General features: G+C 36.9%; 7 protein-coding genes and 13 non-coding genes across 21 annotated transcripts; 10 read left to right on the forward strand and 10 right to left on the reverse strand.

Annotated features, from left to right (window-relative positions):
- The first annotated feature begins 19,679 nt into the window (after positions 1 to 19,679).
- Trnaa-ugc lies at positions 19,680 to 19,751 on the forward strand. The gene has a single exon. It is a non-coding gene; the product is annotated as a tRNA-Ala (tRNA).
- A 465-nt stretch (positions 19,752 to 20,216) lies between these two features.
- On the reverse strand, positions 20,217 to 20,288 carry Trnaa-ugc. The gene has a single exon. It is a non-coding gene; the product is annotated as a tRNA-Ala (tRNA).
- A 7,180-nt stretch (positions 20,289 to 27,468) lies between these two features.
- On the reverse strand, positions 27,469 to 28,338 carry LOC117315213. Its single transcript, XM_033869358.1, has one exon. The coding sequence runs from the start codon at positions 28,336 to 28,338 to the stop codon at positions 27,469 to 27,471; it is 870 nt and encodes a 289-aa protein (XP_033725249.1).
- A 14,738-nt stretch (positions 28,339 to 43,076) lies between these two features.
- Positions 43,077 to 91,091, forward strand: LOC117314986 (mothers against decapentaplegic homolog 6-like). Its single transcript, XM_033869109.1, has 4 exons — positions 43,077 to 44,494; positions 54,153 to 54,206; positions 54,490 to 54,573; positions 83,736 to 91,091. Exons 1-4 carry the CDS (start codon positions 44,083 to 44,085, stop codon positions 84,272 to 84,274), a joined length of 1,089 nt encoding a protein of 362 aa, XP_033725000.1. The 5' UTR covers positions 43,077 to 44,082; the 3' UTR covers positions 84,275 to 91,091.
- A 2,196-nt stretch (positions 91,092 to 93,287) lies between these two features.
- On the forward strand, positions 93,288 to 116,981 carry LOC117315549 (dymeclin-like). The gene is made up of 17 exons (XM_033869790.1): positions 93,288 to 93,359; positions 94,631 to 94,761; positions 95,456 to 95,597; positions 97,051 to 97,197; positions 98,290 to 98,417; positions 99,030 to 99,114; positions 99,607 to 99,732; positions 101,601 to 101,722; positions 103,643 to 103,831; positions 105,599 to 105,780; positions 106,700 to 106,825; positions 107,177 to 107,290; positions 108,181 to 108,275; positions 110,566 to 110,710; positions 112,271 to 112,453; positions 113,209 to 113,328; positions 113,708 to 116,981. Exons 3-17 carry the CDS (start codon positions 95,458 to 95,460, stop codon positions 113,852 to 113,854), a joined length of 2,049 nt encoding a protein of 682 aa, XP_033725681.1. The 5' UTR covers positions 93,288 to 93,359; positions 94,631 to 94,761; positions 95,456 to 95,457; the 3' UTR covers positions 113,855 to 116,981.
- An 8,905-nt stretch (positions 116,982 to 125,886) lies between these two features.
- On the forward strand, positions 125,887 to 140,647 carry LOC117315018. The gene is made up of 4 exons (XM_033869148.1): positions 125,887 to 126,034; positions 130,093 to 130,333; positions 131,012 to 131,069; positions 132,820 to 140,647. The coding sequence occupies exons 2-4, from the start codon at positions 130,097 to 130,099 to the stop codon at positions 136,689 to 136,691; spliced, it is 4,167 nt and encodes a 1,388-aa protein (XP_033725039.1). The 5' UTR covers positions 125,887 to 126,034; positions 130,093 to 130,096; the 3' UTR covers positions 136,692 to 140,647.
- Positions 140,648 to 142,583: 1,936 nt separating this feature from the next.
- Trnaa-ugc lies at positions 142,584 to 142,655 on the forward strand. Its single transcript has one exon. It is a non-coding gene; the product is annotated as a tRNA-Ala (tRNA).
- Positions 142,656 to 143,119: 464 nt separating this feature from the next.
- Trnaa-ugc lies at positions 143,120 to 143,191 on the reverse strand. Its single transcript has one exon. It is a non-coding gene; the product is annotated as a tRNA-Ala (tRNA).
- Positions 143,192 to 144,409: 1,218 nt separating this feature from the next.
- Positions 144,410 to 144,481, reverse strand: Trnaa-ugc. Its single transcript has one exon. It is a non-coding gene; the product is annotated as a tRNA-Ala (tRNA).
- Positions 144,482 to 145,451: 970 nt separating this feature from the next.
- On the reverse strand, positions 145,452 to 145,523 carry Trnaa-ugc. Its single transcript has one exon. It is a non-coding gene; the product is annotated as a tRNA-Ala (tRNA).
- A 385-nt stretch (positions 145,524 to 145,908) lies between these two features.
- Trnaa-cgc lies at positions 145,909 to 145,980 on the forward strand. Its single transcript has one exon. It is a non-coding gene; the product is annotated as a tRNA-Ala (tRNA).
- A 950-nt stretch (positions 145,981 to 146,930) lies between these two features.
- On the reverse strand, positions 146,931 to 152,644 carry LOC117315019. The gene is made up of 2 exons (XM_033869149.1): positions 152,559 to 152,644; positions 146,931 to 150,290 (listed from the first exon to the last, which is right to left on the reverse strand). The coding sequence occupies exon 2, from the start codon at positions 150,286 to 150,288 to the stop codon at positions 148,219 to 148,221; it is 2,070 nt and encodes a 689-aa protein (XP_033725040.1). The 5' UTR covers positions 150,289 to 150,290; positions 152,559 to 152,644; the 3' UTR covers positions 146,931 to 148,218.
- Positions 152,645 to 153,880: 1,236 nt separating this feature from the next.
- On the reverse strand, positions 153,881 to 153,952 carry Trnaa-ugc. Its single transcript has one exon. It is a non-coding gene; the product is annotated as a tRNA-Ala (tRNA).
- Positions 153,953 to 156,280: 2,328 nt separating this feature from the next.
- On the forward strand, positions 156,281 to 156,352 carry Trnaa-ugc. The gene has a single exon. It is a non-coding gene; the product is annotated as a tRNA-Ala (tRNA).
- Positions 156,353 to 157,333: 981 nt separating this feature from the next.
- Positions 157,334 to 157,405, reverse strand: Trnaa-cgc. The gene has a single exon. It is a non-coding gene; the product is annotated as a tRNA-Ala (tRNA).
- Positions 157,406 to 159,934: 2,529 nt separating this feature from the next.
- Trnaa-cgc lies at positions 159,935 to 160,006 on the reverse strand. Its single transcript has one exon. It is a non-coding gene; the product is annotated as a tRNA-Ala (tRNA).
- Positions 160,007 to 160,532: 526 nt separating this feature from the next.
- Positions 160,533 to 160,604, forward strand: Trnaa-ugc. The gene has a single exon. It is a non-coding gene; the product is annotated as a tRNA-Ala (tRNA).
- A 391-nt stretch (positions 160,605 to 160,995) lies between these two features.
- On the forward strand, positions 160,996 to 161,067 carry Trnaa-ugc. The gene has a single exon. It is a non-coding gene; the product is annotated as a tRNA-Ala (tRNA).
- A 4,436-nt stretch (positions 161,068 to 165,503) lies between these two features.
- On the forward strand, positions 165,504 to 167,152 carry LOC117315214 (salivary glue protein Sgs-3-like). The gene is made up of 2 exons (XM_033869359.1): positions 165,504 to 165,550; positions 166,555 to 167,152. Exons 1-2 carry the CDS (start codon positions 165,504 to 165,506, stop codon positions 167,150 to 167,152), a joined length of 645 nt encoding a protein of 214 aa, XP_033725250.1.
- A 23,622-nt stretch (positions 167,153 to 190,774) lies between these two features.
- Positions 190,775 to 195,120, reverse strand: LOC117315953. Of its 2 annotated transcripts, XM_033870395.1 has the most exons (5): positions 193,059 to 193,461; positions 191,934 to 192,045; positions 191,538 to 191,701; positions 191,233 to 191,342; positions 190,775 to 191,068 (listed from the first exon to the last, which is right to left on the reverse strand). In XM_033870395.1, the coding sequence occupies exons 1-5, from the start codon at positions 193,066 to 193,068 to the stop codon at positions 190,826 to 190,828; spliced, it is 639 nt and encodes a 212-aa protein (XP_033726286.1). In that variant the 5' UTR covers positions 193,069 to 193,461; the 3' UTR covers positions 190,775 to 190,825. The 2 variants fall into 2 exon arrangements, 1 of the variants encoding a protein (XP_033726286.1); XR_004529790.1 differs by lacking the exons at positions 190,775 to 191,068; positions 191,233 to 191,342 and adding an exon at positions 193,538 to 195,120 and having other exon boundaries at positions 191,586 to 191,701; positions 193,059 to 193,177.
- Positions 195,121 to 207,817: the final 12,697 nt, after the last annotated feature.

Raw genomic sequence — 207,817 nt, forward strand, 5'->3', positions numbered from 1 at the left:
CTTAGCTCTTTCTCAGATATCATCAGGTTTTGATGGCTTGTTCTGTGATCAACCATTTTGTGTTGGCCGTTACAAACAAAAATGCAAACAATGACGACTTAAGAATGTCTGAAGTCGATATATATTTCATAATCTCTGTTTATGTCAATAACCCTGCCCTGCAGGTAGGGCGTAAGAATTGTACCTGCTGCCCCCATTGCATGATCGTAAGAGGCGACTAAATTTGGGATCTTATCTTTTCTCTTCTTTCTGAACAACTTTCTTCTTCCTAATGTCTCCCTTGATAATGCCTCACTTTTGGCCTTTAGTTGAGCGTTCGCCCCTGTGAGGAAGGCTTTGGGCCCTGTCCCCTAGCCGAGACATACCAGAGTCTTTAAAAATGGTAGTTGCTGCTCCTTACTTAGCGCTCAGCATATTAGGAGTGGGACGACTGGTTCGCCCGTTGTCAGTATAATGTGACCGGGTGGGGTGTGCTGCTGGGTGTCTTCGGCAGTATGCTTCAGTGAGGTAGCACTATAAATCGGCAAAAGTTCCGGCCTATCACAAGGAGACTTAACTCGAACATACCGCAGCCTCCCAAAACACACATACGCACTCACCACACGCATGCATGTCGCACGCACGGGAGGCCGTCCTTAAATGATCTTAGCTGTTAATAGGACGTTAAACAAAATAAACCAAACCAAACCAATGTCAATAACCCATTGTGTTGCCTATTCAACAATTTCTTTTTTTACATTCTTAATTGATATAACTTCTGATGCTGAGCTCTAAACATGTATCCCATCAGACATTATAATGTATGATACATAATTTAATCTAACATCGACAAAACCTAAATTATCCTCAGTTTTACATATAAAATAGATAGAAAATCCATGCACTGGGTATGTATTTTAATCAGGCTACCACCATGTCTCGTGAAAAGCGTATTATTAGCTAATTGAGTGGTACAGACAAACACCCTTGCCAGCGACAAATCTAGGAAGATAAATGACCACTAAAGACAGTAAACCCTATTACTGTATATCAGTTAAATTTCGCCGGTTATCCCAGTCGGTCGGGACAATTATGCAGGTATTTAATTTCCAGCAACACCGACTGGTAAATATTGTGTAGCAAATATTTGTGTGTATGTATATACATAGAGAATGCATTGTTAGTGTGTTGAAATATACGCGATATTGTTGGCGAGGGTCAAGAAAGACAAAGGTGGCAAGCGAAAAAAAAATAGCTTATATTTTCAGACACTGACCATATATTTTATTTATCATTGAAGTCTTCGAAAATAAGCATTTTTAAGTGAAACGGTATAAACAATGTTCCAAATATGTTCGCCTCTTAAACGTTGATTCACTTAGAAGTAGGTCAGTTGCCGCACGAGCTAAGATTCTAAAATACACTTTGTCCGTCATTGCCGAATATAACAAATGTATATATGATGGGTGTAATCGGACAGTTCGGATGCCAGTTGCAGGAAGAAATACATTCGCTGTGTATCTATCTTAGAGCTTTTTCAGTCCCTCGCGCATATTACCAACTATACAGTAATCGATATGGTCAAAATATTACTTTTTTGTCAATTTCAACGGAGAGACAACCTCCTTGTCGCTTAATTCAATATAACCTTGATGACGACATTTTTTCAACGACGGTTTTCAAATATTGGCTCACTCTAATCAGGACACAATGGCCAGTTTAACTGTTCATTGTATGTGATAAGAAATAAAGAACACTTTATTTTTAACACCAACAGTGGAACCATCAAGATATCTTTCAATTAGTGGTTCATTGAAACCCTGCATATAGGACGTAAGAATTGTACCTGCTGCCCCCATTGCATGATCGTATGAGACTAAATTTGGGATCTTATCTTTTCTTTCTGAACAACTTTCTTCTTCCTAATGTCTCCCTTGACAATGCCTTACGTTTGGTCTTCTGTCGAGCGTTCGCCCCTGTGAGGAATTAAGGCTTTGGGTCCTGTCCCCTGGTCGAGACATACCAGTGTCTTTAAAAATAGTAGTTGCTACTCCTGCTTAGCGCTCCGCTATTTTGGTAGTGAGACGACTGGTTTGCCTGTTGTCAGTATAATGTGACCGGTTGGGCTGTCCTGCTAATTGTCTTCTGCATTATGCTTCAGTGAGGTAGAACTTCAAATCGGTAAATGTTCCGCACTATCACAAGGAAACTTCAGACGAACATTCCGCATTCTCCAAAAAAAAACACATACGCACCACACGCATGCATGTCGCACGCAAGGGAGGCCGTCCTTTAATTAAATGACCTTAGCTGTTGATAGGACGTTAAACAAATAAAACAAAACCAAACTGTTCCCTGATAAGCTTTAATAGTCCCCACCCGATCAAACATGTATGTCTGTCCGTCCGTCCGTCCGTCCGTCTGTTTGTTTGTTTCCACTTGTATGTTTGCTGATGATTGAGTTTGCGGTCGAAAGATAAACTTCGAAGATCACTGTTAAAAACATTTTCGTCAAATTTTGGTTTCAAATTATAACTTCAAAAAGGATTGATGGATTTGGTTGAAACTCCATACAATATTAGCTTATGATGTAATATAGAGTGGGGAGTGGAACATTAGTTAGTTAAATATTTTAATGGAATAGCCATATTATAAATTTCACCTCAAAAACTCAAAACACATAGGTCGCTGTCAATGAAATAAGGTTTTCATCATTATATTCTCATTTCACGCTCACCCTGCCCTCATAAAATAGTAAAGAAGTGATTGTTAAAATGAGAAGTTGTTCATTCGTGGAAATTATTGTTAAAATAAGACGACTGTTCATTGTTATCAAGGTATATGCTGCTTCGAAAATCTAATTGACAAGGGACGAGTTTTGCATGCAATACAAACAGTAAGCTGGTTTTGATTGGCTACAACGCTAACTATAACCTTGTTTATATTGGCTATCCCTTACTAAGATGTATTTTGATTGGCAGCTCAACGTTTGAGTATATATCAAATGATATTACATTTGAATGGTCATTCACACCCCTTCGACTGCACAACACGAAGGCATCTTGTAGTTAAAACACACATAACTCATTAAAGTATCAATCACCGATGTTTAATTTGAAGAAACATATAACGGTTATTATTTGAACCGGGTTGCTACAAAACAGACAGCGACAGGCTCTACTACCAGAAAAGAGGGTTGTGTTTACCCTTCAAATACTTGCAATATTTTTTTCCAAACCAGTGGAGATAATATGACGCTTACTTCCAGTAACAGTACCGGATTCCGCTATGAGAGTCTGCTGTACATACCTGTCGTACTTGGAATCTATCATTGGTATTCCGGGAACCATAGTTACGATGCCATTCTACAGGAAACGAGCAAAACAGGCATCTACTTCAACGGCATTATTTCTCACTTCTTTGGCTGTGTTTGACATGCTCTCTCTTGGCACGAACATTCCTTTAGCCGCCACATCATTTATTCTTTGGTACGTTAACGGATGGAAGGAAAGCGTCGCAAATTCTGTAGTGGTCTATGTAAGCCGTATACAAAATACTGGTCAAACATGATAGTACTTTTGGTTGGGATTGAACGGGTCATGTGTGTCGTTTTACCTCATAGGACGAAGCACATTTTCACCAGACGTGTCGGTATTGTGAGTATCATACTCGTCATCATCAGTGGACCCGTGGTACTCTTTCCGTTGTCAATAGAACCACCAATGGCCGTTGTTCCGACAAATGGTACCATTACGCATGTGCAACGGAAGACTCAAACCTTGATTGACCCTGACGTGTACAGTCTATTTATTTTGATGGTTTTCGTTTTGCATTTCGGTATTCCGATTGTCGGTGTCTTGATAAGTAATGTTTGATTTGTAACTGTGCTATTATATAAATTTAAATCAAAGAAAGCGGTAAATGCCAGAACTACAATGACGCCGTCTCAGGTAAAAGAATTACGTACAACAAAACTGGTGATGATGGTCACGGTCATATTCATCGTTTGTGTCTGTCCGCTAGTGATCTCGTATCCAATTATATCGAGTATAAGAGAACCAATTTCTATAGGAGTTTTTTTGGTGTTCATTCCAGTGTCCAACCTTCTGGAAACTCTAAACTACTCAATGAATGTTGTCGTTTACTACATTGGAAGCAGTAATTTCCGAACGGAAACTCGTACAAACCGGCGAAAATCAATCCAGTGGTCGAACTTGTAAACAAATAGGTTATTGTGAGGTATTCCCATTTTGTTTGTTTCTGATGATAATGTTTTCGCAGTTGTTACGTACTTATATATATATATGGTTCTAGTGTACAAAGCAGAATGTGTTAATATAATTCATTATTTGTTTACTTGAAGTGTTCATGTACAAATCGGGAAATAAATGAACTATGGTAAGATACTCCTGTTTTTCTTCTTTTTCTTTGTCACAAAAATTTTGTTTGTTGATATCCTGGTAATTGCATTTATTCATTAATCTATATCAACAGATGTCACAGGGAAAATATTACAAGATTACAATTAAAATTCTCATTATTTTTCTTCCAGACCTTACTTCTTTACATTCAACAATCCAACCCTGTTCTATCTGAAAAAGAACTAAAACAATACCTACATTAACTTTTTATTCCAGATAATGTTCAGTCAATTAAAATTGCCCTTGTCAATTACACTTAACTTAAGTCGCATGTCAAAGTGCTATATTTAAAAACTACATTTTCCATCTGTTACGAAACACGTTATGTCAGTAATCATTATGTGGGAAGAAACTTGAGTATCTGTAGAAAATCCACTTGGTCGGGCAGATGACCCCAAACCTTTTCGCGTCCGATCGAGCAATCGATTCCCAGCCCTTCAGGTAGGGCGTAAGAGTTGTACCGATGCGCCCATTGCATCATCCGAGACGACTTAATTTGTAATATTGTATTTTCTCTCCTTGATCATAATGTCTTCCTTAACACTGCCTCACTTTTGCCCTTAATAAATGATCGTTTGCCCCCATAAGGTAGGCTTTGGGCTGTCCCCTCGCTGAGCCATACCCAAGTCGATAAAAATGGCTATTGCTACTCCTGCCTAGCGGTCAGCATTTTGGGAGTAAGATGAATGGTTCGCCCGTTTACAGCCACAGAGTGAGGAGAAATCGGCAGTATAGTTAGTGACGAAGCACTATACAGTCGACATCAGGTGAACAAATATACCCTAGCCTTCCAAATAATCATGCATGAGGTCGTCCTTAAATGACCATAGCTGAAGATAGGAAGTTAAAACATTGTAAAAACCAAACCAAAGCCTTATAAGTGATAGTCAGTTTAATCAGAGGGCTAATTAATGAGAAAGGCTATTTCATTAAGACCAGTGATAGCACATTCAAACATCAGCTAAGATGGACACAGAGGCTACTAGCTGACCACAGCTGGCTTCTCTGTTCATGCTTGATAAAGGAATTCTATTAAGACCCAATTAGTGTCTACTCTACAAATTGACAAAGGTGACGTTGTTTATCTGATGACGAATCCCCAAGGTACAATCCAAAAACTTCAACCTCACGGACACTGGTTCATTCGTAGATAGTCACCGCATATGACTGTTCTCAGAGACAAATAAAATGGTAACGTACAAGGTATCCCAGTGCTTCTGAACAGGCTAAAGGTGGCATGTGTACGAGATCCTGCTTCCGGAAGCTATTTTCGTGAAAAATCCTTTAATATAGAGGTAAATCCTCTTCCTCTTCCACATCGTGATATTGTTTATAGTACTTCAAATGATTGATTAATGCGTTTAACGGCCAATCAGTATCTTTGATCATATAGGGCCTAACAAAGTCAAATGACAAAAACGTAAGTCTTTAAGAATAAACACAGAAATTGAAATAAATGACAATCTTGATTTTATTATACAAATCACATTCTTTACGATTCGTCAATCGGGTCAAAATATACATTTTCTCAAACAGAATTTTAATGTTATAACATGGTAACATTTTCATGAATACGCTGAAATTCGAGTTCGTGATGAAGTACTTAACAGTAAACAGTTTATCAAACACAAACCGGTTTATCTTCTCAATTTAAATGGTTTGGTCTATTTTGTTTAATGTCCTATTCACAGTAAGGGTCATTTAAGTTTTGGAGAAGGAGGAAAGCCGGAGTACCAGGAAAAAACCACCGGCCTACGGTCAGTACCATGCAACTGTCCCATGTGGGTTTCGAACTCGCGATCCAGGGGTGGAGGGCTAGTGATAAATGTGTCGGGACACCTTAACCACTCGGCTCCAGCAACAAATGTGTAACCCGATTTAAGGCTGGCGAGAATAACCTCTCTCCTAATTGATCTGTATTCAGGACATAATTTAGAAGTGTAATTTTGATAGGATGTAACTTATGTTAAAAATGTTAATTCTATTCTGCTAACCATTTTGATTTCACAAATGATGGAACAAAAGATATAATGAGCGAGGGCAGTCTTCGCCGCTCGGTCTGCGTTTTTAGCTCACCTGGACCGAAGGTCCGGTGAGCTTATGTCATGGTGCAGCCTCCGCCGTCCATTTGCTTCAAATCGCTACTAGTCAAAAAGTTTTTATTGGATTTTGACCAAATTTGGCCAGAAACATCCTTGGCAGAAGGGGAACAGATTTTGCATAAATGGTGACTCTGACCCCCGAGGGGCCAAAGGGGCGTGGCCCAATAGGGGAAATAGAGATAATTCTTTTAAATCGCTACTTGTCATGAATGGATTTGAACCCAATTTGGTCAGAAACATCCTTGGGGGAAGGGGAACAGATTTTGCATAAATGGTGGCTCTTACCCCAAAGTGGCCAAATGGGTGGGGCCCAATAGGGGAAATAGAGGTAATTCCTTTAAATCGCTACTATTCATAAAGTTATGAATGGATTTAAACCCAATTTGGTCAGAAACATCCCTGGGGAAAGGGGAACATATTTTGCATAAATGGTGACTCTTACCCCAAAGTGGCCAAATGGGTGGGGCCCAATAGGGGAAATAGAGGTAATTCCTTTAAATCGCTACTATTCATAAAGTTATGAATGGATTTAAACCCAATTTGGTCAGAAACATCCCTGGGGAAAGGGGAACATATTTTGCATAAATGGTGACTCTGATCCCCGAGGGGCCAAAGAGGCGGGGCCCAATAGGGGACATAGAGGTAATTCCTTTAAATCGCTACTAGTCATAAAGTTGTGAATGGATTTGAACCCAATTTGGTCAGAAACATCCTTGGGGGAGGGGAACAGATTTTGCAAATGGTGGCTCTGACCCCTAAGGGGCCAAAGGGGCGGGGCCCAATAGGGGAAATAGAGGTAATTCCTTTAAATCGCTACTTGTCATAAAGTTATGAATGGATTTGAACCCAATTTGGTCAGAAAAATCATTGGGAGAAGGGGAACAGAGTATGCATAAATGGTGACTCTGACCCCAAAGGGGCGGGGCCCAATAGGGGAAATAGAGGTAATTCCTTTAAATCGCTACTAGTCATAAAGTGATGAATGCATGTTCTAAAAACAATTCTTGTGGTCTTTCAGACCTTAGAGAGTCTGGACTTCATTAATCTTTAAAGCAGTTCGGATTCCCACACTATAACCATATATAGCATTGTTTGAGATTTACAAATAAAACAAATTGAATATGAACATTATTTTGACATTTGGTCTAATCCAACCAGGTGAGAAATACAGGCCCCATGGGCCTCTTGTTTTTTTCGTTACCGAGAATGCAAACATGATAAGGAACCCCGTATGTCATGTGATGCCTAAAAGACATAGTGTAAACGGACTAACTTTGATATCAGATTTTTTGTAACGATTCTTGAAACTGTAAAACAGGTGATGAATCTGAGAATACAAATGCCGTGTTAAAGTTGATTTTGCTTCATATCTAAAGCTAAATTGATGGCTTTTGAATCTGCTGAAAAAATTGATGCTTTATCCGGTAAATAAAAATGAATATGTTACCATATACACATGCTACTGCTTCTCTACCGTCATCTTTACATCCATCAGTAGGTAAATATTTGGATATTGTAACAGATGGTAGACAAAGTAGAATGTTATTGACGGTATTTGATTTTGCGGTTTTATGTAAATCGAAATTGATATTTGATTTTATTACATTTCAGGGCGATATATCTGTTTGATTCTCTGATTCGATGATTGATAAATCTGAATTAGCGCCAGGGGTGGGGCTAAAAGAGGTCCAGTTTTGACATTATTGATAGTAACGTCCTCTTTGGAACTAAGCAATGTATGACATGGTAACATTCCTAGGTGGCTGGGATTCAAATTAATATAGGTGATGGGGCTAATCCCCATGCGCCTTTGGGGATCAATTAGACAATGACAATATCGATATCAACCACTTCCTCGCAGGAACTAAGCAATGTATGACATTTATATTTCAGTGGTTACATAAGTGACAGGGATTCAAACGTATACAAATGCTGGGGCTAACCCCTCAAGGCCCGGAGGGGCAGAGCATCATGAAGCATTTTTTTTTTATTGCTTCTTGTAGTTTTGAGATCCTCTCCTAATCATATACAGCATTGTTGGGCGTCGAAAGATAAAAACATCCATGTAACAATAGGCCCTGTGGTCTTTCGCCACCCCTAAAGACTAAGTTTCTCTAAACACAATCATGTTGAGTCTGAGCCTTGTTTCAGGGTTATATCTTGGAAGCAGTTGGAAATCCCCGCTCCATTACCATATATATTATTGTTAGACATCAGCAAATACAACTATTAATGAATTGAACATGAACATTATTTAACGTTTGGTAAAATCAACCAGATGAGTGATACAGGCCTCTGCAATAATGGGGGGGGGGGGGGGGGGGGGGTGGGAGGGGGGGGGTGGGGGGGGGGGGGGGGGGGGGGGGGGGGGGGGTCCCGTCATCAGTTGGAACATTTATGTTTCGCCCTGCAGTCTGAAAGTGACTGTTCATTATCCTCGATTGACCCATGAGCCACTGCTTTCTAGAAGTTTAAAAGGTGACATAGATAGTGAATGGGTGTATGGTTATCACAGATAAATAGTATGAATAAGGAAACCAAATATCAAAATAGATAGTAGTTCTTCTAGGGCTTGGCAGAGCAGAAATCCGGGCCAAAGTTGTGTGTTGTGAAACAAGAGTACCTCAGGGCAGAACAATATACGCCCGTCCAATGCCATATTGTTGTATACTATTTTTTTATCATATATAATAAAATTGCATCACCTTAAACGTGGCATGCTGCAAATGTCACTTTTTCACTTCGATGTCAATATTTAATATTCTGACAGTTTAAGGAAAACAAGTACTCGAATCTTCATCAGATATTGCAATAACCTTCTGGAAAGAAATAATTGAATCAGATGTTTTTGTTTTCTATTTTTGGGGGTAGGGGGAGATTGTAACTTTATACCATGACTCGAAATTTTCAAAGAAATCGGTCGGAAAATATAGGGAGAAATCTTCAGACAAAAATCGAATATTGAAATAAAGGGCATTATCTTCTGGAAAAACTGTTGAAATCAAATTGCATTTGGAGAAACATATCATGATGTTAAGAGATCTCACAAACAATCGAATACTGAAATAAACAAAGGGCAATTACTTTTCGCAAAAATGGTAAAATTGAAATTCTTTTCAAGTAACCAAGACTTCCTATCAGGATCATAATGTGGTCTAAGTTTCAAAGGGATCTGTTGACAAAATGTACGAGATCGCGAGACAAGAATCACAGTAACTTTTGCAAAAATCGTCGAATGACAATTATTTTCGGGAAAACACAGCATATCATGAGTTTCAAAGAAATCGGTCGGAAAATGTAGACTTACAATTTATACACTGAAATACACAAATGGCAATAACTTTTACGAAAACAGTCGAATCAAAATTCTTTTCATGGAGACACAACTTCATATCACGATGAAAATTTGAAAGAAACAGGCCGAAAAATGAAAGAGATTGTTTGGCAAACGAATGTTTACGCCGGACGGACCACGCCATACCAGAATATTCCCGTTAAATTTGACCTGAACACTCAGTCTCCAGTATCCCATTAGCCAACGACACGGGATGTCACACACGACAAACAGGTTGTCCCCTTTTTATGTAACAAAAGTTGATCATACATTGTGACACCTACTCAACCTGTATTTTTCCATTCTTATTGATAATACATGTTTCCCCCTGAATATGGACCTATCAATGAACTAACATTGCAATGTCCAATATGCAATTCAATCCAACATCGATGATAACGTAAACCCAGAGAAGACGCAAACCGGCATTTGTCCTTTCCTTTACTGGTAGAAAATGAAATTTTGTAATGTGATAATTGTCTCGTGTTTCATTATTAGACTGTTGAATGGTCAGTCATTATTACTAATGAGATATCTATGAATAAAAAATAATGACGGTGAACCATTATAGGTCTATTGTGCTCAGATATGTCAAAGAATTGCTATAAGCAACCCCTTTTCTAACTCAATAGAAAAAATATCTCGTTACATTTCTGATGAAATATTGGTAATTTGAATCATGAAACGGTGGTATAATCACCAATTGTCGTTCACATCACGATATCTTTGTATTTATTGTCCGTTATATAAGCTTTCTCTTGATTGCCTGTCTATTAATAAGATGTATTTTGTTTGGCTGTGCATAAATAAGATGTATTTTGATTGGCTGTGCATTAATAAGATGTATTTTGATTGGCTGTCTGGCATTCCTGCAAGCATGATATGGTTATCCTTTAATGATCCTACACATCTCTTCGACTTCACAACAGGAAGGCATTTAAAACAGACACATCTCGGACATTTTTAAGTTTAATTTGAAGAAACTGTAATTGTAACGATTTCAAAACAACTGACACTTCTAGCAGACGAGGGGAAGGTGTTTATCATTTAAGGACTAACAACACTTTTTCAAAAACGGTAAAGATAATATGACCATTACTTCCTGTAACAGTACCGGATTCCGCTATGAGAGTCTACTGTTTATACCTGTCTTACTTGGAACCATCATTGGTATTCCGGGAACTATAATTACGATGCGATTCTACAGGAAACGAGCAAAAAAGGCATATACTTCGACGGCATTATTTCTCACTTCTTTGGCTGTGTTTGACATGCTCTCTCTGGTCACGACCATTCCACCAGCCGCCACATCAATTTTTCTTTGGTACGTTGACGGATGGAAGGAAAGCGTCGCAAATTCTGTAGTGGTCTATGTAAGCCGTATACCAAAATACTGGTCAAACATGATAGTACTTTTGGTTGGGATTGAACGGGTCATGGGTGTCGTTTTACCTCATAGGACGAAGCACATTTTCACCAGACGTGTCGGTATTGTGAGTATCATACTCGTCATCATCAGTGGACCCGTGATACTTTTTCCGTTGTCAATAGAACCACCAATGGTCGTTGTTCCGACAAACGGTACCATTACGCATGTGCAACGGAAGACTCAACCCTTGATTGACCCTGACGTGTACAGTGTATTTCTGTTGATGGTTTTCGTTTTGCATTTCGGTATTCCGATTGTCGGTGTCTTGATAAGTAATGTTTGCTTTGTAACTGTGCTATTATATAAATTTAAATCAAAGAAAGCGGCAAATGCCAGAACAACAATGACGCCGTCTCAGGTAAAAGAATTACGTACAACAAAACTGGTGATGATGGTCACGGTCATATTCATCGTTTGTGTCTGCCCGCTAGTGATCTCATATCCAATTCTATCGAGTAGAAGAGAACCAATTTCTATAGGAGTTTTTTTGGTGTTCATTCCAGTGTCCAACCTTCTGGAAACTCTAAACTACTCAATGAATGTTGTCGTTTACTACATTGGAAGCAGTAACTTCCGAACGGAAACTCATGAAATGTTGTCCAGGGTAGGTCGCTGCTGCAAAACGGCAAAAGTAACTCCGGTGGTCGCGTTTGGAAATAAATAAACTTTGGTGAGTTATTCTCGTTATTTAGGTGTAGTTCTATTTCAAAATCATTAATCATCCATTTGTTTTGAAGTGATGTGTTTGTGGTATACAGTGCATATCTTGTATTGTTTGTATGATATCAACATATGCCACAAGCCCACAAGAAAAGGGGCATTCCTTCGTTCGGACATCAGAAACATGCACAATTTCTATTGATGAAATTTATGTCCGAACGATGATTATATGAGTGTTTGTGCATATGAAATAACCACCGAAATGGACAAGAAAAAGGCGTATCGTATATATTGTATTTTTTTCAGTAATTAGTGATACCGTATAGCGGGAAATTTTAGCGGGGCTTTAATTTGGTAATTTGGCGGGTACCTATAAAGACCGCCAAACTTTAACAAGCAAAGAAAAAGTGATATGCATCTTCAATTGGATGTCCACATTGGCACTGACGGTAATTAATCAAATTTACTCTATATAGGTCATTGTTAAGTGTGCTGGATTTGTTTCTTAGTGTAGCATGCAATATATTTAATTTTCTATCACCGAAAGAATAATAATTTGGAACTACAGAACTGTTTTTGAGGGATTTTTAAAGGATGGATAAGACACACTATTTCTGATTTCAAGATCAAGTTGGTTCCACTGGTTCCAATATACTGGTAGGTAATAAATATGCTCAACGCCAAATTAAACCCCTAGATTTCAGGGAAAACGCTAAATTTTAACCCGCCAAAATTTAACTTTAAGTTTTCATGATCAAATCGCCAAATTTTAGGACCGCCAAAATTTCCCGCTATACCGTACTTCATTTTCAGGATCCAATACTGGAAAAACTTTACTTTGAGAGTAGAACTGTCGTATTAATATAAAGATTATAACTTTTACCACTAGGGAAAAATACATAATCTCCAGTAAGTTTAATTTTGACGACCTTAGCTTTATGCAAACGAAGGAATGTCCATTTAAAATATTCGCTTTACACTTGATTACTTCGGTTCCTGTACACCGTTAACTTTTGGTTTCCTTTGCAGGTTAGGTTTTGATGTGATAGCTTTTCAAATTACAATTAAAATCCTACAGATCGTTTTAACAAAATCCAAATCTGATCTATGTGACACAAAACATACAACCATGATTAATTTTCCTTTTCCGTGTATTATTTAGCCAATCAAAATTATCCAAGTCAGGTACGCTTAACGAGTCAGTCAAATGGCAAAGTGCTATATACATGTATAAACATTATCAGTTTTTTTTCAATAGTTGCGAAACAAGTTAAATCACTTTATAAAAGTCCAGGTCCAAATGGAAGCACGACAGGAGTCATAATAGAAACCGGAATATCCCGGGGATAAACCACGTGGTCTGGCAGGTGACCCTATTCCTTTTAACGTCGAATCGGGTAATCCGTTCTATTCAATTTGTTGAATATGTAAGCCTTACGGCTTATAAAATACAAATTACAAAATTAATACATATAGGCAATAAAGTGTATTTCTGGTGGTTTTATAAAAGGATAAGTATGGTTTCGACAGCGGTCCGTGAAACATATCAATACCACATTGAACTGTATTCTTTGATAAAATCACCAGAAAGGCATTATAATCCTCATATGTTTTTTCCATAGTTTAAATTGTGGTACTTAAAATTTTGAGTTTCATTTTGCTTTTCCTCGAAAATATACCGAAATAGCTTCAATATTTTCTTTGTTGCTTCAATATGGCGAGAATTAAAATTAATTCTAAGCATTTACAATATATAACACCGAAACTTTTCTCACAATTGTTACTCTGAAGATATTTAAAGATGTTGTTATGCGCCATCGTAGGCCTTAGACGGAAAGAAAGTCAGCTATACGAATTAAAATCAAATGCTTGATTCTGTACGAAATTCCATTGGGAAAAGATGACGTGTTCAACTGTGAAAGAGTTTACATTCTAGATGGATACATACGGTCCAGAGACAACAGTATAAGGCCTGTTAGGGACATTTTTATTAGACAAAACACAGGTACTCACGAATACAATGATCAGATCGGATTTAGTTAATCATTTCAAGACAATTTCCGCAGACATACAATGCAGACACAACACAGAACGTGTAAACAATGAGACGTAATATGAATGTATCAGTTGCTACAATGTACAACAATGTACAACAATGAACAATGTTTTTTTTCTATAAATACCCTTCGCAAGAAGATGTGGCACAACATTTACCCTCGTGTTTTCTGCATACACGTTTTTAATAACGTGTTCAATACCATGCTTAATTTTTTTTTAACTGGTTCCCTATATTGTGGTGTGTAATAACGCTTGAATTTGGGCTAGTGTAGCAATACATGTATGCGAAATCGCGCCAAATTGTGTGTGGAGTACTGATTCTATCTAAAAATAAAGTTCAGTAGCGTTTGGTTGAAATCAGTAGAGTTTACACAATCAGTTCACCACTGAATGTAAATAGATATAGAGAGAATTTAAACAGATCATGGTTTATAGTCTGACCATAATGACCAGTCATGTTGAACTCTTCGTTGAATATTCAAAGAAGGCTATCCTAATTTCTGATTTTTCCCATTGATTTTAAAATATTCCAATTTTTCATTGATTTTCAAGTATTCAGTTTCTTTTCACTGATTTTTGTTAAAAACAATCTTCGCTTAATATTGTAAAATAAACCGATTTTCTATCATTGTATATTGGGAAACATTCGATTTTTTCAGTGATTATTGAAGAAACATGCCAGTTTGTTTTCATTCGTGCTCTAAGATATTACAATGTGAATCTTTCCATCGATTATTGTAAAATATTATATATTTTTCATTGATTATTGGTTGATTTTCCATTTGTTTCCAATTATTATTGCAGAATATATATTTTTGTCATGTTCCGTAGTTTTCATTGATTATTGTAAAATGTTCATTATTGTTCATTGATTATTGTAAAATGTTCATTATTGTTCATTGATTATTGTAAAATGTTCATTATTGTTCATTGATTATTGTTAAAATTTCATTTTTTCGTTGAAATTTTTGATTTTTTAACGATTAATGTTTTACAGTCAATCATTAATTAATTATTGTAAAATGTTTTATTTTTCATTGATTGTCATAAAGTAATTTATTTAATTTCACTGATCATTGTAAGAGTTGTTTTTATTCATTGCTGTAAAATATTTCAATAAAAAGATTTTCATCGATTTGATTTGATTTATATTTTATTTTCATAAACATATAGCCATATGAATTAGGCACACGGTTTCAAACGTAAACTAAGCCCGTTCCATATACTGTTTATACAATCATATACACAGACGAAATTTAAATCGGAAAAAATTCCGGAACCTCCCGAAAGACACATTCGCACTCGCCATGTCGCATGCACGGGAGGCTGTCCCAAACTAAATTACACCAGACATATATCAAATGTGTGGTATAACATCGGACATACATCAAATCTGTGTTATACAATCAGACATACTGTTATCTTATGAATCATGTCAGCATAGTAACACGTACCCATTGTATTGTGATATAGGATGTTTACATGGAACAATTTAACTTGGATTAATATGTCGGCATGTCTAGTAGCAAAAACCACTATAATATACATGTAGCCCGTCGTCTACATCGAACAATTTCATTTTGACGTAGCTCGCTTACATGGAACAAATTCATTCCGAAATGAAATGTCAGTGTTTAAATGAAAAAATTTCACTTCGGAATAGCATGTCTACATGGAATAATTCATTCTGAAAAAAACCATGGCAGCATGATTACACGGAGCAAATTCGATTGAATTAGCATGTCTTTGTACAACAATATCATTTTGAAACAGTATGATTTCATGGAATAATTTCATTCTGATCAGTATGTTAACATATGATAATATCATTTTAAATAGCATGTTACTTGTATTTGATTGTAACATAACATGTTAACCTGGAGCAATTTCATTTCGAAATTGAGGTTTTTGTAGTAAAACCAATATTTATGATATAATACTCACCACCATATAGAACAACATCATTTGATCTCCCAGGCCAGCGGTGGTCGAAAATAAGATCCACCCGGCCAGGGAAGGTCCAACAGAGGAATTATGCACGGCATATCGTGAAGGACTGAACCCTCGATATCGTTAACCCCTAATAGCAAATCAGAAAGATCCTGTTTCCTGTTGGCAGAACATTTGGTCTGCAAAACCTTCTCAATCTGGGCCAATGCTGAAGAGACCATAGTTCCTTCAACCAAAGACCTACCTGATGCCTTAGCTTCCAAGGGAAGAAAGGCACTTAAAGTAGAAGTCCTTTCAGGGATGCTAGAAGCAGAGGGGGTGGACAGATTTGGTTTGGTTTGGTTTATTTTGTTTAACGTCCTATTAACAGCTAAGGTCATTTAAGGACGCCTCCCGTGCGTGCGACATGCATGCGTGTGGTGAGTGCTAATGTGTGTTTTGGGAGGCTGCGGTATGTTCCTGTTTAAAACTTTTGCCGATTTATAGTGCTACCTTACAGAAGCATACTGCCGAAGACACCCAGCAGGACACCCCACCCGGTCACATACTGACAACGGGCGAACCAGTTGTCCCACTTCAAATATGCTGAGCGCTAAGCTGGAGTAGCAACTACCATTTTTAAAGACTCCGGTATGTCTCGGCTAGGGGACAGAACCCAAAACCTTCCTCACAGGGCGAACGCTCAACTAAAGGCCAAAAGTGAGGCATTGTCAAGGGAGACATTAGTATGAAGAAAGTTGTTCAGAGAGAAGAGAAAAGATAAGATCGTATTGCATGATCGTAAGAGGCGACTAAGTTTGGGATCTTGTCTTTTCTCTTCTTCTGAACAACCTTCTTCCTAATGTCCCCTTTGACAATGCCTCACTTTTGGTCTTCAGTTGAGCGTTCGCCCCTGTAAAAATGGTAGTTGCTACTTCTGCTTATCGCTCAGCATTTTAGGAGTGGGACGACTGGTTGGCCCGTTGTCAGTATAATGTGACCGGTTGGGGTGTCGTGCTGGGTGTCTTCGGCAGTATGCTTTAGTGAGGTAGCACTATAAATCGGCAAAAGTTCCGGTCTATCACAAGGAGACTTAACGCGTACATACCGCAGACTCCCCAAAAAAACACATACGCACTCACCACACGCATGCATGTGGGAGACTGCCCTTAAATGGTTAAACAAATAAAACCAAACCAACCCTAGACTTATTACGTGTGATAGTCTGATGGGACACGGGACAACACACAGTTCCACATAGTGTTTGACCATGTCAAACAGACGGAACATGTGTTGTCCCAGGAGCAACCTCGGCAGTTTAAGCAGGTGGCATGATCATCCCCCTCGAAGATGACATGGCCTCAGTCTCCTGACCGAGTGTTAGGACCCGAAGCAAGCTTCTTACCTCGCATACTGCTAGGCGGGCAGCGACCAGCAAAATCCAGCAAAACATAAAGTGAAAAAAATCACCGATAAAAATACGGAAAAAAACGTCCCGTAAAATGGAAATATAGTACGAAAAGTACGAAATGAAAGTAAACAAACTCAGTTGACTAAAGCAAACGGTGGAAATAAAGCGTGAAAAATAGACACCGCAGTACCGTAGCCAATACAGAAAAAACACTGAAATGCAAAGAAAAACCCTTGAAAAACGAAGCTCAAGTCGAAATCCTGCGGGAATGATGGCTGCCATAAGCGGAAGTGAGGTTATGGGTCATGCGCGGTGCATTCGTATCGGGCATTAAGGATATTCATTTTCATTTTTCGTAATGTAATTATGGGCTGCCGGAGGCGATACATTTATTAGCATAAATAATGGACGCAGGCTTGTAGCCTCTATATCTATATCAATATCAATACATAGTATGATATAAATATAATATTTATATATTATATATATATATATATCCTGTGTAATTAATGGCTTTATATTAGTTCCTGTACATTCATGAATAAAAACGGTTATTTTTCCAATGATCATCTAACATTATTTCAAATTTTATGACAGAATCAGCATTGACAACAATTTGTGGTAAGCTATTCCATAAATCAATAACTCGGTAACTGAAAAAATGTTTCCTTCCATCAAGACGACATCGCTTTTTGAATATTTTCTTAACGTGACCTCTGGTTCTACTCATATTGTCCATTTGGAAAAAGTTTTTTGTTATTCTACTATCGTATATGTTATTTACTATCTTAAAAACGTTAATCATATCTCCTCTGGTCCTACGGTGCTGTAGCGTTGGGAGATTTAACCGTTGTAGCCGTTCCGGGTAAGATATATTTTTAAATCCAGGGATCAGTTTTGTTGCCCTTCTCTGCACATTTTCAATTAGTTCTATATCTGTTACTTTTGATGGGTTCCAAACACTTGCAGCATACTCAAGGTGGGGTCTAACTAGAGCTTTAAATAGCATTTTGAACATGAGTTCGTCCAGATACACGAAAGATCTTCTTATCAGTCCAACTATACTGTTAGCTTTATTGACAATTAACTGTATGTGCGTTTTGATGTTTAAATCCTCATCTATGGTGACACCAATGTCCTTTTCGTTCTTGACATGTTCCAGTTGGATTCTTTCTCCTCCCGATCCTTCCATATAGTATTTTCGTTTTTGAGTTGCTTTAAGCGAAAGAACTTTACATTTATTAGGGTGGAATTTCAGTAGCCATTCGTCGGACCAATTTTGAAGATTATCCAAATCGTTCTGGAGTATTTTAACATCCTCGCTATTGCTTATTTGTCTGTATAATTTGGTATCATCAGCAAAGAGCAGCGATTGGGACACTGGTATTTCTGGTAGATCGTTGATATAAACAACAAATAATATTGGGCCCAATACACTTCCCTGGGGGATACCACTCATTACCGGGTACGATTTAGAGGATTCTCCGTTGACTATTACTCGCTGGCATCTATTTCTTAAGAAGTCTTTTATCCAATTAACAACCTGAAGGCTAACACCATATCCTGACAATTTCCTCAATTAACGTTGGTGTGGCACTTTATCAAATGCCTTCATGAAATCCATGTCTAGCTCCCCGCCCTTGTCTATTATCTCTGTCCAATTTTCCAGTACTGTTAGCAATTGTAGTTGAGTTGACCTTCCAGATATAAAACCAAATTGTTTGGGGCTTAGAAAGTTATTTTTATCCATATGTTCAACAGTGCTATCTCTCACTAATTTTTCGAGTGTCCTAACTATTACGCTTGTCAGGCTTACAGGTCTGTAGTTACCCGGGTCAGATTTGGATCCTTTTTTTGTAGATTGCGATACGCTATTGAACTGGCTTGTCAGGATGTTTTATGAACTATTTTGTTCTGAAAAAAGCATGTTCGACATAAATTTTGTTTAACGTCCTATTAACAGCCAGGGCCATTTAAGGGCGTGCTAGCTAGGTTTTGGAGATGGAGGAAAGCCGGAGTACCAAGAGAAAAACCACCGGCCCAGAGTCAGTACCAGGCAACTGTCCGCCGTGGGTTTCGAACTCGCGACCCTCAGGTGGAGGGCTAGTGATAACGTGTCGGGACTACCTAACCACTCGGCAACCGCGACCCCAAAATTGTTATAACATGTTATGATAATTGTTGAATATTCAATTTTTTTCGTTGATTATTGTAAAAATCCGTTGATGATTGTATAATGCAATACATATACACTGTATTTCATTTTTATTGATTGTTGTAAAATATTCTATTTTTATAATATGATTTCTCTGTACATCTGTCTACTTTCTGCCATGATAAATATATATCATATGCCGGGGATGTAGCTCAGTGGTAGAGCGTTCGCTTTGCATGTGAAAGGCCCGGGCTTCGATCCCCCGCATCTCCAGTTCAATAGTTATTTAATTTTGTTACCCTATTGAATGCGCACGAATATACGCATTCAGTTCATTACAGGATGTCTTTTTTTTTTAATCCTGGAAGGTGATGAAAATTTCAATAATCCAGGACAATAAAACAGAACAGGTTTGTTTACGTAAACGTTATTATAACAACAGTTGTTATATCAACATACTAATATCAGGTAAAAACTACTAAATCAAAGCAAACCAACATTAGATTAAAAATACCATTGTTTGTGGAGTTATGTAATTAATGGACGGGGATTTAGCTAAGGGGCTAACTACAAAACCATTTATGACCATTGAAAGTGGTTATTATATAGTGTGTGTACAACCCGTTACATTTAACCGCTTGAAATTAAATAATAGTGATAAAATTGACACATCCAGGTTTTACACCTGAAATTTCAAACATCTCTGAATCAAGTAAAAAAAAAAGTACAAAATATTGGTGGAGATGCGGGGGATCGAACCCCGGGCCTTTCACATGCAAAGCGAACGCTCTACCACTGAGCTACATCCCCAATTACGGGAATTTATGACAATCGGCGGTACGCAGAAACAACATGTTTTCGACTTTTTCGATAATTCCTCACATTGGGCGTAATGTAAGCGCCATGGACATTGGGTAATATGTATTTTACAGATGCTCCATCTCTGACAAAGAGTATATATGATCAATTGGGGGTGGGGGGATGGACGATAAGTCGACGGCGACTAAATTTGTGTCTTATCTTTTCTCTTCTTTCTAAATAACTATTTTCTTCCTAATTATGTCTCCCTTGACAATGCCTCACTTTAGGCCTTTAGTTGAGCGTTCGCCCCTGTGAGGAAGGCTTTGGGTTGAGACATACCAATCTTTAAAAATGGTAATTCTAATCCTGCTCAGCGCGCAGCATACTCGGTGTTGAAGGACTGCATAATTCGCTCATTGTCAGTATAATATGACCGGGTGGGGTGCCCTGCTGGATGTCTTCGGCAGTATGCTTCACAGTAATAAAGCACTATAAAGTCGCGTTATCACAAGGATACAAACACGAACATACCGCAATCTCCCAAACAAACACATTTACCACGCATGCATCTCTTACAGAGATGAAACTGTTTTTAAATGACCATAGCAAAACTATAAACCAGGTAATCAGCAGATGTTGATAAATGTTGTTTGTCCGTCTGCTTGTCCGTCTGTTCGTCCGTCTGTTCGTCCGTCTGTTTGTCCGTCTGTCCGGCCGTCCGTAAACATGCCCTGTTATCGCTATTTCTTGAGAACGTCTATTCCCTTTGGTCCCTAGATGTACATAAACAATATTGCGACTGTTATGTTATTTTGAAATTTGAAAGTTTATTATCTTTATTTATTATAAAATTCTTCGTGAATCCTTCTCATATTTACTATTTAGCGTCTCCTCAGTCCGTAGTTAAGAGACTGGCCGTAACTAAATGGCTGACAGGGTGCCATTTTGAATAAGATGATATTTCATTGGTGTTTTAAAAAAAATCACAACTGGTGTATATCCTTTGTTGTGCATTATTAGCTCACCTGGTTCGAAGGACCAAGGTGAGCTTATGCCATAACGTGGCGTCTGTCGTCCGTCGTCCGTCCGTCAACAATCTACTTATTCATAACCGCTGATCGGAATTGAAAAAAAAAATTGATTGGTAGCATCATGATGGGGTGGGGATAAGAAATTGTACAAATGGTGGGGCTTAACCCCTTTGGGGGCCTAAGGGGTGGGGCCAAAAGGGGGTCCATTTGGCAATATTGATATTAATGACTTTTTCTCTGAGACTAAGCAATGTATGGCATTGATATTTCAGTGGTAACATCCCCGGGAGGTTGGGATTCAAATTTATACAAATAATGAGGCCGGCACCCCCAACCCCAACCCCTGGGGTTTGGGGTCTTTCTCCACCCTTTTGTTTTATCTTTGAACCCATTCAGATCCCCACCCCATAATCATATAGCCTTGCTGGGCGTCAAGAGATGAACACAATCTTGACGTATGTAACAGGGTGTACTCATTGCACTAAGTCACACTTGTTTGTGCTGTTTTGGATGTACCCGTGTCACCACGGGTATATCGTGTCGTGAGCGAGTTGCACGTGATTCCACCTGCACACATCACCACCCTGTCTACCCTGTATGTCCCATTCACTCAGCACTTAGCTGCGAAGCAGGACGGAGCTCCTGCATAGATATATTCTATATTGTCACAGTATTGCCTTCCTCTCCGGTCGCTGGTAAGTACCTGTATACTAATTATATAACTGTATAACAGTAGCTCCGTCTAAATGCATTTTTAAATATACCATGCTATAAATAGAAACCGAAACTACACCTGTACATATATATTAAGTGATAGTTTCGTATCTTTTATTGCAGGTTCATATATATATAGAAAATAAACACATTGAAACCATAAACTCGTGTCGAGTTGTATCGCCGAGCTAGAAGGGTTACAAATGGCGCCCCACGTTGGGCGCCATTTGTAACCCTTCTAGCTCGGCGATACAACTCGACACGAGTTTATGGTTTCAATGTGTTTATTTTCTATATATATATGAACCTGCAATAAAAGATACGAAACTATCACTTAATATATATGTACAGGTGTAGTTTCGGTTTCTATTTATAGCATGGTATATTTAAAAATGCATTTAGACGGAGCTACTGTTATACAGTTATATAATTAGTATACAGGTACTTACCAGCGACCGGAGAGGAAGGCAATACTGTGACAATATAGAATATATCTATGCAGGAGCTCCGTCCTGCTTCGCAGCTAAGTGCTGAGTGAATGGGACATACAGGGTAGACAGGGTGGTGATGTGTGCAGGTGGAATCACGTGCAACTCGCTCACGACACGATATACCCGTGGTGACACGGGTACATCCAAAACAGCACAAACAAGTGTGACTTAGTGCAATGAGTACACCCTGTTACATATTCCCCCCCTTTCCTTGAATGACACCCGACATTCCCAGGATGTACCCAGTGTTGTCATACTATACTGGTTATCTACATCAAGGGTTAAAGCCACACTGACTATAGGAATACATATTCCAAGTTAATGAGATATACCTACAGATAGTGTGTCACAACATTGTACTAGTAACAATGAAGTTTAGGCGCACAGACTCAGTACTCAAGGCTATAAGGCACTTATATCAACCATATGATAACTTGTACTCTTTTACAAAAGACAAGGAGATTTACTACATATTTGGGTGAGATGGTTTAAGTTCACCCGGAAAGGTTATCACAAATTCACAAGGCCAATCTCATTGAGTCTATATGTACCTGTAGAAAGTTGTTCTGGTAGGAACAATATATGTAACATCTATAAAACAACTTAGTGATAAAATACAAACTAGATTTACCTACAACACCTGATATTGAGTGGTTGGGGAGCCCCCTACCTACTCACAGGCGAATAGGAGACATATTTTATAAAACAAGTTAAGGATAAAACCAAGATAAAATTATCACAATTTAGAATTCTACACGAATATTTCATGATCACCAGATCTCATCAGCTCAGCCTGTTGAGAGAGTACCCAATGACCGTACCTATCCGGTGGTTTACGTGTTCTAGTGGACTGTCGAACCACTGGTGGGCTCTGTGTTGGTGCTATGAGGGAACTTCCCTCAAGATCACCGATATCTGAGACTGTTGGATCACTGGTAATATCACCCAGTTCTACACTGGTGTCTCCAAGTTCCACTACACTGACACCCTCATCGTGATCTGTGACCTCAATGGATATAGGTTTCGGGGCAGTACCGGTCAGGGTATGGGGTTTTCTCTCTGGACGTTTCCTGGAAATTTGTCGCTGTACAGGTTCCTCATCGGATTCTGATACTTCAGAACTCTCCGATCCAGAGGACATGTCGATTGGGTTAGGGGGAGTTGGTTTGGATGACCTTGCTTTGCAGCGGCTCTCCTCGATGGGGACATCTATGGGCATAGCATTGAAGTACATCAACATATTCCGGTGTAGGGTCCGTTTACGTCCCTTCCCGGTCTCAAGTTGTACCTCGTATACAGGAATATCACTACTAGGCCTATTGATAACCTTGTAGGGTTCCTGTTCCCATCTATCTGCCAATTTGTTCTTTCCCTTTAGACCGACCTTCCTTACAAGGACACGATCTCCTATTTCGAGTTTTGACTCCCGAATCGACCTGTCATAACGACTTTTATTGCGTGCAGACACCTTGGCGGCCTCAGTACCAGCAACCTTGTAGGCATATTTCATCCTATCTCTAAGCTTACTGACGTATGAGGCATGGTCTGTCGCCCCTTGTTCACAAGGGTCTGTTCCAAGGAAAACATCCACAGACAGGCGAGGATGCCAACCGAACATTAAAAAATGTGGTGAGAAACCGGTGGCATCGCTCCGTGAAGCATTATAGGCTTGGACTAATGGCGCTACATAAGACTTCCAGTCCACTTTCTGGTGCTCCTCAAGGGTAGCCAGCATACCAAGAAGTGTACGGTTAAACCGTTCGGCTGACCCATTTCCCATGGGATGGTAGGGGGTAGTTCTGGTTTTCTGAACTCCTGCGATCTTACAGAGTTCTCTTATAACTTTGCTCTCAAAGTTGCGACCCTGATCACTATGGAGACGTTCAGGAAAACTGTAAAAGGCTATGAAATGTTCATAAAGTGCCTTCGCAGTTGTGTGTGCTGTCTGGTTCCGACAGGGCACAGCCTGAGCGTACCTGGTAAAATGATCAGTTATCACCAGAATATTTTCAATACCACCCTTCGAGGGCTCCAATGTGAGAAAGTCCATGCAGACTAACTCCATCGGTCTCGTGGTATGGATTGGTACCAGCTCAGCCCGCGGGCCTACTGGAGTTTTGCGTCTTATGCACCGTCCACAGTTCTCAACTCTGTCATCTACATCTTTTTCTAGACCTGGCCAGTAAAACCTCTGTCTAGCTAACCAAAGAGTTTTCTCCCTTCCCTGATGACCAACATCATCATGGACCCCTTTCAGCGCTAGGGAGTGGTATTGTCTTGGCAGCACTAGCTGTTTTACCTCCTGACCGTCTAGAGAGGTGGTTCTGTATAGCACGCCCTCGTGTAGATGAAACCTTTTCCAAGTTCTCATAATTTTCTGAACATATGGGGACTCATCCTTCCGGTTATTCCCCCTGGGATGAAAACCGGCTCTCTTAAGGTCTATAACCCTAGCAATATCCTTATCCTCCTCCTGCTGTTTCCCCCAATCAATTGTGCTAAGACCATCTTTACATGTAATACCCTCACTGGCCAGGTGAGAGGACAGCTTAGTATGGTCAGCAACACTGTCAATCAGTGGAGCTAGAACAGTTGAGGACTGGCATACAGCCTTAACAACATCAGAGTTACAGAATGATATACGAGAGAGGCCGTCTGCATCAGCATTGTTTCTCCCAGCTCGGTATGTCAAAGTAAAGTTGTAGTTAGCCAAAGCGGCTACCCACCTATGGCTAGTGGCATCCAGTTTAGCTTTACCCAGCACATAAGTCAGAGGGTTATTATCTGTTACAACTTCAAATGTATTTCCATAGAGGTAATCATGAAATTTATCAGTAACAGCCCACTTTAGTGCCAGGAACTCAAGCTTATGAGCTGGATAATTGCGCTCACTTGGTCTTAGTCCTCTGCTTGCGTACGCAATGACCCTCTCCTTACCTTCATGCTTCTGATACAATACACCGCCCAAGCCGGTACCACTAGCATCAGTATGCAAAATAAAAGGTTTGGTAAAGTCAGCATACGCAAGTACAGGAGGACTGATAAGCTTCTCCTTTACAGTATCAAACGCCACCTGCTGAGTATCACCCCAGGTCCACTCAGCTTTCTGTGTACGCTTTGATTTCTTAGACTTTGAAGCCTTGTTTGACTTGACAACCTTTTTTGACTTGTTAGCCTTCTTGGTTAAGTCATGACCCTGTAAAAGCTTATTCAGGGGTTGTACTATCTTGGCATAGTCTTTCACAAACCGTCGATAGTACCCGCTAAACCCCAAGAACTGGCGCAGCTCCTTCAGGTTTGTAGGTGCTGGCCAAGTCTTGACCGCAGATACCTTCTCTGGATCTGTAGCTATGCCATTTTCAGATACGACATGACCGAGATATGTCACTTCAGTTTTGAAGAACTCGCATTTTGATGGTTTGAGTTTCAAGCCGTGCTGGACGAGTCTGGCGAATACTGACTCTAGTCTGTCCAGATGTTCGTCAAAGGTACGGGAAAATATTAGGATGTCATCTAAGAAGATGAGGCATTCCTTCAGATGCATATCACCCATGCACTTTTCCATCAAACGTTGGAAAGTAGCTGGAGCACAGGTGAGACCAAACCCCATTCTATTGGTTTCCCAGAATCCCAGGTTACCAACTGAGAATGCAGTTTTTTCGATATCCGATTCCTCGACCTCCACCTGCCAATAACCTGAACGCAGGTCTAGCTTAGAAAAATAACGGGAACCATTTATGGTATCCACGGTATCATCAAAGCGAGGGAGCATATATGCATCCTTTCTGGTACGTGAATTTAGCATCCGGTAGTCGATGCAGAATCTAAGACTTCCATCCTTCTTTCGTACTAGTACGACATTAGAGGAAAATGGACTATTAGACTCTCTAATCACACCAGCCTCCTGCATCTCCTTTATATGTTGACGAACCTCCTCATACATGCCAGGTGGTATCTTACGATATGGCTGTTTGAAGGGCCGTTCGTCCAACAGTTCGATCTTATGTTTAATAAGATTAGTTTTACCTAAATCGAACTGACTTTTGGAGAATGCATGTTCCCAATTACCTAAGACCTGGCGAACCCTTAATAACTGTTCCTCGGTGAGATTAGTTTTATCAATATGCACACCAAGTTCTTCAGGTAGAGATAACTTTTCCTCCTGTGATGTTGGAAGATCGGAAGCCAAATTGTCTACTACCTGTACCTGGTTAACAGTACATAATATTGACCTTGGGTTTAAAACCACAGGCTTTGCTGAGATATTACAAAGCTTCACTGGTATTTTGTGAGTAGCTGTATTTTGCTTAATTTTCAGCACCCGAGGGCAAACAGTATACCGAGACGAAGAGTTCTCCTGGTTCTCTGTGACTAGGTCAGTTATTTCCGGGTCTACACCCCGGACTATTCCATTTATGACAGCAGTTGTATAGGGAGCAATAGTGACAGGTTTCTTACTCAACATTCTCACTGCGAATGAACAGGAGATACTATCCACTGCAGCCTGCCACTCTTTAGGTACTACTGAATCCTCCAATGTTGCCCTCTTAACTAGGCGAATGACATTGGTGCCCAGGATAACAGGACAAGTACTGTTATATTCTGTGTTGGGTACAACCAGCATCAGTACCTGGAAAGCTTGTTCTGCCATAGCCGGAATCTCAACCTCACACTCTATATAGCCTAAATAATTCAAAGTTGAACCATTAGCTACTGTAACATCCAATCCTAGAGTGTCTAAGCTCTGGAGTAGAGGTTTACATTGAAGACCTGTATAAAACTTTTCTGATAGGGTAGAAACCATCGAACCACTATCTATTAGTGCTTTGACCTTTTGACCTTCGACAAAAACAGGACTTTCATTCGACACACCCAATAATCTATCTAAAATATCTTGACCTTGGCCTTTTGACTTATGTTCAGTCCCTGATTGGCCGTTAGCAGAGACTGTATCTAGTTTGGGTGATCTTCATTTTTGGCTTTCCCTTTATTGTTCCACTTACCACGGCCTCTAGACTTGTTGTAACCTCCACGGCCACGACCTTTGTTCTGACCTGACCTTTGACCTGCATCTGCTTTATCACTTGTGGACTGTGAACCAAGTTTGTTCAAAATTTTGTCCAACTTACTTTCAAGTTGAGAGTTCTTCTGCTCTAGACTTTCTAGCTTTTTAACAAACTTATCTTCCATCTCAGTAACAGAAGCAATTTGTGGGTCAGATTCAACACTAATGGCATGCTGGTGTCCCTTTTTTGGCTGGCTTGCACCTGCAGTAGAGGAGATATTTAATTCCTTCTCCACTATTCGAATTTCCCTTAAAAGCTCATTAAAGCTAGTTATTGTGTCATACTTATGACGAGTCTGACTCTTAAGTTTGTCAGATCTCAGGGAAGTCCAAAACTTATGACGCATTAGGTCATTTTTAGCCGACTTATGTAGAGAACCACTCTCTATAGCAGTCTGCAGCAAAGCCTCTAACCGGCAACCGAATGCAGTGGCAGATTCATTGGATTTCTGACTAGAGTTAAAAAACTCCTGCATCAGCATTCCATGTGTGGAAATATCCCCGAACAAAGAATCTAATTTCCCCAAGATTTCCACAGGAGAGGCTTTATCACCTACAGTTAAAAGAGTCCTCCTTGCAATACCACGAAGTGACCTCCTAATGGCCTGCACAAGGGTGCTGGAGGTTATATCAGAGTCTCTATTGAGGCATCTGATCTCATACCTCCACTCCGCATAGGAAACATCTCCTTTTAAAGGTGGCTCTTCCCCTGAAAACTGGGGTACCTTAGGGATATATTGAGAATTACCGCCATACATACTTGTACCATGGCCAGAGTGGTCTGGTGGATGAGTTTGGCTTGTACCAACAAAACTAAATTTATGCATAGGCGTGCTAGCAGCATTAGGGATAGGAGGTGGTCCCCCATCAGTAACAGGAGTAATCCTGTACTTCCCAAGTTTTGCTAGAGCCTCTAACAACTGCTCCTCAGTCAATGTGACCTCGGATTTGTAGGTGTTGTAGGTAAATCTAGTTTGTATTTTATCACTAAGTTGTTATACTTAGGCCCAGGGTTCTTTCCCCACCCAAAGGGACTTATAGTTTCTTTAAATACAAATGTGTTGAATCTTGACTTTGTTTCTCGGTTATATCTTTGAAGCAGTTCAACATAAACATTATTTTGACGTTTGCTCAAATAAACCAGGTGAGCGATACAGGCCCTCTGGGCCTCTTGTATGATATTGGAATTATCAAATAAACCCAATGGCTGACGCGATTTCTCTATTGACATGTCAACGCTTTCATTCCTTTTACCGCTAAATTCAACTCGAGTTACTTCCCTTCGACTTTCTCCACGCACCTAATCTGATAGGAGAACTTTCATGTACAATCGCAGGGTCTCAGGATTTTCTGAAAAATAGCAATGCCAAACTTCATTTGTCAAAATCTAAGATGGCTGCCTGTCGGCCATTTTCTTTTCCCGATCAGACTCAAAATTGAAGGGGTACAACTTTGAGGGATTATTGCTGATGACGTTTAGATGTACAACATTTTATCCAGTTTCGGAAAACTATCAAAGATGTCCACCACAGCCTCTGATTGGCTAAAACATTTTGAGACAACTTTTGTTCCGTTGGAGGAATCAAAATTAAAATAAGAAACTGGTACGTGTAAGACACGCTCTAAGATGAAACAAGAAAACTACAAATTGGCCTCTGATTGGTCAAAATTAAGATGTTGACGAGTTTTCATAAAACGTAGGTAGACCACTGTAGGAGAACTTTGACGTAGTCCAGTTGGGATATTAAACAAAATACATGATTGTCTGGTTTGTGTATGTAGCTGTGACTAATATTTGTGGATTTTGAAAAACGGTCGCCATTTTCTCGGTCCTGATTGGTGGAAATTTAGGTACTGCCTGATTTTGCTGAAATTTGGTTCTTAAGGGTTTTGAAGGATTCCTCATACAACGGCAGAAGTTTTGAATATATTAGTTGTCGTGGTAATGAAATGTGGGCCTCTTTTTGGTACAAAAAATAGAGGATGTATGATTTTGCTGAAAATTGGTGCATTGGGGTCTTGGGTGTTGCTGAACACGGTGGCAACAGCTCAGAAAAGTTTGGTTGCCATGGTAATGAAATGGAGGCCTTTGGTCAAAAATTCAGATAGTGTCCGATTTTGGTGAAATGTGGTATGTAGTTGGTTCAAGACACTACAGACTAAAAAAATGGCCGCTATTCTGCTGTCTTCTTAGTGGAAATTTAGATTTTCAGTGCGATGAACATTTGTGTTTAAAGATATGACTTCATGAACAATATTGTGGTTTCTTTAAGCTTCGTTATCAATTGCGGGAGAGTTATGATTAATAGATATTTCGTTTGGAAAAAAAAACGCGTTTGACACATGTGTAACAAATGTGATCTTTGTGATACTAATATAATTTTTGACTTATTAAAAATGTGACTCGGTGAAATAAGTGACAAGTTTTTAGCCCACCATCATCAGATGGTGGGCTATTCAAATCGCCCTGCGTCCGTGGTCCGTCCCTCCCTCCCTCCGTCCCTCCGTCCCTCCGTCCGTCCGTCCCTCCGTCCGTCCGTAAACAATTCTTGTTATCGCTAATCCTCAGCAAGTACTGAAGAGATCTTTCCCAAATTTCATATGTGGGTTTCCCTTGGTGCCTAGTTATGCATATTACATTTTGAGACCAATCGGAAAACAACATGGCCGACAGGCAGACATCTTGGATTTTGACAATTGAAGTTTGTTATCGCTATTTCTGAGAAAGTACTGAAGGGATCTTTCTCAAATTTCATATGTAGGTTCCCCATGGTGCCTAGTTATGCATATTTTATTTTGAGACCAATCGGAAAACAACATGGCCGACAGGCAGCCATCTTGGATTTTCACAATTGAAGTTTGTTATCGCTATTTCTGAGAAAGTACTGAAGGGATCTTTCTCAAATTTCATATGTAGGCTCCCCTTGGTGCCTAGTTATGCATATTGCATTTAGAGACCAATCGGAAAACAACATGGCCGACAGGCAGCCATCTTGGATTTTGAAAATTGAAGTTTGTTATCGCTATTTTTCAGAAAGTACTGAAGGGATCTTTCACAAACATTTTTGTAAGTTCCCCTTGGTCTGTAGTTCTGCATATTGCATCTTGGGACCAATAGGAAAACAACATGGCCGACAGGCAGCCATCTTGGATTTTGACAATTGAAGTTTGTTATCGCTATTTATCAGAAATTGCTGAAGGGATCTTTCTGAAAATTCATTTGTAGGTTGCCCTCTGTGCCTAGTTATGCATATTGGATTTTGGGACCAGTCAGAAAACAACCTGCCCGACAGGCAGCCATCTTGTATTTTGACAATTGAAGTTTGGTATCGCTATTTTACAGAAGGTACTGAAGGGATCTTTCTCAAATTTCATATGTAGGTTCCCCTTGGTCCCTGGTGTTGCATTTTGGGACCAATTGGAAAACAACAGACAGCCATTCGATCTAAATCTTAAATTTTATATATAGGTTCCCCTTGAAAAGTACTAGAGGGCTGTTTCTGAATTTACACAGATTAGTAAGACTCAGAGGAAGGGAAAAGTAGAGAAAAGATCAATTTGACATGGAACCTATAAAGATCATTCAATGGTGGGCGCCAAGATCCCTCTGGGATCTCTTGTTTTATTAAACTATCCGAAATACGGGTAAATATGCTCCGAAATGACAACAGACATGCCTTTTAAAACAAACAGCCAAGGTCATATGACGACGGGTGTCAAGGAGACACCAACAGCCAAGGTCATATGATGACGGGTGTCAAGAAGACACCAACAGCCAAGGTCATATCATGACGGGTGTCAAGGAGACACAAACAGCCAAGGTCATATGACGACGGGTGTCAAGGAGACACAAACAGCCAGGGTCATATGATGACGGGTGTCAAGGAGACACAAACAGCCAAGGTCATATGATGACGGGTGTCAAGGAGACACAAACAGCCAGGGTCATATCATGACGGGTGTCAAGGAGACACAAACAGCCAGGGTCATATGACGACGGGTGTCAAGGAGACACAAACAGCCAAGGTCATATGACGACGGGTGTCAAGGAGACACAAACAGCCAGGGTCATATCATGACGGGTGTCAAGGAGACACAAACAGCCATAATCATATGAGTACGAGTGTCAAGGAGACACCAACAGCCAGGGTGATACGAGGACGGCTGTCAATGAGACACAAACAGCCAGGGTCATATGAGGACGGGTGTCAAGGAGACACCTACAGCCATAGTCATATGAGTACGGGTGTCAAGGAGACACCAACAGCCAGGGTCATATGAGTACGGGTGTCTAGGGAGACACCAACAGCCAGGGTCATATGAGGACGGGTGTCTAGGGAGACACCAACAGCCAGTGTCATATGAGGACGGGTGTCTAGGGGGACACCAACAGACAGGGTCATATGAGGACGGGTGTCAAGGAGACACCAACAGCCAGGGTCATATGAGTACGGGTGTCTAGGGAGACACCAACAGCCAGGGTCATATGAGGACGGGTGTCTAGGGAGACACCAACAGCCAGTGTCATATGAGGACGGGTGTCAAGGAGACACAAACAGCCAGGGTGATACGAGGACGGCTGTCAAGGAGACACAAACAGCCATAGTCATATGAGTACGGGTGTCAAGGAGACACCAACAGCCAGGGTCATATGAGGACGGGTGTCTTGGGAGACACCAGCAGTCAGGGTCATATGCGGACGGGTGTCAAGGAGACACAAACGGTCAGGGTCATATGACGACGGGTGTCAAGGAGACACAAACAGCCAAGGTCATATGACGACGGGTGTCAAGGAGACACAAACAGCCAGGGTCATATCATGACGGGTGTCAAGGAGACACAAACAGCCAGCGTCATATGAGGACGGGTGTCAAGGAGACACAAACAGCCAGTCATATCAGTACGAGTGTCAAGGAGACACCAACAGCCAGGGTGATACGAAGACGGCTGTCAAGGAGACACAAACAGCCATAGTCATATGAGTACGGGTGTCAAGGAGACACCAACAGCCAGGGTCATATGAGGACGGGTGTCTAGGGAGACACCAACAGCCAGGGTCATATGAGGACGGGTGTCTAGGGAGACACCACCAGCCAGTGTCATATGAGGACGGGTGTCTAGGGGACACCAACAGACAGGGTCATATGAGTACGGCTGTCAAGGAGACACAAACAGCCATAGTCATATGAGTACGGGTGCCAAGGAGACATCAACAGCCAGGGTCATATGAGGACGGGTGTCTAGGGAGACACCAACAGTCAGGGTCATATGCGGACGGGTGTCAAGGAGACACAAACGGTCAGGGTCATGTGAGGACGGGTGTCAAGGAGACACCAACAGCCATAGTCATATGAGTACGAGTGTCAAGGAGACACCAACAGCCAGGGTGCTACGAGGACAGCTGTCAAGGAGACACAAACAGCCAGGGTCATATGAGTACGGGTGTCAAGGAGACACAAACAGTCATAGTCATATGAGTACGAGTGTCAAGGAGACACAAACAGCCAAGGTGATACGAGGACGGCTGTCAAGGAGACAAAAACAGCCATAGTCATATGAGTACGGGTGTCAAGGAGACACCAACAGCCAGGCTCATATGAGGACGGGTGTCTAGGGAGACACCAACAGTCAGGGTCATATGCGGATGGGTGTCAAGGAGACACAAACGGCCAGGGTCATATGATTACCAGTGTCAAGGAGACACCAACAGCCAGGGTGATACGAGGACGGCTGTCAAGGAGACACAAATAGCCATAGTCATATGAGTACGGGTGTCAAGGAGACACCAACAGCCAGGGTCATATGGGGACGGGTGTCAAGGAGACACCAACAGACAGGGTCATATGAGGACGGGTACCAAGGAGACACCAACAGTCAGGGTCATATGAGGACGGTACCAAGGAGACACGTATAGAAAACAAAGCACAGAAATACAGAGCAGTAAATACAGAGCAGTAAATACAGAAAGCAATGATTTAATATGTCAAGTGTTGTGAGGCAGAAAATATATCCTGGTCTCTTCAATGTCCCCTAACTAGAAAACACTGAAGAAAATCCTCGATACTTCACTTTTAGTCGTTTTCTACCATTATGCAGTAGGATACAGCGACCTTATTCTAGGGCTGTCCGATGTCACCTGAACAGAAGACGAGAGTAACCACACCCGCCCCAGCAGGGGGCGCCACAATTACTCACCTTTTACGACATGCGGTAAGATACAGCAGGCACGGCAGGCAATCGTTTGATTATGATGTCTAGTCGCTTGCCAATATATACTTAAATTATTTTAATGTTTAAAAAAAAATCCAAATAAATAAAACGGTTGCTCACAAGGTGCATTTAATTACCACGCACCAACAATCTAGTTAAAATTAGACTTGTAATTCCCATTCCTCTGCGATACTCTACGATATACTGCAATACAATTGTAGATATTGTCCGCAATTGTATTGCAGTGTATCGTAGAGGAGCGGTAGTCACAAGTCTAATTTTAATTAAATTGCACGCACCAAGTTTATGTAGGTGTAAAAGTTACGAGGTCGTCTTTCTAATTCAATTTATTGACTGCAGGCCTTCCACTAGACTGACCCCCTGTCTCTAGAATGTTGAAATTATACATGTATATAAAATTGAGCTTTATGATTTTGAGAGAGAGAGAGAGAGAGAGAGAGAGAGGCAGGCAGGCAGGCAGGCAGGCAGGCAGGCAGGCAGAGTTTCCATTGCTCCTCTTCCTATTACATACGCATACCAACCCGGCTTGTCAAAAAGGCAGATAGTTATATATGTGATAGTTATGATATGTTATATGGTTATAGTTCTGGTTCTGTTAAAAAATTCACGGGTTCGCACTGCTAAGGGGCCTATTTCAGCGACACGCTTATAGATGTGTGTTTTTTAAAACGTTTTCCTTGACAATTTATTTCATTTGGCAAGACGAAAGTCTGTCGAGTTATGACTAACGCGAATTTAACATGTTAACCGGCGTCACAAAACGCTTAATTTTTAATGACAAATAATTCATTAATATTTAGTATGCGAGACAAATAGCTAAGCTTTTAGTTCAATAAAGAACATCAAAGCTCACCCGCCTATGTTCGTGTAAAGATCTATGAAGGGAAATGTCGTCAGCCGTGCTGGTTCATGAGTCGACTGAGACACATCCCACATAAACAGCAGTTGATCCACATAATCGTGATTACTACAGCTACTCATTCGTGTCGGCAGATCGTGAGAAAAATATAGCGATATCCGATATCCGTGACTGTTGGAACGGTAGTCTAACTTAGATAGAGTTATGTCCCTTGGTCTGCAGTTAAGTTGGGTGCACGTCAGCGTTGGTTTCTAAATGTTAAATTTTTGGTGTTGAAAGGCAAGAGTAAATAATTTACTAATTTTCTAAAATTTGATTTTTGGTTGCTGTGAGGAGAATGAATTATTTTTTTGGGGGAAAGAGTCTGCTTTTTAAACATCTCGTACTTTGACTATGTCAAATCTACTCTATATGTCAAGTCTAATGTTAATATTATTTTTTAAGTTCAAGTGTCAAAAGGCATCAATTAACTTCTTTACAAGTTCTAATATTCAATTTGGTTTGAGGCTTGCTATGGGGGTTAACTATTATTTCCTGGAGACGAACATCTTTTATAATAATGATAATTTCAATGTTTTTTATAATGCAAAACCTAATTTAATCTATGTCTATTTTGCTTTTAAATGCTGCGATATTTTTTGTTTGAAATATCGGTATATTACAATATAGATTTCAGTTGGTGAACTCGACCCCTGACGCTAATGTGAGGTTTAGAGACACTAACATTTTAAACCAATAATTCAGATATGTATAGAGGCCTATTGCCTGCATTCATTAATTATGGATCGACATTAAAAAAAGCATAAATCGGTTAATATCTCCGTTTTTTGCCGTCTGTTTGTAACAAGGCGCAGTGAAGACAAGCAGCGAGTATTGAAGTATTCTTAAATTCCCAACAAGAGCGACGTACAGTACTAGGGGTCGTCTGCCGGGGGCCGGGCCGCGTACAGTATCAGGGGTCGTCTGTCGAGGGCCGGGCCGCGTATAGTATCAGGAGTCGTCTGACGAGGGCCGGGCCGCGTACAGTATCAGGAGTCGTCTGCCGAGGGCCGGGCCGCTTACAGTATCATGGGTCGTCTGCCGGGGGCCGGGCCGCTTACAGTATCAGGGGTCGTCTCCGGGGGGGCCGGGCCGCTTACAGTTTCAGGGGGTCGTCTGCCGAGGGCCAGGCCGCTTACAGTATCATGGGGTCGTCTGCGGAGGGCCAGGCCGCTAACAGTATCACGGGGTCGTCTGCCGAGGGCCGGGCCGCGTACATTATCAGGGTCGTCTGCCGAGGGCCAGGCCGCTTACAGTATCATGGGTCGTCTGCCGGGGGCCGGGCCGCTTACAGTATCATGGGTCGTCTGCCGAGGGCCGGGCCGCATAGAGCAAGGGTACGTAATTTCGCACAGTACGTAAATTCGCACACCTGACGATTTTTTTGCGTTTTTCCTCCAAGTGGTCGAGGACTGTGTTTTTTGTTTATATGTTGACTAATGCCAACCTTTAGTGGAACATTTGACGTTTTAAGTACATCTTTTCAGATTAAGTTTGTTTTGAAAACAAATTTTAACTGATACGACTCACTTCCGATAAAATTGATACCGCATGATTAAATATCTTATTTAAAATAATCCCAGTTGTTGATTGGCATGTGAATTTGCAGATATTTAAGGAAAATATCATTTGATCAGATAATAAACAAAACTTATTACAAATCCACCAAGTATAACTAATAACAGCGCTGACCTGCAGACACCCCGTCATTTTCACCGCCTTGTTTACATTACCTCCGTTGGGACCGGTCATTATTTAAAGCAAAAATGGCGGTAAATTTACACTTTCCAATTTTACATTATTTTGTTTTTAAAGATATTTTTAATCATGTCATTGGGCTTTATCTTAGTTTAGGATGTTGTTTGTCTACAAAATGGTTGAAAATTATTTTTACCAACAAAATTAAAGAAGTTAGATGGGTGTGCGAAATTACTTACCCGATCGTCTTCAAACCCAGCAATAAACACAAGTTAACAACAGCTCCCTTGCGCAGTGATACGTGTGCGCATATCAGGTTGCACACTTGTATGTTACGAAGCATTTGTACATCTAACAATGTGAGGTATCCTTTCTTGATTTGAAATTGATTTGACGGAAATGTTTTTAAAAACATACCGAAAGTGTGCGAAATTACGTACCCCCACTCTACAGTATCAGGGGTGTCTGCCGGGAGCAGGGCCGCTTACAGCATCATGGGTCAGGGGCCGGTTCCCCGTTTGTACAGAAGAAGCTGGCCGATAACTATTCTGACCGTCCCTGGACAACCGTTGTATTAATTTCTAATAATTGTCTTATTAATCAATCTTAATAAAGCTATCGGATCCCGACGAAAGTATATTACCCGTTTCCGTGGATGTAAATATTTGATAACACTGTCTACTGTCTAAAAGTCAGTTACTTGACCATAATTCATAACCGCTAGCAATGGTCAGTTGAACCAGATCAATATACCCGTGGTAGTTTAATTGGAATTAGAAAGTATTTGCCTTCGGCCGCACACATCTGTTGTTCCACAGGGACTCGAGAATTTGTTACAGTCTACATGTGTTTGGACCTTCCCTAGGTGTATAACACATTTTTTAGACAGTTTTTTTCGGGGGGGGGGGGGGGCTACATTAAAATTCGGAAAAAATTATCCCTGTGTGTTGTTCCAGCTCAGTTTCAAAAAGCACCAACTTCAAACATTATTTAATTTATTGGACAATAGCGGGTAAAGGTGGGAGAAACTTGTATGAACAATTTAAAACTTAAGAATTAACTTGTTAGATGATATATGTTGGTAAATATCATTGTTATTTCGGTTATGATATATATTTTTTTAGCTGTATAAAACGGTTCGATTCTTATACATTATCATACAATTTTGTCACGCGTGTCAAATCGACACCTTCGATCAAATAACCAATGAAAAATGTACTGAAACGCTGCCGGGAAGTACCGACTAATATACATAAAATAATCTTGTACTTCCGGACCTTAAAGTCGTAGGGTCTACAACATTCACGTGAAAATTGTATGTCCATGTGAATAATGAATTTGAAAACTTCCTTAAATTGTTTTTGTTTACACTGCCATAATTGTAATTACGGAGATACTGTCGCTTGTTTCCCGTCAACTCATCATCGTATCAATGTAATAAAAAAAAAATAATTAAGTACCGATTTTCAAAAAACGAAATTTCTCGTGATATATTCAAGGTAAAAGAATCGGTTTTTTTTTTAAATAAGTTTAAATCAATTTTATTGCGAGAAAAGCAAATGGATTCGACAAAAGTTATGCCAGTTAGATACGTCCCTTCCGTTACAAGGATGTATACATAAAATTTGTCACGCGACAGTTTATTTATACTGTAGTAATATTGTATTTTAACTAGACGGGGGTAAAGATAGGAAGGAGAAGAATAGATAAGGAACATCAACCAAAACAGAATGTGGAGATTTGTAAGATGAAGAACATGTATGTGGTTTATCTGGTTCTGTCGACGTAGGTAGACTGCTTTTCTAACACACAAATCCTTCTGCTTTTTTTTCATCACACGTACGTTATATAGTTGTATCAATTAAATCGGGCTATGTTTTTGTTTGGGAAAATATCGCAGATCGTGTGCCTTTAATATTAATCTATTGAGAGTTGCCAATGTGCTGTGTTCTATTCCATTATTGTAATTGAAGTCTTTTCAAAATTACGCTGACGAATAAATTAATATGGGCTACCAGCTTGTTTTGTATCATAAATCTGTAGTATGAGAAATTATGGAGAAATGAATATCCCCGAGTATTAATTTGGAGACGATGTCTGGTCAACTGTCCTGGCCTCTGATATACCGAGACAATATAGAAAATTTTACCCCTCAAAAAAAGTCCTCCACCTAAATAACAGATAAGATATAGTTGGAGACCTGACTAACAAAGGATAGGTAAGAGACTGCCTGACAGGTGTCAGTCAATCTAATTACCGTCACCCAGAGGGCAGTACCCGGCCATAGGTTATATAACAGCCCAGGGCTCCAACGACGTAAGGTCATAGTAAAAAGATATAAAGTATGAGTGTGGCTATATTTCGGACTGGTGAACGAACCCTAAGTTCCCGTAAGGAATTGTTCTAATTCGTACGGTAGCTGAATTATGTTTCTCTTCGAATGAAGAATTTGTTTGCTGGGTTTATCGCCCCTTTAACAGACAGGGTCATTTTGAAGATGGGTATCCTTGTAGTAGTCGGTGACTACTTCACTGAACAACATACGCATACCGACCAGAGAAATTATGACAAGTGGCTTGCCCAAGGACACAACCACAACAACACAGACCGGCTCGTTTCCCAGTTTTCCGTGAAACACAACCGACACGGGTAGTGAGCGTCGAGCCACGCACCTTTGATCAGCTGATCTTGACCCGAGATTCTGTGACCGGCGCTCTAACCGGCTGAGCTATCGCGAACCCCTTCGAATGTTGGGAACATTAACTGTTGAAGATATCTTGACCAAACTTGAAGTATATTGCATCACCTAAAAACGATGTGCAGTGCACTGCCCCCTGGTCACTGTGACCTTAATGTCAAGGTCAAAGGTCTAATAAGAGCAATTTCCCCCTAATTGTTATTGACGAGAAGTTTTAAACCCTTTCAATTGTTGTATCATTTTACCACCCACAGAGGAAACGCATTGTTCTGTCATTGGATTACTGTGACCTTGACCTCAATGTAAGGGCAATATTTTTCAATATTTTTTTGTCAAACAGATCAGTTACAAACTAGGTACGATATTGCAATTAAAAACTGCTGGACATTTTGGAACCTTTTTAGTCTGGACACTTTGGTTTGTGTGTACAGTAGAACCTTATTGACAGGACACTTTGGTTTGTGTGTACAATAGAACCTTGATAGTCAGGATACTTTGGTTTGTGTGTACAATAGAACCTTGTTAGTCTGGACACTTTGGTTTGTGTGTACAGTAGAACCTTGATAGTCAGGATACTTTGGTTTGTGTGTACAGTAGAACCTTGATAGTCAGGATACTTTGGTTTGTGTGTACAGTAGAACCTTGATAGTCAGGATACTTTGGTTTGTGTGTACAGTAGAACCTTGTTGGTCTGGACACTTGGTTTGTGTGTACAGTAGAACCTTGATAGTCAGGACACTTTGGTTTGTGTGTACAATAGAACCTTGTTAGTCTGGACACTGGTTTGTGTGTACAATAGAACCTTGTTAGTCTGGACACTGGTTTGTGTGTACAGTAGAGCCTTGATAGTCAGGATACTTTGGTTTGTGTGTACAGTAGAGCCTTGATAGTCAGGATACTTTGGTTTGTGTGTACAGTAGAACCTTGATAGTCAGGATACTTTGGTTTGTGTGTACAGTAGAACCTTGATAGTCAGGACGCTTTAGTTTGTGTGTACAATAGAACCTTGTTAGTCAAGACGCTTTGGTTTGTGTGTACAATAGAACGTTGTTAGTCTGGACACTTTGGTTTGTGTGTACAGTAGAACCTTGATAGTCAGGATACTTTGGTTTGTGTGTACAGTAGAACCTTGATCGTCAGGATACTTTGGTTTGTGTGTACAGTAGAACCTTGTTAGTCTGGACACTTTGGTTTGTGTGTACAGTAGAACCTTGATAGTCAGGATACTTTGGTTTGTGTGTACAGTAGAACCTTGTTAGTCTGGACACTTTGGTTTGTGTGTACAATAGAACCTGGTTAGTCCGGACACTTTGATGTGTCAGTCCGGACTTTTTGATGTGTAAGTCGGGGCACCTTGATGTGTCAGTCCGCACACCTCGTTCTGTAAGTCCGCACACTTTGATGTGTTAGTCCGGACATGTTGATGTGTTAGTCCGGACACTTACGTTGTAGAAACTCATTTTTATCAGCGTATAATTGTTTGAAGTAACCTTGATCATGAGAGACGTCGGTTGAACAGTAAATGATTCCTCTGTGTGTTCGTTATACCAGACTTGCACGCCGAACTAACAAAAACATAATTCGCTTATTGTCTATGTAACACATGAAAGTTTGTCTTTCCAAACCAAAAATGGGATCAGGTTGGTTCTGGATTCTCTCAATATCGTTTCCTGTTGAATCGTGGAATTTGGTTTTCAAGACAGTGACCTATCAAGATAACCTATTAGATTTCAAAATAAGGAAAAAAAAGAAAAGAATAAACTGAATAGTCGAAACAACCCTTTAAAACAGAAAAAAATGCGGTTATATCCAAAATTATGATAACCGAATGTGGCTTTAAAATAAAAATTAGCTCGTCCACCGACAATTTTTAGCATTAAAATAAACAAAATACCCGTGTGTAAAGTTATGAATATTCAGTAGTTGAGTATATATAATACATGAGAGCATGGCTAGTCTGTCCGTCTCTCTTCCTTATTGTCTCACTGTCTCGCCAACCATATCATCTGCCCACATCTAATTGAACAAGGGTAAGGCTTAACAGTCCGTACAACCGTACTAGTCAGTTTGATTAAGGCGAAAATTATTAAAAAGTATTGAGTCTCTTTTCATATATAGTTTTTCGGTGGACAAATGAAGTGTTTTCTAAATTAAATTGAATACATGCTGTCCAGAAATTGTGAGTATTTTTCTTTTAATTTGTAAGCTGCGTGAAAAGAATAAAAATATTTATTTTATTAAGCTACTCACGCTTCGAACAACGAGACTCCAGTTCGAGTATCGACTGCTCCAGGATGGGACCACTCGCTTTGTTCTCTGGTCGTAACTGTAGCGAAGCAGCGCCATGTTGGCGGGGCGGGGCTTAGCCTTCGTCTCGTGCGGACAATGGATGTCATTAGTGGCGCGTGCTCTTAATTGGTTGTCAATTACCATGGGGCATCTGGGGAGAAATATACAGGTGCGAATTCTGTATAAAGTTATAATTACGAGAGATGGCTGGACATAGAATTGTATTATATTACTGTCCGCGAGACAAAAAATAATGAAAATTGGAGACGCGCGTTTTTATCTCGCGAAATTGTGATAATGAAAGTTAGAAAAGAAAAAAGTAGAGACATGTGGTCTTAAATATTTCACACATACGCATCTTCTAATCAATATTTGATTAATTAAAATGACTTCCATCTAAGCACGCCATCTTTTCCCGCGGAGGGAATTCCCAAAGAGTGACATTACTTATACATATGTATGAACATCAGCTAATCAGAGAGAAAAAACATCACAACATCTGCGGTCAAAATATTAACATACAATAAAAAACTAAACGATAATTCATTCAAAAATATGATGTGGTTTATGTGAGTTGTATTATATATATATATATTTTAATTTTCAGATAAAAAAAAGAAGACATACGCGATAAATCGGGCCAGGGATATACAGTTATATGATTTTACGTAAGCCACTCCCCTTCACTTCGATAGATATACCCTTTTAGTTTAAAGTAGCAAAGTATATGAGGTTCCAATCAGTATAATAAATCGGTTTCATATCCCTGATATATTTTATTTAGCTTGGTGGAATTCAATCTACATCGCCATTGAATTCCTCTGAAAAAGTATTCATCAAGTAATTTCCTTTAAATGAAAACTGAATAAAAAAAAAGGAAAAAAGATGAATAAAAAAAAACTTTTCTAAATGGGGCTTCATTTAAACAGAAATCGAAATACTAATCTATAGGGAAAGGAATGAGAATTTCTACTAGAAACTATCAATAACATCTGGTCACGCCAATGAAAAAGTTTTTATCTTAATTGAATCCAGAAATATGTTGACACTTTGATAAAATCACTCAAAGAAGGAAAACAGATTTAAAATTCTTTTAATTGAAATGTAGATTTTTAAAAACATTAAATTATCTTAAAATTGAAATAACTTAGTCAACGAATTTGCCCACAGGTAAAATTGTGTTACCTGTGAATGACGTCAGATTAATCTATCTGTATTCTCAATAAATATTTTAATAATGCAGACACTTGGCGACTTATTGCCGTTAATACAGAAGCATTAAAGTGCATAATTAAAAATATTTACTGTTATTTTTGTGATTTTTTAAAAATAATTTATCCGGAATCGACGATTCTCTGATTACAAAGAACTTAATAACAAGCTATCCTCCATGCTACTTTTATTGCTGAGAATGTTCCCTGATCGCGAAGTCAAAAGATCCTCCCCGACATTTCAGTGGTTAAAATAATGCAAGGCTCGACTGCCTATATACAACATAGACGACTCGCTACATACCTCTGCCTATGAAACATAGACTAAGCCCGCGCCAAAAAGTCTAGACCTACCACGTGGGAGCAATCAACCAATCAAACAACGCGATATCAGAATAGCTAGCGAGGTCGCAGCAATTTCAGGTACCGTGTATTCTTCGTTGCGAGATATTTACGGAGGTGCTTGTTAATGTATTGAAAACCTCCTCGAATAAACATTTAGAATATCACATTTAATATAAAGTCCCAAAAGTGGTCAAAATGGTGTACCATATGTTGAAGATCGGTCCGCGTTTTAAGCATCGGCACTAAAAAATCCCAGTAACGTTAATGAATAGCTCAGGTAAACACACGACCTTCGGCCCCGATTTGAGAATAGACTCGTCCGGGTCATACAATTGGCGAGCGATCTATGTGAAGACGGGCTACACCGAGCAGTGAAATCCTGTATTTTGGGTATTATATTGAGCTTTAACCGAAGTATGAACACTGTGAGAATTTTGGATATTATCGAGAAGACCCGTGATCCGAAAAGAGGATTTAGAGAAGTGTGTTAGACGTTTGTTTCGTCGAGTTTTGTGATAGCGACACAGTGTCTCCACTAGTTAAGTGGCAGAGAAAGATCTAAGCGCTGTTTTTAGGTATATCCAGTGTAATTGTAACGCTGGCATCATTCTGTCGGATTCTCAGAGTGAAGTTCATATGTATACAATGTTACATGGAGGAGTGTGTATAAATTTGACATCTCTGGATTAAACCACGGACGTGCTACACAGGAGAGAGAAATAGTGTGACCCCACGGTTCACAAGTATATATACCGTGTGTACATCCCACATTCCGCACGCTCATGTTGTGATACCGAGATTTGGAGCAAGGCGAGCGAGTCGGATTTATGTTGTTTATATATACAATATGTAACAAATATATTTATAAAGCCTAAACACCAATACACAACAGAAATGTGTATTAGATTTTAAGATTTTATAAAAAAAAAAAAACATACAGTGTTTGTTACAAACTAAAAGATACAGTGTTAAATATATCATTTCATACTATGTAACAATTTTACATTGTATGACATAGTTGTATGTAAATCAGTTTGACTTTATTTACATACATCAACAGTTATTTGTTATTTATCTAAGTATATGTTAAGGGGATATATTGCAATATCTCAATGTCAAAAGTGTATGATTTATGTTCCGATCTAAACGGTCTGCCCTCGTGAAACGTCTTTGGAAAAACAGATTACATAATGAAACCCAGTGTGAGAATGAAACATCTTTATCAACTAGTCCAGATTTGGATACAGAAATAAAGTGTGTTGCACAGAGCATGCTAAAAAGACTGAAAGAAAAACAGTTGGAGATGCTATGTCAAAGCATCGAAACCAAGGGTGGAGAAATCACAGGGTGTGTACTCCTACCCAACAGTGACCTCAGGTTAGGAAAGAGATCGGTTGCTCCTCATATTCTGTGTTGTCAGTTATGGAGGTGGAGCGATATTACTCCAAATACGGAACTTAAACGACTGCCTCACTGCGAATCTGCAGATGATCCAGCCTATCTGTGCTGCAATCCATATCACTGGAGTATTCAACAAAAAACAGGTAATAATTGATTATCGTCTTAATTAATTGTACAGCGATTTATTGACCCCCTATACCAGGAATGGGTGGCAAATACTTTTTTGGATTTAACCTGTTAAAATTTTGGTAAATTATACAAAGCACATGGCAAACAACCTGTAAAACATTTGAATGGTTCACCAATTAAAAATTAAAAATTTTACATGAAAAAATATATAGGGAATGACCTATATATACATATTATATTAAACATTCATTGATTTATAGAAAGTTTCTCATTGTTTCACAAAGATTGGTTAAATCATCCGAGTATTGTTTACATCACTAAAAGTAAAATGTTTGGGTACTAATATGACATCAATGATCAGTACTTCTCGTAAATGTCGTTATTTTGTTGTGATGTGGTTGGGATATATCCCGCGATGTACACAACAATTACTGGAATACGACCTGTCCTACTTAAAATTGTAACTGTGTGATATTTATGTAGTTAGATACACACAATGACCTTAAAGATGTGATCTGAACGAAGGTAGCAATGGCTGAATACATATATATAGGGCTGAATATATATACATATATATATAGCTAGTTTAAAATTTGAACTCTCACAGCACAAAAAGTATGAATATGATATACATATATTTGCAATAGCACTGCGACGTCTATGAGAGTAAAAATTGACTTCTAAGGAACAACGAAGATATATCTGTCAAGCTGTAATAATGAAGTTGAAATGTAATCATTTATCCTGAGGTCGATCGAAGGATAGGGGTTCGTTCAAAATTACCTGAGGGATTCTAAATTGTAAGAGTTGGGGAAAATGCAGGATAAATTCCCAGGCTGAAGTGGTAGGTGGGGGTGGGGGTTGGAGTTAAGAAAAGTTCAGATTTATTAATTTGACGTGTTTAAAACATGATTAATTAGTGAAATAGTTAAATCTCATTCCTGTGCAATAGGTAAAGCACAGTGTTAACATTACAGAGACCATAGTGGCAGTAGTACAGGAACGATGTAATGTTGTGTGGTTGTGTGTGAGGTGGTGGGGGGGGGGGGGCATTGTTTTACAGGTCTTGGTGTATTTCTTTTGGGAGTTTATTTCTCTTGTGTTGTTTGCCTCTAAATGACATCAGTGCCAATGGGCTATATTAAACAATACAATCAACTTCAGTATATTGTTGGAATTAATCAATGATTTGCCAGTGGTCCTTGTTATTCCTGATTTCAGCAGGTCAGCTAGCTTATATTGGACTAGTCCGCTATAAGTGACCATATTCCCAGGCTCCAAAAGTCTGACCAGTTCCCCTGTTTATGGCCACTGGTCAGAATTCTGGAGCCTGCAAATACTGGTAGTTTTAGAGGACAAGTAATATATATTGGTCATGAAAATTATACACAAAGTCACTGTACAACAGAATTGATTAATAGAGCTAGCTCTGAACTTGGTGTGATTTTGAGGTGGTAGTACTATTTCTAAATGTTTGTTAACTGCAGATTGAATTATAGATATATTAAATGTATAATTATATAAAGTGATTCAGGTCATTTCAGTTCTTTTCTTTAAAATGATACAGACAGGAAAAACTAGCAAACCCTACTACTGTATATGTGACCTTCCAAGGGTGGCAAGATCAACGACAGGTGGTCTTTTATGTTAAGCATAATGTAACTATAGTATATAATAAATAATATAGGGAGGGGAAAATATGGTCACATATGTATGAGAGGGAGTCACTTATTTATTGAGGCAGTCCCTGATGAGGCAGGTACGTACCGTTAATTTTTTAAGGCTTGTGAAATTAAATAAAAAGTTTAATTTATATTTCACAGCACAAGTAAGGACAGTTAAAGAAAAGGTTGTTATTTAGGTAATAATATAGGAATTTCTGTTAATAAACTTTTAGTTTTTGAAACTGAAACAGTTGTGCTTACATTGCATGAAATTAAAACCTACATTTTGCTGTGATGTATATTAGTGTTAGTTAATTGGTTCAAATTAAACAGGTGATCACTGTTCCTTAATTTACATATGAAAAAATATGAATGTTTTAAATTTGAATTTATAATAGATATGTCTTAGTGAAGATGAATGTGAACATTCCAATTTTAGAACACAAATATTTGCGTACTGATGGACTAGCTATAGCTAGGTTTTTCCTATGGCACTTGCTCACGTTTTAGGAAATGCACTGCTCTCTTGTATATCTTACATTAAGGACCATACATTTTCAAAAACAATTTTCAAGACTTGACTACAAATATATCTTCTTCGTAAATTTGTTAAAAAGAAATTTAAATTTTGATATCTTTTCAATTTTAATTTCAATTTAAAATTTAGATTAAAAAAAAATGTTAAGAAATTCTTGGAATTTCAAAACAGTGGAAAACACATAATGATTTTCTTTATTTTTAAGTGTTAAAATTAAACGATGCTTATGATCATGAGCTGTTAGAGGGAGGCTTCAGTATACAAACTCTGTAGTGTGTAACACTAATGCTGTACACTTAACTCATCAGGTATGGGCTCTGTGTTATGTGGCCTAAATATGTGATGTACACATAGATACTCCCTTATACTCGCCCCTCCCAGCTTCTCGGTGAATTATCACATGGATGTGACCTTGTTTTATGATTGATTTCCTGGCCGAATAAGAAAATGTAGCTAGTTTTGAATATATCTAATTTAAATCAGCTCTTCATAGGTTGTATTGGAAGGTTACATATAACATGATAAACTTGTCCCCATCCTAACCACAAACTGACCCTCACAGACTCTTCCCCTACCCCTCATCTGCCCACAAACACCATCCCTACCCTTACACAGATAGCTCCCTCACTCCTTCACCCCTCATCTGCCCACAAACACCATCCCTACCCTTACACAGATAGCTCCCTCACTCCTTCACCCCTCATCTGCCCACAAACACCATCCCTACCCTTACGCAGATAGCTCCCTCACTCCTTCACCCCTCATCTGCCCACAAACACCATCCCTACCCTTACACAGATAGCTCCCTCACTCCTTCACCCCTCATCTGCCCACAAACACCATCCCTACCCTTACACAGATAGCTCCCTCACTCCTTCACCCCTCATCTGCCCACAAACACCATCCCTACCCTTACACAGATAGCTCCCTCACTCCTTCACCCCTCATGAACCCCTATCCAACCACTCCCACACACCTCTCTGACCCCTCATGATCATCAGCCCATCAACCCCTACCCTGCCATCCCCACCCCTCTTCCGCCAATGAACCCCTACCCTACCGTCGCCACACACAGATTCCCCACCCCCATCTGCCCATGAACCCCTATCCTAACACCCCAACACACAGATACCACCCCCACCCCTCATCTGCCCATCGACCCCTACCCTACCACCCCCACCCCTCATCTGCCCATCGACCCCTACCCTACCACCCCCACCCCTCATCTGCCCATCAACCCCTACCCTACCACCCCCACCCCTCTTCCTACCCTGTTTACCCCTTGAGCTACTGTTCTCTAAATACCTAAATGATTGAACCCATTTCCTCTGAAACATTTGAGTCAAAGTTTTCATTGGCATTGGTGCATACTAGTATCACATGATAAATACAGTACTATTTATTGACTATTGAGGGTGTGGTATGACCACATCATGTACAAGGTGAAGGTCACGGGACTTTTTAACACCAGACTATAGCCCTATACAGGGTGTATGTTGCAGGGTTTGACTTGAGGATGTCTGGAGACATGTAGACTGTGTGGGTAGTGGAGTTTGCTACACTCTGCACGTACATACAAATCGTAGGAGTATGAAACAGGGATGTAACCTACGTAACAGTTATGTAAGGGTACAGTGTCAGTCTAGGGGGTGTATGGTCCGATATAGTGTCAGTCTAGGGGGGTGTATGGTCCTATGTAAGGATATTGTGTCAGTCTAGGGGGTGTATGGTCCTATGTAAGGTTACAGTGTCAGTCAAGGGGGGTGTATGGTCCTATGTAAGGATATTGTGTCAGTCTAGGGGGTGTTTGGTCCTATGTAAGGATACAGTATCAGTCTAGGGGGTGTATGGTCCTATGTAAGGATACAGTGTCGGTCTAGGGGGTGTTTGGTCCTATGTAAGGATACAGTATCAGTCTAGGGGGTGTATGGTCCTATGTAAGGATACAGTGTCGGTCTAGGGGGTGTATGGTCCTATGTAATGATATAGTGTCAGTCTAGGGGGTGTATGGTCCGATATAGTGTCAGTCTAGGGGGTGTATGGTCCTATGTAAGGATATAGTGTCAGTCTAGGGGGTGTATGGTCCTATGTAAGGATATGGTGTCAGTCTAGGGGGTGTATGGTCCTATGTAAGGATACAGTGTCAGTCTAGGGGGTGTATGGTCCTATGTAAGGATACAGTGTCAGTCTAGGGGGTGTATGGTCCTATGTAAGGATACAGTGTCAGTCTAGGGGGTGTATGGTCCTATGTAAGGATACAGTTTCAGTCTAGGGGGTGTATGGTCCTATGTAAGGATACAGTGTCAGTCTAGGGGGTGTATGGTCCTATGTAAGGATATAGTGTCAGTCTAGGGGGTGTGTATGGTCCTATGTAAGGATATAGTGTCAGTCTAGGGGGTGTATGGTCCTATGTAAGGATATAGTGTCAGTCTAGGGGGTGTATGGTCCTATGTAAGGATATAGTGTCAGTCTAGGGGGGTGTTTGGTCCTATGTAAGGATACAGTGTCAGTCTAGGGGGTGTATGGTCCTATGTAAGGATATAGTGTCAGTCTAGGGGGTGTATGGTCCTATGTAAGGATATAGTGTCAGTCTAGGGGGGTGTATGGTCCTATGTAAGGATATTGTGTCAGTCTAGGGGGGTGTATGGTCCTATGTAAGGATACAGTGTCAGTCTAGGGGGTGTATGGTCCTATGTAAGGATACAGTGTCAGTCTAGGGGGTGTATGGTCCTATGTAAGGATATAGTGTCAGTCTAGGGGGTGTATGGTCCTATGTAAGGATACAGTGTCAGTCTAGGGGGTGTATGGTCCTATGTAAGGATATAGTGTCAGTCTAGGGGGTGTATGGTCCTATGTAAGGATACAGTGTCAGTCTAGGGGGTGTATGGTCCTATGTAAGGATACAGTGTCAGTCTAGGGGGGTGTATGGTCCTATGTAAGGATATAGTGTCAGTCTAGGGGGGTGTATGGTCCTGTGTAAGGATATAGTGTCAGTCTAGGGGGTGTATGGTCCTATGTAAGGATATAGTGTCAGTCTAGGGGGTGTATGGTCCTATGTAAGGATATAGTGTCAGTGTAGGGGGTGTATGGTCCTATGTAAGGATACAGTGTCAGTCTAGGGGGGGGTGTATGGTCCTATGTAAGGTTACAGTGTCAGTCTAGGGGGTGTATGGTCCTGTGTAAGGTTACAATGTCAGTCTAGGGGGTGTATGGTCCTATGTAAGGATACAGTGTCAGTCTAGGGGGTGTTTGGTCCTATGTAAGGATACAGTGTCAGTCTAGGGGGTGTATGGTCCTATGTAAGGATATAGTGTCAGTCTAGGGGGTGTATGGTCCTATGTAAGGATACAGTGTCAGTGTAGGGGGTGTATGGTCCTGTGTAAGGGTACAGTGTCAGTCTAGGGGGTGTATGGTCCTATGTAAGGATACAGTGTCAGTCTAGGGGGGTGTATGGTCCTATGTAAGGATATAGTGTCAGTCTAGGGGGTGTATGGTCCTGTGTAAGGATATAGTGTCAGTCTAGGGGGTGTATGGTCCTATGTAAGGATATAGTGTCAGTCTAGGGGGTGTTTGGTCCTGTGTAAGGATATAGTGTCAGTCTAGGGGGTGTTTGGTCCTGTGTAAGGATACAGTGTCAGTGTAGGGGGTGTATGGTCCTATGTAAGGGTACAGTGTCAGTCTAGGGGGTGTATGGTCCTATGTAAGGATATAGTGTCAGTCTAGGGGGTGTTTGGTCCTGTGTAAGGATACAGTGTCAGTCTAGGGGATATGGTCAAGTAGGGAAATGATCGATGTGTAGTGTGGGTGGGTGTGTAGCAGAATTTAAGGGTATGCAGGTCAAGGTGAAGGCTGTGTGTATGTGAGGGAGGGATGTTATATATGTATAGGTCAGACTGATGATGATGATGATGATGATGATGATGATATATGCAAGCTGTGTACAATCCAGAAATCACGATGATGATGATGATGATGTGTGTATATGCAAGCTTTTAAAATCCCAATCACAAAAACAAGCTATTTAATGATTTCAGTATTTAAAAAAAAAATTATGCTGGATGTGTACTTTACTCCTTTCTTTTCTTCATTGTTTTCTTAACCATAAAAGCTATGACTAATTTGAGGCGTTAAAACCATTGATAATCCTGTGACCTTCCCTGGTTACCAAATGCAGTCTCGAAGATAATCCAGCAGAATTGGGAAGTATATCTTTTAGGCTTGGCAGCTTGTGGTATAATGCTGCAATATAGCACCTGTTTTTTTCTGGTTGGATTTCCTGTATTTTTTAAATATCAGAGCAATTTGTTTGCTTTTATCGTTAATGGTTTTATGTGAATCTCTCACAAAGACAGGTACAGACTTCATCGCCATGACGATGACATTACCCATTTGTACAGGTGTTGTAAATACCAGTAATAAATCGGTGAAAATCTTCAATTTTTTTCTCTACGATTTTTAAAAAGAGTTTTTATATGTTGTACTTCACACAAAATCCTTTTAATAAGGTCAACGTCTTGCGCTTACGTTTCACAACTCTGGAGTTACAGGTGAAGTGATTTGTTTCTAGAAAAAGAGTGAAAGAATATTTTATTATTCCCAAATTTTCACTTTGGCATTTAAAAGGAACATTTGCAAAAGAAATATTGACTGATATGTTGAATATGGATTTAAGTTAATGAATAACATTTCTTATTTTAAACTGATATTTGTGAACATTTGATTTTTTGTTAACTGTATTGAAAACATAGTGTACATGTGTACTGGTATATAAATAGAGTATATATAAACTATTTATAAGTTAAAAATTAATCACTCTAGCTTGTTAGCCTGTATAGAAGTGTGGAAGGGGGTCTTCCTGTGGGAGAAAAATGAAGTACTTATGGAAAAGTCATGTGATCATGCCTGTGTTCCGGCTGTCAAGGTGAAAGGCGATTGTAGTGTACTACTGTGGAGGTGGAGGCGATTGTAGTGTACTACTGTACCACCTGACCACCCATCCTTGCCCTACAGAGTTGGGGTGGGGAGGGGGATTGTGTGAGGGGGGGGGTCTCTGATATATTATCAGTGAAGGGACAAGGAAACCCAGGAAAATCTGTACAATCTTTTTACATGCATATGTCCGTTCTTTTATTTCGGCAGTTTCTTTTCTCCTATTGTGTCATCCCTGATAGCCCTGCTTCAAACAACAACAACAACAACAACAACAAATTAAAAGTTGATATTTTATTTGGGGGGGGGGGGCCCCAAATAAAATATCAACTTTTAATTTGTCAAAAATTTCTTACAAAGTTAATAAACATCTAGTATGTATATTTCATACCTGTTTATGATGGGAGTGTTACAGCATTTCCTGTGTTACTACCTGTGTATATTACTATGGCCTATAAGACATGTAATCTGTTACATAGTCTCTACTGCCTACAGGCCATTAAATCAACCTCACTGACTGACAGGTGCCCTTATAACCAACCACAGACGTGACAAAATGCAGATATTTTTCTTCAAGATTTTTTTCTTACCACCAAAACACTTAGGACAGCTCCAATGAAGGCCGATTCATTCATAATATGGCTACGGCCTGTTGTGGTTAGTATGTTTATAGGGGAAGTAGATATTAGAAAACTTGACACCCACGTGGAGAGGAGTGATGCAATGCAAACACTTTGGCACCATCAACAGGAACTGAGCAAGAGAATTTGTCAAAGTACTTCGAAGTGTTAATGTCTAGATTTGTTTTAGGAATTCAATTTTTGGTGCCATTAAGTACATATATAGAGGATGCTATCAAGGCCAACAACAACAAATTATTGAACCTATCACTTCCATATATTACATTGACACAAGCCCAAAAATCAGTTTTTGAGAGTAAACATAACTTTGAGTAGTGTTAGAGGAGGGTATAAATTGAGTAGTGTTAGAGGAGGGTATAGAGATCTAGATTGAAAAGTGTTAGAGGTGAGTAAGAGGGTGGTAGTAGAGATGGAGTAGTGTTAGAGGTCGGTAGAGATTGAGCAGTGTTAGAGGAGAGCAGAGAGATTGAATAATGTAAGAGGAGGGTAGAGATCAGAAGTGATAGAGGAGGGTTGAGATTGAGTAGTGTTAGAGGAGAGTAGATATTGAGAAGTACGTATACTAGTGTTGGAGGAGAGCACAGATTGAATAACGTAACAGGAGGGTAGTGATGGAGTAGTGTTAGAGGAGGATATAGAGATTGAGTAGTGATAGCCAGGAGGGTAGAGATGAGTAGTGTTAGAGGAGAGTAAGGAATAAGTAGTGTTATAGGAGAGTAGAGATTGAGTAGTGTTAGAGGAGAGTAGAGATTGAGTAGTGTTAGAGGAGAGTAGAGATTGAGTAGTGTTAGAGGAGAGTAGAGATTGAGTAGTGTTAGAGGAGAGTAGAGATCGAGTAGTGATAGAGGAGGGTTGAGATTGAGTAGTGTAATTAGAGGAGAGTAGATATTGAGAAGTGTTGGAGGAGAGCACAGATTGAATAATGTAACAGGAGGGTAGTGATGGAGTAGCTATAGTGTTAGAGGAGGATATAGAGATTGAGTAGTGATAGCCAGGAGGGTAGAGATGAGTAGTGTTAGAGGAGAGTAAGGAATAAGTAGTGTTATAGGAGGGTAGTGATGGAGTAGTGTTAGAAGAGAGTAAGGAATGAGTAGTGTACATGCTATGGGTGTTATAGGTGGGTAGTGATGAGTAGCATTTGATGTGGGTATGGATATGAGTATAGTTAGAAGAAAGTATGAATATGTGTAGTGTTAGAGGGGGGAGGGGCTGGAGATTGGGTAGTGTTAGAGGAGAGTAGAGATGATCAGAAGAGTAGTGTTAGAGGAGAGTAGGGATATAAACATCACTGATACATCCATCTCCTAGACTCCACCACCATCAGCCAGTCTCAGCCACTATCTATATGCTGGGGGCCCACAGGGGGGAAACCTCAGTCACATAAACATTGTGCAGAGCAGTCTCCTTCCTATTCAGGCTGTGATCTGTATGGAAACATTAATTGTAAACTATCTGCACAAATAATTTAATTCTGGAATCGGTTGTAATATTTGCTCCTGTTTAATTTCAAGACAAGGAAGATAAAATACCCCATACCAGACAGCAAAAATCTACTACATTAATAGTCAAGTGAAGACAACATACAATATTATTACATGTGAGATTTAATTCACACCCTAACATACAATATCATTACATGTGAGATTTAATTCACACCCTAACATACAATATCATTACATGTGAGATTTAATTCACACCCTAACATACAATATCATTACATGTGAGATTTAATTCACACCCTAACATACAATATCATTACATGTGAGATTTAATTCACACCGGGGAGGGGGCAGGGATTTAATCACAGTGCAAGTGATGAAATGTACAGCAGCTCTTGAGGAGAAGTTTTCAGCTTTGGATCACATTGGTGTATTAACCTGTTGTCTTTGATATGTTTCAGATACCCCCTATACTAATGGGAATTGGTCGAAGATCTCCAGGTTAAAAATAACAGGTAAATCAATTGTTTATTATAAAGACTAATGAAGAATATTTTTACTTGAATTAAATCATATGACTGATTGTTTTTGATGAGAGCTTTTAAATGCCTTTGTTACATCTAATGTGATATTTTGATAATTTATGAGAGTGTTATTCATGACATTCAGTGATTCTGGACACGGTCAGCTATGTCTTTATCACTGTGATCCTGGTCAGCTGTGTGTTTGTCACACTGATCCTGGTCATCTTTGTGTTTGTCACATTACATTCTATTGATCGTTGTTTCAATGTTTCAGATATAGACCAAATAGAAGAAACTGTGATGGATGTTTCCACGGAAACGGGAAACACACCTACCCCTCGTCGTCTGGATTTTTCAGGTATTTGAGGAATTTTTTTTTTAGTGGGAACTCTAATCCCTTATAACCAAGATATTGTTGGAAAATAATCCACAGAATAAAAACATATTTCTGTATACTGGCATCAGATTGTTTGACATGACCTAATTACTGATCAGATGCTGGGGACACATACTACCAGATCACACAATACTGGTTTTGCTGCCAGTGACCATGAGATATTCTTGTATCATTTTAATCACAGGGTTACATTTTCACATTACAATGATTTAATAAACTGATTTCAGTACAGTGGAACCTTTAATGATAGTTTGGTTTCTAGGAACAAACCCAGAATAAGAGAAATTGTTCTAGTTTATAAAGAAAAGAAATTAGCACTGAAGGAGACATGCTGCATAACTGTAGCTTAATACTTATTTCCCCTCTTTTTCTTGACTGATAAATGACTTGTATTCAATAATTGAACATGGACGATCTCTATTGACACCGTTATAATAATAAGATCCTGCTCAGAATAAACGTTACATTTTTTCACAACCTCATTTTTTCACGGCCTCTTCTTGTCCATCTGGTTGACTAAGGTGAGAAAATTTTGACAGGGGACTGAAAATCCTGTCCTAGATTGTCACTTCTGTACTGACAATGTCTTGTTTTATCTGATGTATGAACCAGCATTCCATCAGACAGAATTATAAAATGGCTGGTTATACTGAAAATTCAATCAAGTATGACACGGCTGTTTGTGAGGACATTGAAGGTCATCTATATAGAAAAAAGTTGTTAAATTTAAAAAATGAACAAATATCCATAATTTTTTCTGCATCTTTTGTTGAAATTGACAAATAGCTTAACAAATTATGTGTCAACAGCAATAACCCTATAGTCAACCATGAAACATACTAACAATTGATCAATTCTGTCAAATTGCACGATATAATATAGTAGTGATTTGTAGGCTTGTAATGTATCACCGATCTCACTTTAGTATTTAGATGACCCTTAAATTCTGAAAAGGTATTGTCATGTGCATATTGACCATCTAAAAACCCTTTGTTGGGGGGTTTCAGTATTTGTTTCTTTGGGGGCAGGGGGGAGGGGGTTAAAAAATCTGAGATTTGTTTTCTGTTCGAATTTTAAGTTTCGAACAATCCCCTAATAGTTTGTGATGTGTTAAATTTGATTCTTAGGAGTCCGAATCTTCAGGGTAAGACACGATTCAAAAGGGGCTCAACCAGTTAAGGGGTTGATGAGATTTATAGGGGAGTTTGGCCTGTTCAGGGGCTTCTGCCTCGCATCAGGGTAGTTCACTGTTCTCGGTCATAGAAGGGTTCACTCTGTAAGGTTGGTTTATAATGGACCCTTCAAGATAACAACCTGCTAGATCTGTATATTTTAGGGATGTAAAATAAATATCTTGTTTCATTACTGTATTATATAGAAATTTAGGTAAATTTCGTGTTATAAAATGAATATTGTTTTATTTCTATTAAAGACTAAACTGTAAGCGTGAGTCAAAACCATCAGAAAACGTGTACAGTAAAGTTAGGGACAAGTAAAACTGGGCCAGAACACTGACAGACAATTGTATAAGTGTCCGTGTTTAAAACCGCTGTATGTTTAAAGCTCCGTTAACTTAAATCATCCACAGTTAACTAGAATTTAAAGTAAAAAAAAAAAAAATCTTCCAAAGTGAAAATTTGTTAACACTTTTAATTGAATGTCTTAGAGAATGATTTGTAATATAATATAATGTGTGTAGTACAAATTACTGGGTTTATTTCCGTTTGATATGCAGAGGATCTGACTTTTTGGATACTTTAACGTTAAGTTGACAAGGCTCAAGGGACGTGTGGCCAGGTAGATTGAGTGTGTACAATGCGCCAGGCTGAGTCCCTGTATAAAGGTATAGGGGCCCTAGTGTTAGCCACCAATGCTATCTGTAGTGTGGCCAGTCAGTCAATGTCTGGTCATCTTACACTACAAAAAATATCTCATTTAATAAACATTAAAATGTTAAATTACATAGAAAAGATTTCAAATGTTTAGTTGTTGAATGCATTAATGCTGAAAATTTTCTTAATTTTTTTTTATGAAATATTAAAGGGGGAAAATTTTGTTGAACAAAATTTGGTTTTGCCATCAGGTAAGCTTACCGAGCTATCAGCAAGTTAGGTCTAAAACCAGTGTTATCAGCTCAGTGATCTAGGCATACAATACTGGAGTCGATGTGCCTAGTAAGGCCGCTACACTGGCGACAGGGGCTGGGTGAGTTAACTTAAAACGTCTAGGGCTTACGCAGGTACGGTAAACATCCAACAAGTCGGATGGATGACACACACACACGTCAAATTATCTATATTACTCATAATTTGTTGATCAGTTTTTGTTCGTTAGGAGACGTACTAGAAGAGTAGTAATTTAGGTGAAACGATGAATTATATACCGGATTTACTTATTGATGTGGTCAGTAAAATCACAGTGGTATATGAAAACCAAACTAGTATTGATATGTGGATTAAAATTATCAAGTGATAAAATTTATTAGAATTTTGAAAAATTTAAATTAATTTGAATTCTTTGTAATGCCCACCCCAGCATTAACATAAATAAAGAGGAAATTTAAGAAAGTGTTTAAATTTCCCAATTAAATTAATTTCTGTTAAGAAGAATTTGAGAACAAAATTAAACACTTTGAATGGTAAAAAATCAATTACAGAGCAATCAATACTAGCATTTAGTATTAAGTTTATGTTTGTCTACTTAAGATACAGGCCCCTTTGACCTGTTGCATATATCTTTTTATTTGAGTAGATTTGGATTTTCATTTATCAATACAAACTGATACAGGAATATGTACAGAATTATCTTTTCACTCATGATAAATAAGATTTGTCGGTAAAACCAGAGATAAAAAAAACACAAATATTTTTTATTTTCAAATATTTTGGATGTTTACAGTACATAGACATAGACTCGTGGGATTTTGTATAGGGCAATTACTCTGTCGGGTAATTAGGCACAAAGAGAAGGAAGATAGTTAAAGAAACGACTATTATCAGTAGTACCTAAGGCTTAGTCTGTCGCCACTAAACGTAGACGGACGACAGGAAACAAAAACAAGAAAGGAATTATGTTTTAAAAAAATAATTTGTCTGAACGGTACAGACACCGACAGGAACTTGTCATAAACTGACAGTATAACAAAACATTAATATTTCAATATAACATCGACAAAACAATATTATAAAGGAAACACATTTTAGGAAAAAGATTTGTATTGTTCTGTTGGCATTGCTTGTACATGAACGTGTCATAAAATGACCCAACACAAAATTTTAAAATTTAATTGGAAAACAATAAAGGAAGTACGTTTTAAAAAGGGATTGTCTTTGTACTTGGAAATGATCCCCGTTCTGGGAAAATTCAGGTAAATTTTATATACACAGAGATTGAAAGGATTGTCTACAACATTTTAGTATACAGAATACAGTACATGGCAATTCAACCTATCATAAAAAAAAAAGAATAATGATATGCCACTTTTTAATGAAGATCTACAATGTGCTAACGGCATCTGAAAAATAAGGAGGAATTGAACAGTATGAAAATAAGACTACATAAAAATAATTATAATTTGAAAAAATCTGCATCAAATGTGAAAATGTTAATCATAAATAAAACTTGTAAAAATGTATAGGAGATAACTTATTAGAAGGCTTTACTCCATTCTGAAGAGATGTTTAGACACCAATATGTCATACTCTCCTATACTCAAGTTCACATACAGACATAAATCTTAGTAAACATTTCGTCAAAAAATGAAAAAAATTGACATTTCATATCTCTTGAAATAAACACCAAGCCGAAGGGCTTCAACAGTGCTTTTTTGAAACTTGATATAAAACACAAAAAATGCTACAAGGAAAAGTGGAAATAAAATTGGTCTTTCAGAAATGTTTGTAAAGAAAAATATCGGGAGTTGGTTTCCTTATTTTTTTATTTTTTTTTACGAATTAGACGCAAGTTAAAACATAACATGTTTTCCGCACTGGAGGCTGAGTTGACATGTATCAAAGCATTATCTTCAGATCAAAACTTCGCGGATGGTGAAATCAACAATTAAAGTCAATTAAAGAAGTATGAATTTATGAATGAAAAACAATAAAGCAATTCACAGCAGCACAAACAATGTGAGGATTTTATTATTTAGACAGACACCCAGGAAAGCATGTTCTTCAGTGAAGTAATTAATTTCTCACTGCAGCTTGTAATGGTTTCTTGGCCAATTAAACACAATATGTGATCTGCTTTAGAGTGATTAAATAACAGACTGAAGAATCCAGATGACACGTCTTTAAAATTGATGGTGTAAAAACTCAAATATTGTGAACAGACAGGGAAGGGAGATAACTCTGTATTTACCTTGTTTATAAGGTGTTTGTATCAGTTACAGGAAAAATGTTCACAAGTATCAATCACAGAAAACAGGGGAGATGACCATGTAGTGACCCCATCTGTAAGGTGTAAAAATTAAACACTATCTTTGATTAAAGTTAAGATGAGAAAGGGAGATCACTCCCGTATTTACCTTAATAAGGTGTTCGTATGGATTAAAAAAAGAAAAGAAAACTCCAGTATTGAGTACAGAAAACAAAGGGGAGATAACCAATGTATTTACATTGTTGATTAGATGTTGTAAAAACAACACTATCAAACATGGATTGTATGTAAGTTGTGAAAAGGAGATCACTCCTGTATTTAACTAGTTAAGAAGGTGTTCACAGAAAAAAAACATTGACAAATATATTGATGACTTCACAAATACTAAAGGGAGGGCACTCTTGACATGGCTCCCATTAATGAGGTGTCATGTTTGTACAAGTGATTAACTGGTTTATAGGGGCCAAAGTCTGTTTACACTCCTCAGGGATCTGGCTAGATTTAGTGACAGCACTAATCCCCACTCAGCAGGTTGGCTTGGCTGTCGGCTTGGAACCCCTATGGTGGGCAACTCCTAATTTGTTAAAAAACACACAATATAATTATTTTCTTGTTTCTCTCTGAAAAGAAAAATATAATTATGCGGAATTTTGTACAGGTTACTTACACAGTACACTGATTAGGGCACAGTTTTCACAGCTAAGGGTGAACGGTAAATTATTCAAGGATTTAGGAGTTCAATCATAAAAAAAACCATTTGATTACCTGTTTTGGGTGCAAATGAACTCATTTTCACATTGTAATAATACAGCTTGTTACATTTTGTGTAGTTTAATTTATTAAAAATGAAGTTCAGAAAAAATCTTTCAATGTTAACTAATTTATTGCATGAAATGTTTGTTTCTTTCTCAAGATATTTGTTCAAGTTTAATATTAATTGATTTATTTTATTAGTTTTTCAATAACTATCAAGTAAAATAGATAATTTGTTAAATTAGTATTGTGACAAAGAAAAAGAGAGAGAAAAATGTACAATATGGACAGACAGTTATTTTTAACACTTAAATTATGCTAGTTAACTATTTCAGGGTAATTACAATTTTATACAAATCATAAGATAACTGATAGTTAAAACAAGAGTTGTAAGATACGGGTATCGTGTATATTAATTGATTAGCATTAAGGAAGTTTTATATGAAAACATACATTGTATCTTATTTACATATTACATTATATGTAATGTACAACATAAGGGATTTTTTTTTTTTTTTTTTTATACAAGTTATAGCAAGGCCAAGCTTATACAATGTGAGACATTAGTATGGGATTTGATATAAATATTATTTTACATGTTTTTTATACAAATTATAGTAGATCTCTATACAGGTAAATCTTACACGATGTTAGGTATCAATAAAGGATTGGATATAAATATTATTTTTACATGTAGACATGTGTACTGATGCGTGTCGTGTGAAGTGAGTGGTGAGCATTTGACCTCCTGTTAAACTGCTCTTGTTACCTACTTGATGTAATACCGTATAAGCACACACTCAAGTTTACAATCATAGGCATAGTATAAGAAAGTTTTCACCATGTGTTAACACTAATTCAATGTTTTCAATCGTATGCAGGATACAAAAAATTAATGTTTTGACAGTACAACAAAAAAAAATCAATGTTTACAACAATATTATGATATAAATGAAAAATATAATGTTTGTTGTTTCAAATAGTAGACCTAGTAGCTATACAGGAGTTACGGTACTGACCCGAGGGTCCTCGTAGCTGTAGAGGAGTTACGGTACTGACCCGAGGGTCCTCGTAGCTGTACAGGAGTTAGGGTACAGACCCGAGGGTCCTCGTAGCTGTACAGGAGTTAGGGTACTGACCCGAGGGTCCTTGTAGCTGTACAGGATTTACGGTACTGACCCGAGGGTCCTGGTAGCTGAGGAGTTACAGTACAGACCCGAGGGTCCTCGTAGCTGTAGAGGAGTTACAGTACTGACCCGAGGGTCCTCGTAGCTGTACAGGAGTTAGGGTACAGACCCGAGGGTCCTCGTAGCTGTAGAGGAGTTACAGTACTGACCCGAGGGTCCTCGTAGCTGTAGAGGAGTTAGGGTACAGACCCGAGGGTCCTCGTAGCTGATGAGTTACGTTACTGACCCGAGGGTCCTCTAGCTATACAGGAGTTACGTGCCCCAGGGTCCTTGTCATAATACTTAATATGTTAATTCCAATCAGGAACGTTTCAACTTACCATAAGTATGTTGTGTGTGTACTAAATTAACAATATGCATTGTTGTGGTGAGATCACTTATATACATGTTGTAAATCCTTCGGGTGAAGTGGATTTAAGGAGGTGTGTAGTAATACACAGAGTTATTAAATATCCGTCCATGTTAATGTTCAAATATTGTCATAACGGGTTGAATAACATGTTCAAAAAGTCAAAATGACAAATCCTTTCACAAAAAAATGTTTTGTCACACAAATAACACATGTATAGATTTAGGGGCAACAAAAACTCAGTTGGTTAGATTGCTGGCCACATAATCTCGAGGGAAGATCCGAGGTGGGCGGTTTGATTCTCCATACCGTGTTGGCGTGTGTTTCTCGGGATGCTGATCATGAGAAATGGCTGGTTTTGGGTGTCAAGGTTGTGTCCTTGGACAAGACACTTTACCCTGATTACTCTGGATGGCATGCGACGAGCCTCCCGTATGTTTAGTGAGGTTGTCACCAACTACTACAAGGAGACCTCGCCTCCAAATGTCCAAGGCTGTTCACATAGTGATACACCTAGCAAACAAAGAAACAAGCCTAGGTTCTGGGGGTAAGGTAGCATTTCTGTTCCTGGAGATAAGGTTAAATTTCTGTTCCTGGGGGTAAGGTAGTATTTCTGTTCCTGGGGGTAAGGTAGCATTTCTGTTCCTGGGGGTAAGGTTAAATTTCTGTTCCTGGGGGTAAGGTAGCATTTCTGGTCCTGGGGGTAAGGTAGCATATCTGTTCCTGGGGGTAAGGTAGCATTTCTGTTCCTGGGGGTAAGGTAGCGTTTCTGGTCCTGGGGGCAAGGTAGCATTACTGTTCCTGGGGGTAAGGTAGTATTTCTGGTCCTGGGGGTAAGGTAGCATTACTGTTCCTGGGGGTAAGGTAGCATTTCTGTTCCTGGGGTTAAGGTAGCATTTCTGGTCCTGGGGTTAAGGTAGCATTTCTGGTCCTGGGGGTAAGGTAGCATTTCTGGTCCTGGGGGTAAGGTAGCATTTCTGGTCCTGGGGGTAAGGTTGCATATCTGTTCCTGGGGGTAAGGTAGCATTTCTGTTCCTGGGGGTAAGGTAGCATTTCTGTTTCTGGGGGTAAGGTAGCATTTCAAAATCCTGTGCCAAAAACTGATATATAATTACACCATCAGCCTTTAGACTGTTACTCAAAGAATGCTCTTTTATCTGTTTGGAGGGGGGAGAGGAGTGAGGGGATTAATATGTTACATAGAATCATATTCGCATTTATCATGGATACTTGACCTTTTCTTGTATACCACTATCCTCTTTTTCCATGGATAAGAGCCCCATGGGCCTTTTGATTTGATTACCACTGTATAATATAGCTAAGAGATATTGAAACAAGTCTTGATGGCCCTTTTGGCTGTAGCTGTCCCCTGGCCAGATGATAAGCTGCTTGTTTAGTCATAAAATTCCCACTTAACTCGGTCCTCATTGAGACCTGGTACACAAATTTATGATCTGAGAAAACCTCAGGAGCTTTAAAGTAAGGTTCCAAATGACCTTGTCAGGCCATGTATGTAGTTTTGATGAAATTTCAACAGGACATTTTGAAAAACTAATGGCTACTTTTGACAAGTTACTACTTTGAATGTGAGATTTTTCTACCGAACGGGTAGAAAATGTCATTGTAATGGAAGTTCCCGACCCCCGAAGGTAGCTCTAAATTAGGACAAAGTGTTAACTCTTTCATCTAAAGCTGAAGTCTCAAAATGACCTCGGAGATGTTAAGCTAAAAAGAAACGCAGAAAAAAATACAAAAACAATTTGTCCAAGGTATTAAAGAGAGTGGCCAAAGTAATACATAATTGTATTCTCTGTCTCGAATGGCCTTTCAGGGACAGGAAACCTCCATAAAATAAATTCTCCCCTGCACTTTATATCAACACATGCGTGGTAAGTAATGAGAATCACACATTCTCTCTAGAAATGGCCTTCGAGACATGGAAACAAATAAAAAAACAATTCGTCCACTGTATTACATGTTTTATGTCAATGGTCTAATAACACTGCTGGCCCTCGTGAGGCATGTCTTTATGCGCAATGGTCAATTATTAAAACTAAGGACATTTCCGGACCGCTATTTGTAACGAGAAAATGTCATTACTGTTTGGAATAAATACATGTTGTTATCTCAAATATCTATAATGATATTCACAAACTAAAAGGTCAGAGTTCATTCCTATATTACCTGTAAAGGAAGCCACCTTAACTCAGTCAGTTGGGCATTGGACGAACGTAACCTCAAGTGGACGTGTGGTTCGATCTCTTCCAGGGGCAATGTAAATTTCACTCAAGAAGCTGAGATCAATCTCTGACAGCCTTAATGTGCTATCATGGTTGTGTCCATTGGGAAGGCATAATTACTTCAAATCATTCAATGAGGTAGCCACCAGCTACTACAATGATAACAAATAACTCGGGCTGTTGATGGAACAGTCAATCAAGCAAACAAACTAAGCATTTATATTACCTCTAGCATTGAGGGATAAATCTCATTTTCTAATAAACTGGAAACTTTATGAAAGAAATATTTCAGAAATTCTGTTCTAGATTGAATACTTGGAGAGAACTTGATGGTATTTGGAAAAACCAAGAAGTAAATAATTGCTCTTCTTCTTGTGAAGTTTCCATTTGATTCCCCTCAGAGAATTTTGATCACTTCATGTTTCCAAGTTTATTAGCTAATGGCATAAATACATACCAGTTTGGAATGTGTCCAAAGATTTTCATTCATTCGTACATATATTTGTGTAATGTATATATAGTTTTACATCAGTCTTGATTCAAATTCAGCAATGTTCTTTTTTAAAGAGATTTTTGGTTTGTGTAACAGGAACTTTAAAACAGACCTACAGACAAAATCTGTTGTACAGGATATAACATTTTATTGGGGAAGTGGGCATAAGTTCAACTGAAAGTTTATTTTTACTGACGTAAGCTATATGTTGCATGAGAACAAATTATTTCGGTATTTGTGTTTTTTTCAAAATAATTGATAAAGATGACCTAATGTTGGTATTCAGCAGTAGCAAGAGCTTGTGTATATAAAGTAATTTTGGAAATAATTCATTAAGATTTAAGTCTTTAATGATCAATTTTAAAACAACTCATTTGTGTCATATATTCTAGTACTGCTCAAAAGTTCTAGTAAGGAAACCAATTAATTTTAGTTTATGTTGAATTGAGAAAAATTTACAAAAATTTGTCCAGAGCCTTTATGTGCATAAATTGCAACAACAAAAAATCCTTAAGATATTGTATTATTATTAATTATATTTATTTAAAATTTGATTTTTTTTTTTTTCAACTGCATAAGAGCCTGTAAATGTGTTAAGATGTATTAGATAAATAAAAATAATTGCAATATTATTCTATTTATTTTTAAATAATTTTAAATATCTGACCTTAGTTGCTTTGATGTTTGTTTTTAATAGCACAAACAACTTATGTAAAGCTAAGTTAAATAAATAATAAATAAAAATAATCATAATATTATTCACTGTTTTTTTAAAATAATTGATAAAATTTGACCTTTGAAATTTGTTTTCAATGGCATAAGGAGCCTTCGTAAGGCTTACTGAGTCAATACGGGGAGTTAATAATTGTAAACCTAATAGTAAACCTTTAAAGAAATATTGGGTTTGGTGGTTGAGTCAACAATAAGGCTCGCCACTTATAATCGGAGATCAAGTGGAGAATCTTTGTGGGTTAGGCTAACTGCAGGCCGATTTAACATGTACCAGTGTTTAGCATTGTGTACGTCCTCATTGGAATGTCATAGTGTTGTTGGGTTTTGTGGCATTGTGTATATGCTAAACGAATAGGGCCCTCTCTCCTCCTCTCTTCAATCTGTAATTGATTTTAATGTAAAAACTGAGTTTACACATGTATATGTTTACTACAGGTATAAGGAGATGGAATTCTTAATTTTCTTACAGAATTTTTACCTAATGTAGGGAGTACATACATTTCTGAGTAAACACATGACTTCCTAAGGGGGATACCTAATTTTCTAAGGATTTGTGTTTCTGAGGGATCACATGCATGTATCTTCATGAGGGAACACATATCTGTCTTGAGGCAGCATGTACTTTGCCAAGGGAACATTTATACATACATTTCTGAGGGAACATACATTTCTTAGGAAAATCATACCTTTCTGGTAGGACACACATACATTTCTGAGGGAACACATACATTTCTGAGGGAACACATACATTTCTGAGGGAACACATACATCTCTGAGGGAACACATACATTTCTGAGGGAACACAAACATTTCTGAGGGAACACATACATTTCTGAGGGAACACATACATTTCTGAGGGAATATGTACCTTTCTCTAATTATACCTATTTTCTGAGGGCATATCAGCTACATCTCTGATGGAATGTTATGCTCTCCAGTAGAGGACTTTCTTACACCTTTCTATATAGCAGCTTGTGAAATTGTGTCAAGGTTGATTCAGTTGTGTTTTTTATTCGTTGTTCTGAGGAAGTTTTTCTCATTAAGGCTCGTGTACCTGTATCAATATCCTGAATCTCAAGCATGTCAGTGAGGTAGATTTCCCTGACCCTTGACCTTAGCCTACACCCCTCTATGGGTGGTATTTCAATGTTTGTCATGATCAGACTGATAGTCTGTAAGGTGAAGTTCAGCATGAAGTTTTAACTGTGAAAATATGAGATCTTGCACAAGTTTTCTATATAATATGAGATTAATAAATTGTTTCTCCAGTTTTGGAGATTTTAGCTCATCTCCATTCCTTTTGCCCAAAGGGGAAGTCAATGAGCCTTTACTGTGAAGAGGCGTCCATCGTCCCACCATCATCCATCTATCTGGCGTCAATTTGTCCTTGTAAACACTTCTTCTCAATGACCACAACACCTTGAGTCATGACATTGGGTCAGGGGAATGCTGGAATGTGTAGAAAACTTGTCTGATTAAGAGTGTCTTCAATTTGATATAAAATAATTTATCCCAAAATAAGAAACTTATGAAATTGTCTTGACTTTCCGAGGGTGAATCCATTCTGATATATAGGTAATATCTGTACAGCAGAATTTCTCTGAATCTGTTGCCATGTCAACTGCAGCCAAATTATTTTGATTTAGGAAGGTCAAATTATCATTAGCTAGTTTATTATTTAGACTTTCTGTTGAAAATTTGATTGATTGACTATTTAATGTTTATCAGGCAATAAGCCCATGCCTGGTAATAAGCCCACCCAGGTCTCTATAGCCGTTCAGTAGATTTATCAACAAGTGACTGTTGGCATGTGTTTGCTCCTTAGGGTTTATTGTGGACTAAATGCTGCACTTTTTTTTTGAAGGCCACATTCCCCTGACAGGATATTGTACCAAAGTTTTCCACCAATAGTGGAGAATGTTTTGGATTTTAAATTCATTGTACCTTTTTACTGGGTATTGCTGGACATCGATTATAGTTTGTAGAGGTATGGGACTTCTCAATGGGGATCGTTTATGGAAGCACGAAAACGTTTGAACGAGATGGGAATAATTACATGTGTGGTTGCCTTTCAGCTCAATCAGTGCTGCCATCTCATTTCTCCGCCATGAGTCTGTGTCGCTCAAAAGCTTGTTAAGCTTGAACTGAAAAGTTATCGGATGAAAAGTTATTTGAAAAAATAGAATTTTTGTGGAAAAATATTTGGAATAAGTGTTGTTTGATACTAGATATTGACATAAATGGTGAAATTGGTTCTTTGCATACTTGTAGATTTAAATCGAAAGTCGGGAAAGGTATATACCAAGCTGATCGCTGAAAACAGGTTGATCGAGTTCTGATCTTTAACCATGCCCAACCAAAATACCTTCCACACAATACCACTATTTTTCTCTTTGAAACTGAATGCTTTGTTCCGGGGGACAGTCGGTGAAAAGATTTGTCAATTTTAAAGTTGTCGCCTGCATAATGCTTTTGAAGCTTTCTGTGAAGCCTTTCTGTACGACTTTGTCTTCTTGATGTAAAGCCTAGGAGGGTCGGGACACGCGGGCTCTGTTCACCTTGTCAGTAATGGTCGCTGTATGCCAAGTCAACTCAAATATAAGGTTGTGTGGTGCTTCGTGAGGTATGAGTACTGGATCAAGTTCCATTCTGCCAACTCAGATTATTTAAAGTTTCGTTAATTTCATAAGGTGTTCACTCAAAGTTTTAAAAGTGATTATTTTTCAAATTTCACTTAAAATCTAAAGAAGACACTTTTTTGCGACCTTATTAGGGAGTTCGTTTGCCATATATACCATTTTAGCTTTAAGTTTATATATATTTCTTGTGTAAAATGGGAACGATATAAGATCATTAAGTTTGTCATGCTTTGATCAAACATCAACTTGGCCATTATTTACTGTGTTTATTTAGTGTTTATTGTGGAACTTTTTTTTTTTTGAAACTTCAAATGGGTTAAGTCGATGAAATGTTTGAGGACTTGATGTTGAATGTGAATTGTATAGGACATTTTAATGTTAAAACGTTATTTTTAGAGAAGAAATACATTATTCGAAGTCAACTGACATTCTGTTTAGTCTTTACAAACAGGTATTGTAATATATTCAAAAGAATGTTTGTTGTTTTTAAATATTTTTTTTTAACCCACAAAAATTTAAATAGCATGAATTTAAAAAAGGGAGAAAACTCTGTCCCCTTTTGTCCTTAATCGATTACACAATTACATTTAAGTTATTAATGCTGCAGTGTAAGGAGGGGAGATAACTCCATGTATCCATTCCTTTCTAATGTTTATTTCTTAAATGAATTAGTAGATGACTGTTAGCTATTTACAGAGACCCCAGAGGATCTGCGATGAGTGACTGTTTGATCGACATCCCTACGGGATGTGGTGGAGGTATAGAGTCTTGTTGGTGATTACCGCGTGTTAAAAATAAAAAATATGCTGTCCACACCGAGCATTTTACAATAGACGTGATTCTTACTGGTGGCGAACGATCCTAGTTGTTACGTCGGGTTTAAGCATAATAGGCATAAATACTGGAGTTATTCCGTAGACGAAAGTCTTTGTGTCAAAATATAGTCCCTATTATATTTGTCTATTACCAGTGGACCATAGTTCATGTGTTATGCTCTCGACAGTAGGCTTGGTGTCATACTGTGGTCTCTATAGAGTATTTTTAACAAGAGTCAGAAGTCTTAGTGTCGAAAGTCTACTCCCAGTGGTATAGTTTGTCTTCTTCTACTGGTGCTATCATGAATCACTAAAAACTGCATAAAGCGGTTAATTCTAGTTTGAAAAAAAAAAGAATTCAGTTTATTAAGATAGAAAGAGTGCCAGGATGTCGAGGTTTTCACTGAAAATGCTGAAAGTTTGTGATTATAGGTTTACAACATGGAGAAAACAATAATTCTACCAGACTCCACCATCAATCAAATTCCATAAAAAGCTGACTAGAATTTGGTCCACTTTGCTGATGGAAGAGATAGGAATGTAAGTTGTTAAATTATCATGATCAGATTATATAATGTTCCAGACATATTAAATTAAAAAATATCAATATTGCTATTATATAATTAATTTAATTTAACATACAACTTTTGTATAATTATATTATGAATTTTTTGTCAAGATCTGATCCACGGGTATAGTATTAGATTATATATAAATCTGACAAAATCCAGTTTTAAAAATATACGTATGGAGATATGCACGTTGGTGTTCCATCTCGTTTTAATTGCGGTGATTTGATAATTTCCATTTACTGCTAATGCACAGCGAGGGCCGGTGTTGGGTTGGTTTTAACAGTCTGATAATTGTGGAAAATTGTGGTAAGTCTGAGCCCTACTCGACCCTCTGGAGCCTCGAACACATACTGCACCAGTCAGTGATCTGAGAGGCTCCCAGCTCAGTCGATGAGCAATTTTTTTAGACACACAATTGCACTCAGGAATAGGTTTATTTCAAACGCAGTGGGGACTAGCTGTCCTTATCAAGTACGCGTCCGATTCAGAAGTTGTTGCATCTCCCACAACTGACGCAGATCAGTGGCTCCAAACATCTGTGCGATCCAGACAAGCTTCCGTAGGATTTAGACTAGTGCCTCGACACACTGAAGTGATGGAGGCATCGTAGTACGTGATATTGTGATGGTACTCAGCTTGAGAAAGAAACCTGGCCTATCAACTGAACCTCATGTATCGGCTGGTGCCATAGGGTATAATACATTATTGTGTCATATCCTCTAATCACTGGCCATACACCAATAAACACTGAACTCTACAGAGAGAAAGTCGGTCACATGACCTGGCTCCCTTTAATGTGCAGCCCTGCACTGAGTAGTGTCATTGTTTTTGCATTAAAATTACGATGCAAAGTGAATGTCTTATGTTTCATGCTTATACTATAAGATTTTGCTGCAGACTGAGTGTATTCTGAATGAACAAATACCTAGACATAAATTATCATAGTAATTAAGCAATTAATAATGTAAGAGATATAATTACAACCAGTTCATCAAACTACAACACCTGAATCCCAGTAGCCATACTTTTGGTAGTTTTTGTAAGGAGATTTTAAGATCAGCATTTCCAAATTTTTAACAGGTCCCAAAACTGATGAGAGCTATGTTTGGTACTTCAGATTTGATATAGTCCGACAGGAAAAGCTCCATGACTCAAATATCCAAAGTCCCAAAATCAAAAGTATTATCTATTAAAATGTACATACCGTATTTATCCTTCAGTAAATCTGTGTAATACAGTAAACCTGTGTAATACAGTAAACCTGTGTAATACAGTAAGATGTATGTACCATATTTATAATACAGTAAACCTGTGTAATACAGTAAGATGTACATACCATATTTATCCTTCAGTAAACCTGTGTAATACAGTAAGATGTATGTACCGTATTTATCCTTAGTAAACCTGTGTAATACAGTAAGATGTGTAATACAGTAAGATGTGTAATACAGTAAGATGTGTAATACAGTAAGATGTGTGTACCGTATTTATCCTTAGTAAACCTGTGTAATACAGTAAGATGTGTAATACAGTAAGATGTGTGTACCGTATTTATCCTTAGTAAACCTGTGTAATACAGTAAATCTGTGTAATACAGTAAGATGTACATACCGTATTTATCCTTCAGTAAACCTGTGTAATACAGTAAACCTGTGTAATACAGTAACATGTATGTACCGTATTTATCCTTCAGTAAACTTATGTAATACAGTAACATGTACATACCGTATTTATCCTTCAGTAAACCTGTGTAATACAGTAAACCTGTGTAATACAGTAACGTGTGTACCGTATTTATCCTTCAGTAACCCTGTGTAATACAGTGAGATGTACATACCGTATTTATCCTTCAGTAAACCTGTGTAATACAGTAAACCTGTGTAATACAGTAAGAGGTACATACCGTATTTATCCTTCAGTAAACCTGTGTAATACAGTAAACTTGTGTAATACAGTAAGATGTGTGTACCGTATTTATCCTTCAGTAAACCTGTGTAATACAGTAAACCTGTGTAATACAGTAAGATGTATGTACTGTATTTATCCTTCAGTAAACCTGTGTAATACAGTAAATCTGTGTAATACAGTAAGATGTATGTACCGTATTTATCCTTCAGTAAACCTGTGTAATACAGTAAATCTGTGTAATACAGTAAGATGTATGTACCATATTTATCCTTCAGTAAACCTGTGTAATACAGTAAGATGTATGTACCGTATTTATCCTTCAGTAAACCTGTGTAATTAGCCACCTACATCTATTGAACTTCAGTAAAATTACCCCAAAATGCTATATATAGTTATTTATCCTGTATCAACCCCTCCCCTTGATCATGATGGAGTAGGAGGTTTGTTACCACTCCTCGGCTTATTTTAGCGTTTAATTGTGTGCATGCATCTCGCGTGACACAGAGTACATGACAGAGAAGAGATATTTATGTACATCAAACTTTTGTAGTCTGGAATCTTCATATATTGATGTTACGATCATGTTATACAATTATTAACGATAATTCTACATACATATTGTACATCCTGATAATTAGACATTCTTGTCTGTTTTACCAGATTTGCATAAGATATATACATTGTCATTGAGAACTGATATGAATGGTAACGACCTGTATTTGGGGAATAATTTACAGCAAGCCTGCGGTGTAGTTTGTTTATAGAAACAGATATACATTTATGTGGTTGGTGTATAAACATGTATGCTAATTTGAGATAAAATGAACATCTAATTTTCTCAACAGCAAGATAAAAATAACATAAAATGATTTGTTTGTATTGATTCCATATCAATTTCTCAATAAAGATGGTGTAGTTTCCTATTTAAAAGTCATAGACATGTGAATTAGTTAATTAGTAAAATTTTAGAAATGATATGAATTGTAAGTCTATATATATATATATTTAATGTGAATGGGTAAAAATAGAAACTTAAAACATAAAATCAGCTGCAAATTCCTTCTAAAGGCATGAAGACAACACTAAAATCCCCTCCCTATAGAAATAAGTTATATATATAAGAACCACTCCCTAACAAAATAGGTATATACACTGGTAACTGTAAAAGTCTGAATTTTGGCGAAAAATCTGAGTTTTAAAATACATATCTGAATTTCAGCCGAAAAGTCTTAGTTTTTCAGATATACATTTTATATTCAGATAAGTTGGGGGAAACTCAGATAAGTATTATAAAATTCCGATTTGCATGCTGGAATTCAGATATGTTGGGTAAAATTCAGATGTTTTCTTATTTGTGCCCTCGGGCACCCCTTCTTGCCGGCGAGAGCAGCACAGGGTTTCACACCTCCCGCGGAGCCGGGTGTTCATGGTTCACCGGCACCAGCTTACCTTTACCTGTGCTGTATAAATCATCCGCGTGCGACTCGATCGGTCACCAATATAGACTATCCTACATCGGTCGCTGTAAACTTCAACATTACGGCCGGTAAAGTGTTTTAATTTGTGATTATCTTCGTCTGTTTTTAGTGTAATGACCAGTGTCGTTGTTCCGTGTGTTGCGTGTGTTTGATACTTTTCTACCTCCGATAACAAAAGATCTGACTGCAAGGTGCGGTGATGCAATCGGACCGACGACGTTTTGTACAAGGGCATATCACAATCGACAACCAATATCTCTTATTTCCAATTGGTATCTAAGCTTAATTAAAATGATATTCTCAATAAATCTGTTCACGTGTTGTTATCTGTTGAAACAGTCGGTTCGTAACGTAAGTAGCCGCCCATATGTACAGTACTGTGCAGTGCGTAATTAATAAAAATCGTGTGTTGATACCGATATTCACACTGTTATAGACCAAACATTATTTATGTGCACTTGACGAAAAATCAGACCCAAATCAACATTACTAGCCTACTTGTTCGCACACTTTCGATGGCTTGTGGTCGCATGATAGTCATACGTCTGGCCGTACGCAGCGCCAGCAGGCGGTCTATTTTAGGACCGATCAAAAGCCGTACGTCTGTCATGGGCTACTAGCTAGCTACCAGTACAAACAGAATCACCTACCGTAAGTGTCGCTGCTGTCCTTTATATTTCTTACAGAACCATCGTTTTGTTAATGATTATTTGGCGAGATTGGAAAATGTTAGTCTTTGTGAACAACTTAATCGTATATTTGTTTTGACGTATATATAACAGTTACTATATTCTTGTTTCAGGTATCCCATGGCTGTAATACGGTTGCAGAAAAATTAGACCAACTTTCTAACCAGTTGCAGTTTTCTTCTTTGTGCCTGGCCTGAACCATGCTTGCTATTTATTGACTTTGATATATACTGTATACCTATATCCGTTAACATTATTTGACATATTTACCCTGTAGCATTTTAATAATTTCCTAAATACGTAGACGTATATATCGCATACATGTGACCTTTATATACGTCTCTGCTTATAAAATAATGGGGCATATCAGGACTCATTTCACGACATGTATGTCGTACAATATGTTTTATACTTTGCCGAATACAACAGAGATACACATTTAAATATATATTTTAGATCGTGGAAAAATATTTCGATAATTTTCTGAATCGCACTTATATATCGTGTATCATTTTGATGATGTTCTGAATAGAACTCGAGCATCAAAGTTTCTTAATGTATCGGTACGAATATATATCGGCAACATTTTGATAATTCTTCGTGATTTATAGCGGGGCGTTTTGTTTTTGTTTGTTTTGTTTTTGTATTTTTAATATAATCGAGGGTAGAGAGTGGTGAAAATTTGATCATTTTCTTAAGATAATTGGACAGACGTAAATGGTGTGCCATGTAGATTTTGTTCTTGATATATCCTGCAACATTTCGATAATTTTCTGAATAGAATGGGACGTATACATTGTGTAACGTTTTTTTAAAATATAATTTTCTAAATGTATCTGGATTTATAAGCGTCATTTTGCTTTCATTTTACGTGTTTTACTCCCGACCCTCATAAAGTTAAACTCATAAAATCATAGCCGGAATCATTTTACCGATATCAAATCTTCTAATAAAATCCTAAACGTTACGTGTAGATTATCTTTTTATTCATACAATACATGAACGAACATTTCATCTTAACCCTGGGATACTGATTTAGTCGATAAAATATGGGTCTCCATTCCCTACGGGATGTCGCCACAGCAAGTACCCATTTCTCCCCGTAGCTCAACAAGGACTCTTCTGTATTTTACCTTCGAGATAGGATATTACGTAATTCAATTCATTTCCAAAAGCAACACAGTATGAAGGATTCCAGGATACATACAGAATATAGTAGTCTTGTCACAGCTCATGGTCTTGAAATCTGTTCAAATATGCATTCCTATGTCATGGGTATGTAATACAATTGTCCCTATATCTATATTATTGTAGAACTCGACACCGCGACATTGTCGATGGCACGCCGAGTTCTCAACGGTCCAGTGAACAAGATAATTGACCTGTAATCAGTGTCATCTGGACTAGCAGAGGTTGTGTATTGTAACTGACTAGGGAAGTGACCACACCATATTTGAAACAATGATCTAGTACATGAACGTTTTGCTTATGAAAACTCCTCACCTTAACAATAAAGTTCGCAAAATTGGTAAAACGAATTATGGATTGACGACCGATATCTAAACCGGTACAAATTAAGGATGTATCGTGGATTCCCATAGCAAGGACCCATTGTAATACTTTGATCAAACATTCGTTACGATAATCTACAGTAAGTATTTAACCGAGATAAATACTTAAGATAAATGCGAACTGTTAAGTGATTAAACAGTATTTAGTATTATCTTTTATTTTTTTAGGGACAGTAATGGAATAAGAAAGAGTGCGTGTATGAAGACTTGTATTTTGCACGAATTTACCTGGATCCGAGACGTGAATATCAGATAACGCGTCTCTGTCTTGACACAATTAAAATTATAAACGATGACATATAGACATAAAACATGGTCGATTATTAATTCGCCTATTGTAATTTGTAATTAATTAGAAAACATCTTAGGTGGTGTACAAATGATATAACTAAATAGCCAAATAAAAAGTTTGCTATGAAGCAAATGTTTCTGTTTTTCTCCACAGTCCCCCACAAAACTCCGCCAAACCTGAGGCCAGCGGTTAGAAGTGACAATGTCGGGTGGCAAATTCCATACTCCTGACTGAAAATAGTACGTTTTAACGTAAATTGAATCGACTGTTAATTATCGACAAACGAAATCTAGGACCCGGGGAGGGGTCATGTATATGCATGTGTGGATTATATATTTTGATCAATGTTACATAAGAAGAAAACGAGATGCTGATATCGAGCTGCTTAACTTAACAACTGCTGTGTTTAATCAATAAGCATCTTGATTATCTGATTGCTCCAAGCTATGTCCCTTACCTGTACTCGAATCAGATCAAACGGACTGGAGGCGTCCTTTAGAAAGGTACTCTACCTACCTGTCAAAGCGCTATCCACAGGTGGCCACATTAGCCATGTGCAGGTGTCAGGTACATCCAGTTCAAGTTCTTTAGGACTTTGAGCGAATTAGCCCATCAGTTTAGAGTACAGACATATTATTTAACATAATTCACAAAATCATATCTATACAGGTTAAACCGTGGAACGGCTGATAAACAACGATGATTGGAGAGTGTATTTTTAAATTCGTTTCCTCAAAGTTTCATGTATTTATGATTATGTAATTACATGTTAAAAAGTATGTGTACACATGAGCACATGCATTGAAGTAATAATTCTAACCTTTTCTTTTCCATGTGCAGGTGTCAGGTACGTCCGGTAGACATTCTTTTCTGACCTGATGTAAATGTAATTTTTGATAGCGTTGGCGCTTTCGTAACTGCAGCAAGTTATTTATATAACCACGAAAATAACATATTTTTGTTAGGTTTACATCATTTGTGAAACGGGATATTTTCACCTATATCAGACGATTCAATGTTGACGTTTTACAGCCGTTTTACCGCTCCCTGCTATGTACACAAACGGGGTACGGACAAAAGCCCGCTCCTGACATTAGCCCCCGGGACATTAGCCCCTAGGACGAAAGCCCTTCACACTAATAAAAAAGTGGACATTTGCGACATCGATCATATAATACTTGCAAAATGGAACACTATAATAATTCAACAAGTTCGGCAAGTTAATTTGTGTTTCTAATGTTTTATGTTCCATTACGGACACGTATCTAATCAAAACAACTGACGTAACAACCAACGGTGATAAATAAAGGCATTCAAAAACCTATTGTATATTCAAATCCCATACGACTAATTTATCAGACGACACGTACCCATTCCGACTCGTATCCGTAAATCTATACAGATGTGGTTTACTCTACTCACAAAAAAATACCAACATTTAGTTAAGTCGTTCCTTAATTATTTTCGGATTTGGAAGATACATTTATTTCAGCTTTAACGAAGTTGTCAAATAGCTGGTTTAAATGATGCATGTGCAGTCGATATCATACAGTAATGTGGTTGCAAGTTGCCAGAATTTGCATTGACTGCTTCCACTCGTTCTACTTACTTACTTAACAGGTGTTACGTCCGCTGTATTACGACATTACGGTCTTTCAGCTGACGAAATGACGAAGATGCCTTCTTACTGGTCATCAATTGATAAATATTTCCACTTCAAGAATGGTTTTGAGGAAGATGGACATCAGCTTGACCGGCATATTCTGATGGACATCAGCTTGACCGGCATATTCTAAGTCCTGTGCATCGACGAATCATTACATAAAATAATCTTTTGGTTTTCATTCCTTTATATTGTCCTAGAGACCATTTACATTACATCGTTAGCATGTGGAGCTTTATCAAATTGTTGTACATGTATATGAAGAAAATTGTCAAAATGTTATGCAACACATATCCTGTTATATAAATTTATAAGAGAAATAATCTAATAGTCGTACGCTGTGCGCTTCGTCCTGTTCTGCTTAATGAATTATCAAAATGTGACCCAATAGGGTAAAATACGGCCCATTATTAATAGAAAGTTATCCTGATGAACAATACATCCGGTCCTGTTACATTTCACAAAAGTATTAACATTACGATAAACGATACACATGCAAGTACTATTCAGAAAATTAGCATGATACATTATATGTGTCGGTATAATATTTACGTATACCATTTATTTAGAATATACGTCCCAGTATATCAAGAAATTAGTCAAAATTTTACACGATGCACATATCAAATTATTTAAAAATGATCAAATTCTAAGAGTGTGTTTGAACTGAACAAAGATAGTCAGAATCGCCAGGGCTAGATACAGGAAAGGCAACTGGTAAGAAAGTTGGTTTGATGTTTTCAGTTCTCGGACACCTGAAACAAGAAAATGGCAATAGTGTTATATTAACGTAAACACAATTATGATATAACGAACCTGCTCCCTAAGACAATTATGAAAATGTCAAAGAGAACACGACACTTACGGCGACACACTGCGTAAACTATGCCTTTTGATCGGTCTTAAAATAGACCGCCTGCTGGCGCTGTGTTCGGCCAGACGTATAACTAGTCATGCGACAACAAGCTATCGAACGGGTGAAAAATACACACAAAAATAAAGATACAATGTGGGTTTGGGTCCGTTTTTTACGTTAAATGTATGCTGATCAGCGCATATATAGTTAATATTAGGTCTTTAACAGTGCGAATATCGGTATCAACACACGATTTTTATTAATTACGCACTGCACAGTACTGTACATATGGGCGGCTACTTACGTTACGAACCGACTGTTTCAACAGATAACAACACGTGAACAGATTTATTGAGAATATCATTTTAATTAAGCTTAGATACCAATTGGAAATAGATATTGGTTGTCGATTGTGACAAAACGTCGTCGGTCCGATTGCATCACCGCACCGTGCAGTCAGATCTTTTGTTATCGGAGGTAGAAAAGTATCAAACACACGCAACACACGGAACAACGACACTGGTCATTACACTAAAAACAGACGAAGATAATCACAAATTAAAACACTTTACCGGCCGTAATGTTGAAGTTTACAGCGACCGATGTAGGATAGTCTATATTGGTGACCGATCGAGTCGCACGCGGATGATTTATACAGCACAGGTAAAGGTAAGCTGGTGCCGGTGAACCATGAACACCCGGCTCCGCGGGAGGTGTGAAACCCTGTGCTGCTCTCGCCGGCAAGAAGGGGTGCCCGAGGGCACAAATAAGAAAACATCTGAATTTTACCCAACATATCTGAATTCCAGCATGCAAATCGGAATTTTATAATACTTATCTGAGTTTCCCCCAACTTATCTGAATATAAAATGTATATCTGAAAAACTAAGACTTTTCGGCTGAAATTCAGATATGTATTTTAAAACTCAGATTTTTCGCCAAAATTCAGACTTTTACAGTTACCAGTGATAAGAATCCCTCCCTGGGAAAATTAGTTACAATTATGAACCCCTCTTTAATCAACTAAATTACAAATAAACACCCATATGGACCTGAGGAAGTTAGAAACAAATAAAAATCCTTCCATGATGAAGTAAATTACAAATAATAACCTCTCCCTGAGAGAACAAGTGCAAGTTATAGGTAAGGACCCCTCCCTAAGGGAACAAGATACATTCAAAACAAGTGTTGTTCATGTATTTGTAAACAAGGAAAATAAAATTCTATGACGTTGAACATTTAATGATTATCATTACATATGACTGTTTACTTGATATCATTCATGACAAAATGTCATGCCCATGTCCGTCTCTGGCCGGGACATAGACCTTCGACTCCAGAAACTGTGTAACGCCAGAAGATTCCTAATTTCCTACACATTACTGCTACACGGAATGTCCATATTAATTGCAAGAGAAAAATTATCTACATCTCCCTGATGTATAACGCACCTTGCTATGAGCTCCCGCTATCAATGAAAAAAAAGTGACTTTTACTGTGGAGCCAGTCCCATTACCGGCTTGTAGGCAGCCTTGTTTTTATTGTGCCTATTACAAGGATAGTAGTGCTTTCAGCAGTCCTGATCGACTGAATAATGTGTTGGGAACCAGACAGATTGAAGGGCAGACAACTCTCGTGTTATTTTAATTAGTGTGATTGATAGCTACCACTTTGCTATATTGTGTTATGAGAATTTAGAAAAAAATAGCTTGATGTGTTTTCTGTTAGAGAAATAAATACATATGGCTATTATTGTGAGAGGACAAAGCTGTTTTGTAAATGAGTATGTCATTGAAATAAGTGTTTTCCAGTGGAATACGGTTAAATGTATTCTGAAAACATAGATGTGCAGAACCATTTAAAAATCCTCAAATGAAATGTACTTTAGTCAGATGTGAAATGGGTGACTGGGTCTTCTGAAAAATGCATCAATATCATGGTGACGACTTTCAGACGAGCTATTTTGGATACAAGAATATTTGTTTTGACCAACATTCATGCATTTTGGCAGACTCCTGAGAGGAGAAAGAAATTAGTAGCATCATGAATTCAAATCAGAAATTGTCTTCTACTATATACCAAAAGTGCTATCGATTTGTAATGAAATTTCTAACTTTTCATTTAATGGAGTTATCTTCCTTGACAGAAATTTAAAACTCTTCCCATCCAGAGCGCCTTTCCCACATCTTCTTTACCTTCCATGCATGGAAGGAAGGAAAAATAATTAGTGGTGGGCTTATTACCAGGCAGGCAAGGTATATTTTTCACATGAATATTGTAAACCCTATGGCTTCAAGGTTATGACAAAATTATTTTTTTTTAAATATCTTACGAATTACTGGGATTTCTTGAGTAGGTAAGTGGTTCATAAGAAATATAATCCTTTAATAATTCTTATTTCAAAATTGGAATATTACTACAAAAAAAATGTCAAATTATGAAAGCAATCAGGTGACGAGGTAATATGTTGCCGTACATAAATGTTAGATTATGTGTACTGCGGAAAATTGTCTGTATAATTACATGATTATAATGAGCAAGGGCAAAATGTCAATGATACAGCACTTTCATGTTGGCAAGGATTGCTTTTGAAGTAAATTTCAACTCTCCTTAAATATTTTAATAATTTTGAACAAGTTACAGCTAGTTTGTTTGTCATAAAAATGGAATGTTTTTGTCGTACTCTGCTTTTCAATTTGTTTTGGGCCATGACTTACTGAATCTAAATGTATAATCCGTGCATTTTCAGTATAGTACCGTAAATTTCTCATTCAGTTTACACTTCCATGTAACATGCATTGGATGATTTTCGGGAATTAAAATATTTTTATTTAAAAAAAAAAATTGTCATCAATTTCATTATTTTGCACATAGGAAAATTATCAGTCAAAATAATGTCCTCAAGTATTGATAGTATAGACCAGTGTACCTTCAAACTTCGATCAGTTACAATAAGCGACAACCATTAAAATTCCATTTCAGCTGCAATCAATACTACTGTATATCAGTAATAATTACCGACGGCCATTAGAATCCTACCAAGTATTTCAGCCTTAACCAAACCTACATATTTGTAACAATTACTGACGGCCATTAAAATGATAAACGTTGATGATATACGCATGAAGACATGACAACTTGTTATTGCGGCGCCCTTCGCTCACTGATCAGCTAGGATCACGGTGGATCTGATCGGATCGTAGGCGGGGAGAAAAAGACTCGACAAAGAGGATGAAACAAAATATTTTTGATTGCTTTGTTGTTGTTTAACATAGAACTCGGCCATACTGGCAGTTTTTTGTTGGCCGGCTACAAAAACTTGGTGGTGGAGATGAACGGTGTATTAACAAAGAAAAGACTTGTTTCTATATACTAGTGTATGTTATAGTGGTAGAGGGATGGGAGAACTCTGTCGCCTCAGAAAGACTAGATGTCTGGGGCCCCACCAGCTCCACTAGTGTATATATACAGAGCTATGTACGATAGTATACCAGTTACTGCCAGCCAAGCTATTTGCAGTGTATAAGTTCATTTCTTGTGTGTTCTGACCTAAATATCCACAAAATAGATATAAGATTTTAACAAGACTCTGATTTTTTTTCTGACAGGATAATTTTGTTTTGCAACTTTGTCTTGCTTCATTTTCTAATTTCTCTGCACTGGACTGTAGAGTTCAACAAAACAATTCCTTTAAAATTTAAAACTTTAAATAAAATTTAGCTTAACACTAATTTAAATATTGTAATTATTTTACATCATGACCTAAATTCACAAAATAGAAGGAAAAGTTTAACGCATCATGGACTTAGAAAGATGTATGTTAATCTTTAATTGAAAATGAAATGTTTGGTTTAGTATACTATAATATATGCATACCTGAATTGAAATACATTATTGAAATAAGTTGTGATCTAAAATTATCTGGCCCCAGTTTTAATAACCTTTGATATCTAGGAAATCCATATATAGGAAACCATAAAAGAATTCACCCCATATGTATACCTCATATATAATTTGAGAATCAAAGCCTGATGGTTTTTTTAATGAAAATTAAGAAATTGATTATGAAATTGATCACTTGTATTAGCTAGGGAGAACCGTCATTGTATTAAAGATTTTACAGGTTTGATTCTAAAGCTGTTGCAGTTGAAACTATTAAGAAATGTTTGTTTTCCGGTGTTGTCAAACAATTCCTTCAATTGTTAAACAGCATCTGCCACATTTACATGTTTTGGTTATAATAATTTGGTATTACATTTTGTACAGTAATGTTGACAGTTCATCGCTCCATACCCATGGTGGTTTGTTTCTCAGGAGGCTGAGAAATGGGCCGATCTGTGCTGTCAAAGTTATGTCCTTGACCAAGAACTTTACCCTAATTTCTTCTGGATATGATAGGCCCCCTGTGTGTTGTTCAGTGAGGTATCCACCAGCTACTTCAAACAGATCCCTGCCTCACTGCCTCAAAATGACCCTGGATGATAAAAAAAAAAAAAAAACTTTCTAAAATTAAAAGGTGTTATGTACCATTGTTTGTACCTGTAAGACGAGATCTCCTGTTGTCTTCACACAAGTACTGGTACCATGTTTAAGGATAGTTTCCCCTGTGGATAACATCATTATAAATGATAATCCTGTTAGTATTGTAAGTATACCCATGTGTGGTTCACTGTAACAGTATATAATATTCATAGGTTTTTAATCACCCTTCAGAGTAGCTATCTGTACTCTTATCTATTCCACAGAGCCCTTTCCATACGGAATACAATTTATTAATATGCTCTCCTGGCCTCGGTAAGTGATGAATTAATTCCCCTTTAGTGCCCCTTTATTATAGTATATATCATATTTGTAGGGTTAAAATTCCCTCCCTGGGCCCCTTTAGCAGAGATTCTGAATGACAGTTAGGCTCCAGTATTGATTAATAGCACTGTTGATATCAAACCTGCCCACCCCTCGGCTCCTAGGTAGAAATGGACTGGCCCACTGGAGCCAAGAAATGATAGGAGCCGTTGGTGTGTGTATAGAGAGTCTAGGCTTGTTTACCTCATACTGCTGTCTAACTTTTCCTTCAGATATTATGAGTCAGTGGTCCTACAAGGAATGATAGACAAAAACAGGGCTAGACAACAAAACAAATTTATAGAATGTGTAAGATTATTGATACGGGTTGCATTTAGGACATATACAAGGATAGACAGACAAAAACAGGGAAAGTAGGATAAAAAAAAGGCAGGAATTTATAGAATTTATAATGTGTTTATGATATTTGATAGTGTATGTATGTGGTATGTAGGACAAAAAGGAGAGAGAAAAAATCAGTGTCACAAATTTTTTTTTTTTATAGAAATGGTGTAGTATACAAAGTAAAGAGGTTTTACTATACCAATGCAAAATGTCCAGACTAACAAGGTTCTACTGTACACACAAACCAAGTGTCCAGACTAACAAGGTTCTACTGTACACAAACCAAGTGTCCAGACTAACAAGGTTCTACTGTACACAAACCAAAATGTCCAGACTAACAAGGTTCTATTGTACACAAACCAAGGGTCCAGACTAACAAGGTTCTACTGTACACAAACCAAAATGTCCAGACTAACAAGGTTCTATTGTACACAAACCAAAGTATCCTGACTATCAAGGTTCTACTATCAAGGTTCTACTGTACACAAACCAAAATGTCCAGACAAACAAGGTTCTATTGTACACAAACCAAAATGTCTAGACTAACGAGGTTCTACTGTACACAAACCAAAGTATCCAGACTAACAAGGTTCTACTGTACACAAACCAAAATGTCTAGACTAACTAGGTTCTACTGTAAACAAACCAAAGTGTCCAGACTAACCAGGTTCTACTGTATACAAACTTAAGTGTCCAGACTAACAAGGTTCTACTTTACACAAACCAAAGTGTCCAGACTGACAAGGTTCTACTGTACACAAACCAAACTGTCCGTCCAGACAAACAAGGTTCTACTATACACAAACCAAAGTGTCCAGACTAACAAGGTTCTACTATACACAAACCAAGGGTCCAGACTAACAAGGTTCTACTGTACACAAACCAAAGTGTCCGTCCAGAGTAAGGAGGTTCTACTGTGCACAAACCAAGGTGTCCTGACTAACAAGGTTCTACTGTACACAAAATAAAGTGTCCTGACTGACGAGGTTCTACTGTACACAAAATAAAGTGTCCCAACTAACGAGGTTCTACTGTACAGAAGAAAATAATCTTTCTTTAGTTTCAGATTTCAGAGTTTGATTTCGCGATTTTGATAGGTAACCTATTAACTATATATATATACATGCGGGCTTATTTCTGCAATTTAAAAAAAAAAGTGTACATATATAAAAAACAATATATGTGAGGGAAAATTTCCGTGGTTTTCGTATTTACGGTATATAATTTACCCATCACATAAATGTACATTTTTACTGTATTCCTTAAGCTTGTGATGTACAAAGGAACATTAAGTAAATTTTTTGTTTTTGTTTTTGCAGGTGACACAACCAATAGCAGTTCAAGGGGTCCCCACTGGTGTACTGTTGCCTACTGGGAGTTACGGCAGCGTGTCGGGCGCCTGTTCACTGTGTTCGACTCATCTATAAATATATTTCAATCGCTACCTCATGGGGGAGGCCTCTCTCTCGAAGTTCTTCAGCATGGGACTCAACTCGATCCCATAATAAGGACTAGAGAGAAAATTGGTTTCGGACTCGTTCTTAGTCGAGAAGACTCCGGAGTTTGGATCTACAACAGATCATTGTTTCCCGTATTTGTGAATTCATCGTGGTTCGACACCCCAAACTCACGGACGCCAATTGTGATAAAGTTGCTTCCAGGGCGATCATCAAAGATATTTGATTATGATTGTGTGGAATTCTTGAAAAGCATGAAGGACGCTAGATTTGTAGACGGTCCTTATGACCCGAGGTCGATAAGGATCTCGTTTGCAAAAGGATGGGGCCCCACGTATCATAGACAATTTGTAACTTCTTGTCCGTGCTGGTTGGAAGTGTTACTAAATATTGATAGGTGATATTAACTAAAAAAGGTTTGTGAGCCGGCGTTAGTGTGGCAGTGCTTAGTTTGGTTGAAATGGGGCATTGGTAAGAAGTCAGTAGTTTTCAAGACATGGAGAGAGATCATTAAAAGTAAAACAAATTCCCGGATTATATATGAAACGACAGATTCGCAATAATGAAATATTGGGAGAAACAGACTCTGTAACACCTAATCTACCTGTTGCCTTGGGAATCGCTTGATTACATACCTGATTTCGCAGGTGAAACAGATATTCTGGCTTATGATGCTTTACCTCTAATTCCAGTGCTACATGTACAATACATGGTTACCATAGTTACGTAAAGGCCTTGACCTCGGGCAGGGTCAGAGTGCCATATTGTGTGAAAATTTACATACAAAAAATGTCCTTGAATTTTGATTAGTTTCATATGGCTTGAAAAGTTTATGACAATTTAATGTGATAAAACATTTCATAGACAAGATTGATTTTTTTTTCGGCAAAATTATAATCAAAATTCAAGGGTATTTTCTGTTAAGGTTGCCAAAGATCTGCCATATATATGTCATACCACTACACATAAACTTCATCATCAAAGAATCGTAATAAATCATTAATTTTGGTTGCCATGGCTGTTAGAAAATAAAAAATTATCCAAAATATATTACATTAACATTAAATATGTTGCAATATTCATATTATCATACAAACACTAATATATATACAAACTAAATGTTTAATAACATTTTTTATCATAAAAATGTAAACTTTTTAATTTATAGCAAAGACAAATTTCGGAGAATTGATAATTACAATCATTTTACATTTGGTGAGTTTTCTAAAATTAATTATTCATTTTAAAAATAAATAAATGGATTTTATTATTTGGAAAAAAGACATTGTTTTTATCTGTATTATGACAGTGTTTATCCGAAGTTACGATTTTTAGGTCAGTATATATATGTTGTTGGTTGATTTTAGACAGTATAATGGTGTTTTTTTTACTAATGTATATTCTGAAATAATGAAAAACGGGTCTGTTCTAATGGTACATATATATACTCAAAGAGACACTTCTTACTATGTGTACCATATACTGATATTGTTTAACAGTTCTGTCAACATTCGGATGGTTTCTGGAGTTTTCCTTGTAGGGCATGTATAAGAGTTTATTGGGGTTAATATATAAATATCTATATTGACATTAAAATGGTTTCTGGATACTTCTGTAACTGCCTGAGATACTAGATTTGGGTTGATTCATGGAAAATGATGCAACTGGAGTGATATATATTGATAATAAAACGGTCAATGGATTGTACAGTAAAACACCCTCTCAAGATTCTTTGGGACTGTCTCTGGCATTTTGTCTTAAGCCTTGGTAATAAATATCCCAATGTAAATTTGAATTTAGATTTTACATGAGAAAAAAAAAATGAGATTTAAACTTGGTTGATGGATTTCATTAGTATTAAATGTAGAAAAAAGCTATGATTTGTTATATAAATGTATTTGACAATTTGCATTTGAACGATTTCCTGAAGATATACAAAATTGTATATTGTTATCATCAACGATTGGAATATTTAAAAGGAAAAATCTCTACAAAATGTAATGCAATTTACAAAGGGAGATAATAAAGTTGAGCATAGATCAAAGGGAGGTAATACAGTATCAAAGGGAAATAATCTGCTGGAGAAAAATAGAAAAAAAAATACATTAAATTTTACTTTATTTGCAATAATTACTTACACGATACAATAAATAAACTTGTATCAATAATTCCTGAAACTTACGCTGGAGGGAATATGACAAAAAGCAGAGATTTTACTAGTAAATTATCTTTTGAACAAGACCCTTGAAATTTTAGACATGTTTTACTGTACAATATATCAGACCTCTTACAAAATGGCTACATTTTGTTTGTTTGAAAAACTACTTGAGTTGTCCATAACAAGTTGTATAAGTTTTGTTACAAATTAAGTGCCTTGATGACTAGTTCTAAAAAACATTTCTTCCTCTTAGTGATTAAACATTTTTCCGTCTGCAAACCTAGATATTTTAACTCTGGTATTTTTCATTTGATTTTAGTAGAAAATTTGTTTTGAACTTAAATGTGTAAAATTATATTGATATGTTGCAGTTCAAAGGTTGAATTTTAGCATTTGCCATTGAATAATATTTGATGTTGTTTTAAAGTGATACCTGTAAAATTTGTTTGTAATGATATTAATTTTAGTATATAAATTTTGAGTAAGTTTTCCTATTTAAGATGTTTATTAAATATTGACTGTGAAACTATCTTACCTCATCCAGTACAGAAACAAATAAAATCAATACATTGATTGACAAATAGACAAATCTATGTAAACAAAAGCTACTAATACAATTTGAAACAATAATTTTTTTTTTAATTCTTGCAGTTTGATCAAGTTTAGTCTTCCTTAGAAAGAAGTTCAAAATATGCTGTTGTTTTATAATATATCATTTCCCATTAATGTGAGAAACAGGTTCTCAAACTCTTGACTCAGGAATACTTCATATTAATTATGTAACATGACAGCATCTCTATAATGTTGGATAAATAATTGTAGTAATTCAACATGCTGGATTTTATGTTGTATAGTTGGAAAAAATCTCAAAATTTCATATTTGTCCTTTCTTTTTCTGACTATACGTATATACAAACCATTGATTATATAATATTTATTTAATTTTTTTTTCTTCAATTCTTACCAAAAATCAAAGAAAACTTGTATTTTAAACTTGAACTACATTGTGTATGTAGCTGCCTTCCATTATGTGAGTGGATCCTGTTGGAATGGATTGGGTTGGAATGGCATTGGTGTGCCATTTCTGGTCCAAACTCGACACAACAGACTAACATTGATATTGGAAAGCACCCCTATCTCTCAGATGTTACCTATTAAGTTTTTTTTGTGTGCATGTGTTGTTAATCTGTGGTACAAGTCCAATGATCAATAAATTGTATATTGAAGAGGTATTGAAAGGAGATAACTTTGAATTCAATTAATTAAAGAGATAAGTATTTTCTTTGAAAGAGAATTTCCTTTGTTTAAAATGCAATGGCATGTTTCCATTTCATGTAAATTATTGATGATATTGTTGGGAGTTCTTTTCAATTAATGAAGATTTATTTTTGCTCTGTATTTGATGATTGTTTTAAAACTTCAGTTATCTCCCCTAGTTTAAGTTATGCTAGAGTAATCTCCCCTAGTTTAGTTATACTACTTATGTTACAGGATGTTTAACTCTGATGCTTAATTTCATTCAAGTTAGATATTGCTTTGTGAAAATTCTCACAATTCTTAAAAATTCTTACAGTGCTGTAAAAAAAATTCAAAGATTGTAAATTTTATTAGATGAACTAACTTTAAAGTTATCTCCCTTGAAATACCTCTCCTATTGTTGATTGGACCTGCCACCCCCATGTTACCTGTGTTAGTGGTGTAGACAATTAGGCTATTTTATACATAAGATATATATAAGTAAACAAATTACCAATATTATGTGTATAAAGAACTTGCATTTTTAAATGTGTAATTTATATAAGGCGGTCATGAGTGTGCGTATATATATATATATATGCAGGTGTGTGAGAGAATTTAACTCAGAAGATTGCATTTATTGTGGTGAAGGTACGGTTAACGAGGATAAGCTGTGATTTTTATGTAGTATGCATGTGTGTATGTGTAAATGTGGTGTGAATGTGTGTAAATGGTACATGTGAATGTTAGGATATGTGAGAATGCTTCTTGCAAACATAACATCCAGTCATAACTCTTAATCTTATGGTTATTCGTTTCAACAAGTTTTGACAAAAGGATAAAGTTGCCTTTCATTTAAAGAATAATTTATTTTCTATTTGATGGATATAGGACTATATATTTGAAACCCATCGATAATATGTACAGACCTCATAATGATATGAAAATAAGCATTGACAGAGTATCATGAGACGAACTTCGCAAATACCACTTAAAAAATTAACAGCAAAAACTATCACAATGAAGTGAAAATCCACTTTGATCAATAAACTTTTCTCTAAGAAATTATTACACTGCTGTATTGACCAATCAGTTCACTTGAGGAATACTTCAGATTTTGCTGGAGTTACAACTGGAGTTGCTGATTAGAAAGAAATTATCATTTTAGGAAAATGAATTTGAATCCCAAGTTACGGCTGTGAAAGAAAAATAACAAAATAACTGTGAAAATTATACTGAGGTGTACATGTCAATTGGAGACACAAAGTTGCAGAAATGAAATTCCATCTGGCTATCTCCCAGAGTAGAGAGAAACTCAAGAAAGACAACTGTGTTACCACAAACATGTCTGTTTCAAACCAACTTTATACTAATAAGCACATATATCCACTTTGTGGAAATTATTTTACATTACACTAAATTCAGTATTCTGTGGTTTTAATTTAGGGGGAAAATCAACTTCATTTACATCTTAGGGTTATTATGCAAAATATTTTTTTAAATTGATATTCAAAGGAAATTATGGCATTTTCAATGAATTTCTTCAAAATTTCCTTACTTTAGAACAACAAATAGTCGTTATTAAAAACATGATTGAAACTAAATGACAAAAGTGGACACTTGATGAAACTCTGTCGGACGATAGTACGGTAATCTATCTAATGATGTTGTGATAAAGTTTTATAAAAACCTTTTGGTTTACTTGAGTAATTACAGTAAGGTGTAGAGTTCTAATTGAAGGTAATTTAGGAATGTAGAGGGACGAATGAGCATGCAATCCTTTGCAATAGATTGGCATCAAAATCTCGGTACTTTACCTGTAATAACTAGCGAGCAGGCACGGGGAACAACAACGACGAGAAAAACCCGCGTCACCCGATCTTTTAAGGCCAAACTACCGTGACCTACGTGGTTAGTTACTTACAGAAGAGTCGCTGGCTCGGAAAGTCTAGAGACTGTCGACTGTGCATCTAACTCCATAATGATTGGGTATCACTTGTGCTGGGGACAAGGTTTAAATATATACTAGGGTAGCTTAACAAAAGATAAAATTTAATTTCTGAAAAACTAATTGAATTAAGAATAAATTTATTTCTGATTTTAATTTGATCATTTTGTACTACCAAATTAGTTGAAGTGGATAAAATGTTGTGGAATGTTTATATATATTTGAATATATAAGTAAGATGTTTTAACTACAGTTGTTGAAGATAGCAATGCTTTTTACCTGGGTTTTCATGTACGGGGTTTAAACATATAAATCTTCGCCACTGTACTACGCCATTGTCCAGTTCAGGTTTTAGGGTAAGGAACTCCTTCCCTAATATACCTTATGTTACAAAGTATTCCATTCAGACTTGTGTATTCCTGGCTCACAGCCTTAAACAGGTACATATTTGTGGTATCATTCACAAACAAAAACCTACTGTAGTCGTTAGTTATTGGTATAAATAACTCTAATTTCATCTTAAAGTTTCAACTTTGTTCACTTATCTTCCAAAGATGTTTTGTAAAATTATTCCTGAAAGTTACAGATTTATTCAGCAGTATGCTATATTCTGTCATGATAATGGATAAAACATTTTGAAAAGTGTATGAGGAAGGGCCTTTAATTCAATGGCAATGTTTTTTACAAGTTTCTATGCTAGATTTATGCTAATTAGGTCTATGTGAAATGATCACCTATCCATTTAAGACTGACATAGTTTTTACCTGGAGAGTTACACTAACGAGTTTTTACCTGTGAAGGTATATGGCCTTGTGTTTCTGTACGAGTCGACCCAATGTTACCTGGCCCCAGTGAAGGACCTTATAGGCTACCATTTAACATTGCATGGAAACTAGGGAAAAAAACTTTCTATACTTCACTCAGAAATACAGTTGGAAGGGAAGAAATGTATTTTCTGGCCCTAAATCTAGTTTAGTGTGGAATAAAACTGCACGGTTAAACTAGGATTCTATAATTTTTTATCGGAAACAAAACATATTTCTTGATTATTTACTTGAAAGAATGCTTCAATGTTTTTTTGGACTTATTGGAATTATTTAACAAAGGAATTCTTTTTGAAAAATGCAGATAAAAAAAAGATTTATTTATCTATATGAATTTCTAAAAAAGTAATTATATGAAATTTTATGAAGGATTTTGTAAATCCCTTCAAGTATGAAATAAGTTTATATGGAGTGTGAAAGCAGCATATATGGAGTATTATGAAATCAGTATACAGTGTATATGGAGTATGAAGTCAGCATGAATGGAGTATGAAATCAGTATATATGGAGTATGAAGTCAGCATAAATGGAGTATGAAGTCAGTATATATGGGATATGAGAAAAGCATATCTGAATTTAAGTCAATGCATTTTGTGTTATCAAACTGATTTGTAAATCTGAGCGTGGAGTATTTTGGTCCCTAGGGATCGGTGAGTGTTGTCATGTAAGTGGACGGGTACAAATGCATGTGGGTAACAGTACAACAAAATCTGATTGCAATGCACCATGTACATAAAAAAATGTCTGTTGTCCCTTCAAAAGGCACAAAAGACCTGTGCAAAATCTACGCTGGGTAGGTCCATTATGGCCGTAGAAACTTCTGAAATGGCTTGTCCAATGTCCGAGAGTTTGTGAAATGTCCTTAGTGCACAGGTCTGTTGTGTCTGTGTGGGAGGGCGTCGTGTTGGGATGCATCGTCATATAATACATGTATCATGTGTGTTAGAATGGTCCGTTGTTGGGCCTCGTGTCATCATCAAATAAACTTTTCAGGAACACAAATGATTTTCCTGGTATGATTATAAAATAAAACAAAACTTGACAAACATAAATCATTGTGTTTATTTTCTATTATGTTGTCTTATAATCTATTCATTCTTCGGAAGGTTCCTCTTGATTTTAGACCAGTGCATATTTTTCTGCACCTTTCAAATCTATTTCGACTCCTCAAATATGCTGCATCCTTGGTAATACCTTGCCCCAATTACAATAGACTGGTCTCCTGTCTCTAGAATATTGAAATTGTTGCTTAATTTGAGATTTATGATTTTGATCTCTAGGATATGTCCGATTCTAAAACTGAATCTAGAGGGAGATAATTTAGTACATGTATGTATTAGAATTTAGCACGCAATTCTTTAAAAAAAAAACATAGGGGCTGGTGGCCAGTCTACCAATACAATGCATTTAATTGGTTCAATAATTGACTGCAGAAAATCAGCTGAGGTGCTCTGAATGACGTTCACACTTTCCGTAACTCCTCGGATGTGCTCCAAAGGATTACACAAAGGACACAGGTGACTGAGGTGATAGATGTATGAATATGATTGTGAACAAAAATATGTTTACTATGATACTGAAAAGTAATCTTCTGAAATTGAAAAGGCGATTTTTTTTTCTTGAACGGCCTGAATTTGTTTCAAAGAATACCAACATATGTAACAGGAGAGGAGAAAATTTGTAGCAGCCAGACGGGTTTGAACCCGGGACCTCCGAACACTAGCCAGATGCTCTACCAATTGAGCTACCTGGTCAACGATGATCGACCCAGTCCAGTCCCGATACACACCTCCCTCCTTTTTTTCAAGTCTTCGCCCTCAAAGACATACGAGACCATTATACTACCACCGTGGGTATTTTAGCTGGACGCCAATTTTGTAACATGAGAGGAGAAAATGTTGCGGCCAGACCGGGGTTCGAACCCGGGACCTCCGAACACTAGCCGGATGCTCTACCAATTGAGTTACCTGGTCACTGATGATAGACCCGGTCCAGTTCTACTACACATGTAATACTTCCGTAACTACTTAGCCACACAACACTACATTAGTAGATATGATGTTACTGACAAAGTTCACTTAGACAAGACAGTTGGGCAGTAATTCAACCTTTCTGAGATGGAAGACCTATTAAGGGTGTATGCTACCTTTGTTTTACCAAAGATACATACTACCTACAGAGAATTATGTTTCATCACTCAAAAAATACACTTTTGGTATCACTGTCTGATGTGATGTCACTGACAAGGTCCACATCAACAGACCCCAGATGAATGGACTGTTTTTCCATCCTAAGACAGGAAACCTATAGGTAACGCATGTGGTTGGGCAGGTGACCCCAGGTCCATACCTATTCATGTCCGATTGGGGAATTGAGGTGAAAGGAAAGAGTGTTACCACTGTGCCACCCGACTATATACAGTTTTTTGCTTCTGTGGCTCATGTGACAGAGCCTGAGATTCTCACCTGTTTGATTCCTTTCAGGATGCTCAACAAGAACACCTTTTTCACTGTTTAACCTGTACATGTGTAGTAAAGGAACTAGACTGGGTCAATCATCGGTGACCAGGTAGCTCAATTGGTAGAGCTTCCGGCTAGTGTTCCGAGGTCCCGGGTTCGAACCCTGGTCTGGCCGCTACATTTTCCCCTGTCCTGTTACACATGTAGCAGAACTGAACTAGGCTGAAGCAGTGGCCAGGAATTAATCCAAAGTGATAGTAGTCAACACTATGTACACTACAGTTGCAATCATCTTGTTAAAAAAAATAAGACGAAAAAGCTATGGTTTTTTTAACAATTTTATTCAACTTAGGCTATAACTCGTGTTGGTCTGAGGGTGGATGTGAGCAGAGTATCTTCACTTCAATAATTTGCTTCATTTATTCTTGATAACATATTGAGCATATAACACGTCTTCGATATGGTCAAGATACAATGCATTATAAATTACAACTTAGATGTAGATTCTAGATCTATTTGTATTTACATTTTTCATTGGCATTTCAAATACAAAAAGAATTGTGGAGAAGTCTTTTGAATTCTTTTGATAATTTCTGAAAAGCTTAAAATGAAGAACAATTTCTCACATGATTTGGTAAAATATTTCAAGACGGATCTAATAATCAACATTACTTGGGATATTATAAGGCTTCAAGAGTTATCCCCCATGCGTTTGATTATCTTTTTCAAATATACCCGCGTTTTTTACCTACAGGAAACAGGAAGTGGTATCTAACGCGTGCGTGCAACGTGGCCTCCATCTTGAGCTCGACGGAAGCTGTCAACATAAATCTGAGGCGTGTTGATCTGCGTTCACTTCAGGTAAGAAGGGAATCAAAACAAGCATTGCGTCCTTCCATTACCACTAAAGCAACTACATCAGATTCTATCTGAAAATTTAATGGGCATTTCATCAAACAAAGAAATTATTCCGATGTGCGCAATTTTTGACATTAGTAAATACAGGTAACGTTAACGTTACTAAAAACAAGAAATAGAATTTGACGAGAATGATGGTATGCATATATTGCGTAGAGTTCGCGTATGTGCTCATATTTTTACAGAATGATAATATGTATCTGGTCCAGATCAGCAGTAATAGTTAATGTGTTACAATTTCTTTTTATTTATATATAAACTAAGCATGCATACAATGTAGATGGCCAATGGTTCAGGAATTCTAAACCGTGTCTTGTGTTTTTTGGCAGGCAACGTGTGATTTTTCTCTAGCCTTGTATAACAGTTTGAAAGTAGTTGAATGATTAATTAATATTTAAACGGGACTTAAAAGCTTGAAAATTGTAACAGACGGTTCACTGTATCTCAAATTAATTTAATTTTCCACGAAGGTATAGAATTGCATTACTAGAAGTAGTAGACTGCAATATTTATAGAAATAAATTCAAAAGGTTGGAAGTAAGAAGCTAGCATCTTGATTAGCCAAGGGTTACAATCTGCAGAAGAGTATTAGGTGGATCATATAACCCTTGGCAGGATAGCTAAGATTTGAACCAGGCCCTAGCCAACAAATTGCTATTTTTGAATTAAGTCGTCATATATTTTGCATCGAACATTGTCGTTCAATGCTTTGTGGTCATACAGTAGCTGATTATACAATAGAAAGTTAATTCATATCCAGTGAAATGAGAGCATATGTTGCTAACCTGATATTCAACTATCATTGTCTGAATCGGTCAAGTTCACACGGGTACACAAACTATTGTAATGCTTGATAAGAATTTGCCTTTTAGTAGTAGGGTACATGCATAGAGAACTAGAGATCCCTTGTATGAGGCCCAATGTGGTATGAAAGAACAGGAAAAAAAAGCATTCCTGCCGAGTGCCCTGACAGAGGTCAAACCTTAGTCTCTGGCGTGATAAGACACGGCTCTACCTCCTGAGCCAAAGAAGCATGGTCCGTCAGCTGAGTGACAGAGGCCGTATTTAAACTAAGTACAAGCCACACCGACCTGTTCCTTTTACATTGGTATTTTTCATTAATGATAATTCATTTGAAAAAAACATGATTAACAATAATCTTTGCAGTTGTCATCTTCATAGACTTGTGTATGATAAGTTCTCTTCTTTTTCAGAGTTAAAAGTTGAATCATTGGGCGTCAGGTTCGTAACCAGGAAGTGGATAAAAAAAAACTGACTAATACGTTGTAACATGTGGTAGCTCAGCACATATTTACCTGTAGTTAATACCCATCAACAGAACCAGGTAAGTACAGCTCTCAAGTTCTTATCATGTCTATTGAATTATCTAAAACTCAATTTGCAAAAAGGATTTTCTCAAAAACTTATCGTAAAATTGTTTTCACTGAAACTCTGTAAAATGAGCTTCTCGAAAAGATTTTATGTTGTAAAATGAAAAACAGTTCCTCAAAGATTCATTTTATAAAATGAGGTTTTAAGAGATCTATGTCTTTTTTCCCAAACATATATTCATACATCCTCTGTAGCTGAAGTTAGATTTTTTAGTAGCAAAAAAATGATGAATGAGTCCCATTTTCATGGGACCCACAAGAAAAAGACAAGTCTTTAACAAATATATCTTTGTAATTTGTTCCCTATATTCACCTATTTATGGATGAAAATTAGACCATTGGTCTTTGATAAGTATTATTGAAAGATAGAAACATGTATTATATTTCAATAAAATGAAGCATTAAGGTTTATTGATAATAGTTTTAGGGGGTGTTTTGTTTACATAATCGGTCTAGGGTTGAAATGTCTGAGATTTCCTGGGTTTTATGAGGGATGACTACTCAAATCCAGGATAAATTTAACCCCGATTCGGGAAATGTACCAAATCGGGATTTAGGGGAAATTTTAATGATTTTCCGGGTACTTCCCGCGTAATCTGGGATGGTTGAGACCTATGAATTATTAACTTTTTTGTTTTTTTGTTGTAGCGATGGGAGCCAACAGTAGTAGTATGGGGGAGCTGGCTAACAATGACTACCTAAAACGTCTGGCCAGTAACACCTCCATCAACCCTATAGACCCGTTCTGGAACCAGCTTCTCTCCTACTCCTTCCTTATACCCATCAACAGGTAAGTCAAATCAACAGTTAAGTTTAATCTACAGGTATGTCTAATCTACAGGTAAGTTTAATCTACAGGTATGCCTAATCTACAGGTATGTCTAATCTACAGGTAAGTCTAATCTACAGGTAAGTCTAATCTACAGGTATGTCTAATCAACAGGTAAGTCAAATATACAGGTATGTCTAATCTACAGGTAAGTCAAATCAACAGTTTAGTCTAATCTACAGGTATGTCTAATCTACAGGTAAGTTTAATCTACAGGTATGTCTAATCTACAGGTAAGTTTAATCTACAGGTAAGTTTAATCTACAGGTAAGTCAAATCAACAGGTAAGTCTAATATACAGGTAAGTCTAATATACAGGTAAGTTTAATCAATAGGTAAGTCTAATATACAGGTAAGTCAAATCAACAGTTAAGTCTAATCTACAGGTAATTCTAATCAACAGGTAAGTCTAATCTACAGGTAAGTCTCATCTACAGGTATGTCTAATCTACAGGTAAGTTTAATCTACAGGTAAGTTTAATCTACAGATAAGTCTAATATACAGGTAAGTCTAATATACAGGTAAGTTTAATCAATAGGTAAGTCTAATATACAGGTAAGTCAAATCAACAGTTAAGTCTAATCTACAGGTAAGTCTAATCAACAGGTAAGTCTAATCTACAGGTAAGTCTCATCTACAGGTATGTCTAATCTACAGGTAAGTTTAATCTACAGGTAAGTCTAATATACAGGTAAGTCTAATCTACAGGTAAGTCTAATATACAGGTAAGTTTAATCAATAGGTAAGTCTAATATACAGGTAAGTCAAATCAACAGTTAAGTCTAATCTACAGGTAAGTAATCAACAGGTAAGTCTAATCTACAGGTAAGTGTAATCAACAGGTAAGTCAAATCAACAGGTAAGTCTAATCTACAAGTAAGTCTTATCTACAGGTAAGTCTAATCTACAGGTAAGTTTAATCAACAGGTAAGTCTAATCTACAGGTAAGTCTAATCTACAGGTAAGTCTAATCTACAGGTAAGTCTAATCAACAGGTAAGTCAAATCAACAGGTAAGTGTAATCAACAGGTAAGTCTAATCAGCAGCTAGGTCTAATCTACATGTGTTATCAACAAGAAAGTTGATTCAAAAGTTAGATCTTAATTTATTCAACAAGTAATTCTTACAGACAGGTAAGTCAAATCAACAGGTATGTCTAAATGTAATTCACAGGTAAGTTTAAACTTACAGGTAGGTCTATCCAATTGGTAAGTCTTATCAACAGGTATGTCTGTATCATATAAATAGACAGGTCCGATCAGCAGGAAAGTTTAATACAGTCCTAAGGTAAATTAGTATCTTGCATTGGACATTGTCTCTTTTTTTGGTTCATGTATTCAGTTTTATTGTTGGCCAGAATAAAGTTAAATTCATACTTTTACTATTTCAATGATATATACTCCTTATTTTCAGTGCTGATGGTAAACTGCTGGAGGAGTCCACAGTCGGGATCTGTAAGACTTTAGCTATTAATAATGCAAGGTCAGGTAACTTCGGAGCACTTGTCCGTAACTTCCTCGTACGGGCGACAGAACTGAAGGCCTCGGCACAGTGTGAAGAGTAAGATTTCAGTTATCTCTCTTAGGCTACAACGATCCATTAAGAAAAATATAGGTTTTATAATAATTTGTTTTTATCATTAATATGAATAATATTCTGTCCAGAAATAATTTCAAATTTGACTTTAAAAAAAATACTTGAAAAAATAAATGTAGTAATTATCGTTAACATTTCTTAATGGAAGGAAGTTGTATGACTTGTATCAGAACAGAATAATTTAGAGACATGATGACATTGATAAAAAAATAATCTTAACCTTGTTCCTAGCAAAAAATAATATTCTTACTTTCATTTTCATTACTGGTGTATTCTAAATACTTCTTTGGTTCCTCTGTATTGTTGGGATATTTTCTGTTCAGGACATTCTCTGTTAACAGTAACATCTTTACCTTGGTTCCTCTATATTGTTGGGATATTCTCTGTTACAGTAACATCTTTACCTTGGTTCCTCTGTATTGTTGGGATATTCTCTGTTACAGTAACATCTATACCTTGGTTCCTCTGTATTGTTGGGATATTCTCTGTTACAGTAACATCTTTACCTTGGTTCCTCTGTAGTGTTGGGATATTCTCTGTTACAGTAACATCTTTATACCTTGGTTCCTCTGTAGTGTTGGGATATTCTCTGTTACAGTAACATCTCTACCTTGGTTCATCTGTAGTGTTGAGATTTCTCTGTTACAGTAACATCTCTACCTTGGTTCCTCTGTATTGTTGGGATTTCTCTGTTACAGTAACATCTCTACCTTGGTTCCTCTGTATTGTTGGGATATTCTCTGTTACAGTAACATCTCTACCTTGGTTCATCTGTATTGTTGGGATTTCTCTGTTACAGTAACATCTCTACCTTGGTTCCTCTGTATTGTTGGGATATTCTCTGTTAGAGTAACATCTTTACTTTGGTTCCTCTATATTGTTGGGATATTCTCTGTTACAGTAACATCTTTACCTTGGTTCCTCTATATTGTTGGGATATTCTCTGTCACAATAACATCTTTATACCTTGGTTCATCTGTAGTGTTGGAATATTCTCTGTTACAGTAACATCTTTACCTTGGTTCCTCTGTAGTTATTTGATATTCTCTGTTACAGTAACATCTTTACCTGGCAGACATACAATGCCCTGTTCATCATCAGGAGCCTGTGTAAATACTTTGTTGAACACCTCAGCGAGGAGCTCATTGTACAGCAGTTTGAGGCCAAGCCCCCAGACATGGGAGGTAACTTATGTAGCATATACCCTTAAGTTAATTCATTGTAACTTCCTTTTAGACATTTTGAATTTTGATTTCCTTTATCACCTATGTATGTTGCTTGTAAGGGTAGTTTATAGCTTTGAAAGTGTTGAGAACACTGTCTTGTGTAAAATAAAGTGTGAAAAATAAGTTGTATTTTTCCTGTTTTCAACAGATATGGAACTATTTATCCTTTCATAACTCTTGCCTAAGAAAAGACACTATTTCTGTATACTGGTTACCTGCCAACAAAAATAAGTGTGAAAAATGAATTGCTGACGTGGTATTTTTGATGATATCATTTTAATTTGGCTAGCATCCATTTATCTAAATATTAGTTGAATTTAACAATAAAAATGCCAAAATCTGTTTTAATATTCCATCCTTTTTGTATCTTAGAAATATCCTAAAATCATCTTTGAGGTATATCTATGATATATGTACACTTTTGATTAAATTTAACATCAAAAAGTTGTAAAATTGTGACCTTATATTTATTTATTCCGACTTTTAACAATCTCCATTATATCCTAAAATCATCATTAAATTATACATGCCATCACAAACATTATAGTTTATGTATATATCTGTTGTCAGGATATGCTGATCCTGAGGACATCGGGCCGTTAACAGAGGAACTGATGAACTCTCTAGTAGAACTCCTCGTCGATGTTCCAGTCCTGTAAGTTGTACCAGTTATCTAGGTTCAGCATAGGATTTGTTTGATTGTATGCACATGTTGGCCCTGACTGACCCTCAGGAGCTAATGGGCGGGGACAAAAAGGGTCTATTAAATTAACTTAAATACTTCAAAACTCAGGTGACCGTTAAGGCCCATGGGCCTCTTGTTTCCTGTAATGTTATCAGGCTATCATTTCTATTGACTTAAATAGCCGACATTCTTTTGTCAAATCTTTAATGTAATTCTGATAAAGAAAAATATTCAACCCTTTTCATTGTTGTTAACACTTGTTGATATGATTTGTGTTAGATGTAGTATGATAATGGATTAATATGTTGAATATGTGTCTAATGCCATGATATGTATAATAAGGTATTTGACCTGTGTGGTGTTCCCAGAGGAATTTAAAGGATAAATATAAGGTATTTGACCTACTTTTGTCTAGAAATTTAACTTTCAGTAAATATGATATTGAACAACCATCTGTTTCAGGAGTTTTACGTACGCCCTCCATCTTGAGGCTCTCAACACGCTGTTAGTACTACTATCCCTGCAGATGTTTCAGCCTCAACCTGCCTCAAAGTTTATCCTGTTCAAGTACATTATGCAGGGTCGATGGTAAGTATTAACAAGATAATCTGAAGACCTGGCCACATGGTTACCTAAAGCTGACCACTGTTACCTAAAGCTGACCACATGGTTATCTAAAGCTGGCCACATGGTTACCTAAAGCTGACCACTGTTACCTAAAGCTGACCACATGGTTATCTAAAGCTGGCCACATGGTTACCTACATCTTCGCTAGCCAAGGCTTCTGATTACGTTACACTACACGAACCCTTGGCGGATATAGTCGTGTTCAAACCGTCGCGCCCTGGAATCCCAGGGCACCCAATCAAATCACGTTTTACATTCTGGCTTGGTTTCGCAGTAAACAAAAAATGCGGCACCCAGTACATAGCTACATTGCCGAATAAATCATGGCATTCTACCTAAATACAAAAATCACAATCTTTTGGGGAACATTCGCAGTGTTTGATCAATTCATATAAGTCATTGATCACATATCTCATCGAAATGACACCAAACCTCGATGTGTGTTTGTAAACATCACCGATGAAGTAAATCGGTAACGCTTGTTTTGATTGGTCGAAAATTTCATGTGTAAAGGGTGGTAATTTCGAATCACCGCTAGAGGGCCAGAACTGACGCCTATATCTGCCAAGGGTTCGTGTAGTGTAACGTAATCAGAAGCCTTGGCTAGCGAAGATGGGTTACCTAAAGCTGACCACTGTTACCTAAAGCTGACCACATGGTTACCTAAAGCTGGCCACAAGGTTACCTAAAGCTGACCACATGGTTACCTAAAGCTGACCACTGTTACCTAAAGCTGACCACATGGTTACCTAAAGCTGGCCACAAGGTTACCTAAAGCTGACCACATGGTTACCTAAAGCTGGCCATATGGTTACCTAAAGCTGGCCACATGGTTACCTAAAGCTGGCCACATGGCTACCTAAAGCTGACCACTGTTACCTAAAGCTGGCCACAAGGTTACCTAAAGCTGGCCACATGGTTACCTTAAGCTGACCACTGTTACCTAAAGCTGGCCACATGGTTACCTAAAGCTGACCACTGTTACCTAAAGCTGACCACATGGTTACATAAAGCTGGCCACATGGTTACCTAAAGCTGACCACTGTTACCTAAAGCTGACCACATGGTTACATAAAGCTGGCCACATGGTTACCTAAAGCTGACCACTGTTACCTAAAGCTGACCACTTAGCCATATCAGTGCTTTTACTGGTCTTTTTGCAGAAATAAAATTGTGACAGTGATTTAATGGGGGAAATGAGAAAAAGAAATGCTGAATTTCATTGTCTCGCATAAAAAAATAAATTATTTAAAGATTTTGGGAAATTATGTGACTTTGTTGGTAAAAATAAACAACATCTTACATTATTTTTCACAAAAACAAAGAATTGAAGATTTCCAACATCTTTGTTGATTTATTGCATACTCTGTTAAAAAAACAATTAATTTATTTACATTTCTACTCATTATCTTATGAACCAAATATTTACAACGTTTAAATACATACAACACATATTATACAAGTACATGCATTCACAGATCATTGAAGTAAATTAGCCATTCAAGATTGAATTAATATGGATAGATAAAATGCTAATGAAATGAGATTAATAGAATCTATCATGGGTTTGTTCCAAGGACAGGGATATCTCAACCCGAGTAAGAGTTTGGCCTGTCAGCACGAGGCTGCTGAGTGCTGGCTAACTTAAATTGAGCGAGTCAGCTGTCTGTTTAAGAATTTCAGCTTTTGTATAGGATTTGAAAAACAGTTTATATTTACTTACGGTAATTAACACCAAAATAACAGAAATGAGTGAGAAACAGACCTGTTGTTGATATAGATATTAAACAGATCTATTGTTGATATAGATATTTCTTTCGTTGTTTCAGCTCCATCCATGCTTGCCTGTTAGTTAAATCTCTGTTACGGAATTTTTCAAGTCAGGAGAAATGTCCTCCCGAGTTATACAAACAAACTGGAGACGGCGCTAGTGTCATGGCCTCTGTCGCTGGTAAGTTTCCAAAATGTATTATTGTAGATGAATGACTATGTCATATGGAATTTAGTGAAAAAGTTTAAATGATAAACTCCATGTGACATACCCACGAGTGTAAGATTCTGTTATGTAACATGTATTTATGAAAATACAAGTGAAATCTTTCAAATGAATTTCTGCATAAGATGGGCAAGTTTTGACTCTGACGGTTTGTTCTTTTGTAATGTTGTGTTTTATTGAGATGTTATAAATCATTATTGACATCTGTCGGTTGTGGAGTCTAAAGTTTTTACTTTTTTTTTTTATTTGGATTTTTAGCCCACCATCATCAGATGGTGGGCTATTCAAATCGCCCTGCGTCCGTGGTCCGTGGTCCGTCCCTCCGTCCGTCCGTAAACAATTCTTGTTATCGCTAATCCTCAGAAAGTACTGAAAGGATCTTTCTCAAATTTCATATGTAGGTTCCCCTTAGTGCCTAGTTATGCATATTGCATTTTGGGACCGATCGGAAAACAACATGGCCGACAGGCAGCCATCTTGGATTTTGACCATTGAAGTTTGTTATCGCTATTTCTGAGAAAGTACTGAAGGGATCTTTCTCAAATTTCATATGTAGGTTTCCCTTGGCGCCTAGTTATGCACATTACATTTTGGGATCGATTGGAAAACAACATGGCCGACAGGCAGCCATCTTGGATTTTGACCATTGAAGTTTGTTATCGCTATTTCTGAAAAAGCACTGAAGGGATCTTTCTCAAATTTCATATGTAGGTTCTACTTGGTGCTTAGTTATGCATATTGCATTTTGGGACCGATCGGAAAACAACATGGCCGACAGGCAGCCATCTTGGATTTTGACTATCAAAGTTTGTTATCGCTATTTCTGAGAAAGTACTGAAGGGATCTTTCTCAAATTTCATATGTAGGTTTCCCTTGGTGCCTTGTTATGCACATTGCATTTTGGGATCGATCGGAAAACAACATGGCCGACAGGCAGCCATCTTGTATTTTGACCATTGAAGTTTGTTATCGCTGTTTCTGAGAAAGTACTGAAGGGATCTTTCTCAAATTTCATATGTAGGTTCCCCTTGGTGCTTAGTTATGCATATTGCATTTTGAGACCGATCGGAAAACAACATGGCCGACAGGCAGCCATCTTGGATTTTGACCATTAAAGTTTGTTATCGCTATTTCTGAGGAAGTACTGAAGGGATCTTTCTCCAACTTCATATGAAGGTTCCCCTTGGTGCCTTGTTATGCATATTGCATTTTGGGACTAATCAGAAAACAACATGGCCGACAGGCAGCCGTCTTGGATTTTGACAATTGAAGTTTGTTATCGCTATTTCTCAGAAAGTACTGAAGGGATCTTTCTCAAATTTCATATGTAGGTTCCCCTCAGTGCCTAGTTTTGCATATTGGGACCAATCCAAAAACAACATGGTCTACAGACAGCCATTTTCGCTAAATCTTAAATTTTATATATAGGTTCCCCTTGTTTGAAAAGTACTAGTTATAGAGGGGTGTTTCTGAATTTACACAGATTAGTAAGACTTAGAGGAAGGGAAAAGTAGAGAAAAGATCAATCTGACATGGAACCTATGAAGATCATTCAATGGTGGGCGCCAAGATCCCTCTGGGATCTCTTGTTTTCTATAAATAGCATTTAGCATTTTCTGCCCAGTCTCCTTGTAGTAGCTGGTAACTACTTCACTGTACAACGAGCACCAAAGAACAAAACTGTCCATAATTTTAGCTTCCATGACAAATAGTCCCGAGAAGATATTGAACACCAATCTCTGGTCTTGAACTGAGGTGACATTGACAGATGTATTAACACCTCCCTAAAAACAATCTGAAACAAATTAATAAATGGAAGTGTTTTAAAGTGGTAAAGTCTAACTTTGATATTATCATACAATTTATATTTTTCAGCCAGTTTTTGGTCAGTGATGACATTGGGAATGGGAGGAGCTGCAGAAAAAAAGGAAGAGGATTTTCATGAAACATTATTAGCCAATCAGAGCCTACTATTTCTGTTGGTGCTGACAAACCACTGTACAACAGAACACAGCACGCACAACCCCTACAGACAGGCATTGTTTGCCTTCACGAACTCACAAGGTATAGTAGAACAATAATTAATAATGATAATAATATGGAGTTTTATGTACCACCATATCACAGCATCATAGCCGTATCAAAGTGGTTCACAAATTATTATCCATGGTAATTGGGCCTTGCAACCATTCAATGACTTTCTCAACCCCCTGTAGAACATATAGCTGGAGCTGCCATTTCGGCACTAACAGTTTACAGATCACATCTCTTGCACTGCTCTGCCACATACTCATTTACAGCTGGGTCGACTGGAACACAACGGTGTGAAGTATCTTGTTCAAGGATACAACACGGCGCCCATGTCAGTACTCGAACTATCAACCTTTGGTCATGTAGCTCCACATTCTACCACTAGACCACTGTGCCACCAGAACTGTCCAAACCGTCCAAACTGTCCAAACCATCCAAAACTGATAACTTAAGGATTTGTAATGAAACTCATGTGTGCTAGAAATTCTTTATGTTTGACAATTTCAAAATCCTTATAAAATAATTTCTGGTAACTAAAACTAACATGACAACATTTCATGAAACTATAGCACTCGCCAGTCTTTTCCTACCTGTCCATTTTAAGGAATACACACTCTCAGGTTTTTAAGTAAAAGAGAAAGGAGATTTTCACTAATGATGTCGGGGGTATAAAAATCCACTTGCCCGACGCCCGGGACAAGTATTTTTTTAGTTCAGGCAAGTGAAAAATGTTGGTGTACTTGCCCTGGGCAAGTGAAAAAAAATGTTGTCTCTATCTTAACTTTCATGTTTAATTTCAGGAATCCCGTGTTATATGTGATTCGGAAGAATTATTGTAGTGGAATTGGATATATATACATTGAAATATATTATAAACGTATCAATTAGCTATTGAAACTACTTTATTTTCGTATCTGAAATGAAAATTCCGAAGCCGATGAAACTAGGTCGCCAGCGGTACATTCAGTTCAAAAGACATTTTAAGGGTATTTATGCTGATAAAAATAATAGAAACTGCATCTGAAGTATGAAACAGGGATGGAAAGAGTTAACTTACTTCAATCTATGCCTAAATGTTCTTATAAGACAGCAAAAAGTTTTAACATGTGAAAAGGATCTTTGTTTATGTTTGCTGGAAGTACAATTTGGCAACTAATAATGAAGGCGGAATCTGAACCAAAAGTTCCGGAATTGAAAAAAAAAAGAAAAACTGTAAAATTTTAATGCTTGTGTTTCACAATTAATTATAAAAATAATTCTTTTAATTTTAGATGAATGTTTTTGAAGTTCCAAATTGTGATTAAAAAACTCTGTTAACACTCATATGATTAAAAATATTCCTTTTTGTATCGCATATTGGGGCAAGTAAAAATTATTGTTTTTTTTGGGCAAGTGGATTTTTGGGCTCTACTTGCCCAGGGCAAGTGGTGTGAAAAATATTTTTACACCCCTGGATGTGATTACGCTAATCACTGTTTGAACAACTGGGCCCCGGGTTTATCACAAGATACTGTAAACATGCCTATTTTAGTAGTACTGTTATTTTAGCTATTTTTGCGCTTGAAGCACTCTGTTAAATTATGATGGTGCTAATTGAAGTTCTATCTACATTGGTTTCTATGACAATCATTGCTGGTGCAATAATTTATCATTCCACTCAATCTGTTTTAATTTGATTTTGTGCTAAGATTTGAGTGCATCAAATTAAGGACATTAACAGTAAGTACAATGATTAGTAAATCTGTTGTGAATAAAGCTCTGATTTTACAGTGGAATTTTTCTTTTTTTTTTTTTTCACAGATCCATCATCTTCAAGTCCTACAAAAACACCAGCCACATTCAAACTAGATTTTAGCCATTTGTACGATGCCTTATGTGTTGCCCTAAGAGACGACCAATCAACACTGCTGTTATATCTACTGATACACCGGAACACACTAATGAAAGCATTTATTCTGTCCAGGACAAATATCGATCAACTGGTAAGGAGATTTAAACGATTCTCAACAAGCCGTGGTATAGTATCATTGCTGATTTCCTACGAGTGGTTGGGGCGTACAGTTGTAACACACTCGCCTTTAATCTGGGCTGCCATGCTTTTATACTCTGATAGGACATGAAATGGTACGAGGCCATCTACAAAACCCCATGTTATATTTATCACTCTTTCATTGCATCAGACTTCAAAATCAAGGTATTTATGTATTACTGCTGCAAAATATGTGAAATGTCACAGTTTTCAGATTTTACCCTTTAGTATTCAAATACTTTTCATAAATCATAAAAATAAGGAAATTACCATTGTATTGATATATGATAAATGTTCTTTTTTTCAAAAAGGGCAAGTAAAAGAATATAAGCTTTAACATCAGCTTTAAGTACATTATAGACTGACTTTGTAACTCTGATTTTATCTTTATCATGGTAACATACAGTCTGTCTTATTTCTGTAAAACCTAGACTTCATGCTCGTTTCCCCCTCGTTGCCCCATCGTCTTCCTACGTAACTTCAGGTGAAGATACAAGGTGTGTGGTTTGATACTCCCTATCAGTGACTGTTTTTGTTCCTCTGGAAGTTAAGAAACAGCCCGATCTGTGCTGTCGAGGTTGTGTCCTTGGGCAAGACACTTTAACCTAATTGCTCTGGAAATCATGTGACAGGCCTCCTGTATGTTGTTCAGTGAGGTAGTCACCAACTACTACAAGGAGACTCCACCTCTAAGTGAATCTAAGTCAACAAACAAACAAATCCTTTTTCATTCATATCTACTTAACTCTTATTTTTTCACATCTCATATGTAATGTAGCGAGATAGTCACCAGCTACTACAAGGAGATCCATCCTTCAATGACGCAGGCTGTTAATGTTAAACAATATAAAGCAAACACCTCTATTTACCAGGTGATGCCGTTACTGAAAATTCTATACCACGCTCAGGATAGAAACTCCCACCATATCTACATGGCCCTAATTATTCTCCTCATTCTCAGTGAGGACGACGTCTTCAACAAGGCCATACACGAAATAGTAAGTATATCTCCAAATTCTGTTTACAACAAAGCCATACACAAAATAGTAAGTATATCTCTAAATTCTGTTTACAACAAAGCCATACACAAAATAGTAAGTATATCTCCAAATTCTGTTTACAACAAAGCCATACACGAAATAAGTATATCTCTAAATTCTGTCTTCAAACAAGACCATATACAAAATTGTATGTATATGTCTAAATTCTGTCTTCAAAGAAGGCCATATACAAAATTGTATGCATGCAAAAAATTATATATATATATGAAACTATGTACATGTATATATGTCCAAATTCTGACGTACAGATGACTGCTACAGATTACAGTTTTGATTTTCTATTTGTAGGTGATAAGAAATATTCCCTGGTTCAAAGAGAGGCCGATCTCGGAGATAACACTAGGTGGTCTTCTGATCCTTGTAGTCATCAGGACGATACAGTACAATATGACCCGCATGAGGGTAAGTAAAAAATACGATAAAAATCGTGAAGGGTTGATAAAGCTATATATTAAATGGCAAATTTGAAGTGCTCTACGACACAGAATTTGTCTGGTTGTCCACAGATTTGATTTCAGTTTATTATGTATCATATTTATCTGCAAATAAGCCCAATCTTCTTAATTTTGTCACAATCATCAATTTTAAAATGTTAAGCTAAATAAAAGTGGTTCATATTTAAGCCCTCCCCGAACTTTAATACTTAATTTTCACACTAGGGGAGAGGCTAATTTGAGGATAGATATGGTACTAAACTTTTACACCAGGGGATGGGGCTTATTTGAGGATAAATATGGTACTTAACTTAAACACCAAGGGAGGGGGCTTATTACATTTGTGCTGCATTGTCACTATATAACACTACCAAGGTCATAACACAGGCATAGTACTATGCAAAAAACATGTTGGTAATTAGCCTACTCCAACAATGTTAGAGGTTTTACACGGCGTGATACTTTTGACAGGCGCCGTGTAACCTCTAACTGCCCATAGCTGATTTTCCCGATGCGTTATATAATTTTTCTACAATCCTCTTCCATGTTATAGGCTCATAAAACCATAAAACAGAACAGAAAGCTGTTCAAAACTTGAATATGGTATGCGACATTGACCAACCAATTACAAAATTGATAATTATAAAGTCATGTCAACAAAAGCTTATAATGTTCTTTTATCAGATTTAAAACACGACTTACCACTTTTTGCATTTCATGGCACTCACTAATTTCAACAATATGATTGGTGACTTAGTTATTTCATTTCAGATATTTATCTGAGGTTCAAGATTCCATTACATCAGTGTTGTGCAGTTGTTTCTTTATCAAATGATTTATTGTTTTGTGAAATTCCAGGATAAATACCTTCACACAAATTGTCTAGCTGCCCTTGCCAATATGTCATCACAGTTCACCAATCTACATCCTTATGTTTCACAACGTCTTGTCAGGTAAGTACAGTCAAACCTGCTCTAACGACCCCCTGTATATAACGACTGCCTGTCTATAACGACCGGTTTTAAGATTCCCCGTGAGATTTTACTATATAACGACCCTCTGTATAGCGACTACCTGTCTAATGTGGCTAACGACCGGTGATTTCGGAACGGCGGTCGCTAATTTGTTTTCTATAGCGACCGATTTCTGTCAGCCATCTTCTGCTCTCGGCAGTCATCCCTCATAAACCCCCGGAAAATTCAGACACATCGACCCTGGCTTGATTATACAAACAAAGGAGCACCCCAACCCTGGCCTGAGTATATAAACAAAAGACCCCTACCACCTGTTAGCCTATAATTACTGTAGCTGCCCTGGCCTGGGGCTCGGTAAGAGAGGAGTCGGGTCACCATGCATGTCGGTGTTACAATTTACATTACAACTGTGCACAGGTGGCTTCATTTGATACGGTCAGTTAATTTTGTGATTACAACTAGGATACATCACTTCAATAACAAACACTGATACTATCTGTCAACAAGATTTACTCACATGAAAGCCAATAATGCCTTTCTTAATCGTAGCTGTCGGTACCAGCGTTTGTACTGCCGCCATCTTTAATTAGTCAATACTAATAAAAAGTCGTAAACTGACAAATATCCGGATTTCAATTTGGGTCAGAAAAAAAAATTTGTTTTAAGAAGTAAGACTATAACATAAAATAATTAGTAGTAAAACAAATATAATGAATTAATTAATTATTGTGTATTCTTTTTCTTTATTTATGAAAGCAAGGGAGATAATTTGATAGATACATATAGCATTATTTCAGAACAAAATTAAAAAAAAAAAATCTATCTGACCATTTTGAGTTATATTTTGTGTGTGGGTCCACAAATCATTAAATATTAAACCCTTCAGATTTATAAAGTTTATGCATTTATTTAACTTCTGACTGGTCTTCTGAATGCCCTGTTCAATGACAATTTATTTATGGCAGTTTTAAGTAAATTGGTTGGTGCAATAATTTTGACCTGTCTATAATGGCAACCTGTCTATAGTGACCGTTTTTCTGCCTCCCCTTGGGCGGTCGCTATAGACAGGTTTGACTGTAGTTCTAAAATCTATATTATGTCGTATTTCACCACGACTTGTCAAGTAATACTGCTAACATCTACATTATTGTGGAGAAAACTGGAACATAATATCACCAGTCTTCTCTGGCAGACAAGTGAATGACTCTTAGGCTCTAGAACCAGGCAATATGGAGGTTATACTTACACAACTGCACAGTTTGGGGGTTGAAATTAAAAGCAAGGTTTAGACCTGGCACGGAAGCCAGTTTCAATCAGGGGAGATAACTTCCTTATTTCCACTACAGTATGAAGATATGTAATCCTTGAGTGTCCATGTCTATTGCAATTCCGCATAAATGCTAAGAAATTATATTTGCCTACAATAAGCCTACCTGCAGATCAGTTTATGTCAGTCCCCAGAGATATCTACATGTTAAATATGGGTACAACTGAACCGATGGCAACTTGAATGTCGTAAACAGTGTTTCGTGGTTCATTAGGTCATATTACCCAAATAAAGGGTCAGGATGAACTCTAGCCATCGTGCCCTGTCTGTCATTGTCCACCATTAAACTTTTACTTTCAAAATGCTACTGCTGCTGAACCCCAAATCGGATTACTTCCAATTTTGTTGTGAAACAGGTGGGGGAGGGCGATCATAGTTTATTAGAAGGGGCTAGTCCAACCTCTGGGGACAGGGGGATGAGGCCCAAAACCGGTAAATTGACGGAAATTTTGCTTTAAGATGCTACTCCTCCTTTGAGCAAAAATGGATAAAAACCAAATTTGATCGGAAACATAACTGGCTGTGAACAGACAATTTATGGTAATGATGCTTGTTGAGCCCTTCGGATTGAGGGGTGTGTCCCTACTGTGTTTGTCAGATGACCGTTAAGGTCGATGGGCCTTTTGTTTGTAATTCACTGTGGCTTCATCTCAATAAACTGGGGAGTATTTACTTTTGACACTAAGCAATTTTCAGATGTCAAATTACAATTCTAATGTGACAAACATATTTCTCAAAGACATGTCCTCTGCTAATACCAAGTTTAGCGAGTGAATAACATAGCTTCAAGAGTCAAACAAAAGTCCTTCTTTGTATGTACACAATTCTAATTTACGGTGATCAAAATAGGGTTGATAAGTGTGAAGATGCTAAAAAATGTTGTGCTTTCTCTCAAGATAAGATTTAAAATATTTTGCTTGTAAGGTGTGATTTTTGTTGCAGTTTGTTTTCCCAGTTGTGTAAAAAGCACTCGCGCATCATTGAGCAGATACGACAGGCTGCTATGGAACCTGCAGGGACAGGAGAGGCGGAGGGCGGCACGAAGAAGGAGGAACAGGAAGAGGAAGGAGAGAATGAACAAGACTACGTAAGTATGGAGGAGGCTGTGGAGGTAATGAGGTCGGGGGTCGGATATGAATTAGACAGGAGATATTTTAAAGGTTTGTATCTAGGATGATTATGAACAGTAGGGAGGATTAGTGGTTCGATACTGTAAATGTGGAAATTTTTGCATGAACAGTAGGGAGGATTAGTGGTTCGATACTGTAAATGTGGAAATTTTTGCGAGGGAGAAATTTACGCTAATTTCGCGGAGTCAATTTGATCACAAAAATTTCCCCCATGTGTTTTATTTTGATATCAATTTGCTTAATCTCCAACTACAAATGAAGGTGGATCGATCCTACGAAAATTACCCCCAGCGAAAATAACAGTTTACAGTAATGAGTAGTGGGGGAGGTGGTGGGTTATAGATTAGACAGGAGATTTTACTCTTCTCCGAGACACAGTGTATGTGTTAGCCTTGAATAAATTAATTGTATAGTCATGGCTGGTTGGAGGCTTTAACTTCAGGAGCTTTTTTAATTAGGGCTATTCCAGAATAACCTGTGGGGTAGGGGTCGGAGGCACTTAACTCTTTCCGTACTCACGACGACTACAGACGTCACAAAAATGTGCTCTTGTATCCTTCATGACGACTACACACGTCGCAACTAACATGCCTTCCATCCTTTGTGACGACTCAAATCGTCGTAAAACATCGCGAAAGATGTTGATATTACTTGCTGGTTTAGCATAGTCATACGAAGGAATTGACACGGAAATGATATTTTTAAGAAATAAAAAGCAATGTAGATATCGTATTGATGAAATATTTTACGTACCAGAAGCATATTCATTCGTTAAGATTGTCTATTTCAAAGAATTCCGCCGGTTCATGCCGGGTTGTTTACATAGCTACAAAATGGCGGCCACAAATTTACTTTCGTTTTCTGCGAGATTGTTAATGTGTTAAACACAATAAAGCTATTAAAAACGATAAAATATATATAATTGAGTAACATTTATCATCAAAATAAGTAAGAAATACGTAAAATATTTTTACACACCGAAAAAACAATGTTTTGGCTGCGTGATTTCTTGCACACGTGTGACACATGTGCCGATCAACATGTCATTTCCCGCGATTCTGCCTGGTGATTTCGCCGTATTTTAAAGGAAAAATTGGGTAAAAGAGCTTCTGTACTCAGTACTCGTTCCATATGATAAACTTCATTTAATATTAAGCATCATACAACAGTGAAAGATCAGTAAAAGTTTGTTTTATCGATGTCTGATGTGATAGCCATATGCTCCAATACACAAAGGACCTACCCAACATCCACTTCCGGTAGCGACCGCGAAATTTGAATGAGTACGTAAAGAGTTAATATTTGATGGGTGGCAGGGTAAATCCTCATTTTTCTAGTATTCCTATGTTTTGATATTGATGGGTGTTGGGGTCTCCGACAAAATGCCTCCTTACCCCTTCCACACCAATATCTTTGTAACAACCCTATGTTTATTTACTTACCTTTATTCTAATCAGGGTTTTATTTACTCCTTACAATGCTGTATACTTTTACACAATAACATCGTTGTTCTATAGATGCAGGACCTAGCTGTACTGGAGGAGGTGATACGGATGATGTTGGAGATCATCAACTCCTGTCTGACGAGTTCCCTCCACCATAACCCCAACCTGGTGTATACCCTTCTCTATCGTAAGGAGCTGTTCGCTCAGTTCAGGACGCATCCCACCTTCCAGGATATCATACAGAACATCGATACAGTACGTTTGTGGACAAAATTCTTATTTATATATTATAATATACAAGGCTTATTCTGAGGGCTTTTTGGGGCCGTTAATGGGCCCCATTCCCAATTGGAATTATTTAGTTTTGAAGCCAAATTCCCAAAATTTGCAGTTTACTCCTGAACAAATCCTTCCAAATTCACCAATTTTCTTCCCAAAATGAGACAAAAAGGCCCGATCCCAAACCAGTGAGAAAAAGCCCTGATATAGGTGTACATTTTTGTCATAGATATCGTAAGACACATGTAATACAACTATTGTGATGACATAATTTATGACACTGCAATAGCTTTATCATGTCGCAAAATTGTCTTAGAGAAACACATACTGTGTGAGTCAAACTTTGCCATACCTTTTAATTTACCCTAATGGCTCTGAATGGCAATGTATGTTGTTCAGTGATGTAGCCACCAACTACTACAAGGAGACTTCACCTCCAAGTCAACAAACAAAAAAACATTCTTTCTATCATAACTACTTAACTCATATTTCCTCACATCTAAAATCTCAAATTTTGGTAAAAATCGACAGTAATAGTAAAATGCAGTAAAGAGTAGGGTACCTTTTATAGAAAGTCTACAATATATAAATATTTAGCTCTGTATACAAGTTTACTTGTTTGCCTCTCACTGAGATTTAGTTGACTAGATTGTTTTTCCTGCCATTCTCAACCACGAAGTATGCTTTGAGATTTTTATTTGATGTACAATATATATGTTTCCTCCACACAGGTACTTTCATTCTTCAATACAAAGTTAGAACAAAATGGTCACACAGCTACAGTGTCTCCGGCTGAAGTGCTGGAATTGATCAAAGATGGCTCCAAACAATTTCGGAGAGATCACTTAAGGGTACAGTATGACGTTTTCTCTTTAGAAGTCCTTTCTTAAAACCTCATCACTTTAGAAAAAAATAATTTCTTAAACTTCAGAATATAGTGAAATATTAATAAAATGGTAATGTTATGATGATATAAATTTATTACAAACACATAAAAACGTTTTAGTGATAGTTTGGCGGTGTGCTTTGTGTTATTTCTTGTAAAATGCATATATATTGCTAACTGTTTTTAATGGGGTTCAGAACATCTTATTGATTGGAAATTGAGACAAAAACAGTACAATTTATTGTTTTGATTGGTGTCCATTGCAGAAACTTTGCTTATTGTTTTTAAACACAAAATATCAATATGAAACAATAACAATAGCTGAATGTTTGTTTCTTTTTCAGAAATTTCCTGATCTGAAGTTTAAATATGTGGAGGAGGAGTCGCCGGAGGAATTCTTCATCCCCTACATCTGGTCGCTCGTCTATCACTCCTCCAACATGTACTTCAACGCCTCACGTATCGTCCTTTTCTCTCTCACCAGCTCCTGATAACGCCATGTGACTAAGGTCAAGGTCATTGTGAAACTGATAAAGGTCACAACGGTCTTAGCCATAATGATACTGGTGAAGGTCACAGTTCAAGGCCATAATGATACTGTGGTAAAGGTCACAGTTCAAGGCCATAATGATACTGTGGTAAAGGTCACAGGTCAAGGCCATAATGATACTGTGGTAAAGGTCACAGGTCAAGGCCATTATGATACTGTGGTAAAGGTCACAGCTCAAGGCCATTATGATACTGTTGGTCAAGGACATATCGTACTGTGATTAAATTTACTGACATCAAGGCCATATTGAAACTGGTGAAGGTCATAATAACAACTATGTAACATAATGTTAGTGTTGTAAAGGTCATGACACATATGGAACAACCAACTTCAAATCAGGATCAAAAGGTCGCAGAGGTCAAAGACATACTGAACTAAAGTTGTGATTACTAATCTTTGTTCAAAAGTATAACTATTCCTATGATGATGTTGCCTGGACTATTGCCACAATCATAGGACCCTTATTGGATAGTGGTCAAGGTTATGTGATTACTAGGACCGTTATTGGCCAGTGGTCAAGGTCGTGTGATTACTAGGACCATTATTGACAATGGTCAAGTTCGTGTGACTGCTACCGAACAAAGTGTCATGCTCATTTGAATAGTGATATTGATGCTGCAGTTCTTACGATGTCTGATAATTGTTTAGTTATTTCGTTAAATACTTTTACATATCATTATCAAAATCTTTTCGTATATTTATGGTTAAAATCATAAAGGACACCATATTGTGTTACCAGGGCAACGAAGACATCGTTGAGGATTTCCGCCATGTTTACTGGCTGATCCCATCGCCTGAAGTAGAAAAGTCAGATGAAATAAGGTCTAAATTTGAATTTGATCAGGATTGTTATGATGGTGGAATGTTTATTCTGTCAATGGGTAAAAATTTGGCAATAAAACGGAATAAATCTATGTACTATATATATAGTGTATGTTAAACTATTATGTATATGTGTAAAAGTTGAGAGTTCGGTCCCCTTACTATCTCGGACTAATGAGATTTCCGTTTAACCTAATGGTAGAATGTCTGATTAGAGAGAGTGTGTGGCCGTTATCTCCAGCCCGTGTTTGGGAAGGATATTTTTATTACTCCTTCCTAAAATATTTGTATATACCAAGAACACACTTGTAAAAATGTTTATTATATAGATAAATATATAGCGGCTTTGTCTGTGATACTGCCTCCAAGTCTTTTATGTTAAAGCTTAAGAATATTTCATGTTAATATTTAAAATTTATGTCAATCTTTGTCAAAAAGCATGAGGCATCGCTTGTACTTAGCAGAATACTGTGAAATATGTACTAACACTTTAGCTTTATTAATTCATGTATAGGTAAACTTGTTAAACTGTTTTAATATTTCCTGGGGAAAATAGTGAACAGGGCCCAGACCATCACTTGTAAGGGGTACAGTGAAATCTGTAGTAACACTGCAGCTGTATTGTTCTATACGTAGATAAAATTTACGTGAAGATAAAATTTACGTGAAGATGGAGGATTATATATCCAGGGCTTAAATGAATATTTTTTTACTATTACATAGTAATATTGATTAAAACGGTTGTGTTCTCCTTGTTTAACTGTTTAAATATTTCCTCAAGAAAATTGTAGTAATAATAGATCTTTTATTCAAAATTCATTTATGTTTGAACAGAATCCAGATAAGTATTTCAGTTCCAAACTTTTGATGTGGAAATGTGAACACAATTCTTAAATGTCTGTTCAATATTTCTGAAATGTTTCGAACACCGATTTAATATTTCTTCTGAAAATTGATGCTGTAAAACGGGTTAATCAGTTAAAGTTAGTCAACATATATAGTCGGATCAGATCTCTTTTATAGAGGAGTTGTTCTCACCATCAAAAATAGGTATTACAAGTTTAACATACTTCAGATCTACAAAAGTCTCCAACCACTGGGAAAGTTTAAATTTTAGAGACAAGGAATTTGTCTGTCAGCATAATTGACAGTGCTGATTCATAAACAATTGTATTCATGTATAAGCTTCACTTACTGCCTGTACAGGAGTAGGTAAATATCTTCTTCCAAGCTATAGCTATCAGATATGTTTTTCCAAGCAAAACCATTTTTTGTGAATTGTACACATTTGTATGAGTACATGTATATGTTTGTATTTATTTTATGTCTTTCAAACAGTTTATGTGTGATTGATAAGATACTTTACAGTTTCCTTACAAAATTTTTGGCTATAAATTACTTGTTTTGAAGTTGCGTATGCTATTTTTACAAGAGCGACCTAACTCTTATGTGAAATGACGATTGGTCGTCATATTAATTCACATTAAGAGTTGTCATATTCATTTTTGATTAAAGTCCGTTTTACACTACTTTCAGATGAAAGTTGATTTTCATGTTGATTTGAAATTATAGTAAATTTTGACCTTAATTCAAGACGAGAGTGCAATTGCCATGTTGTGATGAGAGTCAATATTCCATGAATTTTTAAATGAATGCAATTCTGATGTAGGCTGTGAAAGTCGGTTTTCACATTAATTTGTGATGAGACATTCTAAATATCTCGCTTAACACTAACATATTTTTTGCTAATTTAAAATTCAAATCCTATTGAATGAAGGTGGCAGTAAGACTGAGTAGAAGTCTTATTGATTTAGAGTCTAGCTAGCTGATAGATCAAAAGGTTTCATCGTCATTTTCATCGTCATTTCTTCCACAATTTGTTAATATAATCTGTATATATAGAAATAAACCACTGTGTATTCAAATGAATTTTTACAGAGTAAAATGAAATGTATCAAGATGTAGAGAAGATGTGAACAAGAACACAATTTGTGTCAGATTTGCCTGTAAAAGTATATTTATATACGTGTATTTATCACTTTGAACATGTATAGATTTAATGTTAAGCTTATCCCTATAGTTAAACAAAGGCGGTAGTTCTAATAGATCAGAAAGGGTTTGCATTGGAAACCTGTCATTTAAGGAGGCTTGCCCGCAGAGAGATCAGAAAAATTGGCTAATAGAAAAAGATTTTTTACACATGACAGATTGTTGGAATTGTTGAGTTTTTCATTTTATTTTCCTTATAAAACGCTGAAAAGTGATATTAAAACCTCATTATTTAAATATTATTTATTTAATCGCAACCCGCAATAAGTCCCCGCTATAAAGTGGAGTCTAATTTGATTGACACATCAAAGAAACAAGCACGTGCACAGTGCCGCACAGTGATAACTTCAAAGGCAGCGGCGATTTACAAAGAAGATTTGCCGTTTTATTCCATACATTTCCCTCTCAGGTTGAGTTTTAAAACGTCTTTTAAATACATATTCTGTAATTGTTTTCAAGATATAAAGTCGGAAAGCCTCTAATTTTGTCACATAGAAACGTGTACTGAAGTTTATTTAGTGATCGGAGATGTGCCGTTTACCGGTCCGTCTGCGGGTAAGCCTCTTTAATATTCCTGCCTCAGCATCAAATTAACATCAAAATTAAACAAATTTCAAGGAAATTCAGACATACAGCTTGTATAATCGTGTCTGTATACCCAGTATTGCATTAATAGTTCAACTGAAGAAAACTTTATCAAATTTGTTGAGTAGGTAATACTAAAGCTATTCGAGTAAAAAAAATCTGACTGACATCAGGACTACAGAACATTCTGTTCTAAGACTGTTTCAGTTTTCTGTCTATAATTTCTGAATTAATTGAAAAAAGTCCTGGCTGATGGGGCAGATGATTTCCGGCTCTTGTATAATGCGGTAATGACATAATAAAAACTGATCATTTATGTTTTCCAGATCTCCAATGCATGTGTTATACTTTCTTTTTTTTCACAGGAGACAATATGTTATAAATTCTGAAAAAATGTCTCCATGGTTTTTACAGTTGAAAAGCTTTGGAATTTGGAATCGGTGCACGAGAAGTACATTGTACTGGAATTAGCTCTCAAGTGCTCGAAAAGTACTGGAATTAGCTCACAATTGCTAAGCACAAGTTTGGACAAAAAATGCACCTGGATAATCGAGAAAAAGTGCTGAAAAGTGCTTGAATTTTGTTATGAAAAATCTGTACCAACCATGGTCTTGAAAGTATCAAATACAGGTATGGCCAAAGTTTTACAAAACTAAAGCTTAAGATACTTAATAATAAAATACAAATTATTCAGTATTATAAGATAATTGTATTTGACAGTACAAAATGTGAATTCTGGGAAGTTCCAAGGTAAAACATTATTTTCTGTTAATTTATAATTCTTGTATATCACTGCCTACTTGTTTTAATATGATCGTGCATAATTGTAAATTCTTTTTTCACAAATTTTGAATATATATATATATTTACCATTGTATGGCACTGCCACTATATAACCCTACCAATTCAGTTGCGAGTTCACCAGCTTATGAACTGCCAACTGAAATTTGAATTTGAAAATTTCAAAAAAAAAACGCACAACAAATAAAAAATTGCAGATGGTAAATATAAGCATTGAACGGCTTTCAGTTGGCATTCATTAGCGCGCTTCATGGAATTTGCCTCTGTCCAGTTGGCATTCATATTGACTATGAATGCCAACTGAAAGCCGTTCAATGCTTAAATATACTCTGTATATTGTACTTTCAAAATAGTATTTATTCGGGTTGGACATTTATCTGTGGTTATGTATTTTTTATCAGTGTTAAGTTTAAATGCACATCATGTAGACACGTGTATATAGATGAAGATTGTTTCTAGGGAAACCATGAGATGTAGTTAGGGATGTTCTCTGTAGATACTGTTACCTTTTCCATGGTAACTATGATGTTCTCTGTAGATATTGTTAGTGTTCCCATGGTAAGATGTACTCTGTACACATTGTGTTTCCATGCTTACTAAGATTGTACTCTGCAGAAAAGTCAATGTTTCCATGGTAACTATGATGTTCTCTGTAGATATTGTTAGTGTTTCCATGGTAAGATGTACTCTGTACACATAGTGTTTCTATGGTTACTAAGATTGTACTCTGCAGAAAAGTCAATGTTTCCATGGTAACTATGATGTACATTGTAGACAAGTCACTGTTTCCATGGTTACTGAGATGTAGCTAGGCAGATAGATTCTCCAATTAAGGATATCTCCAAAAATAAAAATGCACAAACACAATTTTCTAGTCCAAGCATGAAAACTAGATTAGTAATTTATCCAGTCATACAGCTTGAAGCATGTGCAGAATGAAGATGGATATACTTTTTTTTTGGTAACGTGAGATATAGTCCGAGTACTTCAGGGGCTGAGGTAGAAATCTGATGCAAGTTTCACAATCTGAAGTTTTAGAATCTCTTCAAAACAGCGGAAGTATCTCCATCTAAAATTTAGATATTTATTGATAAATGTATATTAATATCTATTATGAGTATCAAAATTTTCACCTAACAGTACTATCAATGAAGAAGTTCTCAGATATGTTAGAATTATTATTTAACTTCTGTGCAAGTTTATGTACCTTGTCACAAAATTTTCTTCATCATCTTTTTTGTACCAAATTAACTTTTCTTCATCAAGAAACAATCACCAACTTGTACATTGTACAAGTGTGTATATCAATATATATTAGAATAAGCTTTGATTTGGTTCTTTGTGACTATTAAAACTGGTTAGTTTTCTGCTGAATGCTCATCACCATTTTATGTCGGACAGTTTGTAAGTTATGATTATTTATTGTAAAGTTGGAGGAATGGCAAACTAAAGAGACCTAATCCTTGTGATGACATTTTATCAGAAGGTAAACACTGATAAAGTCTGTGTATAAGTATAGTAACAAAGGGACTTTATCATAGTGTGTTAACGTTTAATACTTGTGTAGATGTCTATTAGTAGATGTTTAGGAGTTAAAATATTGTAGTAGTATTTTCTCATTAATGGAAAAAAGAATTATTGTAAGAAATGTTAAAATTATTGTTTAACTTCTGTGCACTATAATCTGACTTTTTGACTGAAACTACGTTAATTTTTTTATTTATCTTTATTACAATTCCATCTTATTTCCACAGACTAACTGGAACAGTCTATTGCTGATTTGTAGTGATAACAAAATGGAGAGGGTTAATATCAATGTGAAAATGTATCCTGGTTACCCTATAAATCACATGAAGTGGTCCATATCAATTAAATGAATGTTCCCTTGTGGACATCTAATTTATTATGGTTATTAATATCTATACACGGCTGTCTTTAGGGGGTGAGATTTGTATGTGGCTATTCGGAATGCCTTTGACATTATTCCTTCTGAATTAACAGGAAGTGAAATCATTAGAGGTGTTCCAAATAGTATATGGTTTGTCTAAGTGTCCTTTGACCCCTCTGCCTTTACAATAGACATTTTATGATTTGAAAGTCAAAGAGATGAGGGTTCAGAGGACACAAAAGACAAAGGTCAAAGGTTAACTATTTGGTTTGTTTTGTTGATATATATATTTATAGATAAGTATTTATGTTTGTTGTTTACATGAAATATGTACATTTGTTCATTTGAGGTCACAGAGAATTGTCATTCATATCATTATAAATGCCAATAAAGAGGGGCGATCTAATTGTGTGTTCGAGTATTTGTACTTTTTACAGAGACGATTCAATATAATAGGGCTGTTGTATTAGACTTACGCATCTAATGAAGCTCTGAGGTGGCTTAATCCCTGCTACTCTTGACTGTGTTTATTGCGAAGATGAAATCAATCTCTCATAGTTCAAATCCTGGTCACAGCACCAAAATTAACATAAAATGAGAAAAAGACCTAATAAACACAACAAACATATTAAGATGATATTGGTCAACTGTATTTGAAGAAATCTGCGTCAAATGTCAGTCGTTGTGACGTAATATATCCACAATAACATTTTAGATCAGTTGGTGCCACAGACAAGACTTATCTGAAAAATGACTGTCTATTTATAGAACCATAAACCCAGCAAACAAACACATTTGTCTGGATGTCATCGTTTTCTGTCATTCATCAGTCACAATGTCAAGGTTGTTTAAAAGCAGCTGCTAAAGTTTAAACAAAATATACATATGTATGTAATGTAGTCTGTTGAGGTCAAAGAGGAAATGTAAGAAAGAACTGATCAGGGTCAAAGGACAATAAAGGTCATTATAGGTCATAGTACATCACTATATATATTGCTGCTGAGTCATTACAGGACAAGGGCATTTATAATACACAGCTCCTCGTGGATCACCTCACATAAATATTGGGGAGAAAATAAAACGAGAAACAAAGAAGTGAAAATAATTAAAGCTAAATACATGTACTTGACCCAAACTTTGTCACTAATTGCACTGTAAAACTGATGCTGTTTAGGAACTTTGCACAGCATCAAAATGAGAGATGGGTACATTGAAGGGGAGGTAACCCTGACAAAAATAAAGGGGAAAATAAAATGATAAAAGCAAATACATGATTACTACATTATCAATTTTTGACATCAACTTTGTCACAAGTTACACTGTAATGATGATACTGTTTAGGACCTATGTACAGCATCATAATGAGAGACGAATGCTTTGAAAGGGGAGGTAACCCTGACAAAAATAGTTCAAAGGGTGTACTCTAGAAAATAGCTAGCTATGACGCGGAAATCTTATGTGGTGAACTTTGCTTTGAAGTCTTCAAAATCTTAATGAAGCTGTGAGTTACTTTGGAAAAATTTATCGAGAATCTCAAATCTGAAAATAATCTAGTCTAAATACGTGGTATGTTAAACATTTATCTTTTAATTTTGAGTTAGATGGTCCCAGACCAAAGTAAAGTCCATCATGGTCAAATTTCAACGTAGTTAATTAAATTGCCTTAATTAAGAGATCTAAAGACTTGGTGATTTATTTTAATGGTCAACCACAAAACAAAGGAATACTAACTTTTCAAATCTTACGTCTCTGAAGACATCTTCATTTGACACAGCCTTAGCTTGTGAAGACATAAACCTGTTTAGTATTTTACAAAAACAAAACAAAAAACAAGGTATTGGCGCCTTTTAAAACAGAATGAAATACAGTAGAACCAAATATAAACTGCATATCACACAGCTGAGTCGTGCTTCTATGTCTCGTCTAGGTGATAATGACAAAAAGTGCTGAAATGTACACTGTATCATATATAGGTATTTCGTGCTCCCAGAACTCGTCTGTAATGTCAAGTACAAAAAGTGACGTCCTTCCGGGACTAATGTGTTGATGCCTACAGTGTATGAGACGACAGAGAAAACTAAAATAGGTCGAAAGAAATGTCAAAAAATTACACTTCTCCCAGTAGCCAAACAAACATTTCTCGGTACATATGTCCTGATAATGACCAGCAATGTTGTTGTTTTTTTGTTTTTGTTTTTGTTTGCTGGGTTTATCGCTCCATGTACACCCAGGGTCATTTTAAGGCGGGTTATTCTAGCTTGTAGTAGTTGGTGACTACCTCAATGAACAACATACGGGAGGCCCGGGCCGTCACATGCCATCCAGACTAATTAGGGTAAAGTGTCTTGTCAAATTAGAGTCTATAAGGACACAACCACGACAGCACAGACCGGTCCGTTTCCATGTGGTTTCTCAGCTTCACGAACCCGCCAGAAGATCCAAGTGGGGAGTAAATAGCAGCAACTCCGCCGTGTATACGAAAGATCTACATGTATATCTGATATATTTACCATTATTACGTTAAAGGTAACAAGGGAAATTGTATTTATAGAAAAAATATTAGCTTCTATATATACTCATACTACTAATATTTTTTCTCTATAAATTCTAACCATATACAGGCGCCTGTGGTATAGGTTTGTGACGTGGCTACACATGTGTATTGGAACAGGTAACGATTTACATCTACAACCCGGTACACGATCGGGAAATGTGTGACGACATAAATTACAACAGGAAATATGTAATGAGAACTGATCCTCATTAAAATCTTAACTTCAATGGAGCTCTGAAAATGAATAAAAAATTAACATAATCATTGTTGAAATAAAAAAAATGCACAGACCGAGTGTATAACAGTATTATACTCTACTCTTCACAGCCAATAAACACTTAACGGGTCGTTTGGACCAATAAATGGTGAGCCAAAAAATGTATTAATTAGCAAAACAACATAAAACGAACGAAATATTTAAGAAAAAAAATCTTGGTACACTCCCGTATATTCCAAAATTACAAAATCATATCTTATGGTACAGATCGACACAGTTTTCAGGTAGTTCGGACCAGGTGCTCCGGAACACTATGCGGAGTTTGGTTCATAATACATTTTGTATATACACCTGCAAATGTCAAATCCTACTATACATAGATATACGTGTCTCCAAATGTACGCCCGCGAGATGGCAATAAATCATCAGGCATACTAATACAAATTAGCATTACAGTTAGATTATTACCTCGTGCACGGCACGTGAATATATCAGTTAGTATAAGGATAATCCGGGCGATCATTTAACTCCCTGTAGAACCAATCTGTTCAAAATCAATACTGGGTGATTTGATAATGGAGGATAGTTTTAATGGAATTCCTGAATTTAACTGCAGTCCATCCCAACGTCTACTCATACACAAACTCTAATCATTGAAACGATCAGCCATTCAGTCGCAAATGACGATTTGTGATGTTAATTTATTGGATTTTTATATTTCCCGGGATATGATATGGAAACAATTATGGATTAATTGTTTAAGAAACAATATAGACTAACAAGGTCGCTTCTTCATAATCGGTTGGTTATCCTGAATTTATATACATGTTTATCAGCTTATAAATACGTCAATGAATTTATCGGTGCTTACGGCAAGCCAGGATATCATTTATTCTCTGTGGAATGCTGATCCCGTAATTAACCAAATTGTATAAGATATCTCACTTAATTATATAAGATATTGCAAATAATTGTATAAGATATCTCACATAATTCTATAAGATATTTCACATAATTATATAAGATATCTCACATAATTATATAAGATATCTCACATAATTGTATAAGATATCTCACATAATTGTATAAGATATTTCAAATAATTGTATAAGATATTTCACATAATTCTATAAGATATCTCACATAATTGTATAAGATATTTCAAATAATTGTATAAGATATTTCAATAATTGTATAAGATATCTCACATAATTGTATAAGATATTGCAAATAATTGTATAAGATATCTCACATAATTGTATAAGATATTTCACATAATTCTATAAGATATCTCACATAATTGTATAATATATTTCAAATAATTGTATAAGATATCTCAAATAATTGTATAAGATATCTCACATAATTATATAAGATATCTCACATAATTGTATAAGATATCTCACATAATTATATAAGATATCTCACATAATTGTATAAGATATTTCAACGATCAGCCATTCAGTCGCAAATGACGATTTGTGATGTTAATTTATTGGATTTTTATATTTCCCGGGATATGATATGGAAACAATTATGGATTAATTGTTTAAGAAACAATATAGACTAACAAGGTCGCTTCTTCATAATCGGTTGGTTATCCTGAATTTATATACATGTTTATCAGCTTATAAATACGTCAATGAATTTATCGGTGCTTACGGCAAGCCAGGATATCATTTATTCTCTGTGGAATGCTGATCCCGTAATTAACCAAATTATATAAGATATCTCACATATATCTCACATAATTATATAAGATATTTCAAATAATTGTATAAGATATCTCACTTAATTATATAAGATATTGCAAATAATTGTATAAGATATATCACATAATTGTATAAGATATTTCACATAATTATATAAGATATCTCACATAATTATATAAGATATCTGACATAATTGTATAAGATATTTCACATAATTATATAAGATATCTCACATAATTATATAAGATATCTCACATAATTATATAAGATATCTCACATAATTGTATAAGATATTTCAAATAATTGTATAAGATATTTCACATAATTCTATAAGATATCTCACATAATTGTATAAGATATTTCAAATAATTGTATAAGATATTTCAATAATTGTATAAGATATCTCACATAATTGTATAAGATATTGCAAATAATTGTATAAGATATCTCACATAATTGTATAAGATATTTCACATAATTCTATAAGATATCTCACATAATTGTATAAGATATTTCAAATAATTGTATAAGATATCTCAAATAATTGTATAAGATATCTCACATAATTATATAAGATATCTCACATAATTGTATAAGATGTTTCACATAATTCTATAAGATATTTCACATATTTATATAAGATATCTCACATATCTATATAAGATATCTCACATGATTATATAAGATATCTCACATATTCATCTGATATCAAAGATACTACACATGAAGTCTGAAATATCTTTGTTGTATAAACTCGACCTTTTTTTTTAGAATTTTAGAAAGTGTATTTTAAAGATGTCTCATAAATATATAAACCTTTAATTCGATATGTATTAAACATATATAAGATACATTGTAAAGAAAATAAATATCTTATGAAAGGTTAATTGAATGGTTAACTTAAAATTAATTGGCTGGCTATACGTGCCGGTCATTCTTCTCCATTCAAATCGATAATGGATCAGAAACATTTTCTTCTTCCTCAATAAAGGCCTAGATATTTAATTACGATCTGTTTTAATCAGAATTTAAATTCAGTATTTCAAGATAACTTTATTATTAAAAAATTAAGTTTAATTATTTAAAACAAGTGTAAATGAAACCGTTTAATGAGAGAATATGGCCTTATGATTTATTTAATTTAGGTCTCTGATAGTCTAACCTTATTATATATTTTATAAACAACTGCGATTTTTTTTTCAAGCAGCAACCAGTTGCACTGTGGGTTGCAGTGAGAAAAACGCGGGAATACTAACTATGTAGATGGCGCTTATCAGATTCAAATTGTGGCCTTGTCTGAGAAACGCTTAAAAGCCCTTTGTAACTCGACGCATACAAACCCTATATTGAGTCAGACAGTTACGCCACCCAAGCTGGAAAGGCGGACGCGGAAAGAATCCGCCATTTTGAGTTTATGGAAAAATACATAGAAATCCAAAAATCATCAAAGAAGAACCTCATTCGTACCTTTAATGGGTAAATTTGAGCAGAAGGTAATTATATTTAAATATTCAAATAACTGTTGTAGCTGATCAAGGTTAATTATATTGGTGCAGTCACCAAAAATGCGTTGCGGCCCGCATCCGGTTTATGTTATAGAAAGAAAGGGACATTTTAATTTCCAAAGCCGACTTCGAACTAAGTGGTTGACGAATAATGAAGTGTTTGATGAAGCTTCGTTTGCATTTGGTAGATAAACTTGACATAAAACGGATGTGATATTTATTCTTTTTTATCTGTTTTTGTTATTAAGTTAATGGAAACCTCCGTACGTCACGTCGTGTTCAGAAATACCATGCATGTTTTTTGGCGAGGCAAATTCTAACTCGCAGTCCGAAGATTGATTTAATAATATGGCTGAGTTTCAAACAAGATAATTAACTAAGACTTCTTGTTTGTACACTGTTTTAAGAAGATATTATCAAGATATACTTGTTTATTTCATCGTCTATCTTCGATGTCCATGACTTTGACCTTATTTAGTGACGTGTATCACTGTAAGTAATAGAGCCTTGCACAAGTCCGCCTCACGGTGGGATGATATTCATGGGATTCATACATATAGAGTTTAATATAATTTTAGGCATGGCCTATGTGAGAGCGCAGCAATCCCGGTGCCCATGGAATTCGAGAAACAAGCACACATAATCTAGTGTACTAGAATAGTAAATCCCACCAGAGACATATATACAGAGATTGGCAGCTCTCTATTTGCCCTTGTGTTTACATAGTGGTCCCTGACCTTCCCACAATCCTTTGCGGTCGCTCGGTTCAGTCTTCACTAGACGCCATATTGGAGAAAACTTGAAAACTAGAAACATAATTATCGATAATTTCTATTTGAAATCATCACCAAGATCCAATTATGTGCTTTAATTTTATTAATATCAAAGTGCAGAAGTGTCATCAATATGAGATATATCACAATTTGCTGTCTAAGTGTTTGTATTTTGAGTGTGAAAGTCAAGCACAACGCAGGAAAGAACGGCGGGAATCTCCAATTTTCGAAAAGTCCCTATTGGGTTTTCGAGAATACGGATAAATGACAACAATGTGCATGATAATCAAGACCACATTTCATAAGTATGACAGTTTTTGGTTAATGTGGTAACTTTTGTAGTGGCCTAGATAAAACAATGTGCTTTTTGTGTGCGTTTAAAATTGACGATGTTTTGGTCGGACGTAATGGCTGCTTAATTACAAAACTTGGACATGTCGAAAAGGACCCAATGGATTTTCGAAAATACGGATAAATGACAACAATATGCATGATCAACAAGACTATATCCCATAAGTTTGATAGTTTTTGGTTAATGTGGTAACTTTTGTAGTGGCCAAAATAAAACGATGTGCTTTTTGTGTGCGTTTAAAATTGACGATGTTTTGGTCTGACGTAATGGCGGCTATTTACAAACTTGGACATGTCGAATAGGACCCAATGGATTTTAGAAAATACGGATAAATGGCAACAATATGCATGATCAATAAGACTATATCCCATAAGTATGATAGTTTTTGGTTAATGTGGTAACTTTTGTAGTGGCCTAAATAAAACGATGTGCTTTTTGTGTGCGTTTAAAATTGACAATGTTTTGGTCTGACATAATGGCGGCTATTTACAAACTAGGACATGTCGAATAGGACCAAATGGATTTTAGAAAATACGGATAAATGGCAACAATGTGCATGACCAATAAGACTATATCCCCTAAGTATGATACTTTTTGGTTAATGTGGTAACTTTTGTAGTGGCCAAAATGAAACGATGTGCTTTCTGTGTGTATTTAAAATGACGATGTTTTGGTCTGACGTAATGGCGGATTAACCAGAACATGTCGAATAAGTTCCAATACTACGATACACACATGCGCATAGCCCGATTTACCTGCGCTCGTGTGTGTTTGATAGGAGACAGGACGCTCTCGATAAGGGATATGCTTGAGTGGTCACGAATAAAGGGAGCCACTATCTGTACGGGGAAATAGCGATGTTACTAATCTCTCTGTATATATGTCTCTGATCCCACGTTACAAAATGAATATATTGCCAACAGATCTATACACTGGTTTGTAATAAAGTATATATCAACAAGAATTATGATTTAGACAACTTACTACAAAAACTAATCGTAGAATAAGTCTTACAATAGACTGATTAAGCGATGACAAGGTGACGAGACAGCAGACGACAACAACAAAATTCGGAAGTCCTCTTTATTTTATGTGCTATATTTGGTAAACTTGTATGCAACTGGAACGGACCGGAGCTGCACTCGTTAAACACCGGAAATGTTTTCGTTGAAAATTATACCGTTACGTTTTGAATATAAAAAATTAAGAACTTGTTCGTGATAAATTTTATTAACAAATTGTAACTAGTGTGAAGTCAAACATTTGCATATTTTTAAAATCTTGATATTTTGTAATCTCCCGAGAATGTGACTTTGAATACAGTCTTGCGCAACACTAGATCTTGTCGTGACTTCCTGTTTCCGGTTACTGAGAAAGTTTTTGAACTCTAAGTATATTGTGGGAAAAGGGGGGGTTTCCGAGACATCTCTACCATTAAGTTCGCTATGAGAACGGGCTTCGCCCGTTCGAGCTGTGCTCTCTAATACCAGAGTTTCACCTGGCCCTGAAACAAGACATTCTAACTGATATAATTATTTCACTTGCATTGACGAGAAAGCTACGGTATAATGACCATGTGATTCTTTTCATCTATTTATTAAAAATCAGCATATGAAACGTTCTAGCATTGAAGCAATGCACTAGGCGATTGGACCGAGTCTTGCTCGAATAGAGATTATTTTTGAGTACTTCAGTATGCATTTGGATGCACTTAACAGTGTTAATGCGAAATGTTGCGTGCACTTTGTTCTGTTAAATTTAATATGCATTTCCAAAAAACTGGATACACCACATGCACAAAATGAACCACGTTTGTGACAAATTTTAATATACTTTCGTCTGCTCTGCTGAATAAAAAAAAAGAACATCCATAACACAATTAACTTCTTAACCATATCAACACAAATAGTAGCCCGAGTTTTCTCTGCCCTGTCACCAGACATGCTAATTTAGTTCTTGAGAAAATTATTTCATAGAAAATATTGAAAAATTTTCCTGGACTTGTACATGCTGCTTAGTTCTAGAATTATATACCGTAAAAATTTGTGTATTGTGGACAATTTTTTTCAATATTTCACAATTGAAAAAATCCACTGCACACTATATCTACATAGGAACAAGCCTTTGCCGGTCAGATGCATGGATGTCATGAATGTGTTGCAAGTTTTCTAATTGTTTCCCCGGCCCCCCGACAGTAGGATTATGATTTAATCCTTAGATATATAAAGCATTTAATTTAAAGTAAATATTGAATAAATAATAAAGGAAATAAGATATTTAGATGTTTAATTCCTTGAAATTGTATATCAGCATGGATTCATGTTAGTCCATCGTGAGTCGCACATGTTCCTCACACATGCAATCTCACTTGAGCAATTTGCTGTATTCAGGGCCAAAACGATGCATAATGACTCGGATTAACATCAAACAAAAGTGGAAATGATATATCAGTATTTAGTTAATTCACCTTATAAATCCAGAGCTTTGCCAGAGACTGATAACGTTCAACTTGTAGCTGTAACAGCATGCATGCACAATTCAGCAAGGATAACACTAATGCCTTGACCTCGTGCGGCAGTCGCTGACCAACAGGCCCTATAAAATTATGATCTGACTGTGAAAACTGCTCTAATTCGTCTGCACATAAAATTTATCCGGTCGACATATTTATTGACTGATGATTTCAATTAAATGTTGTAATGTAGCTTTGATAACTTACAGATTCCTATCCAGGTGTTATGCTGTAGGATTCAGCTACTTTGCAGTTAAACATTAAAAAAAAAAATTTTTTAACTTTTTTCTCAATTTTTTTTTTATTTGAAAATGAGCCTCAAAAACGTACCTGCGCATTACATACACAAATATTTGCGGTAGTATATATTAGTCTGATCACCATATCTAATACCTTGATTTCTTTTCAGTAAAATGGAGACTGAGGATCAAACTTCAACAGAAAAATCTCCAGCTAAGTCTGCGAGTGCCAGAAAAACCCGAGGGTCAAAGGGTAAAGTTCAGGAACCTGATTCGCCAGTGGCAGGGTCATCAAAAAGTCAAAACGAAACAGAGACTGCTGTCATTGCAGACTTCCCGACTGCGCCAGTTTTACGTACAGAAAAGGAAAAGGCGGCCTGGGAGAAATACAAAGACCAGTTTCAGACACTGGTAATTATATTCAAGAGATAAATTTTACAGACTGCTCTAGGCGGCAGCTATAATAACAAAATATAAAGGATCATTTTTTTTGGGCTGGAGACATATATAGATTTTCATGAGTTGATAAAAAAACCACATAATATATTTCATAGTATTGGTGCTAAAATTTAGAAAATTGATTATAATCGATGATAGATCAATTTCAAGTTTCCGATTCAGGGCTTTTTCTGATGGCCATTAACGGCCCCATTCCCCTTTGAAATTATTTCATATTCAAACCAAATTCCCAAATTTTGGAGTTTACTCCTGAAAATGCCTTTCCCAATTCACCAATTTTCTCCCCACAATGAGAAAAAAGGCCCCTTCCCAAACCAGTGATTCTAAAGTGAAATTGATTCCAATCATCATTTCTACCTACCAGCTGGTAATGCACAAACTATTGTGATATTAAATGCATGAACCTGCCGCTATTGTAGTTATAGTGTATTTTGCCAATCATTGATACATAGAGAGAGAAGCTTGGTAGTGTTATACATTTGTAAACATATCTTGAGTTATATAATTAAGTAATTTTGTTCTTGATGAATGAATGAGAAATGAGAATCGGGGCTTATATAAAATAGCTAAGTCTGGTCAGGAAATGTAGCCTACATCCTATCAGATAACATTGTTGTGTTTATGTTACAGTGTGCGGCTCTGAAGAATGAAGGAGTTGATGTGAAGTTGGTTGCCAGCTCCGATCAAGGTTTGTATCTTGACTCTCGACCGTCTACAGCTAAACAGTGTGTGAACAAGACATTAGTCTCCTGATCTCTGTGACAAAATTTACACTGTCCTCCATAAAGAACTATATACACTCTTTTGACTTGTTGAAATGTTACAAGTGCATTAGAAAGTTAAAGTTTGCATTTTCTTGAAGATTATTCATTTGTCGGTCACAATGACAATTTTTTATGATAATAACCCATGATCTCAATGAAGTTTCAGGGATTCAAATTAAGGGACCTATTTTGAAGATATTTCAAAAATGCACTTTGCAGGTGTACCAAACAATTACATCATTCTGTGAAGGTATGCTGCATACAATATTTCTAAAAAGACATAATATTGCAGAAATGTTGCTCTTTAAGGATTTTTATATCGTCAATATCCAGGGCTTTTTGGGGCCGTTATTGGGCCCCATTCCCAATAGAAATTATTTCACATTTAAGCCAAATTCCCCAAATTTGCAGATTACTTGTGGGGAAAAAAATTCCAATTCACAAATTTTCTTCCCAAAATGAGACAAAAAGGCCCTTTCCCAAACCAGTCGGAAAAACCCTGATATCCATATCAGCTACTAATAAAACTGTAAATGTATATGTCTCGGGTAGTACAAAGACAAGAGTAACAATATTCAAATTTCAACTTTTAAGTTATTTTTGGTAAAGGGGTCTAGGAAGTTACAGATGTCAGTGTATTGGTGTATATAAAGTTGATCCCACTTTTACAGAACCAAAATGTTACTCGAGTTATTTCCTGTAAAATGTCTTATCCTACTATAAGACTCCAGAAACCAAGAGATTACATATGTGCAAGGTGGGCTATTTTGTCTCCTCATCCCACCATGCATAGAATTTCTTTGTTTCTGTATACGTAGTCCTCGCGTTAGCTATAAATTTTACTGGAATAACCCCTGGGTACATCCTCTTTTATGTAAGACTGGAGTTTTCCCACTGGGAATAAATTTTACTGTAACAGCCATCGTGATATTTTTCCCTTCTTTACCTACTCATGGGTGTTAATTTTCAGTATTAATGCTGACTGCAGTGTTTTTAGGTCACCTGAGTGAAGGGTCAAATACTCTTCATGGATGGAAAGGTCTTAAGTTGATATATCAAAATTGTAAATTTCATGACCCATAGGTTTCATGTTTCTCGCTGAAGAGGTGCTAAATTTTACTATAGTTTATGCCCAGAAATCACATTTTGATAGAAATGATTCAAATCTTTTAGGATTATGAGGTCGAAACTGTACTACTTCATGTATGTAGTTATGAACTGTTAAATTACATAGAAGATCGTTATATGTTTAAGTCTCAGGTGACTATTAAGGCCCATGGGCCTCTTGTTTAAACTTTCCCTCCCTATCAGAAAGTAACTGTTTTTTTTACTGGAACAGATTAAATAAAGATTTTCCAGAAAATGTTCAGAATTAGGCAAATTTCCCCAGACCAAGCCAAAGGATTGTTAGTGGAATAAAGTAAAAATTCCTAGTTGTCAGTGAATATACCAATTTCACTTGTAAATGCTAAATCAAGTATTTCCATTCCTCTGTGCATTATATATAGAGGCTGTGTATAAAAAATTACCTCAGGAATCTACCTGGTAATATTTAAACCGATTTATGCAGTTTGGTTTTATTTTACCCCTCTCTTAGATTATACTTATCTTAGAAAGTGTGTCTGGACTATATCTTTATAAAATTATTTTATAATATTTTGCCTCTATTTTCAGATGTTGAAACTAAAAAGAAATCCACTGACAAAGAAATTTCTGGAGATGAAGATGAGGATGAAAATGTTGAGAAATCAGATGAGAGTGAAAATGAAGAGGATGAGAATGAGGAAAAAAGTAAAGAGGTTAGGAAAAGAGGCCGGCCTCCAAAGACACCTGCAAAAACCAGTGAATCATCTGGTAAAAATGCTGAAGAAGCAAGCAGTAAGGAAGTAAGGAAAAGAGGAAGGCCCCCTAAAACACCTGTAAAAACACAGTATGTAGAATCTGATGAAAAAGGGGATGATGAAAATAAGGAAGATGAAGTGGAAGAAAAAAGAGGACGAGGAAGGCCAAAGAAAAAACCTGTTGAAGCTGCTACAGAGGGGTCAGATGAGAAGAAAGACGAACCTGGTGTTGAGGAGGAGGAAGATGTAGAGGGAAAAAGAGGACGCGGACGACTGAAGAAAAAAGCTGACCCAGTTATTACTAAGGATGTGGAGGAGAAAAATGACGAGCCTAGTATTGAGGAGTCTGATGAAAAGGATGATACTGATGCTGTGGACTCGCTTGACAAAGAAAGTCAAACTCCCAAAGCTCTTGAAAAAAATACTGACACCCCAAAAGGAACAGATACAGGAGTGAAGCGGGGTAGAGGTCGGCCGCCAAAGACACCAAAGGAAGCGCCAGAGAAATCAACAGAAAATGCAGAAGATTCAGAGAAAGTAGAAAAGAGAACATCAAAAAAATCTGCCAACCAGGAGGATGGTGATGATGGAAAGGAAAAGAAGAAACCTGTTAAAAGTACACCTGGGCGTACACCTGTGCCGCTTGTTAGCTCCCGATCTGGACGCATCAGGAAAACTCCTGCCCGATTCCTGGATGCTGCTGTCATAGAAATATCTGACACGGAGGAGGCAAAGGACGGTGAATCGGAGGACGAAGATGGATCCGATGAAAAACCTACAAAAGGCAACCGGGGACGTCCCAGGAAAATATTCATTAAATCGGAACCCAAAAGTGATGCTTACGAAAAGGCAGCGATTATTAGTGTTAAAGAGAAAGATGAGGATGGTGAACAGAATGATGTTGATACACCGTCTCGTAAACGTGGACGTCCACCAAAACAGACATCCGATACTCCAGGTATTCCTCCGAAAACTGATGATAAAACAACGGATAGTGCATTGAAAGGAAAGAGAGGAAGGCCACGCAAATCTATCACTGTGGAGGACGGAGATTCAGAAATAAATGATTCACAGAGTGAGAAAAAGAAACCAATACTGATAAAAACAGAACCAAAGGATGACGTGGGTCATTCGAAGAGGACAGCAAGGAAGAAAGATAATTTCCCATGTGAATATTGCAGCAAAGAGTTTGTTTTAGAATGTTTATTGGAACGCCATACAAGGTCATGCATAAAGAAAACATCAAAACAGGAAAAATCTGACAAGGACATCTTGGACAGTGCAGAGGGGACGGAGGTGATTTCAGATACAGAGAAATTACCGGACACAGAAAAAGCAACAGATACTTCAGACATGGATTGCATTGTTGATGAAGAAGTAGGAGAATCTGGTAAAGATGAAGATGAATTGGAAGAAGGTGAAATAACGAAAAAAAGGAAAAGGGAAGATGATGAGGAAGACTGCGATCCTGAAGAAGTTAAAAAACCAAAAATTTCTGGAGATGAATCGGACCAAAAGGACGGAGAGCCTAAAAAAGTAATGAAATCTCGCCTGCCAAAAAAAAGAGGACGTGGCCGACCACGTCGACAGATTTATAAGCAGGAATACGATGACGAAGATGATGATGATTTCCTGCCCGACACTTTAAAGAAAGCTAGAAAAGATGCCATGAAAAAGCTGACACAGACTGATTTGTTGTATTTGCAAATGAATATCAATGATGATGAAATAGAGTGCAAGATTTGCGTCAAAAAATTCAAAGATGTGAAATATTTGCGACGTCACATGGCAATCCATGCTGGAATCCGAGATTTCATATGTAAAATATGTAGGAAAAGCTTCATGCGCAAATACGACCTTCATATCCATATGATTCGTGTACACTCTTGGGTCAAAACTGGTAGAGGGAAAATAAAGACTGAAGACGATCTGGAAGAAGGGGAGATTACTCTAGATACTCCAAAATCTAAAAAACTTGAAAAGAGTTTTGACGACGATGATGATGATGATGTTGAAGAAGTACCTGTGGAGAACCTAGAAGAAGAACGTAAATTTTCCTGTGAAACCTGCGAAAAGAAATTCCGTTTTGAATCCTCATTGAAAATACATGTACAGACTCACACCGATACAAAGTCGTTTCTTTGTGATTTATGTGGGAAAGGCTTCTCACTGGAAAAATATCTTAGCAAACATCGTCTGCGACATGAGAAGGAGGGCATCATCAAAATGGAGGGAGACGTCAAAGTTTATAACTGTCAGGTTTGTGAGAAGACATTTGAAGTCCTGCCTGACTATCAGACGCACATGAAATCGCACAAGGATGAAAATTTACGGACATTCCACTGTGACCAGTGTCCAAAAGGTTTCTTCAAACTTGCTCACCTTAAACGCCATCTTCTTACCCACACCACGGATCGCACTTACAAGTGTGCTTTATGTGACAAGTGTTACAAAGATCCGGATACTTTACGGAAACATCAGAAATGTGTTCACCAGGTCAAAGATGAGACGACTGGAGAAATCATGGAAAAGAAAGCTTGGCCATGTGACGAATGTGGGAAGGTCTTCTTCAACTCTGGTCATCTCAAGAGGCATAAATTCCGTCACACTGGCGAAAGGCCTTTCCCCTGCGCAACTTGTGGGAAATCCTTCACCGAGAAGAAGAGTCTTGAAAATCATACTCGTATTCATACTGGGGATCGTCCCTATCATTGTGAGGAATGTGGCAGAAGGTTTATACAAATGTCGCATCTCCGACGACACAGATATCTGCACACACAGGTCAGAAACTTTGAATGTCCACAATGCAAGAAAAGATTTTTCGAAAACACAGATTTAATGAAGCACATTCGTGTTCACAGCAATATTCGACCGTTCAAGTGCGACCTCTGTCACATGTCGTTTGCCCAGAAAAATGTCTTGGTCTGCCATCGCCGACGTCACACTGGGGAGAAACCGTTCATTTGTGATATTTGTAGTCGTGCATTTACACAACTCGGATCTCTGCAGACCCATCGGCGTCTTCACACCGGAGAACGACCGTACAAATGTCAGTACTGTGATCAGGGATTTGTCAGTAAAGAGAGGATGAAGTTCCATACCTTCATACACACTGGCATCACACCACATATTTGTCATATCTGTGGGAAGGGCTTCAGACTCAAATTCAAGCTTCAGAGTCACATAGACTCCCATGAGGGTGTCTTCCGGCACAAATGCCAGTACTGTGCAAAGGGTTTCCTTGAACGAGCCAAACTAAATCGTCACATGAAGCAGGTTCACAATGAGGATCGAACCAAGAACATTTCAATGTATGGATACAAAGGCAACGTATTAAAATTAGAACGCGATACAAACGAAGAAAATGAAGGGCACCAGGAAATAATCATCCGTAATCTAGGCCATTTTGATGGGAAGGAAAACAATACAGAAGAAATCATCGAGACAACCTACGTCACCATCCCGAGCGAACTTACTGAAGGGCATGATCATGAAACTAACAATGCTATCTCGCACATTACCTTGGATGCTAGTGAGGTTTCCGCAGCAACAGCTGCCAATATCGGGGCGTTGTTCGACGGGACAACGAACAGTATCACTATTCCGCAGGATAGCATTGTATATGAGGGTGAGGGTGGAACAGTGGGAGAGGAAGTGGTTTATGTTGTTATCCCAGAGGAAAACCAAACTGTAATTCTTTCCTAGAATCGGCCACGTTTCGAACTTTGGTGCGATCTGTGTCAGTAGGGAAACTTCATTAAAACAGATCATAAACAAAATAATAAACAAGCAAAATAAAATGTATGATGGCTTCTTTAGCAGATAACTTAAATGTGAATTAGTTGTATAATGACAATATGCTTGTATAAATATATACATGCACAATTTCAAATTATGTTACACTTGAAAAGAAAATTGAAAATATTGACTGTTTAAAATAGCAGAATTTTTCAAATAATTATTGGTCACTGAAGAGAAAATATGAAGAATAAAAAGGTTTCAGTAAATTAATGGCAAAAATCATAGATTTAGAGCGGTTTTTCATGATGTTTCCTATATAGAATCTGTTAGCATCACTAATCATGTTGTCACATTATAGCACCAGGCGAGAGGGATCCAGGTAGATTGTTGAAGTTGTGGGAGGTTGTGGGGTGGCGGACTGGCTGAACCTTATACTACACATAGTAAAGTTTTAAAAGTCTTTGCCAAGTTGAAATTGAAACTTTCTGCCAAACCCTGGATATGCCTCGATATATAGTAAAGTCTTGGGGATATATTTCTTCAAAATTCTCCGCTTTACATTCTGATTATTCATCTGATCTCCGCCATCTTTTGTCAATTATAACTACTATACAGAACTTCAGAAGATTCAGTTTTGGGATTTTTTAAGAAGATAATTCATTCAGCAGATGATCATTCGAGGGCTATTTCAAATACGGTCGGGGGGTGTATTAAAATAAAATTCAAAAATATCAGTTTTGGTATTTTATCATGTAAAATACTACAGATGTTAAGTGTTTTATAAACTTACTGTAGAAATGTTAACATACTGTACTGAAAATATTATGCGAAAACATTTTAAATTTCGTTTAAAACATGTTGTCATGGTACCGGTAACAATTTTAAGGTGTAATATTAAACGAACAAAAAATAATGTGTATCTGCTTTAGTGACATTTTATGTATTAAAGGCCAAAGATGAGGGATATAACACTACAATGAAGTATTGTGAAAAGAATGCAAATATTTTGGTATTCCTGTGTTTTTATAATATGTTAACTTCCACTTTCTCTGCTAGAAGTGGATGTCAGATTGAAGGATATTTCTCAAATATTTATTAAAAATATGTAGGAATTAATCAAATAATTGTAGTTATTTGATTTCACAACACTCCAATGCGAAACATAGATTTTCTCGCGTGTACAGCTAGTCTTAATAAAAATGTTTTTATGCCAAGTTTTAATCCTGGTTATCTCATTTAAATCATCATTTGATTGTTTACCACTGGATATTTTTTATTTTTTATTTTTAAATATTAATATTTCAATTTTTTGACAATTTGGAGTTTATAAATCATATTAAACCAGAGATAGGTAATGACTGCATGACTGGTGTGAGCAGCAATGTGTATGATGGGTTGGGATGGAGTTGGTCAGCGAAATGTATGATGGGTTGCAATTGGGATGGAGATGGTCAGTGATTTTTATGATGGGTTGGGATGGAGTTGGTCAGCGAAATGTATGATGGGTTGAATTGGGATGGAGTTGGTCAGTGATTTTTATGATGGGTTGGGATGGAGTTGGTCAGCGATATGTATGATGGGTTGAATTGGGATGGAGTTGGTCAGTGATTTTTATGATGTGTTGGGATGGAGTTGGTCAGTGATATGTATATACAGTGTATTATAGATGACAAGTGAAATGGTTTGTGGGAAGGGGATGGAAGCTTAATGGTGACATATGATGAGAGTAGGATTCAGTTGGAAGTCGATCCATTGGTGTTGGGGCTATTTGGGTAAATGGCGAGAGGGGAGGTTTTTGTGATGGGTGATTAATGATAAGGGAGATGTTATTAGTTTTTCCTTTTTTTTTCTTTTTTTTATATCTTGATTATTTATAGCCCAAAATATTGACCCAACTGCTTTCATGAATGATATTTCTTGCCAAGGGAGACATTCATTTTGTTGTGAAAACTGATTAAAATGAAAGTGTTAAGTGTGTGTGGTAATTTTGGCCAAATATATTTTATGTGTGAAAATCTTGGAAATATGATACCTGTTGGTTGTATTCTGATTATGGTATTTATCTAACAATGAACTGTTACCCAATAACAAGCCTTCCTCTCATTTATTGCTGTTCAGTAAAATTACCTGAAATGTAACTCCCTGTCCTGTATACGTAATGATCCAAATTGGGATTTGGAGATTAGGAGTTTGGCCACTGGGCTTATTACATGATAATAATGGTGAATTTGTCCGTAACTGTAGGATAAATGTACTGAGGAATTCAGTGTGTATAAACAGTTCCACATTTAAACAAGCTTGTAAATCTAGTACCTATATATCGTGCAATAATATTTTACACAAGATAAAGGTATTTGATCCGATAGACTAAAATAAATTGTTGACCTAATACTGACCTAGTGCTGACAATAATACAGAAGGCATTGGTGATGTGTATTGTGTTAATCCTACAATAAGCCTATGTCTGACAATAAGCATATGACAATAAACCATGTCTGGTAATAAGTCTTTGTCTGGAAATAAGCCCTTACCGGGCAATAAGTCTGTATGGTAATTCAATAAGGTTATTATAAGCCAGTATCTGATAATAAGTTTATGTCTGAAAATATTGAGTCGGTCTGTAAGCCTTTATGCACATGGCAATATGTCATGTCTGGTAATAAGCCATGTCTGGTAATAAGTCTTATGTCTGAAAATAAGCCTTTGTCGGGCAATAAACCCATGTGTGGTAATTAAATAAGGTGATTATAAGCCAATGTCTGATAATAAGTTTCAATCTAACAATAAACACAAGCCTGGCAAAAGGCCATGATTAGTAATAAGTCTACACTTGGCAATAAGATCACATAAGACAATAAGCCGATGCAGAAAAAATGCTAACAACTGCTATTACCTTGTTCCATGTACCAGATTAAGTTTATATGTCACCTGGACTTATTGTAGGATATTAGATAGCAAAAGTTAGTGTTTTGACTGATAAAACCATTTTCTCCTTCAATATATCTCGACTATTAAAAAACAAAATTGTAGATTTTGAAAATACATAAAAACTATGTAATAAAAATTGTCCCGAGATTATTACAATTTAATTTTATTGATACACTAAATCGCAATGAACATGAGGGAGATTGGTATCCAATGATTATCGTAATAAGATACTGTCTGAAAACTGTTGTTGAACATCTATTTAACTATTTATTCTAAAGGTTAATATTTGAAGAAAAAAAAACATGTAAAAAAGCTGAAAAGGAATTTGAAATGCAAGATCCTGTCTTGATCTGAGCTCCCATTTCATTGATTACTGTATGGTTAAGTCTAGCAACTGTCCCAGTCGGAGCTTCTAAATGGAGGGTATTAAATTTCATGTAACACCGACTGGGAAACCTGCTGCAGTAAACATTTCCATACATTTGTGTGTACAGTATGTATAAGCTGGGTTTTTCCTTTCACGCCATATTGAATAACTGCGAACATGGCAAAATTAAATCCCCGAGGAACATTACTCGACAGTACACTATATAACAGAATGTCGTTTATGGAAGAGGAGCACAGAGCAACATATGATATTAAAGTTGGTCGGAAAATGCACAAAAAATAATTAAATAATAACATTTGAAAATGTTTCTTACAAAATTTTACATGGAAAATGTGTTGATGTCCGAGAAGAACAAATTTGATTGAATTTGGATGGATGGGTGGTGGTCAAAAGCGTCCTAGGTAATATATAAGTTCTTAAGAGACAAAATATCCTATTTATTGTCATAGAATATTACTTGAAATTTAAGAATTATTGTGTGTACGGAATTTGTAATGAAGGTAATTTTCCCCAGAAGAGTTTTTTTCATTTGAAGTATTAAACTGAATTCTACTTGTTGGATAATTATGATGTTGTTTCTTCATTAAATCTTGTTATTTGTATATTTTACAAAGTTGGTTATTTCTTTCATTAGTTTTGTTTGAGATTATTTACTTAAGGGGCTAAGAAAACTCTATCGGTTAAAGTGTCATCTTGTGTAACCTCTTGTGAATATCCAAGTTGCATTGTTTGACCCTCCCTTCCCATGTCGGTTTGGGTTTCTCAGGCTTTCATGGTTGTGTCCTCGAGATGCTTCAGGATGGCATGCGAGGGTTCTCCCTATGTGTTGTTCAGTGAGGTAGTCACCAGCTACTACAATAAGATCCTGCCTCAAAATGACCCTGGCTGTTCACACAGATAAACCAAACAAGTCATTATTCATTTTTCTGTGACAAAATAGATGGCCGACTGAACATATCAAACAAGAGGTCCATTGAACCTGCATAACTCACCTGTTGTATGGCAATAAATAACAGCCCAGAACATTATCAAAGTTGAAAGAATGCAAGTTACATATATAAATTGGTATTACTTTTTGCCTCCTTTAATATTTTTTTCTTTTCCACGAACTTTAAAGATTCATGCAACATGCTAATAATGAAATGATTCAATTGGTCTTTTAGTTAGCCTATGTAATTATTTCAATTGAAAGAGGTAGCTTTATAAATCAACTTAATATGTTTGACCCAAATATACAAGTCCGTTTCTCAAGTGACCTTTTATTATTAGTAGGTGGTGGTCTTTCATTAAAATATTTTGGGCTTACTTTATTCTAGCATTGTGACATAATTACACAGGGTTTCTCGGCAAATAATGTTTTTAAACTGGGTTAATCAATTCATTTAAACAACCTTGGTAACTGTATCTCAGATTATGAAGCCGAGAGTTGTGAACTACTATAACGTTAAAGTTTGACCCCTGTGGATTAAGGTCAAGATAATTCATTTTAGCAAAGCAAACTTGGTAGTTCGAGTCCGTTACTTTTGGCCTCTTCTCAGAACGATGATTGTTATGATTTTTGAACCTCGCGACCTTGCCATTGACCCCTGTTTATTTGCACACTACTTGTTTTAATGTTGTCTGCCTATTCCTGGTGTCAACTTTCTCAATAACCAAGAGTTAGGGATAGCAGCTGGCCGAGGTTAAGAAGTCCTACTAAGAAAGGACATTGGTCTATATCAAAGATTATCGTTAAAAAAACAAAAACGAAACATCTGACTATAGCAAAATGACATAGATTCTGTACTGTCCATAATCAGTCATGGATCACGATCGAGTCGTTGTTGCAGATTTTATCCAGATAGAAAGTTTAAAAAAAAAACTAGAGCTTGGTAGATCTACCTTGAACAAAAAAACCGTCTTCGTAATTATAAGGACATTGAGAACATGGATCGAAGTCTCCCGATGACGTAATACCAGCGGTAAGTGTAACTGTTACTCGATAAACACTGGGGAAACCAAGTATTCAATTATCTGTAACCACGTTATATATTACATAACTAGTATGTATTGAGTCTGGTAACCCTAGAGGCTTTCCATCCTGAACCAGAAATAAATCTAATAACTAGTGTCAATTTGAGTAAGCTACAGTATGCCTACCTTAGTTGGATTAATCAATATTAATTTGAAAAATAAAAGGTAAAGATAGTGCTCTCATAGAAAAAAAAACATGACATGTTAATGACGTTAATCTTGCAGTAGATCTACATGTAAAATCTAATAGATATCATATTTTACTCTATATAAACTAAATACAGGCATCTATATGACAAGACATGTGTTAGAGTTATCCCCCTTACATCACAAAAAAAAAATGATTCCCTCATCGAACACGGAAGTTGAAGTGAATCACATGAGTAAGTTTGTGTTTTAAATATGGTAATGACAATAACACAAGTGAAAGATATCAAGTGAACGTACTTTTACACATTAAACTTGAACATGAACATGAGAACTAAATTAAGAAATACTTCATTTTAAGAACGGCATCTTTGTATGGCGGGGATGTAGCTCAGTGGTAGAGCGTTCGCTTTGCATGTGAAAGGCCCGGGGTTCGATCCCCCGCATCTCCACAAATGTTTTTTTTTTTTTTTTTTTAAACAAATCTTTTTATCATTATTATCGACAATATTATGCAACAACACCACTTTTGCTGTTAAAATTATATTTAATGAATATAAACATATAATTTATTTACTACCTATTAGATCTACGTACGCTTCATAAGAACGAGGCTGGTATCGTAAATACAACCGGAGAACAAGGTGAAGGCTACACAAATTAAAAACTCCGGAATTGAAGACCAAAGATATGATTCTTGATATTCGTATCCGGCTTAATGACATTTATACAAAATTGCTAATGCATGATCTCGAAAGAAAATCGAAATGAGTTGCTAATATACGTGTAACTTGTTTCATTGGACCGAATGGCAAGAGACTCGGTTAAATAATGAGTGGAGAAATAAAAAGATCTGCAACTGCAAACCTATCACTTCAAAAACGCCTTACACCAGCTAAAAACCAAAAAACATTTGTGGAGATGCGGGGGATCGAACCCCGGGCCTTTCACATGCAAAGCGAACGCTCTACCACTGAGCTACATCCCCGACATATTTTACTACCGATTCAGACTTTTCGTCGTGCCTACTACATTCCTTTGTTTCAGACGTTTATAACAAATTAACAGACATTGAACTAATTTGAAATTCATTTTTTTCAAGTTTCCAAATATCGAATGGACATATTATATGCATACAATACCACGACAGCGCAGATCCGTCCGTTTCTCAGTTTCCCGCCAAGATCGTCTTTTTAACTATAAAATGGGGTATCACTTTAAAGTATAAGAGGCCTAATGGGCCCTATTTTACAACCGTTCTGCAAATCATAAAAAGTAAATTTTGTTGGAAAATCTAATTCATATGATTTTTAAAATTGATTCATTTCATTTTATTCATATTACATAACATTGAATATTCATAATTTGGGTCTGTAGCAGATAATCTGATTCCAAGTTTCAAACAAGGGAAGATAATCTAGCATTAATGAACATGAATAATTATTTTAGGGGGAAAAATAAATGTTATAGAAGTTTTCTATTGAAATGCCATGTTATTTCATCTTCCACTCGATGCATATAATATTGCAAAAAAAAAAAAAAACACCAACAAAAAAACAAAAACTAAACAAACAAAAAAACAAAACAAAAAAACAAACAAAACAAAAAAACAAACAAAAACAAAAGCAAAAAAGCAAACAAAAAAAACACAAAAAAAACAAAAAAACAAACAAACACTAAACAAACAAAGAAAAAACCCATAACAACAATAAAATACAAGAGGATTACTGGGCCTGTATCGTCCACCTGTTCTGCAGTTTATAAAGTTTTTTTTTTATTGGGGGAAATTTCGTGCTTTTCAAATTTGATTGATATAATTGATGTAGATTCGTGTTAAGTAAAGATGATACTTTTGTTTTGGAAGTCATTTACATTTACTAGCTACATATTATTATAATCACTAGAGAAAATAAAAAAAGATAAGAGGCCCGATGGGTCCGTATCGCTGTCCTGTTCGGCAGTTTATAGAGACATTTTGTTCGTATGATTTTGGAAGCCGTTTAAGGTTATTGATCTGGATTAAAAACGAGTAAACATTTTCATTTTCCATGATTATGGCAAATAGTTGGTATTCTTGTGAAACAATCTGACGATTCAGGCAGGTGAGCAGCTAACATTAACATTTATTTCATTGAGGAATGTAGAACGGGTTTGTCAAAAAGGAAAACAATCGTTCACCAGGCACCAGAGTCTAAATAAAAATTTGTGGAGATGCGGGGGATCGAACCCCGGGCCTTTCACATGCAAAGCGAACGCTCTACCACTGAGCTACATCCCCGCCATATCTCCATTATCGCTTCAGACCTCTGACGTACATTAATGTAATACTCGATACACACCTGTATTTCAGACACCTGTTACTTATCTTTAAAACGTCAAATAAACGTGAGGACAAACTGTACGAATTTACATTGGATAGGATATGAGTAGTATATATACTACTGATATGTTTTGATAACTGAATTAATTTTAAACGATTAATGAAGAAGTGCTTTTATTGGGATCCACACTTTTCATCCCTTATGAATTTGTTTGCTCGGTGTTATCACCCCTTCAACAGGAAGGGGCGGTCATTTTGAGACGCCGGGGTATCTTGTAGTAGCTGGTGGCTACCTCGATAACCAATCAATATACAGGAGGCTGTCGGATACCATCCAGAACAGCTATCAGGGTAAACTGTCTTCCACAAGGACAATACCGCGATAGCGCAGATCCGTCCGTTTCTCAAGTTTCCCGCCAAGATAGTCTTTTAAACTTAATATTGGGGAATCACTGCAAGAATACAACAGGCCTAATGGGCCCTATTGAACAACCTTTCTACAAATGATAATAAGTAAATTTTGTTGGAAAATATAATTGATATAATATATATAATTTTTAAAATTGATTCATTTCATTCATGTACATGTATACTCAAAAAGAATATCATTTTCATTAAGTAAGTAACGTGACGTCAAATGTTTGGTATTGTGATGAAATAACGATTTGAGCAGGTAAGTAAGCTAATAACTCAAAGATGCGGGTTGAATAATATCACTAAAGTGCCTGTATTTGTAGAAACCATACTCAATAAACGATCATTTTTTCTTACAAATGGCGAATACATTAAAGAAATAAAAACACGTTTACTATAATATCTCGTTACATGTATAACTTGACAGCAGTAAACTTATTTGTCAACGGAAATTGATATTTAAAATTAGAATTTAAATCAATCAAAGTAAAAAAAATAAAGTACAAATTAATTGTGGAGATGCGGGGGATCGAACCCCGGGCCTTTCACATGCAAAGCGAACGCTCTACCACTGAGCTACATCCCCGACATATTTAAATTTGATAAATGTGTTATCATTCTAAACCAAATATCCAGGGATGAACATTTGAATTCCAACAACTTGAACTTCTGCTGTTTGATTGCAGAGCCTTATCGCCTTGATATCAAGGATCATATTGAGACGATGGATCTGCTTGCAGTAGTAGCTGGTGGCTAGTTTTCCAAATGATATGTAGAATGTCGTAATGCTTCCCTAAACAATAGGACTGATAGCGTCCAAGGCTATCAACAAGACAAGACAGGGCAGTCCGTGATCCCAGCTTTCATGAGAAACGCAAATCGCTAGGGGTAGAGATCGTATCTACGTTTAACGTAAGACTGTCGATAAATCATTTCGTTATAGATCATCAACCTGAATGGAGTGTGCCAAAGGGGATGTAGCTCAGTGGTAGAGCGTTCGCTTCGCATGTGAAAGGCCCCGGGTTCAACCCCCGGCATCTCCATGTTTTCCAATTGAAAACTAATTCTATCAAGCAGTTTTATTTTCTTTGACATGAAAATCTTCAATATGGTTCAGAAGTATTTTTATTTAAACACTGAGGTACCTTGTGATGTCTACATAGTAATTATATCATGTTGTTCCTTTAATTAATTGCTGGTTTTACCGCCTACATGACTCCGCCTATTGCTAAGTTTCGTCTCACCGACTATAGTCAGTGTTATGTCGGCCTTAGTTAGATAGTGGTTTTACCGCCTACATGACTCCGCCTATTGCTAGGTTTCGTCTCACCGACTATAATCAGTATTCTGTCCGCCTTAGTTACTGGTTTACCACCTACACGACCCTACCTATTGCTAAATTTCGTCTCACCGACTATAATCAGTATTCTGTCGGCCTTAGTTAGATAGTGGTTTACCGCCTACACGACTCCGCCTATTGCTAAGTTTCGTCTCACAAACTACAGTCAGTGTTCCATCAGCTTTAGCTAGTTACCGGTTTACCGCCTACACGACTCTACCTATTACTAGGTTTCGTCTCACCGACTATAATCAGTGTTCTGTCGGCCTTAGTTAGTTAGTTAGTGGTTTAACGCCTACATGACTCCGCCTATTGTTAGGTTTCGTTCCACCGGTTATTGACAGTGTTCACTCCTGCTTGTCTATGTTCAGTCATGCTTGTCTGGAAAGCTGTCATTATTACAAAAGTAGTTCAATACGTATGTTTCCATTGTTGTACTTTGCTCTTTGTGTAGATTCGAATTCGATAAAAAAAAACTCAAAATAAAAATTTTATGACCGAATGTGTGACCCTTCAAATGAAACTGCCATTTTGACTGTGAACTGACGCTACTTCCATGGCGATAGGCCTATCAATGACGTCATAGCCGGCACCGACATGACTGTCATACATTATATGTAAATATTAATCATTACACACCATTTGATAAATATAAAGGATTTGAAATATGGCTTTATTTCATATGATACTCATGAAATGCGCCTTAGAAGTATTTTTTTTAATGTTTGTGAGCCTTGGCTAGACAAGTTTAATACAATCTCATTAGAAATAAAAACAAGGATACATTTGATCACATGACCCAGAAAACAAACATTGTGACAGAGTTTCAAATAAAAATCTTAATAACAAAATTAAACGGAGCAATATTAAACGCAAGTCACACGTTTGATTTCTGGTTTGGTATAATTTAACAAATCGGTGTAAAGTTTGCGTTATTTCATTGATGTAATGAGAGGTATATACGTCTCTGATTAAAGGAAATGTTTTTTAAAGAATTATTGTGTGTCCATTTTCATCATTACATTGCCAGCTGATATTATATAGGGAATGTTAAAAAAGATTTAGATTAAAACAAAACACTATGTCGTCAAGATAACATCTGGATAATACGTCATAGACGAATGTGGGACTTATAATTAAGCTTACCGTCAATTCATTGCTAACATCTTTATAATCAATATATAACCAAAGTCTCTCCTCCACAGAATGACAATACGTGTTTTCCCATGTTATTTAATATATCTTATATGACAGGGTATTGATTACTTTATTTGAAAAATATAGCATATATTAATTTTTTAACTTAATAAAAAAGTATTGAGTTCAATTTAAATTGTATTATCATTTGAGTTTGAGATAGTCAGGTTTATTAGCTTAATTTATACTGATAACTTCATCTTTTTCATGTTTAATGTGTATGTTGGCAGTAAACTTGATCAGGGATCAATAAGATATGAATGATGATATAGCCTAGGCCTCAAACTATTTTTTAATTTTTGGCTCAAAAAAATATTATTTGGTGAAAAAGATTCACTTTGGCGAAAATTTTGGCGAAAGAATTTCAAATGCTGGTGTGAACCCAGGATATACTTGATAAAGAATACTGTCCAAGTGTACTGGGTCTCTGAAGAACGAACCATACGTACATCTGTAATACTATACTTAATACGGTATAATGGTGATTGTCTATCGGGATTCGGACTAACGAACCTGAACCTTGTATCCATCTGTAATGTAATACAGTAAATGCATTTCGGGAATCAGATAAAGAAATGAACATCAGTTTCAAATTAACAAACACTTTCAGTAACACAGAAAGATCACAGTACTATATGCACGACGTTACATCAACTGGGATTCGGATTAATTCGGACTAACGAATCTTACCCACACTAGTTACTCTACCGGATTCATCCCCCATTGATGTTCTACATAAACGTATTTATATGTTGTCGTCACTGAATTTGTACACCTCAAGTACAGTAGATTCCTGGAAAGAAGTAACCACGAATTCCTGTTTGGTTGGATGGACCACTATAAACCACGGTCTGGTGATACCGGACAGCTGGGCCATTAGTACCCTCCCACGTGACCCGTCAGGTGAAACGAGGTAAACGTTTCCGGTACCGTAACCACAAACATACACATTGTCGTCCCGGTCCAGTCCAATACCTGCGGGATCATTCAGACTAGGATCGCTGTACCTGTAGACTACTGCGTCACTGTCTAGTCGTCTACACAATATGTCATTGTTATCTGTGTGGTATACAGTAGACTTAGATGTAGATACTGCGAGGTATGTGTTATTTCCTCCTCCCTTCTTTATTGACTTGGTGACCTTCCCATCGATAGACATAACCTTCACACTATCATAAGTACTGACCAGGATGTTGTCCCCGAGTACTGCTATACCCCAGGTAATAGGGGGACTTCTGATCGTGTTGATCACGGACAGCTGACCATTCTGTAGTGTACATCTCAGTATCTGTTTCTTGTATACAGCCACAAATATCTCATCAGCAGTACGTCCACGTGCTATATCTGTAGGGTTACCGTTAACTTTATATTCTCTCGTGTAGGAATATTTATCATCAAACTGTACTAGTCTACAGTTAAAGTAGTCTGTGATAAGTAATTCATTGTTGTCGGTAAAGATTCCTCCCGTCAACCAAGGCGTGTTCACTCCTCTAAGTGTGCTGGTGTTAACCGTATGTACACAAGATACCGACCCGGTCCATACATCCACCGCGGCCGTTACTGGAGTAGTCTGGACTGTCAGATGCTGCAGAGAACCCGTCAAATCGGAAGTCGAAGTCGAGTCCGAAAATGCTGAAGCTGAAGGCGTCAAAAGCAAAGATCCTATCAAGGAACATATACGGCCATTTGCATTCTGTGACACGGGTGAAAGTGTCGAGGTGACGTCAACATTTCCCGCGGTTGTCATTTTCATAATTTCATCAATCGTTTCCTGTAGCTTCAGTGTGATGTCAAACTGATTTGTTTCTTTCTTTGTGTTTTGATCCATACGTCGGTAATGTCCCGATATCTGCTTTTTTGTTTGTTCTCTCACGAAAAATCGGTGACGCTCTGATAACTGTTGATCTGAACGTGACATCAGCAGATGTGAATTTTCCGCGTTGATGTGAAATGTGTTGACATTCTTCCGTCGATTCAGTAGTTGTTGTCTGTATGTTCTGCATTGACCTGCGAGGTCTGATTGAAATCTTGCGTTGAGGTTATCGAGCTTGTCTTTAGCTTTCTGTATCCTGTCGGTCATTTCCGCTGAAACTTCTTTTTCTCTTGCGTTTAGCGTTGTTATCCCTAAATCGTCCTCATCTAACATCTTCTTTGTTTCCTCTGTCAGCTCCTTCCATTCTGTCTCACCGAGACTCTGTTTAGCCATTGTCTTCTTGATCACATCCTCCATTGGTTTAACATTGTTACATTGTCTGTGTGACACCGACACACAGATATAACAACACATCGCGCTGTGGTCTACACAGTACACGTCCAGAGGTTTTCCACTATGTTGATGACAGATTTCGTAGACTTTTACATCACAAAGTTGTCCAACATTGCCAGAGATGGAGACAAGTCGATGAGCAGCTGTTGCCTTGTTCCGTTCATGGCAAATTCTGCATTGTTTACAGAGCTTCTCTTCACACTCGGTACACGTGACCTCGGCAGGGTTCGATTCTTTCCAACGTAGACATGGCGCACAGAAAAGGACATCGGCGGACTGTGCTATAGAGGAAACAAGGAAATCATTTTTCAGAAAACATGTCGCCCATGTACTTACGGCCGTATTGCCGTCATCAGGATTAATTGGCGCCTCACAGACAGGACAAGGAAAGAAGTGTCGGTCCTCATCTGCTGTGACGTGTTCCGCTTCGATGTATGACGTCAGACATCGGCAGCAGAAAGTATGACCACAAGGGAGCAGCCTCGGTTCTTTGTAGGGTGACGTACACATCAAACATCTGTATTCCGGTCTCGGGTCGGCTTCTGCCATGTCTGTAAATAAAAGGTGATGTATAGGCTCCTCTGGAAGATAGGCGTCAAGAAATATGTATAACGTGATTAAGTGTAAAGAAGACTGACTTCATAATATCACGTGTTCCTGTACGTGTATAAATAGCGCTGGTAGGTACTAGAATCTAATATATAAACAGCAGTCTCACGGTATACCGCCCCCCGTTATACCGCCAACCAGGAATACCGCTGTCATTTTCCTTGAAACGGATTTCTCTATTACGTATACCCCCCCCCCCCCTCCCCCCTTTTTTCTTTGCTATATATAATCCCGTTAATAACCGTTTTAGTTCAGCGTAATGCCCGCTTTACTTATGTTTGTATTATTTGACGTACCTTTGCTCTGCTCCAGGGTCATGTTACAAAACAGCATTTTACAAATATAATTAATGACTGTAATTTGATTTATATATTAATTGTCCTTAAAGGATACAGGTCACCTTAATCAACCATATTTAGAGGATATTGAATGCATGGTTTCCCGTCTAATATAACATATTTCACGAGTATGACAGAATATCGATATTTTAACGAGTGTGAGGCAAGAGTGAAAAATATCGATATTTAACGGGAAACCATTCAATTTTCTTTTTATTGCATTTCATAAACTTCAAAACAAAATTAAAAACATCGAAAAATTAATATTGTCAAAAAGTGCGGGAACAGTAATGACGTCATCTCTTTGTGACGTTACTCCATGTCAACTTGACGGCCCCATTTTGAAAGGACTGATCAGCGTAATTTAAGGTTTTCTGCTGTTATCGGAGAATCTCTGCATAAATAGATAACGTCAAGTGAGTTTTTTGTCAAAAATTAGTCTGAAAATTTCAGAAATACAGCAAAATAACCAATTTATCTATATCCGATTCGATTGGAAAAATCGGATAGTTTCAACAAGGTGAATACAAAGGTAATTTGTCAAAAACGGAAAACTTATAATTTCACTGCAAAATCTTATATTTTCACTGCGAAATCTTATATTTTCACTGCTCATCGCTGCAGTGAAAATATAAGTTTTATTAGTTTGATAAATTTCTATATTTCACTGGCAAAAATGCAATAAACGTGAATACGCAGCCTTTGTTTCAGGTATACATCTACTTATTATAGGCCTGTGTACACATGTGTACGGCTATAGTATTGAAACCCCGTTATATCGCCACCCTGAATACCGCCAAAATCGGAACAGGACAAAAGTTTAGTATAGGCTGTATCAGATTATATTTGTCTACGTCATTTCCCTTTGGAAAATATTCACCTACTAACGACAATAACACAAAAATACACGACAACATAATTATTTTAAATAAACCCCTGACACCTGTAGGAGCAGACGAAAATTGTGTAACATCAGCGCTGACTGGTTGATTGAAATTATCGAGCGTAATTTGACACGTAGTTCTCAATGAGCGGTTATGATATGCTAGGACAAGCAAACTGACAATATATAGATATTAACTAGTATACGGGGAATTTTGTTTTCTACCATAATTTCACCTTTACGAAGCTGAAGTGTTGACATGCCATATATTTCTAGTGTCCGACTAACTGAAATCTGACCATTTCTGGATATTTCAAGAAATCTAGCGACAATTCTAGGCATGATATATATTGAATCATACACAAAATCAAAGAAAAGATATCGGACTGACGATTGAGAAAATTTTCATCGACAAATATTGAGCGATTTGTCAACGATCATGATTTCCCCGAACTTAGGTATCGCTGGGCGATTGAGTTACTAACCTTGATTGGAGTGTAATTTACAGACGAGACGAGTCCCTGTGATATAATTGTCGCTCGATCATTCAAAGTTAAAACATAATATGATTAGATAATATATACTGTCAATTAGTAACTACAGCTGTTCATACTAAACAGAGGTGTGGTTTAAACTCGAACGGTTCAGGGGAGGTAAATCTTTAAAAAAGCCAGAATGATTGTTGAAATGGTATATTATTGGTATATAAGTTAAAATATACATACATGATACGATGCAGTAGTTGTTTGTTGTATTTGTCTTTGTCTTTGCATTGAAAACAACAAATAAATATAGTATTGTTCGAAAACCGTGAGATGTATGTATGATCAATAATAACAAAATATTATTTGATTTTTTTTTATCAAGTCACTTTCGGTTTGTGTAGGATTACCATTACATCATATTAATCACCTTTATTTGATACCAAAACCTGACATGTTAGATTAACCACAACGGTCAGTCATTCATATAATTACAGTAAACCTTACCTTCTGACAGTCGTCACGATGTTGATAATATTTTCAATATTTTGGTGTTTACAAATGAGGTGTGTTGTCGAGTACTTCCTTGTAGCCATAGACAAGACGAACGATAACTCGTCTCCAAATAACTTCCTGATCCGAGTCAATGTTATATAAAGTCTTATCGAACATTGTGTCCACTATGATAATACATACATACGTGTACTTTTAAAAAAATTGTAGTTAAACTAGGTTGATTTTTCTCATCGCTTTCCATGATGTTTTTTTTTTTAAATTCGCCCATGATGTCGAAATTAAAACGTATTAGAACCTTTAGTATGTCATAACACAGGGGCTTGGCACGATTTTCCAAATGATAGTCTATATATATATGTATATAGTATCAAGGGTAGTAACTACAAAGAGGGGGAAGACCAACGTATTTAAAAAAAAAAAAAATTGTCGTATTCTGCGGGTCAAAAATCTTAGTGACACATACATTACCTTAAAGAGAAATGTTTTATCTTTCCAATGAGTGTTCGATGAACAAAATTGGCCAAGTATTATCCAAGTTATGACCTGACGAATTCGGAAATAGATGCTGAAATGGCTAGGTCGGAATCTCCCTGTCCGGTTGAATAGTCGCCTCGCCTCTAATGGGTACCTCAATAACCATTCAGAAATCGAAAAATCGACGCTTGCAGCGGTATACAGTAACCATAACTATGTCAATATAGGATGTCGGTTGGTTATGTTATCCGTCATGTGCCGTAGCCAATTCCATATTACATCACCGAGCTTACCGTCTTCAAAAAGAACGGCCATCTTTCCCTAACCTTTCGTGACTTTGTTTATGTCGTTACAGTGGTCGTACAGCCAAGAAGCGTTCCGAATGTATAATAACATATCATGTTGCGCCATTCATTTCAATCCATGACGTAACGTCATTGTCCATAATATGATGACGTCACAATCGATTTCTCACCGGTACTACCAATGAAAATCGCTCCAGGGTACAAATGTAAATGATATTTGTGTTATAGGAGCGAATTCTTCGATGTGATAAACCGCACTATCTCACTGGAATAATTCCTCCTAGGGCTCTGTACAGTACAACATGATCACTGATAGAACTTATCATATATTTTATATATTGTCGGAATATAGCGCCTGTAGTCCCCTTATGCCTTTTCATCACTATCGATTATATATACCGACCTGATATGTGCTATGAATGTACGTACCAGTTGATCGATGAAAAAATTCTAAATTTATTTTACACGAGATTTAAAATGAAATAGCATACAGCATAAACATCCTCGAAACGGGTAAAAGTAAAAAAATATTTGTGGAGATGCGGGGGATCGAACCCCGGGCCTTTCACATGCAAAGCGAACGCTCTACCACTGAGCTACATCCCCGACATACAGAGTAAGTATGTCCCTATTTCAGTATTACGACAGACGAACCTCGTTAACTCGAAGTCAACGGGGATAGCGAAAAACCTTGAGAGATCCGAGTTTTTAAGGTAACCAAGCCTAGAATTTTTACTCTCGAAATGAATTTTTCGTTCGAGTCAAACAAGGCTTTCAAATTCCCATAGTTTGAGATAATGAAGTCTGGCTATATTTACATACACTGAAAACATCCAAAACTTAGCGAAAATTATCATGTATGTTGAACCTATCCATAATGTGTGAAATTTCCTATAATATGGACATTGAACTATAATTACTAAATTATTGAGCAGAATTATGAAATAACTATGACGGATGTAGCTCAGTGGTAGAGCATTCGCTTCGCATGTGAAAGGCCCGGGATTCGAACCCCCGCAACTCCATTTTTGACACATAAGTCAATACTGGAACAGGAATTCCCTTTTCTAACTACGTTTACTGATATACATGTTATTTATCATTACATATTTTGACTTACTGCCTTACTTAAATGGAATAAGTCACGTACAGGCGATTTACCGTACAAAGACGAACGACATATATTAATGATATCGGAATTTTCCACCTGATGTCGACGTATAGTTAGATCATGCATATTCATCGCTCACTTGACAATTAGATCATACATATTCATCGCTCACTTGACATGTAGATCATACATATTCATCGCTCACTCGGTATGTAGATCATACATATTCATCGCTGACTTGGTATGTAGATCATACATATTCATCGCTCACTTGGTATGTAAATCATACATATTCATCGCTCACTTGGTATGTAGATCATACATATTCATCGCTCACTTGACATGTAGATCATACATATTCATCGCTCACTTGGTATGTAGATCATACATATTCATCGCTCACTTGACATGTAGATCATACATATTCATCGCTCACTTGGTATGTAAATCATACATATTCATCTCTCACTTGGTATGTAGATCATCGATCACTTGGTATGTAGATCATACATATTCATCGCTCACTTGACATGTAGATCATACATATTCATCTCTCACTTGGTATGTGGATCATATATATTCATCGCTCACTTGGTATGAAGATCATACATATTCATCGCTCACTTGGTATGTGGATCATATATATTCATCGCTCACTTGGTATGTAGATCATACATATTCATCTCTCACTTGGTATGTGGATCATACATATTCATCTCTCACTTGGTATGTGGATCATACATATTCATCGCTCACTTGGTATGTGGATCACACATATTCATCACTCACTTGACATGTAGATCATACATATTCATCGCTCACGATTATAGCGAGTTGGTTGAGCTATTGATAAGTGATAATCCATTCTGATTTATGTCAAGTGAAGAGTGAATATGTAACTTCTTTATATGCATAACGTATATCGATTTGAAGCTAGCGATAAATGTGCGCGATATTCATGCAATGCAGATTGCGGTGAATATGTATATGAGCCATATATTGACAAGTCAGAGACGAATAAAAAGATTATATTTTGGCGTAAGCGATGCATATTCATGAGCTATATTTGTCGACCATACTCTACTACTGAGCTTCATCCTCCAGCTACCACTTGATCTACCAGGTTAATCGAGAGGAACTAGACTGTATGTTGAGAGTTCTTTAATAATCAATATAGTTTCCAACGATATTTGTTTCGTCGGATTTGTTTCAGATTTCAAACACACAGCCGACAAGAACAACAAAGAAATAACAATTTGCATTGTATATAGGTCACGACGACGCCCGCCCTGCAAATCTATATAGGTCACGGCGACACCCGCCATACAAATCTAGGTCACGACGACACCCGCCATACAAATCTAAGACACGGCGACACCCGCCATGCAAATCTAGGACACGGCGACACTCGCCATACAAATCTAGGTCACGGCGACACCCGCCATACAAATCTAAGACACGGCGACACCCGCCATGCAAATCTAGGACACGGCGACCCTCGCCATACAAATCTAGGTCACGGCGACACCCGCCATACAAATCTAGGTTACGACAACACCCACCGTACAAATCTAAGTGAAATGTGGTCATAAGCTAAGTGAATTGTCTTTTTTTTCCATTTTTTAAAAACTTTATTATTATTTGATATGCATATTTTTGCTTGATTAGATGACCGGAGATGAAAAAAAAATGATAATAATGCTTCTTATCATCTAAAATTCATATTGTTTTCTCTCGATATTTTGCTTCGCTTAATATTTTGAAAATATATTGATTGATATTAAAAACTACATGAACCGAAGTTGAAGCATTAATGGTGTGTCGGGGATGTAGCTCAGTGGTAGAGCGTTCGCTTTGCATGTGAAAGGCCCGGGGTTCGATCCCCCGCATCTCCACAAATTTTTAATATCTTTTTCAAACCTGTATTTCAATTTTTTCACATGACATAATGCAGTGTTTCGTAAATTCTATTCTAGTATTTTCATTTTTAAACTCGTGTAAAGCAAACCTGGGTAATATTTTACAGTCAAGCGATTCAACACATGGTCGACATTAATTGCCCCTGCCCACACACTTTACTATAGCGAATATAATGTTAGAAAGAGCAAAGTCTATTTCAATCAAATTACATACATATGTAGCTCATACATATTCATATCTTACTTGACATGCACATGTAGCTCATACATATTCATCGCTCACTTGGAATACACGTGTAGGTCACACATATTCATCGTTAACATGTAATACATATTCAGCACATACATATGCATAGCTTAACTGTCATTCCTATGTAGCTCTTATATACATCACTCACATGACATATATCTATGTAGCTCATACATATTCATCTCTTACTTGGCTTACACATGTAGCTCATACATATTCATCTCTTACTTGGCTTACACATGTAGCTCATACATATTCATCTCTTACTTGGCTTACACATGTAGCTCATACATATTCATCTCTTACTTGGCTTACACATGTAGCTCATACATATTCATCTCTTACTTGGCTTACACATGTAGCTCATACATATTCATCTCTTACTTGGCTTACACATGTAGCTCATACATATTCATCTCTTACTTGGCTTACACATGTAGCTCATACATATTCATCGTTCATATGAAGCGTAAAGTATGTAACTTTTGGCATTGTATAAAATATCAGCCTATTCGCAATTTCAATCGATCATAATTACTCTTTTGTTCGCGATTTAGATTCATTAAAGATATATTCTATAATCATAAAGCGCTATGTAAAAATATTTGCTATGATTAATAAAATCATACTTTGTGAACTGTGTGATAATGACTCGTGTTGAAAGAAAAAAAAACAGCTTAAAAGGGTATATTATAATGCGTCAAAATTGGAGATGCCGGGGATTGAACCCGGGGCCTTTCACATGCGAAGCGAACGCTCTACCACTGAGCTACATCCCCTGTATTAAATTTAGTTCAGGTCTATGATTTATATCGAAATGAATAATTGACAGCCGTACGTTAAAACAGAGATATATCTCTCTCACTGGCGTTTTGTGTTTCTCATGAAAGTTGATATTATTACGGACGGGCGTATGTTGTCCTGTTTACTTCCGTGGAAAATACCTTTCAATCCTGTTGTTCTGAATAGCACGCCGACAGGCCTGAGCTAGCCACCAGCTACTGCTTTAAGTAGACCCAGCTTCTCAAAGTGCCACTGGATGTTTACGGTAAGATAAACTCAGAAAACACACAACAAAAAGTCATGTTGTTACAAGTAATTGTGAAAATCCAGATTAATCAAAATTATAACGTGACACCATACATCTGTTTTCATCGTGGATTCAATATTTTAAACTCAGTTCGTTATTTTAGAATTACAAAGAGAAAACTGTAAGTGACTGTAAATTTTGTAATAATGTACTAAAAGGAGCAAAGACATTTAATATAAATTTGTAGTCTTTTGATTGAAATGATAACAGTGGCATCGATTTACAGTTTTATTACATTTACTATGTCGGGGATGTAGTTCAGTGGTAGAGCGTTCGCTTTGCATGTGAAAGGCCCGGGGTTCCTCCCCCGCATCTCCACAAATATTTTGTACCTTTTTTTACCTGATTCAGAAATGTTTGAAATTTCAGGTGAAATACCTGGATGTGTCAATTTTATCATTATTATTTAATTTCAAGCTTAATTTAATCAATCAAGTGGTTAAATGTAACGGACTGTACACACACTATATAATAACCACTTCCAATGGTCAATAATGATTTCTGTAGTTAGCCCCTTAGCTAAGCCCTGTCCATTAATTACATAACTATCGTAGCCGGTGAGCTCAACTCATTGTACCTCTCTGTTAACTGTTTTCTAAATGTTACATGTGGTTAGTAGAAGTTAAAATATTTCAACAACATATCAAAAGAGTTGGCACATACATTATGTAACTCATACATATTCATTGCTCACGTGGGATACATATGTAGCTCATAAATATTCATCCCTCACTTTGGATACATTATGTAACTCATACATATTCATCGCTCACTTGGGATACATTATGTAGCTCATACATATTCATTGCTCACTTGGGATACATTATGTAACTCATACATATTCATTGCTCATTTGGGATACATATGTAGCTCATAAATATTCATCCCTCACTTTGGATACATTATGTAACTCATACATATTCATCGCTCACTTGGGATACATTATGTAGCTCATACATATTCATTGCTCACTTGGGATACATTATGTAACTCATACATATTCATTGCTCACTTGGGATACACTATGTAGCTCATACATATTCATTGCTTACTTGGGATACACTATGTAGCTCATACATATTCATTGCTCACTTGGGATACATTATGTAGCTCATACATATTCATTGCTCACTTGGGGTACATTATGTAGCTCATACATATTCATTGCTCACTTGGGATACATTATGTAGCTCATACATATTCATTGCTCACTTGGGGTACATTATGTAGCTCATACATATTCATTGCTCACTTGGGATACATTATGTAGCTCATACATATTCATTGCTCACTTGGGATACATTATGTAGCTCATACATATTCATTGCTCACTTGGGGTACATTATGTAGCTCATACATATTCATTGCTTACTTGGGATACATTATGTAGCTCATACATATTCATCGCTTACTTGGCAAACATATGTACCATTAAAATTCATCGCGAATCCTGCATATGTATGTAGTGCATACATATTTATCGCTAATTCTACATACGTATTTAGCACATACATATTCATTGCCTCCTTGCATATATATGTATTTGAATCAATTTGTAATACAATATATCATGTTCAGACGATATTTGACACATGTATAACATAACTAGGGGCCTACTGTTACTGTGTAATCACCTCCAGGTGACATGTTCCACGTAAAGCTGCTACATCGCCGACAGTGTATAAAACTACTTGTCACAAAAATCAATGATATGACATGTATAGAACTATATATAGTAAGACAAACACAAAACTAATAACAATTTATTAGACCGAAAGTTTTATATAGAGGCGGAGTTCAACAGGATATTCTCCGGAAGTAATCACTTATAGAGTATTTACTTTTAGAGATAAAAAAAAAGAATTATAACTTTTGGAAGGTGCATGGTTCTAACGTAAAGTATTGCATACAAAATCGTGTTTTCAATCGATTATAGTTACTCTGTTGTTGGCGATCTTTAAAAATACGTTTTATAGTCGTAGGTGTTATATAAAAAGGTTTGTAATAATTAATAAAATCATACTTTTGAACTGTGTGATAATTACTCGTTTTGAAGAAGAAAAACCAAGCTTCATTGAATATGGCATAAGTATAATTAGTCGCGAAAGACTCATTAGTTAGTCGCGAAAGACTCATTAGCTGTGGGAAAAGGTCAAGATACATCAAAGAAGTCAAATAAGACTTATATCGATGTCTTCCAGTGATAATGTGTCAAAATTGGAGATGCCGGGGATTGAACCCGGGGCCTTTCACATGCGAAGCGAACGCTCTACCACTGAGCTACATCCCCTGTATTAAGTATAGTTAAGATCTATGATTGATAGTGAAGTGATTAACTGACAGGCGTTGTGTTAATACAATCTCCACTCCTGGCGTTTTTTTTTGTTTCTCGTGAAAGTTGATATGACGGACGGGCGTCTATTGTCTTGTTTAATTCCGTGGAAAATACCTTTCAATCCTGTTGTTCTGATCGAATAGCACGCCAACAGGCCTGAACTAGCCACCAGCTACTACTTTAAGTAGACCCATCTTCTCAACATAGCTTTGTGTGTTTACGGTATAATAAACTCAGAAAACACAACAATAAGTCATATTGTTACAAGTAAGTGTGAAAATCCAGATTATCAAAATTCGAACGTGACACCATACAACTGTTTTCATCGTGGATTCAACATTTTAAACTCTGTTCGTTATTTTAAAAGTACAAAGAGAAACTGTAAATGTCTGTAAATTTTGCAATAATGGACTAAAAGGAGCAAAAACATTTAATATACGTAGTCTTTTGTTTGAAATGATAACGCTAGCATTGACATGTCGGGGATGTAGCTCAGTGGTAGAGCGTTCGCTTTGCATGTGAAAGGCCCGGGGTTCGATCCCCCGCATCTCCACAAATATTTTGTCCTTTTTTTTTCACCCGATTCAGAAATATTTGATATTTCAGGTGTTATACCTAGATGTGCCAATTTTAACATTATTATTTAATATCAAGTTTAACTAAGTCCATCAAGCGATTAAATGTAACGGGCTGTATACACACTACCAATGTAAACAACAAAAAATCACGTTGTTACAACTAATTGTGAAAACTCAGGTTTTTGAAATGATGACATGATACCGTAAATATGTTTTCATCCTGGATTCAACATTTTAAGCCTGATACTAATTTTAACATTAAAAAAAAAGGAAACTGTAAAATGTCAGTAAATTTACATCCTATATTATTATACATTTGTAGTCTTTTTTTTTTTTTTTTTTAAATAACATGAACATTTATATGTCGGGGATGTAGCTCAGTGGTAGAGCGTTCGCTTTGCATGTGAAAGGCCCGGGGTTCGATCCCCCGCATCTCCACAATATTTTTTTTTCCAGATTCGTTCACAAGATTTGCCTTTCTAATCAAACGATCTCATGATAATGCTATTTTATTATTACCAAACGATTCAGTATAACGGGTTATGTATATATTACACTACTTATATATATGGCGATTACAAACATAGAATCTTCACATCAATAGCAATAACAAACTTAACCGCCTGTCAGATTTTTTTGTTTTTAGCACATCATCAGATGTATCTGCGCTAGCTAAGGTATCATAACGTCGTATAATGTACGTATTCTTATTCGTGAAAACGAAGTCATGAGGCCTTGGGTTGCAAAGATATTTGCTATGACGGTGGGATATTAGAGTTGCTGTTCGTCCGTGGTCCGTCCGTCCGTAAACAATCGTTGTTATCGCTATTTCTTGAGAAGCACTGGATGGATTTTTTTTCAAACTTCAATTGTAACATTGATTGGACGTTGGTCTATTGTTGTGCATATCAAAATTTGAGTCTGATCAAGAAAAAGAAAAGGGTCGACAAACAGCCATCTTGGATTTTGACAGTTTAAGTTTATAATCGCCATTTCTTGAGAAGTACTGGAGGGAATTTTCTCAAACTTCACATGTTTGTTACCTTGGTCGCTAGTTGTGTCCATCCAAATTTGAGTTTGATATGGAAAAAATGACCGGCAGGCAGCCATTGTTGATTTTGGCAGTTGATATTGTTATCGCTATTTCTTGAGAGATAATCAACGATCTCTGATCAAAAATGGCTTGCAGGTTCATCTTGATCCCCTAGTCGTGCCCATTTATGTTTTTTGTTTGGTCGAGAAATCAAAATGGCATATAGGTAGCCATCTTGAATTTTCGCAGTTGAAGTGTGTTATCAATATATCTTGACAATTACCGGGAGGATATTGCTGAGGTTTATAAAAGCTTCATTGGTACTTATTGTGCCCATAGGGGTTTCATTTTGAGTGGAGGGAAAACGTCAACATGCGGCCATCTTGGATTTTGGCAATTGAAGCTTGTTCTCGCTATATCTTGAGAAGTGCATGAAGGACCCTTTTCTTAAACTTATTATGCAATTTTTGTTTGGTCTCTGTCTAATCCAATTACATTTTGATTCAGGTCGGGTTACTAAATTATCAACGGGCGGCCATCTTGGATTTTCTCAGATCACTCTTCTTAGATTTCATTTACATGTCGGTTTCCTTTGATTTTAGATATATATCTTTAAGATGAAAATAGGAAAAATGGAAAAAAGTAGAGAAAATATCAGTCTTACATAGAACCAATAAAGATCACTCGACGATGGACGTAAAACTTAAATGTTTTACACACAAGATTAAGACGTTTGTAGTAGCTTAAACTAAGATTTGTATAGAGTAAATATAATAAATTGACTTTAAACATATTTATTGTCCAAAATAGGCACAATGGATTTGGCACAAGTTATGACAACTTATGAAGCCATCCCCTATCAACAAAACATTTTACACAATTGATGACATAGACATTTATAAAGTCAAAGTTTAAATAAGTCAATTTTACATAATTATGCAAATAGTGATATAAAGATAGACAGAACATGCATGTTTAAAATCTCTTGCTGGATTTGATGAAAGCCTGCACATGTTCGAACACATAATTATTTACATCCAAAGCTAAGTCTTCGTTACCAAAGAGTAAAGTATAATAAATGATCCCAACCTGTGCATGTGGTAATGAATATGGAAACGTGTATCATTACTTTTTTGATTGTATATTGTATGAGAGCGTGAAACTTTATTTGATCATCTCTCCCGCTATTGTAATGTCAATGTTCTCCTAAATTATCTGATGAACAAAACGGCTGTATTTTTCAATATGGTCAAAATTTTATTAAATCCAGTAATCGATTTTAGGTCATCTCTCTGTCTGTCAGTCTGTCTGTCTGTCTCTCAATTAACTGGCATTTACCTGTCAACTTTTCATTCTGTCCCCCATCTCTCTCTTTTCTTACATCATATACAAATTTCATATACTGTATTATGTTGTAAATTCATATTATGTACATAATGGTTATTGGAAGGAGGCGTTTTTAAGTTGCGATAACTTGTGTCCTATTCCTGTTGTTATATTTAACAATAAAAATATGTTTAAATCAAAAAAACGTAAAGATCGATCTGTTATTGCGTCACTGTTATCTGAAGGAGCCAGACACCTTCTCGGCGAAAGTTCGAAATGTATTTCAATAAATAATTAGTTCACGGTAGCTTGTTGGGGCCCAGAAAAATAAATTTCGTTGATGTTGGCGTCATGTATATAGAATGTTACTCACAAAAAAAAACCCTATTTGTCTTAATTAAAAACAACTTGAAATCGTTTTCCTTGATGGCGTGCAATGAAATGATAAAGAAAGGCGGATGTTTGTTACAATTATAAATTAGTTTTCTAGTGTAAATAGGTCCAGGATCACTTCAGGCGACTCCACAAATTTAAACCGTATATAACAAACAAGCGCAATCTTTTTAAAACTTGTATGCGTTTAAGGTGTCATTTCAAAAACTCTTTGTTTCAATTTAATTAATCAGCTTGTCCAATTATTTAGAGTATGTTTATACCCCTCATTTGTATTGATTTGATCATTGTCATATATCATCATGATACAGACATTGAACGTGCTCGTTTCCATTTTACGTCATAGGAACTACATGTACGTTATCCAAGTAACAGAGTACTACAGGGCGGAACAATATACATGTACACCCGTTGAATACCATATATTGTTAAATGCATTATCGTTACCATGCAGACGATTCCACATGTTAACGTATATGCCTCAAATGGTTTGGTTTATTTTGTTTAACGTCCAGGGTTATTTAAGGACGTGCCAGGTTTTGGAGGTGGAGGAAAGCCAGAGTACCCAGAGAAAACCACCAGGTGTCCGGGTTACGATATTATATAGAAACACCAATGATAAAACACCCTTTACTTCTTTATAATTTACTAAGCATATAGTAGCGGAAGTGTATCATCCATTCGTTATTGTTTCTACATAGCACCCGGGCACCTGTTGTCTCAATATCAATTATCAATATACATGTAATTGCTTGGCTTTATCAGAGACTTGTAGATCTGATATACAGGTCTCTGGCTTTATCCATCATTCTGCAGATGACTCCATATGTATCGAACTCAATAACTACATCTGTACAATCTATACTTGTTCACTGTATTATCAGGCTTTACTTAAATATTCAGAAATCGACACATAAATGTATGTATGATCACGGACTTTTATTGTAATCCAGCAATCAGCGTCATGACAAAATGAGCGAAACAGGATACAAGGGGGGTAACTGTAAACACAGTAACGTTAAGATATTTCCATTCTGGTTTGTTCCGGCTATATATCGACCTGTACATGTAAAATGTCCTAAAGTACGTCTTCTGTACACTCCGTCGAGATTACTGGCTGGTAAGCTCTGGTTGTTGACTTTTGAATAGTTTCCCTGCATGTCGCCTCATGCCGATTTTCCGGACGTACTATGTAATATTCTGACGTCTTTTGTACAATCCACGTATCTTTGCAATATATCTAGGTTTTTAACTAACTTTGTAATTTGACACTGCATTTAATGTGCCCAATAACTCACATTGTATTTATTATTGATTTATTCCTCAGAAATATTTGAAGATCCTGAATTTTTTTTATCAGCCTTTTAAATATTTCCCCTTAAGTGACTGGCAGCACATACAAATAAAACACTTTTTTTGTTAAATAATTTTTATTTGGTAATAAAGCTGTAAAATCCAGAAATCAAGACTGACAGCCACACAATCGAGAACTTCATCAATTTTCAAGATGGTCGCCATTGGTCAAAAGAACTTCCGGTGACGTCACAATACAAAAGTGTGAATCCATGAGATATGTTGTCGTCGACTGAAACTAGACCATAAACAAGAGCAAAACAAGGCAAATAGTAATATACGTTATTTGTTGCCTGTTGAGAGAAATGTTTTCCCCCCGTTATGTTTGGAGATATGGTTTAAAGAACGTCTAAGCCAAGAGAGAAAAACTTACCTCGCTGTGTATGAAAAGAAACGTGATTTGCATTGCTCAGCTCCTAACGAAAACAATATAAACTCCAAATGTGTCTAGAATGGCGAGATGTGGCAAGGTGAGGCAGGCCGGGACGAGTGCAATTTGAAATTTCAAAATAAACAGATTGCAAAAGTCACGCCTGCTCCAAACATTGCCTTTTCCTTCTCCATGTCAAAGGTCAAAACTCCGTGTCCGTGAAAAAAGGAAGAAAATCTTATTATGCCTATTTCCAACATTCTACATACTCCGAAATACAAAGCTTAGTCTGAACTGTGGAACGCAAGCACCCAACAATCAAGAAACTTTTTCTGCGTCGTCAAGACGCTTGCAGCTTAACAGTCACGGGGCAGGCCGGGACGAGTGCAATTGGATACTATGACAACCAAATATTACACAGGTCCAGACCTCTTCGTGGCAATATCGTAAGTGTTGATTCTGGTACCATCATGTACCGATACCCATAACCTTAACTCAACTCACTGTAAATAGGTCTCAGCTCCAACGTGTTCAATACAGACATAGAACCTTCCATTTGCTTTCAATGACGTCAGCAACATAGAACATTACCAAGTCAATTCAACAACCATATCTCAGAGTAATCCCCCTTGTCTTCCAATCACCAGCAGAGGGTGTAACGTCAAACACGAGAGTAGATCATCCAGAGCCCTCTGCACCTCATCTAACCATTATAACTAACCGTACACCATTCAATGATGCTATTTTCATCAGACAATTGCATTTATATAGATGCGCAACTACTCTAAACAGAACATATTATTATCCGTGGTGTAAACCTCGAAATGTGGTGTTGACCCATTAGACCCTTAACTAAACCTCTTTCTAAGGACATAAGAACGAAGAAATCCAACAGACATCTGCCCCACACCACAGACAACCTGTACACAGGTTCCTACCTCTGAAAACGATTCTCTATAAGTGAAATATATTAAATTCGATACACTCCCAAACAAATAACTCAAAGAGCCAAGGACTTGGGAAATTATATGGAGTCCAGTCTATTGTGACCAAGAAAGAAAGTTACGTTCGGGAACACCTTTAAGGTTAATTCTTTAGGAAGACCTGCCGATCACAAAGTGAGTTGATTTCATGACCTCCCACGAAAACGTCGCCAATCTCCTCTTCCTCCTCATTAGATATCATTCGTGGTGAAGGCCGATGTAAACTGGATCGTTGTCTATAACGGGCTCCACATCGATGGTAGGTAGTGTTCTGTCGGCTCGAAACGAAGGTGAGAGTCGCACGCGTCTCGTCCTGGAAAACACAGAATCATACAAATGTAAATAAGCATTATTGACATTAGTTATATAACTTCCGTTAAGATTTACATGTATTTGTTAACGTAGTGGGAATAATTTAAACTGTCACGAGAAGCCAGGTATTGAGACATCAAGCCCAAACAATCCAGGTATTCAGACACCAAGCCAAAACAATCCAGGTATTTAGACACCAAGCCAACACAATCCAGGTATTCAGACATCAAGCCCAAACAATCCAGGTATTCAGACACCAAGCCCAAACAATCCAGGTATTCAGACACCAAGCCAACACAATCCAGGTATTCAGACATCAAGCCAACACAATCCAGGTATTCAGACATCAAGCCAACACAATCCAGGTATTCAGACACCAAGCCAACACAATCCAGGTATTCAGACGCCAAGCCAACACAATCCAGGTATTCAGACGCCAAGCCAACACAATCCAGGTATTCAGACACCAAGCCAAGACAATCCAGGTATTCAGACGCCAAGCCAACACAATCCAGGTATTCAGACACCAAGCCAAGACAATCCAGGTATTCAGACGCCAAGCCAACACAATCCAGGTATTCAGACACCAAGCCAAAACAAGCCAGGTATTCAGACACCAAGCCCAAACAATCCAATCAATATGAAAACATGAATTCAATGACAAACGATTCCACTGAAAAGGTACAACATCGTCCGAGACAGGAGATGACGAAGGTCACCCACTGCAGGCCGGGACAGGTGCAATTCACGTAAATATGAACGATTGCATCCGGCACGACCTGTAGTAGACGCCTATTTACTTCCGCTTCCGGTCCACCGTCAAAGAATCCCGAAGAATATTTGCCAGGCAAGTAAATCAGTCACAACATTGCCTAGTTTCACACATAAAACATTTAGATAGCAACTGGCCAAAATCATTCAAGCGTCTTATTTTACACAATTCTCGTCAGGACGATATAGAAAATGTACATAAGAAGATTTTGAAGCCAAGAAACCTCAATAGCGAACCCCCTCAAGACTGTCATATCTTCATAACTGAAACTCATAACGAAACTGAACTGTACAAAGGCTATTCCGTAAAGTGAACTATTCCAGATATCCAGAATCTCCTTCCGGACATTTCAATCGATAAGGTAACACTATAATTATACGAGTTCGTATGACATAGATTGTAAAATACCAACCAAAAGGTTAACCACACAACATTTAGTAACGTAAACGACCTTTACCGTAGGCTTTTTATAACAAATAACCCGCCGCATTCAGTCGCTTAGGACAGGCAAAATTAAATTTATGTCAGGCTCTTGCTCAATGGACACCGACTTGTGCCGAGGAAACTATTTGAAATAAGTAGAAATCACACATGATTTTTTTTCTTCTTCAATTTCAAAAATATTCAATTTTCTTTTCCCATAAACAAAGAACAATTGTAAACATCCGCTGGAGGAAACAAACATACCATGAGAAAGATACATGTTAACTCCGATCGCGGATTCAGGTCGCTGCCGCCTAATCAAGGGATCAGTGCACTAACCTCTGCGCCATGACATAACAAATCTAAAGTTTCGATAAATAGAGCAAATAGTGTAAGAAAAGAGATATATCTAAAACGCATATTTTTTTGTTTGGCCTGACCGTGTACTTCTTCCCACAATAGAGGTTAAGGTATTGCCGTTACGCTGTCAGTCATCAATAGCAGACCGGCACATGATTTTGAACCAAATCCGTCTTATCCGAGTCAGTAGGCTTACCGAAAAGGTCTTTATTGGTGTGTAATCAGGCGATAAAGACCGAGGGGTACTCGAAGGCTTACGGCAGGGTTAGTGGCGAGACAACAAAGGGAGCTCTTTAGTGTGGAGTTAAAATGTTACAACTGACAATAGCGGAAAACCTCGTGTACAGAAATATACTTGTGAAAAACCAATACAGGTAAACTCTAATGATATAATTTACTTAAACACGATTTTTATTTGAATGAAAGACGTTCTCTGTTAATGGTTTATTTCATGAAGGAACAGTTTACTAGTGCCAACAGTATATTAATCTCTTGATTCATTTTCTTTTTTAAATTACGAACTAAGTTATGACGTCATATACAATTTTGACAATGGCTTAAGATGAAGTCTATCACGAAGGAAATACAAACTGGAAACGCTTTGTTGTCAAGGTGTACGCCAATCACAAACCCGCTGAAATATGCCACTCACAAACTACATGTAGTATACAGCAAGTTTATCTGTCCGCTCAAATTTTAGGTCACTCGGGATTATTGAAATTCAATATTAGATATGTAATTTAATTTCATAACAATACAAATATTTCCAAACAATGGACCGGATATATATTAATTCTACATCAAACAAACTTTCATAAAACTTAACTATTAAATGTCATTTTCAAGGTCTGAACATATACTTCGACCAAGATTTATTACAATTTGAATATAATAAGATCGTTTCTATATCGTACTTTTTTTTTAAAGAAAAAGTCTTCATGGTTATGAAAACTATGATAAAATCGCTGGTACGAGAATTATGACCTGCGTAAGGTTGAAGATACTATACAACACGAGTTTAACCTTGACGGCGGGGTTGTCATATAGCCGACAAGTCGCTCAATAATGAGTTAATTTCTCGTCTTCACGACAGCAATATCAATACTAACCTCTATAAATATAATGTAAACATTTAATTACAATGAAATCCTTGAGCGTTTCCTTTACACCTAATTTGTCATTACTCCTATATTAATCCATTCGTTTACAAAACTTTAATGCAAATTATATACAAGATATTGGATCTCTGAACAGTTTTTTCTAACTTAACATATACTTAAAAATTTAAATCGAGTTTCTTTGAAATTAATACTACTGTGAAATGGCCTTATAACGTTGATGGTAGAACAGTCAATAATTGTACAATGGATCTCAGACACAGGGTAATGTATAGCCTCCGTCATCTTGTATATGAATTGTATATGATTTATATAGTCTTATGTGCTGAATGGCATCTCAAAAGAAAAGGAACCCAGTTAACTGACGTCACACTCTAGATTATAAACCTTAGTCCACGCGACCTTGACGACGAAGAACGACCTTGACGACCAAGAACAACCTTCAGCGACATCCCGATTCTCAGGCGAGAATTTCCGTTATCTACGTTGTCGTCCCAAGTCTTTTGTTATTCAATACGTTCGGGATCTTGAGAATAGATCTGTGAATCTTCCCTTGAATGAGGATAATTACTCGGAAATAACGTATGCTTTCGGGGTATTTAAACAGTATTGTATGTATAAAATGTTTTCAATACAGGTTTTATACCAGCGATGCATAGATTATCAGTAAAATCAGACATGAATGTCTCCCTCACGTCATGACGCTACAAGTACAAATACTGGAAATAAAACACGTGCACGGGATTCTCAGTCACACAACTCTAGAAAACTATGGTTTCCATGGCTTTTTTGAGGACTTTTTTTTGGGGGGGGCAATGACCCCATGGAATTATTTCATATTTAAGCCGACTTCCTCAAATTTGCAGTTTACTACAGAAAACTCCCTTCATAATTCTTCGTCAACTCTCGAGGCTTAAAAGGCCCGATCCCCATCCAATGAACAAAACCACTGGTTTCCATGGTTACAGGGGAAACCGTCAACAGTACGCCCCACATCTATGTTAGTCGCCGTATGACCAATAACATCACCAGTGTGTGGCTAATGGTAGTAAAACTAGTCAAAACAGTGGAATATTCTTGAATTTATACGATAAAACAAAGAAGAAAACTTGTACATGTATTTTCCGATATGGCAAACTTTCACAAGTTGATTATTTTTGAAAATTGACCTTCAGGAACTCTTCATGAAACCCTAACAACAAAATTTAACCGATTTATTTATGTACATGGTGAAGATTTCATCATATATTACAAATAGTATGGCACACACAGAGGCAGTTTCCGATGTCAATACGAATTGCCATAAATGCTATAATGAGGCTGGCACAATGGAACGGGACACTCAGGGGAAAGACAAGCTTTTGTCGTAACGCAAGTCTCGAGTTGCAGTGCAAAATATGGCTGACCGCACTGCAGAGACAGAAAGTATCCAATCATGGGTACGAAACGACACCGGACAATGATAAACGTCATTGCGGTTTTCTGTTGTACCAAACGTTATCGAAATCAGTGATCCTAATAACGGGCGAAACCCATCCTCCCAAATGCACCCGGCACCTTCAACAATAGATTTTAACTGCCATATGATACACACAATGAGAGGGAGAATTTCGTTTCCATTTGAAGGTCGAAGATTTTCCCGACTCACCAAAGGTCATCCTCCCTCCCCCTCCCCCCCCTTTTTTTTATTAATTATTTATTCATTTGAACATCGATTCAGTTTGCATTCCCATATCACGAAGACGATCTGGGCTCGATTCCACAATCGGAAGTGAAAGTTACAAGGACAACCTGGGCTCGATTCCAAAACCGGAAGTGAAAGTTACAAGCTCTACCTTGCGGGTTTACACAGGTACACATACATGTTATTCGCGGACGTTTCATTTCTACATGTGCCCACAAGTACTGGAAATGACGAGATATCGAAACATTTTTAAGCATGTCAATAAAAGACAATGATCGAGTTGTCGTTATCGTCTCAAGAGATCACAGAACAGGTCCTGACAATCGGACCGGTGTATCTATCACACGGTATCAGATCGTACCCCCTAACTCCGACGGACACGGGTGGACGGATGGAATTTACCGTCTCAATAAACTACAACAACAGCCAATAGCAATATGGGCACTCAAAGCCTCGTTGTTGTAATAAACGAATCCGGGCACCAAAAGCCTCGTTATCATAAAAAGCCGTTACTAAAGTTTTGAATTATTTTTTTCTGAATCTTGCTTCGAATTTACATAGATTGATGGAATATTTGAAGGTTTTTTTTTACCGGACTGTAAATCCTTCTTTCCCATTTTGGACGAAAAAGAAAATCCAATAGTATGCAAGATAGAGAAAGATTTAGATTTCATCAGTTTTACTTACAAATATTTTAGATACAAGTCCATGAGCACCAAAGATGTTGGGAGGACGTTAAACAATACAAACCCAGAGTACCGAGATTACTTCATACAAAACGTCCCGAAAACATACATCATACATTTTACCACGTGTGAGCCAACTACGGTTTGGGTTTGGTTAAATACATCAGTTTTAAAAGTTCCAAAACGAATGCACAGACACAGCGCCGTTACACAAAGTGACGATATCGTATGATACACCATGAACGGGGTCATCAGTCACATTCTTCTGTATCATAAACCAATGAATGCCAGATCGGGACTGTAAACAATACACTGTTACAATACATGTCAATCAGGCACTACAGCTCCTGCGCACGTCTAATGCAACGCTTAACTTCGACGATTCGTGACGAAGTCGCTTCGCAGCCAAGAAGACCCCACCTTTTGCAGGCGGTGCCGTGGGTATTGCACACGTCCTTCACCTAGGCGACCTGGGTTCGATTCTCAAGTACTCGTGTTTCTATTCAGGAACAAAGCATTTTCCGAATAGCTTTGCTGTCAACACGTTGTCGCCATTTTACACAACAGGACAACACTATAGCCTTTGTCTTTACTGCCATTATTCTGTTACCGAAACGCACAAAATGAAGCTCACGCCCTTGACCTTTGACACGACCGTGCACACATACACGAGTTTGCGTATGGATCTGTCTCGACCCCGACACAACCATTTAATTACAATGGCGTACATTAAGTTGAACGCCGGGTTTAAGCTTTATCAAATTTACAGCAATAAAAGCTGTACAAAGCCCCCCTTTGTTATATATCCAGTTTTGTTAATAACCATGCGTCGCCTGGCGAGATACCAAATATTTTGTGATAAGTTTTAAGAAATGAGTTCGCCAGCTTTTCTATTAACAGGTAAAGGTATTAGTATATATATCGCTATTATACATACACAGGAGACGGCCACCCTTAGTCCCCGGGAATATATTGAAGCTTTCACTTCTTCGATAATAGGGTGTATAATCTAAAACAAAGAAATTCTACTCTTATACCGTTGATAATATTTAAAAATTTGATGAAAACGAAACAAAAGATCCAACATAAAGAACTGTACAAAAACACCGCCGTTCCCAGAAAGGAAACTTATTTATTGTAAGTACCCAGTGTAAGTCGAACCACTGATATCATCTGGTATATCTCCTCAATATTTTCTCGCAGCAAATACGAATTATTATCAATACCGCATACAACCCCACCTTCGTCTTTTGTTGTCGGTCAGAAGTCCCACACCCAGCGCCATTGTTACAGGCAAACACACACACACACACTTTCCCGCCCTGCGTGTCCCACTAGCCTGCCCTACTTGTACCTGTAAGCCCTAAACCAAACAAAACATGCGTTCAACAATGAGAGTAACTTCTCATAGACGAAGTGTTGTCGGGAACAAGCTGTCCAGGACCTCGAGGCTCGCAAAGTCAGGAACAAGCTGTCCATGAGCTCGAGGCTCGCAAAGTCAGGAACAAGCTATCCATGAGCGCGAGGCTCGCAAAGTCAGGAACAAGCTGTCCAGGAGCTCGGGGCTCGCAAAGTCAGGAACAAGCTGCCCTGGTGCTCGAGGCTCGCAAAGTCAGGAACAAGCTGTCCAGGAGCTCGAGGTTGATGCCATACCGAGCGGTTAACCCCCAGTTTTTGACTGTATTTACCCCTGTGTTGTAACTTGTGGCAATGCCATTGATAGAATAGAATCATTAAAATACGTCCAGACCCAATAATCGTTTTTATCATTCACAGTTTCCTCTGGACTTCTGAATCATCAATGATACATCTAGATGCGAGTCCCGAATCCTGCAGTAATGGACTCACAGAATGTCTGAATACTGAGTACATGAATTTAACATTTTCGGACTCAAACTGCAGCATTACTGTTGAAAATGACTCATGAAAATAAATCATTTATTGATCACTGACCTAAGTCATCATCTACTGATATTGCCAGACCCTGGCCTCTCCAATTCTCACCATCGTATATACCTAAGTCAAGTTTAAGGAGAACAGCATATTTCACTAACCTACCATGGCCATCATTCGTTTTATACAAGTCTACCGAACATTGTCTTCGTCACCCAACGTGATCAAAGATCAAACCAGGTCAATAGATTCTAGCTCTCAATAGGCGGAGTCTGATCAAGCATTCAGATTGGAGTTTCGTCCCAAGCAGAATTCTAAAACAGATTTTCAAGTTAATAATACACCACTGCTGTTCGTGAGAAAAAAAATGGCGATGATGATATCGATGAGATGATTGTGTCGAGCGAATGTGTTTGTGTGGCGATAAAAGATAAAATGTTCTGTATAAATGATAGGTACTAAAAAAAATCTTTGAAAAAAACCCCCCAAAAAACAACCAAGTATGTAATTCAGTTAAAATGTCTTCCCAATATCACGCGCCCCAAGTCTATTCTGTAATTCAACAAAGCGAGGGTGTATACCAAATATAGAGGAATAAAACGTTATGTAAATAAGAACCAATTCAATATATGGCCCTTTATGTCCAACTGAACGGCATTCTTACGGCGGATATTGATTCACAGAGGAAACAAAGTTTTATTTGAACATCAATATATTTATATACAAGCCGGGTATGGAGTCTAAGGTGTAAAAATCTTTATTTTCAATACTTTAAAGGCGCGTATAATAATACCCTTTTGGTAGAATTTCGGACTTGGAGTGCGTTAATGTAATATCAAGAAAGTGCAGTTAAACAGTCGAATAAGCAAATGTCTGTTTTAAAATTTCGGAAGAAAATATATGTAGAGATAACTTGTACACAAAATAAATTAGGCCACATAAGCTTCAAACTTTGATCAGGGCTGATTTTGAGGCATATTGGGAATCTTCACCAATTATAAAAAAAAATATTTTCAGAATTTATTACATAGCAAAATATTGCACTTCCTCATAACAGAATTCTCTAAAAGAATTTAGAATTTCCCCTGTAATCAACAGCCAGGACACCCCAATGGTATATTAGTGCTTGCAGAACGTTCCAACAGATCTAGAACGATCCATTTAGCCAATAACACTTATTCAACCGGGCGATGTTTTTGACAACCAATACCCTCTAAGAAAGCTTAAGCATAGATTCCTTGTTATCTTGACGTTTTAAAAAATACTTCACGACAATAAGGCTATAAAACACACTCAAGACCAAGATCTTAACTTTGAACTAGATGGAATTTCAACACCAATCGGAACTCCTCGATACACACTGGAGAACCACGCGTTGTTTTTACAGAACTATTTCGATAATGCTATACTCTCATGACAGCTATTACTATTTTACGACATCACCTCAATCTAACATTTCCTTAATCTCCTCCATGCCGGGTTGTATATACAAGTATTCACATACCGTCATGGCGCTGTATACAGGGCCGTATATCATCCGAAAAATGAGGATTACTCAAAAATAAAGTAATTCATGTGTAAACTTGCGATGTAACTCTGTGAATAGAGGTCGACACAAGTTATGTACGACCCAGCTGTAAAACCGCATAGAGGGACACTAAAGTTGTACTGACAGGTCCGCTAGCTGCGTCAGGAATGACAGAACCTGTCATAGTTTGGCGCCTCGCTACAGCCACACCAACAACGGAAGGTTTTATCGGGAACAAGACTTCGACATTTAGGACTCTAGTTGAAATCGTAGAATGTTATTTCCGTGATGCGATTATGAACATTATGTTTCCAGAACAAGGCCAAAAGTGAGACATTGTCAAGGGAGACATTAGGAAGAAGAAAGTTGTTCAGACAGAAGAGAAAAGATAAGATCCCAAATCTAGTCGCCTCTTACGATCATGCAATGGGGCAGCAGGCACAATTCTTACGCCCTACCTGCAGGGCAGGTAAATGGTGTAACTGTATTAGCAGAACCACGAAGAGGTCTATCACTTCTGCGTTGTTTTCATACTAATTTCCCCATAAAATCCATGATACTGGATTTAAAACTAACCAAGACTTTTTTTTTCATAGCAGTTACTTCCACTGAAAAGTATTTGGGCTTCCTTTTCAAGGCGTGATTCCATAAACCTTCGATAGCAAGAGAGGACTACATATACAGAAGGTCTCGTGAGTCCGACCACTAGCCTTAGGACTGTCGGTACGGATCCCTGTACTGTCGAATTATCCATCCTCGTGATAACTCAGTACTTAAATGACCTTAATGTTTTAATAGGACGTAAAAAGAATAGTAAACCAAACCAATCGGGATACCCTTTATACTATGTGTTACTGTTATGCGTCAATCCCTATTATAAAGTCCGGGTATGATAATGATGTACCCGGAACCTCTCTGACGTTATCACACAAATCCCGGAAGCGGGAAATAAACATATTCCAGTACAATGACAAGGTACTCGGAAGAGTCCCATAAATAATACACTACCACCACGAGACAATAACAAGAGAAATGACGTGTTCCTGGGGCAATAAATCACCCAAATACCCACATCGCGCACCTGTTCTGTAACACACAAGGGCATGTTTAATCACTCCAAAGTCCAAAGCGACGACTCTTCTCTCAATACCGAAATATTATAATCTGACTGTACGTGTACCTCTAACAAACACCTGTTTGAAACATCGTGCCAACAGTTTTAATCTACACCAGCGTTATCATATGACAAGGACTCAGGATTTCAGTAGACTCTTTGCATTTAGAACTTTTCAATAAGGAAGACCGTAATTTCCAAGAAATCTTTAAAGGTCAATAAGAGTCTTTGAAATCTTTGAGTTAAATATTACTATGGCGAGTCAAAACCTCATTCAAATGGTTAAATGAAAGACCTCTCCATACCAGAGATCCAGCACACTGTAATTCAAGATATTGGAAAGGTAATTATTCACCATCCCTTTAACTTATTCAGTGCATATTCTGCCAGAATGTACCTAGAAACTTAGGTATGGCTGTCCCAAAGTGTCAGAACATATGTACAATTCTTGATGAAATTAAAATCAAAACTCACGAGAAAGGCTCCAGCTGCCTCATTTTAGATTCGTGTGCATACCCAAGTTGAACTGGTAAGATAGTCTATTTGAATAAACCTCCTTTCAACACAGAATTTAAACCTCTTATGAAATTCATTAGAGCACAAGACATTTCCTTAAAGCATGTTTATCCGTTACGCTAGTTTTGATTCAGATCATATCCGTTTTAACAGCTCTACAAGTGATACGGAAATTTTATCACAAAAATAAATAAATTCAATCAAAGTAAGCTATCTGGTTGATATTATAGGGAATTTCCTATATTTTAAATGGGATTTTCCTATATAGGTTCAACTTGATAGTTCCCCCTAATTCCACAAAAGAATATGTAATTATTGCATGGATAGTTCTATGAGACGACTATTTTAGGATAATAAGTCTTTTTTAAAAGGAAAATTGATGGGCTTATCTCATCATGGTTCAATCATGTTCTCCTAATTCCACAAAGAAACATTTGGAAGATATCATGCACTGGCAAATGGAAAGTGTGGGAGAAATTCAGGTGATTTTACATTGTAGACAAGGCAGTTGGTGGGATCTTCCCACATAATTTCAAATAAGATTTTCTCTCAGCATAATTCCCCAAAACTTGCCCCAAAATTATAACCCCACGGGTGTAGCTAAAACCCAGTCGCATTGACGTTCCGTAGTTTAAAAGTGTATTATACTCGTAATGGGAAAAACGAAATACAAGCTTTATAATACCATGAACTGCCATACACAGCCATTGTACATAATACTAAAGAGCTGTGTCACACATCGAGATATATACGCGATGTCACACATATATAGATCCGTGTAATAAATCTATTATTCCAAAGCTGGAGTTTATTTATAGAATAATGCAACAACATCACGTGGAGTGACGTCATCAAGTTCATTTACGTTTGGTGCTATGGGAGAAACAGAATATGTAATTATCAATTACCGATTTTCGATAAATTATACATATTCATTCGCTCTGATGTAACTTTTCATAATGAATGGAATTCTATGTCTATATATATCCGGAGAGTAAAACATATTGTGTAAAACTTGAAAAAGTTCATTTTAAAGACAATGATCAACTACCAGTCCCTCGGTCACAATTTGTTTAAAATACAAAATAGTATCATGGGGATATTTTGAAGTAATTGTGCAATGCTAGCGTGTACATCTCCCTGAAATAAGTCGGTAATCATATGAAGTACATTTATGATAAAACACAAAAAGGTCATTTGTTTCTAAACTTTCGGAATCCGTTTTCGTCCTGGGCCGACGTCAAAACATCATGAAGACAAATTCAATGACGTTCATGGGGCAATAAATCGCAAGTGCAATGGAAACCGAATCGTTTAGCCTGCCGATTATAAAGTATGGTTAGTGAAAGGGGAAAAAAATGAAAATAAATGGCGGCATTAAGTTAATACTCAACTACAATTCAATTTGGTACACAACAATGACTGTTACACGTACCGAGACCGACTAAGTGATTACGCGGGCCATATAACCAACCCGATATAGACGATAGGAAACCGATAATACCCTGAACCCCATTCCACCCCTGGTTAAATATCTGGATTTAATGAGCATAAATTAAAAAGAGTGACCAGTATGCACTAAATAAATCGATATTCAATGGGTAAAAATCAAAATGCTTTCGAAATTTCGTTTACAGACACATTAAAAACGTCTGTAGACATTTATCATAGACGAATCTACGCCGGGATCTTTTAATAAATGTATTTGAAATTTCAATAAGCTGTCTCATTTCAATTGTCAATAACTACTTATTACGTCAATTTACAATACAATTGACGATAGATATACCATGATTTACAAGTTAAAATCACCACCAGTGGATTCTCTAATCCCAGCGTAACGAAAACATATAATTTAATGGGGATTTAAAAAAAAAATGAAAAAGTTCTTCTCGACTACCAATAACACTTCAGCAGAGCTATTTCTACGGTTATCACGTTCGAATCCGTATTTGAAATTTTATAGACGGTACACGATCATACAAAATATCCGGCGAGTTCTACTCTAGATTCCAGTTTATGAAATTACCATAAGCGAAGAGATCCGAGACTTGTACAGCTCACACACGAGTTACCTATAAAACGTGCTTGACCTACAATGGTACCCGTAGTTGCCAAACAAAGAAACACACAAGACTACCACACAGCTATAACCAGAATCCACGACTATACTGTCCAAACGAACTCGACAAAACACACGTACCTGTATGAACATCTTGTTGTATCTTTTGGCCGTGGTGACATTCCGGGTGGTTTATAACTTTACGAGTCCTTATTACACATTTAACCCTCCGGGTCGTCAATGTGACGTTCCACTATACTACGATACCTCACTCCACGTGGTTTTACGATAACGAGGCTGAGTTACCTGTCCGTTCAGGTGTGTTATTTGAGTGCGACATTGGCAGTGTGTACCCCTAGTGTTGGCCAATACATATACACACACATACACTTCAGTGTAAATAGCAACTGATCCTCAAAGTCCACAGACACACAGGCCTTTGTGGTGTCACCAGTTTTAAAGAAAATCTAAGGCATACCCTCCCAGTCAGTACAGATATACCCTAACATACCCTCCCAGTCAGTACAGATATACCCTAACATACCCTCCCAGTCAGTACAGATATACCCTAACATACCCTCCCAGTCAGTACAGATATACCCTAACACACCCTCCCAGTCAGTACAGATATACCCTAACATACCCTCCCAGTCAGTACAGATATACCCTAACATACCCTCCCAGTCAGTACAGATATACCCAACATACCCTCCCAGTCAGTACAGATATACCCTAACATACCCTCCCAGTCAGTACAGATATACCCTACCTAACATACCCTCCCAGTCAGTACAGATATACCCTAACATACCCTCCCAGTCAGTACAGATATACCCTAACATACCCTCCCAGTCAGTACAGATATACCCTAACATACCCTCCCAGTCAGTACAAGATTACCCCAACATACCCCCTTCAGTCCGATAGTCCCCACAATACCCTCCCAGTCATACAGATATACCCTAAACATACCCTCCCAGTCAGTACAGATATACCCTAACATACCTCCCAGAGTCAGTACAAGATATCCCCTAACATACCCTCCCAGAGTCAGTACAGTATTATACCCTAAACATACCCTCCCAGGTCAGTACAGATATACCCTAACATACCCTCCCAGAGTCAGTACAGATATACCCTACACATCCCTCCCAGAAGTCAGTACAGATATATACCTAAACATCCCCTCCCAGTCAGTACAGATATACCCTAACATACCCTCCCAGTCAGTACAGATATACCCTAACATACCCTCCCAGTCAGTACAGATATATCCTAACATGCCCTCCCAGTCAGTACAGATATACCCTCACATACCCTCCCAGTCAGTACAGATATACCCTAACATGCCCTCCTAGAGTCAGTACAGATATACCCTAACATGCCCTCCCAGTCAGTACAGATATACCCTAACTAACATGCCCTCCCAGAGTCAGTACAGATATACCCTAACATGCCCTCCTAGAGTCAGTACTGATATACCCTAACATGCCCTCCCAGTCAGTACAGATATACCCTAACATACCCTCCCAGAGTCAGTACAGATATACCCTAACATGCCCTCCCAGTCAGTACAGATATACCCTAACATGCCCTCCTAGAGTCAGTACAGATATACCCTAACATGCCCTCCCAGAGTCAGTACAGATATACCCTAACATACCCTCCCAGTCAGTACAGATATACCCTAACATGCCCTCCTAGAGTCAGTACAGATATACCCTAACATGCCCTCCTAGAGTCAGTACAGATATACCCTAACATGCCCTCCCAGAGTCAGTACAGATATACCCTAACATACCTTAACAAGATGTCTCTACCCTTTCTATACGAAATACAATGACCGAATACATACCCAGTAACAAATGTATATGTGGACTATACTTTCGTTTTCCACCAGGAATATATTCTTTCAGACTATTTGTCAATTCCTTTCATATGAACTCACATTTCAACTACACTTTTCTTTATCATTCACTAACATTTACAATTATTGTCCCTGAACAGATTGCCAAGGATCAATTACTCAGAGCAATTTTTCTTCAATCCCTACTTTCTACTCAGAAAAGTTTCGTCCTTGAAAGTATTTTGAGCCAATTCGTCCTTTCCTGAGATATCCTGTTTTAGCCTGGGTGTTGACGATAGTCAAATAAAGGCGACGACGTTCCTACACACGGGAGTCCCGAGTCAACAGAGGAACAAAATACCAAGGTAACCTAGGCGGTATTGAATGGACAGAGTTTCACGCCCTAACGGCGCACGTGTTCCAATTCTTTTTACCTGTACAGGTACTACCTGGTCGCGCAACCAACATTACATTGTATTCCGAATACAATCACATTACTGATAAAAGCGAAGTAGGAAACAAATCATAAGAATTGGGTTGGATTTATAGGCACAATAGCTCGTCATTTCCATCGTCAAAGTGGATTTCCCCGTCGATCGTCGGCACGCGGGATTTCCCTCAATTACTCACGTGGGTAGCGATACAACATAATCCCTTGCCCACTACGTTGTTTGGTATTTACCAGGTTACCATAACAACCTAATTAGGACACAGACATTTTAAATTTTTCTACCTCTATAGCATGACCCTGATTTAAAATACGGGTGAAGAGGATTAATGGCGGTTTGGTGGGGCCGTAATGCACACAAACTCTACCAAAGTCATTAGTGACCTTCATGTATATGACAAAGCTCCTTATGAATTACAAAGGGCGTAGCCTTATGGCAATTGTTATTTTTCACGTTCAGTTCGAAATATTCCTTAAGAGGTAATATGACATTTAAGCACTCGTTAATTATATGTACCTTTAACGGCTAAAGGAATTTTCCTTAATATTCCTTAAAGGTAATACTTCAAATTCAAAACACCGAGCAGACGAGTTAAATCATAATTAATTTGTCCATTTATAGACTCAATATCTAGGTATATTTAACGGTTAAAGGAATTTTCTAATTAAAAAAAATTCCTTAAAGTTAACACGACAGTTCAGAACAGGGAATACAAGAGTTTCATTCTCATTAATATGCAGACTCGATATTTCGGTAACTTTAACCAGAGACGAACATAGACGTTCTCTCATTAATGGGTTAAGTAATTTTCAATCCGAAATTAATCGGAATTCAATTAACTTGAAGTAAACTCTTCATTAGAATATCAAAGTACACAGATATAGGAGTATCCTTGTTAGTGCTAATATCTCTGCGAGTTAGAACAATCCTTTTTGAAGGATAGAATTTGATGGAGATTTCCTACCATCTAAAGTTTCGGAAAATTAAATCTGTGATTACAACTTCAGGAAGTTATAAGACAGCTTGTGTAGTGACTCTGGTATGTCCAGTAAAACCGTGGAAAGTCCAAAGACTGATGCTGGGGAAGTGATAATTGTAATTAACATTTCAGCGATATAAATATACTGTTTATTGTTACCATGGCAACTGTGAATACCTACTTATGTTTCTAGTATCCTTGACAATCGAGATCCCCTTCTCTTTAGGGCCGTCTACACGGGATCTTCACGAATACTCATTACAAAGACCTAGGACACCATTCACTCATATAAGACGAACTTCAAACGAACCCCGTTGTCCGATAACACCGTGGATACTTCCTAAGTAAACATAACCCCGAATTTCACAGATGTATCTCCTCATATAAAATCGATTTTTACCCGATCACCACACGATCAGAAATCCAGTCCGGAGACGGACATCTCCGATCTGTAGTTCCAGTTCAGATCGAGACTAAAACTGTCCCGTTCCCCATGATAGTTCCAGTTCTTAGAGGGGCCGGTGCTCTGTATCCCGATGTCACGCGAGATGGTTATGCCAGTGCTCTTTATCCCGGGGGTAGTCCGATGTCACGCGAGATGGTTATGCCATACTATGTAGAATATTTCGGATAGTTCTAGTCCTTTGAAGCACATGTCCAACTCTGAGACTGTCTTACAGGTACGGAAGTCGCCCTAGAACCTTCTGGGATAGCCAAGTCTTTGAGACTAGCCGATCCTGAGAGGTACGTGGTTCCCCGGGCTACATAGGGCTCGAGATAAGGGTCAATCTTGTATTTCCGGGCTAAGTTGTGTCCCGAGAAAAGGATCCGTTGTTAACCAGTCGGAGGGCCGACCTAGAGTGAGATCTTAAGCCTGTTATAGTTCAAGTTAAGTATACAAACCGCGTGTCTTTGTACAACTACAGGTAGTTATGTTGCCACTACACACTATACGAGGGGTCGCCGCGGGGGAATTTGAGGATACAGGTACACTCTATAAGGGGATCCGGAGGGGGGATTCGCCAATACACAGGTACAATAGAACAAGGGGCATCACAGGGGGAATCGCCACTACACTATATACAAAGGGGCACCGGAAGGTAGATTCGCCAATATACAGGAACGCTCTACAAAGGGGCACCAGAGGGGGAATCGCCACTACACGGGTACATAAGACAAAGGGGCACCGATATTATATAATTATCATAGTTTCTAGAACATTCGACATCGAGAATTATTCTATATATATTTTTTGCAGAAAATCTAGTTGACTTTTTCAAATTTTACTATATCACAAAACAATGGCATTGAGACTGACATTAGTCACAGGTCTAAACAGTACATGAACTCGATAAAATTAAATTTAGACCAAACAGTTGCCGTCGTATACCAATAAATGACCTTGAAAACGAAACTCATAGAATTCATCTCAATAGTCTAACAGATACAACCAGATCATCTTACGTTTAAAAAGATCAACATACTTAAACACCAGAAACTAATAGAATAGGTTTACTCTCGACATAAAACGTAAGTAGTGTCTTGTATTACACGCCGTGAGGCCTCGCTCCAGTCACGTAATAGCTGTCAACAATCTACATAGGAGGCGGACGGCTTCCTCAGCAGTTCATTTATAACTGTTGCAATCAAGACTAGATTATATCTCGTGTGAAGGGAGAGGGTATAAATAAAAAAGTTATTTAGAAAGATGCGATATTATAATATCCCAAATTAGTCGCCTCTTCCGATAATAGGGTGGGGGCCAGCAGGAACAATTCTACGTCCTACCTGCAGGGCAAAATCAGTGACGTAGCGGCACCGAACCCAAGAGGACTGTTCGGCAGACCGAGGGATTATTTAATATGACAACGACAACGATTCTATTCTAGTTTAATTGTTTATTCAACTTGAAGCCTTACGACTCACTAGTAAACGTTATACAGTGAAGATAATCGAATACAGGAATTATCAACAGAGACTTATTCATCAATGAGAACAATCGAGTCTGGTGTAGAGGGCCAGAACATGAGCCTGTACCAGAAATAAGCTTAACTAATGCATCACAACAGAAGGATTAGATTTGTATCCCGAGGTATAAATAATACCCTCGTGGGTGCTTTTGTTGAGTAGGTTATAGGCGAGTGTAATAATGCAACAGGAGAAGGAGAAAATGTAGCAGCCAGAACGGGGTTCGAACCCAGGACCCTCCGAACTCTAGACGACACTCTACCACTGAGCTACCTGGTCGCCGATGATCGACCCAGGCCACTCCCGCTACAATAATATCGATCAAGTCAGTTGTATATATCAATCAGAAGCCGGCAACCACTTTGGATTAATATTTTTTCTTATGCAAAACTACATGGCAATACCAATCATGCGTCCATTTAGAATAATGCATCATGGTGACCCGGACAAGCCTCAGCCAATCAGAACTCTGCGGCCATTTTTAACAATGCATTATGGTAAAAACTTTTTTTTCTATTCCAATGTAACAAATTTCAAAATTAACAAATTTATGATTTTGTCTCATTTTAGAAGAAATTCGATTAATAACGAGTAACGTATTACGAATAAATTACTTTTCTGGAAAAATGAGAGCATTCTTAATCAATTTTTTTAAAAAATATTTATCGTCGTCAAAAAGACACAAGAAATTTCTTTACGTATACTTGATCAAATATACAACGATGGATGTTTCCACTTATTTGTATTTAAGTTTAAACCCCCGTATCTAGCCTCCTCAATACAGATGTACAAGTCACCCGGAGAAAAAGCCATATCCCAAAATTGCAAGGTACGACGAGCTCGCATGTAAGGCCTCCGACCATTGTACTCGGGACTGATAGTATTGATCCATGCCGGGGATTTAGTTAAAGTCACCCTGTCGAGGCTGGTGACGAGGGAGTGACAGGAGGGTACCCATTCGTCAGGCTCGTGGGGCTGGTGACAGGAGGGTACCCATTCGTCAGGCTCGTGGGGCTTGTGACGAGGAAGTTACACGATTACTGGTTATTGGTCAGGGGCTGGTGGGGCTGGTGGGGCTTGTGACGAGGGAGTGACAGGAGGGTACCCATTCGTCAGGCTCGTGGGGCTGGTGACGAGGGAGTGACACGATTACTGGTTATTGGTCAGGGGCTCGTGGGGCTGGTGACGGGGGAGTGACACGATTACTGGTCACTGGTCAGGCTCATTGGACACCGGGTAAGCCCGAAACTAAAACTGCATCAAGTGAGTGAAATATGTACCCATGTATGAGTGACGACACGGTTTAAGCACGCGATACCAAAAACAGCCAATGAAACAGAGTCGTGACGGACACGTTATGTGGGGGGAAAAAAGTTATAAAGGCATGCGTACCCAGACTCCGGAAGTAAACGCAATGAGTATCAAGACATCGGAAGTAAAAGGCACACGTATCGGGACAGCAAAAGTAAAAGACAGGCGTATCAAGACACCGGAAGTACAACGGTAGACTTACACAGACGACGAAAGTGAACGGTTAGCGCATCGAGACACAGAAAGTAAATGTTACTAAAATATATCAAGTTCTTAAAAAGAATGATCTGGAACAGCCTACCCATTTGATCACAGATCGTCCAAACCATCCCACTTTTGTTGAGGCTACAGGACGCTGGTTATGTACATGTAAAACACATTTCCCATCTCTTGTAGTACACAATCAGCGTTGTCAAGTCGACAGCTAAATTGGAGAAATAACAAACACATTTCCAAGATAGGTCGCTCCCTGTCAGCGCCCCGTTCACAGCCTACCAAGAAAATAGGAGTAAAATAGAAGACGGCCACAATGTCCGGCTTTTTGAGAATGCTCAACCACACGCCGGTATGAACATAAAAGAACAGCATGACCAAACAACTTTTGAATAAACATCGCCGAGATATTGGGAAATTCGTCACAATGAACCAGATACATATGAATCGTCCCTGTGTGTCCTTTCACCTGCTTCACAGCGATCGGTGGGTTTGGATACAATAATTATATCGATAACGTTATTTTACGGTCAAATGGATACGAATACTCGAGTCACTCGACATGTGTAGGAATGCTTATATGTCATCCCATGATCAAATAAACTCGCGTTCGGTTTAAGTCCTTAAGATCACATTCCACTTCAACAATATTTTATTTCAAAAGTATTTCGGAATACACAAGATAAATATTGATACATTATACTTTAAAATATTCGAGGTCATCAAACAAGTTTGGTATATCATCAGATCAAATAAACTAAATTAAGTCCTTAAGATCACAAATCTCATTTGAATGACATTTTCCATCAGATTCACTCATGTTGCCTATAGGCAAGGCATATATTAAATATAAATATACTTTAAATAAATAGGTGTTGCCTTAAAAATACATTGGTATAATAGTGAATTGGGTTGTTAATGGATCATTTGAGGAGAAACAACTGTTTTAGAGGTAGATAACGGAAAAGAGCAGAGGGGAAATAACTGGAACAGGGTACGCGAGAATTTGGAACATGGTCACGAGAGAAACTGGAACATGATCACGAGACAAACTAGAACACAAGTGCTTTATAACAGCACTGTTTCTGACCTTGGTAGTCTAATTCACCGAAAATATCTTAGCGGGGACAAGTTATGATATAGATTGCGTATCCGGGGTTAAATCCGACGACTATCTTCAAAAATCCCTACAGAAACAATACTATCGATCAGACGTTATCACCGACAGTATATAAACCCCCCCAGTTGTCTTACTGTCATATCCGAAGTCTTTCATAACATGTAGTGATACTGTGGGTTAAGCCTTTCAGGTCAGGGGAGTGGGGGGAAAGGGGCAAGGTTCTAACTTTTGAAAACTTAACCACGAAAACATTTATTGCTCATTGTTATACAAACGTCGATGACCAATCTTCAAAGATTCACATAACTTAGTACAAATGTATATTAAAAGTGACATGGCAATTATTGGCTTGAGAATGGTATCCACAATTTGACAATGCTGGTTGCAACAATGCTAATGTAATCACATACTCTACAGAGAAATACTACAACCATGATAACCAGGTCAGAATTTCAATGATGATGATGGCGTTGATGACGATAAGACCAATGTTTTAGGTTTTAATTTAAACGTTAAACGTATCCACATGCTGTACAAAACCAGTGTGTGTATAATGCAAATTTTCCATAACGTTGAATGTACCGACACCATCCCCGTCGACGATCATGTGGTTTAATTTAACGTTCTGCTTTAAATATATATCACTTCCGGTTAATGGCAATGACAGGAAATAACCAAGTAAGCTATCAGATTCTGCGGGTTGGATGTAACCTTTTGCTTAAAAAATATATATCACTTCCGGTTAATGGCAATGACAGGAAATAACCAAGTAAGCTATCAGATTCTGCGGGTTGGATGTAACCTTTTGCTTAAAAAATATATATCACTTCCGGTTAATGGCAATGACAGGAAATAACCAAGAAGTAAGCTATCAGATTCTGCGGGTTGGATGTAACCTTTTGCTTAAAAAATATATATCACTTCCGGTTCATGGCGAATGGAGAAACATTTAAGCAAACTATCAGCAATGTTTCTGTTGTAGCTTCCGGTTTATTATACTACAAAACGAATGCTCCGTGAAATAATAAAGACCACATAAACTGGTCACTACGATTGGAGAAAGAATTCTCGTTATGCGTTCCTAACTCTCGTACTGTGACTTATTACCGGTAACCGGTACTTTGGACAGGTAGCGGCACTTTGTGCATCCGCTAACCATCTATTACCAGGAAGTCGAAAACCCTGGTAAAATTCATGGAGGTTAAAACTCAACTGTTTTTGTGTGATTTTTAAAGTCTCTTGCAGACGTCTGAACGCAATATCACCTTACTGCTCGAGTCGATATATTCGATATATACAAGTATATTGTGTAACAAGTAGAATAAAAGTATTATCATATGACGTAATGAAAGTAATTGTGCAAATTAGATAATGCGCTATATAGATAATGCAAATCACGTGTTCCCGACATTATCAACCAATGGCAAAGGACATTTCCGCTTAACGCCGACTATATCGGAACAGAATTCCGCAACAAATGTGCTACTCAATATTGATAAATCATCGAAATGTATTGATAGCATTGTACAACAAAATCATTTATTTTCAGTTGAAGTATTTCACTTGCATTTAAAAAACGAAAATTCGTTCAATACCGATATACCGGACTACAGAACACCCCTAATTCCAAAGAACCCCAAACAAACACTCGAGACCTAGGTAAATCCCCGAGGATCTATATCATGTAACGGCTAGACATGGGTACAATCCGAGGGGTCAGGAACGTGCACCTGCTACCCATTCGACAAGTGCAGCGAAATCGCCCCTCTTCAAGCTGCGGCACGTTTAGGCGTACTCACGATGTTTGCCGATAAACTTATCATTTAAAACACACAGTGACATTTTCTCTTCAACAAAGATTGATTTTTTTTAACAATCGACAGACGCAAGTCAACAGAAGTCAGTACTAGTGTAATGTATGTACAAATGATTCCTGTACACGTTTAAACGTTTGTATTTGCCCAATGTTACTGGTGATTCATAAAATATGATAACTTTTTCAATATTGTCAACCATTCGATATACGCTAATAAAAGTTCAAAGAGAATTTGGAATTGTTTGATTAGATCTTTCCGTGTTTTCATTGAGCTGTATAATACAAATACTTCTGACGACTCTCACAAATGTTTCATTGTCCAGTATAAAGGACACATTGAAATCCCTAACAAGGAACAAATCTTAGGGGAATTTTTGAAGTCTTCGTCAAAAATGTTTGCTTTAAAAAATGTATAATGCTCGGTGGAATATCTCTGATTATTAGTTATCCTAGTTTGCACTTATCATTCGGAATCCGTTTTTACTCTTTTAAAATTGTTATTTATGAAACCCAAAACATGTTTCCTCAAGGCCTGATGGTGATTTTGGCTACACTACTTGGGTATCATTCGAAAATACTTGTTGGCTGCAAATTTGTTTCCATGCATTTAATCAAGGCCTCATGCACGCTTCAATCCTGGCCAAAATGAGCGATTAATATACGGGGGCTCGACTTGTTAATTTATTATTGTCACACAAATCGTTTAATTTACATTACACAAGTAACATACAATATAGGCGTCATTGAATATCGAATGAATGCGCTAACACCACAGAAACACTACACAGTTAATCTTAGCCGTATCATTACCGACAAGTCTAGCCACTGCTAACAGAATTAAGGTTTTAAACGTTTTTGAACTAATGCCAAATAATTCTAAAGCCCTATCAATCTGATCCTAATCTAACCAATTGTATTAATATGGGTGCAAATTTATTTAATATTTTTTATCAGTTCTTGCGTATGACCTCGTGTGACTTTTGAATGAACTGTAATAAACGATCGGTCAAGAAGCATACTTCTGTTTAATCGACACATAGATCGAAGTCCACGAAGCTCGTCATACTTGGTCTACATTTTATAAATTCGTATTCAACCATTCCTGTCGATCGATTTCCGGTATGACGTCGATGTGAGGTGCGACATTGCAGGGTCAGCTCACTCGGACATCTGGAGGCAACATACAGGCGGCAAAATTCTTATCCCACTCCGTTGTACACGTGATCAACGAAGAGGCCCATGGACCTTAAAGGTCATCTGACAAACACTTACAGCAGGGACACAACACAATCCAGCATCATTACCAGAAATTGTCTATATGCAGCCAGTTATGTTTGCGATCAAATTTGGTTTTTATCCTTTTTGGCTTAAAGGAGGAGCAGCATCTTAAAGCAAAATTTCAGCCAAGTTCCAATTTTCGGGCCATGCCCCTCTGTCCCCATGGGTCGGACAAGCCTCATTTATATCAATTAGGATTGCCATTCGCCAATGATGTTTCTTACTAAATATGGTTGTAATCAATTACGGCATTAAGGAGGAGTAGCGTTTTAAAGCAATATTTAACCTAAGTGCTCCTTTTGGGGGCTCCATCCTTCTTTCCCCAGGGGTCAGACTTGTCTCATCTATATAAATTATACCGCAACGTTTCGTATATACCATATGCTTCCCTTTCTCGAGTCCAATGAATTCTAAAACAGTTAAAGGCAACTTATTTCAAAATTAGATATATTCTAACGATGTTCGAGTTTGGGCAATGAGTAGGTTAAGTAGAAAGGAACCACAGTACAAATAAGCCGTATTCAATATGAGGAACAAATATAACCAAGGAATTAGGGAATTCCTTACATTATCTATTAGTTCTATTGTTTTTCACTCCAAACTTGTACAAACCACTAAGACGTGCTAACTATATCTCTTTGTGTATAAAGCTCAATTCGTCCGAAACAGTATGTCGTAGATCGAAGAGGTGATAGATACAGATCGGCAGTACTTACATTCCGGATCGGTAAATCACAGTCACCGACTCGTCACCGGATACTATTGTAGACCTGAATGGCACACTGGCCGCCCCGTGTATTTAAGATTCACAGATTATGGTATACATTTATAAATAGTGTTCTGCCGTTTTCCTGTACATGTTGGTTTACACGGCTGTAATTAAATGTAATGTTGATCTGTTACAATTATGATCTAAACCCTATACAGCTTTTTGCATGACAGTAGGTTTTAATCTATTGTCATTTCGTTTAAACATGTTTAACATTGCAGCGATATCTACACCGTTATTTTACAGGTGCCTGTACATTTTCCATCCGGATTTTTTTTTTTTTTTTTGCTAATTGGGAAAATATTATCAACATATATTTTGTTTTATATTAAACTTAGCTCCGATACAGTGTGTGAAAGTAATTCATGAATCTTCATAGACAATAGGTCTATATAAATTTCAAATTGCATAGACCCAACCAAATTTCTATAGACCGCATTTTTTTCCACTAAAATAATGACAAACTCTGATTTTCAATTCATTGCGATATGTGTGTTTATTTACTGGAACTTCAAGTTCATTCACTGGTTTTCACTCTCTCTTTCCATTTCCATACACACTACATGTTGTTTCAGTTTGGAGAAAGTAGTTGTCTCATCGTATTCATCATCTGACTCCGAGTCCACTTCCTCTGCTTCTTTCTCTGCCTCTAGTTCAACACAGCCAATGCCATCATCCTCAATATTCTGTTCTGCCTCTGCCTCGCTCGTCTTGGACTTTCTACAAAAATCTGGCCTCCTCTGCCCACCACAAGGGGTTTTGGTCTAACAAAACAAAATAATTATAATTTATATTTCATTTGTCTAATTAATAAAATGAAAATGATGACAATGTTATTTATTTTTTTCAGGGAAATACAACTTCTGACAATTATGTCTGATTGTCAATATTTTGTTTAGATTAGTCTGAGACAAGCCAAAAATCTTACCAAGAACCGAGTTATAGCAGCATCCGGGTTGAACTCCTTAACAGATGCAGTCTGCGTTTTGACCATCATAACGTCAGACATGGCTTCAGATGATAACCTGGCCCTTCTCTCTGAAATTGGAAATTGTTTTATTATTTTGAATTTATTGCAATATTATAAACATATGACATTACAGATAACTAATATGAATAGGACTGCTCAGAATAAGGCTCAGCTCTTTATTCATATCACGCAAAATACAATTATACTATGGACTACAGACTACATGAGAGATACTCAGGGTGAGAGTTACAATTCATACATACCTCCCTTGATCAGCTTCATGTGAGAGAACGCTCTCTCATTGAAGACAGAGGTTGGGGGGAGGCTGAGGATAAGGTCAATCAATGACAAGATATCATCCACCTCCTGGTTCTTCAAAGCTCTGTTAACAATTACCCAATCCAGAGCCTCAACTGTTGTACCATATCTGTAATGAAATTGATAAAATAAATATGCAATCATTTTGTAAATTACAATTAGTTGATACATGTATTATTTGAATTTGATTCACTTGAAGTTGATCAGATTTTAATTGATATTTTCACATTCATTATTTGGATTTCATGTTTTTCAACAATAAAGTAAAGGTCATACAAAATTGCATTAAAAGTTAATATCATATTTATTGTCAAAACGGCCCTGCATAGAATTGTAATTACCGCTGGTAAACAAGAGTTTTGAGTCTCCTCCATTGTGGCAGCATGTTCACGTCGTCATCAAAGCGACCTGCGAAGTGACTCTGGAGATACTTCACCTCATGGTTTCCGAAGGCTAAAACAAATTGATAAATAATAAAAAATTTAAATATATGTATTTGAAAAACTTGCAACAGTGCAATGTCTTAATTGATAAGTTAACATTAGTTTCATATTCTAATCTATTAACACTATTTCATGGATATTTACATTGTCTTTAAATGGAGATCATATGGGGGAAATGCTACCAATAAAAGAATTTATTTGAATTCATATTTCTCTAAATTATTACTTTTTTTCATTTCCAAATACTTATGACACCTCAAAGGCTCATTTCAATCTGCATAATTATTATGAAGCAAACGAAACATTCATATTTAATTATGATTTATAATACACTATTCATTTTAATTTCATATCATTGAAATGTAAAGACACCAAGTCACATAATGTCATCATGTGATCCAATCAAATTATTGAAGCATGACTGATTTAAAAATTAAACATTATTGATCCTTTATGCATACATTATTTCAATTAAAGAGTAGAGCAGTGAGAAATGAAATGAAAATATAAATAAAGTGTTAGAGACAGGAGCTAGATAGTGTCGTACTTAATATCAAAATCAAACAATCAATGTTAGTTGTAACAATATTCAGAACTGAAAATAAATACATTTTAAGATAAAACATGTAATAAACTTGAACAGCAACGCTTTATCATTCACCAATGATACGAGTCCTGTCCTGGGCTGGTGGCCAAACAACAAAGTTTACTATTTGTGCAGACTTAAAAAAGTCTCTATCGCCAGAAAACCTCCCCTCTAAGGACTTCAACACATTTTGCACCATAAGTTCTCGGTACCTCAGGGAAGGAACATTTCCCTTCAAAGTCACTCCTTTATAGGATTTGGAAGAGCAGACTTCCTTCAGCTCATCACTATTCCTTTTTAACAAAATCAGATATAAGAGTAAGCAAATAGTTTTTTTGCGATTCCTTTTTACAATTTGAATTGAATAAGCAAGTGAATATTTACATCATGGAATCGACCATGTGATGTGTGAGGTACTTTATTTCCATTATACTTACTCATTCCCATAGCTTTGTATCAGTTCCTTTGCTGTTTCCATCATGAAGAAAGCATCTGCTATGGTAGGGTTCTCACTCTGAAGATGCATGGATAAGGTGTTGACAGGTTCTAAGACATCCTGTTAAACATTAACAATAATAACAAACTGTTAGAATGATAACTTACTAGTCTTAAATAAAGTGCATGTTTCTGATGTAAAGTGTATATATTGGAAATTAATTACATCATAAACTTATATTAACTTCAAATGTTGGATGCAGCATTTAAATCAAATGAGGATAAATTATTTGTATTACATACTGAGTCAATGATAGTGACTAACTGTACACTCTTTTATGATCCATATTGTTTCTGTGTAATATGAGTAAATGACTATTTAATTGTAATATAAAATCACTTAATATTTGATTACTTTGTAGTAAATGTTGATTGTTTTATAAAATTTCAATCGAATGCGTAGTTAAAAACAAAAACATACCTGCATCACCATCATGAACGCAAAGAGGTTTACATCTGTGGCAAGCTTTACCAATCCCTCAGCCTTTGGGACGGAATGTGATGCATCCTGAAGCTGAGTTGTTATGGCCTCATAACTTTTCATGAGTACAGAAATTGCTTTCAGTGTGTGAGGTATCCAACGAGTACCACCTGCACGTGTAGGAAAGACAGTAGGAACTTTCAGAATTTCAAAAGTTTTTTGAAGGAGTTTCCTCTGCTTTGGACTTTTCTTGTAGAAGTAGTAAAGTCCTATGAGAAGAGTCATCAATCTATCATAACTTTTTTTTACTGTTATGTTTCCTTTTATTGAATCTTTGACGGCAAGCTCTAGCCGGTGAGCCAAACAGTGAATAGAAACAAGATCTGGAGATGATTGCTTCATAAGTGTTGTAAATCCTTTCTTTGCCCCCATCATATTTGATGCTCCATCTGTTGTAGTACCAACTATCTTCTTTACATCAATATTATTCTTTTTCAGGGTGTCTAACACAGCATCGTGTATGTGTTCTGATGTTGTCGACTCAGGTGACACAAATCTAATAAATCTTTGATGTCTCTCACCTTTGTGTGCATAATGTACATATATGGACTCCTGTTCTGTCCCAGATACATCTGTAGCCCCGTCTATAGTGATTGAAAAGTACTGAGCTTCCGAAAGCATTGAGCTGGTATTTTCAGATTCAACCATGGCAATGTGGTGAATAAACTCTCGACAAGACTTGTCATTTTGATAAGTGACCCCTGTGTCCAACTCTTTAGCCTTGTCCAGTTCGCACAGAACAACATAATCTTTGAATGACCAGTCATGCTTTGCCACTACATGAGCATTACGAAACATGTATCGTAAATTTCGTAAATTTGAAGCATTCAGCAGTCGTATGGCCGACACACCTTCCGACTTAGCAGGGTTATCTATGATATTTGTTTGTGCCTTGGCGGATTCAATGTGTAGCGTACTTTTTTCATGGGCTTTGATGGTGTCTATTTTGAAGTTTGACGTTCCTTCAAACCACATCTGTGACTGTATGTTGGACTTGTTTTTTCCAAACACCTTGCAGGTCTCGCACCACATTTTAGTAGAGTCAAATTTTAGCCATGACCTTCCTACCTGCCAGTGAGGCATGAACGCCCGTTCCCTTATGTCTTCATATGCCTTGCGTTTTTGTTTCGTCGTATCTTCTGATGAAGGTATTGCCCATTTTCTCTTTTGGTTAGGTTTAGCCCCCTCATAATAGCGTAAGAAGTTCGCCATATTGTATCGCAATCAGTATCAACGGAGCGCTTGACTGAGAGTGATCTCCCCTCAATCAACCGGACGTTTGAAACGGTAGCGTATACATGTCTACAGAACTTGATCGGACAAATTCTGCCAAACAAAGCATGAAAACGAACAACACTTAAGAGAAATGCAATTGATGTTATTTATTTATAACATTTAAAATACGTTTTAGACATTAATAAGCAATTAAATTGCTTAGACATCAGGTCTACTGTGCTAACGTTTATGTATAGACCGACAGGTTTTTCTATGGCCTCGGTCTATCGGTCTATCGTTACTTTCGCACACTGCCGATAAATAGAAACTGCATATTCATAGTTTAATTATTACATTTACTTGTAAAACATCACGGGAATACATTCTGGTCGCCATTTCTTCATACAAATAGATGTACAAAGACTGATTGGAAAAGACGAATATAAAATAAGGTAAAATATAAACTCTGGGGGAAAGGGCCTAAATTGCGCCAAAAAAATGTACCCAAAAGAAATTACTGCATCCTAGGTTGATTTTCAAATCTAATGCTCCATTTTTATAATACTTGGTTCTCGCGGAGGCAGTATAGGAGCCGTAGTAATTTGGTTATACAATGACGGAGCTATAAAACGTATCCCAACTTTCATGTTCTTTCATATTCAAAGAGTTACCTTTTTATTATTTCATTCCCCCATGGATATAAGATGTTGACAAACAGTAATTAAACATTTGGTAACATAACCAAATATAGACATGTTTGAAGTAGTAGTGGTCCGTTCCGTTTGATTGTCGGTTACTATAACATATAGGGAAATACACGAACCATAGGTTTTTTTGCAAATAAAATATGTCTTAATATGCAGTAATAATTGCTCCCTTTTAGAGCTGAAATATGGGAGATTTTCATAACACAAACAATAATTTGTCCGTTTTTGTCAATTAGCTGATAGCCACAAGTCCCCAAGTTTATTGTAAAGCATTGCTTGGCCGACTTCAAAATACTGGATTATCTCCCCTAGTTTTAAACCAAGAGACCCCAATACCTATCGGACCATAATTGAAATATTCCAAGAAACGTCCTACTATTCGAAGTTAAACCAATTGATATATCCTTGGAATACACATTGGAATTGCTTTCGTAGCCGACAACACCGACTTTTTAACACCCGGATACGATTAGAATATAAGCTACACAACAGGATACCGTTTACTCGGGCTTTGTTCAAATGTATTATACGTTATGCAATTAGCTTATTACCGTTCAGTGAAAATGTATAAACTTTCATGGCCATACATGTTAATTGTCAAATTATATAAGTGGTTTCTCTGTTGAACAGGAAGTAATCAAGTTGTCAAAATAAAAAAAATCACAAAGGAAGGAAAGGGTCTTATTATCTTATTAGTAAACCTGTTTTGAAATTAGGAGCGTAAATTTTCCGTTTTTAACTCTTATTACATGATGCGTTTGATTTTCCTTCACTATGCGCATAAGGTATATTTTGAACTATTGCAGGGTTGAAATGACTATTGCACGGTCATGCGCGAACTATTGATCACCTATGACGTTTGGGAATTTTGTCCTACCATTACAAGCGTCTTCGTCACTCAGATGTGAACACTGACAGACGAAGTCATGGCGACTGCTAGGCCTACAGTCGAGATTTGAGTGATTCTGAGTGTGTTTTAGTGATTATGTAATAAAACAATCAAGAATAAGGCCGAGTGCAATAGAACAATTACATCGGTCGATTACCAGTACCGAGGGTAAAATATTCTGGATTATTGTACAGACACCCGATATATTTGTAGGTATCATACCGTATTAGCTACCTTATACAAACAGTAGTCTTTAGTGATTATGATGAAGTTGTCAGTATTTTTTTTTTCTTATTTGCTAAACAAGCGTGTACCTCTATTAGACACCCGCTATTTAACGGACAAAATACTTATTTCAAAATATTTATTATACCGGAGGTATAGTGGTCTAGTGGGGTGCGGGACAACTTAAAGAGTCCCGGAACTGGAGCTGTTGTCTTGAACAACATACTTTACTCTGTCGTCTTCCAGTCCACTCAACTGTAAAGGCCATTAACAACGGATAATAATTCATGAACCGCTTTGAGACGGCCATGTTGCTGTGATATAACGATATATATAACTCACAAATTACTAGTATCATGTAGCAGACTTGCATTCTGGGATAATTTTACGGCATCAGAGTGATATAACTTAACCATTGTTTATTGAGTAACTTCTATCTTAACCATTGTTTATTGAGTAACTTTTATCTTATCTTTGTTTATTGAGTAACTTCTATCTTAACCATTGTTTATCGAGTAACTTCTATCTTATCTATTGTTTATTGAGTAACTTCTATCTTAACCATTGTTTATTGAGTAACTTCTATCTTATCTATTGTTTATTGAGTAACTTCTATCTTAACCATTGTTTATCGAGTAACTTCTATCTTATCTATTGTTTATTGAGTAACTTCTATCTTAACCATTGTTTATCGAGTAACTTCTATCTTAACCATTGTTTATCGAGTAACTTCTATCTTAACCATTGTTTATCGAGTAACTTCTATCTTATCTTTGTTTATTGAGTAACTTCTATCTCAACCATTGTTTATTGAGTAACTTCTATCTTATCTTTGTTTATTGAGTAACTTCTATCTTATCTATTGTTTATTGAGTAACTTCTATCTTAACCATTGTTTATCGAGTAACTTCTATCTTATCTATTGTTTATTGAGTAACTTCTATCTTAACCATTGTTTATCGAGTAACTTCTATCTTATCTATTGTTTATTGAGTAACTTCTATCTTAACCATTGTTTATTGAGTAACTTCTATCGTAACTATTGTTTATTGAGTAACTTCTATCTTATCTTTGTTTATTGAGTAACTTCTATCGTAACTATTGTTTATTGAGTAACTTCTATCTTATCTATTGTTTATTGAGTAACTTCTATCTTAACTATGTTTATTGAGTAACTTCTATCTTAACCATTGTTTATCGAGTAACTTCTATCTTAACCATTGTTTATTGAGTAACTTCTATCTTAACCATTGTTTATTGAGTAACTTCTATCTTATCTTTGTTTATTGAGTAACTTCTATCTTAACCATTGTTTATTGAGTAACTTCTATCTTAACCATTGTTTATTGAGTAACTTCTATCTTAACCATTGTTTATTGAGTAACTTCTATCTTAACCATTGTTTATTGAGTAACTTCTATCTTAACCATTGTTTATCGAGTAACTTCTATCTTAACCATTGTTTATCGAGTAACTTCTATCTTAACCATTGTTTATTGAGTAACTTCTATCTTAACCATTGTTTATTGAGTAACTTCTATCTTAACCATTGTTTATCGAGTAACTTCTATCTTAACCATTGTTTATTGAGTAACTTCTATCTTAACCATTGTTTATTGAGTAACTTCTATCTTAACCATTGTTTATCGAGTAACTTCTATCTTAACCATTGTTTATTGAGTAACTTCTATCTTAACTATTGTTTATTGAGTAACTTCTATCTTATCTTTGTTTATTGAGTAACTTCTATCAAACACGTGCATGTTTTACTAACAAGAGGACCAAGGAGAGATTAGCCTTTGGCTGAATATCTATTTCATCTCGAGTTTTAACATTATTATAATATACATTTCTTATTTTCTGATAGTTAAACATTAAATCTTTTAGAGCACATGTACATCTGACACGGAATACTCATCAGTCAACTTTCGTTTTGTGGTCAGATAGCAAAGCGGTAGTACGCTTGTCTTTTGCAATGACAATTGTTTATTCTCATAGACAGTACCGTGCAGAGAATGCACAGTTTTCCTGGGTACTCTGGGTTCCTCACAGTTTTCCTGGGTACTCTGGGTTCCTCACAGTTTTCCTGGGTACTCTGGGTTACTCCAAGACCCCTCAGAGTGATACCGTCATATCAATTAGTCAACTAATTCCCCGATTGGAAGTGAAAAGGTATGGGGTCACCACCCTGACGATATAGATTGTCCTGTGTATTCTGGTTACCTCCAAGACCCCTAATAATTCCCCGATTGGAAGTGAAAAGGTATGGGGTCACCACCCTGACGATATAGATTGTCCTGTGTATTCTGGTTACCTCCAAGACCCCTAATAATTCCCCGATTGGAAGTGAAAAGGTATGGGGTCACCACCCTGACGATATAGATTGTCCTTTGTATTCTGGTTACCTCCAAGACCCCTAATAATTCCCCCGATTGGAAGTGAAAAGGTATAGGGTAACCACCCTGACGATATAGATTGTCCTGTGTATTCTGGTTACCTCCAAGACCCCTCCGAGTGGTTACATCATATCATATCAATTAGTCAACTACTTAAGTAATGTTACCGGCCAATACACGTATTACGTGTACCGTCTCGTAACCAGGACTTTAAATATGTTTGGACAAGATCTGAATTCAGTACAAAAAACTATCAACACCCGACGAATAACATCCATTTAGAAAAGGATTAAGGAGAAATATCTCCTAACATTTTTTTATTTTTTTTTTTTTTAAACTTTTACGTATTTATTTCAAATATTAATTTTCAATCCAATAGTTCTCGAATTCAGGAAGATTTAATCAACACTCGATGAAAACCATCCATTTATTAAAGGATTAAGATATATCTTAAAGCATGTTTTTATTTTCGTATCTATTTTGTGCACAAATTTTCTATCCAATAGTTCCTCAATTCAGGACGATTTATATACATGTACAACACATCTTTTCATTCAATCGAGGTTTTTCAACTCAGTTGAGTATCATCCTGTATACCGGAAAAATCTTGCGGATTCGGGACGATTTTTATGTACAACATATCTTTCCATTCAATCGAGTTTTTAACAGTTAAAAATTCATCTTCCTGTTTACCCGAAAGTGACACTTACAAAATCTGGCGGATTACGTCAAGTTGAGCATTTCTAGCACCGCTTGATCACACATTACGTAATATTGAGTAGTAGATAGCCTCTATAAATAAGATAATATCACTTATCATAACATGGATAAAGTTGATATTGTTTTCTAGTCCCTGAACACAATAAGGTCATTCAAACCAGGGATGGAAATCCACACATATTCTCTCTCCCGTCATTTGAAATCGTACATACCAGGAGAGTCATGCTTTGTTTGACCGGCAATACCAGGAGAGTCATGCTTTGTTTGACCGGCAGGTACAGATCAATTCACGTCTTATAACACATCACGATCAAATATTGAATTTCCGAGCAAAGTATTTTTTAAACTTCAATATGACATTATTAAGAAATCCATTAGAATTTAAAGCTGAAAATATATGGAGATTGAATGTGAATTTAAGCGATGTCATCACTTACATCAATTCCAAACGTGTCTATACCCGTTCCGTAGACTGGAATCAATGGTTGGAAGTTTTCCGTCGCCATTAATATATCAACCGACATGTAACAGCAAAATTATTAACTAATTTGGGGGCGATAATAGGTCGCAATTGTCGTCATATATTAAACCCAAATTACTAAAATTTTAAGTTTACTTCTGGGAATTTCCTTCCTAACTCACGCCAAACAAAAAGGGTCCGTTGTTATCGAGTGTTAAAAATTTTCAAAAAAAACCCCTACAATCTGTTTGTTTAGGTTTTGCGGCCCATCGACAGTCATGGTCATTTAGGGCGACCAAAAAACTACAAAGCATTATATTAATACGGTATGCTAGTAAATTGATGGCTATATACTTCTTATACACCAATTATTATGGAATATAATAGTATGTACATGCAAAGCCAAACTGTGTTTAGGCCGATCTTCGTCAGTTCTTGTTTACTTCGCTATTTTAGGAAATCGGTATCTGGCGGAAATTAGAAAACACCAAGTGTAAAATTTTGACAAAATGGACTCATCTATTTGGTTCTAATGACAAGTGTTTTCCTGACCATTTCAGGGAAATCCCTACCTAACAGAAAGTGTCGAAATAGAAATTTAATTTCAGGTTGGGTATCGGGTTCGTACAAATACCAGAGTCAACGCTGAAAATCATGAAAAAGTGTGTGGTCGGTCGGCACAGTGGTAACACACTTGCCTTCAACCTAGATGGCTGGGATTCGATTCCCGATCGGCAGTAGAAAGGTATGGAGATTACCTGCCTGACCACGCGGGTTTCTCCTACCGCAGTAAGACCCCTCGCGCGCTTCCATCCGGGCCAACAAGCGTGATTAATAGAAGTTTATATCACTTGTTTCGCAATTGTTGTAAAATAAATCGTTTACATTGTAGTGTTTTAATGTATAACGGTATTGAGTATGGTTAGTACTAGGTGCATGCCGATTCCCCTAGGTCTGTATATCGACACAGTTTACCTGCATCGACCAGGTACGTAATGGATACGGGAACTTAAGATTAGATTTGTATTCAATATGTTATATCTCGAGGGATTTGTCTACTGAAAAGCCCAGATAATCCTTATTACACTGAAAGCATATTAAAGAACCAATAATGATACCAAAAAAACTTTGATCATATACACACACCAATAGTTTTATTGAAAAGGTCCAACCCAATCATTCTCTGTAATGCATTTGTATTGAAAAAGGAAAACCTGAACGTTTTTCCTGAATACTCTTATTACATAAAACATAATCTACCGAATTTAAAAAGCACACATGTTGGGAGAGCCCATACAAAATCTACAAGTAATGCATTTTATTACCAATCAAATTTAAAATGTTTGCAATCCCTGTGACTTTAATTTTTTTCTTTTAAATGATGTTTTAAGTAAATGATAGCCTACATACAAATTTCAATCTTACCAAAGGTGAACTAACTATGCACAATGAATGTCTTGTCGCGATGTTTGATATGGCCAGATTAAATTCAATTCTAATAGAATCTCGTATGTAACTTGTAAGGGTATGATACAGTACTCTTTTGATGGACCACAAGAACTATTTATCGCAACCTCTGGTTTTCTCTGGCGTACTCATTCCCTTCAACATTAAAATTCATGGGTGTGATCTTCCATCTGGACGAAGAAGATTGATTTATAACATATAATGTGCGGATATATCTTTTCCATAACTGCTGTATTTTAATTATTTACTCTGTCAAAATTAATCTCCTTTATTTGAATAATTCTAAGTCTAAAACATGTTTTTATTATTTATTATTTGCCGCAAGATTATATTGTGCATCCTGGTAAGATATAATAGCCAATGACATGTGATATCTACACATGACCATGCTATAATTTCTATTAAAGCATAGTTAGCTTCATCAACTAAATTAAATTGTACCAGACAAGATACTCTCCCATCTTTACAGAAACTTGATGAACCTAAATCAATAACAATAAATCAGTTAAATCTATAAATATTTTATTTTATTTTTAGCCTTATGATACGTTCATGTAAAATGAAAAGTTTTACATGAATTCCTGAAGTGTTCTCAATTTCATGCTGACTAAACTTCTTTTATTGACATTTTTTTTCTTTTCCTGTTATATATTAATTCCTTTCATTTATTTTTATTTAAAAATATCTTTATAGAGCTAGATGCATTACACAGTTTGTGGGTTTCAATGAGTTTGTCTTTACCTATAGAGCTGCATTGCATTTTTGTTTGTGGTTATGATAGATCCAGCAATTTTTACTATTCAACATAAACAGAGCTATTATGCCCCAGTACAAATAAACTACACCCATATATAACCACAATTCAATTCTATCATTGATTTACAATATTCAACCGCAATTTACACTTAAACTGAGATCTGTTGTTAAAAGTTAATTCCCGTAAATTTTGATATTGGAATATCAATATATATATTTTTTCATCATTCAGCATTACAATGGATAGATTTAGGGGATGCTGTTATTAAAATGCCTATGAATTCAATTCCATTGCCATATTAAGGCCATAACTGGTATAGAAATAACTAAAATTACCTTATTCTAGAATTCTTATTATGCTTCATAAAATTATCACAAAAACAGTCAAGTTTTGAGGTTACGTTGTTCATATCTAATATTTCCACATCATTTAGGTAAATGAATGTTTAAATATGTTTTCAAAGAACATTTTCACTACTCATGCAACAACTGGAAATTAACATTTTATTATATGATGAAATTCTAATTGCAGTATATTATGGTAATCTATCCACTCGGGAGGTAATGAAACATACCAACTATGCCAAACATACAGTTATCAAAGGGCAATAACTCTATAAATGGTACAAGATGTATGAAACAGGAGCCAAATTTGGCATTTGTAGATGAGAGTTCAGGACAGGTTGCAGAAACAACAAGTAACTGACAGTGCAAACTAAAAAAAACCAAGAGATCCCAGAGGGATCTTGGCGCCCACCATTGAACGATCTTTATAGGTTCCATGTCAGATTGATCTTTTCTCTTTTTTTCCCTTCCTTTTTACTAATCTGTGTACATTGAGAAACATCCCTCTAGTACTTTTCAAACAAGGGGAAGCTATATATGAAATTTGAGAAAGATCCATTCAGTACTTTCTCAGAAATAGCGATAACAATCTTCAATTGACAAAATCCAAGATGGCTGCCTGTTGGCCATGTTGTTTTCCAATTGGTCTCAAAATGCAATATGCATAACTAGGCACCAAGGGGAACCTACATATGAAATTTGAGAAAGATCCCTTCAGTACTTTCTCAGAAATAGCGATAACAAACTTCAATTATCAAAATCCAAGATGGCTGCATGTCGGCCATGTTGTTTTCCGATTGGTCTCAAAATGCAATATGCATAACTAGGCACCAAGAGGAACCTACATATGAAATTTGAGAAAGGTCCCTTCAGTACTTTCTCAGAAATAGCGATAACAAACTTCAATCGTCAAAATCCAAGATGGCTGCCTGTCGGCCATGTTGATTTCCGATTGGTCTCAAAATGCAATATGCATAACTAGGCACCAAGGGGAACCTACATATGAAATTTGAGAAAGGTCCCTTCAGTACTTCCTGAGAAATAGCATTAACAAACTTCAATTGTCAAAATCCAAGATGGCTGCCTGTCGGCCATGTTGTTTTTCGATTGGTCTCAAAATGCAATATGCATAACTAGGCACCAAGGAAAACCTACATATGAAATTTGAGAAAGATCCCTTCAGTACTTTCTCAGAAATAGCGATAACAAACTTCAATTGTCAAAATCCAAGATGGCTGCCTGTCGGCCATGTTGTTTTCCGATTGGTCTCAAAATGCAATATGCATAACTAGGCACCAAGGGGAACCTACATATGAAATTTGAGAAAGATCCCTTCAGTACTTTCTCAGAAATAGCGATAACAAACTTCAATCATCAAAATCCAAGATGGCTGCCTGTCGGCCATGTTGTTTTTCCGATTGGTCTCAAAATGCAATATGCATAACTAGGCACCAAGGGGAACCTACATATGAAATTTGAGAAAGATCCCTTCAGTACTTTCTCAGAAATAATGATAACAAACTTCACTTGTCAAAATCCAAGATGGCTGCCTGTCGGCCATGTTGTTTTCCGATCGGTCTCAAAATGCAATATGCATAACAAGGCACCAAGGGGAACCTACATATGAAATTTGAGAAAGATCCCTTCAGTACTTTCTGAGGATTAGCGATAACAAGAATTGTTACAATTGTGACTTGTGGTTCCTAAAAAAATCAGATTTTACTACACCACTTGAAAGGACATGTCCATTTGACACAAGTTTGACCACTTTGGCCCTTGCCATAATCACATGGTAATCGAAGGAAAGAAAAGAAGAGAAAATACCATTTTCAGCCCCTTCCTATAACAAATTTTCAAGTCCTTACCATAATCAAATAGAAATCTAAGAAGAAAAAGAAAGAAAGAAAGAAAGAAAAGAACACTATTTTCAGGCCCTTATCATAATCACATCAAAATCTAAGAAGAAGAAGAAAGAAAAGAAGAGAAAATACTATTTTCAGGCCCTTTCCATATCGCATGGTAATATATGTATCTATATGGTCCGACTTTTTATTCTATGTATTGTTTGACTTTTTATTCTATGTATTGTTTGACTTTTTATTCTATGTATTTTATTGTCTGGCTCTTTTTGAGAAGTAGTCAGTGTTCCATTCAATCTGCCTCTGACAGCTATTGATGATAGAACATGTACAAGACATAGCAATAAAACGATTAAATCGAAAAACTTTTCAACACTTCTGCTCTAGGTCAAATATATACGGTATCACATCACCACATAATAGAGGCAATCTATAGACTTGATCTGAAGGTAAACCACGCTCAATGAATGGAGATCAAATTGGATCATCAATCTTGTTTTCATTTTTTAAGAAGTTTCAGGATCTATCAGTTCTGTACACTTATTCTAGGTAACAGCTGGTATTTTAAAACTAAAAGGTATAAATAGGAGACTCTATAACAGATAGTAAAGCTAAAGGAACAGGAGACATGATAAAGCTGGTAAGGCTTCAAGGTATAGGAAATTTGATTAGTCACAAGGAGGGGCCATATCTCCATAAGATATGGTTTTGACAAGATTTCAGGAATCATATATGGGCCAAAACATAGAAAATTGAAGAAAGTGAGTTTTGGTGGGCCATTTTGGAAAATATGGGGCAAATGGCCCCAAGGCCTCCTCCAGAGTTATCCCTGTTAGAATGGTAACTTAAGATTTTAGACTTACACATGTACATATATAATTAATATAATTAATGTAATGAGGAGGGATACAAGTATTTCAATATCAAGGCTTTCTGATTGTAACTGATAATTCATTCTGGATTTTACTGGAAGTTAACATTTAGGATTGACGTAAAGAATAATTCATTCTGGATTTTACTGGAAGTTAACATTTAGGATTGACGTAAAGACGGGAGACAAAGTATTTCAATATTTAGACATTCTGATTAACTGATATTTCATTCTGGATTTTCTTATTATAATGGATAATTCATTCTGGATTTTCAGATTATAACCGATATTTCATTCTGGATTTTCTGATTACAATTGATATTTCGTTTTAGATTTTACTGGAAGTTAACATTTAGGCTTGATGTACAGAGGGGCGACATAAAGCACTTCAATATGTTTAATGATTATAACTGAATTCATTCTAGATTATTCCTTTTGAATTAACAAAATTTTAAAAATTATGAATAATAAAGAAAATTTACAGATGATTTATGTCTTAATATATAAAGTCTCCCTCCTAAATTGGAAAATGTTTAAAAGTATGAATATCATTATTCATATCCTTAAATAACACATTTAATGTTAAGCTCAAATATATATGGCAAATATGTAAGATTTATTTTTGCTAAAGGTATAATTAATGATGGATAAAATTCAACATGAATTCTTGGCTCAGTATTATATTGAGCGAATTTGTTGTACATCCGATTACAAATGTACTTTTAACATGGATTCCATAATTGCACCTTTAAATTCGAAATAGACCTATCAATTATTTATCCAAAACATTAAGGACAACATTTAAACCCAAATAGACCTGTCAATTATCATTTTTTATCAGAAATATTCAAATCAGCGTTTAAATTCAATTATTCTCAAAACCCACAGTGAGATGTATTGTGGAATTTTATGACCTTTGTATGTTTGATAAAAGCTAAATAATTACCGCAGTTTAATTTCAGCTCAAGTCTATGGCAAACCTTTGAAAAACATTTGTTGTGATAATGAAATTCGAACAAATGAACAGAATACATAATGTTAACATCCATAATTATACAAATTCTGACTGAGAATGATCTAATTATCAACTATACCACATTAATCATAAGCCAAAGAACCTACATGCTTTTTGAATCATACAATTAAAGCTTTTTTAATCATGCAATTGAAAAAATATATATACTCTCTCCAAAATCACAGTGAAATCTGTGTACAAGCGCCAAAAAAGCTGAGAAAAACGGTCATCAGACCACTGACCTTTATACAGAGGTTCAATTGAAGGGCCACTCAAGGGCCCAGACAAGTGATTTTTATAGACAGGTGACCTTTATACAGAGGTTCAATAGAATGGCCACTCAAGGCCCAGAATTTTATAGAAAGGTGACTGTTATATAGAGGTTACATTGAAGGGCCACTGAAGGAAGCAAAGAAAAGTGACTTTTATAAAATGACCTTTATACAAAGTCTAAAATGAATCGCCACTCAAGGGCTCAGACAAAAGATGACTATTGTGTTTGTAATGATAGGACCTTAATTACTTATAACAATAACAATTAAAAGAGTGTAAGAGTGAGGAGAGTATTTCATAGGCTGACAATACTAACAAAGTTTAAATTACTAAAATAATTACATCTGTACAACAAGTAAGTTCCGGCCCTAAATAATAGCTTCATAGATAGAGATGATGTTTAAGGTAGATTAGACTGCAAATTTAGTGCAAATAAATCAAATGCAAATTAAAATTTATTCAGTTATCAACAATACAACGTATCAGGGAAATCAATGGAAGGAGAAAGCGATCATGCATGCAGATGGATGCACTTTAAACTACATAATGTATCCTGACTCTCACTACATGTACACTGTACTTTCAAATACACAAATTTCATCAAGTTGCCAAATTGCAACATTCTTTTGAACCAAAGGTCAAAGCATAAATTATTTCTTCATCAGGAAAAGTGGCCTTAAAAATCCAACAAGCTTTCAAAAACAGGTAGAAGCATTCTGTTTTTACACATTATTGATGAGGAAAGCTCCTTATACAACCTTGTGAAATGCACTTTATAGGGTAAATGATGTTTCTCACAGAATGAGTTTGACCAGCGGAAGGTAAACAGGTATGGACTAGTAAAGATGTTTGGATCAGGAAGTTAACCACAAAAATTACAACAGACTTGCTTCAACAGGATCTTTCAGCTTTATCAGTTCAAATCTTATTTATGAGAAAAACAAGAAATTTGTTGACTTTTTTTAATCTCCAAATGTATTTTCTTACAAAGCTTCGTCAATAGGACCAGTGAAGAGAATTTG

Source organism: Pecten maximus, chromosome 17, assembly GCF_902652985.1.
Source record: "Pecten maximus chromosome 17, xPecMax1.1, whole genome shotgun sequence".
In the NCBI taxonomy this organism is placed as follows: Eukaryota; Metazoa; Mollusca; class Bivalvia; order Pectinida; family Pectinidae; genus Pecten; species Pecten maximus.

What these genes read in the sequence shown, in the direction of transcription:
- LOC117315549 (XM_033869790.1), top strand. Translation starts at nt 95,458, where the DNA reads ATGGGAGCCAACAGTAGTAGTATGGGGGAGCTGGCTAACAATGACTAC. An exon ending in CAAGCCCCCAGACATGGGAG is followed by an intron (nt 98,418 to 99,029) that starts GTAACTTATGTA and finishes ATCTGTTGTCAG; the next exon opens with GATATGCTGATCCTGAGGAC. An exon ending in TGTCATGGCCTCTGTCGCTG is followed by an intron (nt 101,723 to 103,642) that starts GTAAGTTTCCAA and finishes TATATTTTTCAG; the next exon opens with CCAGTTTTTGGTCAGTGATG.
- LOC117315214 (XM_033869359.1), top strand. Translation starts at nt 165,504, where the DNA reads ATGACAACCAAATATTACACAGGTCCAGACCTCTTCGTGGCAATATC. An exon ending in GACCTCTTCGTGGCAATATC is followed by an intron (nt 165,551 to 166,554) that starts GTAAGTGTTGAT and finishes CAAACAATCCAG; the next exon opens with GTATTCAGACACCAAGCCAA.
- LOC117314986 (XM_033869109.1), top strand. Translation starts at nt 44,083, where the DNA reads ATGTTCCGATCTAAACGGTCTGCCCTCGTGAAACGTCTTTGGAAAAAC. An exon ending in GAGTATTCAACAAAAAACAG is followed by an intron (nt 44,495 to 54,152) that starts GTAATAATTGAT and finishes GATATGTTTCAG; the next exon opens with ATACCCCCTATACTAATGGG. An exon ending in CTCCAGGTTAAAAATAACAG is followed by an intron (nt 54,207 to 54,489) that starts GTAAATCAATTG and finishes TCAATGTTTCAG; the next exon opens with ATATAGACCAAATAGAAGAA.
- LOC117315018 (XM_033869148.1), top strand. Translation starts at nt 130,097, where the DNA reads ATGGAGACTGAGGATCAAACTTCAACAGAAAAATCTCCAGCTAAGTCT. An exon ending in AAGACCAGTTTCAGACACTG is followed by an intron (nt 130,334 to 131,011) that starts GTAATTATATTC and finishes TTTATGTTACAG; the next exon opens with TGTGCGGCTCTGAAGAATGA. An exon ending in GGTTGCCAGCTCCGATCAAG is followed by an intron (nt 131,070 to 132,819) that starts GTTTGTATCTTG and finishes CTCTATTTTCAG; the next exon opens with ATGTTGAAACTAAAAAGAAA.
- LOC117315019 (XM_033869149.1), bottom strand. Translation starts at nt 150,288, where the DNA reads ATGGCAGAAGCCGACCCGAGACCGGAATACAGATGTTTGATGTGTACG.
- LOC117315213 (XM_033869358.1), bottom strand. Translation starts at nt 28,338, where the DNA reads ATGTATGGCGGTAATTCTCAATATATCCCTAAGGTACCCCAGTTTTCA.
- LOC117315953 (XM_033870395.1), bottom strand. An exon ending in AAAACTCTTGTTTACCAGCG is followed by an intron (nt 191,702 to 191,933) that starts GTAATTACAATT and finishes ATTTCATTACAG; the next exon opens with ATATGGTACAACAGTTGAGG. An exon ending in CATGAAGCTGATCAAGGGAG is followed by an intron (nt 191,343 to 191,537) that starts GTATGTATGAAT and finishes TTCCAATTTCAG; the next exon opens with AGAGAAGGGCCAGGTTATCA.